The following is a 288,124-nucleotide window of genomic DNA, read 5'->3' as shown; positions in this document are numbered from 1 at the left end:
AGTAAAGTGATGAATGTTTTTGAACTATTACCGAAACAAATATGGGTGAAAAATCGGAATGAGCTTGTAATGGCATCCTCGGAAATAAAAAGAAGAAGATTTTGGTTAAGTAAAATTAGAATTTGAGGAAATATTTGCCGGAACTCTTGGCGGAATTTATGTTACAATTGTCGATGCCGGCCTCGAAATATGCTCCTGTATGCCCTCAAGATAATTTCTGCATGAATTCATGCGCAATTTTGGCGTAAAACACTGAATATTACTTGTGAAATTTTATTTTTAGTAAAAGCTTTTGTTGAATTTCTGATGGTATGTTTTTGTAGTTATATGATGATCTAGTTCAACGCCTGGAAATATCCTGATTAAATTTCTTTGAAGAATGTTTGGAAGATAAATCTTTGAAATGATATCTTCCAGTAATCTTTAAAAATTGTGCACTATTTTTGAAAAGAGTTTTTTCGGGAACATCGCCAAATACTGTTTTGACTATGTTGTTGTGAAAAACTCTTTGTCAAAAGCTCTTCAAACATGGGAATTTTCGAAAAAGTTAGCAATTTTGTCAAAATTTTAATTAAATTTTCGTCATTTTCGTCAATAAGCGTTGTAATTCCTCAAAAATGCTTGAAATGTATACGACAACAAATGCTATAGCAATTATATCCCAATTGTCTAATCAATTTCTGCTTAATTTTTACCTTCTTATAGTTTTGAGGAGTTCCTAGCAAGTAATTTCAAAGAAATGTGAGGAATAAACTTGCCCGCACATTTTCTATTCATTAAAAAAATCAAATAAATTCTCCAGGAAATCCTCCTATCAGGAAGATATAGAAAACAAATTCTTTTATTTTTAATTTGTTCATTTTTTAATTTTTCCAGAAATTTTAGCAAATACTATTTAATAATTTTTGCTCGCAGTAAATCCACGAATTGGGCCGAGTTCTTTCAAATAAGGCTCAAGAAAGTCTACACTGAAATTTCTATAAGACCCAAAGGAAAAATCTGTAATAGTTTTCATATAAATCTATTAAGGAATTTGTTCAATAAACCTCTGAGCATTCCATCTCAATTTCTTCAATATAATATCAGCTTTGACTAAAAAATGCCAGGAACTTGCACCAATGTTTCCCCATTGAGGTTCTACTAGAACTGACTAAAAAAACTGTATGTGCCTACAACCATTTTCGTTCATTGACTTAATACCTATTTATTTAGTTCTGCACAATATCTGTGCAAAACATGCAAATGTTGGTGGAGAAGGTTTTCCTGAAAATGTTTTTATGCGGTACTCCAACATTTTCTGAATCAAGTTCGGCTCACAATTTTTGGCCGCTAACTATTTTTTTTTGCCAAAAGTCACTATTTAATCACTTTTTTGCCATTTGTAAGTCACTATTTGGTCACTATTTTCGTGAACTTGGTCACTAAAATAACTATTTCAACCATCAATCTTTGCTACCAGCCCTGACATCCATTCAATTGTATATCATCCTCTGCTCAGCCCGTCTTTACAGTTCCATTTTTATGGTACAGTTTAATAATCCGTCGAATGGTTCTGGGCCAGCAAACTGTAAATTAGAATCATTTTAGTAGGTACAGAGAACAGATGTTCAGACTAGATCCCTGGACATCGTGCTGCCATGGAGTGACATTAACCTACACCGTGTGCACTCCCAACGATCATACGTACATATCTAATCCCCCTGAAAATGAAACAGTTGGTGGTACGGTTGCCCTCGTTTCTTCCTATCTCATATTCAATATTCAAAAGGTTGCGTCAATTATGTTATTCATAATGGGTAGTACGCAGATCGCATGAAATTTCTTGGCCTATCTCGATGCGTGGGAAATTCGCATAAGTTGATAATCTAATTACCGCAAGTTTTTGAACTATCTTCAAACCCTTTAGTCTGCACTGTGGGCCTGGCCGTTTTGATATTTCAGGCCAAACATGTCTAAAGGTCCTATCTGCAGAAGAGAGGCTCTCTTTGGTTTCCCTCTCTTTCGTTAATATCTCAGCTGTTTATTTGTATTTTGATTGTCTCCTTGCATTGAACGATGGTCAAAACAATCGTCTTTTGATTTGTACCGTAAACTGGGGTGTAGTTGATCAGTGGGGTGAACCTGATCACTTGATTACCCACGGATATCGACTTTCAAGGAAGATACCATTCCATTTTAATGTTATGTCATTGGTATGCGAATTGTTAAAATATAGTTGTTGCTTCCTTGGAAGTCTATATCCGCGGATAATTGAGTGACCAGGTTCACCCCGCTGATCAACTACACCCCAGTTTACGGTACTGCAAAAATAGTTGAAAAGTGTACTATTACATTGCAATAATTGAAAGAGAAAATTAACAAAGAGAGCCTCTCAAATGCAGATAGGACCTATTGAAATGTTTGGCCTGATTTGTATTGTATCATCGCTGATATACTGCAAATATCAATATTGACAAGAAAATGTCAGAAGAAATTTTGATGTTTCCAGGATGCTTTTCATCCCCGTTGGTTTGAGCGAGGCCTCATACAAACCAACAGGGTTTATTTTTTAAATTGAACTTCTAGTAACCCTGTTGGCATCAAAAACACACAGATGGTAACCCTTTCTGCTGTTTTGTTTTGATTCTGCGTTCCGTTTCACCCAGTCCCATGAGCAGATTGACGTTTGAACCATTTTTAGTCTGCACGATGTGCAGATTAGAGGGGTTCAAATTAAAAAGTGTTCAGATTAGATGCGGTCAAACCAACGGGGGTAGACGGTACTGCGGTACTGGCTGTGCAAGCACTAGAATATAATAGAGAACAGATGTTCAGACTAGATCAATATTGTTATTCACTGAGGCAAAAACACTTATGATTTGCATAAGTTGTAACTTATGAATGAACGATTTTTCTGTTTCATGTTTCGCTTATTTATTTTATAGTTGTTATGCTTGCGTTTCATATCTACAACTTATGATTGCTATAAGCAGCATGGTTATGAAAAAATCATAATTAAAATCTATGAAAATCGTTACAATAAGGGTATGGATTCCAATTTGCAGCACCTTGGACAAACACACTTTACTCACAGATCTGTATTCGGAACTGAAGGACATAAAAAGTCAAATTGCCTTCATTTCGTAATTTCTAAAGTGTCCAAGAATTCTCCGCCCTAATCAGCAACAAATATGAGATGTTGTAAGTAATACGATCGGCTGTTCTAAATCGAACTTAACGAATAAATAAAAGTGACAAGAGGCAAATTTGACGGTCATTTTTTGCCACAGAATGTTACCCACTTATGCAAACTTAAATGGAAGAACAGTCGAGCGCGCTCCTTGTCCTTTTATTTTGAATTATCTATCAAGAAAAGTCGATCATTTTACTAACGGGGTGATTCCAAATTACAATGTCATGCCATGATTTAGAATAGAAATGATTTGTCCAAAATAAATAAAGTTGGAATACGAATATTATTTTACTTGCGCCATGAAATTCATAATTAACAATAACGTTTTCCAAAAGTATTAGTAGTTGAATTCGATAAGAGAAAACATACGATAATCATAGTTTTTGTCCGATGATATTCACAAATGAAAACTTATGATATTCGTAAGTGACAGGATATTGAATTTTTCCCTTCTTATCATGTGAAATTTATGGCTTTCAACATTAATCGTAGTGTCGCCAAACCATAATGGATTCTTAAGTTCATCCTAAGTATTTTTGCCTCAGTGCAGGGTGGCCACCGAACCGGGAAAAATACGGGAATTCAGAACGACCGGGAAAAAAACGGGAAAAAAACCGGGAATTTGAGATAATTACCAGGAAAATAGGGTCCTAAAATTAAAGACGAAATCTCGCTTATATTGAATAATGCGATCAAGCATGGTATTTAATCGGAATTGTACTTTACTCGAACTTGAAAAACAAAGGAAAAATCAAAAAATTCGAAATAAGTAAAGTGTAGTACGCACCTCAAAAGTACTGTGGAAAAGGATAGGACAAGAAACGGTCAAGAAATGATTTCGTTGTCAAAATTTCTTGAGCGGTCCGCAGCTGAAAAGAAATGAAAATTGTGTAACGCTCGTAACGCCTGCCGGGCAAATCAAATGGAGCTGTCACTTTTCCTTGCGGAAAAATATTCCGTTCAATTATTCCTCAAGGAAAAGTGACATTTTTTCCCATACTAATCAGTTGTCAAAATTCCTTTGGTAATTAGAGGGATTTTTTTTGGAGTGCTTTTCTTACCAGGTGCATACTAGACTTAAAATGGTAAATAGTTCTACGGTTCTACTTTGACATTTGAGGTCAACCTTGTGTGACTGAGCTCGACATTTTTCGCACTGGGAATTCAAAAATGTTCCTATCTGACATACACGGTGAAAAAAATCACTCAAAGTATGTGTTATAAGCTAGGGACGAGACAAAAGGCTAAAAAAATAAAAATTATATATTTTCAACTACGGTTAATAAAAACGTCAAAAATTGAGGAAATATGTACTCTTGAACCATACATTGTGGTTTAAAACAAGAATCCCGATAGGACTTTAGGAGCCTATTATTGTTGAAAGGAATTTGGTGAACATATTTGAATTTTATACAACTTATCCATAATCTGTATAAGCAAGCTGAATAGGGTCCTAAAATTAAAGACAAAATCTCGCTTATATTGAATAATACGATCAAGCATGGTATTCTAATCGGAATTGTACTTTACTCGAACTTGAAAAACAAAGGAATAATGAGAAAATTCGAAATAAGTAAAATGGTAAATAGTTCTACTTTGACATTTGAGGTCAACCTTGTGTGACTGAGCTAAACATTTTTCGCACTGGGATTTCAAAAATGTTCCTATCTGACATACACGGTGAAAAAAATCACTCAAAGTATGTGTTATAAGCTAGGGACGAGACAAAAGGCTAAAAAATAAAAATTATATATTTTCAACTATGATTAATAAAAACGTCAAAAAATGAGTAAATATGTACTCTTGAACCATATATTGTGGTTTAAAACAAGAATACCGATAGGACTTTAGGAGCCTATTCAAATTATCGATTTAGATCATGTACAACCTTGCTTTTCTCGAAATTTTGCTAATTCATTATCGAATTTGTGAATAAATTTAGAACCAGTGCTGCAATTTTTCGACAGGCCTTTATGATAGCGATATTTTGCTTTTTTTTTCATTTTCTCTGTTTCGGTTTTCCTGTCATTGATCAGCAACACGGGAGCGCAATGAAATAGGTACTCACACTCGCACGCAGCGTGCTGAAAGCGAGAGCTGACAGGGCTATATTTCCATTCAATTTTCTGTAGTTGAGTGTTTTCACTCACTCTCACAAGCCACCGCTTGAGACGAATGGCCTGTCAGCATGAGTAGTGTGTGAATGATTGGGAATTGACCATGTGGGGCCGCTCGCGAATGGAGCTCTCGGACTCTGTCAGTTCTCACATCGAGGAACTGAAAACAACCGCCGCAGTTTTGCCTGAAAAACAGGCACTGACACTGATATTTTGCAGGACTGTTTAGAACTTCAGTATCATTTCAAACATAAACAATTTCAAAAAGGATTAACCCTTTCCTTTCCACGATTTTGAACGACTATTAATATGTCAAGTAAGCGTTTCCGAAAAAAAAATGCTCGAACAAAACTTATTCTAAATTGGCGAAAGTTTTTGAAATCAACGAAACAGTTTTACAGTTGTTGCTTGATTGTTTATCAATAGTAGTTGGGTTCACCTAATGAGATTACAATTGTATTGTAAAAACTATAGCATCATATTTTTTTTTATTTCCGTTTGTTTTGAGTTCGTCGAACATCGATGATGCTCTGGAGCAACCATGGGAAGTAGAGGTTTGAATATTGAAAGTGAATTTGAAGAGAAAGAATTGTATTATGCCTCTCAAGAAAAATCAGAATATGGCGATTATCTGCCTCTGGCTTCTGATATTAGCGCGACAGTCACTAATCATAAGAGCGTCACCAGATTTAAAAGTATATAATTCCACTATATGTGGGGTTTGACAGCAAGAACACTCATTCCACTGAGCTACTCTTGCCGTTCGTCACAAATACATTCAAAAACATCTGTCACTTCGCGAAACCCACGTGCTTTTGTTTTTGGCGGGATCACTTTTTCTTTTGTTTTGCCTTGCGACTGTCATGCGGCGGTATGCCTTGCGAGCGTACGACCGCCGCAGGACTCTAATAGAAGATAAGCGCGACAATATCTTTCGATCAGAATATTTAACATTTTCGACGATCTTGAGAAAAACGGAATTAAGTAGATGAAATAGTTTCCAGAATAACATTGTAACCCCATTAGTTGTGGTTTAACTACTAACTACTTGTTTAAATAGTGGGACCATTATCAAAAAAAATCCAAAACACTATTAATTTACAACTATTTCAAAGCAAGTCAATTTGCAGAAAATGATTTTCAGGTTTTTTTTTCGGGTACACTTTTTTTGGCTGTTCAAAATCGTAAGAAATAAAAGATTAATACTTCATATATTTCTGGAAGCAAACACGTGACTACGTCTTAAGGCGAAACTGGATCCATTTCCTCACTTTTTGGTTTTTGATTTTTTATAAAATAACGAAGCAATATTTTCAAAATCGGTTTTCGTGCACATGTAGAGTATGGATCAAGGTATCTCCTGATTTTTTTCAGATTGAAAATGTTTTCCGTTTCTGCAAAAATCATTTTTAAACAAAATTTTACAAAAAAATGGTTTCTGCAAAAACGAAAAACATTTTCAACCTCAAAAAAATTCAGGAGATGCCTTGATCTATACTCTACATGTGTACGAAAACCGATTTTGAAAATATTGTATCGTTATTTTATAAAAAATCAAAAACCAAAAAAATGAGAAAAAGCTTCCAGTTTCGCCTTAAGTCCAAAATTGTTTTCAGATTAGAATCGATATTTAAAATTGAACAAACTTATTTCGGCTGGTTTAAAGACTTAAATTTCCTGAATGCTGTTCAAGTAAAATTTAAGTATTCAGAAGCAGCGTAAGTACCAGCCAGATTTTTCTGTTCAACGTTCACTTTACGATGCCACGAAAATATTCACCTAATCTTCAACAGGACCGTATTCCCTAAAACCTTTCTTTGATACACTTTCATCATTAAAAAAATTAGTATTAGGAGTATGAACAGTATGAACGTGGGCAGTACTTTACTCACACTGTCACACTGTAAGGTCATAAAACAGATTCGTTTGATTGCATATTACTCGAATTACTCCACATCTGATGTAAAATGATTGATGTATAATTTGTTATAAGAATAAATTTCTGCAATTTAGTAAAACATATTTGTTCAGAATTACATTTGATTTCCGCTAAACTTTAGTTTTTTTTTATACCCGCATTAGGGAAAAATTAGAGGAAATTAAGCTGCGTCCAATAAGCTGGGCCTTTGTGGCGTGACCTAACATTGACTGAGAATATTCATATTCTTTGGTTGGTGATCATTCTTAAAAGACCAAAAGGGTAGAGTACTTCTTTATTGCAGTGTGAAAAACGTAGAAGAAAGGCTTCTAAAATCTTTATTCTTATCATCATTTAGAACTTTGTTGCAAGACAGTGCTAAAACAGTTTGATTATTTTCAACTGTAATCGTTCTTAAATATGGTTGATTGACGACAAGTATTAGTATTTACTAGTTAAATGCATAATTTTGAGTGGATTTTTATCTAATTGTTCCATGTTTTACGTAAATCGAGTGTTGGGTGTTACATGCTCAAAAAATGTCCATTTAAACAACCGGGAAAAGTTGTAAAATCGTACCGGGAAAAAGACGGGAATTCCAAAACTTAAATTGAGTGGCCACCCCAGTACGAAACAATAAATCAGTAACAAATTTTGAAAACGACGTATAATCAATGGTGTAGCATTGATTATACGTCGTTTTCAAAATTTGTTACTGAAATTATTCTTCTTTTGCCGCAAGCAACGTTGGCGCGAGCCGCGCAAGTTTTGAATGCATGTGCCCCAAGGCTTGCCCGCTTCTCGAATCTTTTTGAATAACTTCGAATTATTTCTGACGTTCGATTTGAGTAGGTCGATTCTCGGGTCGAATCTACACAGGAGTCACAGCCGTCACAGAAAACTTAGGACCTTATTCAAATCGAACGCCAGATTTAGCGACAAACATATTTATCAAAAGGTCCAATATGCAAAAGAGAGGCTCTCTTTGTTCCGATTCTCTTTTTTTATGTCTTTATTTATGAGATTTTCAGCCCGAGGCTGGTTCATCTCACCCGATTCTCTTTAAATTATTACGATGTCACTGTGGATATTTTGATAATTTGTTATGTGTAAATAGATCGGAAAAGGATTGTTTAATCAGGTTTAATTTACCTTCCGACGCAAGAAGTAAATCAAAATTTATAAATACAAGCACGTTACAATCGAAAGAGAGGAGACTTAAGAGAGCCTCTCATTTGCACTTATGACCTATAGAAATGGTTGGCCTGATTTGAAGATTCGAAAAAAGACAAGGGGAATGACATATCCTTTTCTAACCGGAATATCCGCATTTATCCGTTTCTAACCGTCGCTAACCGTTGCTAAACGAGCTGCTAAGTGAGCAGAAGTTAGACGCGGTTAACGACGGTTAGAAACGGATAAATGCGGATATTCCGGTTAGAAAAGGATATGTCATTCCCCTTGAAAAAAGATGGAAGTGTCGCACCCCCAGGGTTGCCTGAAAAAAAACTGAGTATTGTCGTCGCGGTTGAAACCCGAAGTTTCCCAACACCCGACAATCGAATTTTCTCAAAATCCATACGTGAAACCTAACGTCGGACGTAGTGCGCTGGACAGCGGACCTGGTCCTCTATCCAGCGCACTGTGCCCGACGTACGTCCGACACAGGGTTTGGGAGAAACATCGATTTTCGCGTGTCAAAAATTCCGATTTTCAACTGCACGAACAATATCGTAATCTATGAGCTGCCCAAACCAAAGCTCAAAAGCATACCTGAAAAACTAGTATCCACTTTGCGCTTTCGTGACGCGATCGCGTTTGTTGTGACAGTTTGCACCGCCGCCCCGCATCGGCCCCATTCATCCGTCCCGTCCAGCAACAGACGAAAATCAAGCTTTGTTGCGCGAACGAAAAGTGCAAGTTTCTTTTTTCTCAAAATTCCTCGTGAAATCTCGAAAAATCCTACATAAATTCCGTCCATTCCGTCGAGCAGTGCGCGAAACATGCGATTCCGTGCGGTGGAAACGCTATGTCCGGTAGTTCCCTCGGTTTAGGAGGTAGTGCTAAACTACAGCTCCAGTTGCAGCATCAGCAGCAGAAGAAGAAGCCATCGTCGTCGTCGTCGTCGTTGTTCAATCGGGAGGAGCTCAGCCTTCCGCCGAACGTGAACGGACGCCGGAGGGGATCGCTAGCAGTGCGTCTCGCTGGGATCCGGTGGACCAGTGCTAAAAGTTACCCGGTGGTGGAAGTGCGATTGCTGTGGTGGGGCCAGACGGGACAAAAAGTGGGATCCAGTGTTTTGCGTTGGGAGCAAGGGAGGTGCGGTGCTGCAGGGGAAGAACGATTACTCCAGTATCAAGTGTTGACCAGTGAGGAGCTGTTTCGGAAGTATTTGAGGGCGGCGGAACCGATTCAGGTCCGGCTGGTGTCTAGTAGAACGGGAAGCCTGGTAGGGACGGCAGCTGTTCCCGTTCCGGGCAAGTTGGTGAATTTTCGGGTGGGGGAGCAAGTGGAAGTCGCGGGACGAGCGGACATCGTCAGTGGGTCTGGTTTCGGTTTGGGGGAGATTTGTTTTGAGTTCGAACTGCAGTTTGATAAGTTGGAAAAGTTCACTGGGCCAGATAAGGAAAACAGCAGCAAGAATATGGTTCAGCAGGCAGCCAAGAAGCCGCTTACGGTGGTGCTTCCGGAGCAGGAGTTGCAGCTGAAAAGAACCGCGGTGACATTGTACGAAGGCAAACAGGTATGTTTTTTGCGGATGTATCGTATTTGTTAAGTCCATTATAACCCACTTGTTTGAAGTTTGATTTTTCTCTAAATCTCTTGCTACCCTGCTTCTGAGATAGCTCTGTAGGATACCACGTAGATTTTCTGAGGCTACTCGGTGATGTATGGCGTTCTGGATGACGGCCCAGTTGACACTTTTGAACGCATTGTTCACGAAACAGTAGCCGAATTCCCTTTGGCTTCTTAGCGCTATCTGGGTAATTCTTGGTAGATTTTTTGAAGAAATTCCTGGGGTAATTCCTGGTGAAATTAGGAATTCTTAAAAGTATTCCGGGAGGATTCCCTGAATGCTAGAGGAATACCTGGAGGAATTCCTATAGAAATTCCTGGAGACAAGTAAGATTTCCTGGAGGAATCTCTAAAGATATTTCTTGAGAAATCTCCAATGGAATCCCTGGAGGAATTCCTGCATAAATTCCATAAGAAATCCCTGTAGGAAACCCTAGAGAAATCCTGTGAGGAATTGAAGATTAACTGGAGAACTTGCAGGAAGTATCTCTGGAGGAATTCATGAAGGAATTCCAGAAAGGATTCCTGGAAAAAATCCCTAGATTCCTAGTAAACCCTGGAAGAATTAGAGCAATTATAGGAGGAATCCCTGAAGAAATCGGTTGAGAAATCTCGAGAAGAATTCCTAGATAAATTTCTAAAGGAATCTTTGGAGGAATTTCTGGAGAAATCCCTAGAATAATTCTTGGAGAAATCCCTGGAAGCATTCCCCTGGCCGAGATCACAGGGTTCGACGGTATTAAAGTGAAGGATGTCAATTGTAATTCTTGTAATGAAAATATCACCTTTAACACTTTAATGCGCCTCCAACGGTTCATTGCGAACCGGCTGCTACAGATGGAGTATGGCTGATTAAAGCCTGATTTATCAGAAATGTTCGATAAACAGGAGGGACCTGCTGGGGCCTAGTAGTTTCTATACCCAGAAAACAGTTCCGGTCGATTGAGTCTGGGAAGGTTTCGAGAGTCGTTGTGAATCATAATGCATTTTTTTGTGTTTTGTGATTGTTGGAAATCATAGCAATCGTATGATGCATTTGAATTCCATCATAGTACATAAGGCTAATGTCGGTTGCTATGTACATAATAAATAACAACTGCATGGCAACCGTTGGGGTATAAATATCGCTCTGGTCCCTGGGAGCAACTCAGTTTCTTTTTCCAACCCAATAAACCACCAGTTATAGTGCTCTTGTAAAACGTGTTTCTCTTCAGGTTATGGGCCCAGTCACGCCAACCTAAGAGCAAAAAGTGAAAAATCTCAAGCCCGTTCCAGAAACCAGGATGTCCAGTGCGAAGAAGGCAGGAATCGTGCAGTTTGCCGGCGAAGGCTACGACACGTGGAAGTTTCGAGTGGAGACTCAGCTTTCGGCGCACGGAGTGAAGGAAGCCATCACGAACGACCCCCCGGCGGAAGGCGCAGCGAAGGTGGCGTTTCTGGAGAAGGACGAGAAGGCGAAAGCGCTGCTGGTGGCGTACATTGCGGACAGCCACCTGGAGTATATTCGCGACAAGCAAACCGCGAAAGCGATGTGGACGTCGTTGGCAAATACCTTCGCGAAAAAAGGTTTTGCTGCCCAGACGTACATCCGGCGGTCGATGGCGTTGCTGCGAATGGAGGAAGGAACACCGCTGGCGGACCATTTCCGTCGGTTCGATGAGCTGGGACGACAGCTGAGGGATGCCGGTGCCACGGTGACGGAGCTCGACATGGTGAGCCAGCTGTTTATTTCGTTGCCACCTAGTTACGATGTGGTTACCACGGCAATGGAAAATTTGGACGACCAACAGTTAAACCTCGGGACTGTCAAAGCACGCCTTCTAGCGGAGGAGCAAAAGCGTTCTGGACGAGATTCCGGTAGGAGTGCAGCGAGCGGTTCGAATGGAGTGGTGTTGGCGGCCAAATCCGGAAATCGGCGTGGGAAGGCAACGAAATTCCCAGGAAAATGCTACCATTGCGGAGAAGTGGGGCATAAAAAGTTTGCCTGTCCCAAGGTGAAAAATCATCCGGATCGGGCGCAGGTAGCGAGACTCCCGATCGACAAGGAGGTGGCCCTTGTTTCCGGAGCGACGGTGTCGCTCGAGCAGGACGAAATCGAGTGGGTGCTGGACTCGGGTGCAAGTTGCCACATGGTCAGCGACGAAGGATATTTCCAGGAAATCCATGTGCTACGGGAACCACTTCACATCGACAGCGCGAAGGATGGTGAGGTTCTGGTAGCATCCAAGGAAGGAATCGTGAAAGGCAAGTTACTCGTTGGAGAGCACCGATACACGTTGTCATTCAGCCACGTGTTGCTTGTCAAGCAGCTGAAGTATAACCTGCTGTCGTTGGCGCGGCTACTGAAAGCGGGTGTGCACGTCGAATTTAAGCCGGATTGTGCCGTTCTGACGAAGGACGGCGATACTATCGGTGTGGCGAGAGCGAAAGGTAATCTTTTTTACCTGCGGATGAACCGGCTACCGAATGGAACGGCGTTGGCGGCGGATAGCACTCCGGACCTGGGGCTGTGGCACAAGCGGTATGCGCATCTCAGCTTCAAGAATGTGCTCAAATTGAAGAATGCCAAGATGGTGACAGGACTGGATGGTTTCCATGGTGACGCAAAGTTTTGTGACACATGCGCAGAAAGCAACATGGTGAGGCTGCCATTCAACGGAACGAGACCGCAGACTCGAAGGCCATTGGAGCGTGTGCACACGGACGTGTGTGGACAAATCACACCGACGACGGCGGATGGTTATCGCTATTTCCTATCGTTCGTGGACGATTACACGCACTTCGGAGTCGTTTACCTGTTGAAAAGGAAGGATCAGGTGTTCGATTATTTCAAGGTCTACGAAGCGATGGCGACGGCTAAATTTGGGACAAAAATAGCAAGCTTGCGGTGTGATCTTGGACGTGAGTATTTCTCAAATCAGCAACTGGCCTACTACGAGGAAAAAGGGATCCAAGTGGAGTCAACGGTCGGGTACACCCCGCAGCATAATGGTGTGGCGGAACGCTTTAACCGCACCATAGTGGAGAAAATGCGAGCAATGCTGACGGAGTCGGGTGCACCGAAGTACCTTTGGGGAGAAGCGGTCCTGAATGCTGTCTACGTTGCCAACAGAAGTCCGACTGAAGCAATCAAGGGAAACCAAACGCCTGCGGAACGATGGCACGGAGAGAAGCCGGATGTCACCAAGCTGAGAGTGTTCGGATGCCAAGCGTTTTCCTGGATACCGAAACAGAAGAGAGGTAAGCTGGATCCAACCGGACGGAAGTGTGTATTTGTCGGGTACGCACCGGCTGGATATCGCCTCTGGGATCAAGATTCCCGGAAAATGTTCGTGGCCCGTGATGTCCGCTGCAATGAGGCAGCATTTCCATTCAAGTCACCAAGTGAAGACATCGATCGTCGACTGGTTATTCCGGAGGAAGTATCACCGATTCCCGAGCAAGAGGGGGAAAATGAAGATGCTGGACAAGACGACAATGCTCAGGACGATGACCATGTCTCCGGTGGTTATTCCACTGCTGGAGAGGAGGACGACAACGAGGAAGGCGCAACCGCACTCCCGCCACAATCAGAAAGGAACGCACCACGTGATGATGTTCCGAGGTCTAGTGGTCGGGAGTGCAGGAGACCAGGTTGGTTTTCTGATTTTATTCCGTATAGAGCGCTTTCTGCTGGTGTAAATTCCATACAGGTTCCCGAACGTTATTCCGATGTCGATGGTCATCCGCACGAGCCTGAGTGGAGGCAAGCGATCGATGAAGAGCTGACAGCGTTGCAGAAAAACCGCACATGGACCGTGGTTCGATGTCCCGCCGAGGTACAGCCCGTACCGTGCAAGTGGGTGTTCAACGTGAAGACCGATGCTGATGGACGTCCTACGCGCTACAAGGCGCGGCTGGTAGCTAAGGGCTACGCACAGAAGAAGCACATCGACTACGAGGAGACGTTTGCGCCGGTGGCGCGGCTGGCTACCATCCGAACTCTCCTGGCACTTGCAACGACGAACGGATTGAAGATTCACCAGCTTGATGTCAAGACCGCTTTTCTGAATGGGAAGCTCAACGAGAAGGTGTACATGCAGTGTCCAGAGGGGGTAACCCTACGTCCTGGAGAAGTGTGCTTACTACATCGAGCGCTTTATGGTCTGAAGCAGTCGCCGAGGTGCTGGAACAGCTATCTGAACGAGTTCCTGACAACGTTGGGATTTAAGCGATCGAAGTACGACTATTGCATGTATGTTCGGATTACTGGCGACAACACGGTGTACATCGTAGTATACGTGGATGACCTTCTGATTGCTGCCAGGAACGAAGTCGAAATCAAGCGAGTGAAGAATGTGCTGATGCGGAAGTTTGAAATGACGGACTTGAAGGAGCTGCACCACTTCCTGGGCATTAAGATCACTCGGGATCTGGATCGAGGAGTAACGAAGCTGTCCCAGTCGGGGCATATCGACAAGATTATTGCTCGTTTTGGCATGGAAAACTGCAATCCCGCCAAGACTCCAGCAGAACCCAAACTGCAGCTGAAGCGAGGAGATGGAAGATGTCCGTATCCCTACCGCGAGCTGGTCGGTAGTCTCATGTACATCATGATGGGCTCTCGACCGGACCTTTGTTTCATCGTTGGCTACTTGGCGAGGTTTCAAGATGCTGCTGGTGAAGAACACTGGAAGCATGCCAAGCGAGTCCTACGGTATCTGCAAGCAACGAAAAACATGGAGTTAGTCTACCGAAGAAATCCAAGAGGACCGATGGTCGCTGCCTACGCAGATGCAGACTACGCAAGCGATGAATCCGATCGCAAGTGCGTCTCTGGCTTTCTGCTGAAGGTTCACGGAAACACAGTTGCCTGGTCATCGAAGAAGCAGTCTACTGTGGCAATGTCTTCTACCGAAGCCGAGTACGTTGCCATGAGTTCCTGCGTAAGTGAGACGATATGGTTGGTCGGGTTGATGGCCGATCTTCAGCCGGATGCCCTGCCGTATCCGGTACCAATATATGAGGACAACCAAGGAGCGATTGCGATGGCTGAACGAGAGGAAACGAGGCGAGGCAAACACATTGACGTGAAGTACCATTTCATCCGAAATGTTGTTGCCAACGGTAAGGTGAAGTTGGTATACGTTCCGACTCAGAAGCAGCAAGCCGACATCCTCACGAAGTCCCTGCCCGCTCCAACGTTCGTAGCTTTAAGGAATAAGTTAGGAATAGAAGGAATCAATTGAGAGGGGGTGTTGGAAATCATAGCAATCGTATGATGCATTTGAATTCCATCATAGTACATAAGGCTAATGTCGGTTGCTATGTACATAATAAATAACAACTGCATGGCAACCGTTGGGGTATAAATATCGCTCTGGTCCCTGGGAGCAACTCAGTTTCTTTTTCCAACCCAATAAACCACCAGTTATAGTGCTCTTGTAAAACGTGTTTCTCTTCAGTGATGAGTCTCGGAATCTTTTTTGAGTCAGCAGACTTTGAACTGTTTCCTGGGCTTCCCACTATTCGGTTAATTTTAACAAATACACTATACAAATACAAATTTAATTCAAGTATGAAATAATTAGTAGTATCTCGCGTATTAAATTTACTAATACATAGTTCTCAATATTTGATGTGCTTTCGTGATTCAATTTTCTCTATAATTTTCAATATCAATTTAAAATCCCTGCCCTTCGGTTCAGAAAGGGGTATGGGCGCGTTCTGCCAACTTGGCCGAGGCAGATTTCATGTGAGAACAAGTTGCATACGGACATTCAAAAGTGCCTGAACGAAAGATGCTGCTTGTGAGGATCACTTGAAGATCGGATGGAAGATCATTCTTTTTTTTTTAGAATATTCGCGTTCGTCTATGTGTTGCTCTTCGTGTTCGTATATTTTAAGTTTCATCTTCAACTGAGTTTCATGAACGCTGCTAGTTAGCAGGGATGATCTTCGCATCTGCATCCGTTGAACCATTCTGAATGGCCGTCGTGAAAGTATCACCAAAAGCGCTACTAACATTTCTTTTACATTTTCATGTATCTGAGTATCATGAGTGATAGCAGTAAGCAGGGATAGCAGTGAAAAATAGAAGTAATGCAGTACGACGGTGGTGCGATGCTGGTTAAACATTTCGCTGGAGATGAGCATTGTTTGTACTCAGCCATGTCTAAGACGTGCTCCGAAGTCTCAGGAAAGGAAGCATGCATAAAGCACTAATCTACAAAATCCCGGGAAAAAGTTGAAAGACCTTATTTCACGTGGAAATCCAGCGGTAGACAAGAGGTAGATATGGACGGATGTTCGTTGGAATTGGAAGGACATTGGTAATGACAGCCGAATTTAAGAAAGCGACGAAGCGATTGTAGCAGGAGATGGTGAAGTTGGACTACGAAGACGATTTGCTAGAAACCGCAGGCAGCAAATGACATAGGCTTATCGTATTTCGATGGAGATGGCGATGAGGACGAAGTAGCATTCCAAGAACATAACCACAATTTAATCACAACTACCTACCACAAAAAAACAACACGATCGAACGAAAATAGGAAAGAGCAACCCAGCAAAACCAGTATGTATGTTCAAAACGCTTACCCCAAACAAGCGACCCAAAGGTAAATTACGTTGACCATTTAACTAACAACACATTCTCTTACAGCTCAATACACCACATCGATTTCCCACCTTTCCCAATCCTTAAGGCCACGCAAAACTTAAAAGCCGCAGAGCTAAAGAGGTTGCTATGCCTACTCCCAAATTCAAAGGTGTATTATGGACAATGCAAGTTCTCGGACTTGCATTGGAGACTTGGCCCTATGACCCCCTTGTGCATCAATAAAATAAAATAAAATAAAATAAAATTTTCAATATCAATTTAAAATAACTAAGAAACTAATAGTGGGAAGTGCAGCATTTAACAGTGCTTGCTTATAGATTCGAAGTTAACGTGTGATCAAGACGAAATCGACAAAAACTGACTACTTCGACTTTGACTAACGTAGACTATTTATGACAAATTTGATATTTTTACTTTTCGACTGAGTGTATGAAAGGTTTTCTTTAATATGGACTTATTTGGACCGATGCTGATAGTGCTAGAGATGTGGACGAAAGACAACTTTCAAAGATAATAAAAACAATACTAGAATGAGGATCAACGAAAATGGACATAACAAACACATCGACTATCTAACAGATCATAGGCACACCAAAGATTACTGAATTATAGGGCATAGCTTAAATATGAACAATAACATTGTTTAAACCTTGACATGACAAAAAAAAACAAATACAAAATCGACCATATGACAAAACCGAAACTTTCACACATTCTACCGTAACCTTCTGAGTCAGTACGCAACAGTGTTTTACTGGATGACATGTTCCGTGCACGGCTGGTGAACTGCTTTTGAAGGATTACGTTCTCTATCCTATCCAAAGGCCTAGTGAACTGTCGTTGACCGCGCAAACGCGTGACGCTTGTGCGCACAGTGATGGGAGAGGTTTCGACGTCCGTCGGCGTGCCGCTAGGAACCTTTCAAAAAAAAAAAAAAGAGAAATCTATGGAAGCATTCCTGGAGAAATCCTGGAAGAACTTCTCGACAAATTTCTGGCGAAATTCCTGGAAGATTTTCTGAAAGTATACCTGGAGGAATTTCTAGAAAAATCGCTAGAGGAATTCTTGGAGAAATCCCTGGAAGAAATCTGGAAAAGACCTCTGCAAGAATTCCCGGAGCAATTCCTAGATAAATCCCTGGATGAATCCGTGGAGAAATTCCTGAAGGAGTCGTTGGAGTCCCAGTAGCAACCCCTAGAGAAATCCTTGAAGGAATTGAAAAATTACTGGAGAACTTTCAGGAAGAATCCCTGGAGGAATTCTTGAAGGAAGTCCAGAAAGAATTCCTGGAGAACCCTAGATGAATTCCTGCAGGTATGGCTGGAGTAAACCCTGGAAGAATAATTAGAGCAATTGGGTTGTTCAGTGAATAAAATATTGCTAGTTTCTATAGCCTAATCGAAAGAGTTCATTTTTCTGAGTATAACGTGATTTTATTCGATTTTAATACCTTTGTTTTGATGGTTAAATTGACAAAACAGTTTCAATTTTCGTGGATAGAATGACAGTTCAGTCGATAAAATGACAGTTCGACCCGAACAAAAAATTTCCCCCATACAAACTTTAAATGCATTTTAAAAATAGTTCTCGGGCTCCAAAAATTATGAAATTTTGGAAAATAATATGGATACCCCTAAAGAACCCAATTGTGGGAGGAATCCCTGAATGCAATCGGTTTATAAATTTTGGGAAGAATTCCTAGACGAATTTCTGAAGGAATTTTTGAAGGAATTTCTGGACAAATTCCTGGAGAATTCCCTAGAAGAATTCTTGGAGAAATTCCTGAAAGAATCTCTGGAGGATATCCTGGAAGAACTTCTGGACAAATTTCTGGCGAAATGCCTGAAGAAATTCCTGGAAGATTTTCTGAAAGTATACCTGGAGGAATAGCTAGAAATATCGCTAGAAGAATTCTTGAAGGAATCTTTGGAGGGAATCTGGGAAGGACCTCTGCAAGATTTCCCGGAGCAAATCCTAGATGAATTCCTAGATACACTGAAGTTTTTTTTTACGCGGTCCGTCCTAAAAAAAAAACCGCGTTATTTCAAGACCCGTCGTAAAAAAACCGCGTTATTTCAAAAACCGTCGTAAAAAAAATTCGCGTTTTTTTCAAAAACATGCGTAAAATAGTCAGCACCACATCTAACGTGACTTGACTTTTTTTACGACGTTTTTTTAAATAACGCGGTTTTTTTTACGACGGGTCTTGAAATAACGCGGTTTTTTTACGACGGGTCTTGAAATAACGTGTTTTTTTTACGCGGTTTTTTTTTACGCGGGACCATTACCGTCGTAAAAAAAAACTCCAGTGTAAATCCCTGGATGAATCCGTGGAGAAATTCCTGCAGGAATACCTGGAGGAATCCCTGGAGGAATCCCTGGTGGAATTCCAGGAGAAATTTATGAGGGATTCCTTGAAGAAACTCCTGGAGTAAGCCCTGGAAAAAAATCCTGAAGAATGAATTCCTGGAGGATTCCTTAGAGGAATTCTGGAAGGATCTCTGGAGAAAATTCTGAAGAAACCCTTTTAAAAAATTCCTTAATGGAATCCTTAGAGAAATTTTTGGAAGAATCATTGGAGGAATTTTTGGAAAAATCTCTGGAGGAATTTCTGGAAGAATCCCTGAAACAATTTCTTGAGGAACCTCAGGAGGAATGCCTGGAGAAACTCCTGCGCAAATTCCTGGCGGAATCCCTGGAGAAATCACTGAATGAATTCCTAGAGGAATTTCTAGTAGAATTTATGGTAAAATTCCTAGAAGAATTCCAGCATAGGCCGGAATATCCGGATACTTTCAAACAAAATTCCAGGAGATGATATTAGATCATGGATTAAAAAGACGGTATGAAATGCATGGGCAACTGAATGGAATCATAATTGATCTCTTTTTATAAGGCAAATCAAGCCAAAGGTTGTTTCGTGGAAGGATCAACCCAACTGGAAGGAGCAAAAGCTTCTGTCAAGACTACGTACTGGCCATACACGTGTCTCCCACAACATGGTCGCTGGCCGGAACTTCGTGTGGTACTCAAAAACTGTACAGCATTACATCTAATTAAGTCGTGCCCTACAACACGACGCAGTTTGCGAAAGGACTCTTCTAAACTTCCTTAAAGAAGCTAGACTTTTCAATAAAACTTGACCAACGCTCGAACAGGACTCTGACTGACGAATCTTCCAAGGAAAAAGCACATGATGACATAATCGACCCTGCCAACCAACCACACAGTTAACGAGACGAAATGATGATTTGGAGAACACCTAGGAAAGGACTTTTACGGTCCGATAGACTGACAGCTTAGTTGTAAGAGTATTCAGCACTTCATAACTCTGTAATCCTGTAAGTTACCTTTCAGGTACTTTCTGTTTTTGATTCTTAGAAATGAGCCAGCCTCGGGCTGAAAATCTTTTTAATAAAGACATCTATCAATCCATCTATCTTAGAAAAATTCTCAGAGGAATCTTCGGAGGTATTCCTGGACAAACTTCTGGAAGAATCTTTAGAGGAATTCCTGCTAAATTCCTGGTGGAATTTCTGAAGCAATCAGTGAAATAATTTCTGGAGGAATCCCTGAAAAAATCATTGGAGCAGAAATTCCTGGAGAAAATCCCTGGAAGAATTCCCGGAGGAATCCCTAGAAAAATTCCTGAAGGAATTCCTTAAAAAATACTGAAAGAATTTCTTGAGGAATGCCTGAAAAACTTCCTGGAAAAAAATCTGGAGGAATTGCTTCAATAATTTTCAAGGTCTGTATAAACTTCCTGGAGGAATTCTTGAAAAAAAAAAAAGTTAGGCATTTCTGAAGAAACTCCTGGGGTAATTTCTGGTGTAATTCTTAAAGGTATTCCTAGAGGAGTCCCTGAATGAAATCCTGGAGAAATCTCTGGAAGAATTCTTATAGAAATCCTTGGAGGAACTCCAGGAGGAATGCCTGGAGGTATTCCTGAAATAATTCGTGGAGGAATTCCTAGAGCAATTCCTAGAGGATTCCCCAGAAGAATTCCTGAAGGAGCCTCCTGGAGGAACCATTGGAGAAGTTCTTGGAGACATGCTTGTAAGAATTCCTGGAGGAATCTCTAGAGAAATTTCTTGAGAAATCTCTATAGAGGAATTCCTGGAGGAATCTCTCAATAAAGAATTTTTACAGGAATTTCTAGAGGAATTCCTGGAGGAACCCCAGGACGAATTCCTGAAGAAATTCAAGGATAAATTTCTGAGGGAATTTTAGGAGAAGTTTCTGAAGAAATCCCAGGAAGAAGTACTGAAGAAATCGCTGAAATTCTTGAGGAAATCCTCTTCTGGCGAACCAGCAAGCAGTTACGTTCCAATCCATTCATCGTTTATGTCGAAACCAATAGCACGCACCTGGTGAGCTGTTGCAATGATACTATTTTCTATCAATATTCCGGGATTCTTTCTGGGAATCCTACAGGAGTTCCTACTTTGAACCTTTCAAAAGTTTCCTCCGGAAATTTTCCAGGAGTTCATTCTGAAAACCTTTTCGAGTTCCTTTTTTGATGTTTTCATAGAATTCCTTCTTGTTTCTTGTTCTTGTTATTTTTCAGCAGTATTTTTTGTGAATCCTCCGAAAATTTACTCTGAAAATCCTCCAAGGTTTCCTTGTAGGAATCCAACAAAAGTTCCTTTTGAAAATCTTGCAGGAGTCCTTTGCGGAAACGCACCAATATTTCTTTTTGGAATTCCTTCTGGATTTACTTCTAGAGATAGTTATAAGAATCTACCAGAAGTTTTTTTTCTGGAACTCTGCTTGAATTCCTTCTGAAACTTCCTAAAGTTTTTTCTGGTAGTCGTCTAGTTTTTCCTTCTGGACTGTTGAAATCCTTAGATCGTATTCCTGAAATTTATCTATATAAGGTTTTTTTTATTTCTTTTTATTTGTGAATTTTAACTAATGTTAATTCTTCACATAACCCCTAGAAAGAATTCTTGGAGAAATTCCAAAGTAGACTGCTACAGGAATTTCCAAGAAAAAGCTTCTGAAGAAATTTCCAGCTGAACCTTGCAGGAGTTTCAAAGACTTTCCTGAATCCTGGAGTAATTCACAGATACAATTCCTGGAGTGATCTCCTGAAGGAATCCCAACTTGAATATTCTGTAGGGATCCCTAGAAAGATTTGCCTGGAGGAATCCCCAGAAGAAATTTCTATACACTCCCGTGCAAAAGTTTGGGGTCACCCCCTCAAAAACATGGAAATGTTTTTCGGTCATATCTCAGACATCTTTCATTTAATCCAGTCGTTCTCAGACTCTATCGAAAGATAAAGAGTTAGATTTGATTCGTATGTACTTTTCATAAATTTTATATGAAATTTTTAGTATAAAAAGTTTACCTAAACTTACATGATTTTCGTAAATCTGTACGAAAAATTGTTTTCCGTGTAATTCAAAATTGAGTCGACCAAATTTTTAAATGAAAGTTGCATTAGTACCCTATTTCTATCCTCTTTGAAAGCCATTCATTAGATTTTAGCGGAAAAATTCATAACATAATTTAAATTATAGGGTTAGGTTTACAAGTCACCGTGCGAAAGTTTGGGGTCACCCCTTAATATGCTGCATCGTGCAAAAGTTTGGGGTCACCTTTCAAATGGAGTCTGAGTCGGATTTTTATTCAAATCGTCATTTGTTTTGGTGCAACTCGAATTCCTTCTATGATAGATGAATGGCAAGACACATAAACGGTTATGAAGTGTTCATAAACTAAGTTTTAGACTAAGTTAAGGTAGAAAATGATATACGAAATCCATACTAAATCACCTAATGTGGTTATATAAAGTGCGAAAGAGAATAGAAGGGAGATAAAAATGACTAATTCTTGATTTCCACCCTAAATAACTGCAAGTGTTAAAACCACAAATACACCATTGCCCCAAAAACCATTACAACGAGTCATTTATTCGAATGTACTAATAAGTACATAAGAGATTTCGTGTTTTGGTGCAAAGCAAAGGGATAACTTTTTGATGAAAATGCCATTTATATTAAAATATGTAACATTCCTGAAGCTTATGGATTTTGGGGTAATTGTATGTTTGTGGTTATAACACTTGCAGTTATATACGGTAGAGATCACGAATACGTAATTTTTATTTCACCTCCATCCCCTTTCGCACTTTATATAACGTACTTAGCTGATTTAGTATGGATTTTATATACTATTTTCTACCTTAACTTAGTCCAGAATTTAGTTTATGAACATTTCATAACCATTTCTGTGTCGTGCCATTCAACTCTCGAAGAAAGAATTGGAGTTGCACCAAAACAAATGACGATTTGAACGAAAATCCGACTCAGACTTCATTTGGAAGGTGACCCCAAACTTTTGCACGATGCAGCATCTTAAGGGGTTACCCCAAACTTTTGCACGGTGACTTGTAAACCTAACTCGAAAATTTAAATTATGTTATGAATTTTTCCGCTAAAATCTAATGAATGGCTCTCCAAGAGAATAGAAATAGGGTTCTAATGCAACTTTTTTTCGGTTTTTCGGAGTTTTTCGGTTTATATAAAAACATAAATGCAAAAATATAATTGCACTAATGATATATCCCTGGTATTACTTTACATAGTTTACTATAAGATTTAAAACTTTTCTAAATCTAAATAGTTACATTGATTTAAAAAGACAGCAAACCAAAAACAAAATTGGAAACCAAATTAAGTAAAGATAAACTAATATCAATATGTTGCTGAATACAAATCCTGTTTTCGATTTGCTGTAATTTTGTTGTTGGACATTGCTCGGGAAGCTGTCACGTGTTTCCAAATGAAAACCCTTAGAAATCCAGAAAGAAATTGAAACATCCAAGGTTGATGTCAACCCGTGACTATCGATCACACATTTAACAACTTCGTGTGGTAATAATCCATATTTCTTCCTTTTCTTTCTCGTTCCAGGTGAAAAGTTTCCGCTCACTGGACAACCGTTCCCGATCGAAGGTCCTAAACTATCTCTCTGGAAATGTTCTTTCCGGATCCGAAGAGGAAACCCTCAGCGAAATATGTTCCATCTCGCCGGCGGAAAGTATGCTGGATGCGCTGAACAAGTTCGATGCCGCTCCCGAGCCCATGAAGGCCGAATACCTAAACTCCATTGATTCGGCGCGGATGTTGATCGAAGGTCTCAATTTCACCAAGGCAGGGCTGAAGGAGATCATGCATAAAACTAAACTGGCATCGCTGGTCGACGTCGGATTCCAGATCAAGGTGAAACTTCCGTCCCAAACGAACGCAGGATCAAAGCTCAGATTTCCTTCGACGCAAATCGTTTCCGATTCCGGGGAGGTTGTTTTCAATGGCAAGGCAATCTCGAAGATTTCCATCCCGAAGAAAGTTGATGACTGTCGGTTTGAGTTCCTGATTTATTTGACGATGGGTCCAGTCTTCCACCAGAGATCGACGACCGGAAGGCAGATTTTTCTCGGTTCTTCAGTGATAAAACTGGAAGAGCTGGTGAGTAGCAGATTCGCCTGCTACAAAAAATGCCCGGTTCGGTTGGCCTCGGACGACATCCTGCTGGGAATGCTCACGGTTCGGTTGGAGCTGGGAGCTCGCGGGCTGCATTTCGGTCCGGAACTCATCGATGCTCTGAACGTTGGCAAAGAAAACGTAACAATCAGCAGTTCTTCCAGTGAAAGCGATCTACCAACGCAATGTTGGTCTTTCAAGCCACTCCAAAAGTGTCCAATGTCTGCTCCCAGTTATCCATCGCTGTACTGCCGACCGCTAGCCTGCAGTCAAGACCAACATGGACCTACCCAGAACGCACCGAAAGATTTGTCTCCTGCGCAGGATTCGCCGCCGTCAGGTGCTCCAAATTCTCAACAACAAGATGGCTCTCAACAGCAGCAGGGAGCCGCTTCCAGGGAAGATACGGGACCGAAAGCGATGGACACCACGGTAGAAACTCCACCGGAACGACCCACGGCAGTGCTTTATGGGCTGCTCCACCTCGGAAAGCTGAAAGATGTTCCCGCTTTGACGGCGGGTGGTGGATACTTCCTAGTGATGCATGGGTTCTGGTCCAGCGAAGAAGATGGTCCGATTTTGACAACGGAACTATCGCGGGATGGCGAAAGGTAAGCACTTCCACAGAAATTCGGCATTTTACTTTACAAAATAATACATATTTCTTTATTCGAGCTGAGTTACTAAGGATAGGGTAGGGCGGGGCAAGATGAGCACCCTAAGGATCACGTTGAGTTTATTGAAAGTTAACACAATTTTTCAAATTACCTCTCAGTAGTTCTTTTCTATATCATGTTTTCTATCACCCATAAACATGGGAGGGTTCAAAATTCACAATAAGGATGATTTATTTGACTAAACAAAAAGATGTTTTATGGTCGGTTCGAACATGCTACGGGGCAAGACGAGCACCCCTACGAGGCAAGAACAGCACTTCATTAAAATCCCAATATTTTAACAATAAATTGGCCATACAGTTATTGATATAGTGAACCTTGTTTATAGCTATGGTATCACGTTCTAAAATTATCATTTTTTTTTTCGATTTATTGAAAAAAAAAATGCGGTTTTATAATACTTTATACAAAATTACTCGAAAAACAATAAACGATTATTAAGTTGCTTATTTTTAGGAATTTACGCAACCAAATAGTTGTAGAGGTCACGGAAACCTATGCTCGGCACTATTAAGTGGATTACAATAATTTCAAAATATTTTCTATATTCCCCTGATGGGGAATAATGGGTGCTCATCTTGCCCCACTATAGTTAAATAACTAAAATTGAATAAATTGTAATGTCTGCTTTTAGAAAATATTTTCTAATGTAAATTAAAATGCTTTGCAATAAGCTAGTAATGTTGGCTACTAACCAGAATTATGGTAAAAATTTGATTATGACATAAAAACCTTATTTTATTCTGATGATTTCTTATAGGAAAATGCTGAAAATCCATGCTATTTAGGGAACGTCCATAAATTACGTCACGCAAAATTCGATCATTTTCAACCCCCCCTCCCCCCTATGTCACACTTTTTGTATGGGACCTCTGAAATTTTTGTATGAGTCGTCACACTTTGCTGAACCCCCCCTCCCCCCTCAAAGCGTGACGTAATTTATGGACGTTCCCTTACTAATTTGACGATATTTTTTAATTCGTTCATTATAAAGTACCTTTTATCAGGTTTACAAACAGGATGAACATTATTCTAACGGATTATGAAGTTGTTTGGGCCAAATTCATCATAAAAGTAGTAAAACGGAGGGGTGCTCATCTTGCCCCGGGTGGCCATCTTGCCCCGTCCTACCCTATTTATTTGAATCAGTGCATAGGTACATCTATTTGATGAGTTTCCTACATTTTTTGCCTTTCTCGTACTGTGAAGAATTAGCAATAAGTTAAAATTCACAAATACAAAGAAATTAAAAAAAAAAAAACCTTTCTCGTACACTAAGTGTACTGGAAAGGCTATATGTTCACTCCAAAAATGACTTTTTGATAGAAGGACCGGAGGGTCGAGTCACATATACCAATCAACTCAGCTCGACGAATTGAGGTGATGTTTGTGTGTGTATGTATGTGTGTGTGTGAATATGTGTGTGTACAAAAAAAAAACTCACATCACTTTTTGGCAGTAAACCTCAACCGATTTTAATGACCGACGGTTCATTCGACGCGGAATGTGGTCCCATTGTTTCCTATTGAAAATGGTTCGAATCGGTTCAGCCGTTCCGGAGTTAAGGCCATTTAGGTGTTCCGGACCAGTACCCCAGGAAGGAGCCTGTTCGAGCCCAGCAGGGTGGGTCGAATAGCAGCGGACTGTATCACCTAGTTTTTGGGGGAAACACTCGCGAGCAAAGACTGGCAAGTACCAATCCTCTGGGAATCGGTGGTCGAAAAATGGCGGACACAACCTGGTTTGGCAAGGGCCAACAGGGGAAGAATCACTTCACGGGTGGGAACTTGGCAAGGGCCAATTCTTCGGTGGAAAAAGGTGATCAGGGCACTGACGACTACATTCTTAGCACTACATTTATTTTACTCTTCTTTCTCTCTATTACAAATTCTTCTTTTGCACCTCTGCTGCTGTCGGGTGCGCGGCGCGCGCGGCCGATCGGTTCGACGCTTCGAAAAAGACTCCTTGTCGCCGCCGCTGATGCGGTGGCTTGAGGTGTAGTGGTAGTAAAACGGTACTCCGCCGTCGTTAGTGCGCTGGCTCGAGTTTGGGTTTTACTTTAGCAAAATGTGGTAGTGGTAGTGGTTCAACTTCCGACGGTAGTCGGAACAGAACCAGAAATGAAAATGCTACAAAACCATGCATGCGACACATCAGATCGCGGCTTTTTAGATAGCCTGACGAAGGAAAATATTCTCAGGCCATATCTGAACCGGTAGTGTCCCGGAATCGGTTCCGGATGTCCCGCCGGAATTGGCAAAATATAAAAGTGAGCCAAATCCATGCACGCGACACATCAAATAGCGGCTTTTTCGATAACCTGATGAACAGTGAGTAGGAAAATAGCCTTTAATACACCAGAGACTACCGGTAGTGTTCCGGAACCGGTTCCAGGTGCCCCGCCGGAAGTGGCCAAATATAAAATTGAACCAAACCCATGCATGCGACACATCAAATCGCGGCTCTTTAGATAACCTGATGAACGCTTAGCAACAAAATGGAATCAGACTATATCATGTGTCCCGCCGGAAGTGATCAAATCTAGCTGGGAACCATACCCATGCATGCGACACATTGAAAAGCAGCTTTTTCGATAACCTGAAGAACGGTAAGCAGGAAAATAGCCGTAGATCACAGCAAAGACTATCGGTAGTGTTCCGGAACCGGTTCCGGATGTCCCGCCGGAAATGACCAAATATAAAAGTGAACCAAACCCACATGCTAACGCCGCTCTGCACTGAAGTGCATAATTTCCAGACTACACCAAAACTGTGTAACCCTTGCACATTTACAAAATCAGCTCCTGTGTCCGCAAAATCGTTAAATTCGCAAAAAAATTGTATGACAATCTAGCTAGGCTTACTAGTGACCTTGAAAAACAAAAAAAAATCAACATTTCGCATCTAGACGAGTGTACGAGCTGTTTTTATGAATGTGTAACTGTTACACATTTTTGTGTGGTCTGGAAATTATGCACTTATGAGTAGGTTTACACATTCTAGGTGCTGAGTGGTTTTAGCGTGCATGCATGCGACACATCAAATAGCGGCTTTTTCAATAACCTGCAGTTGCACCATGGTGAACGGTAGGCAGGAAAACAGCCTTGGATCACAGCAGAGACTACCGGTAGTGCTCTATAACCGGTTCCGGATGTCCCGCCGGAAAAGGTCAAAAATAAAAGTGAACCAAACCCATGCATACGACACATAAATTTATGGCTCTTTAGATAACCTGATAAACAGCAAGAAAATTATTTCAGACCATATTTGGGACAACCAGTAAGATTCCGGAACTGGTTCCGGGTGTCCCGCTGGAAGTGGTCAAATGCATATAGGAGCCAAACTCATGCATGCGACACATTAAATCGCGGCTTTTTTGTTTACCTGATGAACGGTTTACAAAAAATAGTCTCAAATTACATTAGAGACTACCGGTAGTGTTCCAGAACCCGTTTTGTATGTCCCGCCAGAATGACCAAAAGGTAAAATGAATCAAATCCAAGCATGCACATCAGTTTTCGCCTTTTCAGAAAACCTGTTGAACAGTTAGCAAGAAACTAGTCTCAAACCATATTTAAGACAATAGATACAGTCTTGGAACCGGTTCCGTGTATTTCACAGGAAGTGGTAAAAACAGCGAAAATATTCAATGCGAGCGATAAATAGGGTCTGGGACAGTGTACGCAGAATATGGCACCGCAAGCGAAAAATAGGCAACAAAGAAGGCACGGCAACAACGCTTTGTTTTTTCGTTAGCAGATAATGACAAAATCGCTCCCGAGTTTGTTCACAACAAAAACGGTTGGAATATTTGTCTCGTTCTATTCACATCGTGATTTTCGCTTTGTTTTACAACTGAAACTTGAATCTGATGATGGCAAGAGTCTTAATTCGTCCAAATACTCATGAATTCGATGATGTGGGTCGAAAATTTCAGCAGAAAATCCGAAATATCGGCACACGCACGGCAAGCGATATTTGTTTTATTGCTCTCATCGCTTGACATGCGTTTGTTGCGGAGCGCCTTTGTTACCGACATGCACCGCTTAGGACAAAGCGTTTGTTTTTCAGCGTGATCCGTTTTTCGTACCCTGGTCTGGGACCATTTGGGCAGGAGCACCTATTTTGAGCATTTTTTGCTATAACTCAGTCAATTTCAAACCGATTGATTTGAATTTTTGAACATGGCTAGATACTGTGCGTAAATGGTCGTGTCTCAAAAATGAAGACAATTGGCTTCCTTAACGGTGTTGAGATAATTCGATATTCTGAATCTGCATGTCAAACTGAGCTGAAATCCAAATTTTCATGAATTTTGGAGCCCGGGAACCTATTTAAAAATCAATTTGAAGTTTGTATGGGAGTGATTCGTCGAATCACCCCTCGTCGCAGTTTGTACTGGGCGGAGCTGTCAAACAGTTGCCCATCTGTCAAAAGGTGATTTCAAAAAATCTCTTTGAAATTGATTTTAGGTATCAAAACAAAGTTCTAAAAATCTGAAAAAAAAATCATAGTGATTCAGAAAAAGGTGATCTTTCGAATAAAATCAAAAAATCAATGCATTTTTCAAAATTTAAAAACCCAATTGGTTCAAAATTGACTGAGTTATAGCATCAAGTGCCCAAAATAGGTGCTCGTGCTCAAATGGTCCCAGACCCTATGTGTAAGAGAACAAAATCTTGACAAAACTGAAGCAGGCTCAACAAATCACACCTTTTTAACTTCCTGAGGTGTAAATATACAAAAGAATGAGGGTTGCATGGGAAAATTGAAATTTAATCGCATCAATCTCAAACAAAGTTTTTCAATCCCCTTTTGCGTCTAAAATCACTGCGCAAAAATTTGATCCGACTGGTTGCTCATCGCGCTTTGAGATATGTTTTAAATTTGAATTAGATTCAGTATGAAAAATTTCGCTTGCTTTGTTTGGTTAAATTTTATGAATTACCAATGATAATAAAATATAACCTAAAGTGTGCAGAAAAAAGTTTATCGAAGACTGTAAAGTGATTTTTGGTTGTGAATGAAATAAATTATATTTTAGCTTGTTATTATCGTCTTGGTATTGATCGGTCACCAGTAATAGTATAGGTGGTCACGCAGTCAACTAAGAGGTCTGATATTTTCCAGCTCTGCCTATACATCGAACATAACGTCGGATATATGTGTCATCAATAAGTTTCCCAACTCGATGATGGCTTGGATAAAATTCTTGCTTTTATAAATAAAGTATTCACAGGATTCAGGATGCTTACGTCGACGGAAAGATCACAAGTACATAATCGACGAGAAAGGCACTATCACCACAAGGTGGATTAATCCGGGTTTTTCTTTATTACCAGCGTTTTTAACATAATTTCGAGTTATAACTGTTTAAATGAGCCACCATTTGACCTAAATCGAGGGGTTTGCAAAAATTGTTGTGGGGGGATCCATCAATTTGAGTAACCAAATGCATTTTTCTTACTTGTTTAGCGAGGACTTTCAGGAAATCCCCATCTTAAACATTTTTGAAGACAGGGTGTTATTGCCCGTTGTGAAGATTTATAGATTCCGACGCAAATAAATGATTAGGCTCATTTTCAGCGTAGGTGCGTTATAAATGTTTGTTTACAGTGCAAAACTATCACCAAATGTGTACCATACAACACAGCGTAAAATATTCACCAGGACGCGGTCTGGTTTTATATCTGTGGGCCCACGCAAGAAAAATCCACGCAACTAATTTTCGCGCAGGAGTCTAAACAGGTGGAATCTCCGCAATAATAGTGGGCCGGTCTCAGCGAGAGTTACCTCATATGATCGATGTGCTTTGCAGATCTTCAAGTCTTCTGGTAAAACGAGACTAAACATGCTACTGCTTAGAACAGCGGTCATTTGTTGAAGTTATTTATGCTCCGGAAAAATATAATTCCAGGTTGGTGATAATAACACAACTTTTTTTTATTCCTGTTCGGGTTTCGTCACTGCGATTAGTTTTTAGATCTATTGTGACATTACCCGTATCCTTAGTGTAGTGCATGTCGCATTACTCAATTGCCATTGAGGGGCAATAAAGTATCGATTTTGTTACAGTTTTTGTTTTGTTTTCTTAGAAAACAAAACAAGAGTACTGATATTGGCCATGCATCGGAAACCTAGCATCACCCTTGTTTTACTGCTAAATTCTCCCCAGTAAGAAGTTTAGAACCCGAGTTTTAACATTAGCAGCAATACCATTCCAATAATGAAACATATGTTCCGTAATAAGGATTCTAGTATGTTCCTTGCATACCAGCACTTACCTGTCTTTGAAGAGTTAGTACATACATGGATCCCTAACCCGATTTGATGTCCGTTGCATCAAGTTTAGCCTCGAACGGCGAGGTTTTTAACTATCTGCAAAGTAAAGTTAATTAACTTAGTTTTATTCAGAGACCGATTCTATGATTCCTTGAATTGCCAGAACGCATATTCCAAAATTGGAAAAGTAGGACGACACTAGGTTTCGGTAGATTTTACTCCGTACCTAACTCAACGCGAAAAGGTGATCTACCCTCGTTACGGGCTCCGTTAACGATCGAGCATCTTTGAAACCCCCTCAATCATTCATTCATCAGCACAGGTCGTCTGACACCTTGGATTGGGGTTCCCTGTTTGGTGGACTTTTACCCCCGGAACAGGGGGTCCGTAGTGCTATTCTAAGCCGGCAGCTACATGGACTTAAGGTTAACTTAAGGTTGGTAATGTGTCTAGCTAGACCTCTGAATGGGTAATGTGGGTTAGTGTATGGAGGAATGCCATTGAAGTTTTGTTTTTTTTTATATTCTCCGAGGTTTTCAAATCCAACGCTTTCCGTGTTGGGCTGTCCGTTTATTACGTAAGATAATTTTGACGGTTTCCCGAGAAACACTCAGAATATCGTGACAATTTTTTGTAGGGATTGCGGGAACAACTCTGGAAATATTCCCGGACAAATCTATGAAAATAATCAACAACTACGAGAAAAACCTCGAAAAACATCCGAAAAAAATCGCGGAAACAACTTAATGAGAAGTATCAGCAATAACTCCAGCAGAAATCCCAAAATGAACTCAAAGAATATCTCCAGATAGAAATATTGGGAGAAAGTCTAGAATAAATCCAGAAAAAAACTCCTATAAACAGGAGCCGCGATGAAATTCATCTTCTTAAAATCCAGGGAGAAACCCCGAGCGAAATCTCAGGTAAAACTGAAATCCTACGAGAATTTTTAAGAAATGTTCTAGAAAAATTGGAATCCTGAATGAACTTCTGGAGAAACTTCCTGAAAAACTCCTGAATAAATATTTGGAAGAATCCTATTAAAAATTCCAAGAATAAGTCCTGCAGAGACTAGGAGAAATCCCGGGAAGATTATCCAAGAGAAAGTCAAAGACAACATCTGAGAAACATCTTGAGAAAAAGCTCGTGATTCTTCAGATAAATCCTGGGACGGCTCTGCATTTCTAAAGTTCCATTTCTAAAGTTCCAGAAAGATATCCCAGGAATTTCAGGAGAAATTTTTGTAGAGAAAATTCAAGATGGATTTTAACAAAAAAAATTCTGGGAACTTTATCTGCGAACTAAGAAATGTTCTGTCAGTAATCACTCTACCATTTCAGCCAAAGCTCTGGTAATGCAAAAGTGAACAAAAATTCTAAATAAATATCCTTAAGCAGATAACGTGTATGTACATTATTTTGAAATCACCAGTCAATGACTATTTGAAAATATTAATAACTCAATACAATTTATCTTCCAATCTCTTTTCTCATCAGTACCAACAACTGTAAATCCATCAACTACTTGATCACCTTCCCTGTAATGCCAAATGCCCGCTTCTTGGAACGTACAAAGAACCAGCACATGCTGGTGGAACTATGGGAAAAGACTCCAGATGCCACCGAGAAGCTCGTTGGAGTTACCAGACTACCACTACATCAGTTCTACATCGCTTTCCGAGATGCACAGCTAACAGAGCATTTGTCCCGTGCCAAACTGCCCGTCATTTCTATCGACGCATGGAGTGGCATCACTTCTCCACTTGCGGCAGACCCTTGTGGGCAGGTTCAGGCCGTTCTAGCCATTGGCACCGAAAACCAAGTCGAATATCTGAAGCTGTTCCGTGGTTTGACGCACACATCCGGTGATGCTCCGATGACGAGCAACAAACCTACTGTTCCGAAAGGGAAGCAGGACGATCCTCCCCATCAATCCATGGTGACTCCTTCGACTGCCATCGACCATCAAAGGGACATCGAATCCTACCGGCCAATCAGAACTTCCAACACTGGCAAACAGCAGTCCGAAGTGGCCAACATGCTTTCGGCATTTATCGAGAACCTAGCCCAACGCTTGCCCATCTCATCGGAGCGCAGCACCGCTCCCTGCTATGACCAGAACTTTGCCGACAACCGCCAGGCAACTCCTCCGCCGGCACTCTCATCCTCACCGCATTCACAGGCCAACCATCCCCAGCTCCGAAAAACTTCCGATCTCCTCGAAAACCTCCAGAGAGCCTTGGCCCAGAGACCATCGGAAAATCTGACCACCAATCTCCTAACGACGTCATCCGAACCGGCCTCGGAAGCGCCCCAAACAGAGAAACAACAATCCCAAGTGGCCGACGAAAAGCTGTTCCAGGTATCGATCGAAATCGAACAGGCCGTCAACCTGCCGAAGGTGAACGTCGGCAAAAAGTTCGGCAAGCGAAACAAGAACCGTTCCCAGCAGGGTTCCAACCAACAGCAGCAGCAGCGCGTCGAGGTGGAACCCAGCGCCTATGTAACCTTCGAGGGCTACAACCTGCAGCCGGGAGCGGCCGATACGGTCAAGTCGCACGAGGGAATCGTCTACACGACGGCAATTGTCGAAGGCTGTTGTAATCCAAGCTGGCGGAAGAAGTTCGACGTGCGGCTACCGGTGGATCTGATGACTAATGTGAGTGGTTTTACGTGTTTCACCTAATAGTTAACTGACGATTTATTCATTCACAGGACGAGAAGCGGTTCATTCTGAAAGTTTGGCGCAAAACACCCACCTCGAATACAACGGGATCGTCGGCCAAACAGCCACTGGTACCGGCACCGATGGAGGATGCCGTGGTCGGTTTCACAGCGGTGGATTTGAGCGTGTTCCTGAACGGGATGCCCTGCATTCTCGGCTGGTACAACATCATGGACTTCTCCGGGCGGTGCAACGGGCAGATCAAGGTAAGGGCAAGGGCGAAGACGTAAGATTTTCAAGACTACCTAAAAGCAACTTCTTGTTAATATTTTCTTACGCATTTATCCCTCACACAGGTCAATATCCAGCCATTGGAGAACGTCACCATGTACAAAGGGCTGGAAGAGGGCGTTAACTTCCAGATCCCACTCTCAATCGACGTGGACTGCGGTGGGCTGGACACCGCTGGCAACACTTCCCTCAGCCGTGCTCTGAAGCGCAAGTTCACCGAGCTAGAGGAAATCACCCAACGTTTGAAGGCGCGCCTATTCGACGTAACGGGTGACGAAAATGTGGATCCGGATGAAGAATTCGAACGGGATCTAAACACCGAAGCCGACGAAGAAGACGAAGATGAATGGGTCGATCCGCTGGAGGACCGATCCTCCGGTCAAAAGCGTAACAGTCAATTTCCGAACGGGTCGCTTCAGACTCGGACCACCAATACCTGTTCGTACACGATGTCGGCGGATCATCGGGTATCGGAACGAAGTCTGACCGGGTGTTCAGATCGATCAACCCAGATCGACAGCAATGCTGAGAAGCAGATGCTACTGGAAAAGCTTCTCAAAAGTCACGATCTGGACACACTGATAAACCCGAATATCTTGAAGAACTTAATCAATCCGATCATGTCCGCGTCGGAGTCAACCCCCATGAGTAACCCGTACGAGCATATACCGGAGAGTGAATCGTCGGGTGGTACCAGTGCGGATGCGGACATGAGTGAAGATTCGGTTGCCGCAGGAGGTGGGTGTACATCGGATAAGGTGAAGCTGATATCGTCCGCTCTTCAAAGGACAACCATTTCCGATGACTCGACCACGCCGACTACGACGGGAAAGACCACTGAAGGTGGTAGTTCCGGTCGGCAGGATTCCACCGAAGGCAGCAGCAAGCGCGAGGCACCGGAAGGCGAACCTATGAAGGTAAATGATAAGTAAATTTTCTCCACTTTTGGATTCTTTTCTGTTGCCTACGATATCTTAGATCATAAGTATAACGAAACCATGCTTTTACGACGACGAATTCGGCTACCACGCCAGAAGAATTGCATCAATCATACAAAAATACCCAAACGCAACATTTAAATTGGAGTAACGTTAACACACATATACGTATACCCTAAGTACTACATACATATTTACAATTATTCAGCCGTTAGATTAGAGTAATAATCGAAAGTATTCGCCGATATTATCTGATATAGGAAATAAATGCTTCATTTGCTACATGCTACATGCAAAATGGTCACCCGCAACGCTTCAATACAATAGATGGTAAAGAAATTCTTGTCGGTTATCTAACATGCGTCTGACTATAAGTAAAGCAGCAGTAATAATCACTATCTCGTAGCGTTCACACGTGTTTTTCGCTGGGTACGAAACTGCTTGGGCACTCGCACCAATTCTCGGCACATCACAGTGGCTGGTGCGGGGTGACCTCTTCTCGGAAACAGAAGATTCCATGATTGCCATCCAAAATCTGGTAAATGGGACATAGAATTAACGGTGGTACATATTGCACGAAGACGTGGAGAACCATGTAGGAAGTGCAATTCAGTAGGAGAAAGGATCGAGCATGTCGTTGCAGGCTGTTCAGTGTTTGCTGGGTCAGCTTACCTCGGTCGTCGCGACGATACTGCCTAGATTGTGCACCAACAACTTGCTTAAAAGCACAACTTGGTCGACAGATTTGGTGGGGCTGGCTCACCGACACTTCCGGTCCGCTTTAGTGCTTTATGCATCATTGTGGCCAGGTGTTGCTCTAGTTTTTCCAACTGTATTGTAAAGCATGAGCGGTGATCCTTGGCATTCTTGTGTAAATTGGGGTAGGTACTCGAAATGTTGATCGATCACCGATTATTGCTGGCAGATGCAGTGGAAAGTTTGTCTTAATACGTATCAATCGTCTCTGACAAACGAGAAAAACTGACTTCACTGATTACCTGTCTCTGAGCCAAATTTGGTATAGAGTCTTCAGTCTCCAATTAATCGCTTCATGTTTGATGGAGGTTTTTAATCCAATGGGTTACATAGCCGCTATCCGAATGAAGAGAGTAATGTTCCGCGTAATATATCACAAATCGAAAGAGGCACGGTACATTACGTGGAGCGGATATACTGAATTGGGTACCAGACCAAGTCCCTGCTGGGTGGCGCTAAATAGGTGAGCCATAGACAATAGAATCGTCAATGTCGTAGGGCATAGTATGTGACTATTGTCGAAACAACACTATATTTGGTCATTGTCCAACTAAGCGCATAACTATGTTAGGGTCAAGATTAGGATGAAATCATTGGTAAAATATAATAACACTTTTTAGTTTGTGTAGTTAGATATTCGCATGGTTAATTATGTTATGAACAATAATTTTATTGACGAATCCGATTTAAAATAATTGAATAGTTAGTTTGTTAAGCCATATTATATTAAAATAATCACTATCATTATCAATGAATGCTATCCGCTCAAGATCTTCGCTACATTGAATTCGTGAATTATTGGAGGCTTCACTTATCAACAAATTTACAACAAACACGCTATAACAGTATCTAGAGAATCGTGGAGGGTGAGAAATCTGAACTAGTAGCAGTGTTCATATAGATTAACAATTATACTCTACTATTTTCAATCATTGCAACATTATACTAATATGTGCGGGCCGCCCATTTGCGGAGTTGTGCGGCCAATTATTCTCTTTCCATTCCAGAAACGACCGTTTTGAAGCAAGAAGTGTCCCAATGGCCAACACAAACGGGACTTGTCAAACACACAAGATAAGTACAACAATTTTATAATCAGGCGCCCAACTCTTTCTACGACTTTGCTAATAGATAATGCAATATGCATACTTCAATATCAATTATTTGTTTGTTTGCGCGTTTATTTATGACACTATTGAAGCATTCGTGTCGCCGCGGAATAGTTTACAATTTATCTTTTTTTCAATTTTTCAATTCACTTTAAAGTATCTAACACTGCATTTACAATTGTGTATGCAAACTTGTATCTTAAATATGGTCATTATTAATAGTAGTCTGATAATTCAAGTCGAGTGATTTTTTTTTCCCAAGGAATAGAAAGAGTTGGTGCCATAATCAATACAATACTTGAAACTGGAAACTCCTTATTTCCCCCTATGGGTCATAGGGAGGGGCGGGACATTCGAGCCTACTCATCAGTGGAAAGGACTTGATATGCTAATCGGTTTAGCATAGGGCAGATACAAGTCTACTGGTAGACGTATCGCCCAGCGAAACAACGCAGATTGGCCACGGCCCGGGGGTGCGTTGATTATAACAGAATAACAGAATAACAGAACTTGGTCGACAGATTTGAACCCTACTACAAGTAACCGCCATATCCGGTCCTGGAAAATAAAACTGTACTGGGATCGCTGGGAAACTGTGTTGAGATCGTTACGACAGACGTCCGCATTCGTGCCAACAAAAGGAAGATGCGGATAACCCTCATCAACATCGCTGTACCGTTAGACCATAATGTCCAATCAATGTTCTCCGGCAAGATAACGAAATACCATGACCTAGCGGAAGAGTTGAAGCAGATGTGGCACCTGGAGAACACCCGTATAGTTCCGAATGTCTTCTCGGCAACTGGAGTAGTCCCTAAATCTCTCTTGAGGTCCTTAGACAAGGTGGCATTGAAGAGAGCCTGAACAGCATTCTTGGAACCAGCGGTATAGTTAGATGGTTCCTGAATCATAACAACTGAATTTATGAACGTTTCCCTTATCGTTTGACAGTCTTTGTTGGTAGTTTCTCGTCCACTCTTCCCAAATTCCTTCCTTGCTCACTACTAGCACATCACTCATGGCGATTGTATTGAAGAATGTTTGGGGAAGTCTAGTTTGCTGCTTCTTTGCCTGCCTCCTCGTTTCCATGTGGGTTGGAATCCACTGGATCCGGATGTTGTTTTTGCGCATTCGGTAGAACTATTTGTAGACTTCAGCAAGCATGACATTTTCCTCATAGGATGTCTCGTTGAGCAACATATCGCAGGCACTTTTGGAGTCCGGGTCTATCACTGCCTTAGTGCAGCCCTTGTTTTTGATTAGTTCTGCCGCTTTAAGGATGCCAAGGAATTCGAAGTTCGTGATGGGAAAGTTATTGATTCCCTCGCAGATTACTTAGAAGACTACAAAGGCCAGACGAGTGGCCGTTTTGGAAGCATCGGTGAAAACCTTGTCGTGTTGCTTTTAGGTAGTGTTCATATAGCTTCCTTGATCAGCGTTTGTCAGATTTTAGCGTTCGCGTTGACCTTTTTCGTTTGGTTTTTTTAGGGTTGTTTCGACGACCCTATCGAACTCCACTCTTTCGAAACATAGCATTCGCATCAGGAACTGAATTTCCCGATCCGATGGGTAAACCCGATAGAGAAGGTCTACGTGTTTGTCGGCTATCTCTGTGAGGTATATGATTAATTTCTCATTTTCCTGCTCAGTGCGTGATGCTGACGAACTTCATTAGCGCCGTCCTGTACACTAAGGTTCTGATAAGTTCCCTTTTGGTAAACGCTTCGACACGTTGTTCCATGGGAAGCTGTACGGCTTCAGCGAGCATAACGTGAACAGGAGTGATATTTTGGAAATTCATCGCCTTGCGTATATATGCTTGAAGCTTGTTTGTAGGACTTGAAGCTTGTTGAGGTTCGTTGCAGTTGCGTTACCAATAATCGATGCCCCTCCAGGCCCCACTGAACCTTCTAGAGAGCATTTCGATCACTTTGATCAACCCCAGCTTTTTTCCCGCCTTCACTACTACGGAGTCGATGTGTTTCCTATGTGACAAACACCTATCCAGAACGTATCCTAGGTATGGGTGTGCTCTATCGGCTCTATCGCTTCGCCATGGACTTTTGCTTCGAGGTGATCCGTACGTTTCCTGGTTAACAAAATTGCGGCCGATTTCTGGGAGTTTGTTTTCAAATTTAGGGCTCTCAGCTTAGCGTAGAAACCTGTTGCAACGTTTGGTTGCCTCTTCAACTGTGTCTGCTTACGCAATGGGCACAAAATCATCCGCGAATTGGCCCAACTCGACTTTTTTCGGGGAAAGTTCATGTAAGGATGCAGGGGATAGAGCATCCTTGCGGGAGACCTTCTGAAACATCATCCCTCCTCAATTGTACCTGACTCTGTTCTTAAACACAGTACTCTAGTAACCACAGTGCTGAAGCCTTATTGCATGCAGATATACGGTGTATTTAGAGCAATCATTACTTTGCATGAACACTTAAGGTTGATTTAAAGTGGAAATGGCAATTATGCGACTGCTCCAAGATTATACCAGTATAATCGTCATTTGATTCTATAACTGCCCTTTTCCACTTTAAATCAACCTTAAGTTTGCATGTAAAGTAATGATTAATCTAAATACACCTTATATCAGCATGCAATAAGACTTCAGCACCGTGGTTACTTGGGTATGGGTCATCTAAGATACTTGTGTAACCATGAAACGAGTTTCCCGGGATTTGTGTTTTCAGCAGCGTATCAGTGTTGTTTGAATCGTAAGCTTTACTCACTTCAAGGAAAATGACAAAAACCTCCTTTGCCTCTTTCGCCTGGTGCATTGAGTTTACAACATTGTTTATGCAGGTACATGCCGAGATATGCTTCCTAAACCCAGCAACTCAGGGATCTGGTTCTTGATTGCAATTATATCTGTTAGATGATCCTTTACCACGGAGTTGATGAGCTTGATTTCCACTTTTATCAGGGCAATGGACCGCGTGTTGTTTAGCTGGTTGGTGTCTATCTTTTTTTTGGGAATTGGTACGTCTGTAATTCTCCACGAGTCAGATATCTCCTTCGACACGAAATCTTGCTGAGGATTTCGCAGATTTTTCGGAGCATATCTCAGTTGAACTGCTTGAGTACATCATACGATAACCCGTTTGAAGTTGTCGCCAAGTAGTTTTTCCTGTGGTTTAGGATGCGTAGGATTTCCTTATCATCCCAACTTACAATGATAGCTGTATAACAGCTTATTCAGCGAACATTTTTAAAATTAGGCTAAAGAGCGACTTATTTATCTGTTGTACAGCAATATTGTTTGTTGGGGTTCAGCGCCATTTCGTAACCCTTCAACTCTCTGTCGGTTTTTGCTACTAGGGATTGTATTCCACGAAACTTGTTGCCGAAATGAAGCTTCATGAATTGACGACCTTCCCCATCGGTAAGATCCGCCAGATTTTTGTGTTTCTCTGTGAGCGCTGTGTCGACTCTTTTCACCAGGTTACAAAGCTATCGCGCAGGTGTCGATTCGTCTATCTTTTTGGTTAACGCCTTGACGTATCCACGGTTGGTTTTTATGTCCAGTGTTTTGGACAAGGCTCGTTCTTTCTGGAGACGGATGTAGTTGGCTTCTGTTTTGTTACGGCTGAATATTCGAAGCGCTGTCTGTCCACCAGGGTTTGAGGAAGTAAACTTTTGTTTGTTTTTGAAGATATACGAGGCGCTCTTCACTGCTTCTTTGATTACTGAAACCATTTCTTCTGGGGAGTAGATGAATTGCGGCCTTATACTGTTAAGACGGTCTACCAGGCTCTCCTTGCCCGTCTTGGTGAACGTCCTTTTATTCTTCAGAATCGCATCGGTGATTACCAATTGAATGATCATGTGTATGCTGTAAAGTGCAAACTCCTCCTTTCGAACAAACCAGTTGGCTTTTCTTGCCACGCCCATTGTAATGAGCGTAAGGTCGATTGATGAGTCTCTCCCATCTGAGAGGTTGATTGTTGTCGGCGGTCCGTCGTTCATTAGAATTAGGCTAGACTGGTCGATGTAGAGTGTTCCCGCGGCTGCATGGTTTGAAGTTAGGACTCCACGAGAGGTGTTGTGCGGTTAGATCTACGCCTACGACACCCTCTCCATTTAGATGTTTTACTAGATCGAAAAACTTGTCCAAGTCCTCCCTACCTTCATTTGCCGATCTGAATTCTGACTAGCGCAGTGGTAAGTAGAGAGAGATCAGATAGACAGGGACGACACCTTTGGTTATCTTGATTGCGACCACCTCGAGAACGTCAAAATCCGGAAACTCTAGCTCTTCGTACCCTATTTCTTCGCGTTGTACCTATGCATATACGTATACGTATACCTACGCCGCCGCATTCTTCTGGGCGTGTTTTGGAGGCAAAGCAGTGGCTTTTAAAGCAGCATTATTGTTGATTTTCTTGAATTTTAAACATCAAGAAATCCCAGTATTAATCTGACGAACGAAAGATCGAACCAAGCCGCATCTGTTTATCCTGGCTTTGCTCACTTGCAAAAAGAAGCAGCTTTTCCAATTCGAGCGCATTTATTTACGAATTTTTAAGATTGGTGCTGTTGAAAACGTGAGTAGGGGTCCAAGTCGGCCATTGTGGCAGCCATATTTGTGCTCTCTGATGTTCCTCCTTAAGCCAGATCTCTTGGTGTAGGACTGTAGGGCTACTGGGATATCTTTTGATGTTATGGATGCATACACAGGTCTTCTCTCGTTTCCGAGCGGCGAATGCTCTGGATGTCGTTTTGTGTGATGTTGAGCTGTTTACACGACACTGTAGCTGTTTTCGTAGGGCTATCCTTATCCTGCTGTAGCACTCCTGTGTTAGTGTTGATCAGGTCCATAATCGACTGAGTTATTTCAATAAGCAGGCGGTCTGACTCAATTGCGTTGTTTGTCTCGTTTACACCAACCATGATTCTTGAGTGTACTGCTTTCAGGGGCTCGATCCATCTCCTCGCTATCATTTCTGTTAGGAAGTCCTTTAGCTTGTGTACTCTCTCTCTCTCTCTCTTCTTGGCGTAACGTCCTCATTGGGACAAAGCCTGCTTCTCAGCTTAGTGTTCTATGAGCACTTCCACAGTTATTAACTGAGAGCTTCCTCTGCCAATGACCATTTTGCATGCGTATATCGTGTGGCAGGCACGAAGATACTCTATGCCCAAGGAAGTCAAGGAAATTTCCTTTACGAAAAGATCCTGGACCGACCGGGAATCGAACCCGTCACCCTCAGCATGGTCATGCTGAATACCCGTGCGTTTACCGCCTCGGCTATATGGGCCTTAGCTTGTGTACAAACCTCTCAAATTCCGAGGTGGCGGACAGGTTCGGTAGGCATCTATCTTCCGTCATCGGTGATGCTGGTGCTGATTTAGGTCCTGATTGAATCTGTTCTGCTTCCCTTTCTCACCTCTACGTGGTGTTGGACTCCTTCGATTTTGTCCTCGCCCTGGCTGTTTGCCTGGGCTATTTCCGGTCCTATGTCCTGTTCCATCGTTCATCCCACCTTGCTCCTTATCTACCGTGACCAGGTCCGTGAGCCTATTCGTCAGCTTCGGATAGAATCCTTCTGCATCCTGGTACGTCACATACTTTCTCATCCGCTAAGGATGCTCCGTCTCCTAACCTTTTCCGGACAATTCCTCGCCTGGGCAACGTGGTCCATTACGCAATAATCGCATCCCTCTTGTTCTCCACATTATTTCTCCAGATGTTTTTACCTGCATTTTCTGCAGGACCTTCCTGGACCAACCGGGAATCGAATTAGTCACCCTCAGCATGGTCATGCGGAAGACCACAATTTTAAAGCTGTGGCTATATGGGCCCTTTGTATTTCAAGATATATCTCGCCTAAGTCCAACAAGAAATGTCTACCTACACCTACTAACGCCACGTGCTAATTAAACTTTAAATCAACCTGTTCACTATCTGGAATTTATCGATATCCAGAATAATTTTGATGAGAATAACAACCTTTCATCTGATTTGAGTTTCGGTTGACATATCGCCAAAGTCAAACCTAAGAAGTTTTTACCTTTAATAGTGCTACATGGCGAAGAAGTTTGGAATTATGTTATTCAACTCACCTGTTACAAGTGTAGATACCTACTAGTTGTTAGAGGAACTCCTGAAAATTTAAAGGATTCTCTGTAGAGTTTTCTTCTAACGAATTATTGGATAAATCCTTGTAGAAATTCTAGACAAATGCTTCAGCAAATCTCAAATCAATCAAATTTCTGGAGTAAACAATTGCTTGTTTCGTGAAGCCTTGGGATTCATAGCATCCTCTTGTTGGTGCAACATATTTTCCTTTAAAGTGCTAGCTTGCTTCCGGAGACGGCTATCACATAGGTACAAACATTTTGTTGAATCATGTACTCAGTTTATTCATACATCGACAGATAATTTTCGATTCTAAATTTTCGCTTCAAGTCACGATTGCTTACAAACTGAATTGCCGCCGTCGTATGGTCATGCTTGTGATAGTAGGAACAGTGACGTATTCGCTGAAACAAACATAAATGCCCATGTCAAATTCACAGTTCTCCGATATCTAAGATCCACCTACTACATACCTGAAACTCCTTGAGAGTCGCCAACCGTTTCATCATGACGGACTTCGTTTTCGACCGGTACTTGGCGTCGTCGATCTCCTTCTCCATGCACCTCCGACAGAGACTACGCTCGCTCTTGAAGTGTTTCCAATAGTCCACCTGCGGTGTCTGATCACACCGGTAGCACTTGTCGAAGTTGTCCGTCTTGCAGATTGTCATCGTTGCTGGAATGATTTTGATTTTACCCCCAAATGATTGCAGCCGGATGTCTTTTCTTTGCTTGCAGCAGTAGGTTCCGGGTCTGGAGGAAAAAAAAGTGTTCATGAAGTTCTTGGATTGCTATGGACTATTGCCTATTCCAAGAAACATTGTATGTCAACCGTATTCACAAATATTATTAGAACTATCATAAAACCAAAATGAATTTGGACTTCAAATTGTTGCTTGGGATAAAATATTCCTTCCAAATTGAGGACTTCTGACTTTTAATAATATCGAATTCTGTCTTACCCTGGCACAGCTGGGCTGGGTTTCTCCTTCCATCGTGGAACTTTCACCCCAAACGGGTAACTGGAGGGTCTCAACGGTTTCACCTTGGTCGTATCGTATTCTCCCATACCCGGAGTGCTGCTAACTTCGTCGAATTTGAACCGAATCGTGGTAGCAGACAGCGATCCGTAGCCTCGGCTGCTGCAAACCTTCTGCAGCACCGGATGAGACGGTTTGTCATAGTACGTTATGTTGTACGATCCCGGGGCCAGATTCTCTCCGGCCATTTCGGGCATGGTGCGTCGCATAATGGAGCTGCAAGCGGGTCCTTTGAGGGGAACCGCCTCTCTCTGGATGGTGGATCCGAAACATATCTTGGCCTGTGGTGGTCGCTTGATGACGTAGTCGAAGCCTGTTCAATACAAACAATGATGCAGTGGGTTGAAAGGATGTTTTAGTGCTTTAAAAATATCATGTTTCTTTCCAAAAATGTAGATGCCAAAATAAAGTCTTACTAATTTTCGATATGCCTGTCGATTCACTGATAAGAAATAACTTAGAAACTATTTTCTATTTCGTCACGCTACCCATTTCCATTTTTAACATACTTTTTCAATGAAAACTAACTGTTCAACATATTAAACTTATTGGAAATTTTACAAAGAATCCGAAAATGCAAAAATATTTGAGAGTTTGCGGTCGAATTTACGAGTTATAGTGAAAAATCAGACCAAAAAGGCGTCAAAACGTTTTAACATCACAGTACAACATAATACAACAAATTTCCAATTCTTAGACTTCACCTAGTATAAATTATCCGCAGTTACCTTTTGACGTCTGGGCTGCCAAATGGTAAGACGATAAGGAGAGCGTCCAACATAGCTCTATTCTTACTTCATGCTTCCATGGGTCAAACTCAGGGTCAAACCAGCGAAGAGAATTGTCAGACAAAAGAGGCACAAAACAAGCAACAAAGAAGGTGCCTACTGGTAACAGATAATGACATGATCTCGAAATATTTGTTGCAGACAAAACGGAAGCTGAATTTGTTGCGTACTTTTCAACTCGTGAATAATCAATTATTGCTAACCCAAAGTCGTGTAGCTGTCGGCTTAGAATAGCACTACGGACCACCTGTTCCGGAGGTAAAAGTCCACCAAACAGGTAACCCCAATCCAAGGTGTCAGGCGACCCGTGCTGAGGGATGAATGGTTGAGGGGGTTTGAAAGATGCTCGATCTTTAACGGAGCCCGTAGCGTGGGTAGATCGCCATTTAGGGTTGCGTTGCGGTGATAGATCTACCAAACCGAAATCTAGTGTCGTCCTATTTTTCAATTTTGGAATATGTGTTCTCTTAATTCAAGGAATTATAGTATTTTGTCCTTACTGCTGGTGTTTTGGTGACTTCCAGTTTTTGAATAAAACTGAGTTTACCAACTTTACTTTGCATATAGTTAAAAACCTCACCATCTGAGGCTGAACTTAATGCAAAGGAAATCAAATTGGGTTAGGGATCCATATGTATGTACTAACTCTTCGAAGACTGGAAAGTGCTAGTACGCAAGGAACATACTAGATTCCTTATTACTGAACACATGTTCCATTATTGGAATGATATTGCTGCTAATGTTACAACCCGGGTCCTAAACTTCCTACTGGGGAGAATTTAGCAGTGAAACAAGGGTGATGCTAGGTTTCCGATGCATGGCCAATATCAGTACTCTTGTTTTGTTTTCTAAGAAAACAAAACAAAAACTGTATCAAAATCGATACTTTATTGCCCCTCAATGGCAATTGAGTAATGCGACATGCACTACACTAAGGATACGGGTAATGTAACAATAGATCTAAAAACTGGTCGCAGTGACAAACCCGAACAGGAATAAAAAATAAAAAAATAAAAAAAAACCCAAAGTCGAAACTGTTTGATGATGGAGCTTCACCAGAGTTGCAGTGTTTACCGACTCGAAGTTACCGTTCGAAAATCGCAATGCAAGGCTTAAAAATCTTTAAACTCGTGGTGTAGGGTAACGGTTGAATTTTGGACCCCTAGAGGACATTAGTTTGAATTTAAGTCAAAATCAAACAGATTCAGAGGGTATTTACACATAATAATAATGTTAGTATATTCGTAAAAGCCTCCACTGTCCGTCAAAAATACCCACAAAGTCATTTCTGGCTGAAAATTTGATGAAAATTACTGATTTTTGAAGCATCAGTTTTCACTGTTTTGGACACCCCAATACATTTTGGACCCTCCTCAGTATATATTTTGGACACCCGGTGTTTAAACTCGTTTGAAACTATTTTGGAACATTTTGCCGCTTGAATATGCTGGATCACATCCTAATTACTTGGTTGACAAAGGCTGATTAGACGAAAATTGCGAATTTAATGCGCTAGAATGATAAACATTTTTGTTTACATCTGCAAGTTTCCTCAACACCGCAATCTCTTTTTGTAAACATGAACGACACTCGCACGGATGACGAGATTGGCAAAAATTAATTTCAAGGCAAATAAGGATATTTCCAGTAAGGAAATGATTGCTGCCCGTGCAGAGCAATCTTATTTAGCGAATGATTCTAAAAATTTTCGTCTTCCTATCATTAAACCTGTGTAAGTTGTGATAATACGACCTAGGGGGTCCAAAATATATGGGGGTCCAAATTATATTGGTTACCCTACACTCAGCGAAGTAAACTACCGAAATTCATCAAAATACCTTATGAAAATTAGCCATAACTGTAAAGTATGGATGCCATAAGAATACCTTATGAAATTGAACATGCTTGTTATGACCTAATTACATAAGATAAACTTATGAAATGAGCAGAAAAATCACAAAATGATGCAGACTGGAATTGATCCATGATCGTCGACATCACTGAGCTCGTGCCCAACCCACGCGGCTATCGACGCTTGAGAATATCGTGTTGCTAAATGTGTATAAAAGCTAAACTGTGAGTCGATTCTGCGTCATAGACCGACATTATGAAAATCGTTCTAGCCGTTATGAATGGTTTAAAGGCCATTTCATACGTTAGACCTTATGATAATCTTAGGTTTATTTGCCTGAGTGTACGATGTTAATCCCATTATTTTCAAGTTGGGACAAACTTATGTCGCATGGGTTTGTTTGTCGCAACAAATACAGGTTGCGACATTGTCATTATTGTTGCGCGATGGTTGAATTTTGATTCATTGGGTCAAACGATGACAAAGACCGCCAGCTAAGAGTTGTGTGCTTAGCTGGTAGTGCAGCACTGGGCACTGTCGTCCTTCTGACTTCAACTAGATTGAGGAGGTACGTCCCGAGCGTCTGTTCACCAAGGAGGTGCGGCTCAAATAGCGTCTGTTCTGGCATCCAGCGGCTGAGTATGAAATGCTGTATCGCGTCAGCTATATACTTAATACCTAATATACCTAATAAGGCAGTCCCTTCAACGCAATGTAGGCAGCGTGGCCCCGGTAAAGGTAGCCTGCTGAAAACCCTCAAACACCCAGAAAAGCAATAGTAGAGTAAACGGATTGATTCAACGGCAACAGACCCGGCAACGAATAAAGGACAACGATTGGAAAGTCCGATCTTGGAACGTGAGAACTTTGAAAAAACCAGCACATGTTGGACTCCTAGCTCGTGAAATGCAGAATGTCGGCGTTAATGTGGCTGCTATCCAGGAGATACGCTGGCCCAAAACTGGAGAACATGAATTCCGAGCGGTGGACACTTCATTCAAGTGTCCCATCGCCAACACTTCATTCAAGTACCACATCTACTACAGCGGCGGCGATGAGGCAGAACGCGGAGTTGGCTTTATAGTGATAAAGAAGCAGATGAAGCGAGTTATTCGGTGGAAGCCGATAAGCGATCGAATCTGTGTGTTGAGGTGAGGATGAAAGGAAAATTCTTCAACTACAGCCTGATCAGCATTTATGCGCCAACGAACGACAAACCCGATGACATGAAGGATGAGTTCTATGAGAGCCTTGATAAGGCCTACGGAGAGTGCCCAAAACAAGATGTCAAAATAGTCATCGGAGACGCAAATGCGCAGATCGGCAGAGAAAGTTTCTTTCGGCCTATCATTGGAACGGAAAGCCTTCATTCTGTTACCAACGAAAATGGTCTGCGCCTTGTGACATTCGCTGTTGCTAGAGGGATGGCAGTACCTACTTCGCACGTAAGAATATGGGGCTGTTCATAAACCACGTAGACAAAAATTTGGTCATTTCAGACCCCCCCCCCTCCCCCCTCGTAGACTTTTGTCCATACAAAAAAAATAAAATTTGTATGGAGCGTAGACTTTGGTCAGACCCCCCCCTCCCCCCAAAAAGTCTACGTGGTTTATGAACGGCCCCTATCCGAAAACACACCTGGCGACACCTGAGTTGTGACACTTGCTCCCAGATAGACCACGTGCTGGTCGACGGGCGACATTTTTCGGACGTCATAGATGTGAGGTCCTACAGAGGCCCGAACATTGACTCGGATCATTATCTTGTAGCCGCAAAAATTCGGGCGCGATTATTCAGCGTCACGAGATCAAGAAACAACTGGACGATGCGTTTCAATATCCAGCGCTTTTCAGCCGAAGGGGTTGCTGCACAGTACCATCAGAAGCTAGACGAGAGGATAGGAGATACCAACGGATCTGGAGATGTCAACAGCTTATCCACGAGTTATCCACGAAGCAATGACAACAACAGCACAAGAGGTAATATGTACCGCTCAGCGACGCCAACGTAATGGTTGACCGGGAAGGAAATTTGCTGACAGACAAAACCACCAACACTGGGATGAGGTTAAAAAGGCCCTTAAGGAGCTGAAAAACAGCAAGGCTGCTGGGAAGGACGAGATCCCGGTCGAACTTGAAGGATTAACCTTTTAAATTCGGTGTATAATATACGGTCACGTGTCCTGTTCAACAGACTGCTACCTCTTGAGGAGTCCTTCGTCGGCGAATACCAGGCTGATTTTCGTGAGGGCCGATCAACGACGGATCAAATGTTTATCCTGTGGATGATCCTAGATAAATTTCGGGAATATAACTTATGGACTCACCATCTGTTCAAAGCAGCGTACGATTCAGTGAAAATAAATAAGCTTTGGCAGATAATGTCAGAACATGGTTTTCCGGCGAAACTAATCTACGTCGTTTGTGACCTTGGATGGATTGAAGCAGGGGGATGCTCTTTCAAATTTATTGTTCAACATTGCACTCGAAGGAGCGATTAGGAGGTTAGGCGTGCAGAGGAATGGCTCTATCATCACACGGTTGCACATGCTCCTCGCTTTTGCGGACGATATTGATCTCATCAGCATCGATCGTAGGGCAGTGGAGGAAGCTTATGCTCCTTTGAATAGAGAGGCAGCGAGGACGTTTCCCGTGAAGTGAAAAGGCGTATTGCAGCTGCGAATAGGGCCTTTTACGGATTGCGTAGCCAGCTTAGGTCCCGTAACTTGCAAACGCAAACAAAATTCGCTCTGTATAAGACGCTGATTCTTCCGGTTGCCCTCTACGATCACGAAGCGTGGACGTTGAAGGAGGTAGACCGAAAAGCTTTTGGAGTTTTTGAGCGCAAAGTGCTGCGGACAATTCTCGGTGGGAAACAAGAAAATGGAGTGTGGCGCAGGCGCATAAATCACGAGTTGTACCGAGTGTACGAAGATGTGAATATTGTGGAATGTATAAAATACGACAGACTTCAGTGGGCTGGACACGTAGTGCGAATGTCGGAAGAAAGAATAGCGAAAACAATATTCAGCAGAGAACCCGGTAGAGGTAGGTGACTTCGTGGGCGGCCGCGAACTCGCTGTCATATATAGTCGTCTATATAGTCATTAGAAACACGTATTCTAGGGACAAATTCAAATTTAGATTACAAAAAGAAATCCATTATTTTCGTAATCTGGTTTTTGGAGGATTTCCAGAAAAAAAAACTCCTGAAGGGTTATCTGAAGGAACAATTTGAGGAATACCAGTACGAAATCTTGAAGCAATTCCAAAGACGATTCTGGAGGGAATCCAGCAGAAGCTCTTGGAGGATTCCACGAACAAAGTCATGGATAATTTCCAGACGAAACTCCCGCAGGAATTCCAGAAGGAACCCCTGGAGGAATCTCTGAATTAAGTACTTTCTGTGGTAGTTTCAGTAAATATCTTGAAAAAACTTCTTTCGTAACTTTTGAAGGGAATCCCGAAGGAACTCCTGAAGAGATTTCAAGAGGATTCCAATTTCTGGTGTTAATTTTTAGTCGCTAAAGCCTAATAATTGGCAACATTAGCTTCCGTAAAAACTGTTCATTTGTAAAATTGTAAAAATACTTCCACTGTTCGTTATCTCCTTCTTTGTATTAACATCTAAATGTCATTTCCACTGCGCTGCCCATAATCGCATAGTTGACGTAATCACCATTGACAATGTCAGCATTCACAAGCTAATATCTATCAAATGTGCATAATTGTCACCAGCTTTATTCAATAGAGCACAAGATCTAATCACTAGCTAGATATCAACGTGAATAAAATCATAAACTTTTTATTAATCATTGTTAAAATTTCAAAAGTGTGTTTAAAACTACAGTACCGTCGTGCGGGGCTTCTTTATACACTTTTTAATGGTTTTTCAACTTTATGACATTATAACTCCCAGAGTAGTGAATGTATTTCCACAATTTTTACACATAATAATTGTGAGTATGTATGTAGGATGCATGCAAAATTTGAACTAAATCCATCCATAAACAAAAAAAGTTGTCCATACATCAATCGGATACATATCATATAGAACCAGAGGGGGGCTACTTTGGACATTCATAATTAAAACAAAACTGCAGTTAAAATTCCGGGTTTATTTAGAATACTCCTTTGTACCAATACTGTTGTATACTATATCATACATGATTTCAATAAATATATGCGTTTTTAGGTGGTTCTGTGCTACCTTTGGTATTATGAGCAGCGTGATATTTTAATATAGACTTAAAGGCTGTCTGGGGGCCATCATTCCTTTATTTAGGTGAAACGGTCATTTATATTGTGTATCCATATAAATATTCGATTGTATATGCTACGTCGATACTTCTTGCACGAATTGAGCAACCCTTTGAAATTTATGAACTGCAGTAACAATGCTTACAGAGCAAATGTTCTGATACGTTATGTATATTTTTATGATTCATCCGATGTTTTTTCGCCTCCTGACAAGCAATAAAGAGTTTGTTTGAAAAACAATTTCAACCAAATGAAGGGGAAAATATTGCGTCATAATAGTCCCAAAGACACCAAACAGATTTGAACGATATTTCAAATTCAAAAAATCCATATTCAAAAGTGTCCAAAGTAGCCCCGTATTTCAAAAGTAGCCCCGCACGACGGTAGCGCTTACTTCAACTATGCGATTATGGGCAGTGCGATTGATACAGTATTCTTGATATTTGTGTTCAAATTTTAAAGATTTTTCAGATAAATTTATTAAAAGGAAAAATATTCAAATTTTGTTTGTGATTTTCAATATATACCTACGGGGAATTTCAGAATAGCAATGTAAGCCAATATTAGCACACAGGCTTTTATGTAAAGTGTGCAAACGATTGATGAGAAGAAACCTAAATCGTGGTCTTCGAACTACCTAAAGAAAGCTATTTCTTCAAAAATAACGAAAGCACCTACGAATGTCGTCAATAGGTCATATGAATAATGTTAAGTAAATACTCTTCATTCAGGTCTCTGTGAAATTTCACAGAGATGTATTTCACGTTTGCTTCACATAGATTTAGTAAAACATATTTACTAAACTTTATTCATCCGGCTAGTATGTCAAATAGCTTAGCTTTCATACTTTTACAGGAAAAATGTAGAAACGGGTCGGCATATCGAAATTGGTGATTTCAAAATTCCAGATTTGATGACAGAACTCTGCTCCAGGAATTTTCCCAGAGGTAACTGTAGCAGAACTTCTAGTGGGGGGTGAGGGTTTTGGATTCTAGCTGTTTTGTTTAAAAAATTTGTTAGCAAATCCTCCAGGAAGTTCATTTGTGGTTTTCTCAAGGTATTTTCCCATCTGTAGATTCTTTTAAAAATGTCTTCTTGATTCTTCCAGGCATTGCTCGAAATTTTCCCAAATTAGTTTTTTTGTTTTATTAAGATTTTTTTCAAATATGTCTCTAATTATTTTTTCTAGGAATTACTTAGTCTGGAGGTTCCAAGTTTTGGCCAGGTTTTTTCCTAGAAATTTCTCCAGGAATCCAGTAGCGATTGGCGTATTTCTTCTGAAATTTTGTCTAATTAATTCTGAAGGATATTCCTTCACAAGCATCCTGTGGATCTACAGATCCTGAAGAAATTTTTTGAATATCTTTAAAAATGATAACGAAGTCGTGTTTCTAAATTTAAATAAAACGTGATTTTTACACAAATTCGTCAGTTATTCAACTAACTGCACTTTCTAATCCCAATTTCTCTAGTATGTTTCAGATATATCAGCAAATCTGTAATGTGCCAGTAATGTGCTACTCAGACATGACAATTCTTATAAAATGGTTTTGAAATGTGTAAAACTTTATCCAACGTTCTATTGAAAAAAAATCGCCACTGAATTTATTTTTTAGGAAAATTCATGGGAAAACTCGTCCAGAATTCCAGCTCAACCTTTTTTTTCTGAAGCAGCATCCAACATTTGTATGTATATTCAAGTGATATTAGCCTCCTAAGAGGCTAAGACAGGACATGTTTTGTGAAATCAAATTTTATATTTTAGTAATTGAGTCGTTCCTGATAATCTTTTTTTTTTTTGTGAAAAAATAGAAAATATCGATTTATTGCTAAATTTACCAAAAAATGATAATTATGCTGATAGAGAACTGTAATTTCCCTTTCAAACTTCCAAATTTCCACAACGTAACCTCTACTTTTAATCGCCAATTCTTATATTTCAATATTGCTTAATAATCATTTGTTCTGGTCTTAAATACTCCAAAGAAATAAAAAAAAAAATACTAAAACCTTATCTTTTATTCACAAAAACCACACACCAAACTCATTACACCGCCTTAATATCAACTGGTATTCCTTTCGCCCTTCTCTTTCCAACAGTCGCTTGAATTCGATGTTATCCATTTGCACTAAAACACTTAGGTATACTTCAATGATTCAACAACTTTCGGTTTTTGAAGTAGGTAATTGCCCGCTTGAAAGGTCTTTCCAATCTCCACTAAACTACTGCGAACTGTTCCCGTCAGCGCAAACCAACTGACTGATTGGTTTTGCAGAAACTTTATTTCCAAACCGGAAGAACCGAGCGAATTTCTCCATCGAGTGGTTGTTGGTTGGTTGGTTGGTTAAGGTTATTCTTAAGAATGAATTCCCAGCCTTGTCCCCAGCCAGCAGCCCTTCACCCCAGCCCTCGGACAAACGGAACAAGGGCTAAACGAATTTTCTTTTATGGCTTATTTATTGCCATGCTGTAAGGGTTGTAAGGAGTGCGCCCAACCGAATTGGCTATTATGGGATCCATTGTTTGTGGGCTGGTAGATTCCCGTTTACAACCAGCCAGCCCTGATCCGAAACAGCACCCACTATCATAATGTATAGTTGCAAATTGATGTCCCATAATAAACCAAAACTTAATCACGAAGGGGTTGAGTTGGGCCTCCTGTTTTCTATCAAGCCGGCAAACGGGTTCGATTCTTCACGGATAGGGGAAATCAATGTAAGTATCGAAAACACCGGTTGATTGATTGATAGTTTATTGACTCTGTTCTGTGTTATCGTCCTTGCATGAGTCGCATGGATTTGCGGATGTTTGTTTTACTAACAGAAATGAATATCACGTGCTGCGATTTAGGTTACGACATCGAGTGAAAGTATGTTTAATTTTATGCATTGTACGTTTTAATATTATGCACAATGTTAAAAAAAAATCTCATTGATAGGTTACTAGCCGGCCGCTGAGTAGCGTTGAAACCTTTATACTAGGCCTTACATCTTTTCGTCAAACGGAAAATTCTTCACTGGACCACTGGGTGTTTCGTGTCTTGTCCGTTGTCTCATGTTAGTGCTCGTTTAGTCTGTGCAACCTCTGGTTAAAGACGGCGTAGTGTCTTTAAAAAAAAACAGCTCCCAAAATGCTATTGAGGCTTTGTTCAGGACCAAAAAAATACCCAGCATTGTTTGTAATCCCAAGTATGTGAAAACTAAAAAAGAAGTTCGATATAAGTTGTTATCAAGCAGAAAAAAAAATTGTAGATGGCAATATAGTTGCCACTGACTGTCTTATAAAGGGTTAATACACATAGAATGCTCTTCTAACCATATCGAATGTTCACTCGTTCAGTCTCCAGTCGTCGAACGAAGGATAAACCGGAAAATATGGAAAGAAATACACTTACCCTAATAGACATGTTGGCTTACCGTGCAGTGTAGAGCAGTTTCCGGTTTTGTAATCCAAGTTTATTTCAGATCGGAGGGATTACAAAATTCCTGGTTTGTAATTAAATAGCTTAGTAAGATTCAAAATAATTATCTCCTATTATTTACTCACGTTTACTATACTTCTAGCAAGACAGGTATGATTGACCTGCCGGTATTTGTTGCATGACGGTACCTGAAGTTCACAAAAGATCATTGTATCATAACTATTGCACTTGCATGTTGTACTAATTGTATATGATTGTTCGCAATTAGATACCATCACTGAACTTACCAACTATTTAATGATCGATCAACTATATCAACTACCGGAACATTCATAGAATTATCGGGTGGAGTTATCTGTAGTTGGAGTAGCTTGAATTTAGATTGAGATGCATGTTTCTGTTATGACCAAATTCTTACCGTACTATAGAATAGGCTTAGGTTTCAACGATTACTAACATTAGATTTAAGTTCACTCAGAAACTAATATTAGATTTAGGTTTAATAATAACGAATTCAACATTTGATTAGAAATTTGGAATGAAATAACATTTGCTCAATAGCCTCCACGTTTTGCTCGTTAAACTTTCTCTTTTGTTTTTTCGTCACTTGCATTATCCTCCCATCATCGCATGAGCTGACAGTCAAGAAGTTACATCTGTATTCTGCCGTTGTAGTTTTAGTGTAGGGGAAGCGCTGCCAGTTCAGTAGATCAGCGCGCTGTTAACAGACTCCCCCCGGGTACGCCAACTTCCGGTTGGCTTACTCTGCTTCGTGCTGAACATCTAGGACTGCGAGCTTCACAACTGGACGTTCGTACACTCCGTTAGCTGTTTGAACCGTTGCAGACCGGATGCATCCGTCGCGTCCTATGTTGGTCTGGATGATTCTCCCTTTCGGCCAGCAGTTTCTGGGAAGTCTTGGATCCACGATGACTACAATATCGCCGACTGAGATTGGCTTCGTGTGTGCGAACCATTTTGTCCGCCTGGATATTTCTGGTAGGTAGTCACTTACCCATCTCCTCCAGAATTGGTTGGCGAGGATCTGAGAGGTACGGTAGTTTCGTTGCAATGTGAAGCCATTGTCGTCCAAAGTTGAAAGAGGCTTTGTCCCATTTGATGACCCAAGTATGAAATGATTCGGGGTCAAGGCTGGAGCCGAATCATTGTCGATGGGAACATGTGTTAAAGGTCGCGAGTTGATGATGTTCTCTATCTCTGTTAGTGTATTCCTCAATACTTCGTCCGTAAGCGTAGATACAGGACGAAGCGCCTTCAGGTTTACCTTCACCGATCGGACCAATCTTTCCCAGCAGCCACCCATATGAGGCGCTGCAGGGGGGTTGAAGATCCATTCTGTATCAGGGCTTACGAATTCCGTCATCGCCGAGTGGTTGATCGCTGCTATGGCTTCGGCCAATTCTCGACTGGCGCCGACAAAATTCGTACCGCGATCGCTGTAGATCTTTCTCGGAGTGCCCCTACGCGAGATGAAGTTTCGTAGACCCATTATGCACGAGTTAGTGTTGAGGGAATGCACCAACTCGATATGGATAGCACGGATGGTCAAGCAGGTTATCAACATTCCCCAGCGCTTCTCCGTCCGCCTTCCGATGACCACATCCATGGGACCGAAGTAGTCTATCCCGATATATGTAAAGGGGCGCGTGAAAGCTGCAAGTCTGGCTGCAGGAAGGTCCGCCATGATAGGAGGTTGGGGAACCGCGTTCTCGTTCTTGCAACGCTGACAACTTTTACGGGTCTTGTTGAAGGCAACACGAATACGAGGAATGTGGAACTTTTGCCTTAGTTCGTTAACCACGGTTTCGTGATTACAATGATGGTATCTCTGGTGATAGTGCATAATCACGAGCATGGTGATGTGGTGATCACGGGGCAGAATAATCGGTTGTTTGGCGTCATCACCGACAAACTGGCAGCCGCCGATCCTGCTCCGCATCCTCAGAACTCCCTGTTCATCCAAACATGGAGTAAGACGGTAAAGTGAACTGGATTTTGGAAGAGATTTCACAGATGCGGTTGAGTATGCTTGCTGCAGGATGGTTATTTCGTCGGGAAAACCTTCTTGCTGTGCTAGACGAAACAGAAATTCCTCAGATTTTCTCAGCTCCATCATCATCAGTGGTCCGAGGTAGGTCTGCCGCCGTTTCGCTTTCAGTTGCAAATTGGAGATATAACGGAACACAAACGCCATCGCGTTCCGTAGCCGTTTCCAGTTCGAAAAGTTCCCTACGGGAATGAATGAACCGCACGGTCCCGTACGATGAACCATTAAGTGCGGACGGAGCTCTGTAGCTACCGGCGAGCGTAGACAAGGAGTTTCCGGCCATTTTGTTTCTGAACACCACAGGAAATCTGGACCGGTGAACCATCTGCTTTCTGACGTAAGATCCGGTGTTCCATCCCACTTCGTTCCATCGTCGGCAGCGTTGAGCCTTGTCGGAACCCATCGCCATTCCTCGGGTTCAGATGTTTCCAGGATTTCACTAACTCGAAAGGCTACAAATTGCGAGTAGCGACGATGATCTGAGTTGATCCAATGAAGCACGTCTCGAGAATCTGTCCAGTACACTCGTCGAGTTATCCGAAGTGACAGCGTAGTGATAATGGTCTGTGCGAGTCTGGCACCAAGCACGGCACCTTGAAGTTCCAGTCGCGGTATCGAAAGAAACTTTAACGGAGCCACCCGGGCTTTTGAGGCGACTATGGAGCACTTCGTTGATCCGTTGTAGTCGAATCGTAGAAAAGCTACAGCGGCGAAGCCGTTTTCGCTGGCATCGACGAACGTGTGGAGTTGTACATCGGTACAGCTGTTCAGTGCCAACGATGAGTTGTAGCAGCGCGGAATACGCACGTCTTCGACTTGGGGTAGGATTTGCGTCCACCGCTGCCATTTTCTGTACAATTCCCCTGCGACTTCTTCATCCCACTGGACCTTGGATCTCCAAACTTCCTGAAGCAGTATTTTGAGGAATATCAGGAAGTGAGCGATGAGCCCCAAAGGATCAAAAATCGTCATCAGAACACGGAGCATTTTCCGTTTGGTGGGTGGTCGTTGGCCCGCCAGAAGAAGTGGATCGTAGCGTTTCCAACCGACTTTGAACAAAAACTCATCCGTCGTGGTACTCCACCACATACCGAGCACTTTATCGGCCGCTATTTCGGAACATAGATCCATATCCTTTTCCGTCGTATCGCCTTCGTGGAGCGCCGTAAGAACAGCTCTGGAGTTGCACATCCAGTTGCGGATTTCGAAGCCGCCTTGAGAATGTACAAATTTGACCTCCTCTGCTAGACGAATAGCTTCGTTCTCCTCGTCAACGCTGGTCAACATGTCGTCCACATAATGGCGTTTCGTTATTGTCTCTACGGCGACTGGGTGGCTTTCCCGGAAACGCTCCGCATTTAAGTTTTTTATGTATTGGGCACAGCAAGGGGAACAACTGGCACCAAAACTCATAACTTGTAGTACATACACAGCGATTCCATCGTTCTCGTCTGTCCAGAAGAATCTGTGGCAATGCTGGTCCTCGGTTCGCATCAAAATCTGATGGAACATTTCACGTAGGTCTCCTGACAATCCGATCCGGCCTTGGCGAAATTGTAGAAGTATGGCCAATAGCGAACAGAGAAGATCAGGTCCCTTTAGCAAGGCAGAATTTAGTGAAACGCCAAATGTTTTAGCTGCTGCATCCCATACCAGCCTAACTTTTCCCGGCTTGTTGGGGTTTGTCACTGGGAATATGGGAAGGTACCAGATGCGCGGGTGTGACTGATCAAGTTCCTCCTGTGTCAGCTTTCTGGCGTACCCTTTGGCAACATATTCGGCAATTTTCCCATTGAGAGTCTCTGCCAAGTCCGTGTTTCGTTCCATTCGCTTTTGAAGTTGCTGATGCCGACGCAAGGCCATCGCTCGATTGTCCGGCAACCGAATGTTGTCGTGCCTCCAGAGTAGTCCTACTTCGTAGCGATTATCGAGGAATCTGGTCGTTGATTCAAGAAGATGTTTGGCTCGTTGGTCTTCGGAGGAGAGAATGAGATTTCCGATGGGCTTGGCAACACCAAGGCTATCCAGGGCAAAGTACGCTTTCATAGCGTGATGTAGCTTTTCGTCAGAATCCTGGTCGTTGGTGCATACGTGAACCATGCACTGTGCTGACTCTTCGGCGCTGCGATCCAGCTTACCACATACCGTCCAGCCAATACGGGTCTTGACAGCGATAGGGTCCTCGAACTTTCCTTCTTTGCATTTCAGCACTACTCCGACGGAAACGTGCTTCATTCCTATCAGAATGCGTGGTCGTGCTTCACGATATGACTGGATCGGCAGCCCTCGCAGATGAGGATATAGTTGCTTCAACTCGACAGCGTCTAACGTTTGCAGTGGTAACAGTAGCTCCTTGACGGTCCTGACGGACGAGAGAGAGAACCTTCTGTCCTGGCTGTGTACTCCAGCGATTTGCAGATTCACGATCCGAGAGCTTCTTTCGTTTCGCTCCGCGCCTCCGGTCCATCGCAGACACAATGGTAGCGTGCCTCCTTCAAGTTGTAGCTCTTCCGCCAACTCCTCATCTAAGAGTGTTAGTTCCGATCCTTCATCGAAAAACGCGTATGTTTCGACGGACTGGTTCTTCCCATAGAGTATTACCGGCAGGTAACGGAACAGAACGGAGCTGGAGCTCGTACGATGAACGTTGCAGTCATGAGTATGGGTGGTGGTCCTGGGATCAGAAGACTGCGTTGCCGGCGACTGAGGTGCAATAGATGTTTCTGTTACCGTAACCCGTTTCTCATTGTGAAGCAATTGATGATGCTTCAACTCACACCCATTCTTTCCGCAAGGTTTCGCTTTACAAACACCTTTATGGCTGCGGAGACATCTGCGACAAAGTCCACTTTCCCTAACTGTTGCCCATCTAGCGTCCCTGGAAAGCTCCAGAAAGCGCTTGCATTTCTCGACTACCTTGCACCCACCATTGCATATTGGGCAGGTTTCATGCACCCGTCCTGTGACGGCGACGAATTTCGTTGGTGCCGACGGATGGTTGACCCCCGATGACTCGGAATGCGCATTCAAGAAAGCATTTCCTTTCTTGCCTCCACGAGAATCGTTGCGGGTTTGCTTTACGTCTAAACCTGCTGGAGGAGTTGCGATGGTGCTTGCAGCTTCAGCTAGCGAGTAGACCCAGTTTCCAAACGCTGCTAGATTCACCGCTGGGAGAGTTTGACGGTACCGTGCCCAGTCCAACTTTATAGACGGTGGAAGCTTGGCAACAAGTTGGTGTAGCAGTGAGATGTTGTATAAATATTCTTCCAACCCGCATGCGTCGACTGTCGCGCAGAAGTTCCGAACGTTTACGGCAAACTCCACGATAGTCTCGAACTTATCTTCCCTCATCGGCGGCAGATTGTTGATTTTCGAGATCAGAGAATGTATAATTGCCTCTGGCTGCCCAAAAAGCATTCGAAGTGTGTCCATGACACGCTGTACATTGGACGGATGCATGAGCAAACTTTTTACCGCCTCATACGCCTTGCCCTTCATGCATTTCTGGAGCCTGATTATGTTTTCATCATCAGTAAAGCCACACATCGCCGTGGTATTGGTGAAGGTCGACAAAAATATCGGCCACTCTTCTGGTTGCCCAGAGAACGGAGGCAAATCCCTTGAGATTGCTTGTCTAGCAGCGAGTTGTTGGCTGCTCGGTGCTTGATGCTGGCTCGGGTATTGATGCGGAATGGCTACCGGTGACGGCAAGATGTTGCGTTCTGCGGGCGGATAAACTGACGTCCCTTGAGGAATCGACAAGTACGACGGACGGATGACGGGAACTCTGACCTCACGCGGTAGGCTGGTCGAAGATCTGCTATCATTGCTGAGAAGCCGACTAGCGTGGCTGGGAGTGCACCTAGGACCCGGTCTTGTACTGTAGCGAGGCGAGTTTGGTGGTTGAATGGACGAACCCGGAATGCTCGGTTCTTCGGTAATTTCCGGGGCCCTCACCGAATTGGAGAATTTTGTCTGAAGCTTTCCTTCCTCCAGCAAGGTATTCGTCTTTTTCACCCAACTCTCGATCCTACTGGCAGGGCTGGAATTCTCATCAAAGTGTAAAAACGCAGTGAGCCACTGGCTGCGCGCATTCAATACAAACGAATGTGCTGCGTACGGATGCTCATTCTCACGGATCTTTTGCTCTTTGAGGCGCACTGCGTTTTGGCGCAGTGTGTAATGTATCTGTTTCACGCAAAGAGTAAAGGACACATGATGCACGCATACTCATTGCGCTGCTCATTGCGCAGTTGGTATGACAGAAGTCACAGATAAACGAACGTAACACTGACGAAAATTTCTTTCAATATATCTCAGGATCCTGATAACTTACAGAGTTGGTGTTTTCGGCATAATTATTATGCTGGTCAAGGACCTACTGGTAATGGGTAGTTTGATTCGGAATTCTTCCATTAGGCGGCGCTAGTGATCGAACAAATTTTATATTTCATATATCTCAGGACTCTGATCACTTAGAAAGATGGTGTCTTCGGCATTGTTGTTTGGTAGGACAAGGGCTTACAGTTCATGGCCAATTTGTTTCAAAATTTTGCCACTAGGCGGCGCTAGTTACACATTTGCTAGATCATGAAAATGATTGATTTTTTAAATTAAGTATTCAACATGCTGTAATTTTGTTTTCTTTGAACATATTCAAGTCAAGTCAAATGTTTTACAAAGACCAATATGTTAGCCGTAAATGTGCAAAATTTCATTTCATTCGGTTCAATAAATTCTGAGATATAGCAGTTTAATGAAAAATACTCAAATATGAATCATTTTACTAGAATCGCTCTAACTTCATGTAAAATTATCCAATCAAGCCCAAATTTGTACCATTAAGAGCTAACTAGTTGTGCAATAAGCGATAAAAATTTGAGAATTTTTGGTGCACTTAATAAAAAGTTACAGCTTGCTGAATATTTTTGCCATAAATAATCAAAGTTGCATGCTTCTACTCATTTTTAACTAGCGCCACCTAGTGGTAGAATATTGAAACAATTCACCAATCAACGGAAAGGCCTTAACCAACCAAACAACATTGCCGAAGACACCATCTTTCTAAGTGATCAGAGACCTGAGATATATGGAATATAAAATTTGCTCGATCGCTATCGCCACCTAGTGAAGGTATTTATAACCAACCGGCCTATCACTTGCTAGACCTTGACTATTCTAACAACTTTGTCAAACACACTAACTATCTAAGTAATCATGATGCTGAGATATAGGGTATGAAATTTTCACAAGTGTCACATCTTGTTGTCTGTGATTTCTGTTATGTCAGAGACAAACAAACGTAATACTGACGAGTTTTTTATACCAAATATCTCATGATCGTGATAACTTCGAGAATTGATGTCTTCGGAAAAAATATTTGGCTGGTTAACAACTTACCAATGATGATTCGTTTGATTAAAAATTCCTCCACTAGGCGGCGCTACAGAGCAAACAAAATTTATATTATATATATTTCAGGATTCTGATCACTTAGAAAGATGGTGTCTTCGGCAATGTTGTTTGGTTGGTTAAGGCCTTTCAGTTGATTGATGAATTGTTTCAATATTCTGCCAGTAGGTGGCACTAGTTATCAATTAGAAGAAGCATGCAACTTTCATTAATTATCGTAAAAATATTCAACAAGCTGTAACTTTCTATAGAGTGCACCAAAAATTCTCAATTTTTCATCGCTTATTGCACAACTAGTTAGCTCTAAATGGTACAAATTTGGAGATGATTGGATAATTTTACATGAAGTTAGAGCGATTCTAGTAAAATGATTCATATTTGAGTATTTTTCATTAAACTGCTATATCTCAGAATTTATTGAACCGAATGAAATGAAATTTTGCACATTTACGGCTAACATATTGGTCTTTGTAAAACATTTGACTTAACTTGAATATGTTCAAATAAAACAAAATTACAGCATATTGAATACTTAATGAAAAAAATCCATCTTTTTCATGATCTTGCAAATGTGTAACTAGCGCCGCCTAGTGGCGGAGTTTCAAAACAAGTGGTCCATTTATTTTGAGCCCTTGACTTACCAAACAATATTGCCGAAGACACCAACTTTCTAAGTGATCAGAGTCCTGAGATATATGAAATATAAAAATTGTTTGACCTCTAGCACCACCTAGTGGTGGAATACTGAATCAAACGATCCATAACCTTTAGGCCCTTGATCGGCCTAACAACATTACCGAAAACATCAATTCTCAAAGTAATCAGGATCTTGACAAATATAGGAAGCAAATTTCGACAGTGTTACGTCTGTTTGTCTCTGATTTCACTTCCTTTCGCCTCACTCATTGTCAATTTACTTTCACACTCTGTCACAGTGTGCAGAACAAATAACGCAGTGTGTAATGGCAAACTGCTCTCTGCGTGTGAGTTTGCTCACTGCGTTCTTTTTATTTCTCATTGCGTAGCCACCTGCTCTTTGCGCTTTGCGTTTAGAAACTGCGCATTGCGCGCAGTGAGTGAGGAAATGCCAGCCCTGGCCTACTGGAACCTCCACCATACGATGATCCCGAGCGGCTGCTCATTTGTTCAAGGATGCTGTACTTCTTCTGGATGTATTCCCGCTGGAGTGCATTTTCTTCGTCAAGTCGCTGGAGCTGCAATCTCAGTGATCGTTGAGAAGAGCTAGACCTTATGGTGCCGGCCGGCGCTTCTCTCGGCCGATTTACATCCCCTTCGTACGGCTGCTCCGTAGACGCAATCGCAACTGTAACTGCTGTTTCGCCTACAACTGGTGGTAAAACGGCCGTGGTAATTCCCTTTCGTGAAGCGCTTCGTGTGGTCATTCGTAACGTTGGTTGCCCAATCTCCGCAGAAACCCCCTTCTCTCCGCTAGGTTTACGTTGCTTGCTATGGCTCAAGTTGGCACCACTCGTTGACGGAAGTTGTTGGTCGTCTGCTGAAGTTGTTTGCTGGACCCCGGTTGCAGTCGCGCATTTAGGACACCACCAGCTCACTTTCTCAACATCATCAGTAACTCCCACGCATGAGAAATGATGCCAATCATGGCAAAAGTCGCATTGCACCATAGCATCGTTGTCAGGTTCTGCACAAGATCTACAGGACGATCCTGGGAGACTCTGTCCCAGCCCTGCCATTGTAATCGTAACCACTGGCACACTTTCAGTTCCGGCTGGTGCTTCACCTTTCCCGTTATCCGATCGATCGCCTTTGGATCCACTATTCGCACCCGATTTCTGTGTGTTACGGCTTGACATCGTTGATTAAACGAATTTTGTAATTTGTTGGCTTACCGTGCAGTGTAGAGCAGTTTCCGGTTTTGTAATCCAAGTTTATTTCAGATCGGAGGGATTACAAAATTCCTGGTTTGTAATTAAATGGCTTAGTAAGATTCAAAATAATTATCTCCTATTATTTACTCACGTTTACTATACTTCTAGCAAGACAGGTATGATTGACCTGCCGGTATTTGTTGCATGACGGTACCTGAAGTTCACAAAAGATCATTGTATCATAACTATTGCACTTGCATGTTGTACTAATTGTATATGATTGTTCGCAATTAGATACCATCACTGAACTTACCAACTATTTAATGATCGATCAACTATATCAACTACCGGAACATTCATAGAATTATCGGGTGGAGTTATCTGTAGTTGGAGTAGCTTGAATTTAGATTGAGATGCATGTTTCTGTTATGACCAAATTCTTACCGTACTATAGAATAGGCTTAGGTTTCAACGATTACTAACATTAGATTTAAGTTCACTCAGAAACTAATATTAGATTTAGGTTTAATAATAACGAATTCAACATTTGATTAGAAATTTGGAATGAAATAACATTTGCTCAATAGCCTCCACGTTTTGCTCGTTAAACTTTCTCTTTTGTTTTTTCGTCACTTGCATTATCCTCCCATCATCGCATGAGCTGACAGTCAAGAAGTTACATCTGTATTCTGCCGTTGTAGTTTTAGTGTAGGGGAAGCGCTGCCAGTTCAGTAGATCAGCGCGCTGTTAACAAGACACGTAAACTTTTTCAAACATATTTGTTACAAATAATCAAATTCCAATAAAATACTTCAATGTAAGTCCTCAACATCTGATAAATTTCCTATTTCAATCTCTCTCTCTCTTTTTGGCGTAACGTCCTGATTGGGACAAAGCCTGCTTCTCAGCTTAGTGTTCTATGAGCACTTCCACAGTTATTAACTGAGAGCTTCCTCTGCCAATGACCATTTTGCATGCGTATATCGTGTGGCAGGCACGAAGATACTCTATGCCCAAGGAAGTCAAGGAAATTTGCTTTACGAAAAGATCCTGGACCGACTGGGAATCGAGCCCGTCACCCTCAGCATGGTCATGCTGAATACCCGTGCGTTTACCGCCTCGGCTATATGGGCCCTTAATTTCAATACAACATTTAAATTATCATTACATTCCAATCCATATAAAAACAAGACATCCCCAAACGAGTGAATGAAAGTAGTTATCAGAAATAAACAACTTTTTCTGGAGAAATCCTTTCTCAATCCTGGACAGAAACCCTGAAGGAATCCCAGGAGAAATCTAGGAAAGAAACCCCTAGAGGAATCCATAAAAGAATGCCTGAAGGAATTCTCAAATGGTTTATGGAGAAACCTTTAAACGAATCTTGGCACGATTCGTTGAAAGAATTTCGGCAGAAATCCTTGTAAGAGTGCTAAGAGAAATCTCAAAGAAATCCGTTATTGAGGGAGAAATCTATGATTGAATTCCTGAAATAATCGAGGAGAAATTAAGGAAGAGATCCCTAAAATGAATGTAAGAATACCTGAAAGAATGCTGAATGAAATCCCGGGAAGGAATTCCTAAAATAATTGCGGAAAAAAGGAATACCAGGATAATCCCCAAAGGAATCCTTAGGAAATTCTTGAAGTAATCCCCCAAAGAATCTCGGGAGGAATCCCTAAAGGAAATCCAGCAAGAAGAAATGAAAGGAGGAAAGATCTAGAGAGGAAACCCAAAAAAATCCAGGAGAAATCCCAGAAGAATTCTCTAATACAATCCCGGGAAGAATCCGTGACATATTTCTTGAATTAATCTCGTAAGAGATTTTTACAGCAAATGAGGGAAAAATCAGTGATTAAATCACGAGCGAATCTCTGAAGGATTCTGAGGAGAAATTCCTAAAGGCATCCTGGGAGAGAACTCAAGAAGAATCTTGTAGAACACCAAACACAATCTCGGGAGTAAATCGTGAGTGAATCCCAGGAGAAACCAATGAATGAATCCAAGGAAGTATACCTGGAAGAATACCGGGAAATATCCTATCAGGAATCCAGGAAGACCTTCCTAATGGAATCTCCGGAGAAATCAATGAAGAAGTGCCGGATGAAGAGAAGTCCACATAGAATTTCGGGAGAAATCTCTGAAGGAAAACTGGGAGGAATTTTTGGAGAAATCCTTTGAATAATACTTGAAGGGATCCCAGGAAGAATCGAACCTCTACAGGATTTTCAGGAAGAATCACAAGAAGAAACCTGGTAGTAATCCTAGAAGAAATTTTTGTGAAGAAAAGCAGAATATTGTCATAGATAAATCCTTAAGGGAGGGCTTGCATTTTGACCAATATTTTCGTAGTTGCCAGCAGTTCCTATCAAAAAATTAAGCTTCTATAGCAATTAGTTAATTTTTAATAAATCATAGAAAAAACAGCTCAAAAATAAGGCCTTTTGAAAATGTCACTTATAAGGCTCGATGAAACATCACACTTTTAGGTAGATTGCTGTACTTCAGCATTTTATCTACATTCCACTTGCTTAGTTCTCTATAATAGCAGTTCAGCTGCTAAACTGTCCTAAATTAGTAACTGAATTGCTACTGAATATGTGACAGTTGTTGCGTAGTATTTCAAATGCACGATCTTTGGGAGTTCAAGCAAAAAAATACTGTCCAGCACATCCGAAATCGCATAAATTACCTCTTTTTGAAGCGCAGAATGAAGAAAAGAGATATAGGAGTGAGTCAGAAAAGGCAGCTAGAGATGAAGTATGAAATTCTACATACATTTTCGACAATCTGAGGGATAAGCATTTAATCAGCCGTATATTGCGACAAAACCTGCATTTAAGTAACACTTAAGACGCATATACGGATAATTTTCATTTAATGACCTGCTGTAAAAGTGCATTTTAGCTGCCTATTGATTACCTGGGTAGAATCTCAAACTCATATCCATCATATAATATATTATTGGTAAGTAGTATCAACCTTGACCAGAACTTGCTTTGTTGCCAATGCGGATCAAATTCAGTTCCCTTGACCCCTTTTTACCCCCTCGAAGGGGTGAGAATGGGTCAATTTTCATACATTTGTAGTTTTAAGGAAAATTGACGAACTCCAAATATTGTTTCATCATTTTTACCTGCATTATCAAAGATCACATTGCAGTGATCAAAGGACTTTTTCATGCAAAGAAGCGAAAGTTATTGAATAATGAATTATAGAAGTATCAATGTTTGACCCGTTCTCACCCCCATAGACGGTATCTTAAATAGTTATTACGCAATTCAGTATCATAATTTACATTTTATATAACTCATTTTGGTACCATAATGGCCAATTTTTCCGAACTGGCTCATTGTGCAACTGAAAGGAGTTGCATAATGAAAAATAGTTGTATAATGTTCATAATGCAACTCATTTGAGTTGCATTATGAACATTATGCAACTCAAATGGGTTACATTATGAAAAAATCGTTGCATAAAATTTTGTATGGAACTCGTTGCAAAACTCGTTTTTTCAGCACTCTTCGTTGGATAAATGTACGACTAGTGCTGAAAAAATCAACTTTTTGCCACTCGTTACATAAATAACTATTTTTTTTAACGAGTTGCAAAAAATTGAGTTTTGCAACGAGTTTCATACAACATTTTATACAATGATCTTTTCATTTTACAACTCCATGCAATTATTTTTCATTATGCGACTCATTTCAGTTGCATAATGAACCAGTTCGGAAAAATATAATAGTCAATACCAAAATGAGTTATCTATATATGTATATAAAAATGAGTTTGAAGTCCCTTTGAGGCAACAAAACTCACGAACGGCTGAACCGATCGGGATGACCCTTGCATGGTTAGATTCGTATTCATTGTGGCTGTGTTTATAAGTAGAAAAAGTTACAAAAATCAACTTAAAAAGTAAGACAATAGATAAAGTGCTGTTTTTTCAAGAGCCGGGAAGAAAATCAATACGATCGAAATGAAACCAATCTAGAGTGCGGTGCTTAAATAAGCTGAAAAGCTGTCAAACCACCACAAGCTTGGCAAGACAAAGTTTGCCGGGACAGCTAGTATAAAATAGAAATTATGATACTGAATTGCATAAAACAATTTATTTCACTTTGCAATTGTACTCATAAACCGCAGCACCGATTTTGCCACCTAATGAGCCAATTCTGAAGTTAATTGATATTACACCATATACAAAGTTTTGAACTTATCTGAATATTTTTTTCAAAGACAGTATGCTAAAATATAGTATAATTATCAAGATATTCCCTTCAAAAGTACTGTTACATAAATAGGACGCTGCGCGGATATGGGTTAAAGATATTTATATTTCAAACAATATCTATACATATGCTCGGGGTTCTGCTGGAAAATGGAACACTTGGTTCGCTTTAGCTGATGTGGGCTTCGTGGCCGAGCTGTTAGCGGCGTCAGTCGCTTAGGTGTCTCGTAAGCCTCGGAGTGTGGGTTCGATTCCCGCTCCAGTCGGGGAAAACTTTTCTTCAAAACATATTTATATTCAAATCAATTTGAGGAAATTTAAATGAATTATAATTAGCATCTTAAATTCTGAAACGATGTTGAAGTTTTTAATAAATTTGTGTTTTATTAGAAAATTAATCTAATCGTTATAATTTTCTTCCGCGTAAAGAATTTAAAGTTAAGTCAAAAGTTTTTCAAAGCTCATTATTAAATTCAAAATTTCATTGCATTCGGTTCATTGAATAAGGAGATATAACAGCTCAAAGTTTGCTATCGGATAAGTATACCTTTATCTTTATAACTTCGTGCAGAATAGCCCGATCTTTTCCTACACAACCACTGCACATTGGGCAAAATCAAGCCCAAAGGTGGAAAAAAATAATAACTTTCTTAATACAAGATCCTATGTGACCATCGATGGCTTATTCGAAAGCAAATTTTCTCAAGAATTGATTGGTGGATGATTCATGTACGGGCAACTACTCTGAAGCGAGTTATAGAGCCCGTTTTACCCCAGTTCCCCCTAAAATTTGAGAATTTCTGCTATTTTACGGCATTTGTTATGATTTTAATGATTTTTTCGCTGGGGCTCCAACTTCATTGAGTAACGTTACATACAAAAAGTAATTAAAATGTTGGAATTTTAGGTATTGTAGGGTCAATTAGGCAATGGTATATTTTCAAGGTAAAAATTCATTTTTTATTTTTATTTATGATTTTTTACGTGACAAAAACTAAATAAATGATCGAATGCACATGGATTATTTCTGAAGAAATCATTTTTGGCGAGTTTGATCTCAAAGTATTGGTAATATTTGAGTTTTCACGCATACAAATATGAGTAGTTCTCATCCTAATACCACCGATTCCAAACATTTCCAAACGATGAGCCATTGCTTATATCATTGATGCAGGATGCAGTTTGTACAACTCCATGCACAAAAAGCCAAATCAAGGTGAAGGCCATCATTTCGTTCAAAGTCGTAATCAAGTAAACTATAAAAACGAAAACTTCTACTAGTCGCGTATCTATTTATTAGAGGATCAGGGTTTATTTACATAGCAATAACCAATCGGTACCATCAACATCATTTGCATCGCGATGCAAAACGAGGACACAGACGTTACAACTCGGTAACCTCTATCCCGAGGAAGATATCGACCGGAATGTCGTCACATGGCAAGGGGACATCTATCACCGTATGCCGTAAGGGTCTTCCACTGTAGTCGATTGCGTGACATATATTTGTTCATTCTAAAGTAACGTCTGTGTTGCCTCTTGTTTCCTATTGAACTACGTTTCGAAGAAAAATTGCTTAACTACTACTTGATTTCTTTGCGTTGGACAGAAATTTCCCAAACTTTGTTATTTATTACACTTAATGGTGAAAGCACTTAGCACGTTTGCTATTCGGTGCATGATTTGCGTGTTTTGTAAACTCGAAGCGGAAACTTTTCCTTCCGAATATCTATGCGTCGAATCGAAACCATCTATTGTTTTTTTTTTCGTAACTATTTCCAACTTACCTTCCATGATTCACACGATCCGAAAATTTCGCAGTTCAAAAGTTTCTCACGCACTATTTATTAGCTAATACGCTAATACTCAACAGGACCAGCAAAGCGACCCCTAATAACTCGAACATAACCTAGCACACCGAACACGTGGTTGGTTGGATGACAAGCTCAAACGAACAGAACAATTTGCACGATTAGGCGGCTGAAAGTGAACTGCTGTGAAGCAACAGCTCAGACGTGAAAAGTCGCGAAAAATCAACAACCTACTTAGATCCAGGATTGCTTTGGTGTGCTTTTTTATGGATTGCGAAACATGGAGCATGGTCTGGAAGGGGTGCTAAGCAGGGAGCAAGCGGGGTACTTTGCTCGCAAAAGGACATACCTACCGAAATGGTTACCTGGTAAAACAAAGGCACTAGACCAGTCTTTCACCTCTATTACAGAGTCTAGTAATGGAAGCGTGCGAAAATGATGACCTAGTTTTTTTTTTGTTTCGTTTCGCCGTTTTATGTGTCTAAGAGCCATTTAATACGACTCAAGAAGGATAATTTGCCTTCCGGTTGTTAGTTTGCTATTTGGTCTTTCGAGTTTGGAGCTTTGTGGAGTTGCCCTTGCTGGTTGAACTAGGCGTTAGGAATTACTAATCTAATCTAATCTAATACAAACGCAGCCAGTACGAGAAAGCATCCTGGAAAGTAATCAGGTTAGATTAAGCCTAAATACTTTTCTTGTCAATATTGAGACTTGTAGCATATCAGGAATATGATGCAAGTGTCAAAGCGGCCAGGCCTACTGCGTTGTATTTGCCGCAAAGATGATTCTTGGAATTGTCTCGAGTTCAAACGATAGTTTTCCGTCGAAGCAATTCTAGAATCTACAGGGGAGGAAGGATGCGTGGACATACCGTACCAAACGCTCCAATGGGTTAAAAATGGTCAAATGAATATATGAATGTGTAAATAATGTTATTAAATATGTTGATATGATGAATATTGGAAAGCTCTCACCCATCTGGTTTGTGCGGTCCGAAAGTAATAATCCAATCTTGAAACCATGTTCTTCGCGAGACTGCGAGACAGGACACTGAACTTCGTCAAAGTATGCACGGTCAGCATTTTTCTTAAACACGTTGACAACAGCGAGATCCGGTTCTTCCAACTTCCAGTAATGTAACGCGGACCACTTTCCGGATACTTTTCAAATACGCACATTCTATCGGCTCCGACGCGAAACTGTGGCACTTTCTTAATGGCGTAGTACCGGCTTTTACACTACGAGCGGAATCGGAAAATCACACAATTTTGTAGAAACCTCCACAGTGCACTGGAGAATGGTGCCTCGAATTCGTGCTTCCCGCGTAGGAGTGCGCTACACATTTTTTTTTTCAATTAACATCTTTAATTGTCACTTTTCACTTCAAACATTCACTCAAAATTGAAAACGCAAAAATCGTGGCAAGCAGAGAAAAAACGTCCGTTCGCGGCGAAGCCTACTACGATCCTCTTTGCTGGTTGAACTAGGCGTTAGGAATTACGTGTAGAAACTATCGCTGGTTCTTTCTTGATGAGTAGGTATAAAGGGGATCAAGATAGAGAACATATGAATCATGTGTACGAGAAAACATCGTGAAAATTATAACGGAATTAATATTTTTGCAATATCTAATCGTAATAGACTGTTTTACCTCACTCAAATATGACAGGAAAAGGCCTACTTTCCCACACCAAATTTGCGTTGCGTAATGAACCATTACAGCACTGTTTTCAATTTTTGGTCAACTTCTTGATGCTTTCTGGACGCAGTTTTGACAAATAGTGACAACTGCACAGTATAACATATTATGATCAGATTTCCTTAAACATTGGCTGTGAACATCAGTGTGCAGTTTGATGAAAAAGTTTTGTTGAAAACTATCCTCAAGGGTAATTTATGAAATTGCAAAAAACGTTGTACGCAACTCGGTGCAGAACTCGATTTTTCCAGCACTCGTCGTAATTATCCAACTCGGCAAGCCTCGTTGGATAAATGTACGACTCGTGCTGTAAAAATCTTTATTCTGCATCTTGTTGCGTAAACTACTATTGCAACATCTGTTTGCATTTCTTGTACACCAAAGTGTACTGGACGCGTGGTGAACCTTCCTTAGTTCCTACAAAAGGTTACAAATAAGACCTTGGGGTCGTTGGCACATGTCTAGTTTTGAAAACCTCCGGAGAAATCCGGATTTGGCCACTGTGGCCATCTGGAACCTGCTTCAACTGAAAAAAAAAGTCGCTTTAGAGACGCTAGCTTTGGCAAGCTGTAACTTTGCAATCAAACAAGTAATAAGGACGTTCAAGTATCGTTGGGAAGGTATACTTTGATGGACTTTGATAATAAATATTAATATTCACTAATTAATGGGTACCGGTTTCGGAAATCCGGAACACCCGAAAAATTATACTAGCTTGCAGCATTTTGTAACTCGGTAAGCTGATGATAATTTTTGGTGTAGAATCATGCCATGAGTTCGAAAATGCGAAAGAAAAAAATTAGAGTAGAGCGGAAATTTTTTCGACTTTTTATACAAGGTTGATGATTTCAAATTGATTTTTGTTCTATTTTTAAGCAAAGTCGCTTACTTCAAACATCTCATTCTCCGTAATCAGTGCTCCGATTTAGCTGAATTTTTTACTGTAACTCCAGGGCTGTTACATGTGGCGCGGATTTTGCGTTTTTCGCGGTTTTTGCGTTTCGCGCGGATTTGGCGCGTTTTTGCTAATTTCGGCGCGGTTTTTGCGGAAATGGTTTTTGAATGCACTTACATGAAATATATAGACATTGAGCTCAACACAATCAGAAAAAATAAAGAACATTTTCAAATTGGAGTTAGGTATGAATTTTGTGACTGAGTAAAAATAATTTTAGTAGTCGTTAGCTTGGAGTGGTAGATAAGTGGCACTGCACTAAACGCTCAATTTTTGAAAACATAGGAGTTCCTCTTCTGAATTTTGTAGTCAACCTCTTGAAATCATTTCTGTCTTAACCATCATTTTTTGGCTTAATTTTTCTATAAATTTTTTTTGGACGGAACTTATTTAGTAATGTCCGAGGTTCGAAAAACACTGAATCATGGTAAGATTTCTGCAAAAATTCCTAGAGTTTCTTGGTGATTCTGAAATCTGTTTTTTGTGGAATTTGCAAAAAGACGTCACTGGAAACTTTGGATAAACATTTGATTGAATTTTGTAGTTAAATTAGTAGAATTTCGTAAAGAAAATCATTGGTTTTGTAGACTGTGTTACTTGTAGAACTTCTTTCGAATCGATTTTTGTTCAACCAGAGTGAATTATCCCAAAAATATGTAATCTTCTGTTGTCAGAGTGAAATTTATCTTTGAATTCCAATCGGAACATTCGTTGAGAGGGGAGTAGCGAGCACAGTTAATAAAGGATTTCTTGGTAGAATTTTTGGAGAATATTTTTAACTTGAAAACTTGAAGCTTTGGAATCCTATGGAGGACATTCTTGCTGAAATCTTTACTGAATTTCCAAGGGTGTGGTGTGGCCAGAAACTCTTATCATAAGTTTCTATTAAATTGATGCTTCTCTACATATCTTTTGCTCAAAGGCAAGAACATTTGCCTGACATTTTTCATGAAATGTTTTCTATTTAATAAATATCTCCCTTAAATATTATTCCTAATTGTATTGGTTATGTTAGAATCAATTACTCAATTTGTATCTACACAAAAAATCCGGAAATTTTCTTACAGTTCTCTCGAACGATCTTTTGGGACTTACTACAGATTTTATTGCAGGTTTTCTACCATAATGTTGGTTTTGATTATTTGAACAGATTCGTCAAGAATGCTCGTCTTTGGAACTGTTTCAGGGAACAGGAAATTCCATTCTCGTAAAAAAGTAGTCACCCTGATTGACCAGCAATAAAAGAATCATTTATTCAAAACTTTTTATTCCAATTTAAAAAACTAACCTGTTTGAAACATTTTTTTTTAGTTTTTATTTATGTGTATTTTAACTACACTCTGTTTGCAACATTTTTAAACTCTTAGTTGATGTGGAAGTTGCATTTAAGGTCACGGATTAATAATAGCTAAAATTGGTTTTAACATCAGAAATGATCTTCATTTGGAGTGCAACAAAAACCATAAATAATTGGAAAATTCAGGCTTTTTATGAGTTTGAGTCATCGAAATCATATATTTTTGTATTGGCGCGGATTTGATGACCTCGGCGCGGATTTCAAATGACTTGGCGCGGATTTCGCGGTTTCCAAATGGACACATTTGTAACAGCCCTGAACTCGCCTACAATTTTTAAAGTGTTTTTTCCTTATTGAAAAAAAAAATACATTTGCAATGGTATTATGTTCAGCTTTTAATTTATAGAAAAATATTTAAAATTGGTTGAACAAAACGCAAGATATTTGAGTTTTAGTAAATTCCATATTTTAAAAATTTGTTAAAACTACGTTAAAAACTTGAAAACTGTTCTACTTAAAATTTTTTGAAGGTCGGTTTCGAAATCAGCACTAAGTTGTGCTTCAAAAATTTTGATTGTTGACAGAAGTTCACGACTTTCGTTTTATTTTGTAAACTAGTGTTATTGTTTATTATTGCTATGTGCTTGAATATCCACAAATGTTACTCACTCTCACTCTATGCATTTTTTGTATAACTTCTTCAAATATTTCTTTGAAATGAGAAACATCTTGTTTAGGACCATTTTTCGCGTATTGTGGATTTATTGGCTACTTGTATTCTACCGGTTACTTCAGTATGGAACCTGTTCCAAGGATCCCGGAAGGTGGTCAATGAGCCGTCCCTAGAAAAACATGCACATTTTTTCGACAAAAAAAAGTACGCTATTCTATTAAAACCGATGATTTTAGGACCTTAAAGAGCCAAAAATGTGCTTAAAATTGCGATATCTTTATTCGTTTTTGAGTTATTGATAAAAAAAACTAGCGAAAAAACAGCATTTTTAACCATTTTTTTAGATCTCGAAGGAAACCTACCCCATTTTGCTCAATAACCTAGGGGCAAGACACTGTGCAAACGAGAGCAACTCTGAGGGATTCTGAGTTACTCTTTTTATCGATGATCGACGAAATTTGTTGGAAGACATCCCTAAACTGCAATTTTCATTTAGCACACGCAACACTTTGCAGTTTGACATTAATGCCAGATCACTCTTTGGCATAAATGGGAGAAATTCTGAGGAACTGTGAGGAATTCTGAACAACATCTTGAACACAAATTTGCTCTCGTTAGATCTGTCTTGCCCCTAGTCAATAACTTAAAAAAAACCTGATTTAATCCACCTATGGTGAACAGAACCCTTCTTACACTTATTAAAACTATTGTTGTATTATTTGTTTTTTACATATTTATTTTGTGTGATGGACCAAAAGTTCTAGAAAATATTGTGGATTTGACATCTAGTAGACAATTGGTTCCCAAAATAGCAGCAGGGACCATGGACTAAACTACCAGAAATGCCAGACACCTTCTAGAATCTTGTGTGAAATTTAAAAAAAAAAAGCTTATATATTCTGGAATATTGTATCTTTTGTTAACTGCCAAAAGATCTTGAATCGATTAACAAATGGATAAGAAAATCAGCGAGATATAATTTGTCTAATATCTCTTAATCAGTCGATTAAATTAGCTCCGAAGTACTTGGTATTCATGGTTATGGTGCAAAAAGGACAAAAATGATACATCTACTAAGTTAATCAGTTTTGGCATTAGCTAGTTATTTTCGCTGTCCGGTTCTTGCATTTTTCCCACAATATATAAATTCAAAGCATGATTCAAAGCTTTCATTTAACATATTGTTAGTTTTCATAAAATTCCTGTGTATTTGTAATTTATTTTTTATAATTTTATCGAAAACAACAATACACTTTGTCAGCATTATTTATTGAAAAATAATTTCCCATAGACTGGTCAAAAACTAATGCAAGATAACAAGTAAGTGAATAGATTAATAAAAAAGAATTTATTGAAATACTCCTCGTAAGATATCTCAGTAGTCAAATGTCGAATCGAAAAAAAAATTCAGGGCCTTATATAAGGATATTGTAGCTTTCATTTGGTGCTTAGAGAACCCAAATCGGTTGACAGACAGCTGAGATATTTATTATGGTACCCTTGGTCAAAAATCTCTCAAAATGTTAACCTTACTTCCAAGTACTCTTTGAAAGATATCTCGGTAGCCAAATGTCCAATCCTAATAAAATTGTATAGGGTTCTACTAGAATGTTGTAGCTTTCATTTGGTGCCAGGATAACCGAAATCGGTTGACAGACGGCCAGAATATTTATTATGATACACTTGGTCAAAAATCTCAAAAGGTTTAGTTGTATAAATCCTAAGTACTCTTCGAAAGATATCTCTGTAACCAAATGTCCAATCAAAATAAAATTTCTGGGCGATCTACTAGGATGCTGTAGCTTTCATTTGGTGCCAAGAGAACCCAAATCGATCGACAAACGGCCAAAATATTTATTATGATACACTTGGTCAAAAATCTTAAAAAGTTTAGATGTATGACTCATAAGTACTCTTCGAGAGATATCTCGGTAACCAAACGTCCAATGAAAAAAAAAATCAATAGCGTTCTACTAGGATGTAGTAGCTTTCATTTGCTTCCAAGAGAACTCTAATCGGTTGACAGACGGCTGAGAAACGTGCGTGACTTTATTTTGTAACGCACACACACATACACACATACGCACATACACACACACACACACACACACACACACACACACACACACACACACACACACACACACACACACACACACACACACACACACACACACACACACACACACACACACATACACACATACACACATACACACACACATACACACACCGGTGGTCCGAGAAGCAGCAAGAGGCGGTTGCTAGCTAGTGTGTCATCTTCGATACTGCGGTACGGAGTCCCAGCCTGGGGTGCGGCGCTGAAAACAAAGCGAAATCGGATGAAGCTAAACAGCGCGTTCCGGCTCATGGCCATGCGAGTAACGAGCGCGTATAGAACAATATCGTCGGAGGCAGTTTGTGTGATTGCAGGGATGATCCCGATCTGCATCACCTTGGAGGAGGACATCGAGTGCTATGAGCGGAGGAGGACCAGCCAAGTGAGAACGTTGGTGCGAACGGCCTCAATGACAAAGTGGCAACAGGAATGGGATTCCACGGAGAAAGGGAGATGGACCCATCGGCTCATCCCTGATGTGTCGACTTGGGTGAACAGGAAGCACGGAGAAGTGAACTTTCACCTAACCCAGTTTTTGTCTGGTCACGGCTGCTTCAGGCAGTACCTACATCGGTTTGGCCATGCCGCTTCGCCCTTTTGCCCGGAGTGCGAGAACGTGGAGGAGACACCGGAGCACGTAGTGTTCATCTGCCCCAGATTCGAGGAAGTAAGAAGATCGATGCCGGCATTAAGCGTGGACAACGTCGTCGACGAGATGTGCCGCACTGAAGAGACGTGGAATGCGATCAGCAGGGCAGTCACAAAAATGCTGACGGAGTTGCAGAGGAAGTGGAGGAGCGACCAGCAAGCTGGGATCGCTTAAAGAGTAAGTGCATAGACGATGAGCACAGATTAGAAGCGACAAAAAGTGCATGAGCACTATAACAGAAAAGCGCATGAGCGCATTGCCCCCCCTGAAGCAGTCGCATCAGTGGTACCAGGGGGATTGAGGCATCTAGGTGTAGCAGAGTTTTTCCAATCGGTTTTCTCTGCTGGGGAGGTTGGGAGGAAAAAAAAAAAAAAAAAACACACACACATACAGACATTTGCTCAGTTCGTCGAGCTGAGTTCATTGGTATATGAGACTCGGCCCTCCGGGCCTCGGATCGAAAGTCGGTTTTTCGGGCGATATTTATACCCTTCTTATGGGTGTAAGAAGGGTAAAAACGAGTGGAGATATCGCAATTGGGTTGTTTGGGGGTATTCAGATTATTTCATAATCGGAATCTCCATCCGAAAATTAGTCGAAATCCAAAATTTCATTTCGGCCATCAATGGGAGCTATTTTTAAAATGCATTTAAAGTTTGTATGGGGAAGTTTTTTTGTTCGCGACGAACTGTCATTTTAACGATTGAACTGTCATTCTATCCACGGAAATTAAATTTGTTTTGTTTATTTAACCATCAAAACAAAGGAATTGGATCGCAATAAAATCACGTTATACTCAGAAAAATGAGCTGTTACAATTAGGATATGGAAATTAGCAATATTTCATTCACTAAACAACCCAATTCTAAGCACTTTAGGGTCCTAAAATCATCAATTTTAGTAGATTTTAGGTATTTTTTCGTTTATTCATGTTTATTAGTCCCACACAATTTTTGACAACTTTAGGCCTATTGAAGGACCACTTAGTTTTGACGTACGGAAATCAAATTTTGACACGATCATTTTCCAACAACGAGCTTATAACAATTCCAATTTTTGCAGAATAAGGGACGGCCTGGTGGTCAATTGGGTATCGACAATGACCTTCTTATATATAGTTTTCGCTCCATAACCCAGCGCTGCACGACTTCGCGGGAATCGTGTTCCGAAAGCACGGCTTTGAAGTCAACACACTGCCGAAGGAATCCTAGAAGAAGTTGCAATCACCGAGAAACAGACGTCACACTCTGATCGCTTTCCCATTGATCACCTTTTTAACGGTTGATTCAAATATTCAGTAGTAGTTCGATTGGCCACTCGCGGCGCTGGCATCGTTTTTGTTTAACGTTTGCTCACTACCGTCACCTAGTGATGGCCCAGCCAAACACAGTAAATTTAGAAGTGACGATGTTTTTTGATGAAATTTGTTTTAACGCAACACTGTTTCTCTGTGTTTTAATGGTTTCCTTAAGGTATTCTCCAAGAAAATTTGAGATCCCTCCATAGAGTCTTTGAAAAAATTCTTGTTCAACATATTTAAAGAAACTCACATTTGAAACCCTGGGTGTATTCGCCAACGAGCTTCTCCAAACAATTCTTCAGTTCTTGAAGATAAATTGAACAAACCCCTACTAACGAAATTCCAATAGGAATCCTTGGAGAAATAGCTCAAAAAATCTAAAGGGAATTTCAGGATGAAATCTCTGTAAAAATCCTGATAATATTGAGGAGAAGTTCTGCTAGGAAAATTCCCCTAATAATGTCTTGAAAAAAATAAAGAAAACAAACAACTTACAAAATTTTTAAGGATATAATTCGATTTGTTCATAGAATACCTGAAGAATTCCCGATGAAATTCCTAGAAAAAGTCCTCAAGCAAAATCTGAAAAAATCTAACGAATCCATTGACAAATTCCCCAAGGAATCCGCAAAGGAATTTCCTAGAGAATTCCGTGCAGAAATTTTTCAAGAATTCCTGGAAAATCCCGGAAAGGAATGTTTAAGGAGATACTCTCACAAATCCCTAAAGAAATTCTGGTTGAAAACTCTTGAGAAATTGCTGATGGAATCCTTAGATGAATTTCTGAAAAAAGCATTGTACAAATTACTCAAGACATTCGTCAAGGATCCATAGAGAATTTTGCAAAGAATTCTTAAGAAAATCCCAATCAAATTTCTTGAGAAATTACCGATGGAATTCTTGGAAGAAATTGATCAAAGAAATTGCTGGAGTGAATAATTCGTGAAAGAATTATTCAAAGAATTTCGCAACGAATCATCGGAGAAAATCCCTGAAATGATTTTTTACGAATCCCTGAAGAAATTCACATTGAAATACCCGAAGATATTGCTAATGAATTCCTAAAAAAAAAACTTTGAAAGTTTTCTCCAACGAATCTCTTGAAAAATCTCTGGGAGAAATTTCTCCCAAAGAATCCCGGGAGATTTCCGGGAGGTAGTCCCTGGTTGAATTCCGTAAAGACGATGGTTTGGAGAAATTCTTCAAAATGTCTGTTCCAATAGAATGGACTTCTGGAGTATTTTTCTATGACTTTCCGAAAGGATTTTCTGGAGGAAATTCCAAAAAAAATTCTTAAAGGAATTTTTATCAGAAACTCTGGAACTTTTCCTAAGGAAATTTTTCGGGAATCCCTAGAGAAATTTATCAGGGATTCTTTGCCCATAAATGTGGTGAGTACCTGGAACATTTTTCGATGGCATTCCTGGACGAATTCCTAAAAGAATTTTGGGAAAATTCTCCACTGAATTCGTCCGAAGCACTCTGAGAATTCCTGAAGGAATACATCAAAGAAGGATACAGAAAGGTCCGTGAAGGAGTTCTTAATAAAATAGTTGTTTAATATTCCAATAGAATCCCCGAAGGAATTTCTGAAAAAATACACCTATAAATCCCTTGAGAAACTCCCCAAAGAATTCTTGAAAAAGTTCGTTAAAGAAGGTTCTGAAGAACTTCGCTAAAGACTCGCTGAAGAAATTTTCGTTGAATACCTTGAGAAACTTCCAATAGAATCCCTAGACGAAATCCTAAGAAATCGTAGCGGTTAGAACCTGTAGTCTTGTCCAAATTTTCCCCAGACGCGTCAATCGATTTTTCTTCAAATCCATACCTACGTGAAACCCTAACCCTAACCCTAACGTCGGATCAAGCTTCGGATGTAGTAAGCTGAACAGCGGAACTGGTCCTCTATCCAGCACATTATGCACGACGTACCTACATCCCGAATAAAAAATACAGTAGAAAAACCGAACGTTATATTGTAACAGTACTATTTAGAACCATATTTTTACAATAGACACCACTGTAAAAATAAAAATACAAAAACAATAAGATGTAATGTTGGATACCATACCGTGAATTGTAAATAAGATTTTTACAATATATTATACAGGTTGTTAAGTATCGTAACAATATAAAAAAATATTTTTCTCCATATATTTTTTTTTGCAAAACCATACATTTTATTGTTAATGAATTGTTCAAAATACTGATACGTGGGTTTAAATATACCGTACATTGTATGGTACATGAATGGTTTCAAACAATAAAATGTACCGTAAATAAATTGTTTTTAATTGTAATTTCACTACTGGTTATACATTTAATCAAATGGTTTTGGAATGGTTCTCTTTTGTTATGTTGAATTGTTTTACATTACATAAACCATATATTGTTATATTATCTTGCCATTTTCCTCCTGTTAATGGCATCTTAGGCTTATTAGATTTATTAGAATGCGCTTTGGGAATTCCCAGAGCGTTTTGGATAACCCTTCATATATAGGATCGCCCACGTCTAAGTCTGAGTAGTCTCTGATTGCATTAACAGTTGAAGCTTAGGCTCCCATTCCCCACCAGCCAGATAACCGGGTTTCGCAAACTAAGCATTATTTGTGGCAACACTTTGAGCGGCATGATGGAACTATGCCGAGCGCGCTAAGTGTTATTAGACCACTAATGTAGTTGCATGAAGTGGGTGACGAGGTACATAAGTATCATTACAGCGTGCTTAACCGTTATTGCAATATTGAGGCACCAGTTTGACTTAAGTTTGAAATACATAACAACTCATGAGATAACTGTCAAGTTCGATTCAAATATAAGTTAGGTTAAAAAGCGAACCCGCATATGAACCTATATTAAAAGTCATTTCAGTGTTCAGTCCAGTCCATATGTTAAAGATGGCTCTACGTCAAAGATAAAGTTTGTCAACCGCATTTGATTCGATTGTGGTCGAAGGCAAGTTCACATGAGAGAAGAGGAGAAAACTCCCCTAAATGCAAATACAGAAAGAATAGTGTTGTAGTGTTGAACTCATCTACTGATTTACGGTAATCTGACCTGCATCTTTCCGGGTTGGCCTACATTGCATTAGTATTTCTCTCATCGCACTCTACACACCTAGCCCGCCCTCGAGCCCGCCATATCTCTTGGACCCTTGCTTGGACCTGCAGTTCTTAGGACATCTGGTTTACCACTGATTTAAACATGTTATTGGCATTAACCCTTTGGAGCCGGAGGGGTCATATATGACCCCGGCGATGAAACCGAGCATAACATAAGCGAGGTTGCGTCAACAGCGGCGAAAAAAATCGATTCCAAAAGGTTAAATTGATGTTTCAACTTATTCACTTTTTTTTCTTTCCTTTCCTTTGCATCAAAAAAGTCACAAACATCAACAAAACAAAGCACGGAAAAAACCTTAAACTGAATAAATCTGGTGTTCGATTTAAATAGGTCGAATCTGCATAGGAATCACAGCAAACATACGATCTATTCAAATCGAACACCAGAAATAATTAAAAATTCACGGAAAAATAATGTTTCGGAAAAGTGAATGGTTCAAACGTAAGAAAAACAGAATAATATATTGTTACATAAAAATCCAATGTAAATGTATAGTATAGCAAACCATTTCATTACAATACACTTTATTGTAGCTGGTACACTGTATGGTGCAGGAATGGTTTTCACCATACACCCTATGGTTAGTTTTTATCCGGGATCCAACGCACAGTTTAGGAGAAAAAACGACTTTTGTGTAACGAAAATTTCGATTTTCGCTTTCGATTTTGTAGCTTTCGGCACCACTGTGGTTGCACTGTAAGAGATTTGTGTTCTTATAGGTGGTCAAAATTATTCTCATACTATGTTATTCCAGAAATTCTGAGTTACTTTTCCAATACAGATTCTTCTTTGTTTATGTTTTCTGAAATTCTTGACGAATGTTCACACTAAACGATCACAGTTTTCAGCATTTTTTTTTTTCTGGAGTCCAGCCTAGTTGGCTATCAATATAAATTGCTGGATATTTCAGCAAATTGTTCTGAAATTTTTCAATTCAGCATGATAGAATTCTGCTAAATTTGTTAGTTATCAGTAATTAGGAAGTATTTCGTAAATTGAGTCAGACTTAGGTCGAAAGTAATGTAAGTTCTTTAGTTTTATAGTGAATAATTTGTTTTTGTTATTCGTTGCTATTGTGAACACATTAGCAACGAATAACAAAAACAAATTATGTTTACATAATTTATATCCATGTCTGGGGTTCGGGTTGGAGAATTACAATTAAACACGACTGGTTGTCTTGATAGTCATAATATTTCTATTCTATTCAAATCAGTATCTAACAATCATCTCCATACATTACATCTTTACGAGGATTTTTACATCCTCGGCTATATACATCTTATCTTATATATTTCTTGTGATCCATAGATTTATAAAAAAATAATCCATTTGGTAGCCATATATAATCGTAAACATGTTTTTCTCAATCATTAATAGTTGCGATAGGCTGCGATCAACGGTCATTTTAAATGCCAACTGCTTCGCTACTGCAAACATCCATCAAAATTTTGGTAGCACCCATAGCAAACGAACCAGAGGGTTCACCTTTCTGCTCGTGTTGATCGAAGCGCTCCATCGGTCATTACCGGAATCAAGCAAAATTTCGACCAGTTTCAAGAGGCGAAATCTCTTCAAAATTGCATATTCCCGATTGAATTTTTATTATATTTCAATTTGATGGAACTGTACTAGATGCGGGGCATGGAAATTTATTAATTTTACAACAGATTCTAATTGATAGGTGTTTATTTGACAACCGCTCGATTGGGCACTTCTCGATTCGATCCCATCGGGTACCACTGGGGTAGCGTTCGAGCAGGTACTACAACAGAGCATGCTCGAAATGCATTCGGGTACGATCGACAACGTTCGGGTGCCGCTCGGGAAAATATGCCCTATCGAAAGATGAAATTTGGTGGAGTGTTGTGGATAATCTTGAATTAATGAGAATTAATTTTTATTTTTTTAATAATACGATATTTTTACTCTGCGTGAGGGTTGTAAAATTGATGTTTTGATAGGGTAAATCATTATGAATATGTACTAGCGACTTTTTCGCACATACAAGTGATTGATTTCAATTTAAACAGCATTGGCCACATCGGAGGTTTTTCGAAGATTTTTGCTATATTTCGATATACGAATGATTTTCATGAATGAGAAAGGTTGCATTCTGGATCCCTTCATGGTTCTAGATTATTTACACCCTACAAAAATCAAAATACTGCAAGGTTTTCCCAAAAACAGCTGATTTTGGCTCTGCCCTCTATGATTAAAATGGATTGTGCCGGTTCGACACCGAAACGCCAATAGGGCACAACAGGAAAGTTACCAGGGAGGGGATCCTTCAGTTCTAAATTTACCATTTGGAATATTTCTTGAATACAAGTAACGACGATGTGCGATGTGATTATGTGTTGCAACAATAAAATAAAAATGTTCTCTCTGAATCAAATTGCACATGGCGGCCATAAAACACCATGGAAGAAGCTCTCCGTAGAAAATAGACCAAAAACAGGTAAAATATTGCCGTTTTCGGACCGATTCCGGGCTTGGATTGGCGCTTAAGTGTCGCGCTAGCGGAGAAATGTGAAGTTTAGTGAAAAATTATGCGAATTTCGGTGAAATGTGGCGAAATAGTTTTCCACTTTCGGAAAGCGAAATTAATCATGATTTTCCTGTTCCCATTTTACCTTGTGTACTGTGGTTGCGCTGTTAATATATGACGGGGCCGTGCGGAGCGCTAGTAAAAACCGATCTTCCGGTGCCGAAGGTTTCCATGGAATTTTGAATAACTAATGTTATAGAACTATTATGTTAGAAGTTTTAAATACTTTGTATATGCCATTTGGATAAATACAAGCAATTTATTTGGATAAATTCGAGATTTCTTTATCGAACTTCGACTAATAGTGAGTAATCGGGTATGTTAACAAAGAACTACGTCGAAATTATGTAAAAATGCCATGGAAACGACGGCGGAAGTTTGCGAAAAACGATCATATTCTAGCAAAATGAGATGATACTCCGCCACCGGGCCCCATCAGTGGGGCCCACTACCGGTGGCACTGTGCGGTGTGGAGTGATTTTATGAAAGCCTGTACAGACATGAACTGTCGGGTCGGATTCCATGGAGGCGAAGAGATGAAGAAGAAGAAGGGAAACAAGGAAGACGAGTGTACGGAAGAAAAGAGAAGAGACCGCGCGTGTATATTCGTTCAGTGGAATATGGTGGTATGGCGTCAGGCCTTCGAGTGTGCTATGCGGGGCGCGTGTTGGCCAGCCACTGCCGCCAGAGAGGGTTCGTAGAAACGCCGAGACCGACAGTGACAACGATGGAATATGGTGGTTGTTTGTGGTGTTCGTTCTCTCGTTTCTCCGCAGTATTTAATCGGCTCTTTCTCTGTGACTTTTTTGAGTTTGAGCATTTGTGGGAATATTTTTGAACACAAACATTATTATAATGAGTAATGTGCTTATAAAAAATACATTAAAATGATTTTTCAGGACTGAAAATAAACAAAGTTATTATATAGTTATTATTCTTGATTTTTTTTTAAATTAAGTTCAGAAATATTGTTTTAACACATTGAAAAAGAATTCTGTTTTTAAAATCAATACATAATTTAATTATTTGAAACATTTATTTTATTTGCTTCCTATAAAATCATGCTGTGAGCGTTATTACGACGCATATAAATGTAGAGGTACTCGCATACCCTTGCATTTCGTATATGAACTGTTCATCGTTAACCATCCAATGTCTGGCCGTGGTCGTCATTGGGTTATTCTCATAGACTGTGAATTGCTGGGAACGAAACGATTGACTGTAGCGTTCGCGGAACATGAACCCGTCCCAAATGGATGAAATTCTTTGTGTTTTTTTTTGTTCGACGAAAAAGTGAAAATTTGATTATCGAATAAACAGCTACACATCGTGGCCATTTAACAGGCTCATATTCTTCGCGTGTAGATGCTTCTGCCTGCTGGAATGAAGAATCTACACAAGACCAAGCTACCTACTATTAATTTGGCGTAGACCAGACAGTGCCAGACAGAAGTCAGTGCTGCGGTAATTTGTCTGCGAGAGGCAAATGAGGTCGCACTCTGCCGATGGTGCAGTAGCAGCAGTGGCGATTTAAATTGCGGATCGAAATAGGCCATGGCGAAGGAGAGTGGAAGTGACGGAGTGCAATTTTATCGACTTTGGCGAATTTGGTTTCATTTTCGTATGGCTGGAATGGGATTTGATAGGATTTATGGAGATTGAAAAAAAATGTTTGCTGGAACCGACGTGGTAGAAATTGGTTGGTGCGGATTGCGGATATTGTTATTAGATTGTGCAATATTCATGGTGAATTGTCCAGAAATTTTGCACAGAAAACTTCATTTGATTTGACGTTTCTTCTCAGCTCCGTACTGCGGTCAAGAACAGGTGACGCATCCTCATTTCTTGAACGATTCCTTGCCTGATATTTCAACACCTTGACTTGAATATACTTACTTACAGCGAAGCTGTTCTTACTTCTGGCAGATCGATAAGATCCCAGGTTCTACATCAACGCTCCTCTACCAAGTGCCTTTCCAACAATTGCTATTGTCGCACAAAATCGCTTCCTGGTGGTTACATACTTCTTCCTGTTGTCCATAGTCCTTTATAATGTTTTTGTTGTGTTCTCGCGTGCGCTTCTCGACTTACTACTCGCGACTTGAATAATTCAAAAGCTTCCAACACATCGGTCTTTGATTTTAAAAACCCGATTTAATCCACCTATGGTGAACAGAACCCTTCTTACACTTATTAAAACTATTGTTGTATTATTTGTATTTAACATATTTATTGTGTGTGATGGACCTAAAGTTCTAGAAAATATTGTCGATTTGGCATCTAGTGAATTGGTTTCCAAAATAGCATCATGGACCATGGACTTAACTACCAGAAATGCCAGACACCTTCTAGAATCTTGAATGAAATTTTTTTAAAATAGTTTACATATTCTGGAATATTGTATCTTTTGTAAACTGCCAAAAAATCTTGAATCGATTAACAAATGGATAAGCAAATCAGCTAGATACACTGTGTCTAATATCTCTTAATAAGTCGAATAAATTAACTCCGAAGTACTTGGTATTCATGGTTATGGTGTGAAAAGGACAAAAATGAATTATCTACTATGCTAATCAGTTTTGGGATTAGCTAGTTTTTTTTTCGCTGTCCAGTTCTTGCATTTTTCCCACAATATATAAATTCAAAGCTTTCATTTAACATGTTGTTAGTTTTTAAAGAATTCTTGTTTATTTGTAATTTGTTATTTATAATTCTATTGAAAACAATAACCTGCTAGTATACACTTTATATGAGGTCAGCATTATTGATTGAACAATAATTTCCCATAGACTGGTCAAAAGCTCATGCAAGATAACAAACGAATATAATAATAAAAAAGGAATTTATTGAAAAACTCTTCGAAAGATATCTCAGTAACCAAATGTCCAATCCAAAAAAAATTTTAGAGCCTTTCACAAGCATACTCTAGCTTTCAGTTGGTGCTAAGAGAACCCAAATCGGTTGTTAGACGGCTGAGATATTTATTATGATACACTTGGTCAAAAATCTCTCAAAAGGTTAACCTGTATTACTCCCAAGTACTCTTTGAAAGATATCTCGAAAACCAAATGTCCACTCCTAATAAAATTGTATAGGGTTCTACTAGGATGTTATAGCTTTCATTTGGTGTCAGGAGAACCGAAATCGGTTGACAGACGGTTGAGATATTTATTATGATACACTTGGTCAAAAATCTCAAAAAGTTTAGTTGAATAAATGCTAAGTACACTTCGAAAGATATCTCTGTAACCAAATGTCCTATCCTAATAAAATTTCTGAGCAATCTACTAGGATGTTGTAGCTTTCATTTGGTGCCAAGAGAACCCAAATCGATTGACACACTGCTAAGATATTTAGTATGATACACTTTGTTAAAAATCTCAAAAAGTTTAGTTGTATAACTCCTAAGTACTCTTCGAAAGATATCTCGGTAACCAAATGTCCAATCGAAATAAAATTTCAGAGCGTTCTACTACGATGTTGTAGCTTTCATTTGCTGCCAAGAGAACTCAAATCGGTTGACAGACGGCGGAGATATTCATCAATATGCTAAATGTCAAAAATCTCTCAAAAAGCTAACCTATATTACTTCAAAGTACTCTTCGAAAGATATCTCGGTAACCAAATGTTCAATCGAAATAAAATTTCTGGGCGATCTACTAGGATGCTGTAGCTTTCATTTGGTGTCAAGAGAACCCAAATCGATTGACAAACGGCCGAAATATTTATTATGATACACTTGGTCAAAAATCTTAAAAAGTTTAGATGTATGACTTATAAGTACTCTTCGAGAGATATCTCGGTAACCAAACGTCCAATCGAAAAAAAATTCAATAGCGTTCTACTAGGATGTAGTAGCTTTCATTTGCTTCCAAGAGAACTCAAATCGGTTGACAGACGGCTGAGAAACGTGCGTGACTTTTTTTTGTAACGCACATACACACACACACACATACACACATACACACATACACACACACACACACACACATACAGACATTTGCTCAGTTTGTCGAGCTGAGTTCATTGGTATATGAGACTCGGCCCTCCGGGCCTCGGATCGAAAGTCGGTTTTTCGAGCGATATTTATACCTTTCTTATGGGTGTAAGAAGGGTAAAAATAGACGAAAGCCTTCCTGCTTGCATCGTCGAAGGACGTCGAGATAAAGACTTTTATTGGTTTTCAACCAACGGTGTTGCCTCCATCGGTCCGCAGAGATCAGAATGGACCAGCACGATACCTACTCACTTTGATCGATATAACCCGTTAACCGCTTGAGCCATCTGGCAAATGATTTCTTCAGATCAAATTCCAGGGGGATCCACTGTGCTCATATGTGTTTTTTTTTTCTCCCTTTTAAATGGCTCAGACCTGTTTGGTCCATATTTGCCAAGTGTCAAGTTTGTATCAGTTATTCAAAATGACGGTTACGCGAACAAAACTATTTGAGTGTTTTCATGAAAGTGTAATCTATACCAACTACTCCAGTGATTATTCAGATAAAGTGATTAAATAATGATAATTAAATATGATAATAAAAAGGAATATTTACAAGAATCAAACACTAACTTTTGCTTCATTGATGAATTCAGCCAACTGTAAATACTGGTTTAGTTTTTTATTTTTTAATATATTTTTTTATTCAAGTTTCTGAATGAGAACAGGGTACTTACTTCTAATTGTTGAAAGTCTAACACAATCAAAAAGGATATGGTGTAGATTTTCCTGGATATTGCAAGTGGTACAAATGTCTGATCTAATGAGTTTCCATTGTGCAAGTCTTTCTTTGGTAGCCGTATGAAAAGTTCGAATTCTATTGATTATTATGGTTTCTGTTGTTGATAGTTGTATATTGTAAAACCATGGTTTAAGTTCTATTTTATCCATTATTTCAAAGTGTTTAATACCTTTTTCTGTAGATAACATTTCATATTCTCTGGTCCATTCAGTTAAAAGTTCATGTTTAAAATTTAACAGGCAGTCTCCTAAAGTAAGAGCATAGTTTTCTTGTTGTGTTCTATTTACACCTAACTTAGCAGCTGCATCAGCTCTATCATTACTCATATGTGTTACACCAAGATTACTTTGAGTTTCTTCTGCGATTTTGAAGTTCCGAGCGCTACCTTAGAAAATTCGACACATGCTGGCCTCCCGGATCCATCTTGAGAACCGTTTCCTTGCAAACCTTCTGAGATTCTCCCTGGTATTCTTTCACGGATTCCTCGTATTTTGTTGTTTTTGGGACACCTATAGACAATCTCAAGGAATAAATATTCAAGATGAAATCCCCCGAAGGAACATCTTGGAGAAAAATCTCCAGCAGTAATTCCTGAAAGAGTCTAAGATTGCATATCGTTTGTCTCTAATGTTGAAATAATGTGCTGATATTGAATAAATCTGGCGTTCGATTTGATTAGGTCGAATCTGCATAGGATTCACAGTAAACATACAACCGAGCATACAACCTATTCAAATCGAACGCCAGAAATACTAAATATTTTGATCTCTTCTCCATGGAAAGTTCAAGAAAATGATTTTGGCCAAACTGATTAGCTGACCTCTCCCACTATTCCGATGTACGTTTGTGTGCGTGTTTTTTTTTTCTCCCTTATTGGCACAGACCTACTGGTCCATATCGTTGTGTGCGTGTTGTCCGCGACGCAGTTGACAGTTCTTTGTTGTTGGTCGCGCGATTTTCCGTTCAGTTCTTCCTTCTCCGCTTGCGCATCGACAATTTTCCTGCGTGAGTTGTGCGTAATTTTCCAAGTTTTCCTGAATTTTCCCTCTATTTTTCGAGCTTCCGGTACTAAATCACATCCTTTTCCCATCCGTAGATATTCCGCCATCGAAGCATCGCAGAAAAGCAAAGGAGGAAATCCCCATCAAACGCATCTCATTGCGGGGGCTTCTACTGGGAGCTACCTCGGAGCGCCGCCGCCGCCGTCACCGTTGTTGGCATTCCGCTCCGCGCCACAATCCCGCGCCAGCAGTCAACAGTAGCAGCATTTTACGTAGCATCGCCTCGCCACCTAGTGCCCGTGAAGCACCCTATTCCATAGAATGACCACCACCCGGGAGGACGTCCTTCTGCAGATGGGCGAGGTTCGCTACAAGAAGGGCGACGGAACGCTGTACGTCATGAACGAACGCATCGCCTGGATAGCCGAACACCGGGACACGGTCGCCGTGTCCCACCGGTTTCAGGACATCAAGAGTAAGTTGCGGGGATTTGTCCTTCATGTTCCTGTACTAAAACACATTTTTTCTTCCACAGTGCAAAAGATCTCCCCGGAGGGTAAGCCGAAGATTCAGCTGCAGGTGGTCCTGCACGACGGCAACAGCTCGACGTTCCACTTCGTGAACCGGAACGGCCCTTCCGCGCAGATGGCCGATCGGGATAAGGTCAAAGAGCTGCTGCAGCAGTTGTTGCCCAATTTCAAGCGCAAGATCGACAAGGAGCTGGAGGAGAAGAACCGCCTTCTGACGGAGAATCCGCAGCTGCTGCAGCTGTACAAGGATCTCGTCATCACCCAAGTGCTGCCCAGCGAGGAGTTCTGGGCATCCCATGCGAAAGGGTACATGGCCAAGGACCAGAACGGCAAGCAGGACATCGGAGTCTCGGGAGCGTTCCTGGCGGACATCAAACCCCAGACGGATGGCTGCAATGGGCTGAGGTACAATCTGACGTCAGACATCATCGAGTGCATCTTCAAAACGTACCCGGCCGTCAAGCGGAAACACTCCGAGTACGTGCCGGCCAAGTTGACCGAGTCGGAGTTTTGGACCAAGTTCTTTCAATCGCACTACTTCCACCGGGATCGGATCGCCGCCGGGACCAAAGATATTTTCACCGAGTGCGGCAAGATCGACGATCAGCAGCTGAAGCAGGCGGTCCAGGAGAATCTCGGCGATCCACTGTTGGACATTCGGTCCTTTGAGGACAACACCCTGGAGGAGGGTTTCTGCAGCAGTGCCGCCTCCAGCAACAAGCAGACTGTGAATAGTGGCAACATTGTCCACCAGAGCATGATCAAACGGTTCAATCAGCACTCGTTCATGGTACTGAAAACCTGCACGGATGTTAAGACGCTCAACCGGGGGATCGGAGCGATACTCAACGCCACTCCAGGAGTGAATCCTCCGGTCAATGGGGAGCTCAATGGCCTCAAGGAGAAATCCAAAGGAGCCTTGAACAACAACAACAATCTGATCAACGGATTCAGCAAGAAGGAGAAACGAGCCCATGAGAACAACCACATTGCCAACGGGGACACCAACGGAATCTACCACCAGGGTCCGGAGGAACCCTTCGTGGAACCGACGATCAAACGTGCCCGCATCCTGGAGAAAATCCACTACGACGACCTGGAGGACGATACCGACGCGAACAAGCAACCCAAACAGCTGAGCCTTACCAAGATCGAACGCTACCTGCACGGACCGGTTCCGTCGGCGGGAGCGAGCACCAGCAACGCTGGCTATCACGATACTCAAATGGACCACCAGGGTCTGCACGATCTGGAGTCGGTCAACGCGTACATCCTGCAATCGACCGGATCGTGGAACCAGCGGACGCCACACAAGGTGCTGGTCAGTGCCAAAGCGGCTGTGAATGCCCTCGGGGAACTGAGCCCCGGTGGGGCACTGATGAGGGGCTTCCAGGAACAGAGCTTAGCTCGTAAGTATCCTTGTTCGGTTTTGTTTTCCTTTTGTCAAATAAGAAACCCTTGCTATCAAGTGTTCAATCGTGGTTATTAAAACAACCAGATCACGGTTGGTCAAGGGCAAGGCACAGCAAATTTCAACTTCCACGCGGACTGAGCCCTCTCTCTGGTCACGTTCCGTACTAACCCGAAAAAGACAAATCACTCTGAAGACATTTTCTCCCTATAACTAACTTTCCCTCTTCCCTGACAATAAAGATGAAGCACTAACTAACACGTTTTCTTTTAATTTCATCACGCGCAGAACTAGTGCCGCCGGACATCGAGAAGGAGATCCGCAATCTCTACCTGTCGCTGCTGGAGCTGCTGAAGCACTTCTGGAAGTGCTTCCCGCCGACGACGCCGCAGCTGGAAGCGCAAGCCGTCCGGATGCACGAGACGTTGCAGCGATTTTCGATGGCCAAACTGAAGCCGTTTGAGGTGCGTATCCCACATTATATTACATTATTTTAACTGCGAGTTAGTCGCGTAGTCGCCGGCTAAGAATAGGACTGTGCTACTAACTCCAATTCAAGGCGTCATGCTAACCATGCCGAGGAATGAATAATCGAGGGGGTTATAAAGATGCTCGATCGACAATGGAGCCTGTGGTGTTCCTTGGTACTTCCCTTACCGCGTTGATGATGCAGGGCTCTGGCGTGGTGGACCTTCTTTCCCGTGCAATTCGTGGGATCAAAATATGAATTCTAGTGTTAGTAGTAGTTAGTGGCGGGTTGGCTAGGTCTCCCTTAAGCAGAGGAGATAAAGTAGGAGAAGGGAGCTGTGCACGCAGTGCCAGCGTCGGAAGTTCGATTCCTTCCTCGGCCAGCCTGTCGGGGGAGATAGTGGACGGAGTGTGGTTGATGAGGGACAACATCCATCAAATTCGAGATGGGATCTCTGCGATGGGGGTGGCAGTGTGCAGCAGCTTGGCAAAATCATTGACTTTGCATCCTCGAAGTCTCGATAGGCGAGGACCTCAAGCAGGCCCTGTTGCGACTGCGAAAAGTAAATGAACGAAGCCAAGCAAAGGCTACGACGTGTACCCAGAAGAAAGCCTTCGCTTTTGCAGGTGGTGGCGGTTACGACTGTTTTTAATAAGCCCTCGCAGGAGCGGGTGAGGCAGCCGTCAGGTGAGGAGCTGCCTGGCGGTGCCCACAAGACTAAGCAGTTATTAACCCCAAAGACCGGCAGTAATGCCGATAAGTCGGACCCCAGCCAGGCATCCCGGAAAGCTGGGAAGGGAACAGGGGGTTGCGACCGTTGTTAGGCCCTCAGCAACCACAAAGTAGGGCGGACCAGGGGAAGGACCCCCCTTGGACGACAGTTAAGCGGAAGAGGAAGAAGAAAAAAAACGCAAGATGGGCAGATGCGTAGGGACACCAAACCCAGGAAACGTAGGAGGGTAGGTGCCAAACGCGAGAAAGGTGACACGCTCGTCATCAAGACAGAACAGTCTAAGTACTCGGACGTCTTAAAGGCGTGGCGAAGAGACACCAAGCTCGTGGATCTGGGAGCCGACGTGCGCAATAATAGACGTACTCGTACGGGTCCTCAAGTTCAAGAGCGACAAGGAGCGTAAGGGCGCCGCCTACAAAAGTCTGATTGAAGCGTTTCTTGGCAAGGGTGTTAAAGTGAAGGCTCTAACAGCAGCGGTGGTTCTGTAGGTTAAAAATCTAGACAAGATCACTGACACGGAGGAGTTGGTCACGGGCCGGCATTCGGGAACAGTGCGAGGTGCAGGTGGCCACCGAAGCTGTTCAACTACGGAAGGGTCCGGCAGGGACACAGGTAGTCTTGGTACAGCTACCTGTGGTGGACGCTAACAAGCTCGTTAAATTAGGGAAACTCAAGGTGAGCTATTCAGTATGCCAACTGACCTTGCACGGGCCACCGGAGAGTTGCTTCAGGTGGCAGGAACCAGGACACAAGTCATGGGACTGCAAAGGCTCTGACAGGAGCAAGCGGTGTTGGCGATGTGGATGTGGAGGCCACAAGTTACAAGGCTGCACAAATCCACCCAAGTTTGATTTGTGTCGGGAAATCCGCGAACAGCAAGCACCCAACGGGAGGTCCAAGGTGCCCGACCTTCAGAAGAGCCACAGCTGACAGTGCAGGTAACGCAGTTGAACCTAAACCACTGTGTCGCAACCCAGAAACTGATTTGTCAGACAGTTTCTGAGGTGGATTCGGATATCGCCATCGATCCGCCATATCGAGTACTCACGGTACTAACGGTAATTGGGTGGGTCCGGAAAAATGGCGGCGATATAGACGACGGATAAATACCCCATCCAAGAGTTGGTGTCTACTACCTATAAGAGCTTCGTGGTCGCCAAAGTAAACAGAGTCTTCTTCTGTAGCTGTTATGTGCCTCCGGGGTGGTCTATGGAGCAGGTCAGCCAGATCACGGACCGTATGATGGCCGTGTTGACAGAGCGAAGGCCGGTGGTAATAGCGGGTGACTTCAATGCCTGTGCCGTGGAATGGAGAAAACGTTTTACAAACCATCTGACCCCAAATCATCTGATACCTGCTAGAAGCCTAGGAGTCGAGGAGCGGAGTCGATTATCGACGTTACTTTTTGTAGTCGTGGCCTAACAAGTAGTTCGAACTGGAGAGTAGACGATAGCTACACTCACAACGATCACTTGGCGGTTCGCTACAGTGTTGACTACAACAACAGTAGGCTACAACTACAATACAGAAGAAGAAGATTCTAGTACGTAGCCTACTTTCTCAGGACAGCTGGGAAGGGATGGGAACACTCACTTGCATCTAGTTACACTCACCTGCTATTTTGTCATCTCAGAAGCATGAGATCAGAAAACGGTGTATGGAGGACTTTTACCTTGTTGTTTTATCTGAAACTTTGTCGAACAAAGCAAGGGTCGCAAACGCAAACCAAAGTTGTGACAGAGCTTTGAAAGCAAGTTGCATTCATTGTTTCCTCTCGACTTTGGTATATGCGTGTGCGACCCTTACTTTATTCGGCAAAGTTTCAGATAAAACTACAAGGTAAAAGTCCTCCATACACCGTTTTTTGATCGCTTCACTTCGGAGCTGAGAAAATAGCAAGTGAGTGTAACTCTTTGCAAGTAAGTGTTCCCATCCTTGCAGCTGGGAATTGGGGCTGGCGATGAGGAGAGAGTCACCAATGAATAAGAAACTTGCGGGGATAGAAAAGATAAGTTCCGAACGTGGCCCTAAAAGTTGCTATTGCAGAGGCTCCCGGGATGTTCAGGTCTGCTACGCAGAAATGCCTGGTTGAGGGAGTTTTCCCATTCCCAGAGGTTCGGAATCGGCAGAGTACTGCTGCTAAAGGAAGGGAAACCATCCAGAGACCCGTAAGAGTGTAAATGGTCTTTCGAGCAACCAGTCCAAAAGGGGAGGTCGACCGTAGACACTATATTGTCGATTACAAAGACCGCCGAAATAGCGTCTCAGCGTAAATGAGTAAGTAATGATGACTAGGTGTGAGGAACGCATTCAATAGCGCCAGTTGGGTGGCTATTGCCGATGCGCCCCTGCGTCTGTGGATACCCGGGTACTTGTACAAAATACTCAGAAGTTATTTCCAGAATAGAGTACTAGTTTACGACACAGAGGAAGGTCGGAACGGAAGTGCCTTCACATAACCTTAGCAGTCTATCCTGGGTCCGATGTTATGGAATGTCATGTACGACGAGGTGTTGAGGTTAGAGTTGCCGGTGGTTGTGAAGGTCGTCGGCTTCTCTGACGATATTACGCTGGAAGTCTACGGTGAATCAATCGAAGAAGTGGAGTTGACTACCACCCACTCGATAAAATCTGTTGATTTTATACTCAGCTGTAGAGAGTGCTTCCTTCTAAAGAATTTACACGGAACCCCCTATGTACAGCTCTTTGTCACTGAAAGTACCCAGCAAGAATGTGGATACAGCGTCCATCTGCTCGATGTCCAAATCGTATTTTGCATCGCCATCAACTACCGAATTGTGGAGTATCTCCCTACAGGGACGTAAACTTCCTCGAAATTGGTCCCCAGTCTCTGCGAACATCCCTTGACGACTATACGGATCTTGTACCGCTCAATCCGGCTCAATTCGGCAGCTCTTCTAACACCCAGGTGTTGTTGCTTTCCAGAGCTTGGATCTCCTGCTGCATAGCTTCTACCCAGTGGTCACGATTCGGCCGTTCGGAAGAATGGAATTCTCTTCCACGTTCTTAACGGGTTATCTGTTGGCAAACGTTTGAACGTGTAGCTTCTCGATTCATCTCGGAAATCCGAGCTCAATGAACTCGACCGGATCCTTCTGTGCTCCGAACTTGCTTCGTTCCTCATTCACAACGATGACGTCACGACTGGAACCCTTTGGTATCCTCAGCGTAGCCCATGAAAACACACTTGATGGATTTCGAATCAAGCTTCGGTTGATGAACTATCGTTGCTGCGCCGTATATCTTCAAATGGCCCAGTTATGGCTTCTTACCTGTCCACGCTTTGTTCGGAGTAATTTCTCCCGCCAATGCTCGTGTTGGACTAGGTTGCTAGCAAACTTCTGACTATTATCACCTCGTCCATACTAAGGTATGGCGGCAGGCTTGGCGCACGGTGATAAATACAGTATCGGACAATAAAAATGCACCAAAGCCGTTTTCTCATACAAAATAGCCAACTTTAGATTGCCATAACTCAGTTATTTCTCAACCGATTGTTTTCATTTTTCTGTGACGAACTACAAAACATTTCTATTTTTAAATAACAATTGGCTTCTTTAGCGGTGTTGAGATAACTCCATATTTTTAATCTGCATGCGAAACTGAGCCGAAATCCAAATTTTCATGAATTTTGGTGCCCGGGAACCTATTTAAAAGTCAATTTGAAGTTTGTATGGGAGCGATTTGTTGAATCACCCCTCGTCGCATTTTGTACTGGGTGGAACTGTCAAACAGTTACCCAGCTGTCAAAAGGTGATTTCAAAAAATATCTTTGAAATTAATTTTTGGTACCAAAACAAAGTTCTAAAAATCTGAAAAAAATCATAGTGGCTCAGAAAAAGGTGCTCTTTCGTATACAATCAAAAAGTCGATACATTTTTCTTAATTTAAAAACCCAATTGACGCAATAGTTACAGACGGTTATATTTTGACAATAAAAATGCACCAAGACAAAAAGTCTTATAGCAAAAAATGCAGAAATCAAATCGTGTTGGTCTTTTCAGTAAAGTTAATCGTTGTCACACAATAAATATATTTATCGAAGACACCATAATGATATGACGTAACAATTTTTTTCTATAAAATTTTATGTCTCGGTGCATATTTATTTTCAAAATTCAACCTATCTGTAACTTTTGTATCAATAGTTATTATGGAACTTTTTCAATAGTTTTCGAAAATTGAAGTGTTTTGTAGTTTATCACAGAAAAATGAAAACAATCGGTTGAGCAATACCTGAGATATGGCAATCTAAAGTTGACTATTTTGAATGGGAAAACGGCTTTGATGCATTTTTATTATCCGATACTGTATATACATCTCTGGTGGTTAGTTCTGAGGTGAGTGTAGCAACGACTGCGTTATTGACAAGCACGCATGCTCGAGGCATGATATGCGAGTTTGCCATTTCATTTTTGCTGTAAATAGTAAAAACAGGGTTCACAAGGTTTCCTAGGCAGAAGTTTCCTTTACGAAATTACGGTTCTTAGACTGAAGTCACTTGGCCTGTACCATTTTATATAAGTCTACAAAGATTAATCGTTGCTGTTCTTTTGTGTTAAAGATTGATCTGAATTATCCTTACCGTAGTCACTGCCCAAACTAGGCAGGATAAAATTCTTTATAATGACTGCACAAGAACTAACAACAACAATAAAACCAGATCGATATCGATTGAGAAACGTCAAAGGCAAGGATGCTCAGAAAACACTCTGTAAATCGCAGACTGCGAAACCATATAAGGGTAAATTGAAAGTAGCCAATGACATCCCTGGGCTTTGGATCAATATTGTCTAGGGAAGAGTGTCTTCTGAGGGCCCTCTTGTTTCACTTGTTACTAGTGTTGTTAAACCATATTTCTTTATTACTTTATTGTTATTTTTTCTGATATAACAACATGGGTGCGACAGGAGTGACCATCAAAGCCACTTATGTCCCAGGATAATTCGATCCAATAGCCAACGGCTTCCTCAATGGCCGACTGGGTGCGTGCTTTGGGTGGCGGATTTAAGCAAAGGAAGGGGAATCATACTTCGATTGACTTCATCGGATAAAGTGCCATCCGATAAGCGTTCTTGTATGAATCGCCTTCCATCGTCTCGCAGTCAAAATTGAATTTAATAAAGCGAATAAATGTTAAAAAACTTAAATACTAAATCAATTGTATTACAGATTTGTCCGCATTTCAACTCTAGACATTATTTTTATTACTGTATTAGCTTCAATATTTAGTTATAAAGTTTGAGAAAGAGTATAGCTACATGACTGCAAGACGACGTGGACCACATTGAGGAAATAATTATTCGATATAGGGTAGTTGGACCATTAGGGAGGGGCCTCTATTTTCGGCATTTTTCTGCTGTTGCTCGGCCGGTTGGACTGGTTGACTGTATTTCTTTTGCGCGATGAGATACTTGCATTATCTACCCGAGCACGAGAATTTGGGTTAGTTGGTTCGATGTTGATTGGGTTGTGCCAGGGGAATGCCTGAGATGGTTGCCACTGCCCAGATAGTTCGGCTTCCTAATCAAATGTTAAAATTTTTAAAGGCCCAGCTATGCTGCAAATACAAAATATTTTATTTTCTTGCAAATTAAATATAATTAAAACTACATTAAATTATGATTGATATTCGTGACGATTTTTGATCCTGTTTGATATACACACTAATACTAAAACAGTTACTGCTATTATTCATAAACATAAACACTAAACACATAATAATTACTAATCCATTTTTCCTTCTTTGTTTTTCTCTATAAAATTTTGCATGGTTCGCATCTTTGCGGAACATGAACGGTGCATGAGCACAAGCTTTTTCAGATTAACATATGGAAGATCTTCGAAAGACAACCAGAAGCTAACAAACACAGTCTATGGGGAAGTATCATCGACATATGTAAGTAAACAAATGTAAAATACTCTCCATGGAACCTGAATTCTAAGTGTGCGAAGGTAAATAACTAACATACGGCGGGAAACAATAATTTATCAGGAAACTAAGTGGATGGAAAATTATTTTTCGCAGTTTAAATGAAAATTTAACTAAAGTTACGCGTACGAATGAATAACTAGTTTTCAAGTAGTTTTCTTCTTTTCAAAAGCTCTAATTCTCTTTTTTTTTTGCAAATTTGTGGAGCTTTTGCAGCCGAATAGCATTGATATTGTCAAGTCCGTACTAACTCCCGGCCCGAGTTGCAACACTTAATTGTGCTTATAGTTCCGAAGCTAACGCGTGATCAATAACTTAAGGCGAAACTGGAAGCATTTTCTCATTTTTTCGGTTTTTGATTTTTTATTAAATAACGAAGCAATATTTTCAAAATCGGTTTTCGTGCACATGTAGAGTATGGATCAAGGTATCTTCTGAATTTTTTTGAGGTGGAAAATGTTTTCCATTTTTGCAGAAACCATTTTTTTGTGAAATTTTGTTCAAAAATGGTTTGTGCAAAAACGAAAAACATTTTCCACTACAAAAAAAATCAGGAGATACCTTGATCCATACTCTACATGTGCACGAAAACCGATTTTAAAAATATTGCTTCGTTATTTAATAAAAAATCAAAAACCAAAAAGTGAGGAAATGCTTCCAGTTTCGCCTTAAGATGCTTTGTTGACGTCAATGCGTCTCGACATGACACCTACTTCTTTGACTAAGCTGGACAACATTACTTATGTATGACAAGGAAAATATTTCTACGTTTTTAAATGTTGGTATTATATGAAAAGTGAGGGAGTATGACGTGTTTTCTACAAGAAAAACTAGTAGGACTTACAGAACAATTCGAAGATTTAGCCGTGTATTGCCTGGATCTAGGAGCAATTTCTGTTAGGTGCAAATGTTTATTAGTTATGAAGCCAATACGTTATCAATGAGACCAATTAGTCTGGACATCTTAAATAATAATCTGTAATAAATGACGCAAAAACATTATGACCAGCAATTACTGACATAATGAACATAACTACTTGGTATAACACTTCAATAGAGTAGAGGCTACATATTTGATATGGGGCAAAACAGCAACGCTACTTAAGTTTGGGAATCTAAGGCAACTAACTGACAAATTGACATGGACCTAACATACAGCATGGACCTTACTACAGAAACCAATCTCATACTTTCTACCGTATTTGCATTATTGTGTCTCAAGTCTAGTCCAATACCTTTCCCCAACATATAACATTACCCTTCCGATGGTGTTCATGTGGTCCGCACGGACTATTACGGCCATTACCCCTCCTTGATCTTCGGCATTGGATTGACTTGCGCTCTTATTGCCCCACCAACTGCTGCAAAATGAAAATGAAAATGAAATTGAAAGTAGCCAATGACATCTTCATAATCTCGCCCTTATGCAGCCTCAAATGTGAGACTAAAGAAGGGCAGTTGTTTTCCTCGGAGAAACACAAGGTCGACTGCACTGTTGCTCCGGTTAGCACAGTAAGAGCAAAATACTGTGGAGGGTACTCTGATAGGTGCTCCACAGACCCCGTTTGCGATTAGATTTGTATTAGACCCCTAACCTTTTATTCCTAGGCCCGGTAAGTACAAAGCTGCATAATACCATTGATCCGTATTGTTATTCTGAGTTGATCCAACCAAGGATGTTTTCGATCATCTGGCAATCATTTGACTCATTTGTCTATAACTCAGTTCAGAAGCCTAATATTAAAATGTGATGTTCGACAAACATGTAGATTATTGTTTATCCTACAATTATCACCAAGGAAGCCATATTCTAACTCTTATATTTACTGCGTAAAAGTGTTAGTACCACCTACTCATACTAAACGATCGGATTTTTCGATCGTTTAGTATGAGTAGGTGCTACTAGCACTCTTACACCGTATATATGAGAGTTAGGATATGGCGTCCTTGGTGATAATTCCAGACCAACAATTGAAAAGGCCCCATCAACATTGCGTAAACAAACACGTTTCTGTCGACTTGAGGCCTTCTGAGATCCACCCACGCATCTCACCACCACTATCAGAAAGCTTGTTGTTTGCGCTTTCTGTTAGTGGTGGTGAGGTGTGTAGGTGGAGTTCAAAAGGCTATGTTTGAACAGAAAGAAACATGTTTGTTTACAAAATGTTGTCGAGGCCTTTCCAATTGTTGGTCTTGAATTGTAAGAAAAACACTTTTCTACAAGTTTACCGAACACCTCATTTTAATATTATATTTCTGAACTGAGATGTGGATAAATGAGTCAAATTATTGCCACGTGATCGAAAACATCCTTGGATCCAACCACTACCGATATTGCACAGCTATTGAGTTGTCCAAAAAAAGTCTCACGAAACCTACTGCAAGCCTATCCATATACGTGAGAACAAAAGATGTTTACAAAGTTCTTACAGATAGATTAACACGGGAAATCTGAACACAAACCACTACCACACAGGAATTTGGATTGGTCAATACTGCCCCCACTCGCATAACAGTCCCATTTGACTTTTCATCACTTTTGAGTTAACGTTATGAATGGTCATCATTTTTGATGTAGGGTGGGGCGGGGCAAGATGGGTCACCTAAGGATGGATCACCAAGACTTTGTAAATACAAATCGTATTGGTTTGTATTCGTCCGCTACTCTTTAATACACTAGTTAGCTATGCTAAAAGCCCATAAAAAGTTCATTATATACAAAATATGATGTTAAACAAGCAGTTTTTAAAAGTGATCGATTTTGCGCCGTGAAAAAAGTGCGGGGCAAGATGGGTCACCTTTTAAGTAATTCACATTTTCTCAACGAAAAACGTCAAAATATAAGATTTGTTCCGCATTCATATATGCTTCATATCCATACTGAGTAAACAAGAACTACTAGTAAACATTTTATAAATTTATTTGGAATATAAAAAACTTAACGATTTGAGTGGTCCTAAGGTGACTTGAAAATCGATGTTTTCACTAAAAAATTATCATAATTTTATGTTATAATTTTGAGCGTTCATTCCGCTTGATTGAAGACATTTATGAGATAGTCTTGTAATAAAAAATAAATAACTTTTGAATGCTCCAAAAATACGTTCAAAATTGAAGGTGACCCATCTTGCCCCGCGGCCGTTTATATGGAGATTATATGGAATGTATCGCATAAGAAAAATGGCTAAAAACCATTTTATTTTTTATTTCCAATGAGAGTGAATAATTTTTCAATCAATGCCCCAAACTTTTGTATATTCATGCTGGTCATCTAATAAAATTATTACAACATAAAAACATGAATAATGCGCCCGTAAATGGCACTGACCCATCTTGCCCCGCGACCCATCTTGCCCCGCCCCACCCTACTCCCAAAAACAACAATAAAAATTACGAATTTTTATGTCAATGTGCGAAAAAATACCAAGTTATGAGCGTCCCATATCAAAAGTACCGGCATAACAGTCCCATCATGGGTTTTTGTGTTACGTTACACAAAACTGAACAATTTTGTAGTGGTTATAATATTTTTTACAGTTTTATATTCATGTGCAAAGCAATCTGTGAAAGTTTCGAGATGATCGAAATATTTTTCAATTTTTGGCGGTTTTTCATAGTTTTATATGGAAACAAGTTTTCAAACTTCAAATGCCGTTTTCTCAATTCCTACTTTTTGCAAATGGGACTGTTATGCGAGTGGGGGCAGTACAGTCTTGAAATAAAAACGATCAATAACGTAAAACGATGACATTGTGCCCATAACATCCGTTGATTTCAATCCTCTCTTAATCTCGCCTATCCACTTATCTCCCCTTTCCACAGGAACGTGCCATGAGGGAACTGTTGCCATTGGGCGCGTCACTGACGCAGCATTTAAACCAGCTCCTGCAGTCGGCGAACCGGAAGTTTGCCACCTGGCAGGATCGGCAGCGCCGTTCGCACAGGTAGCACTCGTCGGCGGTCGCCTCCTGTCCGTCGTCTCCGGTATCATCGACGACGTCGTCTTCAGCTTCCTCATCGCCGGCCCACCACCATTACTACTACCACAACAGCCGCCACAATGCCCATCTGTTTCTCTACGGTGGTTCGGCCAAGCGCCATCTTCATTAGAAGTCATCCACGATGGCCTACTACGCACGCGGCGCATTATGTGTCATTATGATTCCATCGCTGCTGGCTGGAAAAGAGCGAAGCCCCCCGCCGGGTATGATGGACCTTTACTGTTTTGGGCTTGGGAATTTTCCAGCTTAGCTTTCTTGAACTTCCTGTTTTAAACAGTTGGAAACAAACAATTTTGAGGGTGATTGAATAGAACATTCTTTTGAAGGGAAAATTTGTACTGAAAGTTAGTGATCAAATCATTACACAAAATTTAAAAGATAGAGGAAAGGTTAAGCAGTAGGAAGGGAACGGTTTAACTCTAGATTAGGAGGAAGAAACAAGCAGTTAGGAAGTGATATTTCAAAAGAAAAGAAAACAATTGCTATGAAAACAGAAGAAACAAATGTGATCATTTCTGGAAGAATTGAACTCTTGCAAACTGGTGTGTTTTGTTTTTCTCCTTAATAAATTTCTATTTCGTTTTTAGTTCTCTGTTGGATCTAAGCAATCACAGGTCTTATAATCAGCATTAGGAATGCTTCCAACCAGAATTCTATAGACCTATCATAGAAGTGTTATCTTATCTGCATTTGTATTGCTGATTTATTGCTTGAAGTATGCCCATTTCTGATTCGAAGCCTATTATCAATGCTTTCAGAGCTGTCTTAAGAAAGTTAATCTTATCTTTGATGAGTATTTTAACAGAACACTGAACATGCCTTCCGAGCTATGAGGGACTTGTAAATCCTGAAACAGCATACCTATACATTTCGGCAATTTGAATCAGAACAGAAAATCAATTAACCCTTTCCTTCCCACGACTTTAAACGACTATTTCTATGCCAAGAAAGCGTTTCTGAAAAAAGTGCTTGAACAAAAGTTATTGCAAATTGGCCAAATTTTTCGAAATCAACATAAAAAAATTTAGTTGTAAATCAATAGTATTTTGATTGTTTATCAATAGTTCCACTATTGAAACAAGTAGTTGGGAGTTGGGTTTACCTAATGAGATTACAATCATATTTTAAAAACTATTGCATCATATTAATCTAACTTCGTTTGTCTCGAGTTCGTCGAAAATCGATGGTGCTCTAGAGCAACCATGGGAAGTAGAGGGTTAACAATCCTCAATGGATGCCTCGTTTTCTGTTTAATTTTTGATTTCAAATAACTGATAGGACATTGAAGTCTTTTAGCTTACTGTAAATGGTAGGGCTTGTGTTAAAAACCTTGACATGTTTAGTTACTATTTCTAAATCATTTCACTTCCTTTTAATCTTCCTCGAGATGTGACTTTGTTTCGTTTACTGGTTCCTCTGAAAAGCACAAAGTGTGCTGTATTTTTAATATGTTACCTTTTCAGCGTTTCTTTGAATGGATCTGAAAAACAAAATGATATCGATACAAAACAAGAAAAAAAATAGCTTGAGATTTCGTAAATGGAAAGACGTACTAAAATTGTATTTGAACAGTCTGAAAAAGAAAGAAGCAGAAGAAATTGAAGATAATAAAGTCAATAATAGGGAAGAAGAGCGATTTGTTTTATTAAGAGAATGTTACAGAAGAGGGTCCAGCAGCGAGTGTGAAAACAAGATATGGAGCAGCAAATTAATTAATCAAGAAACTGAAAAAGAAGTAGTTGATCAGCTGCAAAACTAAATTAATGTAATAAATGAAAACTACAAGTAAAAAAAAAACAAAACACTCAGATACATCATAAACACATCCTACAACAAAAAAAAAAAACAAGCATGTATTCAACAGTATATCGTTTGTACGACAAACCAAACACACACAGCCGATTGAAGATGAAATTGATAGAACACAAGAATATAAAAATCAAAAATATCTAAATCAAGAGGAAGTACCACACTGTTCATTCGTGAATATCACAGCCATCGGTCATCACTGTTCACACACCATAAAAACTTGGAATATGATGTCTACAGTTGCATGATGCTTGAAACAAATTAGGTACCTTGTTTTTTGCTTTAGGTTACAGTTTTTGCACATTTAGAGCGGATTCAGACATTTAGAAGCGGATTTAGAAAAAGGAATTGTCAAAAAGTTGTCAAGCCAATTCGCAGTCTTTTTGTGTTACAAGATAGATCAATATAGGCGTAATCAGATGCAAACCAAAGTTGGTACGGCCTGTCCATAAACTTGTGCAGACCTCAAGCGGGCGCCAAACCGCAACAGGAGTTGGTTACCAAAGAAGTTAATAGTCCATCCTTCTATTTCTCGTGTTTGTTGCAAAGAATGAGAAATAAAAAAAGCAAGCTACGCCAGTGATCAGCAAGGCCCCAAACAAGGTCTCCTGAAACTCCACAAGTCGGTGTACTCCAGAGCCGTAGGCAAACCGCCCCGCGGTTCGAACTGCATGACCGAAACCAACCGAAGCCGCGGCTACCTGGAGACAACAAGCGCCCGGCAAAGGCAGACGAACCGTCGAAGAAGGGGATGGCCAGCAGGAGTAACTAGGTTCCTAAGCGGGTTCAAACACGCCCAAAGGGGAAGGAAACCAAGCACAAAGATTCCACTCCTAAGAAGACCAGGGGTCAACCGGTCCAGGGGAAGGAAACCCCTTGAATCAAAGAAGTCAGTGAGACTAGCTAAGGGAAGCCGACAAACGTGAAAGGAGCGGCGTTCTGGTCTACAAGACCGCGGTGGACGCATACGCCGAGGTGTTTAGTGTCATGTGGGGCGAAATCGTCTCTCATCGCTGGACGCGAATGTGAAAGCACCCGACGCACTGGAACCGGAGAGATGATGCTGGTGCTAAAGAAAGAGGCAGCAAGAAAAGGCACCTCCTATGCAACGTATCCAAATACCAAGGTAAGATACTCCAACTATTATTGAGAAAAGAAAAAAAACAAAAATATAGTTTTTTTGCAATTACGTTGCTTATAACCCTACTTTTCACTCGCGGTTGCAACGATAAAACGGCCTACTTTTCTCCACTAAAACAAAGGTGCCGAAAAATACTACTTTTCGGCACTCTTAAGAGTGCTGAAAAGTAGCACTTTTCGGCACTTTTGTCAGCACATACATTTTGCTCACTACCGCGATTTCCGTAGATAAACCTGTTGCTCCTACATCCAATCAGCAGCTCGAATCCAAATCAGGACTATGACGATTCGAATCGGACCGCCGATCAGGAGAAGCCGCAGCTGAAGCAACTTTTGCCCCTTCTTATGTTGCTGATTGACGACGACGACGTAGCTTGAAAATGTGTGTCACCATCAACACCATAGCCTACCTGATCGAACAAAAAACTGCACCGGTGCGCATGGATGCGCCCACGTGGTACCTCTTGATTTCATGTATGTGCAGCTATATAGATTATCCGGAGCGAGTATTTTTCGTAATTGCAAAAAAAATGTGTATGCAACGCGTTGCAAAACTCGATTTTTTCAGCACTCGTCGTATTTATCCAACTCGGCAAGCCTCGTTGGATAAATGTACAACTCGTGCTGAAAAAATCATCATTTTGCAACTTGTTGCATAAATAACTAATGTATAATCACCCTCATTCTTGTTTTCGATCGAATCCACTTTCGAACGCAAATCATTCGCATTCCTGTTTACGCCAGCAAAATCAAATGGCCTACTGATTCGATCGAAACAAAAACGTTCGAAAGTGGATACGTCCGTAAACAAGAATGAGGGTGTATACCCACCATATAACTTGTAGACTCACCATCTATTCATTGTTTTTAAAGCAGCGTACGATTCAGAGAGAAAAAAAAGATCCTTGGCAGATAATGTCAGAACATGCTTTTCCGGTGAAACTAATTAGGCTGATACGTGCAACGCTGGATGGGTCAAAATCAAGTATTCGGATCGCAGACCAAGTATCTACCTCGTTTGTGACCTTGGATGGTTTGAAGCAGGGTGATACTCTTTCAAATTTTCTGGTCAACATTGCAATCGAATGAGCGATTAGGAGGTCTGACGTGCAGAGGAATGGCACTATCATTACACGACCGCACATGCTCCTCGGTTTTGCGGACGATGTTGATCTCATTGGCATCGATCGTAGGGCAGTGGAGGAAGCTTATGCTCCTCTAAAGAGAGACAGTGAGGATAGGTATGACGATTAACTCTACCAAGACGAAGTACATGATAGCGGGTAAAGACAGAGGCAGGTCTAGTGGTGTTCGTGCTGAGGTAGTGATTGATGGGGATGTGTTTGAAGTTGTTGAAGAATTTGTTTATCTTGGAATGGTTGTGACATGTGACAATGGTTCCCGTGAAGTGAAAAGGCGTATTGCAGCTGCGAATAGAGCCTTTTACAAACTGCGTAACCATCTTAGGTCCTGTAACATGCCAACGTCAACGTAATTTGCTCCATATAAGACACTGATTCTTCCGGCTGCCCTCTACGGCCACGAGGCGTGCACATTAAAGGAGGTAGACCGAAAAGCTTACGGAGTTTCCGAGCGTAAAGTGCTACGGACAACTCTCGGTGGGAAACAAGAAAATGGAGTGTGGCGCAGACCCATGAATCATGAGATGTACCAAGTCTACAAAGATGCGAATAATGCGAAACGAATAAAATACGACCGACTTCAGTGGGCTGGACACGTAGTGTGAATGTCGGAAGAAAGAATAACGAAAACAATATTCAGCAGGTCGGCGACTGAAGAAGATCTACGATCCTTACAAGTTCGGGAAAACTGCGGAGCAACATCGCTCAAGACCGACGAAGATGGTGCTCTGCTATACGTTCGGCGTTGGAATAAAGTTACATTGTTGCCAACACGGTATCAAGGTCGGTAGCTGTTAGAAAGCTAATCCGGAAAACCACTGATTCCACAGAAGTTCATGAAGGAGCTTTGGATAAAACTTGAAAGGATCTTCGGGATGAAACTTGGGAAAAATCTCTGAAAAAAAAACAAAATCCCGAGACGTGCTCTAGAAGAGACCCCGTGAAAAACTTGCAGAAATTGTGACAGAAACTTTGATAGAAGTTCCAGGAAAAACTTATAGAAATCCCAAAAGAACACCGAAAAAATCTTGGAATTGATTATTTAGAGGAATTAACACGTAGAAAAAACCTTTGGAAAAACATGGGAGAACAAGGGAAAGCCAAAAGAAGTCTTGAGTGTGGTACAGAGAGAAGTAAAATAGAAAATCTCATACCTTCAAGCTCACAATCAATTATAATTTGATAATTGTAATCGAAGTACGAAAAACTTTAGCTAGAAATGGGAGAGTCAATTGATTGACAGATGCGGACAGTATCGGACGGCAGCAGCTTGATTCACCTTCTCCGAAATTTCACTCCAACTAGGAGAAGTCGTTTTCTGCCTATCGGAGTGTTTATTCCGGATTCCGGAGAAGGAGTTTAATTGAATTTCCGATAAATTAAAAAAAACTTCTGGAGAAACTCCTTAATTTTGAATGACCTCTTTAGAAGTATTCTTCGGAAGAGCGAACATTGACACACCGATCGGTCCAGTAGTTTTAGAGCCTGTACGAGTGAGACAAACAGATAGATAGATAGATAGATAGATAGATAGATAGATAGATAGATAGATAGATAGATAGATAGATAGATAGATAGATAGATAGATAGATAGATAGATAGATAGATAGATAGATAGATAGATAGATAGATAGATAGATAGATAGATAGATAGATAGATAGATAGATAGATAGATAGATAGATAGATAGATAGATAGATAGATAGATAGATAGATAGATAGATAGATAGATAGATAGATAGATAGATAGATAGATAGATAGATAGATAGATAGATAGATAGATAGATAGATAGATAGATAGATAGATAGATAGATAGATAGATAGATAGATAGATAGATAGATAGATAGATAGATAGATAGATAGATAGATAGATAGATAGATAGATAGATAGATAGATAGATAGATAGATAGATAGATAGATAGATAGATAGATAGATAGATAGATAGATAGATAGATAGATAGATAGATAGATAGATAGATAGATAGATAGATAGATAGATAGATAGATAGATAGATAGATAGATAGATAGATAGATAGATAGATAGATAGATAGATAGATAGATAGATAGATAGATAGATAGATAGATAGATAGATAGATAGATAGATAGATAGATAGATAGATAGATAGATAGATAGATAGATAGATAGATAGATAGATAGATAGATAGATAGATAGATAGATAGATAGATAGATAGATAGATAGATAGATAGATAGATAGATAGATAGATAGATAGATAGATAGATAGATAGATAGATAGATAGATAGATAGATAGATAGATAGATAGATAGATAGATAGATAGATAGATAGATAGATAGATAGATAGATAGATAGATAGATAGATAGATAGATAGATAGATAGATAGATAGATAGATAGATAGATAGATAGATAGATAGATAGATAGATAGATAGATAGATAGATAGATAGATAGATAGATAGATAGATAGATAGATAGATAGATAGATAGATAGATAGATAGATAGATAGATAGATAGATAGATAGATAGATAGATAGATAGATAGATAGATAGATAGATAGATAGATAGATAGATAGATAGATAGATAGATAGATAGATAGATAGATAGATAGATAGATAGATAGATAGATAGATAGATAGATAGATAGATAGATAGATAGATAGATAGATAGATAGTGCGGGAGTTTCCTCCGGGAATATCTCTAGAAATTCCTCCAAGAATTTCTTTTGAGAGTTCTTCCGGTTATTCATTTAGGTTCTCCGGAAACCCCTCCGAGAACTCCCCATAGAGTTCCTCTGCAAATTCTTATAGAAGTTCATCTGGGGAATTGCTGGAGAATTTCACTCAAAGATCTTCCAGGAATTCTTGTACCCAACTAACATTTTCAGCGCTATAAGCTTCAGTCATTTGCTTTCTGTTGTGTAACCATCGAGTAAAAGCAGTCAACGCTGAATAAAAGGAAAGCTAGTCAAATCTAAATCATAAGCTAATACACGACTGCAAAACAAGCACCATACAGCTACCAAACTCGGTTTTCAGAAATCCATTACTTGTCACTGGGGCTGCCTTTACTCCACCCTATTCCAACTCCGGGAGATTTCCCGGAAGATGTGAAAACTTGAACACATCGAATAGGAGTCCCCACTAACAAAACATCTGCTACTATACAGTACAATTCATTATACTGACAAATCCCCAAACCAGCAGCGCTTTAAAGGCCGTTATGAGATCATTACGGCTAGAAGCTGTAATAAAGAAACTGTTGGTTTACCAACACGGCTTGTCGGATATAAACATTTTTGTCAAAACAAACTTTAAGCGGGATATATAGCTACTACACAAATTCTTTATAGCTATCCATGTATGTGCTGTGAAATTATTTGGGTTGCTTTTATTGCACTTTAATTCAATGCCGGAAGATGTGCAAATCGAGTAAGAGTCCCAGCCACTACAACAGCTGCTTTTATACAGTACGTTTTGTAATGTTGCCAGCAGCGCTTCGTAGCCGTTTAAAGAACACACTTTCAGCTAGAAGCTGTGAAGAAGAATCTGTTGGCGCAACCACACAGCTTGTTCAATGTAAACATTATTGCGTTTGACGTTTCACCAGCTTTTACAGCAAGATGAAGTTGGGTAAGGTTCAGCGAGTCGCGTGGATGGTTCGGATTAATGCACAATGAGGGTGAATTATAACACAGTTTGGATCTTCATTTTTATGAACAATATACGGTCCTAGATAGAAAGGATCTAGTTTTTTCCTGTTATGGTTAGAAAGATATACACGCTAACCTGAAACTACCCATCGACTGGGTCGATTCGACCCGAATTTTCATGTTGTTAGCAGTTGTCATAATCCGGGTAACCCGAAAACCCAGATTCGTTGAATTTGGGTAAAGATCTGGGTAATCGGCACTTTGTCACTTTTCGGCTTGAGAATATGGCAACGGTCAGGAGAACGCTGAAAACTATGAAAGTTTTCGCGAAAAATATGCCGATAAATGACGGAAAAACAGTGGAATTATTCCGGGGAACTGTTTTCCAGCATCAGGTAAGTGAACAGCACATGGAAATTAAGAGCTTTTTATATAAAATCTAAATTGGAAATAAATAAACAAAATCAAGGCCCTGGAGGAGCTGGGTATCGTTTACCCAGATTTTGCCACCACCATCGGTAACCCAGATTTGAGTAAAGGTGCCTTTACTCAGTTTAGAGTAACTGCAGTTTTGCTCAGTCTGGGTCGCTTTGACACCAATCTGGGTAACTGAGGGTTAGCGTGTACTCTATCTCCAGGGCAAATGTTGATTGGATTAGTCTCTTCATTATTTTTCATTTGTCTCTTTTCTTTATTTTGAATGAGATTTTTTCTTGCAATTTGATTGGTATACTGCAATTTGAATTTAAGTTCGTTATGATATTGTTCGATATTATAAATTGGCTCAATTTTGTGTACATCATGTTGAATATTTTGTGGTAATTTAGCCTTTTGGCCAAAAACAAGCTCATATGGGGTATAACCATGTTCAGTGTGTGGAGTCGTGTTAAAAGTAAATTCGTAATATTTAACCCAATCGTCCCAATCTGTTTGGTGAGCGTTAGTGAAGGATCTCAGATATTCATTTAAACATCTGTGATTTCTCTCTAACGCTCCTATAGATTGTGGGTGATAGGCAGTTGATAATGTATGCTTGATTTCTAAATGTTTACATATTTTTTCGATTACTTCGTTATTGTATTCAGACCCTTGGTCTGTTCGAAGTTGAAGAAATGATCCAAAAGTTAAGATGAAGTTATCAACAATTGCTTTAGCTAAAACGTTTGCTTCTTTTGTTGGTACAGGGATCAATATCACGTATTTCGATAAGTTACATTGCAATGTTAGTATAAATCTATTCCCGTTGTTCGTTTTTGTAAGTGGTCCTACAGTGTCTGCGGAGATAATTTCAAACGATTTGGAAGGAGTCGTAGTAATAACTTCTGCTTCCTTTGTGTGTCTATAGACCTTATTTATTTTACATTGGACACATTTTCCGACAAAATTCATTATGTCATTTTTCATGTTTTTCCACACGAAATATTCTCTTACCTTTAGGTATAATCTATGTCTACCTACATGTCCACCGGTGGGTATTATATGAAATTGTTTGAGGATATCCTGAATTTCTTTAATATTCTTCAATATTCGTGGAGGTGTAAAAAGGATAATTTGATAATTGGATATGGCAATATTTGCGATTTCCTTAAATGTTTCAATCGACATGTTCTTGAACATGTTATCCTCCTTTGAAATTGCTAGCATGTTTCTGTTATATTTACTCATGAGTGTTGATAATTGTAGAAATGCAAACTCTAATGCTTGACTTCCATTGTTGTTTAATACGGGGACAATAATTTGTCCTAAAATTTTCCGATAGTTATGATTTAAAAGTTTCAAGGAAAGTTTGTTGTGGTGCACTTCACAACTAACTTTAAGAAATTTTCTTACTTCCGAAGAGCTGTCGGTTTCCCAAATTGCAAGGTGATCAATCTTGTTCAGTGGTTTCGACACATCCTTGGATTGTTTACTAGTTTGTAAAGATCGAGTCATCGATCTTGTGTTCACTTTAAGGATACTTAATGTTTTCAAATCTTCTGAATTATGTGGTATTCTCGACAATGCATCAGCACATACATTATCTTTACCTGGAATAAATTCAATATCGAAATCAAACTCTTCTAGTTCAAGACGCATTTTGGTCAACTTTGAGGTTGGATTTCGCATGCCAAATAAATAGACTAGGGGTCTATGGTCAGTTCGAACTTTGAACCTTCGCCCGTACAGATATGACTTGAAATAGTTGATCGCCCAGTGTATTGCAGTCAACTCTTTCTCAATTACGGGTTTATTCTTCTCTCCTTTGGTGAATGCTCTGCTGGCGAATGCAATAGGTAAATCGCCATTTGCATGATTTTGAGACAACACAGCTCCGCATGCAATATTTGAAGCATCTGTTGTCAAAATGAAATCTTTTGAAAAGTCTGGATAGCTTAGAATTTGTGGGGTAAGTAAACAACTTTTTAGTTCATTGAATCGTTCTTGATGAAGAATTGTCCATTTAAAGCTAACTCCCTTTTTTAATAAATCATTGAGTGGTTTGGTAATTTCCGCAAAATTAGGAATAAATTTTCTGTAATAATTACAGAAAGCTACAAAGCGACGTACTTCGTCTGCATTCGTAGGTACGGGATATTCACGTATAACTTTATATTTGGAGTCATCGGGCAAAATTCCACAATCAGTTATTTTATGGCCTAAGTACGTAACTTGGGTCTTAAAAAATTTGCATTTCATAGGGTTCAGTTTAAGATTATAATATCTCAATCTTTCGAAAACTATTGCTAAATTATTCAGATGATGTTTGACAGAGCAGCCAATAACAACAATATCGTCTATGTAAACAAAAGCACATTCTGGATTTAATCCAGCCATTGCTATGCTCATCATTCGTTGAAAGCTATTTGGACTAACATTAAGCCCAAATGGCAATCTCTTGAAATTAAAATGTCCAGATGGAGAGGAAAACGCTGTATATTTTTTTGATGTTTCGTCAAGAGGGATTTGATGGAATCCGGCCATCAAATCTAATGTACTAAAATATTTAGCACGACCCAATTCATCCAAAATAACATCAATACGTGGTAAAGGGAATTTATCCGCAATTACCTTTTTGTTGAGCTGACGAAAGTCAACTACCAATCTCCATTTTTTCTCATTATTATTAGACTTTTTTGGAACCAATAATATTGGCGAATTAAATGGCGAAATTGAGGGTTCGATTATGTCATCTTCTAGCATTTTGTTTACTTGCCGGTTGATTTCATCCTTCTGTGCATGAATAATTTTATAATTTGGAATGTAAACCGCTTTGTGGTCTGTCAGTTCTATGTTTTGGGTATAAAAATTATTTGTTGTTAGTTTTTCGTCTGGGAGCGAAAAAACGTCTTCGTATTTTTCTATCAAATTCTTAAGAGGATTTTTGATGTATGGAGGAAACTCATCAACTCCAGTTAATTTAAAAATTTCTTGTATTCTTTGCTGTTGGGTTTTACTACAACGTGTACTTTCAACCAATTCGTAGTTATCTAAACTTTCAATTTTTGGAATAAAATCTGAAATTACGACAGATGAACCAGTAGTGTTAATGAATTTTACTAAGTGACTTTGGCTTGATACAATGGTATTACCACAAAAGACACCTGGTTGTATCTCTTGAGATATTATCAAACAATCTTTTGAAACATTTAAATTTGGAATTTTTCGCACTACTTCACATCGTGCTGGAATGCATATGCTATTCTGGTAAGTGTCTTCAATTGGTATTGAAACTTCTTGATCGAAATTTCTGAACGTTAATAACCAATGGTCATAATCTATATTGCATTTAAATTTAGTTAGAAAATCACGACCTAATATACCGTCGGTGTGAATAGGAAATTGTGCATCGACGATTTGAAAATTGTGACATAATGTTATTTCGTTCTCAAAATGTAAAGTTTCTATCGTTTCAGCTAAGGACTCCTGAATTCCTTGCGTAATACCTTTAATTTGAAATCGTTTATTTTTATTGACTATTTGTTGAGGCGGTACTCGATTTAATTTAATTATTGAAATATCCGCACCACTGTCAACTATGAAAGAACATCTACGATTATTCTCTAAATAAAGATTGACATAATTCGCTGCCTTTAGATTTATGGTATAAACGGACCTCGAGTTGTTGAATGGGGCAGCTGATCCACTTGACCTAAAAAATCTCGATTTTTTGTTGGATGTTTCCAAAAGGTTGCATTAGCCTTTCTGATTCAGTATTCAGGTTTGGAACGGTGTCAACACCGGTCACATAGACATTTCTAGCATTATTGTTCCGGTTATTATTTCGTCGATAACCGTTAAAGTATCGTGGCTGTGGACGATTCTGCAAATTGTTTGTGTTATTCCTAATAGAATAGTTATTGTTACCGTTTAAATTACGATAATTGAAATGCCCATGGTTATTACGATTCTCATATTGTTTGTTGCTGCTATTCTGATGATATCGGTTTTGGTAATTATTGTACTTTCGTTGGTCATTACGGTTTCTGTTGAATGTAAGTAGCTGTGCAGAATTATCAGTTTCTGGAAGATTTTCATTCACTTTCTGGATCGCATCCTTGAGATCCGTAAATGTCCCCGCTTTAAGTATCAGTTTTACTTCTGGGTTGCCAACACCATTTATTAGGGCATCTACGCCAACTTTCGTAGACATTTTTGAAGCAACATCTGTTGGAATCTTATTTTCGATGTATACGTTTTTCAGTTGAATAGTAAGATTTTCAACTTCTTCGCAAAATTTTTGATTCGATTGTTTCGATTTTATTGCCTTAAGTTTTGCTATGATACTCTCAGGCGTTGTTTTATCTTGACACCTGTTTTTAACATCTTGGGTTATTAGAGGGATTGTTATAGCTTCATTTGGCAATCCAATACGAGCCTTTCCTGTAAGTCTAGTTCTGAGAAATTTTGCGGCTATTTCTTCCTCACCAGCTTGAATAATTTCCAATAAAAGATTGGATGCATCTATAAATGCATCTAACCCCGCAACTGAACCATCGTATGGTTGTACCAAAGAAGTAGCCGTTTTATAATCGAACATGTTTGTTTGTATATGTTTTTTTCGAAGTTTAAAAAATGCAACTATTATATTCGCAAGTGCTTTAAATTTAATCAAATGCTTACCATAGTCTAATCTGATATCAATGAATATTTTTATTTCACTAAATAAAGAACGAGCATCTCTTAATAATGCTTTTTGATGATATTGATCATAGTCTTCTAAGATATATAAAATATTTTCGTATAATTCTTTTGCTTTCCTTAGTTTATCTAACAGGGTCGTTTTTAAATACTTCCTGTTTGGGGATTTTCTTAGGGTTTTCAGCTCTTGCTGGAGATTTGATAATAGTTCATCTACTTGTTTTTGGTTGTACATACCGATCACATATCAATTATCTTTATGGTGCACTGTATTCCTCTGCTGCCAGGGCTCCGACGACGGTGGTGAAGAGGACGAATGCGGCGATGATCTTCATTTTGACGATTTGTTGATTGGTTATTGGTGGAACCACTGTGCTGATTCATGCTTGAACTACGATGGATCTTCTTCGGGACATTTTACTTCTTCAATTTATTTTTCTCTAATCATTAATCACACCACATTGTTTATACATTTGTTATACGCGAACTCTTGTTACTTTTCGCTATTCGCAAATCAATTTCTCTCTTAAAACAGCGCCACGCGAAATATGCACATATGGCTAAGATAGCCAGAACAAAGCATGCTGCGATAATGTCGTTCGATTCTAAACTGTTTTTTGTTACTGCAGGAGCAATTTGTTGGGCTTGCTGAGCCACAATGATATTTTCTTCTTTAGATTCGGTTGCGCCCATTTTTGCACTTTTAGTTCACTTTTGTTTCACTTTAGTTTGTAAGGGTGTAAGCTGTCAAATTCTTCTTTTAAAATTTTCACCACAATCACTGTTGCAATAATTAAAATCGATATGGAAATCGCGATTAATACGGTTCGCTTTAGTCCGGTCGCCATCAGCGAGTCGCGTGGATGGTTCGGATTAATGCACAAGTCACGCAACTTCGCGGTTGATCAAAACTGATTGCCTTTTGTTTATTTTTCCAAATACTTATAGCTACCTTACATGCTTACATTCTACTACTTCAATTGAACATTCGCATAAGTGCGTCACTCACGCTCTCACTCTCTTAAGCCTATACGGTCAGCTGTTGAGAGCACGCTCGCAACTCGACCATGCCTATGTTTTATTATACTATGACCTGGTTCTGGTGTGGCGTGAATAAGGAAGTTTGATTGTTTGCTACTCAGCGCTTTAAGGTTGCTACTGGTAGGTTTGGTGTTATGCTTTACTTTCGGTTGGAATGTAGGAAATGTATAGAAATGGAAAGTTATGTAGGTCATGTAGAAAAGGTCACCACAAGGTTTCTTGTGACACAATTATGAAGCCTTGTCTGGAGTAAAACAAAACGGGTTATTTTCTATGTTATTTATATATAGCAGTGTGGCAGCGAGGACATCATCGGGACCAGTGGATACGGAGATCGGGAGTTCGATTCCAAGTAGCGACAAGTACTTTAATTATTCAATTTTAAAAATGACAATTCCAGTTCCACATGTATTGCGTCACGGTATCCATAACCTAATTATATTTAATCGGCATCCCCAACGTAAAATTATTATTTAACAACTGCGAAAAGGCTGAAAAAGCGCCTTCTCAAGATGTTATTCAGTTAGTGGTTGCATAGGAGCCGAGAAAAGAGCTATGACTAGGTGGCGTAGAAGCTGATCGCACAGCATGTACAAACTGATTAAGTTCGCCAGATTCATTGGTATAGGGCTTGCATAGAAGCTTCCGTCCATATGTACAACACAGTAACTCAGCATCAAGCCGTATTAAGGACGCTTTGTTGACGTTTACATTCACAATAAATGTTAGTTGGGTAGGTATTCCTCCGAGAATTCCTTTGAGAGTTCCTGTTGAAGTTGCAGAAGCATCCTCCAATAATTCTTCCTGGAATAAGAGTTCGCCCGGGACTGTCCTTCCGGAGTTTCTCCGCGAGTTCCTCTAGGATTTTATCCGGTAATTTTTTCTCAAAGTTCCTCTGGGTATTGCGGAAGCTTCCTTCGTGAATTCCTCTAGCAATTCTTCCGGGAATTCTTCCGGTGAATTACTCTATAAGTTCCTCCCAAAATTCTACTAGAAAATCCTCCGGTAATTGCGAGAGGAATTCCTCTAGGAGTTGCTTCGCAAATTTCTCTAATAGTTTTTGCAGGAATACTTCTAGGAGTTGCTCCTGGGATTCGTCAGGAATTTCTTCTTAAGGGTTCTTCCGGTAATTTTTCTAGGAGATCCTCTGGGGACTGCGGAAGTTTTCTTCGAGAATTCCTCCATAAGTCCTTCCGGAAATTCCGCTGAATGTTCCTCCAGGGAATTATTTCAAGGGCTCCGGAATCCGGAAATTTCCCTAGAGTCCTCAATACATTTCTCCGGGAATTCTTCCAGAAGTTTTTCTGGGAATTTTGAGAATTTCCTCAGAGCTAAGAGTTCCTTCAAGAATCTCTTTAGAAATTCTCCCAGGAATCGCTCTAAAAATTCTCAGAGAGTTTCCTTTTGGAGTTTTTTTTAGAGAATTCCTCTAAGAGCTCCTCCGCAAATTCCTGTAGAGTTCCTCTGGGAATTTTCGCACTTTCCTCCGAAAGTTTCTCTAGAATTTCTTCCTGGAATTCCTCTAGGAGCTTCTTTAGGTATGTTTCTAGGAGTTCCACTGGGTTTCTTCTAGAAGTTCTTCTGGGAATTGCGGAAGTTTTCTCCCAAAAATTGCTTTAGGAGTTCTTTCGACAATTTCTGTGAAAGCTCTTCTGTAAATCCGTCCGAGTAGTCCGAGATTTCCTGTTTGAGTTCCTGTGGTAATTTCGGGAGGTTTCAGCTAGAACTCCTATAGGAGCTTCTCCGGGATTTTCTCTAAAAGTTTTTTTTTCAGAATTTCGTCTTGAAATTGCTCCAGGTGAGTTTCTTCTGAACTTCCTCTAGGAGTTCCCCCCAGGAATTCTTCTAGAAATTCCTCCGGCAATTCCTCTAGGAGTTCCTACAGGAATTCTTCCAGGAGTTCCTCCGAAAATTACTCTACGTATTCCCCCGGGAATTTCTCTAGGAGTTCCCCCGGGAATTGCTCTTACAGTCGTGGAACTTCTTTAGGAACTCTCGGAGGGACTCCTAGAGGAATTACCAGAGAATATCTTCGAGGAATTTACGGAAAAAAATTTTACGAAAAAATCCCATTGATACTCCCAGCGGAATACTCGGAGGAATTTTCAAAAAAAATCTTGGTGTAAGGAGGGCAGAAGCTCAAGTTCCAGTCCCGCAAGGGTTGGTCTTGCTACCGCCACCCACACTAACCATACTTGAGTGTACAGATTGCCACATAAATGTGCATGTGTTGGTTATGCTTCAACCACCCCTCCCACGATCGGTGGGACCGAAACAAAAGAGCAAACCCACCCTTTGGTCCCGTGAGAGAGCTCTGCCACACGCTTCAAAATTACTTCACAAAGCGAATGAAAATGTTATTATTTAAAAATGCTTGATATTTTTTACAGGATCTGAAACTTTGTTTCAAAAATTGTAAAAAAATACTTTTTCAATAATAGCAATTTAGTAGAGACCATCATTATTTATACAAATTTGGCCCCATCATAAGATAGCACAGCATAATTTTAGCGTGTCATTTTGCTCTCTTCGCTCTTCTGATGCGTTGGATTTTTTGGTCCGGGGTTCCGTTCATCATCATCAGCGAAGCGAGCGAATTCAGTCTCCCGTTCGAGCCAGCAAGAGCTGGATGTTTTCATCGTCGTGTAGTGTAGTTTATCGAGTTCGTTTGATCGGTTGTTCGTTCCGCCGCGGTGTGTGGGTTATTGGATTTTTATAAGTGGAATTTTATGTGGAATATCAGTAGTGCCCAGCCTATCGAGAAATAGTAGCAGCTGGAACGAAGAAGATTGTTTTACTCCTAGTAGAGTAGACTCGGAAAAGGTTAGGATCAAGAGCTTCCCGTTTTCGAAGGGGTGCAATATTGTTTATGCGTGAATGGATTGCTAACGGATTCTCCGGATGGTGGCGGAGCGACAGTGGCACACAATCCTGCGGATGTCGATTCGTCGTTCTTGATTGCGAAGTGGATGGCAAAAATGTCATCGGAAATTTTTCATCGCTTTGGCTGGCGTGTGAAATTTTCTTGTGGTTTTTGATCAGTGCTTTTTAGTGGTTCGAAACGAAGGGACTGTGGAAAGGTGCGTGGTAGGGGACCATCCAGATTTTCCTCGCACTTTTCGATTGAGTGACTTGTGTGTGTGTGGGCATTTCTGCGAGTGTGTGGCTGTCGATTGATGACGAATGATGATGATCGTTACATGAAAAGGGGCAGATTCGGTCGGGAGCAGAACGGTTCTCTCGTAGTGTATGTGTGTTGGTGCGTGTAGGGCAAGGGGACGGCATCCTATTTTTTCACTATGGAGTTTGACAGGTTGGATTGTGCCTCCTTACGTGGAGCATAAATTTATGCTCCAGCCAGAATATTCACCAACACAGTCAGGCGCTGTCCATAAACTACGTAGACTTTTTTTCGGCCATCTCAGACCCCCCCTCCCCCCTCGTAGACTTTTGTTCATACAAAATTTTCGAAATTTGTATGGAGCGTAGACTTTGGCCAGACCCCCCCGTCCCCTCCTAAGAGTCTACGTAGTTTATGGACAGGCCCTCATGAAATTTGAATGTTTACCTTTTTACGCGGGATATTGGTGCAAAACGCTTGCACCAATTAGATCTCATAAAAGTGTTGATCATGAAAAAGGGGCATATTTGATAATTTTCAATTTGAGAGTGTCAATGTTTAGGTGAAGTTCCTACAGAGAGTGGGAATTGTTTGTGAAAAGACACACAACACGTCTTTTCGCAAACATTGTTCGCCAAAGTGCGTTTTTCCTTATTTTCTCCCGCTGCTGTATTGAGTGAACGTTGGTATTAGTGAGCTCTGGTTGCGCATGATAAGCGGCAACAAAATCAGATCACCATAGCATCCCCGTGGTGTAGGGTTACTAGATGGTAGGCGCGCGCGGGTGCAACCATAGAACGACAACAACAAAAACATTGCGGTTCTTCTTACGTTCTGTGGTGCGTGCGAGTGACGGACAACGGGACAATTTCGTAACTGGATACGATTCCGGTATTGTACATTCAACTCGTTGGAGAAGCCATCGCATCGGTTGTGTAGCTATGTGATTGCAACAAGGCAGGATTCAGTTAGGTCATGCAGGGACAGAGCCAGACTGTATAATAGATGGACTAATGGACATTATTTTCAATTGAAAAAAAAAAAAAATCGTGTTTTGTTGTGAACCGGAAGTGGTGTTGCTCTTTGCTGTATATCCGTGATACATATTGGTTTAATTATATAGAATATACCATGTGAATTTTCCATTGCACCTTTGAAATGTAAGTATGTTATGTTGTTCTCATAGTGCTTTGCTTCTCATATTTTGAACCTTTTTGTACCTACCAATTGATGGGAAGCGTTTTCTTGACAATGAATTTAATTCTGATTTAATTATTTGTGCTATTTTGTACTTTTCTCTTGATTAGAATTATTGAATGGTATCATAAAAATTGGTAACATTTAGCCTATTTAATATGATTGATGCAAATAAATACTTAAATCTGAGATTGCTCTAGATCTATGGAATCTTATGCGTATCTGCTTAATTATCTTTTGCATTGTTTTGAAATGCTTTTTTAAGATTACTTCACAGACGTTCCTTCTTAAATTCATCGAAAAGCTTCTATTGGGATAGCGTACGTTCGGTGGAGTACTATATTTGTTGTAATGAGCTGAATTTCTGTGGTTTCTACGGGATTTCTCTCAGGAGTTTTACCAAGCATTCTTCTATGTAATATCAAGTTCTTTTAAATTACTCTAGGATTTCTTTTTACGATTCGTTAAAGCATGTTTCTGACAATACGCAATTTTTTAATTTTTTTCGGGAAGACTTAGTCATCTGGAAAATTGCACTCCTCAATATTTTCTTCTAGGGTTTTCGCAGGAGCTCCTCTTGTAATTTCTTTGTGAAGGAATTATCAGTGATTCTTCCGAGGATTCTTCAGAGATTTCTATGAGATTTCTGTTAGAAGTTATACTGGGTATTAAGAGATTTCTCCTGGAATTTCTTCAGGATTCCTTCAGAAACTTCTTCTGGTTTATATAATATCTTGGATTTTTTCAAGAACAACTTTTTGCTTTCCTCAAGATATTTTTCCAAAAATGTTGTACGGAATCCTTCGGGTAATCTCGTACGATTCTGCTTGGTTATATCAAGGTTATATCTAAAAAAGTTCTGGAGCTTCCACGGTGATTTTTTCAAACGTTCCTCCAGAAAATGGAATCACTGCAGGAGTCCGCTCTGAGATCTTCTCTCTCCTGGAGTTGTTCAGGATTTTTGTTGGGCAGTTTCTGAGCGAATTCTTCGAAGATATTTTTTCCTAAATTCCCCAGAAATGCATTTTGAGATTCCTCCAGAAGTTCTTTTTGGGATATTTGCTGGGAATCCATCAGGAGTTTCTTCAAGGATTCTTCAAAAACTTCCTTCTGGCATTTTTCGTTCACAAATATGACCAGGAATTCCTTCTGGAATTGCTATAGGAAGATCTCTGAAATTTCTTCCAGCAGGAGGTGTTTTTTTGGAATCCTGCAGCAGTTACTGCTGGAATTCGTCCAAGATTTCGTTCTTGATTTCTTTCGAGAGCTTCAACTGGATTCCGTCCATGATCCGCTTTGGGATTTATTCGGAATTTCCTTCTGGGTTTCCTCCTTTTTGTGAATACTCCAGTAGTTCATTCTGGGAATATTCTAGGAGTTCCTTCTGTGAATACTCCTGGAGTTCATTCTAGGAATCTTCAGGGAATACTCCTGGAGTTCATTCTAGGAATCTTCAGGGAATATCGTCTTGGGACCCTGAAAGTTTTTCTTCCACGAATACTCCAGGAGTTTATTTTGGGAATCCTCCAAGAGTTTCTCCTGATAATCTTCCAACCTCTGCGAATCCTCTAGAAGCTCCTTTAGAAATTTCTACAGGAGTTCATTGTGAGAAAATTGTAGGAGTTCTTTATGGGAATCTTCCAGGAGTTTTTTTTTTCAGGAATCATTCAAGAGCTTCTTCTGTGAATGCTTCAGGATTTTATTTTGAGAATCCTCCAGGAGTTGTTTCTAGTATTCTTTAAAAACTTCCTTCTGGCATTCTTCCAAGAAATCCTTCTGGGATCCGTTCAGAAATATGCCCTGGATTTTTTTGTGGAATTTTACGAAGAACTCAATGATTTCTGCAGGAACTTCTTTTGGAATTCCAGCGAGAGCTGTTTTTGGCAGCAGTTCTTCCAAGAGTTGAACTCTCCATAATCGTCTTTGGAATTCCTACGAAATTACCTTCTGGAGTTCTTCCAGGAGTTCGTTCTGTGAATCCTTCAAGAGTTTCTTCATCAAATACTCCAGGAGTTCATTTTGGAAAGGTTTCTTCGGAAAAGCTTCCAGGAGTTCCTTCTGTGAATACTCCTACTCCAGAAGCTTGTTCTGAGAGAAGTTTCTTCTGGAAATTCTGACGGAGCTTCTTCTGGGTGCTTTCCTGGCAAGTTTCGTGGAGTTGTTTCTGGAAATCTTCGAGGAGATCTTTCGAAAACTCTGCAGAAGTTCCTCGCGAGAAAACCGTAGGAGTTTCTTTTGAGAATCTTTCAGGAGGGTTTTCAACGAATCCTCTAGCAGTTCCTTCTGGGAATACTTCAGGAGTTCTTTTTGGGAATCTTCTTTGAGTTTCTCCGAGGAATCCTCCAAGAGTTTCTTCGGAGGATCCTCCAGGAGTTTCTCCTGTGAATCCTCCACGAGTTTTTTCTCGAGATCCTCGAAGATTTTCTTCTGGATCTCGCCACTAAGAGCCCTTCTGGAGTTGTTCCTGTAAATCTTTCAGGAGATATTTCTGAGAATCCTCCAGAAGTTTCTCCTGCAGGCAAGGATGGGAACACTCACTTGCAAAGAGTTACACTCACTTGCTATTTTCTCGGCTCAGGAGCATGCTATCAAAAAAACAGTTCACTGGATGATCTGTCTATCAATAGTGATATAAGGTGGTGAATCGGTTTGAACAGAATTTCTTGGACGTCCTTTTACAACCATTGCTTTGCTCTACGAATGGTTGACAAACAGCTTGTTTCGGCGAGACCACTCCAGAATTATCTCCATGACTTCATTAACAATCTGGATAAGGTCCTGAGAACTAGGACCAAAGCAACTGAGATTAGTATTGGGCAAATCTGGCTGAGACATCGATTTTTGTGAATCGATTCGAATCGGATCAGCACAATCGATTCACCGATTTAATCGATGGCTTTGAATCGTTTTTTTCACATCGATTCGATATTATAAAATTTTACAAAGCTATAAAATGATTCGTTTGCTGCATGTGGTTCAAGTTCATGGTATGTTTTATTTGTCTAAATAAATTCAATATCAAAATTTGAGATTGCACATCAAACACTTTGCGAATCTGATTCGAAAACGGATATAATGTTAAGACAATGCATGTTGAAAAAAATAATATTTTTTAATCGAAAGAAAAATCCTGAGACAGGGATAGGGTGCGACTCAAAACTCTTTGCGTGCCGCACGCTCTGCTACGAGACAGCACAACAAACTAGAAGGAGACGAGTACGCGCAATCGGTTGTGTGTTGCTCGCTTACTTTGCCGCGCGCTGGAGCTCTCCTGTCTCTCACGCTCTGCCGTATGCACTCTCTCGGTGCTTGTCTCCGTGCTTGGCACTTGGCTTGATACTACGCACGATTGGAAAATTTTCGAATCAAACGACCCATCACTTGTCAACCCTTGACAAGCTTAACAACTTTGCCGAAAACACAAACTCTTCAAATAATTTATTAATTGATTTTTTCTGTTTGGAGACAAGCGCAGTCCCAAGCACCGTGCATTACTCCCTGCGCCGTAGAGCTAGTGCTGCGATTGTCTCTCGCACAATTACGAAAGCTCTCACTCATACGTCTCTTGTCTCTCGGCAAAATGGGAGACGAGCACTTGCGATTGTGTGAAGCACACGCTTTTTTCGCACCGCACGGTGCATGCCGCCAATCCCTGTCCTGAGATCCTGAAATTTCCCAGAACTTTGAGAAGTATTCCCATAGAGTACTGGGATAAATTCCCGCAGACTGCTGAGAGAAATTCCCCCAGAATTTTTGAAATGACTTCTTAAGAATTCTGAAAGAAGAGCCTCTTGAATTATGAGAGAGATTTCATCAAAATGCTGAAAATACACCAGAATCCTGAGCGATACTATCAAGAAAAGAAAGCAAGACTCTTCTGGTATCTTGGTAGGAATTCTCACTGAATTTTATCAAGGATTTTCCTAGAATTCTGAGAGAGATTACTCCATATCTATGAGACAGATTGTCTCAGTGTCTCGAAAGGAATTCTCCCAGAATCCTGTGATAGATTGTCTCAGATTACTAAAACAAGCTTTCCCCTGGGATTCTCCCGAAATGTTCCAGAATCCAAGTGGCGTCTCGTAACCTCACTTTTTACCTGTTCAACGACCCTAAAAGTTACATTTGCGGAGAATTCAGGATCAGAATCAAATTGAAAATGGGCGGAAACGGCTATTATCGCCATTTTCTACAAATTGCAAGTCAATTTGTTGTGGAAAATCAAGGATTTGCACTCGTTGAACAGGTAGATTTGAGGTTAGGGAATCGCCACTGCAGAATCCTAAGAGGGATTATCCCAGAACTCTGAATAGGATTATACTAGAATTCCAAGATTAATTCTCCTAGAATTCTGAGAGGAATTCCAAGAGTGGTTCTTCCACATTCTTGAGATAAATTCATCTAGAATATTGAGAGAGATTCTCACAAAAAAGATGTTCGGATTCCTACGATAATTCCCCAAGAAACTTAAAAAAGTGACCCTGAAGGGTAGCTTAGAACCCTAAGAAGGATTCTGGAATCCTGAGAAATGTTCCCTCAAAATACTGGGCAGCATTTCCAAAGAAACCTGAGATATACTCTCACAGAATTCTGGGAGATAGGACCATAGAATATTGAGAAGAATTCCTCTAGAATTCTTTTAAGTTTTCTCCCAGAATTCCCAAAATATCCTGGGTGGAATCCATTAGAATGCTGAGAATAATTCTGCCAGAGTCCCGAAAGGTATACCTGAGAATTTTACAAGTGGTTCCCCAGCATCTTGAGAGAGATCATAAGATGAAGTAATTCCAAAAAAATATATCAAGATAACTAAGAGATTTTTTCGAAAATCTGATAAGGATTTTCCCTGGAAGGGATTACGAAATCTGCTATAATGAACTTTCCCAGCATCCTGAGAAGGATTCCCTGGAATTCTGAGAGATATTCTCACATGAAACAGAAAATTACCGCAGATTCCTGGAAGACATTTCCCTAGAATCTTTGAAAGAACTCTCCTAAACTTCTGTAGCAGAACTCTGAGAGTGATTCCTCTAGAATACTTTAAACTATTACAACAGACTCTCAAGAGAATTTTCCCATAATCTTGTCATGGATTTTCCCTGATTACTAAGAGGGATTAGCCAGGAATCCTGAAAGAGATTTCTGGGAGCGACTGTTCCAGAACACAGTAAATAGAAGTCTACTGGGATTCTCGTAGAATGCTGAGAAGGATTTCTTCCAAACCCTAAGAGGAATCACAAAATCTATGCGAGGGGTTCTCCAAAATCAAAGTTTTTCAAGGAAACTCTGTCCAGAATCTCGTGAGAGATTCGTCAATAATTAATAATTCTGAAAGAAAGTGCCATCGAATCTTGAAAAATATAGCCCAGAATCCCAAGGGTTTTGTCCAGAATCATAGGACAAGTTCCCCAGAATCTCTAGAGACATTTACCTAGAATCCTGACCGGGATAACCCCAGAAAGTCAAATTATCAGAGAATCTGGAGGAGAGTAGCCGCAGCATACTTAATGAAATTCCCCCAAAATCTTTAAAGGATCTTACGCAGAATCCTGAGAAGGATTATAGTGATCCTGTGTGGGATTTCCCCAGAATCCTAAGAAATATTCCCCCAGAATTCTGGGAGGAATTTCACCACAATTCTGAGAATGCTGAGTATGATTCTCAAGAAGTTTGAGAAGAGTTCCTGAGAATGCTGAGAAAGATTTCCTCGGAATTATGAGTGGGATCCTAAGTGAGGGTCTTCCAGAATCCTTAGAGGAATCAGCGCAGATCATCCAGAAATTTCTTAGAATCCTGAAAAGGATTTCACCCTTGGTAGGGAGCCTTGGTAGGGAATCCAGAGATTCCCTAGAATTCTGATAGGTATTCCCGTATAATACTGTTAAGAAAAAATCATTCGTTTTTTTTAACGTTGAACCATTCGTCATTGAAATCATCGTCATCATCAAACATTTGAAAGCAGTTTTTTCGTTCAAATCAAACAATTTGGCAACGAAAATGGATTCACTGCATTCCGCATGAGGAATGTAATGCAGTGAATACATTTTCGTGGGCATTGTTTTGATTTACAACGAAAAAACTGCTTTTCTATTACCGAAATATGATGACGAATGCTTGAGCCTTAAGGGACTCTTCAATAATTCTGAGGATTCCTCTAAAATTCTGCGAGAGATTCCTCCAAAATGCTGAAAATTATCACACCAGGTCTCTTAGGATACCTTTTCCCTGAAAAGAGAGAAACACTTTTCCAATAGGACTTCTCACTGAATTCTATTAAGGATTTCCCTATAATTCTGGGAGAAATAACTCCAGTTTTCTGACTTGGATTCTCTCAGAATCTCAGAATCCTGAGGGATTCCCGAGATGGATTCTCCCGAATCCTGTGATGGATTCCCTCAGAATCCCAAAGAGAAGTTTTTCCTCGGGATTCTCCCAGAATGCTTAGACGGATATTCCCAAAACTCGGTGATGGATTCTTCCAGAATCCTGAGAGAAATTCTCCTGCAGTATTGAAAGACATGCCATTACAATCCCCAGAGATTGCCCCATAATCCTGATGGGGTTCCTAAGACTTCCACATTATTAAGAAACATTTATCTAGATCATCATAGGAGATTTGAACGCTCAGGTAGGCCAGGAGGAGGAATTCAGACCGACGATTGGTAAGTTTAGCGCCCACCAGCAAACGAACGAAAACGGCCTACGACTCATTGATTTCGCCGCCTCCAAAAATATGGCCATACGTAGCACCTTTTTCCAACACAGCCTCCCTTATCGTTACACCTGGAGATCACCACAGCAGACGGAATCTCAAATCGACCACGTTCTGATTGACGGACGGCACTTCTCCGACATTATCGACGTCAGGACCTACCGTGGCGCCAACATCGACTCCGACCACTATCTGGTGATGGTCAAACTGCGCCCAAAACTCTCCGTCATCAACAATGTACGGTACCGGCGACCGCCACGATACAACCTAGAGCGACTGAAGCAACCGGATGTCGCCTCAGCATACGCGCAGAATCTCGAAGCCGCGTTGCCAGACGAGGGCGAGCTCGATGAGGCCCCTCTAGAGGACTGCTGGAGTACAGTGAAAGCAGCCAACAACGACGCAGCCGAGAGCACCATCGGGTACGTGGAACGGAATCGACGGAACGAATGGTTCGACGAAGAGTGCAGAACGGTTTTGGAGGAGAAGAACGCAGCGAGGGCGGTAATGCTGCAGCAAGGGACTCGACAGAACGTGGAACGTTACAAACAGAAGCGGAAACAGCAGACCCGCCTCTTTCGGGAGAAAAAGCGCCGCCTGGAAGAAGCGGAGTGTGAAGAAATGGAACTGCTGTGCCGTTCCCAAGAAACACGGAAGTTCTATCAGAAGCTCAACGCATTCCGCAACGGCTTCGTGCCGCGAGCCGAAATATGCAGGGATAAAGACGGAGGCCTCTTGACGGACGGACGTGAGGTGATCGAAAGGTGGAAGCAGCACTTCGATCAGCACCTGAACGGCGTGGAGAACGTAGGCACGGGAGCCCACGGCAACGGAAGGAACGACGACGCCAGTGCAGCGGAGGACGGAAATGAACCAACTCCCACGCTGAGGGAAGTTAAGGATGCCATTCACCAGCTCAAAACCAACAAAGCAGCTGGTAAGGATGGTATCGCAGCTGAACTCATCAAGATGGGCCCAGAAAAGTTGGCCACCTGTCTGCATCGGCTGATAGTCAGGAAACCGAACAGCTACCGGAGGAGTGGAAGGAAGGGGTAATCTGCCCCATTCACAAGAAAGGCGACCATTTGGAATGTGAGAACTTCAGGGCGATCACTATTTTGAATGCTGCCTACAAAGTGCTATCCCAGATCATCTTCCGTCGTCTGTCACCTAAAACAAATGAGTTCGTGGGAAGTTATCAAGCCGGCTTCATCGACGGCCGGTCGACAACGGACCAGATCTTTACCGTACGGCAAATCTTCCAGAAATGCCGTGAATACCAGGTCCCAACGCACCACCTGTTCATCGATTTCAAAGCGGCATACGATAGTATCGACCGCGCAGAGCTATGGAGAATCATGGACGAAAACGGCTTTCCTGGGAAGCTGACTAGACTGATTAAAGCAACGATGGACGGTGTGCAAAACTGCGTAAGGGTTTCGGGTGAACTATCCAGTTCATTCGTATCTCGCCGGGGACTGCGACAAGGTGACGGACTCTCATGTCTACTCTTCAACATCGCGCTGGAAGGTGTGATGCGACGAGCCGGGCTCAACAGCCGGGGAACGATTTTCACAAAATCCGGACAATTTGTGTGCTTTGCGGACGACATGGACATTATCGCTAGAACATTTGGAACGGTGGCAGAACTGTACACCCGCCTGAAACGCGAAGCAGCAAAGGTCGGACTGGTGGTGAATGCCTCAAAAACAAAGTACATGCTGGTAGGCGGAACCGAACACGACCGGATCCGTCTGGGTAGTAATGTTACGATAGACGGGGATACTTTCGAGGTGGTGGAGGAATTCGTCTACCTCGGATCCTTACTGACGGCTGACAACAACGTGAGCCGTGAAATTCGGAGGCGCATCATCAGCGGAAGTCGGGCCTACTACGGGCTCCAGAAGAAACTGCGGTCAAAAAAGATTCACCCACGCACCAAATGCACCATGTACAAAACGCTAATAAGACCGGTGATCCTCTACGGGCACGAGACATGGACCATGCTCGAGGAGGACCTACAAGCACTCGGAGTTTTCGAGCGACGCGTGCTAAGAACGATCTTCGGCGGCGTGCAGGAGAACGGTGTGTGGCGGAGAAGGATGAACCACGAACTCGCTGCACTTTACGGCGAACCCAGCATCCAGAAGGTGGCCAAAGCCGGAAGGATACGGTGGGCAGGGCATGTTGCAAGAATGCCGGACAACAACCCTGCAAAGCTGGTGTTTGCAACGGATCCGGTTGGCACAAGAAGGCGTGGAGCGCAGAGAGCACGATGGGCGGACCAGGTGGAGCGTGACTTGGCGAGCATTGGGCGCGACCGAGGATGGAGAGCGGCAGCCACAAACCGAGTATTGTGGCGTACTATTATTGATTATGTCTTGTCTTAATGATGTTGAACAAATAAATGTATGTATGTTATCTAGAATCCTGAGAGGGATTCTCAAAAAAAAAAAAAATATTCGGAATCCATTCGGAATCATTCTAAAAAAAAAAGAAATTTAATATTTTTGAATCGAATGTAAAAATCGATTCGGTCGGTTTCGTGGGGTTTCAACATCGATTCAAAAAATCGATTAATCGGAACAAAAACATCGATGTTGCGAACATCGATTCAAAATTGCCCAACGCTAACTGAGATACAATTGAACGTCATCCACATACATTTGTTGATGGATACTAAAGAACGGTGGGCAAATCGTTAAGGTGGCTGCAAAACAGTAATGGGCCTAGCAATTATCGTTGAGGAACACTGGAGGTGAAAATATATATTTGGAATGTTTGATTTTTTGCAGCACACAGTCTGACTTCGCTCCTTTAAATGCGATTCAAGCATGTTAACGGCTGAAGCGGCAAAGTTGAACTGTGATTCTAATTTGGAATAGAGTTTTCAATGGACGAATTGTGTCGAAAGTCTTGGATAATTCGAGCAACAATAATATGGCAGTCAGGGTGCAAAATGTTCATAGTCATTGACTGAAAACAGCATGAATTTGAATGATTCTGCACTGAACGTTCAAACAAACAAATTTCTTTTTCGCTCTCCCTCTTCACACAGTCAGTCATTTCGTAGTCATTGAATATATTATGTTTCCAGTTCAAAACCGAATTAGCGACATTTTTTCTTTGACTTCCGCTGCTTTTGCCTTGCGTTAAACACAATGTCGGAAGTGGGGCGCTGTATTGTACACCTGGTGCTCTATACAGCGCCCCACTTCCGACATTGTGTTTAACGCAAGACAAAAGCAGCGGAAGTCGAAGAAAAAATGTCGCTAATTCGGTTTTGAACTGGAAACATAATAAAGCCGATCGAGAAACATCTTCATAATTACCTACGTTTATGGCTACGATTCCTTCCAAAAACACTCCACAACAATCAAATGGGAAAAGCTCTGTGTAAAGCAACGTTAAATGTAATCGAAACGTTAATATTTTATCAGCAATTTAACACTGTGTAAGATGTTTACAAATATTCATTGACTTTCATTCAGTTGACAAATGAGAATCGAGCAGCTGAATATGAATATGCAGGCAAGTGAATGAAAATTGCCGCACGGTGAACTTCAACTCGTCTGCTCGAAAATTTTGCGCCCTGATGGCAGTTCCTCTTTTATCAATAGCTTTCGCCAAATCGTCGTACATGCGAACCTTTGAACGCTTTGTGAAACAGAATTAGTTTTGAGCGTTCGGACTAGAAGCTATCAAGTTTCAACATAATCAAACTGTGCTTTGGAAATTTTCCAAAACGGCTTGAAAAACTCCTCAAATATAGGGACCATCCACGTCAAAGTTTGGGTAATCTCTGATTGCAGTAGTAGTTGAAGCTTAGCCTCTCATGCCTCACCACCAGCCAGAAATCTGGGTTTAGAAATCTAACCATTATATGTGGCAACACTTTGAGTGACTTGATGGAACTTTGCCGAGCGCGTTAGAGTGTTATTAGACCATTGATGTAGTTGCATGAAATGGGTGTTGAGGCACATAAGGAACATTACAGCGTGCTTAAGCGTCATTGAAACATTTGAGGCTCCCGTTTGGCCTAAGCTTGGAATACATAACAAAGTTTGGCGTCGAATTGTATAGTTACCTCAAAGGTTAACTCATGCGAAAACTGAAAAGTTTAACTCAAACATAAGCTATGTTTAAACAACAAACTGGAAGACGAACATACGTAAGAAGGCCTTTTTGTGTTCAGTTCGTAACTAAAACAGGCTCTACGTAAAAGATTGTTTTAATAAATGGCAGTTGAAACGATTGTGGGGAGAAAATTCTATGGAAACGAAAAAGTATACAGTTGGCGTTGAATCTCATTGATTGTATCAATTGATTTACAGTAATCTGACCCATGTTTCTGTTCGGATTGACCTACATTCGCACAGGCATTCGCATTGCTTTTCTCACACTGTAACGACGCCTTAACTATTGGATACTCTTGCCTTGGTTGAACGGCGTCCAGTAGCATTTCTTTCGGCACTCGGCGCGGCGCCTGGTTTGTTACTTATAAGATTTTATTTAACTTAACTTGGTTTGTAAACGTTTTTGAAATTCCTCTCTTGCCTTTCCTTCACTGCAAACAGTCGCGAACGCATAAACAAAACAATGCAAAAATTAAAACAACTGAAACTGAACAGTACAATATATTGTTACATAAATATATGATGTAACTGTATAGTAGGTACGCAAACATTTTATTGAACCATTACATTACTATGCATTTTATTGTAGCTGATACAATGCATGGTTCACGAATGGTATCCTATATCCTGAATGATATTTATCCGGTTATGTATCAAAGTTGACGTAATGCCGATAAGTGCTGGTTCTTGGAATAGGATTCGCGTTTAAATTCAAAGAACCCAACAATTAGGTCATGCCGCTATTGTCCAGGAAAGTCAACCCGGCACACAGCACTTTATCTCTGCAACCAGGGATGTTTTCGATCACCTGGCAATCATTTGACACATTTGTCCAAAACCCAGTTCAGAAACCTAATATTGAAATGTGATGTTCGGCAAAGTTGTAGATTAGTGTTTTTCCTACAATTATCACCAAAGACGCCATATTCTAACTCTTATATATACGGTGCTTGAGCGCTAGTATCACCTACTCATACTAAATGATCTAAAAATCCGATCGTTTAGTATGAGTAGGTGGTACTAACGCTTTAACGCGGTAAATATTAGAGTTAGAATATGGCATTCTTGGTGATAATTGCAGGAAAAACACTAATCTACAACTTTGCCGAGCACCTCATTTTAATATTAGGTTTCTGAACTGAGTTATGGACAAATGAGTCAAATGATTGCCAGGTGATCGAAAACATCCTTGTCTGCAACTGTAGTGATAAACAGGTTCAGTTGTGAACACCCACCCATCCTATGATAAAACGTAAGTTCATCGCCAATCGACGACATGGAGAAGCTCTCTAGTATTCTCATAACGCATAGCAAAGTCCAATAATTTCTAGAAAATTTCACAAGGAATCAGGAAATACGTCTAAGATGATCTGATACTGGTTAAGGAAATTTTCGTATATTTTTAAAAGTTTGGTGGCACTAGTAACCTAATTAGTTTTCTGTGTAATTTTGAGCGCACTTCTGCCGAAAATCCTGAAGATATATTTCAAAAGAATTTCTGTAGCAGGTTTTAAGAGAAGCCATCTAGGAAAACAGTAAAACTAACAAAGGAAATACTGATGTAATTGTTTGGGAGCTAATTTTTGATTCAGTTCCTGAAAGTTTTGTTTTGGAAAACCCCAGTTGGAGTTTGTGTAGGCATTTCTAGTAAAAATACAGGAAAAAAACTTTGATCGGAGGAATTTGGCACTGTCAGCCTTGAAAATTAAATGATTTATTTTATTGTGTCCGACGTTTCGGCCATAAGATAAGCCTTTCTCAATGTAAAAATTGGAAATGGGCACATCCCAGGGCCGAAACGTCGGGCAGAATAAAATATATCGTTTAATTTTCAAGACTGAGAGTGCCAAATTCCTCCGGTCAACATATTTCCAGTCGCTCGCCAAGAAGAAAAAAAAAACTTCTGACGAAAAAATAGTGGACATATTTGTAAATTAAAATATAAAATTGTTGCGCAATTTCCTAGTAATGTTTTCAACAAGTTTTAAATAGTTTTCCGGTACAATTTCTGATAAAAATGGAAAGTACTTACGTATTTAACGACCACCTACTATGTGATTGGGTCTCCTACTAGCTTCAGTGAATCAAAATTCAACCATCACGCAACAATAATGACAATGTCGCAACCTGTATTTGTTGCGAGAATCTACCCAATGCGACAAAGGGTTGTCCCAACTTGAAAATAATAGGATAAACATCGTGCACCACAAGTTTAGATATTTTTAAGCCTTGCATTACGATCACCAAACAGTTTTGACTTTGGGTTAGTAATAATTGATTTTTCACGAGTTGAAAAGTACGCAACAAATTCAGCTTCCGTTTTGTCTGCAACAAAAAAAATCGAGATCATGTCATTATCTGTTACCAGTAGGGATAAAGAGTAATCGTCGCGCGTTCTTTATTGCTTGTTTTGTGCCACTTTTGTCTGACAATTCTCTTCTCACTGATTAGCTTAGTGGTTAAGGCTATGGATCCCCAATCCGGAGACGGCGGGTTCGATTCCCGTTCCGGTCGGGAAAATTTTCTCGACTCCCTGGGCACTGTGTATCATTGTCCTTGCCTCACAATATACAAATTCGTTCAATGGCTGGCAAAGAAAGCCCTCCAATTAATAACTGTGGAAACGCTCAAAGAACACTAAGTTGAAGAGAAGGCAGGCCAAGTTCCAGTGGGAACGTAGTGCCACAAAGAAGAAGAAGAAGAAGAAGTATGTGATTATGAAGAGTTTCTTGGTGAACTGCCTTGAATAATTGCGTGCAAAAAAGTTCCTCCAAAATTTTCCGATCAAAAACTTAAAAATCTTAAAAGTATACAAGTAGGGTGCGGGCACCGGTTTTGGCCAGTCTAAGGGAAATCATTTTTATAAAAACAACCAATAATCCTATGAAAACAACCAATGCGTCAAAAGAAAGGTTTCAATCTATATTTTGAAGGAAAAATGCAGTTATCATGCCAATACTTGATTTTTGTATTAAATGTGGCACTGGCCAAAATAGAAGCTCTGCCGCAGTTTTGGCCATATTCTTAAGTTTGGTTTCTATTTTGGCCAATCACGTGTATTTCTTATGGGAGTGGCCAAATTAGAAGCACCCTGGCCAAAATAGATATATGGGAGCAGATTTTTTAAGGAAATAAATTATTTTCTTCCAGTTTTTAATCAAAATGTGTGGTTTTCACAGCTGTAATCATCATATTGTATTAGGATCTTCTAGTAAAAAATAAATTTACGCCGATTTAGATCGTAACAGGCTCAATACCGCACTATGGCCAAAACTCCGGACTGGCCAAAACTGAAGCTTCTACCCTATACCTTACTTGTGTAAGACCGAATCGAATGGAATAAAACACAAATGCCCCCGCGGGCACAATGATCACCATCATCATCAAAATCATCGCCACTTAATCGCAAACGTTTTCATGAATTGAGTCTACCTACAATAGTCGATATGTGGTGAACGCAATTCCACTCGTCTCAATAATGCCATGGTGAGATATGGTTTTTGAGGAGATGCTGAAAACACAGAGAGAAAACTCAACGTTGACCCCCGAGTGAGTGAGAGTGAACCAAATTCGGTTGTTGAAAGATTGAACCCTCCCTGTCCTGCTGCCACATACACTGACTGTGACTGTAGACCAGCATGCAGAGAGAATCAAGAGATTGTGTAGTCGAGTTCGAGAAATTGCTCAGTAATAATAACTAGGTACGTACACACTCGTTATTATGGTTTAAATTTCCACATCCACACCATACTACGATGGGTCAGTCAGTCAGTGAGAGAAGGAATGATGACGACGAGACGTGGAAAATAGTTGGTATATTCTAAATTAGGAAGAATGTATGTGAAATATTTGAGTTTTTCGGTGCGGTCTCGTTGGTGTGGTGCGAGTTCAGAGCGATTGCTATGTTTTCGCAGTTAGACTGATTCAGCTTCTATTCTGTTTTGCTGAATATGAATCATGCAATGGACCTCCTTAGAATCTCACAAGATATCATAAGTAAGATAAGCTAGTCACTTTCGCTATACTAAGTAACGTTATCACTCGTTTTCCCCGAGAGTCCCTAATAGCAAATATAATACATGCAATATAATCACATATTATGTGATGCACCCACGCACGGTGTCAAAATTTTGATTATTATCGAACTTTCATGTACCTCGGATTTTTCTTCATAGAATGTTAGAATTTTGGCTATAATGTATAAATGCAAAATTTGAAAATATTCGATCGAGGAAAATTTGAGTTAGCTGAGTTTTTGGTTATTTCCCATACTAAAAATAAATAATTTCTATTTTAGCCCAAAAAACGTCCCATACAAAATGTATGGAAAAATTTTCGCCGATGAAATATTTTCTAGTTTTCCGATTATGAATATATAGCCCAAATACTAATCATTTTTGAAGAAAAATTCGAGGTACATGAATATTCGATAATAATCGAAATTTTGACACCGTGCCACGGTGGTGCAGAGGGCCGAATTGAAAGATTTCCATTCTGAGTGGTTGCTAGCCATCGCCTTGACCTGTGCACTAAGGGGATTCGAAAATCGACTTTATTCAATTTGAAATTTAGGTTCGGTAGTTAAAAGTAGATTACTTGGTTCAGTAAACCCTAGAATATTAGTTTGCTAATTCCTATAGGGGGAGGCGGGGCAGTATGGACACTAGCCTGGTACACGGTTTACATGGGAAAATATAAAAAATGGAAAAACTCCAACTCCTGTATACTTTTTGAGTTCCATTTTGGTCCCATATCAACTGTGCAAAATTTCAGATCGATCGAAGAAACTAAATTTTAGCGCCAGCCATTCTTAGTTTTTTATACGATTTACTATGGGAGAATTCACTTCTTCAAAGAAAAATCCCTTGGGGTCACCCATTGATCCCTAAAAATAAGTCGTTGAATGATTTCTGTAGATAACTTTACGAGGAATCAGACCTTCGAAGACCGCAAAGCGATGCGACATTCGTGGAAAAAGTTATTAAGCCTCGATCGGGTGATAAAATGACGAGATTTTATTATTTATTGTTATTCCTTACATGTTAAACAACGTTGGCATGCCATTCGGATTTCAATCAATAACTTTTTCCCCATAACTTAAATCACTTTGCGGTCTTCGGAGTGTTTGTTCCTCGTAAAGTTTCCAACAGAAATCGTTCATCGATATATTTTAGGGGTTAAGGGGCAACCCGTGGCGATTTTTCTTTGAAAAAGTGATTTTCCCAATAGTAAATCGTATGAAAACTTAAAACGCCTGGCGCTAAAATATAGTTTCTCCGATCGAGCTGAAATTTTGCACAGTTGATATGAGGCCAAAATGGAACTCAAAAAGTGTACAGGAGCAAAATGTCGTTTTGTGTCCCACGCTAATGGACACCCTAGGGTTTTGCCAACTTTACCTGGCAAGATGTCATAAAAGTTCAATTTTTTGGTACATGTACCCTTTTTAAGTCTATTTAGCAGCTATTGCACACGAGTGTAAAAGAAAAAAAAACATGATTTACCCACATCAAAAAATGCTTTAAAAACTGTTACTATTTATTGACCGTTTTGAAACATACGGGGCAGTATGGACACCATGAGACTTTTACAAATTTCGTATATTATTTACACCTATAAAGTTATTTCATTACAAAACAACTACTATGGATGAATAATACGCCAAATTAGTTCATTTTTGTTCAGTTAATTTAAATTCAGACTGTTTGGAGAAAGCCTTGTTTTTGTCGGCATGTACAGCTGTGCCTTGAACAACTATTTTCCGCTGTTGTTGTTTTTTGACCAATTTGTTTCACCCTATGTCTACTATAGTGAACTTTTAATCGAAAATATACTGAAATCGACGAATGGGGTTGGTTTGTGATTTAGGTTATATTTTTCCCTCGCCGTATCTCTCACATAGATGAGTGTCCATTTTGCTCCGGTAGGAGACAATATTTTCAAACTAGATTTTTGATATAAAACAGAAAAAAATATTAACATGTTAAGCATGTAAATACAGCAAAACTAATTGCATGTGTTCTAGAAATATTAGTTTTCAATCGACCTGCAATTAATTACTCACTAAACCTTATTTTAGATGATGTGTAAATTATAATTTCCATGCAAAAAAAAACGGAGGACGCAACTTATCCGTGTAAAGTCAAGTATTATTTTGAATGTTTCTTTGCTGAATCAACGTTTTAGATAAATGGATTATAATCTCCATTCAATAAAAATGCAAAAGAGTTTGCATATTTGAAAATATTGAGGGTGTCCAGTCCATTCTGCCCCGGGTGTCCATACTACCCCGCCTACCACTACTTATCGAGATATTGGCAGCAGAATGAGACCATTGCCATTTTTTAGTAAAATGAATGAAATGTTCAACTTCGCATATCTTTGGCTCAAATGAAAAATGTTTAACTTTTAAAGTAGTTTCTAGAAGCTGGCTTATACATCTTTCGAATGGCATATCAGACGTAGATATGTTAATTGTAAAACTATTAAATGATGCCACTTTAAAAATATCAAGTTTTCCCCATACAAACCGTTCCACACAAAAAAAAAGTTTCGCAAAGTTTCGCTTCGGGACTACTTCTATGTCTTTGTTTGGGATCCATGGGAGACATTGAAATCAAATTTGGCTGCTACTAGCTGCTATTCTGCAATTCCAATCAAGTTGTCGGCGGTGATTGAGATATTGCAATATAAAATCATCCTATTGATCATTAAATACCTTTGAGGAAACATTTGGTCGTCATGGACGCTTTTCCCGGTAGATCAATCATAGTGGAGTCTAAATCTGGTCTCGGATCGCTTAGCGAAGCGTGTTTTTACGAATTGGAATCCATTTTGTAAATAGGAACAGAAACACCTAAAAGTATGCAATGCCCTTGTAATTTCATGCTGTTTGAAGCTACACAAAAACGCAATAAAATAATGAAACTTAAAAGAAGAGCCGAGATTAAAAATAAGGAGAAATCTTCGATAGAAAATCAACTACTTAAACAATGCCGACGAAAACTAAACTGCTTGCTTTTCAGTGTTTATTATCATTAAACACGTTTAAATTGCCATACGACCTAGCATTTTTTTTTCTGTTCGAGTGAGCCACTGCGACCAGTATTTAGATCTTTTGTGGCATTACCCGTATCCTTAGTATAGTGTATGTCTACTACTCCATTGTCATTTAGAGGCAATGAAGCATCGATTTCTGTACAGTTCCTGTTTTGTTATCCCAGAGGTACACGGAATCGATTGCGATGAAAAGGTCCCATTATCATAGAGATTTAAATCCCATTGAAAGAGCGCCCCTAATCAAACACAATCTATTTGAATTCTGAGAAAAACAAAACGGTGGTACTGATATTTTTCCATGCATCAGAACTCTAGCCCCATCAATGTCTTGCCTCTAGTTTAGTCCCAGGACAACAAAGAAAAACCCGGGATTTTAGGCAAGTTGCAAAACTTTGTCAAATTAGAGAATGTGTTCTGCTATAAGAATGCACGTGAGTCCTTGAATTACCAGAACTTAACACTCTATTGATAGGTCAGTACGCAATTAGATACGTAAAGCATGTTTGTTTTCCTAACATCAAGTGTAGTCTCGGGTGGGCAAAGTTCGATTCTTTAACTATCAGCAAGGCAGAATAAATGAAATTTTAGAAACTGTCACTTGCAACAAGGACTTTGTACCATGAATCCTTATTTTACCAAAACACATTATCCCAACTTGACAAACCGGATGTCACTAGGGTTCGGATGGGTAGATCTCTAACCGTAACACAACGCAAAAATGCGATCTACCTACGTTACGGGCTCCGTTCTAACAAGTCTGTCCTTAAAGATCGAGCATATTTTAAACCCCCTCAACCATTCATCCATCAGCACGGGTCGCCTGACACCTTGGATTGGAGTTCCCTGTTTAGTGGACTTTTACCCCCGGAACAGGTGGTCCGTAGTGTTATTCTTAGCCAATTGAGACAACCGCTACCGACACTCTACAGCTATTTAGACTGATCGAGAAAAGAAGTTAACATAGATGGTTAACTTCTAAACGTTCCCGTTCAGCCATCTACGACCTAGCATACGACTTAACATCCATTCGATCAAAAGTACTTTCAACCAATCCGTAACATTTAAATTATGATACCGAAATCAATATATTATTCTACTCATCACTCTTTTCATCAGTTAGTGTCTTTCGTCCAGATGTCCATTCGACGAATTATCCATTCGACCAAATGTTATATGACTCTTTCAAAAAATGGGTTTCGTCCAAATGTCCATTCGACCAAATGTCCGTTCGACCAAATGTAGTTTCGACCTAATGTCCTAAAGTCGTGACACCCTAACCTAGAGTAGAGTTGCCACGAGTATATTGGCCTCCATCCAGAACTAATCACTACAATTAAGATGTTTTTGATTTGTATTCATTTCATTTATTTAGTTGTAACGTTTTAGTCTGTTACAACAGTCTGCGGCTTAAGCGCCACCTTCTAAATTAGAAGGGCCGTAGGCTGAGATCCAATCCCGGCATGAGATTACTTGCCTCAGGGCAGGTTATAGTATTTCCAGAATGCTAAAACTACAATTTGAACGAACCAACCGAAGCTAAATCAATCCAATTTCAAACCACACTAACTCAATACGCCTCAATCACACGATCGATCAAGGAGTGTGTCTCGGCTAAACTAAAAATCAACTCAATATGGGTCACAAAACTTAGCGCGCGGAAAAAAAGAAACAGTTCAACTAAACTAGAAGTAGGAAATGATAATCAATTTACGAAATTTTATTGAAAACTTGGAAAGCAGTCTTGTTTTGAGTTTTACAAGTTTCAACTAATGATCAAAACAAATTACTTTATTGAGGGTTGCGCATTTCTGTGTTTGTGACGTCACCAAAGGATCTAATTTAATTATTCTATTTTAGGTAAGCTCCCCCTAAGGACATTTTCTTCGTGCACAATAAAAAAAAGGTCTGACCTTGTTCGGCGGGCCTAGGTCCCTCGAAGTCCAACGTAGCTACGAGCTGGCAGTCTACTCAACACAGCTAATCCCACGTCGAGTACCGATTCTGAGGTGCGAGGCGGATTCCGAAGGTCGGATCAGTCCCGGGTGTGCGAAATCGTCGGGGTAGAGATGTCCCCGGAAATGGTGGAGTACCGAGCCAGTTGACGAGGCTCTTATCGCACAGGCTTGGCTAGACGAGATTCCGATTCGGCGACTTACCACCTTGCTTGTGGGATCGAGCAGTTCGAAAAAATGTCCAAACGTAGTTTGGCGGTGGCTCGAAGGGCGTCCTGGAAGCCTGAGTCCAGTTTCACGGTTGACAACGTGGTCGAACGATGGGTTTGGTCTCCCAACGTTCTCGGTCTTCACAGATGAACTTCAGACCGACTCTTAACCGGCGCGAAACGGATCCAAAAATGACTCACGATAGCCGATGCGGACAGGAACTGGCCCACACTAGTCCGACGCGGCCCACACTAACCGCCCTCGTTGGTTGGGCTTGGCCTAAACAACGTGGTATTCAATCACTAATCTTCACTAGTAGGTCGAATAAAAGCTTACCTTATTCAAGTCTTACACAAAGGCACAGTGTAGACTTTGATCCTTTTCACTAGAAAAAATCTAATAGAACTCAAAAAAAAGAACTAGGAGATATTTCATATTAATTCACTTTTTAAATTCTAATCCAATTCGCGTTCATACTTCGAGTTTAATTTTAAAACTGCTCGACTTATCGATAAAAATATCGATAGAGTAATATTCACCACTTTTGATTTTTATGAACTTTACTAGTTGAGAACTCCACCAGAAATGATGATCGATCGCGTCTGGATTGATTAGTTATTTCAGCTTACGACGCAATTTCCCATACGATCATGTACTGAGAGCATGAGCATGAGCATAGATGACCGCACAATTCGTAGTTGCTACTCCGTGATTGACCAGAGCAATCGAAATTGCACAAGGAACCAATGAATAGGGCTTGGGACTAGCTTACTATTCTCAATGTACACAGTTCGAGAGCTCTCAACTTTAATAAGGTCAATAACGGCGCCGGCCACGTCCTTACGGTCATCGAGGATGGGAGGGAATGTTAGTAAGACAAACGTTGTTAAAAAGACCGCGAATCGCTGCATCTCCACGTTTGTCTCAGGAAGGAATTTTTTGTTAGTAGGGTAAGGTACATTGTCAGTCCGGGAGTCACCTATGGTTGGTGATATGATTTGACAATGGATCAATATACACAAACCGCCGTTAACAATCGACCACTTTTCGACGCAAGAACTAGCCAAAAAGGAAATTCTATCGCGCGTCTCCACTCCACTAGGGAGCAGAGACCTTAAGTCTATTCCACACAGAAATACACTGAACGCGACTCACTTGTCGGCGCCCGGATTTTTTTTTATCGACCGGCGAGCCCGAACTATCATTTTCCACTCTTTTGTGTTAATGCAAAAAAAAAAAAATATTTATTATCCATTAAAAGTGTATTGGGAAGTAGCGCCGACGGAAAGCGAAAAATTCGGAACCGACTCGAGCCACGACGCGTCCACCGCACACTTCGTCCCGTCGTCGGAGCCCCGCAGAGAAGAAAAAAAAAAATCGCAAAAAAATCTAGCAAGGCCAGCGCGCGAAGCTTTGCTGCTGCCGAACTACCGCACACTACTGACTGCTTGGCATCCCGTCGTCGTCGTCGGAGCCCCGCAGAAAAGAAAAAATCGCAAAAATCTAACAAAGCAAGCGCGCGAAGCTTTGCTGTTGCCGAACTACCGCACACTACTGACTGCTTGGCATCCCGTCGTCGTCGTCGGAGCCCCGCAGAAAAGAAAAAATCGCAAAAATCTAACAAAGCAAGCGCGCCAAGCTTTGCTGCTGCCGAACTACCGCACACTACTGACTGCTTGACATCCCGTCGTCGTCGTCGGAGCCCCGCAGAGAAGAAAAAATCGCAAAAATCTAGCAAAACCAGCGCGCGAAGCTTTGCTGCTGCCGAACTACCGCACACTACTCTTCCCATACGATCATGTACTGAGAGCTTACAAAGTATACGCGGATTGGAAAATGGATTATTGAGAATTTAGCTCTTTAATCAGTTCAAATTTTTCTCTACTGTGCAATTTCTGGACGGAATTTTCCATTTTCATAGGAATTCGAGCAGCAAGCTGATGCGCCTAAATGTAGACCTGCACAAGTTTTAAATGTTATAATTTTCTTCATGCCTTTTTGAATCACAGGTACCTCGGATTGTTCATAGGTGGCGCATAGCTAAAGCTTTTAAAAACTTGCAGACCTATGCGTAAACACGCTAAGAAAAGTTTTATCTTTTTTGTAACATATTTTAAGGGCATTAAAATGTAAAATACAATTTCTTTTAGAAAGGGAACTAAACCATCGTTACATAGTTCACATCAAATTCATGATAATACTGAATCAACAATTTGCCGCCATAATACTCGATTTGCAGCTGCAGCTCTCCATCCTCGGTCACGCCCAACACTCGCCAGATCACGCTCCACCTGGTCCGCCCATCGTACTCTCTGCGCTCCACGCCTTCTTGTACCTACCGGATGGTCATCAAACACCAACTTTGCAGGGTTGTTGTCCGGCATTCTTGCAACATGCCCTGCCCACCGTATCCTTCCAGCTTTGGCCACTTTCTGAATACTGTGTTCGCCGTAAAGTGCAGCGAGCTCGTGGTTCATCCGTCACACCGTTCTCCTGCACACCGCCGAAGATCGTCCTTAGCACCCGTCGCTCGAAAACTCCGAGTGCTTGCAGGTCCTCCTCGAGCATCGTCCATGTCTCGTGTCCGTAGAGAACCACCGGTCTTATTAACGTCTTGTACATGGTACATTTGGTGCGGGGGTGAATCTTTTTTGACCGCAGTTTCTTCTGGAGCCCATAGTAGGCACGACTTCCACTGATGATGCGCCTTCGTATTTCACGGCTCACGTTATTGTCAGCCGTTAGCAAGGAACCGAGGTAGACGAATTCTTCTACCACCTCGAAAGTATCCCCGTCTATCGTAACATTGCTGCCAAGGCTTGTCCTGTCTCGCTCAGTCCCACCTACCAGCATGTACTTTGTCTTAGCCGCATTCACCACCAGTCCGACCTTTGCTGCTTCACGTTTCAGGCGGGTGTACTGTTCTGCCACCGTTCCAAATGTTCTGGCAATAATATCCATGTCATCCGCAAAACAGACAAATTGGCTGGATTTCGTGAAGATCGTACCCCGGCTGTTGAGCCCGGCTCGTCGCATAACACCTTCCAGGGCGATGTTGAATAGTAGGCAGGAAAGTCCATCACCTTGTCGTAGTCCCCGTCGAGATTCAAATGAACTGGATAGCTCACCCGAAATCCTTACGCTGTTCTGCACACCGTCCATCGTTGCTCTTATCAGTCTAGTCAGCTTCCCGGGAAAGCTGTTCTCGTCCATAATTTTCCATAGCTCTGTGCGGTCGATACTGTCGTATGCCGCTTTGAAGTCGATGAACAGGTGATGCATTGGGACCTGGTATTCACGGCATTTCTGGAGGATTTGCCGTACGGTGAAGATCTGGTCCGTTGTCGAACGGCCGTCGATGAAACCGGCTTGGTAACTTCCCACGAACTCATTTACTTTAGGTCAAAGACGACGGAAGATGATCTGGGATAGCACTTTATAGGCGGCATTCAAAAGGGTGATCGCTCGAAAGTTCTCACACATTAACTTGTCGCCTTTCTTGTGGATGGGACAGATTATCCCTTCCTTCCACTCCTCCGGTAGCTGTTCGGTTTCCCAGATCTTGACTACTAACTGGTGCAGACAGGTGGCCAACTTTTCCGGGCCCATCTTGATGAGTTCTGCTGCGATACCGTCCTTACCAGCCGCTTTGTTGTTTTTGAGCTGGTGGATGGCATCCTTAACTTCCCTCAGCGTGGGAGTTGGTTCGTTCCCGTCCTCTGCTGCACCAACATAGGCATTTCCTCCGCTGCCTTGGTCCTCCGTGCCTACATTCTCTTCGCTATTCAGGTGCTCGTCGAAGTGCTGCTTCCACCTTTCGATCACCTCACGTTTGTCCGTCAGGAGGCTCCCATCCTTATCCCTGCAGATTTCGGCTTGCGGCACGTAGCCTTTGCGAGGTGCGTTGAGCTTCTGATAGAACTTCCGTGTTTCCTGTGAACGGCACAGCAGTTCCATTTCCTCGCACTCCGCTTCTTCCAGGCAGCGCTTTTTCTCCCGGAAGAGACGGGTCTGCTGCTTCCGCTTCTGTCTGTATCGCTCTCCACATTCTGTCGGGTTCCATGTTGCAGCATTACCGCCCGCGCTGCATCCTTCTCCTCCAGAACCGCTCTGCACTCCTCGTCGAACCAATCGTTTCGTCGACTCCGTTCTACGTACCCGATAGTGCTCTCGGCTGCGTTGTTGATGGCTGCTTTCACTGTACTCCAGCAGTCCTCTAGAGGGGCCACATCGAGCACACCCTCGTCCGGCAACGCTGCCTCGAGATTCTGCGCGTATGCGGTGGCGACATCCGGTTGCTTCAGTCGCTCTAGATCGTACCGGGGCGGCCGCCGGTAATGTACATTGTTAATAACGGAGAGTTTTGGGCGCAGTTTAACCATACCCAGGTAGTGATCGGAGTCGATATTAGCGCCACGATAGGTCCTGACGTCGATAATGTCGGAGAAGTGCCGTCCATCAATCAGAACGTGGTCGATTTGCGATTCCGTTTGTTGTGGTGATCTGATCTCCAGGTGTAACGATACGGGAGGCTGTGCTGGGAGAAGGTGCTACGAATGGCCATGTTCTTGGAGGCGGCGAAATCGATGAGGCGTAGGCCATTTTCGTTCGTCAGCTGGTGGGCGCTGAACTTTCCAATCGTCGGTCTGAATTCCTCCTCCTGGCCTACCTGAGCGTTTAGATCCCCTATGATGATCTTGACGTCGTGGTTTGGGCAGCGGTCGTACTCGCGTTCGAGCTGCGCGTAAAATGCGTCTTTGTCATCATCAGTGCTTCCGGAATGAGGGCTGTGCACGTTTATTATGCTAATGTTGAAGAATCGGCCCTTGATTCTCAACTTGCACATTCTTTCGTCGATCGGCCACCAACCGATCACGCGCCTCTGCATGTCGCCCATCACTATAAAAGCTGTTCGTTTTTAAAGAAACTTTTGAGTTATAACACTTTAAATGACTCAAAAATTGATCCGATTTGAGGAGTTCGTAAAAATGTTGTGGCTGTTGGGGCCTCCATCAATTTGAGCAACCAAATGCATTTTCTTTACTATTTTAGCGAAGGTTTTTCAGAAAATCGCCATCTACTTAGAACATTTTTAAACACAAGTTGAATATTTTGATATTTTCACAATAATAGCATGAAACGAGCTCACCCATTCATGTGTATCCACATATCTATCCATATCGCTGGTTGTCCCGCCCAAATTCGAAAAAAATCGGGAAAACACCAAAAAGTCGTGCGACGCTAAACACTAGCTGATTGTCCAGCTGACAAGCCACCACCCACCTTGTATATGAGATTGGAAGCTTTATTATGAAGACAATAACAGCACCGGCCACGTCCTTACGATCATCTAAGAAACGGAAAGAATGTTAAGGAGAGACATCCACTGTTAAACCTCTACTCTAGTATGATTTATAGGCTAATGAGCCAAACTTTCGCCAGATGATTCAAAACATTATTGATTTCATCTTCACATTGAATTATACAGGAAGCCTTGTAGTGCGATAATAAAAGTATTGCAGAATCCTCATATCAAGAAGAACCATAATTGATTCCATTCGTATCGTTCGTTATTATTACCGAACCAGTCTACCTTCAAATCACTTCTCACCGTACTGTTACCGCTCTCGCGGCTGTACGCGTGTGAGTTAACCAAGCCAAGGCTACTTTCGATCTCATCATCTCTGCTATTAGTTTGGCCTCTTCCTATACACACAGTGTCGTGACTGACTGTGAGCATTTCTCTAGACTAACATTCAAAACTGGCTGCAAAATTTTGGAGTTTCTAGACTTCTAGATGTTCATGAAAGTAGTTGGGATGATCCTGATTGATTGAAGTGGTTCTATCGTAGTAGAAAAGTATCGTTATTGTTACATTACAGATGTTGGACCCTTCTCGCAAGTTACTCTCGATTTGGGTGGTGAGCTACGGGTCGGACTTGCTCTATATTGTCATCTTTTGGTGTGTCTCCTCCGAGTAGGTAGTCGAGTGGTGCGTGATGCGTTGCTTATCCGTGGTACAATATTCCACAGTAGCAGAATCTCTATTAGTGGGGTTTTCGTATGTCCGATCTTTTTGTACAATCCGGAACGGTGGTGATCGTTGATCGAACGGGTTGTGGATTCACGGGTTTGGAAGGCCAAGAATTGAAAATTCCTTCGCGACGACGACGACGGCAGTAATTGTGTGACCCCCGCCCCATGGAGTGCGAGCCGTGTGTGCGTTCGTGAAAAATTTTCCTCCACATCAGGATTAAATCTACAGTGTGTATATTGTGTCTTTTCATCTTCCCAGCAGGTATTCCGAAGGATTAAGAAACCGAGCAGAGTTAAGGAGCTGAATCGAAACGAATAGTTAATAGTGCCTCTCTGGAAAAAGTGAAGAATGGAACCGCGAAGTTTCCAAACGAATCGGCATACGGGTGGATTTTTCGCAGTTGGTGGAAAATCGAAAAGATTGTAGCAGTTTTCCTTGTCGCAGCTGACCCCACCACCTCTCTCCTAGTTTCAGTATTTTTTCCTTTCCTATCGTCGCGTGGATACTCGGAGCACATTGGGAGCTATATAGTGACAAGTGAGTGCGGAGCAGCCGGAGAGTTTTCCTCGTCGTCACGATTCACGAGATGTGTTGATGCTCTGAATTGGTGGCTGGCTGTGAGTCAAACAAGTGTGTTTGTGTGTGCGTGAGGGAAAACATTATAATCGAGAGGAAAATAGAAGAAAATTCAGACGGAAAAGCGGTCCTCCGAGAAAGGGGGTGTGAGTGAGTGCGCGGGACAGCCAAACCCATGTGCTACGACGACGATATGATTTAAGAAGAGAGAACCACAGTGTGTGGGACACCGACGATCCCGAAACCCGACGATTTCGGACGACGAAGAACCAATAAGTGAGTTGAGTGAAGTGTGTGGATATTGTTGGAAAGTGGGGGTAAGTCTGGAAAACCTGGAGCTGTACTGCCTGGCGAAGAAAGAAGATTGACGTCTGAAAGCTGGCTGCTGAAGATTTGTTTCTTATTTTGGATTCGCGGCTCCGCTTGCTTTTTAATGGATTCGATACTGGATTAATCTGCTGCTCAATTGGATGGAGGTATGTATGGGTTTTTTCCTACTTGGGCAGAAGAAAAGTGTATAGTGTGGGGCTATGGTTCTGAATACAGTATAGAGATGGTTACCGTTTGTTGGTCTTGCGCGTGTGGCAGGCGTGCAACAAGTCGGTGAATTTCGATGGAATAACATCTGGGATATGATTTGGTTATTTTTCGTTTATTGAATGTTTTTTCTCGTAACTGGCGTTCAATAAACATATGCACCTTACCTTTGATAATCATTTTTTTCAGTAATGAGAATGTAGTACCTACTTTTTGAAAATGATAGGAAATTCAGTGTTTGCCTTCGCAAACATTATTATCCATATACTCGGATGTTGTGTTAACGCACGAAGTATTTTCTGTTTGATCCCTAAGGAGAACTTCTCATAGAAGCCAGATAGAACGATTTGATAGAATTATCTTCCGGACAGAATATCTGAAAGAGAAGAGCTTTAGGTGAAATTTCAAATAAAAAGTCTGAAGAGAGGGAAATCCAGAGGAAATAATAATGGTTGTCCTAAGAGAACTACAGGTAGAATTGAGGACGAAATTGCTAGAGGGATATCTGACCGAATTACTACAGAAATTTCTAAAAGATTTACTGTGCACATTTTTGCGTAATTCGTTGGAGAATTTCCAACAAAATCCACGATGGTATTTTTGAAGTATACTGGGGCATTCTCTGAAAGAGTAGTTTGCAAACTTGTGCTGATACTTTTGTGCTGTAAATTCAGCAATTCTTCCAGCAACACAAAATTTGCTGGATTATCCAGCAAAACGAATTTGCATCGAGTGACAGTTCTGTCGTTTATGAGCTAGTAAATCGAGACACGAAAGACTGGTACATGAAACGGGGAATGAATAACGTTGGCGTTTTCAAGTAAAAACTGGAAAAGTTTGTTACCGATCAGTAAGTAAGTTTTTTTTTTATTTTTCGCTCATTTTCGGCGAATTATCAAATCAGTTATTGCCAATTGTCAAATGTATTGCTGATTCACAGCAATACATAGGGTGATCGTGGGTATTATCGGCAGATTTTTTTGTTTTCGTCATGGGGGTCTTTGTAGGCCAATTTGCCTGAAACTTGGTCGTATAATTCAGCTTGGTTGGAAAATTGTTTGAGTTCAACAGCTTTCAAACCCGCCCCCGCAACGGAGAGAACACAACTGCAGAAAATACATAAGGTTTTCTATATTGCTGCAACATAATCAGCACAAAATTAGACTAAATTGCAGATGAATTCAATAATACATTGCTGATCTATCGAATGCAAATTCGGTGTGTAGAAAACATTATAAGTCAGGCGAATACATACCTGAACTTTTTAAATATGCTTCTAGGAGAATTTCTAAAAAAAATGGAAACTAGTCTAAAGAATGTCGTTTTCAACAAGGTATTTCTCGAAGAAGTTTTGAGAAAAAAAGTAAATTTTAAATGACATCTTTGTAATAGATTGTTCCATAATAAGTTCCTTGAAGAGCTTTGCCGAAAACTCTAGAAGTTCAGCCTAGAAATTTCTTTAAAATTTCTCCAAGAAATTCAACAAATTATTTCCAAAATCTTTTAAAAAACTGAAAAGTTGATTTCAAGTGCCGGAAATATAAAGCTGAATAGAACAAATTTGAATGGGCTATTAGCTCCTTTGATCCCTTCAAATCCCCTGGTAGGGGCGGAATTTATCCTGTACTATTGCAGAAAGAAAAGACGATATCAACACCCATTTTGACGGAAATATTTCAAGCAAGTTTATCATTACGCTATATTCCAGGAGAGTGGCGAAAAGTTAGGGTTACTTTTATCCCGAAGGCTTATAAAAAGGATAGGGCATCACCAAAATCCTTCAGGCCGATTAGTTTATCGTCAGTCTTACTGAAAACGATGGAAAAAATATCGATGAACATATTAAATCATCATATACAGACAAAATTCTTTTAAGCAAATTTCGGTTTGCGTATCTGGAAGGAAAATCATCAGTAACAGCACTACATGCAGTTGTTACAAAATTAGAAAGTTCTTTGGAATCAAAAGAAATTTCACTTGTAGCTTTCCTTGACATTGAAGGAGCATTTGACAATTCATCTCATAATTCAATGATATCTGCAATGAAGAAACGTAACTTCGACAATTGGGTTCTCCGGATTATTTCATAATCGGATTCTCCGCCCAAAAATCAGTCGAAATCCAAAATTTCACAATTTTTGGAGTCTTTAAACTATTTTTAAAATGAATTTTAAGTTTGTATGGGGAAATTTTTTTGTTCGGGTCGAACTGTCATTTTATCGATTGAACTGTCATTCTATCCACGAAAAATGAAACTCTTTTGTTAATTTTACCATCAAAACAAAGGTATTGGAATCTAATAAAATCACGTTATACTCAGTAAAATGAGCTCTTTCGATTAGGCTATAGAAAATAGGAATATTTTTTTCACTAAACAACCCTATTGCATTATTGATTGGATTAAGTGTTATCAAACAGAGAAATATCGGCAAACCTTGGAAGCTCCTCCATCAGTGTTAGAGCAGTAAAAGGGTGTCCACAGGGATGCGTGCTATCACCTCTACTGTGGTCATTAATAGTTGATGATCTTCTCGAAAATTTGGAATCTTAAGGGTTTGAGGTAGGGTGCGGGCACCGGTTTTGGCCAGTCTAAGGGAAATCATTTTTATTAAAATAACCAATAATCCTACAAAAACAACCAATGCGTCAAATGAAAGGTTTCAATCTATATTTTGAAGGAAAAATGCAGAAATCAAGCCAATACTTGATTTTTGTATTAAAAGTGGCACTGGCCAAAATAGAAGCTCTGCCGCAGTTTTGGCCATATTCTTAAGTTTAGTTTCTATTTTGGCCAATCACGTGTAGTTCTTATGGGAGTGGCCAAATTAGAAGCACCCTGGCCAAAATAGATATATGGGAGCAGATTTTTTAAGGAAATATATTTTTTTCTTCTAGTTTTTAATCAAAATGTGTGGTTTTCACAGCTGCAATCATCATATTGTATTAGGATCTACTAGTAAAAATTAAATCCACGCCGATTAAGATCGCAACAGGCTCAATACCGCACTATGGCCAAAACTCCGGACTGGCCAAAACTGAAGCTTCTACCCTAATTGGCTTCGCTGATGATATAGTCATACTAGTTCGTGATAAATATGATTCTATCATCACCTGCAGAATGCAAAGTGCTTGAAATTTAGTCTCTTTATGGTGCAACAGGGAAGGACTAAATATTAATCCCTCTAAAACTACTATCGTACCATTTACACGAAAAAGAAACTACTCAATTGGAACTCTAAGATTGAAAGGAACTATTTTGGAACTTTCAGATACGGTCAAATATCTAGGCGTATTACTTGACAGCAAACTAAACTGGAATAATCATTTGGAGCATGCAATTAAAAAAGCGAGAAATGCTCTATGGATAAGTAAAAGATCTTTTGGTAGGTAATGGGGACTGAAGCCAACAATGACCGATGGATTTATTGCGACATTTGCACCCATTTAGACTCGGCCGAAATTCATTTTCATCACAGTCGAATTTCGCACACGACTTCGCAGCGGCTGGCATACACAAGTTCGGTTGAGTTCATGACAGGGGCGTCGGATGCACAACAGGTAAACAAAATTAGTTTGATTAGTGTGAAATTTCGCTGGGAAATGATGATTCAGTGGATTCTCAAATTATCATAGTCGTCTAAACATTAATGAGAAACCCAATATTTGGCAATTGGTCGACCCAGGATTACCTACGCTTCATTGGTATGGTGGCCTAAGACTAGGGAAAAAGGTGCACAAAAGAAGCTAGAAAAGCTACAGAGATTAGCAACTTTTTCAATTACTGGTGCAATGAGGAGTACACCGTCGAAAGCACTGGATGCTTTGCTTCACTTGCTTCCATTACATCAATTTGTGCAATTAGAAGCTGAAAAGAGTGCTCTAAGGATTGAAAGATCTGTGAACCTTTTGGCAGGTGATCGTGTAGGTCATCTCAGCATTCTGAGAACATTTAATGTTAATCCCTTGATTTTGAATAATGAAGATTGGATGGCGAAAAAAATACAATTTTCATCGTTCATATCAAGTGATTAACGTTGAACGTGAACTATGGAGATCGGGTGGACCGAACCTTCGATCCGGATCAATAGTTTTCTATACAGATGGTTCAAGATTGAACGATCAAGTTGGATATGTTGGTAGGGTATCGCGCTACTTGGGCGGTGGCTTCTATATTCGTCTGTTTTCCACTATAACTCAGTCAATTTTGAACCAATTGACTTGAAATGTTGTACACGGGTAGATACTATACTTATATCACTGCATTCCAAAAATTGTGTCAATTAGTTCAAATTTGACTGAGTTATAGTGGAAACAGACGAAAATAGAAGCCACCGCCCAAGTGGCGCGATTCCCTATATGCTTGCGCAGAAATTACAGGCATTCAAATATTTGTATTATGGCAGACAGTCAAGCAGCTCTGAATGCTCTGAAATCGGCGACATGTACATCTAAACATGTTTGGGAATGTGTCCAATCACTTCAAAAACTGTCTTGTCGTAATCAAGTCAATGTATACTGGGTTCGTGGACACTGCGAAATTGAAAGTAACGAAAGAGCAGATATGTTAGCTAGGCTCGGATCGTCACACCAATTTATAGGACCAGAACCCTTTTGTGGGCCTTCTACTGCATCTCTTAAAATGGAGCTGAGGGAATGGGAATTATTAAAAGTAGATGCCAATTGAAAAAAAAAAAACATTTCAATAGCGAGGCAGGCAAAACGGTTTATTAATCCGAACGTTAAAATGACTCGCAGAATATTGGAACTCTCCAAGAAAGATATTAGTATGTATACTGGTTTTATGACAGGTCATTGTCCGAGCCGATATCATTTGAAGATAATCGGAAAACTTCGAAATGATCTGTGTCGTTTTTGCAACACAGAAAAGGAAGGCTCGGAGCACTTGTTATGCCATTGTCCGGCAATTTCTAATCAAAGAATAAGGTTCTTCAATAAGGGGCTACTTGAACCCTTTGAAATCTGGAGAACAAATCCCAGTACGGTAGTGCACCTCATCCGAAGTGTAGTGTAGTGATAGTGATACGTTATCCAGACAAAGCTAAACAAAAATGGCGAATATGTCACAATAGATCATAACAATGGTCGCAGTGATGATAATATCCAACACAGAATAATAAAAAAAATAGAAAAAAAAAAATTGAAAACTGGCGTTCACATCATTTGGAGATGGCCTAATTTTGATTGGATAGTTCTCACTTCGCCTTTCTGCCACCACACAAGACATCCATAGGCCAATATTGGTTGAACGACAGTTATGTATGTATATCTATTGGTTATACTTGGGTTTTAGACCCCAATTCGTACCAAAGGTACGCCGGCATTGTCCGAAGGCCATACAAGCTTTTTTTGATTTTGAACTCAATGTGAGGTGTCCAGGAAAGCTTGGAATGAAGAATAACTCCAACGTACTTTACCTGATCAGTCACATTGGTCACATGGAATCAAAGAGACGCAAAGGTCGAACGCCATTACGGCTTCGCCTTTCCGTAAAAAGAACAATAGATGTTTTGCTCGGATTAATCGAAAGGCCATATTGGCGACACCAACCCTCAACTACCTGATACGCGCTTTGCATCAGGTAGGAAAACCGCTGTTATTGAGTTGCCTCAATAGCGTATCTGCTACGAGATTCCATAAAAACGGTAACAAGACTCCCCCTTGGGAGCATCCGCAAACATTCAATTTTCCCATCGCTGCTTGACGCGATGTCGAGAAAAGATATCGGGTTTTGAGCATTTGGTGAATCCAATTGGAAATCGTTGGAGATATACCATAACCCCGTGCGACTTCCAATATGGCATCGAAAGGCACGTTGTCAAAGGCACCTTCGATATCTAAGAAAACACCCAAGCAGGACTGCCTATGATCGCATATCAGTCCCATATTTGATGGGTTTCCTATTCTTATGGGACAGTTATGCGTTCATGGACAGAGGATTGCTTTTGATTGAATGCCTTCTCGATATCGTAAACAACCTTGTGTAATAGAGTGGACTTACCAGATTGGTAGGCATGCTGGTTCACATGAAGAGGCATGTTGGCCAGATGAACATTAGGGATGTGATGACCCACAATGCGTTCTAAGAATTTCATAAGAAAAGAGGTCATACTGAAAGGTCTGAAACTCTTTGCTTCTTCATACGACGCACGATCCACTTTCGGAATAAACTAAACAGTAATACCTCGCCAAGATTTGGGAGTATACCCTGTAGCAAATTGGCAAACAAGTAGGTAGTTATTTTCAAAACTTGTTTGAAATAACCAAATTCCTTCTGAAGCAAAATAGGGTATCCCATCTGTTCAGAAGATTTTGAAGAAGTGAAACATAACTACAAGAAACGACATCAGGTTCATCCAAAGATGTATTATCCACACAACCACGGAAATGTGTTCTGATAATATACATTCCAGAATTTCCTCATCTGGGGAAGAAAAATTGCCATTTGATTTAGCAAACGAAGTTCGTTCACTCGAAAATCCTTATATCGTTCGCAAGAATTTCGTTCAACCGACTGACTTCACTTAAACTGGAAACATTTGTACAAAAGTTTTTCCAATCGGATTGTTTAGCAGATCAAAGAGCTTTCTGGTAAGTCTTGCGAGCCGACTGAAAGCGTTCGACTTAGCCGAACATCGTGTGTTCCAACTCTTTCTACATTGTTCATCCATCAGATCAGAGTTTCACCAAGGGGTTCCTCTTGTGGTCTTTACAGACCGCGCAGGGAAGCTTCTTTGCAGGCTTCCATGATGAAGGCCGTTATAGTAAAGAGATCCCAGTTGGTTGGCTGGGGATCCTTGAAACACAAAAATTGTGAAGTAACATCCAAGTGTTCAAAAAAGATGTAGCGATGATCAGATAAATATTCTAATATTCTAATGAAGAATAATATTCTTCATCTGACACATGCCAATTGGTTCAACTTGTGACTAATTCTGTTAGAGCGAAACGTTATGTCTAACATTTCATGTCTAGCAGATACCATGAAGTTTAGGTGGTTGCCTATGCTAACTGAACCAAGATCTGTACTAATTAAGTATTCCATCAAACTGGAGCTTCTCAAGTTAATGTCTGAGCTGCCCCAGATGATATGGTGAGAACCAAGGATGGGAACACTCACTTGCAAAGAGTTACACTCACTTGCAGTTTTCTCAGCTCAGAAGCGTGCAATCAAAAAGCGATGTATGGACGACTTTTGCCTTGTGATTTTGTCTAAAAGTTTTCCGAATAGAGTAGGGGTCGTACACGCATACCGAATTTATGAGTGAGCTTCGAAAACAACTCTCTACGAGGTGTATGTTACACTCACCTCGTGGAGAGACGCTTTCACAGCTCTATCACGACTTTGGGATTCGTGAGCGACCTCTACTCTATTCGACAAAGTTTGAGACAAAACCACATGGCAATAGTTTCACGCTTCTGAGCTGAGAAAGGGATGCTGTTTCATGCAGATACATCTCTGGTGGTTAGTTCAGAGGTGAGTGTAGCAACGATTGCGTTGTTGACAAGCGCACATGGTCGAGGCATGACACGCGAGTATGCTATTCTATTTTTGCAGAAAATAGTAAACACCGGGTTCACATGGTTTCCTAGAAATAAATTCTTCTTACAAATGTAAGGTTTTTAAACTCAAGGAACTTGGGCTCTATCATTTAACATAAGTCTGCAAAGATTGACCATTGCTTGTTCATTAAAGAATGAACAAAATGAGACAAATGAATTGCTTCCACGCTACTGTAAAGCACATAATTTGTTAGGTGATGCCCCAAGAACTAGAAAACACTCACTTGATCATGCATCCAATGATATATCCTTATCTATTTCACTCGTTTTCACAAGGAAGTTGTTAACCTCTCTAACCATAGAAAAACCGTTACAAGTCCATAGAGAACCAAACCTAAACAGTGAGACCGTACTATTATTGATAACGATCAACACTAACAAATATTTCCATTTCCTCTATTTACAGGCCAAACATCGCGCTCGCGCTGATGCAGTGTTGTAAATGTCCAGAGCAGAAGAAGAACACGAAGAAGACGAAGAAAACGAAGACGAAATAACAATAATTCCAAATGTGCACGAACGCAACCGGGCGTAGCTGGTGGAACAGCAAATTGTAGTAGTGAAAGTTTACACCCCGTGTCTCGCGTTCCCGCCCTCCCTCAGATTTATAGCGCCTGTCTCCTCCATCGCCGTTTCGGTTCTTCCAACCAACAACGTGATCGCCGCCGTCGTGCAGTTATCGCGCGCCCTCCGTACACCACGCGTTTTTCTTTGTTATTTTTTTCCCCAACTCTAGTTTGTAGTTTGTGGCTATTTTTTCGCGCTACGTTCCATACGGCCGTTCGGGTGTAACTTGAGAAACCTGTCGTAACCGTAGAAGAAGAAGAAGAAGCACAAACAGCCAAGCATGTCCAGCTGGGCGCAACGAATGCACCGGCGGGCAGCGACCCTGGGCAGTGTGGTCACTTCGTGTGGTCACCCGGGATCGCCCTACCCGCACCGGTTGGAGAAGGTCAAATTTGGCGTTCCGCTGGACGAGGTGTGCAAGAACGACATTCCCGGCCCGCTGCTGGTGCTGATCCTGAAGCTGAACAAGGAAGCGCCGGTGCTGAAGGACGTGTTCCGAGCGCCGGGCCATCAGGGTGCGATGAAGAAGCTGATCCACTTTCTGCAGCAGGGCCGGCTGGTCAACGTGGACAACTATTCGGTGTACACGATCGCGTCGGTGCTGAAAAAGTTCCTGCGCAAGATTCCCGGCGGTGTGTTCGGCCGGGAAGGCGAAGCGGAACTGTTCCAGATCGTGGACATCGAAGACGAGCTGGTGCAGCAGGAGCGAATTCACAAGTGAGTACTACCGGCTCGTGCTTGAATAGCGCTTATCAGTTATTGTTTGAAGAGAGCGAGAGAGAGGGGCTCTGTGGGCGAGGGGACTGATTCAATAATTACCTACGTCGACATTTAGTCTCAATGGAGGGGAGATAAGCTAAGCCAAAACAAGATGAAGATTAATGAATGGGTGTGTAGCGGCATAAACGTGACTTACGGGGCCGAGTTATTTGGAATTTAGATTGATGGGGTTTGATAATGACTAGGATGTCGTTATTGCAAAGCAAGATGTGTTGAAAAATTCCTGGCGCTGTTTTGAAAAAAAACCTATTGATAGATTGCGATCTAATTTGATGACTAATTTCTCTCCCAACGAAGTTTTTTATACTATTCGAACATGTAAAGTCATAAAAAAACACTTTGGCAAAGAATCTAACAAACATTTTTGTTGAACAAGAATGGAACAAATCACTCTTAAGCAAACTTCAGCTTAAGAAACTGTTATTCAGCTAGTTTTATTTCTTGGGAAAGCTCTCTGTTTATACCTGTGATGCAGGATCCACAAATGAACACTCCATCAATGTAGGTGTTTCTTCTTTTTCAGTTTTCTTTTGTGTTCGGGCTCCAAAACCTAGGATTAAGCGCCATACTTGCTCTCAGCTTTTGCGTTCTAACAATATTAGAAAAAGCCTACGATGTTCTGCTCTGTAATCAAACATTTAAATGTAGCACAAAACGAACATGATGTAGTACTGATAATACATCACTACACTCACTCAGAAGAACCTAAATTCCGGGATAGACATATCACGGAAGTCCTTCCCAGAAAACCATTTCTTTGATGACGTTGCATTTTTATCAATTTTTGACATTTCTGACATCTAGTAGCATGTTTCCCATACCTAATACATGCCTCGTTTTATTATTAAAGAATACATCGCGTTCCACGAGGAATCTAGTCTCAGGAAAGTTCATAGGAAGAATACCGGAAGGAATCACGGGTAGAATTCCTGAAAGAACCCTGTGAGAAATCCCTGAGGGAATCTTGGGAGAAACTCCAGTAAAAGGGAAGAATACCGGAAGTAATTTTAGAAGGAACCCATGAAGTGATCCCGAAGAAGTCCTGAAAAAATAAATAAAAGAAGGACTGAACGATTTCTAGCAGAAATCCCTAAAACAATGTCATCAATAATAAAATTCTGGGAGGAATTTCTTGTAGTACCCCAGGAGAATTATCTATAGATATTTGATTTCTGTATAAATCAGTAAAGGGAAAAATAATGAAGGAATCCTAGAATTCCTTTTAGGAGATCTCGGGGGAATTAATGAAGAAATCTCGGATGAAACCCCTGAAGGAATTTCGGGAGAAATCCCTGAAAGCATCATGGAAGGAATCTTTGAAAGAATTCTAGAGAAACCCCCCTCTTTAAAAAAATCCCTAAGAGAATACCTGGTAGAATCCCTGAAGGGATGCCCGGAGGAACTCCGAAGGAATCATAAGAGGAATCTCAGAAGTGATTTTGAAAGGAATCTTGGGAAAAATCCTAGGAAGAATCTCTGAAAGAATCCTGGAAAAGTCAATAAAAGAATCCCTGAAGGAATCCTAGGAAAAATCAGTATGGGCACCTCAGGAGCCTTCTCTTAAGGAATCTCGAGAAAAAAAAATATAATGTTGGAATCCTGGGAGGAATTAGTGAAGGAATCCCGGAAGAAATTCCAGAGGAAATCCTGGGAAGAATTCTGGAAGTAGTTTCTGTAGGCATCCATGAAGGAATTCTGATGGAATCCTGGAAGAATCAACAAGAGAATCCCTGCAGAAATCCTATGATAATCATCAAAAGAATCTCGGGAGAAATCAATGCAGAAATCCTGGGTGGAATAAAAAAATACAAAGAAAAACTCAGAGAAGAAAACAATCAATAATGGAATCCTGGGATAAACCAATGAAGGAATCCCTGATAAAATCCCTGGAGCCTGAAGGAGTCCTGCAAGAAATTCCTGAATGAATCCTGGAAAAATATAATTGTAGAGGAATACCTGAAGAAATACCTGAAAGATTCTCAGGAAATATCGCTGAAAGAATTCCGGGAAGATTCCGTTCCCTATCTTTTAACGATTCAGGTGTTCAACGTTGTATAACTTCCAACTTTCAATGTGTTCACGTTTTTTGTGATGTTTTAGAGGGATATATAAGAAATATTGTGGAATTCACGTGCTTTCTAATAAACTACTCCAGAAACTTCTGAAAGATTCCGAGAGGACTCCAAGGATTTCTACAAAAAGAAAACACTGAGATTCCCAAAAGTGACTTCTGAAGGAATGTCACGAAGAACTCCTAAAGAATCTTCTGGAGGACTGCCAGTAAGAACTTCTGGAGGATTGCCAGAAAGAACTTCTGGAGGATTTCCAGTATGAATTCCAGGAGGGCTCCCTAAAGGAACTTTTAGAGAATTTTAGAAGAAATTTCTGGGGGATTCCCTGAAGATAGTCCTGGAAGATTCCCAGTGGAAATTCCTGGAGGATTCTCTGATGGAGAATACCCTGTAGGAAATCCTGGTAAATTTCGACGATTCTGGGGGGAATCCAACAATATCTCTTTAAAAGAACCATGAACAAATTGATGGAGAAACTCCTGCAGGAATTCCAGAAGCGACTCCTCAATTAGCTTAGCAATTTCAGGGAAAATTGCTGAAGGAATTTCAGAAGTAGCTGTTTTTTTGGCCTTGCAGTCTTCGGTGCGTAATCCCAGAAGCATTATACAAAAGATTGTCAGAAGGAACTCTTCGATGATTATCATAAAAAAAAATCCTGTTTGAAAAACTTGAAAAAACTTGAAGGAATCTGGAAAAATCCTAGCAAGCACTCCCGGAGAATTCTCAGAAAAAAACGCCGGAAGAACTGTTTGAGAAATTTCAGAAGGAACATCTGGATGAATCTCAGAAGGAACATCTGGATGAATCTCAGAAGGAACTCTAAGAGGAATTTTAAGAGGATCTCTAAAGTGAAACCCAGAATAAACTTCTTGAGAATTCCATTTCCTGGTGTAACTTTGAAAGAAATCATCTTAGAACTACTTGAGGAATTTGAAATGGAATATCTGTTTCATTGCAACTTAAGGCGAAACTGGAAACATTTCCTCATTTTTTTGGTTTTTGATTTTTTATTAAATAACGAAGCCATATTTTCAAAATCGGTCGTCGTGCATGTAGAGCATGGATCAAGGTATCTTCTGATTTTTTTTGTGGTGGAAAAAGTTTTCCATTTTTGCAGAAACCATTTTTTTTGTGAAATTTTATTCAAAAATGGTTTCTGCAAAAACGAAAAACATTTTCCACCACGAAAAAAAATCAGGAGATACCTTGATCCATACTCTACATGTGTACGAAAACCGATTTTGAAAATATTGCTTCGTTTTTTTTATAAAAAATCAAAAACCAAAAAGTGAGGAAACGGATCCAGTTTCGCCTTAAGTATAAATCCTCTCGGTTATTTCATGTGGATTAATTCTCAGAACAAGTTCTGTGACGCATCTAACTTCATTGTTGATGTTTTTAAGGTGAACGTCCCTTGCGTTCACTTTCTAAATAATGCATTGGCAAGTTTTTGCGAGCACAAACCCATAGATCCGTTAAATGAAGCGGGCAGAAAATATAACTCAATGTTTTATGCGAGTGAGTAAGCAACGAGTAGCTTTTCCAATCTTGTTAACCTGCTAGATAATCAGATTTGTGCCTTTGAAAATTGGAATGATTTGCATGGCAGCCAATCGTGTGTTTTAATAATAACAAAGTGCAAGTTGGACTTGATTATCCGGAGATGTGCAACTAAATTTCAGCCCAGATAATCGAACCATACATTTTTTCGTTTCCTTTTCATGTTAAAGCCACATCATTGATGATGCTCATCCTTTTTTATGGATTATTTTAGGAATTCAATCCGTCATTGCAGATTCCTCCAGGAATTTATTTGGTGGATTCCTCCAGAAACTCCTTCAGGTTATTCTAGCAGGTACAGCATCTGGGGATTCAGTATTTCACACGGAGATTTGGTCTTTTAGAGATGCCTACAATAGTTTAGTCTAGTAGTCCTCTGAGAATTCATTCTGAAGATTATTCCAGGAATCATCCATTTCTTCAGAAACTGCTGAAAGATTCCCTGAAGACTCCTAAAGATTAGTAGATTGCCAAAAGGAACTCCCAGATAAATCCCAAAAAGAACTCCTGGAAGATTCAGATAAGAAACTCCGCAAGTATTCTCGAAAAAAAAACAATCCTGAAAGATTCCCAAAAGTAACTTGTGTAGGAATGTCACAAAGAGCTCCTGGAGGATTTTCATAAGGATCAGCTGAAGGATTCTCAGATAGAACTTCTAGAAGAACTTGGAAGAATTTCGGGAGGATTTCCAGACGGAAGTTTACAGAAATTTTCTGCAAAAATAAACATTTCTGCAAAAGGATTCTTTGAAGGAAACAGGATACTCTGTAGAAAATGTTGGAGAATTTCTACGATTTCAAAGGGAATCCATAAAAAGTTCGTGGAAAGATGATCAAATTTTTGGATAAGTTTCAGATTCCGGCAGGAATAACATGAAGGGCTCCTGCAGTAATCCTAGAAGGAGCTCTTGGGGGATTCACAATAGCAACTTCTGAAGATATTGCTGGACAATCCCCCAAAATCCCCTAGAACGCCCCTGTTAGTCCGGGAGACCCCTACTGCCGTTCTACGTATAATTGTCCCATGTAGGCATTTCCACACAACATGGGATAATTATGCCTTAAACTACAGCTTCAAACATCCATGGAACGCCCCTGGAACCTCGGAAAACCGCCTGAAACACCCTTTAATGCTTTGAAAATCTCCTGTAACTCCCTGAAACATCCCTGGAACTATCTTCTGAAACTCTTTGTGATCTCCTACATTCTCGAAACGCCTTGAAACCCTCGGAACACCCCTGAAATAAGTGTCGCAAAAATTCATCTGATCCATTTAAATGATTACCAATAAATCTTTTCAGTCATTTTTGCTTCTGCTCATGTTTAAAATGTTTCAGTGAACCAGAGCACTCTTCAAGCGATTCCTTGTCATTTGAATGAATTATCACTCAATTGACTTGGTGTGCACGAAACATGAAACACCCGGAAAAAAATCCGCCAGACTGATAAATTATCGGATGTCGGGCCAGAGTTGGGTCAAATTTTATCGAATGTTGGGCCCAATGTTGGACCCACAATTTATACTTGCTTGCTGAGGTTCAATTGAATTATATGAATCGATCATCAGTTGTCGGAGAGCCTTAGCTGATGCAGGAATTGGTGTCTATTGAATGATCAGAAGCCAGTCAAATGATCCCGATGGTAACTACAGAAATGAGTAGTTGCCTATCTCAATTTCAGCTTGATATGTCGGTTGATATTGAAACGTAGCAACAGTGCCTGGGACACAACCTCAAGAAAACTGCTGCAACGCTCCAATCCACTTCTGAAACCCCCTGGAAAACCCTGAAATCCCTTGAAACTCAATAAAATCCCCTGTAATATCCCTGAAATCCCCTGGAACGTCCTGAAATGGCCTGGAACACACTTAGAACGCCCCTGAAAACCCCTAAAACACCCTGAGGCCATCTGGAATATTCTTAGAATTAGAAGGACCTTTAAACGCCTTTGAAATAGAAAAAAAAACTGGTAGTAATGCTTACAGTTTAAGTTCAGTGTTCAACAATTGGATCATGAATGCATAATGGAAGTGCACTGAAAAAAGTCCCGATGAACAGGTAACTTTTAACAAAACAAAAGTGTTAAGGACATCCTTCCAGTTCTCGAAACTATGGTGCGACTTCGATATTTATTATTGATTTGTCAGCAAATCTTAATTCGAAACAAAAATTTTTCAAGTTTAATTTTAAGAATCGTGCAGTTTCCGTGTCTTAAGCGACACAATTTCCAGTCTGAAAATACTTATAATTTTGTAACTAAATCGATGCAATATCGTGGCACTTATGTATCCGTTTAAATTAGGCGAAAATTACTTAAGTTTGATTTGCAAGACGATTTGCAGAGACTGTTTACACTTCATTTCAATTTCGTGGATACCCTGCTGGCACTCTATGGGTGTATTTTTATTGGCTACATTACGGGTAATCTTACAAGGAACTTCTAGTGGAAACCCAGGAAGAAGTTTTGAGAAATCCCAAGAAGGAGCTGCTGGAAAAAAATTGAGAAGAAAATTCTAGAGCAATTTCAGAGAAAAAATCTTGAAAGAATTCCTGTAGATTATTTCAGAAGAAAACGCCGGAGAAACTCTTGAAGGAATTTCCTAAGAAACATCTGGATGAATCTCAGAAGGAACTTTTTTAAGTATTTCAAGAGGACCTCTTGAGTAAAACCCAGAATGAATGTATTTAGAATTCTCATACCTGGTGGAACTCGTAAATGCATCTTCGTGGAACTCCATGAGAAATTTAAAACGGGAAATATGTTTAATTCGCAAAATGCATTGTTTAATTCGCAAATGGAGAAGTCTCAGGAGTCAGCAAATCTATTAATTAGGTATTCGACCAAATACTTGTCATGGAATTCCAATCGATACTTATGCAGAATCGCACGATACTACATGGAGCCGCGCTTCCCAAACTCTGTTCGCAGCGCACCAGTCTTTTGCAGGCTCGCTAAAACGAGTAGAAAAAGCGAACCTGCAACATGTTGGGGCGCTGCGAAAACCGAGTATGGGAATCGCTGACAAAGAGGAATCCCTAGATCCCTAAAAGTAGCATTGGAGGAATTTCAACATAGAAAACCCCAATGATATTTCCTAAATGTTCCCCAGAAAAAAAAAAACACCTTTAGGTATTCGTGAACGAATTCTCGCAACAATCTCAGTATCAAACTCATTGAAAAAAATGGAAATTCTAAACGATTTTTTTGAGGAATTTCAATACTTTGAACCTCGACGTACTTCTGCAAAAACTTCATAAGAAAGATCTAAAGGAATGCCAAGAGATTTTAATGAAATGGCGAAAGCGGCTCTTCAATCAAAAGCTGTTTTTTTATGACTCTACGTTCCCACTGGGACTTGGCCTGCCTCGCTCCAACTTGATGTTCATTGAGCACTTCCACAGTTATTAATCGATGGGCTTTCTTCATCCCAGGAAGTATCTAGGAATCCTAGACTAGGATCAAGGGGTAATATTAACCTTCTTAGAATCGTAAACCCCACCAATTTTCACCTTCTTTTAATTTTGCTTTTTTATAAACTGAGCGGTTGGCACGAGATGTCCCAATTCATTTTCTTTATTGTTGAAAAAAGCTGCACAATAGGCCTGGCCGTTGCTTTAATGCTTGTAATGCATCTCCTATGTACTGCAATCATTAATAATGACAAGAATAGTGATGGAACTAGTCGATTCCATAATTTTCCAGGATTCTTTCAATGAATGGCTGTGTATGTGTAGACTAGACTAAAATAGACTAGAAGGGTTTTTTTTGTCTGCCATTGCATGCCCAGGGCGTCGAGAAAATTTTCCCGGCCGAAACGGGGATCGAACCCGCCGACTCCGGATTGGCGATCCATAGCCTTAAGCAACTGGAGACCCCATAATAACTGTGCAAGTGTTAAAAGAGCCCTAAGCTGAAGTGTGGCAGGTCAAGTTAAAGCGGGAATGTAGAGCCAGGTTAAATAAATAAAGGAAGAAGTCAATTTGGCTGGCGCCTAACCCGACACATTGTCGATCATCGCACAACTTGTTAGTCAGTATGATGATTGAAGTAAAAAATCGCAATACGAACTGGTTGAAATTATCATAATCTGAATATTGACACTGCCATGGACAATCTTTCCTTCAACATAAAATAATTTTAACCCTCCTAGGATGTTAGGTTTGGCGCACCCCGCTGGAGTAGTGCACGCTTAGCGTGGCTGTCTGGGTCGTATTGACCCCAACATCTTACTAGGGGTTTTAACTGGTAATGAATGTTATTGGTGATTGTAAGCTGATCGAATTGTTTACTGAACTGAATGGGTCTAAAAGCGTCTGGTAAATTATCACCATGACAGAAAACCTTGCCAACAATGCACAGTTTGCACTCAACATTCTAATGGAGCTCTTCTTCCACCGTCAGTAAACCACCAGCTGGAAGACGCATCCAACCGCGAAGTAACAGCTGTTGCTCCAAACGAACGAACAACGCTCAATACCTAATGCTGGCTGCTCGCAGCTAAGGTGGGCTCCTAATAGCCTCCGTGTAGACATCATGGTGATGATGGCAAAAATCTAACGGTCGTCCGTCAGCCAATAAGCCAGCAGCCGCCACCTAAGTAAGGAAACTCAATTTCCAGTTCGCCGCACAGTAGTGCAGTACATAAATTCTATTCGTTCTACCTATGGATGCAAATTTGTAAGTAGGTGCCTCTTGCGCGCCTTGGCCCTTCCTACTGGTACCAGGGGCATAAGTAGTTGTAGTTGTTGTACTCCTTCAACAAATCGAACAATACTTTGCCGGTCGGGGCCTAGATTCGTCCGTGGACCTACTGGGAAAACCTTCAACTTCAGTTGTTAAACGGTGGCAGACGGATTGGTGCATCCGTAGAATGCACATCATGCGAAACATCATAAGGTGTACGAATGCAACAGACATTTTCAGAGAAAGATTTCAGTTGGTTACTGTGGAAGTGCTCGAAGAGCACTTAAGAAAAAAGCAAGATTTGTTTTACCATGTTTGGCTTTACAACTATTTATAACGTATAACATTGAAATTCGGTGGCGAATCGTTTGTGCACTCAGAATGATAGCTTTTGACGGTGAAAAGTGGTCATAAAGTCAAGGAAAATCTATCGTGCAAGAAGAAGAAGGCAGTTTTGGTTTAAATTTTTCCTGGAAAAAATACGAGATCGATATATGTGGTAGAGAATTGCCGTTAGCAGCTTATTTGTGTTAAATTTTTAAGATTTGTTGCCATGGTTGAATTATGTGTTGCTGTTGCCCGATGCCGCTGGATTTGGCCGTTTTTCGCAGTTCGTTGTCTCGTCTTTCGCGATGTTGAAATAGCATCCGAAAAAGTGTGGGGAGAAGAAATCATGGGGGAAATTGTGAGTGCTTGGTATGCTGATCAAAGAGAAAAGCCACGGCGCCCAGAGAAACAGTGCTGTCCTAGGCGTCGGATGATCACCGATCAACTCCATTACGCGTCGTGGGACCCCAAAGCTGGTGAGAAAGTTCTAATACCCCATTGCAATTGACATCATGAAGGAATCGCTCTCTTTTTCTCCTGTTGAGGGTTGAAAAGAAACAGGACCAGCACCTGTCAAATTTGAAAAGAATTGGCCCTGAAGTTTTCTTATTTTCTTAGGGAATGAAAGAGAGCTATTCTTGCCATTAGGCGGTCTATTGCATTGTGTATGTTTTTTCCCTTGCAGACGAAACATTTGTCTAGCAAGGCTTGTACGAACATTCATTTGTAGCATTTTTAGCAATGATAAATCAAAATTTTCAAATTTCAAGTAAAGCGCTCAACACAAGCTCAACAGGAGTTTTCTATTGATCCTCAGTAGATTTTCATGAACTGAACTGGTGTAGGAGGAAATGTCATATTTTCTTGCGTGGTGTTTTTCCATGCGATCTGTTCAGGTTTTCATAGTGTTGTAGTGTTGAATGACATATTTGTAGCAATTTCGTATTTTTGCTGTGCTTACTACATATGACTATTTTTTTGTACATTCGGGGAAGGGATCATTACACTTTTTTTCTCGTTTCAGAGAGCGAGTAATGGCGCTTAAGCCTAGGCTTTGAAGCCAGGACACATGGAGAAATGCCTGTGCCCCATCCCAGGAGAAGAGACGCCAACTAAAACGGAGTGTGCATTAACCTTCTTAGCAGCACTACTCCCAACGATTTTATATTCAAACACCATTCCCCTAAAACGAAACGGTTGGTACGGTTGTCCCCGTTTTTTCCTCGATGTAATTCAAAATGGTTTGTCAATCATGTTATTCATAAGTGGATAACCTAATTGCCTTATATTTTTGAATTATCCTTCAACCCATTAGTCTGCACAGTGGGCCTGGCCATTTTAATATTTGTGTCACGTCTCTGACATGCTGCAAATATTAATGCTGACAAGAAAATATCAAAATAATTTTTTGATATTTCCAGGATGCTTTTCAATACTGGCTGTGCAAGCACTAGAATAGAATAGAATAGAATAGATTTATAACGTATAACATTCATTCAACTGTCGCCAACACCTTTTTTCCTGACAAGCGATACAAAAAAGCAGCCAGAAAAGGGGTCGACGATCGACGGTGGCAAATCCAGCGTGTGGTATTTACGCTTCGACGCAATCGACCCAAGACGACCGACCATACATGCATTGTATGTTCAAAAAAGGGTCTCTGCATGGAATGGATGGCCTCCGCGGCGTCGTCAGTGGGTCAGATGACGGTGACGGCTCGCGGCAGAGTATTCAATTTAGCCGATTGCCGATTATGGTGTGTACTGACTGTGTATGTGTGTGCAGCACAAGTCAAGACGAACCATCATCGACGGTGGTGTTCCTTGCACCACCAAGAACATAGACCCGGTCGGCGGCCGCCCGGCTGGTTTCATGCTGACTGCGCAATCAGCTGTGCAACTTTGCTCGCTGTGGGTGAGTAGGTATCAACTGAGTGACACTGTGGTCCAAAGGTGAAAACCTTTAAGATTTTTATTTAATGTGGGCATTCTGACCGTGAATCGGATCCGTCATCCTCAACATGGCCTTGCTGAATATCCACACGTTTATCATCTCGACTACATGCAGACCCCTCCCCCCATCTTCCCTGAAAAAGTATACAGTAACATAAATCATACTGTAATGCGTTACCGTAATTCAACGCAACTCGTTAACGTTAACGTTGATTGCCAAGCAAATCAACGCAACGCCGTTGACGATGATATGAAAGAAAATTAACGTTAACGGCGTTAAACGTTGATTAACGTTAACACCCCTGTTTCTATTCATCTGCTGGGCAACTTTTTTACGAGGATGATTTATCGCAGCAAATTTGACGCGATCTTCCAAAAGTTGTAAATCTGTTTTAGAGGACTGATCATGACGCAATAAAAAGTTGATATTCCCATGATGAAATATTTATAGTTTCCAATATTCCAGAAAGGGGTTACATTAGTGATAAATAAAAAAAAACTACTAGTTGTTTATAAATGAATAGTTTTCAACATTTTTTAGGCATTCCAACATGCATCATTCTCATAATGTCAATATATCACGGGTTGATATTTGGCATTCTAGTAGCATGTTCTGCCCACCGTATACTTCTAGCATTGGCAACCGCAGAGTGTAGCGAGCACATGGCTTACCCTTTGCTGCCACACACCATTATCTAGCACAGCGCCAAAGATCATTCTTAGCACTCGTCATTCGGAAACTCCAATTGCATGCAAGCGTTCTTTGAGCTTGGTTTATGTTTCATTTTTATAGAGGACCATCTTATTAGCGTTCTGTACATTTAATTTTCATCTGTCTCAGCTTCTTCCGGAGAACACAGTACAAACGATTCCCACTGATGATGCGTGTTCGTATTTCACGGCTCACGATATTTACAGCAGTATTTATATGGGTCCGAGTTTATGTAGTTCTATAATCGAGATACAGAAGTTCAAAATTTCTAAACATAATTGAAGCCTACTAACGGGCAAACCTAGAATCAACCATCAGTAGGTCGGCTCCAGAGGCACGTTCTCCTCCATTTGGGAAATTTGTGCCAATCAACCATACTATACTAAGTATGCAATGCAAAACTATATTTTTATACTTTTGTTGTTACTGGAAAGTATCATTTTGCGAATAATCATCTTATCGCAGACCATACGGAAGATCGAGGATTCAAGGTGCGGTATTACCGCCGTCACCCTATTAAGCAGTTTAACAAAGGAAAACTCATAAGGTTCGGCTACAACCTATGGGCCTTATGCTTCTATCATTTTAATTTGTACTGTGGCAAAGCATGCGCTGAAGGAAGTGCACAACCCCTTGGAACAAGAGTTGTGACAAAAATGCTGTAAATCGTCGATGACGCAAGCAGCCTCGTGGTAAATTTTGATAACTTTTTCAGTTCATATGATTTGTTCGTAAAACTGAGCAAAATAGGTTTTTGTACCACAGGTACTATGCGATAAAATCTAACAGCACAATGCCCACTTCAGTCCGACAAAGCACTTAGAAAAAAATTGTCGAGGCTATTATGATCTCCATTTCACTAGCGCCACCTAGTCGATAGACCGAGAATCAACTAGTTCACTAACGGATAACCCTGGATGTCCTGATCAACTTTACCGAAGACGAAATACTTTTATGTAGTCTGATTCTCGAGATACAGCAGCTAAGAATTTTTAGGACTCACTACCGCCACCTAGTCGATAAACCTAGAACTAACTAGTTTACTATCGAATAATTTTCGATGTCTTGATCAACTTTGCCGAACATGAAATTCTTCTATGTAGTCTGATTCTTGAGATACAGCAGCTAAGAATTTTCAGGACTCACTAGCTCCACCTAGCGGATAAACCTAGAACCAACTAGTTCACTATTGGATAGCTTTTGATGTCCTGGTAAATTCTGCCGAAGACGAAAATATTCTATGTAGTCTGGTTCTCGAAATACAGCAGTCAAAAATTTTTAGGACTCACTAGCGCCACCAAGTGGATAAATCTAGAACCAAATAGTTCACTATCGGATAATTTTTGATGTCCTGATCAACTTTGCCGAAGACGAAATTCTTTTGTGTAGTTTGATTCTCGAGATACAAAAGATTAAAATGTTTAGGACTCACTAGCGCCACCTAGCGGATAAACCTAGAACCAACAGGATTACTAACGGCTAGCTCTTGATGTCCTGATCAACTTTGCCGAAGACGAAATTCTTCTATGTAATCTGGTTCTCGAGATACAGCAGCTAAGATTTTTTGGGATTCACTAGCGCCACCTAGACCAAGGGCCCATATAGCCGAGGCGGTAAACGCACGGGTATTCAGCATGACCATGCTGAGGGTGACGGGTTCGATTCCCGGTCGGTCCAGGATCTTTTCGTAAAGGAAATTTCCTTGACTTCCTTGGGCATAGAGTATCTTCGTGCCTGCCACACGATATACGCATGCAAAATGGTCATTGGCAGAGGAAGCTCTCAGTTAATAACTGTGGAAGTGCTCATAGAACACTAAGCTGAGAAGCAGGCTTTGTCCCAATGAGGACGTTACGCCAAGAAGAGAGAGAGAGCGCCACCTAGACGATAAGCCTAGAACCAGCTAGTTCACTATCGGATAGCTCTTGATGTCCTGATCAACTTTGCCGAAGACGAAATTCTTTTATGTAGTTTGATTCTCGAGATACACAAGCTAAGAAATTTTAGGACTCACTAGCACCACCAAGTGGATAAACCTATAACCAACAAGTTCACTCACGAGTAGCTCTTGATGTCCTGATCAACTTTGCCGAAGACGATATTCGTCCATATGGTCTGATTCTCGAGATACGAGCGTGACGGTATTGGCAATGGCTGTTGACGCAACTCATCTCGAAGCAAAATGTTTCATGATCACTAGCGCCACCTATTGGAGCGAATACGTGCTAAATTACGTACTATCGGAGAGGCCTTGCCCTGCTCAACAACTTTGCTGAAGACACCAGTCTTCCAACATGCATTATTTCTCCACGGTTATCGCAAAAGTTACTGATCTATAAATTGATCACTGGGCGTAAATGGGTTAAGCAGTTTACAACTGCATTGCATCACTGGATGAGCTGAGCCGAGATGCCAATACTGATCCAAATGCTGTCAATATCCGCCTCAATATCTCTAGTAGACCAAGAAACATGTATGGTCCGCAGTGGGCGAGCGAATGCATCATCAGTTTCTTTTTGCCCAATCCAATATATTTATTTGCATGATTTCGTCATTTTGTTACAAATTTTCCCTTTTTGTTCCACAGTTCAGCAAAGGGAACGAATGAGCCGAGAAACGCAAGCAAAAAAATGAGGTTAAACTGGTGCAATGTAACGATGAACATAGGACCTATCCGACGACGACCACCCGCCCAGTTCAGCTCTCGATCTCGATCACAGCTCGCCAGGCAAGCGTGTAACAAGACACGAACGCCGAGAAGTAAACAAAACAATCAAAGTTCCAAAAAATAGAAACACGCAAAACCCACTTACTTCGAAATTGACGATTCACATTGGTAGGGGGCGGTGGGTCGGTGGTGTGGTAAGGTAATTGCAGTTTGACTCCGATTTAAATAGACAGCACTATGCACTTCGTTGTTGCCCGGCTCTACTAATGGGAGGTGAGAGATGTTTCGAAATCGTTCTCCCCCCAAATTGAGGTGCGATGCGATGTTGGGAAGATGTGTCGAGTCGAGTAGTGAGTGCACGCGGGTACACGTTTTGCTTGTCTCGTGCGGGTTTTTGGTCCACATAGACCTAATTTTGCTACAATCGGGTCTCGAGTAATAGCTTATAATGACAAAAAAAAATAAGAAAGGCAATCAACTATCAACTCTTTTTCTAGAATCAAAAGCTACGCTAATAACGATAAAGGTAATAATGAGGACCCTTACAGGAAAAGTGAGAATATAGCAGGCGAACATAAAACGTTATTAACAAAAAACTATACTAACAAAAATACTGAATACTATCAAAGAACTAAATTCAAGTTTAGAAATAGCACTGCATATTAGCTTTTTGTATTACAACAAAGTTTATAACTTTCGCTTCTACTTTCGTCAATAACAATTTAAAATGATAATGATTAATTTTGTTATCCTACTTTTTAGGTTTTGTGCTTAGTTTCTTGATATTGTTCGTCATTTCTTCGTTCAGCTATTTTACTTTTATTTCAATACTTGATCTTCCTTTGTTATCCCCTTCTTCCCGGGTTGCTCCCAAAGTCTAATATGACTGGAGCTGCTGATTTCCGACCCAATTCGTGGTTGCAATATTTACACCAAAAAAACTACTTTTCGTATCCCCCTAATGTACGGTCCGGGAAACTACCAAGCACAGTACCGCAGGCACACCAGGTCAGGCCCCGAAAATAATCACTGACGTTTATTACAAACATGTCTTGCGCGTTTGTGGAGTGGCGCTGCTCTGCACTTTATGGCGGTGTAGTTTTACTACATACACACTACAGTTTAGTGCAATTTGCTTGCGTTTTGTTTGCTCTTCGTAGTGCTGGGTTGTTACGATAACAAAGCTAGTAATTGGGGCATCACCGACGATGGCTGGTTGTTTCCTGATTAAGACACGTTATTAGGTTATGTTTGTTAAATCAAGTCGTTTGCTAGGGGGTAAATAATTAGAATTTTTTAATACATGTAAAGTGGCACCGTATAAAACGTGGTTAGAAAGTGTCGTCATGTCCATACTAGTGGAAACAACAGTCGAGAGTCGTATCCCTATCGCATATCGGTAGGGTAAAAATCTACTTCGTCATAGGCCCTAATTTCCATCACATCAGACGAAAAATAGCCAATCGTTATAAATATTCCGATTTACCTTTACCAATGTCTCATTAGATGGAAGCAAAAAGATGTAGACTATCGATAACCAACCTCTTTAGCACTGGATATCGAATAATTACAATACATTTCACGGTTCAATTTCACTCCACTTACGAGTTGACATCTTTTTTCGTTTTGCGTTCGACGGAGGCAATCACACCAAAAACAGCCGAATTGTTCTTCATCGCCAGGTTCACTTGTTGAACCAACCTTAAATTCACACAGCTATTCTCAAAACTCTGTAGTTTGGATACTCAGCTAAAACTATCGAACAACTCCATAGGATTACCGTCAAAACATACTTTAGCTATTAAATATCTCTGTAACATAAACACATCCACCAGAAATATTTCCACAAATTTCTACAAGAGCTGTTTCAGAGATGTTTTTTTAAGTTTTTATAATTTTTTGCACAAATAGTGGATGGTGTGGCAAAGATGAGTGCCGTAATCTGGGGTCAAATTTATCTCAGGGTCGAAATTGATCAAGAATACTTTACATAGTTTCTTTACAAATATCGTTTAGTATCTATCTGATTCCAACAGCACGATACTTGAAAGGAAACTATTTAAAGTATGCTCATAAACGTCTGATAAAATTGTCAATTTGTCCCCGGTTTACTGTATATCCATTGTCGTTGGAGATTTCGCATGGACCCATTCCATTGCATTGTTACTGCAGATCTACACAAATCTCACCAAGTGCCATCTTGTTGGATGAACGCATCCATGCTCCGGTTTCTTTCCATTGCTACACCAATCAATTCTCTCGTGGCAATTCATCATCAAAATAGCTGTGTAAAATCACCCACTTGATAAATATAAGCTCATTCCTTACCGAGCGCTAGAACGAGTCGGTCGACAAGTTCCCGGTCTCCACACGCGGCATTCGTTTGCAGTTGTTAATAATTTAGTGATCTTTTCCCCCACCGCACGCGTGGGTTTTTGATCGGTTTCGGTATTAATTAAGCCCAATTAATAGTGCAAAGAAGTGCCATAGGTGTGCGCGCTTAGTGAAGGAAGCGAACTAGATTGACTAAGTCAATTAGTATCGTGCCACAGACTCTATTTAATTCGACACCAAAACAAGTCAACGGTGATCGAACCATTCCCGCATCAACAGCAGCAAAACGGTAGCAGACAGCTCAGCTTGTTTGCTACCTACGGTGTGGACGGCTTGCTGCGGTAGCTTCAACGTGTATTGAACGGCTATGTAGCACTTTTTATTACCTATTCATCCCCACAATTGTGTTGAATTTGTTTTGCTTCTCCGAACCAAAGTCGGTTCAAGGTTGTTTAGGCATAATTTCTGTCTCTCTCCCGATGTGAGTTTTTTTTTTTTGGCTCATAGGGCGCATCAGAATTAGTATTGTAATCGGATAAAAATATTTTCGCTTTTTCCGCTTGATTTTTTTCTCTCTTTTATTTCCACTTGTTTTTTTTTGTTCTTTGCTTGTTTATTCGGCGACAGTGTGCGTCAGAACAACATCCATTTTCGAATAAAATTACAAAGATTTTCGACTGATACATTGACGTTTCATTCTTCCGCGGTTGAGTTTTTCCCGCATGGACGGTTCAAATGGAGGCGAAACGCCTCCGAAAGATATCATTGCTCGAACGCGGTTTTATCAGCCGTCTTCGCCTGGGCCTTGGGTTGTCTATTTCCGGCGCAAATGCAAACCATTGAATATGCTCTCGATTTCTCGAGAGCTGACGCGTAAGTATCCTGGGACCGTTATTCACCAAGTGAAAGCATCCAAGCTGCGTGTTACCGCACCTAGCTACAAAGCAGCAAATGAAATTGCTCAACACGAAGCGTTTAATGTTGAATACGCGGTCTATGTGCCAGCACGAGAAGTGGAGGTGGAGGGGAAGATCCTCGACGAAATGCTGACATGTGAGGACATCAAGACCGGCTTTGGTCGATTCAAAAATAGGTCAATTCCTGATGTGGCTATCCTAGACTGTAAACGCTTATCTAAGGTTTCCATGGAAGGAAATAAAAAGGTGTACTCGCCTTCAGCGTTTTTTCGAGTGACTTTTCCAGGTTCCGTCCTCCCGGAATTTGTTGTAATTGATGGTGGTTTTTACCCAGTGCATCTTTTTAGGCCGAAGGTTTTTAATTGTACCAAATGCAAGCAGTTTGGTCACAGTGATAGCTTTTGCGACAACAAGCCCCGTTGTGGCAAATGCAACCAAGCTCATTTGGAGGACTCTTGCACACAGGAAGCGAAAAAATGTAGCTACTGTGGCGGAGATCCACACGACTTGCAAGTTTGCCCGGCTTACAAAAGACGCATTCGAAATGAGAGTCGCTCTATCATAAAGCGCTCCAAACAGACATATGCGGAGATGGTTAAATCTTTTAAAACACCAGATTCCGTGTCTGAATCAGCTGTCCCAGTTGAAAATCCCTATCAGGAGTTGTCTTCCGATGATCAGGACGATGGCGAAACTGATGAGGGTGGATCTCTTTCGGAGGTACACGCACCTGGAAAAAGGAAGTCATCATCTTCCCCGGGATTGCGCCGAAAGGTCTTTTTAAAGTCTTCCCTCAAAAGTTTGCCTAATGTTAAAGGAGACGGGGTAAACTTAAAAACTCCGAAGAATCAGGTTCCTTCAGCTTCAGATCCATGTTGTAGCAAGAACCTGTCACCCCCGTCTCCGCCTGTTAAATACACTTCAAAGAGAAATAATCGACAAGGTAGCAAGAAAAAAGCTACCAAAGTTCCTCGCAGTTCAAACAAGCCTCCTAGACCCAAGCGAGGACTGTTTACTTTTAGGGTTCTCGTGGATCGCTTATATGATGCCCTCAGCCTTCCAGAAACATTTAGAGGCATTATTGATATGTTTATACCTACAGTAGAAGAATATTTTCGGAATCTGACACAATCATGGCCCCTCCTTGCTGCGATCATATCTTTCGATGGATAATTCATCAAGTGAGGTACAAGATATGATCACTGTGCTACAGTGGAACTGTCATAGTCTAAAACCTAAATTAGACCTGTTTAAGTTTTTGATTCACAACTCTGAGTGTGATATATTTGCCCTTTGTGAAACATGGCTTTCTTCTGAAGATGAACTCAACTTCCACGATTTTAACATTATACGCCAGGATAGAGATGACCATTATGGGGGAGTTCTTTTGGGGATCAAAAAGACTTACTCATTTTATAGAATTCCAATCGCGACTCATCCTGGCGTAGAAATCGTCGCTTGCCAAATAAACGTAAAGGGTAAAGAACTTTGCGTAGCTTCCGTTTACATTCCTCCAAGAATTTCAATTAACCGCCGTCATCTTTGGAATGCGGTTTCTGCACTATCACATCCAGTTTTAATTCTGGGTGATATGAACGCGCATGGTACAGGGTGGGGCGAACCATATGACGATAATAGAGCGGCCGTTTTCTATGATTTGTGCGACGATTTCAATTTGAACATTTTAAATACAGGTGAAGTGACACGTATTGCATCTGACGGCAAAGAAAGTCGTCTCGACCTATCACTGGGGTCAAGTTCACTATCATTCGATTGCTTGTGGAAGGTAATCGAGGATCCTCATGGTAGTGATCACTTACCCATTATAACCACCATTAAGCATAATAGTGAAAGGTCAGACCATCCAATTCAGGTTCCTTTTGACCTCACAAGGAATATCGATTGGCAAAAGTATGCAGAAGCGGTATCTTTTGGCATCGAATCATTCAATCCCCTCCCACCTTTGGATGAGTATCGATTCCTGTCTGAACTGATATATAAGAGTGCATTAGAATCACAAAATCGACGTGTTCCAAGTGCAACCTTCAAAAGAAGACCAGCCACACTAGGCTGGGATGATGATTGCACCCAGTTGTATCTTAAAAAATCTGATGCTTTCAAAACTTTTCGTAGGCACGGTACCTCAGATCTTTATCAAGAGTATGCAAAGCTCGAAAGACAGCTGAGAAACCTGCTGAAAGCGAAGAAGCGTAGTTATTGGTGACACTTCATTGAGGGTCTCTCAAGAGAAACTTCAATGACAACGCTTTGGAGAGTGGCTCGCAACATGCGAAACCGCTCTTCTTCTAATGAGAGTGACGAATACTCCAACCGTTGGATATTCAGCTTCGCGAAAAAGGTCTGCCCAGACTCAGTCCCAGCACAAACGATTTCTTGGGAAACATCCTCAAGAGACGGTTCTCTGGACAGACCCTTCACTATGCTGGAACTTTCTATGGCTCTTCTTTCATCAAACAATTCCGCTCCGGGACGCGATATGATCAAGTTCAATCTTCTTAAGAATCTCCCAGATATCGCGAAAAGACGATTACTAGACCTGTTCAACTCATTCATGGAGAACAACATTGTTCCGCCAGAATGGAGACAGGTCAAAGTAATAGCTATTCAAAAGCCTGGTAAACCAGCGTCTGATCATAATTCGTACCGCCCAATTGCTATGTTATCATGTTTAAGGAAATTGTTGGAAAAAATGATCCTATCACGACTCGATCATTGGGTCGAATCGAATAACTTGCTTTCAAATACACAGTTCGGGTTTCGCAAGGGCAAAGGAACAAACGATTGTCTAGCGTTGCTTTCAACAGATATTCAACTGGCCTTTGCGGAAAAGGAGCAACTGGCTTCAGTTTTCTTGGATATTAAGGGCGCCTTTGACTCAGTTTCCATAGGAATATTGTCAGAAAAACTGCACAATAGTGGACTTCCAGGAATTTTAAATAATTTCTTGTATAATTTGTTGTCAGAAAAACATATGAGTTTCAATCTCGGACAACTGACAACTTCCAGAATTAGTTACATGGGCCTACCCCAAGGCTCATGTTTAAGTCCCTTGCTTTATAATTTTTACGTGAAAGACATTGATAGTTGCTTGGAAGGACAATGCACGCTAAGACAACTTGCAGATGATGCTGTGGTTTCTCTAAAAGGCCCACATGCAGAAATGCTGCAAAGACCATTGCAAAATTCTCTAAATAATCTGTCAATCTGGGCAAGAGATTTAGGGATCGAGTTTGCTCCGCAAAAAACTCAATTGGTTGTGTTTTCTAGAAAGCGGAACCCAGCCCAACTGAAACTCAATCTTTTGGGAATAGAAATCGACCAGTCTTTGACTTCGAAATACCTTGGGGTCTGGTTTGATTCAAAAGGCACTTGGGGTACCCAAATCAAGTATTTGGTGCAAAAATGTCAACAAAGGATCAATTTTCTACGCACAATTACCGGAACATGGTGGGGTGCTCACCCGGAAGACCTCATAAAACTTTACAAAACGACTATTCTCTCTGTTATTGAGTATGGCTCTTTCTGCTTCCACTCAGCAGCAAACTGCCACCTAATAAAGTTGGAACGAATTCAATATCGTTGTTTGCGTATTGCTCTCGGCTGTATGCACTCAACGCATAATGCGAGCCTTGAGGTCCTGGCAGGGGTGAAACCTCTCCAGAACCGATTCTGGGAGCTCTCGCTAAGGTTACTTATCAAGTGTGGAGTGAGCAACACACTTGTCATTGAAAACTTCGAAGAAATGCTCAGTCTGAACACTCAATCAAAATTCATGAGAATCTATCTGTTCTACATGTCATCTGACATAAGCCTACCAAGTTATAATCCTCCCGGTGTACACTTCACTAATGACAGTACCTCTGTTAAATACGATCTGTCCATGAAACAAGCTATTCATGGAATACCAGATCAACTTCGATGTATATCTATTCCTCGCATTTTTAACGAAAAGTACCAAAATGTCAATTCCTGTAAGAGATTCTTCACTGATGGGTCTCGCATAAATGGATCCACTGGTTTCGGTGTTTTCAATGAAAATTTCACCGCCTTCCGCAAACTTCAGGAACCTTGTTCGGTTTATGTTGCTGAGCTGGCAGCAATCAACTTCGCTTTGGGGATGATTTCCAACATGCCCGTAGACCATTTCTTCATCTTCTCGGATAGCCTTAGTTCGATTGAGGCACTCCGGTCGATGAAACCTGTAAAACATTCATCTTACTTTCTTACAAAAATAAGGGAGCAGATGGGTGCACTGGTCGAAAGATCATACAAGATTACCTTTGTATGGGTCCCCTCACATTGCTCAATTTATGGCAATGAGAAGGCGGACTCTCTCGCAAAGGTGGGCGCACAGGAAGGTGAGATCTATGATAGAAGAATTTCACATGATGAATTTTTCCATTTTGTTCGCCAGAGTTCTCTTCAAAGTTGGCAAAATGATTGGCGAGATGGCCAGCTGGGACGGTGGTTACATTCCATTATTCCTAATGTTTCTTTGCGAGTATGGTGGTATGGTCTGGATGTAAGTCGCAATTTCATTCGCGTGATGTCAAGACTTATGTCCAACCATTACTCGCTAGACGCGCATTTACACAGGATTAACCTCGCGTTGAGCAATGTTTGTACTAAGTGCGGTTCCGGTTATGATGACATCGACCACGTAGTTTGGCAATGCCCGGATAATGACGCCTCCAGAGCGCTACTTTTGGATACCCTTGAGGCCCGAGGTAGACAACCCTTTGTTCTTGTGAGAGATGTGTTGGGGACCCGCGATGTCACATACATGGGATGTATTTTCGACTTTCTTCGCTCTGCTGGTATAAAAGTTTAATTTGCTTGTGTTTTCTTCTCCAGTTTTTTTTTTCTCTGTTTTGTCCTCTTTGTGTTACCAAGCTGCTCCTGGCCATCCGGAAGACCAAGTCCCACAACAAGTTGGTACCAACACCACAAAGCACCGAATACGCTAGCAAGATGCGATTCACCCCCGGATGAGCAGCAGTAAAACCTTTGGCCCAATCCTTACCCTGTCCTTCCCTCAAAATGTGACCTTCTAACCTCGAGCTGCCACGAGTACCCTGGCTTCCACCCATTACTAACAGATATCATTAAAAAGTTATTGCTCTGTATAATGTATACTATTAAGTACAAAGAAAGATCCTCGGCTCCGTAAAGCGTTATACGCGATTGAGCCCCAAATAAACGAACTAGATAAAAAAAAAAATATAAGCTCAGTTTAATGCATACCAAAAATTTTAAGTATTCTTATCTTGGCATGCCCTCTCTTAAAATCCCGTCAGACCCCTTGTAACGTACCCGAAACCCTCCTGTTGTTTTTCGAATTTGGATCGATTGTGCTTTCGATTTTGGGGAATGATTAGAACGAAAACTTTATTGGCTCGACTGAGTATAACTCGCGATATTCGGTTTGATGCGGTTAACGATTTATTGGCAACTGACTGTGGTAGACTGATTGCTACCTATTATATCGGTGAGCGGGAAGATCGGTACAAAGATAAGACTGATAACGATCGGCTACACGATCGGGTGCTGTGATCTGCCGATAACGCAATCAATATGCAAAAGCGAGACCACTACTGATATTGGAATTCGAGCAGCTACAGTGATCCCTGAATTACGGCGCAGTATGAGTTACGATCGAACATGCCGGCCACCGTGAAAATGCTAATTTTAACGACCTTATCTTCCCTCCACTATGAACCTATCAATCTATCTTATTGCTAGGGTTACGAATTCATTGTATGTAGTTTCTTTTGGGTTCTTATTCTATCACTTCTTAATGCGATAACTATTTCTCCTTCTGCTGCTTTCTCGCGACGGTTGTCGCTACCTCTACTTCTTCGGGCCGACGCTCTTTTGTCAGAGGCCGGTGGGTGGTTCTGCGTTCGCTGTGACATCGTTCGTTGTTTACTTCCTCCACGTGCAACTTCGGCGGTTCCTCGGGACTCGCTGATCGACCATGTGACTCCTCGGGACTTGTCGGATCCGGACCATGTGACTCCTCGGCAACTGTGATCGGGCGATCATTTCGCGCAACCTTGACCTTGGATCGATGGACTTCTGTATCGGTAGGGGGATGCTGTCATTCCTTCTCTTCGGGCTCATCGAATGCGGCGTCCTCGGGATGACTCGAAATGCTGCGAACAAACATAGGCGGCTTTTTCAAACAATCAAAAGAGCATTATACAATACTTAACTGGAGCGGAGGCAACCGGCCTCCACGGGTCCGTTACCGGACGATGACCGTTGGCAGCGAAGTACTGAGCGTACTTGTGCGTGAATGGAATCCGAGGGGTGAATGGCGACATCCTTCTGTGACCGTTGAGTTGGGCAGGTAAGCATCCTTCGGGGGTTGATCCGACAGTCGACGGTTCTGGCGTGCTCTCTCAGGTCCTTGCCTTCCACATTGCAATTCCACGAGTCTATCCGACGTGTAGTGGATGCGTTGGGTCAGCTGCAGACCGTCGAGGGATAGCCAGCTCGAACCTCGCTCGTAGTGGTGGGTTGGTGCGACGACGACATCACAGGCGCAGGGGGACGAAAAATTCTATTACTTTTTGGAAATTCATTTAAACACAACGACTTACATGAACGGGAGGTCAATTGACCTCCCGACGGTGCGCAGCGGAACACTGCGATCGGTGGAAGGATCCTAGTTTCCTTCTTGCGGTTCGGTGGCATCGCCACCATCGGGTTGGTTTGGTAGAACACAAATCTTGGAGATTCCCCGACGATATTCTCCGTCCTTCGTGCGTACGTCGACGACTCGGATGCAGTCGTCGTTTCCCCTGTAGATCCGCGTGATTCGTCCGATGCACCACTTCAGCGGAGGCAGATTTTCCTCCTTCACCAGCACCAACGTTCCGACTTGGATGTTGTTACGCCGCTGCGTCCAACGTGTCCGTGGCTGCAGTCCAGACAAGTATTCCGACTGCCACTGACTCCAGATCCTTCGAACGTACTCCTGGGTTTGCTGATAGCGGTCTAATCGGTTGGACGGGATGTCGGCTAGGCTGGGCTCTGGGATGGCGGTAAGCGAGCGATGGACCAAGAAATGCCCTGGTGTGAGCACTTCCAGGTCGTTGGGGTCCGAGGTTAGCTGTGTCAAAGGACGAGAGTTAAGGCAGCTTTCTATTTGTACTAGCAAGGTCCAAAATTCGTCCTGATAGAGGATCACATTTCCCATAGTACGGCGCAAATGGTTCTTCATGGACTTAACAGCCGCTTCCCAGAGTCCACCGAAATTCGGGGACCTGGGAGGGATGAACTTGAAGGTTATCCCATCTTCCGCGCAACTGCGGGTTATTTGATCCTGGTGCTGTTGAGACCGAAACAAACGAGCCAGCTCTTCTAGCTCCCGTTTAGCTCCTTGGAAGTTGAGGGCGTTGTCGCACTCGATCAGCTCCGGTTTGCCCCTGCGGGCAACAAAACGCCGCAAGGCAGCGAGAAACGAATTGGTGGTCAGGTCTGCGACACACTCCAAATGGACGGCCTTCGTCACGAGACAGACGAACACCGATACGTAGCATTTAATCGCCGTGGCACGACGGGTAGGGCGACAGGAAAATGGGCCACAATAGTCCACTCCAGTGTGGACAAATGGGAATGCTGGTTGTACCCGCTCCGGCGGAAGTTCTCCCATCAGCTGCTCCAACACCTTGGGTTTGCATCGAAAACATCGAGTACAAGCGTGGACAACTCGGCGAGCAAGATTTCTGATGCGAAGCGGCCAGAAACGTTCCCGTACGACAGCTGTAAGCAGCTGCGGTCCGGCGTGCAGAAGTTTCCGGTGGTAGTGGGCCATTATCAGTTCAGTGAGCGGATGATTGTCCGGCAGGATCATCGGATGGCGTTGGTCGAACGAAACCGGAGCATGACGCAGCCGGCCACCAACGCGCAGTACACCGTCGACCATAATCGGGAACAGTGTATTCAGGCGAGAGTTGGGTTTAACTTGTTTGCTGCGAGCGATATCGACTTGTTCCTGAGCAAAACGTTCCGTTTGCGCAAGTTTAACCAGGGTTACGGTGGCTTCGTGGATCTCCGTAGTAGTGAGGAATCCAGTGCGACGGCCTGTTCTGTTTGTGGCAATCGCGTTATGGGCGAATCTACGAAGAAGCGCGACGATTCGAACTAGCTTTGAATACGAAGAGTACAGGGCGAACAGCTCATTTGGGGTCTGTACTTGAACCGGAAGGGACACTGTCCTTTCCTCTAGTTCCTCGGAAGTAAATGATTTGATGGTTGGGCGACCAAGAGGCGGCCAGAATCGAGACGGTTGCGAAAGCCAGTCCGGTCCTTTCCACCAGACCGAAAATTCGCTTAACTGGGCCGGAGACATTCCTCTGGAGATTATATCCGCCGGATTCTCCGAACCTGGCACATGGGACCACATGCCATTCGCTGTAATGCGCTGTATCTCCGAGCATCGGTTGGCGACAAACGTTTTCCAGCGCGAGGGGTTTGCAGTAATTTGGTAGAGCGTGATTTCCGAATCAGTCCAGAAGAAATTCTTGGATTTGAGTTGCAAGCTGGACTCAACTTTCTCAAACAAGTGGCTCAACAGCAGCGCACCACACAGTTCGAGACGAGGCAGGCTAACGATACCTCCCTTTTTACCCTTTCCTTTCGGGGCGATCTTGGATTTAGCGGTGAGGAGGTTAACGTGGATGTTGCCGGTGGAGGACACAGCGCGGACATAAATGCACGCACCATAAGCTCTTTCGGACGCGTCGGAAAACCCGTGAAGCTCAAGACTCACGACTCCGACAGTTGCGATAGCCCACCGTGGAATCTTGAGGTCCGACAGTTGACTGAAGCTATCACGAAGTTCCAACCATTGGCGTTGGCGAGAATCGATAAGCGGGTCCTTCCAATCACAGCCGTCTCGCCAAAGATCTTGGAGAAACAGCTTTGCTTGAACCAACACTGGACCAGCAAGGCCCAGAGGATCAAACAAGCGAGCGATGTCCGAGAGTACTGTCTGTTTGGTGATTGGAAACTGCGTAGTGTAGTTCGGAACGTTAAACTGCAACTCATCCGAAACGATGTTCCACTGGAGTCCCAGCGCCTTTATGGGCGAGGCAGAGGAGTCAAGCTCGAAAAGGGTACGCTCATCTCTTAGGTTCGAAGGAACGGCTTCCATAATAGCCGAACTGTTGGAAGCCCATTTGCGAAGGGGTAACCCAGCGGCGTTAGTTAGCTCCATAAGCTCCTGACAGAGTTCCCGGCCTTCTTCGACGCTGTCGGTCCCCGTGAGCATGTCATCCATGTAAAAGTCTCGGCCTAGAACAACTGCAGCAGCGGGATGACTTTCGGACCCATCTTCAGAAAGCTTCTGTAGACACTTCGTCGCGAGATACGGAGCCGAAGATGTTCCGTAGGTAACCGTCGTAAGTTGGAAAGTTTGTAGCGGTTGTGCCGGCGAATCTCTCCATCGAATCCTTTGTAGCGGTTGGTCAGACTCTCGCACCAGAATTTGCCGATACATCTTTTCGATGTCTGCGATGATGGCAAACTGGGGCATTCGGAACCTTAGGACAATCGTTAGCAAGTCGTCTTGGACAACAGGGCCAACTAGAAGCGCATCGTTGAGGGAGATGCCACTGTCGGTAGAACAAGATGCATCGAAGACCACCCGAAGTTTGGTGGTAAGGCTATCCGGTCTGACAATGCAGTGATGGGGCAGGTAGTAGGCTGGCACAGGACCTGGCTGCGGGTCCTTTATCGGCTTCATATGTCCCATCTGAATGTACTCGTGAATGAAAGCAGAGTACGCTTGCTTTAGTGCAGGACTCGCGTTGAGCCGGCGTTCCAGGGAGAAGAAACGACGATCTGCAATGTCTCTGGAACTACCCAGCCTCGAGATCAACGAAGGTTTGGTTGGTAGACCGACGATGAAACGACCAGAAGAATCCCTCTCAGTCGTTTTTGCGAAAAACTCCTCGCATTCTGTTTCTTCGACGGAGTGTGTACTTTGGGTGTGGCACGATTCAATTTCCCAGAACCGCGCTAGCTGATCCTCGATCGTTGGAGTGGACGAAATGTGGGCAAGGTTGGAGACTGCCACAGGAACCGTCGCTTGCACTTTTCCGGAAACCACCCATCCGAGGGCCGTGTTCTGCAGAACAGGCTCTCCACTACCGTTCTTGATCTGACCGTCACGGAGAAGGTCGTAGAAGATGTCAACGCCTAGAATCAAGTCGATTGAACCTGGGCGGTCGAAGGTAGGGTCTGCTAGTACGATATCCGAAGGCCAGCTGGAACGGGAGACATCAACAGCTTGATTCGGCAACTCCAGTGTCAGCTTGGACAGCACATGAAACTTCCAGGTATCTTCAAAATCAGCGCAGTGGGACTGGATACGAATGGATGTGGTGTGTTTGGACGAAATCGACGAAAGGCCAACACCGCTGATTGGGACGAATTCCTTGGTACGACGAAGCTTCAGTTTTTGAGCGAGATTCTCCGAAACGAAATTCAGCTGCGATCCAGAATCCAGCAACGCACGGGCCCACAGATGCGAGCCAGAGGAGGTATGAACCTTCACCAAAGCCGTCGAAAGAAGAATAGTAGCTGGAACGGTGTGTTGGACTTCGGTGGAAGGTATCGAGAAGTGGCTGGTTTGAGGGGCAGGGACCGCGGTGGCTTGGGTTTGAATTTCTACCGGCTGAGACTGTTTGGTCAAAGAGGAAGGCTGCTGGCGATGATTTGGAGTTGACGACGACGACGAAGGTTGTGAATCTGATGGTTTGATGGTTGGTTGAGGGATTTGGTTGGTAGGAGCGGCGGGTTTCTGATGTAGCATCGTGTGATGCCTTTGTTGGCAAACTCTGCAGGTTCCACTCGTGCAAGCTTTGACGATATGCGAAGGCGACAGACAGTTGATACAAAGAGCGTTTCTCTTTGTGGCTTCGAACCGCTGTGTAGGAGTCATCTTTCGAAATACTTCGCATTGGTAGGGCGAGTGGGCCACCTGTTTACAGAAGGGGCAGGATTTCTGAGCGGTCACAGCTGAATGCGCTAAGTTCAGCTTGGTTGCTTGTGAGGGGGGACGATTAGTGGAAGAGCGAGAGGATTCGGACGAACGGCCTTTGGAAGTGTCGATAGATTGCAGGACGAGACTATGACTGCGTAGGAAATCGATGAGATCCGTGTAGGTGGGAACCGCTGTCGACTTTCTGTGCGTCTCCCAATGACGTAAAGTTGCAGGATCCAGACGAGAACTGAGCATGAAAACCAACAACGTACTCCAATTTTCCGGCTGTTCTCCCGCCTTCTCCAGCATCTTCAAATTACGCTCGAACGTGTCTATCAAGCGATTCAAAGACTCGTAACACTCCCGCTTTATTGGATCCGCAGAGAAAAGCGCTTCAACGTACGACTTTACGATTAGGTATTTGTTATCATATCGCTTTTCAAGGAGATCCCACGCTACCGCATAGTTAGCAGAGGTTACCTCTATCACCTCCACTACACGCTTTGCCTCCTTTGTGAGGGACGAAAGAAGGTACGAAAACTTATCGACGTCACTGAGTTGCGGGTTTGAGGCAATCAGCGATTGAAACGAATCTCGAAATGAGGGCCATTCTTTAATAGTGCCATCGAAATTTGGCAGCTTGATTTCCGGTAGCTTGACGCGAATCTGCTGAACCGGAGCCTGAACCTGGGCGGCTTGCCTAGGTGGGTCACCATTAACGCGAATTTTGGATAAAATGAAACCCTTCAGTCTTAAGTACGTGGATTCGAATGTTGAACGGGCATCGCGATTAACTTGCTCTATCGATGGTAGTTCAACCTCAACTCCTGCTTGCGATTGCTTTAGTGCCTTTGCTTCTAGCTCTTGTTTGAGAGTGTTCTGGAAATCCTCCGAAACTTCTAGCTGCAACCTAGTTTCCTTATAATCCTCAAAAATCTCCTCGAGGCGCTCTTTCCAACCCTCAAGCATGTCCTTGTCCCTATCCTCCTGATAGCTATCCACCAAGTGAGCTAAATTCCTCAAAGAATCTCGGCAGAATCGCTCTCCTTTCGCCAACCTTCTTAAATTCGGAGCCATAATGAGCACTAGAACAATCGCAGTAGGCTTCACCTGCACACGTGCGCACCAAATTCAACCAAAATTACAAAAAAATCCACGATTTTCAACCAATCAGTTCATGCACAAATTTTCGAAAAAATCAGCGACACAGGAAAACTCAGCAAAATAGTATTTCCTGACGATCGGGTCACATGCAGCATGCAGTTCAGTACTTACAGTCTTCGACGATGTATCCAAGCCACCCCACGCGGTGATGCCCAAGCCACGCTGATCGACGAAACCCAAGCCAAGCTATCGGACGACAATAGATGTACGGAACAATACTTCCTCACTCTCAATAGCGGCTTCACAATCGGAAGATTCTTCGTTGGCTTCGAGGTGGCATCTAATTACACTCCATCAGCGACCGTCAGCACCAACCACTAATTTGCACCGACCACGTTGCACACCACAGGCTCAATTGTTTAATGCACTAGCCACAGTTCGTGTGCGATAAATTTCTTTACTCGTTCAGTCACAGTTTTGTGCACGCACAGTTTTCAGGGTTCACAGTCACAGATTGTTCACGAAATCACTTCGATCACACCGACCCGGTGACGACAAAATCGCAAGCACAATTCCCAAAAGCAAATCATCCGGCTCGAAGGACCATACTTTATGTTGTTTTTCGAATTTGGATCGATTGTGCTTTCGATTTTGGGGAATGATTAGAACGAAAACTTTATTGGCTCGACTGAGTATAACTCGCGATATTCGGTTTGATGCGGTTAACGATTTATTGGCAACTGACTGTGGTAGACTGATTGCTACCTATTATATCGGTGAGCGGGAAGATCGGTACAAAGATAAGACTGATAACGATCGGCTACACGATCGGGTGCTGTGATCTGCCGATAACGCAATCAATATGCAAAAGCGAGACCACTACTGATATTGGAATTCGAGCAGCTACAGTGATCCCTGAATTACGGCGCAGTATGAGTTACGATCGAACACCTCCGAAATCTCGAAAACACCTCTGTTCCTCTGAAACCCGCCAAAATTCTCTGAAACTTCCTGAAATGCCCTTTTCATCCCCCTAAAACCTCCTCGGTCTCCATGTTATGCACCTGAAACCATCAGACATTCTAGAAAACGCCTATGTAACGCCCCTGTAACGTCTGCTCATCCCGCCAGGAAATCTTCTGGGATTACCTGAAAACCCAAGAAACGTTTTTGCTGTACAACGGCTGAATAGGACGATTTAAGCATGATTTTGGTAATTTAAGCTGAATAAGCTGTTATTCAGCAGTCATTGTTACTTGAGAAACCCCCCTAAAACCCCTTCGGACCGCATGTTACGCGCCTAGAACTCTCCCAAATTCCCGAAAACGTCTATGTAACTCCTCTGTAACTAAAGCATTTTGAAATGCCTCCGAAATTCCACTAAAGCCCCCTCGGATCCCATGTAATGTAGGTACCGTAAAACGGGGTATCATTGATCAGCGGGGTAACATTGATCGGCTTGACCGACCTCATGAAATGTTCAAACAAGCATTTTACATTGAATCAGTTTCTGCTATCGAATGGTATATCGTAATCTGCTATTATTTAGCTATTAAATGACATGTTATTCTTGAAAATTGAATTTCATTAACATTGAAATAAATAGATTTTTCCATAACTGTGTTTTGTAACGCAATGAGATACATGGTCAAACATTCATGCATGGCATGTATACTAGATACAATATGAGGTTCGAAATCACTGTATTAGTGCCATATGATATCCTAGAGTTGGATTAAATGAGCGAAACTTATATGAAAATGTTCTTTTTCAGTTAAATATACAATTTATTAAAAGTAGGCTATCAAATCCTTAGCCATTGCCTACCTTTGGGCGTTATTCGCGGTTTGGAGGATTTAAATCTTGAAATAATTCAAAAAGTACATAACTTGTAAGAATTTGGACAACATATTCGAAATCAGCGACCCCGAATTTAGTAAGTAAGGGTATTTTCAATACAAACGAACATTGATCACTAACATGATCAATGTTACCCCAAATCAACAAAATAAAAAAAATAGATTGAAAAGTCAATTTAACATGTTTAAAAGTTTTACAATACTTTTTTGAGTAGCTTAACACATAATTAGAGGGCCAGTACTTGTTTTAAAAATATAAAATATGTAAAATTTGCTTTAACAAGAAAATTATTCATGAAAGATCGAAAATTCTGATCAATGTTACCCCGGATTACGGTACCTGAAATCCTCCGAAAACGCCAATGTAATTTGATCCTTCTTTACACGGGTCTGGTTTTTGCTATAACTCAGAAAATTTTGAACCGATTCTGATGAAATTGTGTGCACATGTAGGTACGATTAGTATCAGGTATCAGTAGGTCGGCTCCAGAGGCTCGTTCTCCTCCATTTGGGAAATTTGTGCCCTACGTACCAGGTACGATTAGTACTATCTGTATACAAAAAATCAAGTCAGTTAGTTGAAAATTGACTGAGTTATTGCAAAACAACGACCCGTGCAAACAAAGAATCGGGCAGAAGCGGATGTACCTCTGTAACGTCTTTGAAACCCGCTCTAAAGCTTCTTGAAATGCCTCCTAAATCCTCCTAAAACGCCCTCGGACGACATGTACACACTTAAATTAAATCGCCGACCTCAGCAAACGGATTGCCGAGAATCCAACAACCGAGAATCCGGTAATTATTTTCACTGAATCTCGGTAAAAGTTTTACCGAGGTGTCGTTAAAACTTTGCCGATATCTCGGTAATCCAACTTTTTACCGAGATCTCGGCAAAGTTCACTTCAAAATCTTTACCGAGAATCAGTAAATACTTTACCGGGATATCAGCAGTTAGATTCTCGGCAAACCGTTTACCGAGATCAATTTCTGAATTTAAGTGTGTAACGCACCTGAAACCAGAAACTCCGAAAACGCCTATGTAACGCCTCTATAACGACTCGGAAACCCGCCGAAAATCCTATGAAATTTTCTGAAATGCCTCAGAAACCCCATTAAAACCCCCTCGGACCCCATGTATCGCATTTGAAATCCTCGGATACCTCTGAAAATTCCTATGTAACGCATCTGTAATGTCTGGTCTCTGAAGCCCACCTAACATCCTCTGAAGCTTCTTGAAATATCTTCGAAATCTCCCTAAAACGCCCTCGGCTGCCATGTAACGCATCCAATACCCCCGAAAACGCCTATGTAACGCCTCGAAAACTCGCCGAATCCTCTGAAATTTCCTACAATGCCTTCGAGATCATCCTAATACCAGTTCAGACCCCAAATAACGACCCTGAAACATCCTGGAACCCTCTGAAACACCCTGTAACACCTTGAAATGCCCCTGAAACGCCCTTAAAAGCTCCTCCCTATGAACAATCCTGGAATCCCGTGACTGGACTTTTTTACGCGTTTTTAAGTGAACCGGTTTTTACGACGTTTTTTTTAAATAACGCGTTTTTTACGCCGTCCGCGTAATAAAAACCTGTAAAGGAACCACGTAACCAACACAGAACAATCAATCTACTCCGAGCAAAACTTCAAAACTACACTCGTTACGGTAGTCATATCCGCTATATAGAGTGATGTTACATGTTCAACTATGATTACAAGACCTTCTCAAACACTAATAGATATTATTCTATACTTTTGGGGCATTTAGGGTCATCCCAACTGTCCTAGAGTTTACCATATGTAGTCTTTGGCATCTCTACAGTCAATCAATAATCAATAATAATTAATAATTATTATATTAAATCAATAATAATTATATGTAAAACTTAATCAATAATCCTTTGAAATTGGGTTTTGAAAGAGCATCTTTTTCTGAGCCACTATGATTTTTTTCAGATTTTTAGAACTTTATTTTGGTATCTGAAATCAATTTCATAAAGATTTTTCGAAATCACCTTTTGACAGCTAGGCAACTGCTTGACAGCTCCGTCCAGTATAAAATGCGACGAGGGGTGATTCGACAAATCGCTCCCATACAAACTTCAAATGGATTTTTAAATAGGCTCCCAGGCACCAAAATTCATGAAAATTTGGATTTTGGCTCAGTTTGGCATGTAGGCCATGATTTTTGGGACTAACCTATCTGAAAATTGGTCACCCTAATGACGAAATAACAAAAAAAATACGGGTCTAATTATTTTCAATGGCCTACAACCCACTAAGTTCCACGATAATCGGAGTTGCGCTACATATATCGTTCTTCTATGGAATGGCTGCATGTATTAATGTATTTTCAGGACATTCTTGGTCATCCAAACTGTCCCGGAAAATAGCCAATAACATCTGCAACCGCTGCAGTAGTTATTTTCGTTACGAACTTCAACATCACAAGGGGAAGCTCTCAGTTATTAACTGTGGAAATGCTCATAGAACACCTGAGTACATATGCAGAGAATCAGCCTTTGTCCCAGTTGGGGCTTATGTCAAGAAGAAGAAGAACATTTTTTTCTTTTTATTCGTGAATTTGAACTTAGGCTAATTCTTCACACAGAAGAAGAACAGCACACATTGAACTATGATCTAAGACCCCATGGAACTCCACAAACCGTCCCGTTTTTTTTTACTCCAGACCAACCAATCTACTCCGAAGAGCAAAACTCGTTACAGTAGTCATATTGGCTATACAAAGTATCGTTATGCATTCAACTATGGTTACTGTACCTACTCAAAGTTTATATAGAATACTAGCTGTACCCGGCAAACTTTGTCTTGCCTACTGCGTTTTTTGACGTTTCAAGTTTCCATCCAAGACCAAGTACCCGGTCACAAAACGTATGTAAGATCTATTTTCAAAAACTCTCAATTTTTCCATGTTTTTTGCCTCATAAACCTTCCTTGGGTGAAAACTAACAGAACAAAACTAAGACGATCAAAATCGGACCTTCCGTTCGCAAGTTATGCGCGGTCTCACGTATGCCACTGCATTTTTATATATATAGATAGATAGATATAGCATTATATGCTTTTGGGGCCTTCAGGGTCATCCAAACTGTCCTGGAGTTTATCATCTGGAGCCTTTGGCATCTCTTCAGCCGTTGCAGTTGTTATTTTCTTTATGAACCATTATCAGTTACTGCCTTGAGATTGTACGAACCATTCCAGAATCATTTTGGTACCTACCTAGCAAACCAGAGATCAAAACTTCAGATTCGGCACCAACATTTCAAAAGGGCGTAACTGCATTTACAACCAATGCCTTCTCACAATGCTGTGGAGTGTATCCCATCCCTCTCGAGCAATCCACTAGCACAAATAGAAAGATGAAATCCTCCACTTTCGATTAATGGATGTGAATTGCGTGAGATGAATGAAATACGACCCACAGCTCTGTGAAAAGGCATTGGTTGCAAAAGCAGTTACGCCCTTTTGAAATGTTGGTGCCGATTTACACAGATTGTGTATAACCAATTGTTAGGCGTTGTTATGAATTCTTGAGATGTTCTGTGTTCCAAACTGTTATGAAGTTTAGCTTTGAAAAGTTCTTGAAAGTTCTACCACCTGAACGTCAAGTAATGTTATGTACACTAGTCAGGGTGATACAATATTGTTGCAATACTTTTTGTGAGTCCGTACTTATGACGGGTAGTGTACATACATGCATATATACTAGACTGGGTCAACAAAGTCGATTTTTTGAAACAAAGTTTTTTTTTTCGACTCCCAGTGGAGCGGACCTGGTGTGATGGTTAGAACACTTGACTATCACGCCGAGGACCTGGGATCGAATCCCACTCCTGACATACTCGCAAAATGTGAGTTCTTCCTTCGGAAGGGAAGTAAAGCGTGGGTCCCGAGATGAACTAGCCTAGGGCTAAAAATCTCGTTAATACAGACAAAAAAAAATGTTATAACGTACAGATTGCCCGGTGGTACTTTGCTTAACATTTCACATTTAAAGGAATAACATCAATAATAAAATCTCAATTTTTGCCTAAGTTACCAGGCGAATAACTTTTTTCACAAGCGTCGGATCACTTTGGGGTCTTCGGCAAAGTTTTTCGGCATTCCCTAGGCTATATTTTAACGTCATTAGTTACATGGTATTAGGCAAAATAATTCAACTTATGAGTGAAATGCAAAAAAGTACGTTTTCCCATTCTAACTTCCATACAAATTTCAATCGCAGTGCGGAATACGGGGACGCAACCAATCGCTCCCAAATTTTGCACAGTTGTTTTGGCGTTTCAGGTGAGTGTATAGCTCTGCCATCGTTCTTAATATACTGGCAGGCGATAATGTCCATGATCTTGTACCGACTTTTCGAACCCTCTAAGCAGAATACCCTCTTCGAATGAGTGTAATCAGTTTCGTACCTTTTAATTCCGCCCTATGTTGCTTATCCTTTCACATAGTCAAAGGATAAGCAACATAGGGCGGGATTCAAAGGTACGAAACTGATTACACTCATTCGAAGATAATGTCCATGTCATTCACGAAGTAAATAAATCCACCGGATTTCGTTAAAATTATACTCCGGCTGTTGAGGCCAGCTCGCCGCATTACATTTGCCAGAACGGTAGGCATCAGAGTTCGACAACTTGTTGAAGTTCCCGGCGATATTCGAATAAACTGGATAGTTGAACCGAAATCCTTGCGCAGTTTGGAACACCGTTCTTTGATCGATCAGTCGGATCAGCTTCCCAGAAAATTCTTTATTGTCTATGATGTTCCAGAAATTTCTGTGATCGATACTTTCGTATGCTGCCTTGAAATCGATGAACAGATGATGCGTTGGGATCTGGTATTCATGTCATTTCTCGAGAATTTGATCTTGATCTTGATGATCTGGTCCGTTGTCGACCGGCCATCGATGAAGCTGGCTTGATAACTTCACACAAACTTATTCAGTGTAGTCGAAAGACGACGGAAGAGGATCTAGGGCAGCACTCTATTTGGGGACATTCGGGATTGTGATCGCTTGGAAGTTCTCACACTCCAACTTGCCACGTTTCTTGTAGATGGGGTAAATCACCTCTTCTTTCCAATCCTCCGGTAGCTGTTCGGTCTCTTAGATCCGGACTATTAGTCGGTGCAGGCAGGTGGGCAACTTTTCCGGGCCCATCTTGATGAGTTCAGCTCCGATACCATCCTTTCCAGCTGACTTATTGTTCTTGAACTGCTGGATATCAACCTTAACTTTTCTCAACGTGGGTGTTGGCTCGTTGGTACTCCCTGCTGTACCGGCATAGTCATTTCTCCCACTGCATTGGGCCTCCGTGTATGTGCTTTCCACACCATTCAGGTGCTTATCGAAGTGCTGCTTCCATCTTTCGATCACCTCATGTCCGTTCTTCAGGAAGCTCCCGTCGTAATCCCTGCATACTTCGGTTCGCGGCACGAAGCTTTTACGGGATGTGTTGAGTTTCTGATAGAATTTCCGTGTTTCTTGAGAACGGCACAGCTGTCCCATTTCTTCGCACTCCGCTTCTTCTAGGTAGCGCTTTTTCTCCAGAAAGAGACGGGTCTGCTGTTTCCGCTTTTATTTGTATCGTTCCACGTTCTGCCGGGTTCCATGCTGCAGCATTACCGCACGCGCTGCATTCTTATCCTCCAAAATTGCTCTACTCTCCTCGTCGAAACATTCGTTTCGTCGACTCCTTTCCACGTACCCGATGGTGCTCTCGGCTGCGTTGTTGATGGCTGCTTTTATTGTTGTCTAGCAGTTCTCTAGAGGGGGGATACATTGAGGTCGCCCTCGTCTGGCAACGCTGCCTCGACACTCCGCGCGTATGCTGAGAGGAAATCCAGTTGTTTCAGTCGCCCTTGATTCTACCGTGGCGGTCGCCGATCCGGACGATGTAGATGGCGGAGGGTTTTGGGTGTAGTCTGACCATCACCAGGTAGCGATCCGTCCACGATAGGTCCTGACGTCTATAATGTCGGAGAAGTGCCGTCCGTCAATCAGAACTCGGCGAAAACGATAATTCATATGTCGTTATCGTTCGTTAGATGGTGGGCGTTGAACATTCGTTGAACGATCTGAATTCCTCCTCCTGGTCTACCTGAGTGTTAAGGTCTTTCATGATGATCTGGACGTCTTGCCTTGGGCAGCGGTCGTACTTGTGTTCGAGCTGCGCGTAGGATTCGTGTTGATGTTGATTATGATTTAGTTGAGATTCGGCCCTTGATCCTCAACCTGCACATTCTTTCGTCGATCGGCCACCAACCGATCACGCGCCTCTGCATATCACCCATCACGATGAAAGCTGTTCCTAGCTCACGTGTGTTGGCGCAACTCTGGTAGATCGCATGATTACCTCTAAACGTTCGCATAATGGAACTTATCTAACTCACCTTCTGCAGCGCTGCGATGCCAAATCCGCGATCCTTCAGTAGATCGACGAATATGCGGGTGCTCCCAATGAAGTTAAGAGATCGTTATTTCTACGTACCGAGTTTCCAATCGCAAGTCATTTTTGTTGCCGGTGGTCTCGGTTCGTATTATTTGTGTAGATTTTCCGGTGCATTGCTATTTTACGGCTGCTTCGCAGGGCCGGACACCAACCTTGTACTTTCCGGTGGGCCATAGTGCACAGTTGAGCTTAGAGTCCTTCGCTGGCACTACGATGTCGATCAGCCGCCCCTTGCAGAGAATATACTTATATTGTTAGAAACCAAACATCTTGTCAATTATGTTATGTTAATTGTTACCGCGCTTGAACTTCAATCAGTATTTTCACTTATGACGAAAATCAAAATTCATAAAGATCATTGCCACCGAATTTCACGGACACTTTCGATCTCGATCTTCTGCGCACCGGAACACGCCCATGGAAATATCCAAATTCAACCTTGCGCTCCGATGGTAACCGGTGCAGCTGAAGCATTGGTGATGGCGAACCATGTAACCCCCTCTAGCTCTTTCGCAACTCCTTTCATCCAAAAACCTTGTCGAAAGAACATTTGAGCGAACGGAATCGTTCGCGCCCCCCGTCGGCGGAGAGCCAAATTAAGCATTTCCTCCAACAACGTTCGTCATTATCATCATAGAAGATGATCGACGAGGATGATCGTCGACCGTCGGTCGTCGTCTTCGTCGTCAGCATCATTTGACTCGATCGATGATCCGCAGCGCAATCGAAAGCCCCTGCTACTTTCCACCATTACTTCAGATTTCAGAAAGGCCACCGGACTGCGCCGGGCGGGTGCGTACGCACGGCGGTCGTACGATTAGACAGATGGACCATCCGTCAGGGGCGGGCTGGCGAGTGAGCTGAGCCAGTGACCGAGAGTGCGCGCGAATAACGCGCTGGAAAAGTGAAACTTCTTCATCCATCAAAAAACACACAAGCTGTGCGTTGCGCTGCTGCTGATGCCCCGTTCTTGACCGTTTCGATAGCTCTTTCGCCAATATGGGCGGGCATGTGCGGACTTGCTGCTGACGTTTGAGGAGTTCGAGTGCAACGTACGTGCTGTTGCCACCGGCGCGGTAGCGCGGTGAACGGTGCTGCACGATTTGTGCAAAATTGTATATTTGTGGGTACAGCTAGGCCCGAAAGTCTTGCGATAGTTTTGTTATTTGTGCAGGGTACGATTTTAATAGGCTTGCCGTTTAAAACTTTTTGACTACCCGAATGTCAGAGTTAATCCTGGTAGGACCCTTCCAGGAGTTCTCCACCATATATTCCTCCAGAATTCCGTATCTTCTACAGGGATTTCACCAGAAACTCCTTCAGGGATTCCTTCAGAGATTCCTGCACGAAATTCTCAGGAATTTCTCAAGATTCTTCTTGGAGTTCCTCCAGAGGTTTCTCCAATAGTTACTCTAGAATTGCCTCAGAGATTCCTCCAACAATCATTTCAGAAATTCCAAAGATTCTTGAAGAAGCTATTCTATTGATTCGATCAGGAATTCCTGAAGGAATTCATTGAAGGATTCCACCTGGCTATCCTCCAGGGATCCCTCCTGTGGACAGGTCCAGTCAATCCTTCACTAGAGTCCTACATAATTTACTTGTGGAGTTCCATCAGGACTTTTCCAGGGATTTCTCCAGGAGTTTCTTTAGCAATTCCTCAAGGAATCTGCTTGGATCCCTTCTGAAAATTCTCCAGAAATTCCACCAGGAATCGTGAGGAACTATTTAAGTAATTTATTCAGAGATTCTGCTAGGAATTCACTCATTGATTCCTCCCTAGATGTTCCTGAAGGAATTCTGCCACCTGGGATCCCCCCAATAAAAAATCAATGAATCCTTCTCTACAATGTAGAAGCTACTTCTAGGACCCAACCAGGAGTTCTTTTAGGGGTTTTCCAACAATACTTACAAAGGATCCTCTTTGATAGCTCTACAAAATTCCTTCAGGAAGTACATCAGGGATTTCTCCAGGAACCCTATCAGCAATTCATCCAGAGATTCTTTCAGGACTTCGTCCAGGGATTCCTGAAGGAATACTTTCAATTATTCAACCAGGACTTCCCTCCAGTGGTCCCTTCAGTGTAGATTTGCAAAGGTTCCTGCAGGGATACATTCAGAGATTCCTTCAGGAATTGCTTCATAGATTCTATTCATCAAGAACTTCCACAGAAGATTCTCCAAGGAGTTCTTGCAGAGATTCCTCTAGGAGTTTATCTAAACGTTGGTTCAGAGATTCCTTCAAGATTTTCACCAGAAGTTCCTTAAAGTATTGTTCAACATTTCACCGGGAAACAATTCAAAAAATTCTCAAGAGATTCCTCTAGAAGTTTTTTTTTCTATTCCTCCAGGGATTCCTGAAGGAATTCTTTCAATACACTCAATACTTTGCTACAATCTTGCAGAATTTACTTGTGGAGCTCTACCGGAGGGGGTACAGTTGAAGTCGAAAGTCTTGCGATAGTTTTGTTATTTGTGCAGGATAATTTTAATAGGCTTGCCGTTTAAAATTTTTTGATTTTGATTCTGAATGTCAGAATTATTACTGGTAGGATCCTTCCAGGAGTTCTCCACCATATATTCCTCCAGAACTCCGTATCTTCTACAGTGATTTCACCAGAAACTCTTTCAGGCATTCCTTCAGAGATTCCTGCACGAAATTCTCAAGAATTCCTCCAGATTCGTCTTGGAGTTCCTCCAGAGGTTTCTTCAATAGTTACTCTAGAATTGCCTCAGAAATTCCTCCAACAATCATTTTAGAAATTCCAAAGATTCTTGAATAAGCTATTCTATTGATTCCATAAGGAGATTCTGAAGAAATTCTTTCAAGGATTCCACCTGGCTATATTTCAGGGATCCCTCCTGTGGACAGGTCCAGTCAATCCTTCACTAGAGTCCTACAGAATTTACTTGTGGAGTTCCAACAGGACTTTTCCAGGGATTTCTCCAGGAGTTCCTTCAGCAATTCCTCAAGGAATCTACTAAGATCTCTTCTGAAAATTCTCCAGAAATTGCACCAGGAATCGTGAGGAACTATTTAAGGCACTTATTCAGAGATTCTTCTAGGAATTCACACATTGATTCCTTCCCAGATGTTCCTGAAGGAATTCTGTCACCTGGGATCCCCCAAATAAAAATTCAATGAATCCTTCTCTACATTGTAGAAGCTACTTCTAGGACCAAACCAGGAGTTTTTTGAGGGTTCCTCCAGCAATACCTACAAAGGATCCCCTGTGATAGCTCTACAAAATTTCTTCAGGAAGTACATCAGGAATTTCACCAGGAACCCTGACAACAATTGCTCCAGAATTTCTTTCAGGAGTTCGTACAGGCAATCCTGAAGGAATTCTTTCAATGATTCAACTAGGGTTTCCTCCAGTGGTCCCTTCAGTGTAGATTTGCAAAGGTTCCTGCAGGGATACATTCAGAGATTCCTTCAGGAATTGCTTCATAGATTCCATTCATCATGAACTTCCACAGAAGATTCTCCAAGGAGTTCTTGCAGAGATTCTTCAAGGAGTTTCTCCAGGGATTCTTCTAAGCGTTGGTTCAGAGATTCCTTCAAGTTTTTCACCAGTAGTTCTTTTAAGTAGGTATTATTCAATATTTCACCAGGAATCATTTCAAAAATTTCTCTCTCTGACAGGAATTTCTCCGTAGATTATTTTAGGAGTTCCTCCAAAGATTCCTGAACGAATTCTTTCGTTCAGTCCACCACGGGTCTCTCCAGTGTAATTTTACAATAAAATCCTGCATTCAATCAAAGATTCATTCTGGACCTACTCCATAGATTCATCAAGATGTTTCTTCATTGATTCTCCAAGGAGTTCCGGAGATTCCTCTAGAAGTTTCTCCAGAGATTTTTCCAATAGTTCGATTAGAGATTTATTCCAGAAATTCCAAGGATTTCTCCAGGAATCATTTCAAAAATTTCTCCAGAGATTCTCTAGAAGGGATTGCTGAAGGAATTCTTTCAAAGTTTCCGTTTGGTTATCCTCCACTCAATACTTTTCTACAATCCTGCAGAATGTACTTGTGGAGCTACACTAGAACTTCTTCCAGGGATTTCTCCAGGATTTCTCCTTCCCTGAAGGAATTCTGGCATCTTAAGTTCCACCAATGACGAATTCAATGTATCCTCCTCTACGTTTCCTACAGAAGTTACTTCTAGGGCTCAGCCAGGAGATCCTCCAGGTGTTTCTCCAAGAATTCTTCCAAATAAACACATACCGCTGTCAGGAATTCATCCAGAAATCTTTTAAAAGTTCCTCCAGGGATTCCTGAAAGAAATCTTTCATTGATTAAAACAGGAGTCATTTACAAATATTCCAGTAGTGATTCATTCAGGGAATCTTTCCGGAATTTCTCCATAGATTCATCAAGAGGTTCTTCCTGGATTCATTAAAGAGTTTATTCAAAGATTCATACAAGATTTACTCAAGACATTCCTTCAAAGTTGTGTTCAGGGTTCATCTAGGGATCATTTTCAAGAATTCCCCTTAAACTTTTCTAGTAGTTCTTCCGTTGATTCCTCCAGGGATAGCTGAAAGGATTCTTTTAAAGATTCCGCTAGAATGTCTCTAGAACTTCTTCCAAGAATTTAATCAGGGATTCCTCCAAGAACGTTTATAACACTTCCTTCAGAGATTCTTCTAGAAGTTCCTCCATTGAATTCCCTAGAGATTTCTAAAGAGATTTTCTCGAGGGCCCTACAAGGGTCTTCACTCCGAGGGATTGCTTCAAAATATATCCGGGAAATGTTCTTGAGAGATATCTACAAGGACCCCTCTTTAAATTGCAGCAATTGCTCCATGAATTGCATCAGAGATTCTTCCAGGAATATTTGCAGGAATTTCTCCAAGGGTTTTTTATTTCCAGAAATACCTCCAGGCAGTGTTGGGAATACTCACTTGCAAGAGTGATACTCACTTGCTCCTCTCACAGTCCTGAAGTTTGCTATCAAAAAATGATGTTTGAAGGGCTTTTAGATTATTGTTGTTGAATCTAAAAGTTTGCCGAATAAAGTAAAGGTCGCAGACGCACACCAAAGTTGTGAGAGAGCTTTGAGTACGAGGTGAGTAAAATTCGTGTAATTTATACTCACCTTGTTCTCACAGCTCTCTCACGGTTTTGCTATACGTCTGCGTACTTTATTCGGCAAACTTTTAGATTCAACTACAATCTAGAAGCCCTTCAAACATTATTTTTAGATAGCATGCTTCTGGACTGAGATAGAACCAAGTGAGTATGACTTTTCGCAAGTGAGTATTCCCAACACTGCCTCCAGGGATTCTTCTAGGATTATCTACAGAACTTCTCCTAGGGGTTCCTCGACAAATTTGTCTGAAATTCTGACAAGTATACCTCTAGCAATGCTTCCAGAAGTTTTTCTGCAGTAAGCCCAGTTTCCTGTTCAAAAGGAATGGCTCAAGAACCTCATGACCTATTTCTTTGCGTACTGCGATCGAAGAAAAACGGTTTCTTGGGCGATTCAGGCAAGGAATTTCCCATGCATCAAGATAGGTCGAAAAATTCCTTCTGAACTGCAAACAACCCTTACAATCGAGATTTCGAAACATTGAATTGAATGCAAACATTCCGAATAAGCATATTTCATCCAAAAATCTGCTTGTGAAATGAAGTGAACGTCACTGTATCAGCGTTAGGTCGACGGTTGATTTGGATGGAAACTATAACTCTGTATACCGATCGAAAGCCAGTACAGATGAAGCAGAGTTGGGTGTGAATTCAAAATTTCCTAAATTAATTACAGTGTATCAAACAATTGTCCGTACAGCAAATTTTTTGTCAAAATATTTTTTCCATCAAATGTTTATAACTTTTTTATACGTCAATCAAAACTGCTGAAATTTTGACCAATCATGAATCATATATTACTGCTCTATTGGTAAAATTTTGAGCGAGATTGAATTAGTTTTCTGAAAGTTATAGAACTTTTAGTAAAACTTATAAGATTTTTGAACACATTTTTAAAACATTATATCTCAATATGTAGTAGATGAAACTTTTTCAATCTTTTTTGTGTTACAGCTTATACCTAAGGCTTACATATGCTGCTTCATTTGAGGTTTTATATTCACTACAAAAAATATGAAAAATTTGCTTATGCAGTTGACGGTATTTAAAAAATCACCATATTTTGAACATATAATCTGCCAAACGTTTTCTACCAATAAAAGTGCATTAACTGAACGAAAAATGCATAGGACCTACTCTTTATATGTTGTTTAGTAGGTCCTGTATAAAAATATTACATTAAGAGAGTTTAAAAATGTTGAAAACACTTGGCACTTTTATTGATCAAAATATGATAAATTTCCAAATAATACTCTGAATATATACAGATTTTTCATATTTTTTGTAGTGAATATAAAACCTCAAACGAAGCTGCATATGAAAGCCTTAGGTATAAGCTGTAACACAAAAAAGATTGAAAAAGTTTTATCGACTACATATTGAGATATAATGTTTTAAAAATGTGTTCAAAAATCCTAAGAGTTTTACTAAAAGTTCTATAACTTTCTGAAAATTTATTCGATCTCGCTCAAAATTTTACCAATGGAGCTGCAATATATGGTTTATGATTGGTCAAAATTTCAGCGTTTTTGATTGACGTATAAAAAAGTTATAAACATTTGGATGAAAAATTATTATGACCAAAAAATTGCTGTACGGACAATTGTTTGATACACTGTAGTCTGTAGCTAACTCTGGGAAGCTTTTGCCAAGAAACACAGAGTAAGGCATTACGGGATGGTAGACGACGAAAGGTGACGACGACACGCGTGCAGATCGTGCGAATCTGTTTATGACCGCTCCTCCGGCTCCCCATGCCGTCCGAGGTAAAAGCAACATTGTAAAACATGGTCCCTACACATATCGATGCGGCGATGGGGCAACGACAACGAAGATGACGGCGGCGACCGCCGACGAACGACCCGGCGACGACGTCGACGTAATCACGTAGGTAGTTGGCAAAGTGGTGCAGCACACTGATGCTCTATTTTCCCGCGTACACACCGGGTGACTGCTGCCATGAAGAAAGATGAGCTGTCGACAAATTGCCCGTCTCTGTCAGCAGATGATGACGGCTGTCCGGGTGAGAGAATTCCGGGGTTACCTAACGATTAATCGATTAGTTCGGTGAAGTGGTGGGCAGTGTTGCTAGGGATTTGGGGACTAGTTTGGGGATGATATGTCGAATGGATATGGCTTTCGGTATATTTGGCAGTTTTGTTCTCCTAATCTTGGGGGTTTCAGCCAAATTACCATAAACTTAGCCTCATAATTTTGTTTTATTAGGACTGTTTTCAACAGGTTTTAGAAAACATCCCATGACGAAAAGCACAAAGCTGACGAAAATAGCATCAGATTTGGCTGATTCATTTTTCAGTGTTGCCATATGAGTTTTCCGTTTCCGTTCTGAATTATATTTGGGGTTGAATGATATCACACTCAAAAGAAAACATCATATTCGGTAGAATCGGCAAATTAGCACCTTTTTTGGGGAAAAATTTGAGTAAAAAGGGTACTCTGAGACACTTTTTTACTTTTTTGTCGTCCTCTACTCGCCGCATTTATTTTCGAAGGGAAATCTTTCGTTTACCACTTTGTTACTTTTTATATAGTTAGTGCTAAACAAGCATAAATTATGTCATGAAATCATGACGCATGTACTCTAGACCCTTTCCAAATTAAATTTATAAAACTGAATTCCTTAAATTAAGTCAAAATATCATGGCGCATGTACTCTAGAACTATGACAATCATCAATAAAACTGTACACCTTTTAAACTGGATTCACTGGCGAAAACTGATAAATTCAAGGTCAAGGTATCGTGATGCATTTATTCTAGTATCATGACGTAAAGTTATAAAATCATAAGTCATATTTGAAAGTAGATTTTGTGATTTCGGTCTTGTCTTTATACGCGTACCTGTTGTTTTGCATTTTATTTGTAGGGGAATGATGAGAAATTAAAAGAAAAACTTTCTATCTCGGACGCAGCTATGCTCGAGGATGACTGACAATCATTCTGAGTATTCGATCTTTGAGTGCTCAGAACAATTATTGATGGTATGCAAGAGAACAATGTGATTACAGGTCGCAAGCCCTGGTAAAGTGTGGAACGTTTTGATGGCTGTGATCCCTGACCATCATGTAATCAAAATCCCAGGGATACTCAAGTGACCATACTGTTGGGTTGTGGGGGTTCCGTGTGTGGGGTGCATATATTGACAAGCATTGCTATGGATCGTTAGGACTGAGTAGGAGCGGGGAATGGATCTACGATTGCGTAATTGCGATTATACCTACTGGTATAGTCGTGGTTCAACAGTGGTTGCGCCGCTTTTCGCTTGTGTTCGGCCTAGGTGGTTTGTTTAGGTGGTGCGGGTAGGTCTGTATGTACTTCGTACGTGTAGTGCGTACGGCTTCAGCATTGTGGCCATTTTTATTAACGTCACTTTAAACTATAAAGTTCATTCGTGACGGCTTCAGCATTGTGGTTACTTGGGTAGTGTAGGATAATTGGGTTTGGGACTGAGGGGGTCGTCATTGATTCTCCCGACACCATTGAGTGCTCATTGTTGGCGGTTGTGTTGGTGACGATTTCTTCAGCTTTATAATCTCATTTATACCACGCACAAACTTTGGGAAGAGGGACTGCTTTGTAATGCAAGAGAGGGATTTAAACTCCGCGTTATGGGTTGGGTGAAGTCATGCAAATAGAAGCAACCCAGGTGACCGTGCGGCTCGGGTCGTGATGGATGCATGAGTGCAGTATGCGCTACCCTGTGGGTGCAGTTGAGTCCGGGTTGGAGTGGAAAGAGACCCTTCTCTACTCTAGGTCGGTTTCGGTTGTACGGGCGGGGTAGTGTTTGTCTTATTTGTGCCGTGTTGTGCGTGATTTGCGGCTCGAGCTGCGTGGTTACTTGGGAAGTATTGTGCTCTGTAATCTAGATTTTGGTTTTAAGGTGAAGCTAAGGCTGGGCTGTGCCTCGGATTTGTTGGGCGCAGGTCGGGAGAGCTGGTGGCAGTTTGTGCTGGGGTGTTTGCTCGATTGGTTATTCACTGATGGTGGCCAATCGATCGATTTATCGGCGCTGCCTGTCATTTGGTTCTTGGGGTTTGTGCTCTCGAAGTTCGGGGCGTTGCTTCGTTGTATCTTCGCTTTAATACTAATATTCCTTGCTTGATTCAACTGACGGTTTTTTACAGGCGTTTAACTCATTCTATTTAATTGATTGCCAAATTTAAGGGTAATGGTTCAATAGGGTGTTAGCAATCAGAGTGGATTAGAACGAGTTGGCGTCTGCAATACACCAACACTAACACACACACACACACACACACTCCAATACTTACACGCACACATGCACCTACAACTAGCTGTAAAAGACCAGTGGGCGGGACAATGGTGCCTACCCAACAGTTGTAGGTGGGGTGTTTGGCTTAGCTACATGACTTGGTCCGGCAAGCCCATAAACATCAATTGGTAGACGTATTGCCTAGTGAAAAGACAACGTAGATGGGCGAAAGCCAGGGGATGCGTTGATAATAGCAGAATAGCAGGTATGCAAGAGAACAATGTGATGCTTTTAAGAGATTGAAAATGATTTTATTTTCAGATATTTAGTTCGAAGTGAATAGAATTGGGCGTCATTGCATAAAATTTTGTATGTCACTCGTTGCAAAAACTCGATTTTTTCAGCACTCTTCGTATTTATCCAACTCGGCAAGCCTCGTACGACTCGTGCTGGGAAAATCAACTCAGCGTCATGATTTTCTGACTCAGTATCATGCTGTTTGATAAATGTGAACAAAAAAAGCTTTGCCTTTGGCAACCATGATTATTATTTGAAAAGAGTTGTAGAATTAGCTAGTAAGTTAAAATGCACGTTAATAAAAAAAAACTATGATTACCGTCGTTAATGACATGATATCATGACTCGTAGTCATGATATCATACAGCGGAGTGCTTAGTGATTACATGACTTATTAATCATGATTTTGTCGATGATTTTATTTTCTTGTACATTATAGAATACATTCCAAGCAACATTTCATCATCTAACTGGTTTCATTTGTTTTATGTTTGCTTTGGCATGGCATGGGTTAATCATTCTTATTGGTTTTATCATAATTCCAACCAAGCGCAGTTATGTTTCGATGCTTTATGATTTTGAAGTACTCTCGAATCATACTTGAGATACCCGGACATAAAATTTTGTTTGAAACAAGAACATATGAACTTGAGAGCAGTTCGAAGAAACTCTAATATTTGTCTCCAGACATATCTTAGTTTTTCCCAAGTAAGAAGATATTGAATACATGAATTAAAAGAAATGATCATAAATTATGTTTTATGTTTCAAAATTGTACATCTTTTTCGGTATAGAAAGACTTTTCAAATCGTTTTTGCATAACGTTTTGGCCTACTTAATAAAAATAAAACAAAATTTTTAAGCTTTTTCTTATGGTGCCGAATATTGATATCTAAATTTGGCATTTTGTGTTAACACTTACTTGATTTATGATGTTTTCTTTAGACATAATTATTGTACATGCATTAATTTTGTTTCGATTGAGTTCGTTCCAATCTTATTTATTTATATTATTCATCAGCATAACAACAACGCACAAGAATGGGCCATTTTTATCGTATTATTTTGCACTTGAAGAGTTATCCAAGAAGACTGCTTTGAATCTAATACATCTCTAGAGTATGTCCAAAGAAAACGATTAAGGTTTGAGAATATCTTGCAATCTACTCATCAACACCCTCTCTAGTATTGGTCTCTTCTGTGGCATAGGAGGTTTATGATTAAGTTGTTGTAGTTACGGTGCTCAATTAGATTTATACTTAAGGGGCCCAGATGCAAAAGTGTGTACGTGATCATTTTGTCGATTTTGAAATGAGCCTGCCAAAAGATTCTTCTGATTGTAAGCTTTCGGGAACTTTTTAAAAAAGAAAAATTACACTAAATCGGAGAAAATAGGGTTGGTTTTGAAACTTCATACACTTTGTATGGGATGAAAAATTGTTGAAAAACTTTAAGCCTCATTTTCTTGAATGTGGGTTTTTGTCACTTACATTTCTTTGCTTATAATCCCTTCACTAGATTTTATACAGAAGAGTTAGAACTCTTAAAAAACATTAAAAAAAATTGAATTCTCGCGTTTAGTATCATACAGGCGTATCTACAATGATCGATTTCTCTTCGTCGATTTTCTCTTCGGAGTATTCCGAAAAATACGACCATTATTCGGATGATCTCTCGGTGTATTTCGGTAAAGGACGACTAGGACTAGCATCTAAAACAACGAAAACAACCAAACATGATTTGATGGCCAAGTTATAAGCCGAAGAGAAAATCGATGAAGAGAAATCGATCATTGTAGATACGCCCGTATGATACTGAGCGCGAGAATTGTTTGAATAAAAGTTTGGATCGCCAATCCGATAACGACTTACCACATAACACACAAATTTATGCAATGGCAGGGAATTCCCCAATTAATAACTGTAGAAGTTAATAGTGTGAATGTTCTGTGATAATGTAGATTAATAAAGAAGAAGTAGATAATGTCGAGCTATAAAGCAAAAGAAGCAATAAAAGCAATAGATGAAGTAGAAGTAGAAGCAGTAGAAGGAGTAGAAGAAGTAGAAGAAGTAGAAAAAGTAGAAGAAGTAGAAGAAGTAGAAGCAGTAGAAGAAGTATAAGAAGTATAAGAAGTATAAGAAGTAGAAGAAGTAGAAGAAGTAGAAGAAGTAGAAGAAGTAGAAGAAGTAGAAGAAGTAGAAGAAGTAGAAGAAGTAGAAGAAGTAGAAGAAGTAGAAGAAGTAGAAGAAGTAGAAGAAGTAGAAGAAGTAGAAGAAGTAGAAGAAGTAGAAGAAGTAGAAGAAGTAGAAGAAGTAGAAGAAGTAGAAGAAGTAGAAGAAGTAGAAGAAGTAGAAGAAGTAGAAGAAGTAGAAGAAGTAGAAGAAGTAGAAGAAGTAGAAGAAGTAGAAGAAGTAGAAGAAGTAGAAGAAGTAGAAGAAGTAGAAGAAGTAGAAGAAGTAGAAGAAGTAGAAGAAGTAGAAGAAGTAGAAGAAGTAGAAGAAGTAGAAGAAGTAGAAGAAGTAGAAGAAGTAGAAGAAGTAGAAGAAGTAGAAGAAGTAGAAGAAGTAGAAGAAGTAGAAGAAGTAGAAGAAGTAGAAGAAGTAGAAGAAGTAGAAGAAGTAGAAGAAGTAGAAGAAGTAGAAGAAGTAGAAGAAGTAGAAGAAGTAGAAGAAGTAGAAGAAGTAGAAGAAGTAGAAGAAGTAGAAGAAGTAGAAGAAGTAGAAGAAGTAGAAGAAGTAGAAGAAGTAGAAGAAGTAGAAGTAGAAGAAGTAGAAGAAATAGAAGAAGTAGAAGAAATAGAATAAATAGAAGTATAAGAAGTAGAAGAAAGAGAAGAAGTAGATTCATTAAGTTTGTTGGATCTTCTGCTCAAAAAGAATCGGTTATTGTGACGACCAACTTTGTGCTCGGGCAACCATGTCCTTAAGCTGTTTGGTTTAAAACTTTGATCACTATCTCTTCCAACGATTCTGCTACGAGTTGTTTTTCAAGTTCATATCACACCTACATACCAAAACAAATAATTGTATACCTAGAGTTCCTCTACAGTTGCTAACAGTGCACTGCAGTGTCAACAAATTCACAGACGAATGAGTAATAGAAAAAATTCACCACAAGAAAAGATTGCACCGCCGTTGATCAGATTACGATTACGTACATTCGTCCGTCGCCGCCTTGCCAAACAACAAATATGAAATCATTAAGAAAGAACCATCCTCCATATTAATTAATCTCCGCGGCAAGACAATAGCCGATGCGTATCGTCTTTATTGCGACCGATCAGAGTGTGGCGATCAAGATTCCGAAATCGTCAACGGAGCGCGAAGCCGCAAAGGCGCGTTACATCTCTAGGTTTACGTACATACCTACATTGTTGGCGCTCGCTCAGTCAGAAGGTTTCCCAATCCGTCACGAATGCGAACATGTCAGACCCGGGCGGCGCGATGCTCTCCGTTTTAGGCAGATATTCCGATGATTCAGTTCGGCGTTGGTTCGATTGAATTCTTTCACGACACTGGCCGCAGATCTGAGACCGAACCGAGCGATCCAAAACCTACGAGGAGGTTGTCTACGGTCGCCATGTATGGTATTTCAGTCAGCGCCATATTACCGGCAATGATATGATGGCCAATTCCGTTGACAGTGCGAAGCACCTTAATCGATCGTTTCCAAGAACCGCTTGATGACTGCGTCGAGCCTTTTGTGTATGATTCCGTGCCGTGCCTTCGGCGGTATGATACCGCGACCAATTTGTACACGTTTGAAATTCCGCTGCTAACTGTTTGTGGCCACAAATGTACAGATTGACGGCTGGAACAAATTGGTTTAGATTAGAAAGGAGATGAAAGGTCTGTACTGTACTTATACAAGTGAAGAATGACGTTGCAATGCATGGCTCTCAGGTCAACCAGAACCAATTACGGACAAAAATGTGACCTATGGCCAACTGATCTAGCCGTTATGGATCGTTGTCTTTTTTCCAACTTAGCTCCATAAAACGTTATGAAATTGCCTATGAATCTGTTAAAAGCATTCAAACTAGATCAAAGCCATAACACCGTAAGATGTGATGACAGTTTTAGCTCAGGTCCCGTGTCCATTAACAAATAACCCCATTGTTGACCTCCGATCCGATCCAAGCCAACTCTCAATCCCCATCATTCAATTAGCTCTGTACCCCTTAGTCCCACACACATACTCTAATGGAGTATAATTCAATTTCAAAACTTGTCCATCTGGCACACAAGCTAACGCATTCCTTTCGATCCAGTAGGTATATGACTGGCATTTGAACCCCTTTTTCGTGTGACGGTTCTACAACAGTGCATCGCAGCAGTGGGTACGCCTGCCTGTCTGCCAAGGCAGCCGGCAGCGTTTAGTGCACTGTTGACACATAAATTAATGCCATAACTCTGTGCGCACATTCACTGTGTTCTCCTCGAACCATTCGTACCAAAACGCCTCCTGGGTACTGCGGTGACTATTTACCTCCTAAAAAACTTCATGCAACAAACATTTATAACACATTTGGATCGACGAGAACGCACCAGCTTTAGTTTTGCGAATCAACTCTCGGAGAATTCAACAACCCCGGTGATGCGATGGTTGGCCGATGTTAGTTGGCAAATGGTTTTTGCGCCAATTGGAAGACCGATGTGCGCTATGATTGAATTGAACGATGCTAGATTCTAATGGCAATGATTTGGTACAATTCTAGCGTTGATCCGTGGATTTCTATTATGATTTTTGATAGATATTTTTCCAAGGCCATACTAAATTTTTCTTAATTATTTTCGTGCATTAAATTTGGTGATTTATGGAGCGGACCTGGTATGATGGTTAAAGCACGTGTCTTTCACGCCGAATCCGTCTCCCAACATACTCACAAAATGTGAGTTCTTCTTTCAGGGCTAAAATCTCGTTAATAAAAATGAATGAAGAAACATTTTGAAACATTCTTTCGCCATCCTTTGTAATTCGTTTCTGGTAATTTCTGGTGTATTCCAAGAGGAATGCCTAGAAGAGGAAACCTTGAAGAAACCTTTGAAGGAATCATAGGGGCAATTCCCGGAGAAACATCAAGAGGACTAAACAAATACAACAAGGAAAACTTTGGGAATCCTAGGAGGAGTTTTAGAGCAACCCCAGAAGGCATTCCTGGAGGAATTTTTGGGACAATCTTTGGCTACATCTTTTCGGAATTTATCCAAGAACACCTGATGATACCTGATTCTTCTAGAAATTCTTTTTGCAATTTCTCCAAAGATTTCACCAAGGATTCCTCAAAGAATTGCTCCTGTTAAGGCATTTCCCTAAGGATTTCTCCAGGAATTTGTCTTTGAATACCTCTAAAAATTCCTGCTGGGATATTTTCAGGAATTCCTACCAGGATTTCTCCAAGAATTTTTGCTGGGATTTTTAAAGCTTTTTCAGATGTTATTTTTGCAGTTTTTGCTTTTAAGAGTCCTTCAGGAATACCTGGAGGATTTCCTGCAGGAACTGCTTGAGAAATCCCAGCAAGACTTCCTGGAGGGTTTCCACTACGAAATTCTGGAGTAATTTTAGCAGTATTGCTGGAGCAATCCGAACAGAAATTCCCAAAAGATTCGCAAGAGCACTCCCAAGAGGAATTCCTGGAGGAATTTCTAGATGAATTCTGAAGGAATACTTGAAAATAAAATTTTGAACCATGGGAAAATTATCACAGGAATTGCTGCTGGAATCAAAAATACTTGAAGGATCCCAGAATGAATTTAAGAGAATTTAAGAGAAAACTTTTGCAGGAATTCCAGTGGACATGCCTAAGGGGTTTTTTAGAGGATGTCCTAGAAGATTTCCTGAAGGAATTATTTCTGGAATTTGCGGAGGAATACCAAGTGAGGAGCTCTTGGAAGAATCCGAGGAGAAAAACTCATTCAGGTGTCACAAGAACAATTTCTGGTGGAATCCTAGCAGGCAGTCTTGAAGGAATTCCAAGATCAATTTCTGGAAAAATCATTGGAGAAATTCACAAGAAGAATTCCTGGAAGAATTCCAAGAGGATTTTTTTGGAGAAATCATTGGTGGTATCTTCTTGAAAATCCTTAAGGCATGCCTGATGGGATTCTTCTAGAAACTCTAGCTGGAATTGACCCAGAGGCTGCTCCAAGGATTTCTATACAAATACTTCCAGTGGTTGTTCCAAGGAATCCTCCAAAGATTTATCCAATGATTGCTTCAGAAATTTCTCTTGGAATACAAGTTGAATGATTAATTTAGCTTTATTATAGAGACTTTCAGCCCTTGGCTGGTTCGTCTCTCGGAATACAAGTAAAAATTCCTGTTAGGATTTTTCTGTGGAATTCTTACTAAGATATCTTTATGAATTCTTGCTGGGATTTCTCTTGCATTTCCAGCTGGGATTTCTCCAGTAAGTTCTCTTGGAAGTTCATCAATAATTCCTGGATCAAGTGGATTTGCAGCAGCAATTACTGGGAAATTTCAAAGAAGAATTTCTGGAACAATACTCGTAGAAATCCCTGAAGGAATCACAGCAAGGAATTTTGAAGAAATCTGGGGGAATCACAGCAGGATTTTTTGAAGCAATGCTAGTTGTAATTGCATGAGGTATTCCAGCAATAATTTCTGCAGGAATCCCAAGATTCTTCCAGGAATTTCTCCTAGACTACTAGAAAAGTTGAGAAGCGATGATTGTGTGAAAAAATCGCGTGCTGGTGGGATTCGAACCCACGACTCCGTATTTTCTATACCGGCGCTTTAATCAACTAATCCACAGAACAAGTAACGATTCTGCCGAATAGAAAGCCGATCCAAGTAACAATCTTGATTCTATTTGGGTTTATTTGTTTTTATGATAGTTTTGTCAAAGCATTGCCTAGTCTAATTGATCTTATAATAGTTTCTGCTGAACACAACTATTTTTCATCAATCGGTGGTTTTAAACCCACTTCCAAGAATTCTTGGAGTGTACGAATCAGTGCATAAAACCACTCACACAATACGAACTATTCATCTTAATGTCAGTTTTGAGAGGGTCTCGTAGTTATCTTCACATAATAACCATTTTTGAGCAAGAGTAGCTGTTCTCGAGTGAGAACAATTTGATAAACGAAAAAAAAAACTCAAGCATCAGATTTTGATTGACATCGAAATTGAAACCGATTGACAAACAAGAATACTCGTCCCGAAAACTGAGCTCAGTGTATTATATTATTACTCAATTCACGGAACACGGTGGAGTTTGCATACATCCGCATCACTAACTTCATAAATTAGAGTGCTCTTGAGTTACACCCTCAGAAAATTTGTTTTCATTTTCTTAAAAAAAAAACTTTGTTTCTACGATTCTTTGTCCTTTAGTTATAATTTTTCAAAGGAAAGGCTTATATGGCATATTTGAACATTTTCCACAAGAATCGACCATAACTCAGAAACGAAAAAAAATTGTATTCCAAAAATTTCAACGATTAAAGCTTATATTAAAAAAAAAAAAAAAAAGACGCGGACACCGTCTTCAGCCAGAGGCTGTACAGACTGAATGAAACTAAACACTAGACAAGGGACACACGGAGCATGCACCAGTGGATACGGAGAAGAAACTATTCTCACGAAAAGTTTCATCGCCCGGAGCGGGAATCGAACCCTCACCCCATAGCATGGTGCGATTAGAAGCTTGGTGACCCTAACCGCACGGCTACGAGGCTCCACAATTACCTTCTCAAATATATATTTTTTAAAATTTTCCACGAGTTCGGGCGAATTTTCTCAACGGTGGAAAATTTTGTCGAAAACTTTTCCAGTTAATATTTTTTTGGATTCCTTTCATTTTCATAAAAAAAACTTGTTTCTACGATGCTTCGATCTTGCGTTTTGATTTTTCAAAGTAAGTAGTGTAAGGGGAAACAACAAATTTCCACCTGAATTTTCCGGGAAAATAGTTCAATATTTCTCATTTTTTTATTCGTATATCCATGAGCCCTGCCTGTGGAAAAAGTTTCATGAAAATCTGAGCTTTTCTAGGTTTATGGTTTAAAGATCAGGTGTTGAAGAGTTCTTCAAAACAATCAATTTTGTTACTTGGGCAAACTGACTCCGAGCCCACACCATGGGCTTCGTGGCCGTGTGGTTAGTTGAGTCAACCATTTAGACGTAATGTAAGCCACGGAGCGTGGGTTCGATTCCCATTCCAGTCGAAGAAAACTTTTCGTCAAGCGAACAATTATTCGTTGGGCCAGTGGGTGTCGTATATGTTGTCCGTTGTCTAGTGTAAGTTATTTTTGGTCTGTACAGCCTCTGGCTGAAGCCAGTGTATTCTTCTTTATGTTTCTACGTTCCCACTGGAACTAAGCCTGCCTCTCCTCAACTTAGTGTTCAACTTAGTGCACTTCCACAATTGTTAATTGAAGGGCTTTCTTTGCCTGCCATTGATTGCATGAATTTGTATATTGTGAGCCAAGCACACTATGCAGTCGAAAAAATTATCTCGACTGGAACGGGAATCGAACCCGCTGGCTCCGGATTGGCGATCCATAGCCTTTAACCACTACGCCAACTGCAGACCCGTGTGGAAGCTGGAAATGATGTGTATTGTCTTTAACCCTTTGGAGCCGGAGGGGTCATATTTGACCTCAACATAGAAACGGCTGTATAAATTCACCCATTCGATAAAACAAAATACTGTCTTCGGCAAAGTTGTTGAGTCCTCTATTAGGGAAAAATGAGAATATTTGTATTTGGGACTTCATTGATAACCTAGAACATCCTGGAACCCATGAAATTTGGAAAAACAAAATAATTGACATACCAGTTGATCTAAAAGTTGAACTTGGATGTGGGTTACGTTTATATGTATTCATTTAGCCTTTGTCAAGAATATTAAAAGGTGTTTTATATTTTGGGATGTTCTAGGTGTTCCAAACTGTCCTATAGTGAAGTCTTTCAAATCTACAAGAATAATTTTATGTTTTTTCGCCACAAATAATAGCATTGCATAACCATCTGGGATCCGTGAAGCTCTTGACATCTGCAATGCCATTTATAGACACTATAGGGATATTCCAGGTCAGCCAAACTACCTTAGAGTTCAGGACTTCAGGTCCACACTCGTAACAGTATCCATATCTGTTATACTAGGTACCGCTGCATAATCAACCGCAGTTACTGGTGCAATCTGAAGTCTCCTTTTTTATTGAAAACATTCAGGCTCGTCCAAACTGTTCTATATTGAAGTCCTTCAAATCTACTAGAATAACTTATATTTTCACCACAAATATTGCGCATTGCGCAGTTATAAGTGCGACGATGAAGTGCGGAATCTCAAATAAAAGTTTGCGACCAAGCCGTTACGGTCCATGCAAAAATTTTTGGATTTTCACACAAAAAAGCGTTACAGAGAGGGGGGGGGTCGAAAATTGTCGATTTTAGCGTTACGTAATAAATGGACGCTGCCTTACATATGTTACATACGGTGTTTGGTAAAGTTAGGCTTGCATTGTTCTTTCTTGCTTTTCAGAGCAATTCACCTTGCAAGCATAGTTTGATTTGACCTTCTTGTTTGGGGTGATTTTCATGGCTGCAGTTGGATTTTGACAGCTGCGGTAGAACACAGCGGCTACCGCAAAGTATTTTTTTTCTAAAACTCCGCAATATTATACTGTAAAATATTCATAAAATTCGAAGCAGTTTTGATAGTTCCATAATAAATATTGAGCTTTACGGACCTAAAAAGTTCCGAAAATTTACTATGGAGCGGAAGGTGCAAAACTTCAACCAATACTTAATTGATTCCGATGAAAATTCAATAGTAGAAGATACAGGATACTCAAAATAACTGGGACAGGCAAAATTTTCACTTTTCAAAAAATGTTCAACTCGCTGTAACTTTTCGAAAAGGGCATCAAATGTTCTCAAATTTTTACTGTAAGCTCATCAACTAGTTGTGCATCAGTGGTCAAAATTTGGGAAGGATACACAAAGTTATAAAGGTTCTAGAAAAAGGTATAAATATCCGATAGCCAATTTTGAGCTGCTTTATCTCCGGAATCAGTAAACCGAATGCAATGAAATTTTGATCATTTATGACTTAAATAATGAACTTTGAAAAACAGTTGACTTACTTTGAAATTATTAATAAGAAAAAAAGTTATGGTGATTTCATTAATTCCATGTTTTTTTCAGTAAATTTATCTATTTTTCATATGCATCCCATTACTTTTTCAATTTAATGAAGGCTATTTGGTTGCTTTTCTTTGAAACATAAATATATTCAATTCAATTAGAGGGAATTTAAATGAACTATTATTACTATCTCGAATTTTGAAACGATAATGAAGTTTTGGAAAAATTGGTGTTATATTAGAAAAATAATCTAATCGAAATAATTTTCTTTCGTGTGAAACATTTTAAGTTTAGTCAAATGTTTTTAATAGCTCATTATATGAGTCATAAATGATCAAAATTTCATTGCATTCGGTTCATTGAATCCGGAGATATAATAGCTCAAAATTGGCTATCGGAAATTTATACTTTTTTGTAGAACCTTTATAACTTTGTGTAGAATGGCCCGATCCTTCCCATATTTTGACCCTTGATGCACAACTAGTTGATGAACTTACAGTAAAAATTTGAGAATATTTGATGCCCTTTTCGAAAAGTTGCAGCGATTTGCACATTTCTTGAAAAGTGAAAATTTTACCTGTCCCAGTTATTTTGAGTATCCCCTGTACATATGATATACCATCATTAATCCAAAAAATAGCTGTTTTGATGTAATCTAATGTTATGAAAAAAAAATTGTGTGACCAAATTTTCACCGAAACACTTTTTATTCAACATTGGTTTTATGCAATTCAGTGGGCGCATCGGTTAGGCTGCCTCCGAAATCATACACAGTGCGAGTGGGGTCAGTGCACTCCACCACCGGCTGGCTAGCTGTTCGCGAACGGCGGCGGCAAGAATGAATGGCTTGATTTCGCGTGTGTTGTTCTGCGATGTGGATGGATGGATTATTGCCACCGCCGCCCGTTGTCTACCTAAATTGTGGACTATGTGGGGGCATTACCGTTTGACCGTGTGACATTTGCGCCCCCTGGTTTGGCCTAGTTCTGTGTTGCCGCCGTTTTGGTTTAGCGGATGATTTTTGTTTTATCGTTTGTTTGTTATTTTGCTCTGCCTTACTTTTACACGTAACTGCTTTTGTAGTAAGAACGAGAGTGATAGGTGCGGTGTGGAGTTCTGCGAGAGTGTACATTTTCGATTGGCATAGGATATTTCGGCCCATATAGCCAAGGCGGTAAACGCACGGGTATTCAGCATGACCATGCTGAGGGTGACGGGTTCGATTCCCGGTCGGTCCAGGATCTTTTCGTAAAGGAAATTTCCTTGACTTCCTTGGGCATAGAGTATCTTCGTGCCTGCCACACGATATACGCATGCAAAATGGTCATTGGCAGAGGAAGCTCTCAGTTAATAACTGTGGAAGTGCTCATAGAACACTAAGCTGAGAAGCAGGCTTTGTCCCAATGAGGACGTTACGCCAAGAAGAGAGAGAGAGAGAGGATATTTCGGGAAGAGTTGGCATAATTTAGAATCAATAACAAGTAGATCGGTTTCTGAAGATGGTCAATACACCTGAACAATCTAACGCAAAATCGCACTTCATCGTCGCACTTTTAACAGCGCAATGCGCAATAATAATGCAGGAATAGGCATTCAAACACATACCCGTCAATCATTACCTCAGTACTAAAATAACTAACTAGGCCTGTCTTGGTCTCTAGCTGAAATCATGTACTCCGTTTCGATAGAGTTATTGTCAAGCCTATTCTCGCTGTCTTCCTCCTCAGAGAAGCAAGTGTTTTCTCCACTGCCCTTGCGATCGATACCAATGAGATCAATATCGCCCGCAAAGCCGAGGAGCATGTTCGACCATGTGATGGTAGTGACATTTTGCTGCACGCCGCCGAACTTCCTCATTGCTCTTTCGAGAGCAATATTGGGCAGTAATTGTACAAGTACAGGGGATAGACAAAATGATCGGGACAGGCAAAATTTTCACTTTTCAAAAAATGTTCAATTAGCTGTAACTTTTCGAAAAATGCATCAAATATTCTCAAATTTTTACTGTAAGTTCTTCAACTAGCTGTGTATCAGTGGACAAAATTTGGAAAAAATCGGACAATTCTTCACGAAGTTATAAAGATTTTTGAAAAAGGTAAAATTATCTGATAGCCAACTTTGACCTGTTATATTTCCGGATTCAATGAGCCGAATGCAATGAAATTTTGACCATTTATGACTTATATAATGAGCTATGAAAAACCATTGACTTAACTTAATATTCTCAACACGGAAGAAAATTATAACGATTAGATTATTTTTCTAATAAAACACCAAGTTATCCAAATCATCAACATCGTTTCAAAATTCAAGATGCAAATTATAGTTCATTTAGTTTCCCTTTAATCGACTTACATATAAATGCGTTTTGAAGGAAAGTAACAACATAGCCGCCAATAAATTGAAAAAGTAATGGGATCCATATTAAAAATTGACCAATTAACTAAAAAATCGTGAAAAAATTACATCGCTATAACTTTTTCGCTTGTTAAAAATTTCAAGTTAAGTCAAATGTTTTCTAGAGTTCATTATATAAGTCATGAATGGTCGAAATTCCAATGCAATCGGTTCATTGAATCCGGAGATATAACAGCTCAAAGTTGGCTATCGGATATATTTTATCTTTTTCAAAAATCTTTATAACTTCGTGAAGAATTGTCCGATCTTTTCCAAATTTTGTTCGCTGATACACAACTAGTTGAAGAACTTACAGTAAAAATTTGAGAATATTTGATGCACTTTTCGAAAAGCTACAGCTAGTTGAACATTTTTTGGAAAGTGAAAATTTTGCCTGTCCCGATCATTTTGTCTATCCCCTGTACATCATTCGTTCAGCGGTTACAATCCACTAAGTTCGACGACCTTAGTAAACCTGCTAGACACTTCGTCTGCGGTCTGAACACGTCTCATCCCTAGTCTCATCCAGTCTTGCGAATAATCGCGACCATCACGAGACAATCACTTGAACCGCTTTCTGGAGTCACTCTTCCCAAGGTGATACGAACCAGCTAGTATGTCACGCCTGGAATGACAAACATGTTGTGGGTTCCACCCTTCGCAGCTTTGCAGCGATAGCAGTTGCTGAGTATGCTTCAGGTGGGTTGCGAGAGAATCAATCTCTCTGAGCAACGATGCATGACGGGCGAAGTGAGAGCGTTTGCCGTAGCCAGGGCGAACTGCGTGGTGCGCTCAATGTGTGCGTTTCAACTGAGCTATGCAAAACGAATAGGATTTATGACGTAGTACCGTGCTTGTGATAATACACATGCATAGTTTTACATGCTGTTGCGCGTGCATCTGCTTGAGGCGACGGAGAGAGTCACGACACTCACACGAGCCGTATCCAAGTCAGGATGATTGTAGCAAAACAAGGGTGACCGGGTGACTATGATGGGATTCTGTCTTTTCTGGTGTTAGCGACTGTAGAGAGAGCGAATCAGAAACCGCAGAGACAGGGTGACACAAGCTTGGTGTTTATCAGCTTTTTTGTGACTTGTACGCTGATGCTTCGCGACACTGGTCTCATCTCTCGTGTTGGATCCATCTAACATTAAAAGCCGAATTAGTTTCGTCAGAAAGCCATGTTCTGTCGTTATCTTCCGACGCTCACTTCTTTTAACTGAATCGTACGCTGCTATGGAATCAACGAAATGATTGGTGATGGTGGGTGCTTGGTAAGATCGTATCTCATTCTCAAATTTCAATCGTTTTCTACAATTCTTGGTTGGCTCTAATATCTCTTGAACGATGGCAGCCAATCGTCGATGACAACGAATCCATTGCTTCATTTGTTTCATCCACCCTGCCTCAGAACCCTTCTTGTAAGCTCTTCTTCGATCATTCCGAGAAGATCAACCCCCTGGTAGCAATTTTCACCCAAAATTCGACTGCGTGCGGTGGTGGCGCCGCGGCAGATTGAATCCACTTGGCAAAAGCCCCGAAGAAGAGCATTTCTGAATATTCTGTTACATGTCATCGGCATATCATCGGCAATATGTACTTTGTCCAAGTCGTGCGTCGGACGATCGGTGGCGGTTGCGCTCGCTCGTGTCTGCTCTCTATCAACGTCCCGCGGGACGTAATCGGGAATCGCGAAGATCAACAGGTTCATCCGTGTGGCACACGTTTCTACCGGGGTAGAGGACGGAAGACGAGAGGAATTTGTTGATTGACAGATGCTGACATCTCATCCCAACTCAGGTTGTTGCAGCCGGCTGCTACGCTGCTACTACTGTAACACTTTTGAGACCGAGCCAGGCAGGATGGCGCTCGACAGTAGAGTTAGCGTGAAAAATGGTTCAGCACACCACACCGCACCGCAGCACCGGTGATGATTGAGTTGACGATGTGTCATCTCTCTGGCATCGTGCAAATTTCATCCTGATTTGAGTGATGCGAAACTGGTTTTCCGAGTGGGACCACTTGCCATTCGTCTAATTGATTTTCGGTTAAAACTAGATGGTTGTTGAACTTTGCTTTTTCGACTAAATAGATTCGCAGTCCGAACAAATACCTAATATGTGTGGATGCTGTGACGTAGTTGGCTACACTTTAACTTCATAAGCGAAAGATCATGGGAATCAAGCCTCTCCCTTAACTTTTTGCTAAGTCAATTTGATCATTAGTAGATACTGACTCCTCTCCGATCTTGGATATCGACTAATGCATAATGGACTTTCAATTGGATTGCATTGGTAACGACTGGTTGTATCAGATGGTTTCAAGGCCCTTCAAAGTGTAACAGACGGGAGTTTCAGAGACGTTTCAAGGATTCCAGGATCCTCTGAAAAGTCTATGAAATTCGCTTAAGCTTCACGTACCCGACCCCCGACAACTCATTTTCAAAATGCTGGCATTTTGTCAATTTTTATCCGATTTTTTAGAAGTCGCTCTCAATCGATCATAAATTGGTGCTAGTTTATTACACTCAAGTGGCCATGTAATATCCGAAACCATTCTGGAGATATTCCGGATTGTACTGGGGTCAGGGGGTGGGGAAGATGTATGTTTTGCCAGATGACTAAAAGTGATTTTTTCGTGTGTTATTTTGTTTGAGAGGCCCCTGCGGAACCTGTTTCAAGTGTTCCGAAGCGGCCATATCAGTGGATACATACTTCAGTCATTTTTTTCTAATCCAATCTTTTGAAATCATGAAGATTGATACGTCGCACGGCATGTTTTGGTTGCAAACCAGAAATATCCCCGATGACACCCCCGTGGAACCTCCTGTGCTAAATGTTCCGGGGTGGTCATATTAGTTGATACAGACTTCTGGGTATCGTTTCTGACTTATTCATTCGAAATCATGAAGTTTGATATGTCGCACGACATGTTTTGGATGAAAACCAGAAATGTCCCCAATGAGGCCCTCGCAGCTTCGACATCGTGGCGTTGCAGGAACTTTGTTGGACTGGACAGAAAGTGTGGAAAAGCGGGCATCGAGCGGCTACCTTCTACCAAAGCTGTGGCACCACCAATGAACTGGGAACAGGATTTATAGTGTTGGGCAAGATGCGACAACGCGTGATCGGGTGGCAGCCGATCAACGCAAGGATGTGCTTGTTGAGAGTTAACCCACCATCAGTCGCTTGCGTGTACTGAGTACACGCTTCTCAGAAAAATGCAAAAAAATAATCGAAATTCGCACCAAATTGAACCGGGTGTTGGTCCTATTCCAAGATCCACTCTTCTTCTTGTTAGTAAGGCAGAAAAAAAATGAAAAAATGCGCGGAAAGTACTCGAAAAATACGTAATTCTAACCTCACATTTTAAATGTGTACTCAGTACACCGGCGCGACCGCTGGTGTAACTTTTTTTTGAACCAGACCGTTACACGAGCGGTCGCGTCGTGTACTCAGTACACGGCAAACGTTTTCAATTATGGTTTATATGCTTTACTAGATACAATGTTGGTGTCTTCGGCAAAAATGTCCAACTGGATAATGCGCGTCTGATAGTGGACATGTGGAACCGGTCAACACGATCTGGTCCTGTCCCGGGTGTCGGAATGGCCCTCGCGGGAACCCGTTTCGTGGACATTTCAGTTATGGCACCAAAACTAGGCATGCGACGGCTCTATTTTCATGATTTTTGATGTACATCATCTTAGTAACCATGAAAATGACCAGTGATTTCCCTGGTTAACCCGTGGCCCCTGGAATTGGCCCTGGAGGAACCTGTTTTGAGGACATTTTGACCATGACACCAAAACTAGGCTTGCGACGGCTTTATCTTCATGATTTTCCAAATCAATTATTTTAGTAATCATGAAAATGACCAGTGACCTCCCTGGCCAACACGTGGCAACCGGAATGTGCCCTGGAGGAACCTGTTTCGAGGACATTTTGACCATGACACCAAAACTAGGCTTGCGACGGCTCTATCTTCATGATTTTCCAAACCAATTATTTTAGTAACCATGAAAATGACCAGTGACCTCCCTGGCCAACCGGAATGTGCCCTGGAGGAACCTGTTTCGAGGACATTATGACCATGACACTGAAACTGGGCATGCGACGGCTCTATTTTCATGATTTTTCATATCCATCATCTTAGTAACCATGAAAATGACCAGTGACCTTCCTGGCCAACCCATGGCCAACGGAACGTGCCCTGAAGGAACCTGTTTCGAGGACATTTTAACCATGACACCAAAACTAGGCATGCGACGGCTCTATCTTCATGATTTTTAATGTACATCATCTTAGTAACCATGAAAATGACCAGTGATCTCCCTGGTTAACCCGTGGCCACCGGAATGTGCCCTGGAGGAACCTGTTTCGAAGACATTTTGACCATGACATCAAAACAAGGCATGCGACGGCTCTATCTTCATGATTTTCCTTATCCATTATTTTAGTTACCATGAAAATGACCAGTAACCTCCCTGACCAACCCGTGGCCACCGGAATGTGCCCTGGAAGAACCTGTTTCGAGGGCATTATGACCATGACACTGAAACTGGGCATGCGACGGCTCTATCTTCATGATTTTCCATATCAATTATTTTAGCAACCATGAAAATGACCAGTGACCTCCCTGGCCAACCCATGGCCAACGGAACGTGCCCTGAAGGAACCTGTTTCGAGGACATTTTGACCATGACACCAAAACTAGGCATGCGACGGCTCTATCTTCATGATTTTTCATATCCACCATCTTAGTAACCATGAAAATGATCAGTGACCTCCCTGGCCAAACCGTGGCCACCGGAATGTGCCCTGGAGGAACCAGTTTCGTGGACATTTTGGCTTTGACGCCAAAACTAGGCTTGCGACGGCTCTATCTTCATGATTTTTCATATCCATCATCTTAGTAACCATGAAAAGGACCAGTGACCTCCCTGGCCATCCTGTGGCCACAGGACTTTGCGTTGAAAGAACCTCTTTTGAGAACAATTTCGACCAAGGCGTTAAAACTAGGCATGCGACGGCTCTATCTTCATGATTTTTCATATCCATCATCTTAGTAACCATGAAAATGACCAGTGACCTCCCTGGCTAACCCGTGGCCACCGGAATGTGCCCTGGAGGAACCTTTTTCGAGGACATTTTGACCATGACATCAAAACAAGGCATGCGACGGCTCTATCTTCATGATTTTCCATATCCATTATATTAGTAACCATGAAAAGGACCAGTGACCTCCCTGACCAACCCGTGGCCACCGGAATGTGCCCTGGAGGAACCTGTTTCGAGGACATTTTGACCATGACACCAAAACTAATCATGCGACGGCTCTATCTTCCTGATTTTCCATATCCATCACCTTAGTAACCATGAAAATGACCAGTGACCTCCCTGGCCATCCTGTGGCTACTGGACTTTGCCTTGAAGCAACCTGTTTTGAGAACAATTTTGACCAAGGCGCCAAAACTAGGCATGCAATTGCTCTATCTTTTTGATGTTATATATCCATCATAAATCGCCAATTGTTACACACCTTAAAAACTCGCCAGTTGTTGCACATCTCATAAGTAATTTTTTTCCAAGGATTTCACCGGAAATTCTTCCGAAAACTCATGCTAGGATTTCGGCAAAAACCACCAGGAATTTCTTCAGAGATTCAATCAAATATTGCTGGTTCCAGGAAACCCTGCTAAATTACTCCAGGGATGCCTCATGTTCTTTTAACCTTTTGGAGCCGATTTGTTTCGCCGCTGTCGACGCAACCTCGCTGGTGTCGAACACGTTTGTTATGCTCGGTTTCATCGCCGGGGTCATATATGACCCCTCCGGCTCCAAAGGGTTAAAGCACTTCTTTTTGCCTTTTTCATAGATTCTCGCTGTGATTCCTCTAGAAGTTTGCTTTGAATCCCTCCTGAAATTCCCGCTGGTTTTCTACATAAATTCTTCATGTGATTATTCCATGAACTCCTTTAGGAATTATACCAAGAATACCTTTGCATATTTCGGTGGAAATTCATCCGGGGGATATACCACGAAATTTCGCCAGAAATTTATCAAGAAATTTCTCTAGGGATTTATCAAAGAATTTCTTAAGCGATTTTCTGCAGGGTTCTTCTAAGACTAGGCGGACTTGCCGGCGTTATAACTCGCAGTATCGCATGAAACCGAATTTACTTCCACTGCTGTCTACTGTCATGTCTTTTGGAGTTTGAAGGCTATGTTTCAGTAGGAATGATATGTCAAAAATAAGTACAGTAGACGTTCGGTCGGTGCAAACGGTTTAACTGCAATGCTTCTGACCTGTAAATCCGGTAAGTTCAACAAATTTGGAGTTATCGCCAAACGCCAAAATGATGTGCCATGTTTGCCTCTATAGGCTGGAGGAGTTGAATGAATGTGGATGAATTAAACGAAGAGAAAAATCAGGATCTTCATATAACAAAATGCGAAAGTAACTGATGCTTTATCCTCATTCACGCTAGGTGAATAAGTTTCTCTGGCCTATGAACAGTCACATGAAGTTCACGTTCATTTTACGTCAATTGATGGCTTGATGACATCTGACAGGCGTTGCAGTTACTCAACTTCATTCATTAAGTGAAAGGTAAACATGTTGCAGTTAGCAGCTAAACAAAATTGCTGACACCAAAAACTATCATATAACTGCGAAATTGTTCGTATAACGCTAAACTGGCCAGCAGACTTGGTTCCAGGAGGAGCGTAATATCATAAAGTCTATTCCGTGAATCACGCTTATAATTCAAATAGCAAAACATTGGAACCATAAAAAAGTTACGTTATATCGAGATAAAAGTTACGTTATATTGAGTTACGTAATATCGAGGCTACGTTATACCGTGGTATGACTGTATAAAAATCAGTTGGTAACCAAAACCACAAAACAAAAAATTTCGGCTCCGTGAAGCAAAAAAAATATTTTTAATTTCTATCTATTCGAAAATTACAAAACAAGATTGAACATATTTTTATACAATACAATAACCGCTTTTGGGTGGGAAATAGGTATCAAATTAACGGATCCACCATGCTATAAGCGAAAATTATATGCATGACCACCCTCATATAGAGTAGGAACCGTGAGCGCTGGTCTTTTTCACGGTAACTTAGGGTGAATCGTCAATTATTGCACACCTTGAAAACTTGCTAATTGTTGCAGACTCCATGCTTTGCTTATGAGATGTGCAACAATTGGCGAGTTTTTAAGGTGTGTAACAATTGGCGATTTACCCTAGATCAACGTTCCTCAAACTATGGGTCGCGACCCACTGATGGGTCGCGGGCTGATTTTTGGTGGGTCGCAAAGACTTGGGCAATATTGTGATAAATGATACTGCTAGCCATTTTCTAATTTACAAATATTCCCTTGGAGAATACATTTACAGAGAACATTTACAGAACAACTGAAAGGAGATTTCAATAAAAATAGAAATAAAACAAGTGTGTATGAAGGCTATGACCAAACATTTCACGAAGATTCATCTGACTATTCAGCAGTACTATAATTCTAAAAACTCTACTTGATGTTCATCAACTATATGTACATCGAATATTTATACCATTTAAACCCAATATTTCATTTTAAAGTAAATTTGGAAGTTCTGCAGAAGCAAAAATTTGACACTAATGTTCGAAGGCTTTGTAAAAATTGTATATAGAAATAATGTGTGAGAGAAAGTGATGAAATGTATTTAATTAAAAGGTCAGTCCAAATTTGCAAAACATGACTTGTGTTGTAAAAACACGTGCTGGTGGGTCGCCAAATCCTATAAAAATCGATAGTGGGTCGCGAGCAGGTAGGAAGGGAGGAAATGTACAGACCGGTAATCGGGCGAAACAGCCTGCACGCCGTATCGAATGATAACGGCCAGCGATGCGTAAACTTTGCAGCCTCCCGTGGTATGGTAGTCCGAAGCACCTTCTTTCCCCGCAAAGATATCCACAAAGCCACCTGGAGATCACCCGACCACCAAACAGAAAACCAAATCGACCACGTTCTAATCGACGGTAAATTCTTCTCGGATATAACCAACGTCCGCACATACCGCAGTGCGAATATAGATTCGGATCACTACTTAGTCGCTGTATGCATGCGCTCAAAACTTTCGACAGTTATCACCACGCGTCGAAGTCGAACGCCGCGGCTCAACATCGAGCAACTTCGTAACGTAGAAGTGGCTCAAGACTACGCGCAGCAGTTAGCAGTGGCCCTACCAACGGAAGAGCAGCTTGGCGCAGCTACACTTGAAGATGGCTGGAGGGACATACGATCCGCCATAGGTAGTACCTCGGCTACAGCACTAGGCTTCGTGACTCCGAATCACAGAAACGACTGGTACGACGGCGAATGTGAACAGTTGAAAAACGAGAAGAATGCAGCATGGGCGAGAATGCTGCAACACCGTACGAGAGCGAATGAGGCACGTTACAAACAGGCGCGGAACAGGCAGAACTCAGTCTTCCGGATGAAGAAGCGCCAGCAGGAAGAACGAGATCGCGAAGCGATGGAAGAGCTGTACCGCGCTAAGGACACACGAAAGTTCTACGAGAAGCTGAACCGCTCGCGCAGAGGCTTTGTGCCACAAGCCGACATGTGCCGAGATAATCACGGGAATATTCTCACGAGCGAGCGTGAGGTGGTCGAGAGGTGGCGGCAGCATTACGATGAGCACCTCAATGGCGACGTTGCAAGTACCGAAGGTGGCGTGGTAACAGATCTAGGAGTATGTGCACAGGACGAAAGACTTCCGGCCCCGGATCGTAGTAAGCTGTGCGCGCGGATGGACGTGTTTTCGATTAGCTGTCACGTTTTTGCTCGTCTCCGCTGAAAATTCAATTCGGCCGGTAAAAAGATTCCGCGTGTGATACCATAGAAGATCGGTGATGTACTCGTTTTCTGTGACAGTGATAATGTGCGGCCACTTAACAGTATCGGTTTATGAAGAGACTTATTTTTATATTTGGCGATTTGCCTGGTGTCGAAGTTTTTCCTTGTCCACGCGTTAACGTCGTTGCGGTCGATGAAAAGATTCCGCTTGTGATACTGAAGAGGATCAGTGAGGTGTACTCGTTTTCTGTGATAATGTACGGCGACTTAGTGGCGATGGACGTAAACACTTTTAGTGTGTCAATTTGTGCATTTAACTGTTCAGAATTTAGAAGAATCGTCTTCATTTAAAGATGTGTGTTTCGGATTTCGGATCTCGGAGACGGGTCTGGAAGAGATCGATTTCAAGCAGATCAGTCGACTACGCGGAACTTGGTGAGATCTTTCTGATTACACTCTATATACTTTATATTGTTATAAAACTACTTGTAAGTTGAAAATTCGCTATTTTCAACATCCTTTCATCTATTGGAAGCTGCTTCAGTTCTGGGCTCTTTCTAAGTTGATGAAGGGATATATAAATGCTTGCAAGGACTTGGCCAGGTGTGTGGAGCTGAGTGGGTCTATGACATTGTAGATAGTAGCGACATCAGCAATGTTAATGGATATATTCAACTTTGCAACTCCATCCAAGATTTGTGCAAGTATTCATGCTATGCTATGCTATGCTATGCTATGCTAGGACGAAAGACTTCCGGCCCCTGACCTTCAAGAGATTGAGGAGGAGGTTGGCCGGTTGAAAAACAACAAAGCCGCTGGAGCAGATCAGCTACCAAGCGAGCTTCTAAAATACGGTGGAGAAGCACTGGTAAGAGCACTACACTGGGTCATTACCAATATTTGGGAGGAGGAAGTATTACCGGAGGAATGGATGGAAGGTATCGTGTGTCCCATCTACAAAAAGGGCGACAAGCTGGATTGCGGGAACTACCGCGCGATCACACTACTGAGCGCTGCCTACAAGATACTCTCTCAAATTTTATGCCGCCGTCTATCACCGATTGCAAGAGAGTTCGTGGGGCAATATCAGGCTGGATTTATGGGCGAACGCGCTACAACGGACCAGATGTTCGCCATCCGCCAGGTGTTGCAGAAATGCCGCGAATACAACGTGCCCACACACCACTTGTTCATCGATTTCAAATCGGCGTATGATACAATCGATCGAGAACAGCTATGGCAGATTATGCACGAATACGGATTCCCGGATAAACTGATACGGTTGATCAAGGCGACGATGGATCGAGTGATGTGCGTAGTTCGAGTATCAGGGACACTCTCGAGTCCCTTCGAATCTCGCAGAGGGTTACGGCAAGGTGATGGTCTTTCGTGCTTGCTGTTCAACATTGCTTTGGAGGGTGTAATAAGAAGAGCGGGGATAAACACGAGTGGGACGATTTTCACGAAGTCCGTTCAGCTGCTTGGTTTCGCCGATGATATTGATATTATTGCTCGTAAATTTGAGACGATGGCGGAAACGTACATCCGACTAAAGAGGGAAGCCAGGCGAATCGGATTAGTCATTAATGTGTCGAAGACAAAGTACATGATGGCAAAGGGCTCCAGGGAGGAATCACCGCGCCCGCCACCCCGAATTTATATCGACGGTGATGAAATCGAGGCGGTTGAAGAATTCGTGTACTTGGGCTCACTGGTGACCGCCGACCACGACACCAGCAAAGAAATTCAGAGGTGCATTGTGGCAGGAAATCGTGCTCACTTTGGACTCCGCAGAACTCTACGATCGAATAAAGTTCGCCGTAACACGAAGTTAACCATCTACAAAACGTTGATTAGACCGGTCGTCCTCTATGGGCACGAAACATGGACCCTACGTGCAGAGGACCAACGCGCCCTTGGAGTTTTCGAACGGAAGGTGTTGCGTACCATCTACGGCGGAGTGCAGATGGAAGACGGGACCTGGAGAAGGCGAATGAACCACGAGCTGCATCAGCTGCTGGGAGAACCAACCATCGTCCATACCGCGAAAATCGGGAGGCTACGGTGGGCGGGTCACGTCATCAGGATGTCGGATAGCAACCCGACTAAAATGGTTCTCGAGAGTCATCCGACCGGTACAAGACGACGTGGAGCGCAGCGAGCTAGGTGGGTCGACCAAGTGGAGGACGATCTGCGGACCCTACGCAGAGTGCGGAACTGGAGACAAACAGCCATGGACCGAGTGGAATGGAGGCGGCTACTATGTACAGCAGAGGCCACCCCGGCCTTAGCCTGACCGGTAAGGTAAGTAAGAGGCCCTCGCAGAACCTGCCATGGTCATCCGGATGGGATCTGGTTACCGAAGTTGTGTTTTACTGTTCGCAATAAAAATTCCACTGAAAATCGATGATTCAAACAAAATAACACAGGAAATAATCACTTTTAGCCATTTCGGCACCCCTCTGACCCCAATACATTCCGAAATATCTCCGGAATGGTTCCGGATATTGCATGGCCACTTGGGAGTTAAACTTGCACCAATTTATGATCGATTGAGGACGACTTTAAAAAAATGGATGGAAATTGACGAAATGCCAGCATTTTGAAAATGAGATGTTAGGGGTCGGGAACGTGAAGGTTAAACTCCACTGACAACCCCGAGTTTCTCATGGTTTTAGGGGGTTTTGAGGGAGTTTCAGGGAGGGTTTCGAGCGTTAGGTGGGATTTTAGGGGGTGTCAGATAGTTTTTGGAGGTATTTCAGAGAGTTTCAGAGAGATTTCAGCAGATTTCAGATAGTTTCCGGAGCATATCTAAGGGTTTCAGCGAATTTAGGTGGCGTTACAGAGGGCTTAAAGACCATTAGAACGGAGTTACAGGGGTCAGGTAAGGGATTGAGATTCTGAGCTGTTCTGAGGCGTTTCAGAGAGTTTCAGAGGATTATCAGCGAGTTTCAAAGGGTCTACAAAGGCGTTTTCATGTGTTTTACAGGGTTTCAATTCCGTTACAGTACGTCTGAGGTAATAACTGGGGGATCTCTAAGGCATTTAGGGTGTTACAAAGGATTTTTAGCGCGTTTCGGATGTGTTACAGAGCTTCATGTTTTTTTTTATTAACGTGTATTTCAACAGTATGCTTATTCTACACTTAGTTTCATGGGTGTTTTAGGGAGTTTCGTAGGTTTTTTTCTATGCATTTTAGGGTGTTTCCGGGGATTTCAATCTTCTATGAGTCAATCATCCCGTTTCCTATTTTTGGGTGTTTCAGGGATTTTTCAGATGGTTACTGAGACGTCACAAATAGTTTCAGGGGTATGTACGGAATCTGATAGAAATTGTTGTGAGTTTCAGGGTATTTTCAGAGAATTTCAAAGACATTACAGGACGTTTCAGGGGCGTTATAAGGGATTTTCGGAGTTATTTCAGTGTGTTTAGAGGATTTTCAGTGAGTTTTAGAGACGGTGCAGAATTTTTGTTTTGTTTTTATTAATGTGTATTTTAACATTATGCTAATTTTACACTTACAGATACAGAGGGTTTCAGATGTGGTTTTAAGGGGGTTCCAGAGGGTTTATGGTGTTTGAAGGACGTCCTACAGTCCCCTGAAACGTCTATGACCGGCGAAAACACCCTGTAACGACCGTGAATATCTCTAAGCCGCAGTAAAACCCCTGGAACGCATACGACTGGAGAGCATTTGGCCCTGCAGTCATGTACGCTGGCTGTAATGCAAGCGTGCAAGACATTGGAGCTAGGGGGTTAATTGTGTTCTGGTTAGTGTTCAACCCAATCAAAATCCAATTTAAATCCAGTCCAAACACGATAAAAAATCGGTACCCAAAATTGGCAATTCTGCGTCATAGTTCTGCGAATAATGAGTTCGTTATGTTATGGAAATACACCATGAAAAAGGTCACGATATCATGACTCGTTTTGCGTAACGCAACCATAACGTTGAGAAAAATTAGCAGATAGGTAATGGATTCATGCATTCTAGAACTATGAACTTAGATCGTAAGAATATAAGCATGCTTTGGTGTCAGGCCATTCGGCCGAAGGTCATTAGGCCGAAGGCCATTCGGCCGAAGGTCATTAGGCCGAATGGTCATTAGGCCGAATGGTCATTAGGCCGAATGGCCATTAGGCCGAATGGTCATTAGGCCGAATGGTCATTAGGCCGAATGGTCATCAGGCTGAATGGTCATTGGGTCTTCTTCTTGCCGTTACGTCCCCACTGAGACAAAGCCTGCTTCTCAGCTTATTAACTGAGAGCTTCCTCTGCAAATGACCATTTTGCATGTGTGTATCGTGTGACAGGCACGAAGATACTTTATTGATGCTGAATCTACTGATATTTTACCCATGAATTTTTCCTTCTTTTAAATATAGGCTGTTCTTTCTAGTATCATTGCTGAAATAGTTTTTGGCGCTGAAACTGCTGATATTCGATTCATAAATTTTTCCTTCTTTAAAACATAGGCTATTCTTTCTAGTTCCATTGTTAAACTAGATTTTGTCAAAAATTGTTGGAAAAGGTAAAAACAACGGCTAACTTTCAATTCGTCCTGATGACCATTCGGCCTAATGACCATTCGGCCTAATGACCATTCGGCCTAATGACCTTCGGCCTAATGGCCTTCGGCCTAATGACCTTCGGCCTAATGACCCAGCATCGCATGCTTTAGGATTCTAATGTTTGCCCAGGGCAGTGCCAAAACTGGCAAAATTATTAATGATTTCCCAAAAAAATGTTTTTTTTATGTTATGAAAATACACCATGTAAAAAAGTCATGATATCATGCCTCATTTTAACGTAACGCAACCATAACGTTGCGTTTTAGACAATTGTTGAGAAAAAATGGCAAATTTGGTCATGGAATCATAAAGCATTCATTCTGGAACAGTGATCCAAAAACTGTAGTTTGCATGATAATCGTCGGTGTATGGTCTTGACTATCATGCAACAAAAACATTCTCGTATGACCAGATGAAATATTCATGGGTGACTGTGACATTTTTTTAATCACGGCAAAAAATGTAGTGGATTGGCAAATTGAGTGAACTAATAAAATCCCAGTGGTTCCGAAAACTGCGAACGGAACATGCGTATAACTTAAGATTGTATAACTGCGTATAACTCGGATTGTGCGTTCCGAGGGCCATAACCACCAATGGAGCAGGGGAACAAAAGTCAGTGGCTCCCAAATGAATAGTTACAGCCCACGTGTAACAAATCAAAAAGTCTCATGCCATACGGATATTTTCGGACCTGGCTAATTGAGTTGATGTTGAAACCCGATATCCTAGGCCATTTTGGAATTAAATATGGCGATTGGGGTTTCGGGGACACTACTGAGGGTTTCCGCCTTCCTCAAATACGCCTCTGTAACGACTTTGAAATCAAATCCACTGAAAATGCTCTGAAATGCCTCCAAAATCCCCCTTAAACTCCCTGAAACCACATGTAACGCACCTCAGACCCTACGAAACCCCAGAAAACGCCATATAACGCCACCGCAACGTTTCTGAAATCCGCCGAAAATGCTCTGAAACTCTTTGGAATGCCTCAGAAATCCCCCTAAATCCCCAGAAACCCCATGTAACGCATCTCAGACCCTCCAAAACCCCAGAAAATGCCATGTAACGCCTCCGTAACATTTCTGAAATCCGCCGAAAATGCTCTGAAGCTTCTTGGAATGCCTCCAAAATCCCCCTAATACTCCCAGAAACCCCATGTAACGCACCTCAGACCCTCCGAAACCCCAGAAAACGCCATATAATGCCTCCGTAACGTTTCTGAAATCCGCCGAAAATGCTCTGAATCTCTTTGGAATGCCTGCAAAATCCCCCTTAATCCCCCAGAAACCCCATGTAACGCACCTAACGCACCCAGAAACCCCATGTACCACATCTCAGACCCTCCGAAACCCCCCAAAACGCCATGTAACGCCTCCGTAACGTTTCTGAAACCCGCTGAAAATGCTCTGAAACTTCTTGGAATGCCTCCGAAATCCTCCTAAAACCCCCAGAAACCTCATGTAACGCACTTTATACCCTCCGAAACCCTCAAAAATGCCATGTAACGACTCCGTAACGTTTCTGAAATCAGCTGAAAATGCTCTGAAGCTTCTTGGAATGCCTCTGAAATCCCCCTTAAAGCCCCTCGAACCCCATGTATCGCACATGGGACTCTCCGAAACCCCCGAAACGCCATGTAACGCCTTCGTAATGTCTTTGAAATCTGCCGAAAATCCTCTGAAACTTCCTAACAAACCTCCGAAATCTTCCTTAACTACCTCCCTTCCCCCTCAGACCCCAAGTAACGCCTCTGATACTCTGCACGAGTTATCCGCATTTTTCTTTCGCAGTTTTCGGAACCACTGGAACTCCAGCTCTACATTTCAAAACTATCATTTCGTACTCCCATCATCTTGATTTGTGTTACAATCATGGTGCCAAATGTTACATTCATGGTAGACGACATTCATGCTTCGACGGCAGCATGAATGTAGTGTGTGACGGTAGTATGCAACATTAGTCATGACGGTAAAGGCGTTGCGACGATAATGAAAAGAATGCACTATACGGTTCACTGTTCTGGAACTATGATCTTGGTCCATGAGAATATAAGCATGCTTCAGGATTCAAGTGTTTGTCATTTATGATTCATATTAATTATAGTAAATTTATGAAACAAAATATAAATATAATTTGAATCGGGCAATTATCTTATGATTCCACAATAAAAAAAAAAATTAGCAATGTTTAGTGAACTACAATCCAAATATGTTTAATTATGCTACGTTATATGACATACAAACTATTTAACAATTTAGGAGTTCGGACCCGTGGTCATTGATAACGTCCACGCTGTAGTTGTCCAGGTTACTGAGCGCGTATGATAAAAAATCGAAATAAATCAGTGACATAATCGCTTTGTTTTCGAATAGCATGGAATGTGTTCACCATCGTCAACACAGTGAACCTTTTCAGAACTTACCGTTTTAAACTCAGAAAATATGAAAATAAGTATTTTTATCTCCCGCTGAAAACCACTTCGACAATTAAACGTGACGCCTTAACTGAAATGAAAATAAAAATGGCTGACAGGCTTCTATTGCGTAACGTTTAATGGCGCCGAAATCTATTGCTTTAATTCATGATTTTATGATTCTCAGTAATGTTTACAGCAGTCTGAGTTCTGATTTCATAACTCAGCCGTGCTATGTTTACAATGATTGAGCGTCACATTTTTCTGAAAACAGGATTGTTCATGATGACCATCGTTTAGATCATGCTATCATGACTTGTAGTAATGATATGAAGCGATAAGGTCATGACTTTTTGGACATACATCTGACGACGGATCTTTTACCGTGAATCCAATCAAAATCCAATAAAAGTCCAAATCCAATCCAATCCAAATCTAATCCAAATCCAATCCAATCCAATCCAAATCTAATCCATATCCAATTCAAATCCAATCCAAATCCAATCCAAATCCAATCCAAATCCAATCCCAATCCAATCCCAATCCCAACCCAATCCAATTCCAATCCAATCCCAATTCAATCCCAATCCAAATCCAATCCCAATCCAATCCAAATCCAAACCACATCCAATTCAAATTGAATCTAAATTCAAAGCCAACATGCTTGGTTTGAGCTCCTCTCATTGTGTGAGAGCTGGTTTCAATCGTTACCCGTCTAAGCTAGATTAGGCGGTTGTTGAACTCTACCCAAATCATTTCCAAATCTAGCAAATTATCACAGTGTTTCAAAATTCCTCAATTTTTCGAACGATCAACTAGGTCATCCACAACAAGTCGTTAATCGAATTAGCACCAATTGACACACACACTGCACTGCACCGCCTCGAATAAACAAAGTATAATAACCGGGCATCGTTGTCGGCGTCGGACGAAAGGAGGAGCCACCATAAATTCCAAAAGTGCTGGCAAACGAAATCGAAAGCGCGATTTTCCAATACCGCGCCGGGCTCTGCCCGCAACAAAACAATCTTGCAATCGAAAGTAGACTACACACATCATATTGTTGTGCGTATAATCTAGCGTACAATATCCGAATTGCCTCAGCCCAGGGCGCGCAGACAATAAAACTCATTCACTGCGCTGCTGCTGTTTGCTACTGTCTTACGACCGATCAAGCCCCCCTGGGGGGCTGTGAGCACTGACTGAGCAGAGAGCATTGCATTGTTATGACTGTCGTGGTCGTCTGATGCAATTATTAAATTTCTTATCTCCATTTAGAGTTGCGTTCGCTTCACTTTTGCTTTCGTATGTATTCATTGTTTCTCATTTGTACCTTGTTCCTGTGGTCGTCGCCGCCGCCGACGACGACGACAACTGTCCGTCCGACCATATTGGCGTCGGTTGACTGCGGATCTTGGCTGGCTGGCTGACTAATCGGCATTTCGGAATTTTGCCCCGTTGAAATTGCGTTGATTCATGATGCGAACAAAGTGCGGTTCGAAATATCAGCGCGCGAATGCTCAACAAGGGTGAACGTGCAATTGGAAAGTGCCGCCCCCTTAGATAGGAGCCGCTCGCGCTCTCTCGATGGGGACAGAGAGGCAATAATTCACAATAAATCAATCATATAGCTAGCTACCGAATGAAATGATGATAAATTGGCTTAAAATGATGAGGACTAGTTCTCTGGGTCGTTTGAAATGTGCATTGTTGCGTAATTTATGAGTAATTCAACCATGGTTCGGGTATAGACGAGGCAGTAAACGTGCAGCTATTCAGAATTGTCATACTGAGGGTACTTACCTTACCGATCAGGCTAAGACCGGGGTGGCCTCTGCTGTACATAGTAGCCGTCTCCATTCCACTCGGTCCATGGCTGTTTGTCTCCAGTTCCGTACTCTGCGTAGGGTCCTCAGATCATCCTCCACTTGGTCGACCCACCTGAAGCAGCTCGTGGTTCATTCACCTTCTCCAAGTCCCGTCTTCCATCTGCACTCCGCCGTAGATGGTACGCAACACCTTCCGTTCGAAAACTCCAAGGGTGCGATAATCCTCTGCACGTAAGGTCCACGTTTCGTGCCCATAGAGAACAACCGGTCTAATCAGCGTTTTGTAGATAGTTAACTTCGTGTTACGGCGAACTTTATTCGATCGTAGAGTTCTGCGGAGTCCAAAGTGAGCACGATTTCCTGCCACAATGCACCTCTGAATTTCTTTGCTGGTGTCGTGGTCGGCGGTCACCAGTGAGCCCAAGTACACGAATTCTTCAACCGCCTCGATTTCATCACCGTCGATATAAATTCGGGGTGGCGGGCGCGATAATTCCTCCCTTGAGCCCTTTGTCATCATGTACTTTGTCTTCGACACATTAATGACTAATCCGATTCGCCTGGCTTCATTCTTTAGTCGGATGTACGTTTCCGCCATCGTCTCAAATTTACGAGCAATAATATCAATATCATCAGCGAAACTAAGCAGCTAAACGGACTTCGTGAAAATCGTTCCACTCGTGTTTATCCCCGATCTCCTTATTACACCTTCTAACGCAATGTTGAACAGCAAGCACGAAAGACCACCCCCTTGCCGTAACCCTTTGCGAGATTCATAGGGACTCGAGAGTGTCCCTGATACTCGAACTACGCACATCACTCAATCCATCGTCGCCTTGATCAATCGTATCAGTTTATCCGAGAATCCGTATTCGTGCGTAATCTGTCATAGCTGTTCTCGATCGATTGTATCATACGCCGATTTGAAATCGATGAACAAGTGATGTGTGGGCACGTTGTATTCGCGGCATTTCTGCAACAACTGGCGGATGGCGAACATCTGGTCCGTTGTAGCGCGTTCACCCATGAAACCAGCCTGATATTGCCCCACGAACTCTCTTGGAATCGGTGATAAACGGTGGCATAAAATTTGAGAGAGTACCTTGTAGGCAGCGCTCAGTAGTGTGATCGCGCGATAGTTCCCGCAATCTAACTTGTCGCCCTTTTTGTAGATGGGACACACGATACCTTCCATCCGTTCCTCCGGTAATATTTCCTCTTCCCAAATCTTGGTAATGACCCAGTGTAGTGCTCTCACCAGTGTTTCTCCACCGTATTTTAGAAGCTCGCTTGGTAGTTGATCTGCTCCAGCGGATTTGTTGTTTTTCAACCGGTCAATCTCCTCTTCAATCTCTTGGAGGTTAGGGAAATCTTTCGTCCTGCGCACGTACTCCTAGATCTGTTACATCGCCACCTTCGGTGTTGCAACGTCGCCATTGAGGGGCTCATCGTAATGCTGCCGCCACCTCTCGACCACCTCACGCTCGCTCGTGCGAATATTCCCGTGATTATCTCGGCACATGTCGGCTTGTGGCACGAAGCTTCTGCGCGAGCGGTTCAGCTTCTCGTAGAACTTTCGTGTGTCCTTAGAGCGGTACAGCTCTTCCATTGCTTCGCGATCTCGTTCTTCCTGCTGGCGCTCCTTCATCTGGAAGACTGAGTTCTGATTCTGATTCTCATTCGCTCTCGTACGGTGTTGCAGCATTCTCGCCCATGCTGTATTCTTCTCGTTTTTCAACTATTCACATTCGCCGTCGTACCAGTCGTTTCTGTGATTCGGAGACGCGAAGCCTAGTGCTGTAGCCGAGGTACTACCTATGGCGGATCGGATGTCCCTCCAGCCATCTTCAAGTGTAGCTGCGCCAAGCTGCTCTTCCGTTGGTAGGGCCACTGCTAACTGCTGCGCGTAGTCTTGAGCCACTTCTACGTTACGCAGCTGCTCGATGTTGAGCCGCGGCGTTCGACGCGTGGTGATAACTGTCGAAAGTTTTGAGTGCATGCATACAGCGACTAAGTAGTGATCCGAATCTATATTCGCTCTGCGGTATGTACGGACATTGGTTATATCCGAGAATAATTTACCGTCGATTAGATTTTCTGTTTGTTGGTCGGGGGATCTCCAGGTGGCTTTGTGGATATCTTTGCGGGAGAAGAAGGTGCTTCGGACTACCATACCACGGGAGGCTGCAAAGTTTACGCATCGCTGGCCGTTATCATTCGATGCGGCGTGCAGGCTGTTTGGCCCGTATACCGGTCTGTACATTTCCTCCCTTTCTACCTGCGCGTTCATGTTGCCGACAACGATTTTCACGTCACGCGGCGAGCAACCATCATATGTTTGCTCTAACTGCGCGTAGAACGCTTCTTTCTTGTCATCAGGTCTCCCTTCGTGTGGGCAGTGGACGTTAATGATGCTGTAGTTGAAGAAACGGCCCTTAACTCTCAACATGCACATCCTTGCGTTGATCGGCTGCCATCCGATCACACGTTGTCGCATCTTGCCCAACACTATAAATCCTGTTCCCAGTTCATTGGTGGTGCCACAGCTTTGGTAGAAGGTAGCCGCTCGATGCCCGCTTTTCCACACTTTCTGTCCAGTCCAACAAAGTTTCTGCAACGCCACGATGTCGAAGTTGCGGGGATTTAGTTCGTCGTAAATTATCCTGCCACATCCTGCGAAACCTAGTGACTTGCAATTCCATGTTCCAAGTTTCCAATCGTAGTCCTTATTTCGTCGCGTGGTTCTTTGCCGATTGTATCGAGTCGTATTTTCTCCTATGTTATTCGCAATGGGGATTTTTACGGGTGGCTTATTGGGCCTACGCCAACACTCCTGTCTCGCCGGAGGGCCAAAGTGCCAGTTCTGTTTAACGTCCTAGCCAACACTGGGACGACCACGCTGATGGAGCTACCACCTTGGATCTAGCTAGGCGTGATGCAGCGTTTCTTACTCAGCCGCTGGATGCCAGAACAGCCGCTGTTTGAGCCGCACCTCCTTGGTGAACAGACGCTCGGGTCGTACCTCCTCAATCTAGCTGAAGTCAGAAGGACAACAGTGCCCAGGCTGCACTATCAGCTAAGCACACAACTCTTAGCTGGAGGTCTTTGTCATCGCTTGACCCGTGGAAGCATGAGGTAGGAACTTGTGAGGACCAGAGTTATGTTGGACGCTCTCTTTATCGACTCACCGTTCTGCAGCCCCTAACTGCACTGCTATTGAGGGTATTGGGTTCGATTCTCGGTCGGTCCAGGAACTTCTTTGGGCCTGTCCATAATATACGTAGACTCACAAGTAGCATTTTGATGTCCAACTGAGGCTCTCTTTAACCCTAAAAGGGATACCTGGGGTCCATTGGACCCCAGGCGCCTTTCAGAGCTCGTCTTTGATGGAACACACTCAGCGAGGTGACGAAACTAAGGCCATGAAGGTATCCCTTTTAGGGTTAATGGTACAAAACGGTGCCGGCCACGTCCTTACAATCAGGTTGGAAGATCTCGTAGCTCTCGAAACATTTTTGATTAGATCTGACAGCAGTAGAAATCGGATTATCCCTAGTTCTATGCCCATCATATGTGATGTTCGATCTTCCACACTATATGATTATGGCCCATTTATCTCTATTTATTCTTCATCGGTTTACTGCTTTTTAGTCGATTGAATAAAAAAATCTTGTTCAAATACCAGAGCTATCCCTTCCAAAAATTACATGGTGACTATATTTTTAACCTTTAAAAGTCAACGCAATCGATCGTACTTCGAAACCAGAGCATACTCTACCGTCCAGTGACGGTCGATTTCTGCACTTATTTTATAATCGATCTTCATTAGCACTTACGTCGAAAACGCACTTTCAAAATGGAAAGATGCTACCGTCAGACAAGCATAACGATCATAGTTGATTTTCGACAGTTTGGTCATTGCGGCCGTGGAACGCACTGAAAGTATGAACATGCTCAATATTTCTTCAAAAATGAAAGCTGTTTTGTGAAGTCAATGCTTTGTTTTGAACGCAAAATCGTGTAGCTTTTAAATTATTTAATTTTGTTCTTCTTTTCGAGTTGTTAATTCGGAAAACTTAATTTCTTAAACAATGTTTTTTTTTTGTTTATTACGAACTATCTCGAAATCACAAGAATACTACTGGCAATATCGCCTGAATCTGTAATCAAAATAAAGAAGTATGCTAAATAAATTGCTTTTTGAGTAACTTTTTGCCTACTGATAGAAACTTTGTTTAAGATCCCGTCCCGAGAATAGGTAATAAAAAAAATCACTGAAGTAAATTTTATGTTGAATTCGTCAAAAACGTTTTTGTCATACAAGGTAATCGATTTCCGAATAAAACTCCGGCAAATGTGAGATCCCCACTCAGCCATCGATCCGATGCTTTTTTTCCTGATATCGAATTCGTTTCGATTGCGAGCGAAGCCAAGGAAGTGCGATCATCTATCTACCGCCGTACCTCAAAAGGGAATCAGGTCACGAAAGACCAACTCTCCGGAACGAACAATGACGGACAACGACGACGACGACGACCGGCAAACTATCTCTAAGAAGCGCCTTTCTTGGAACCGTCGTCGCTGTCGCTGTCGCCGCCATAGCCGGGTCGTGAACCATGAAAGTGACTAATTTTCCGGTTTCACTTTTCATGACAAACAACCACGAGCGCCGCCGACGACAACAGAAACAGAGCGGCGGCAGAGGTGACGTCCACGACGACCGTACTATTACAGTACAGGGCTGGTAGTTGTTCCGTTTATTTCAATGACACAGCTAGCAACAAAATTATACAAAACAGTCACGCTATGTCCAAAGGGAAGTATTTTGAAAATCGAATGTACCTCAAATGTTATTCCATAGGATCGTAGGTTTGGACCTCTAGTTTGAGAATATGTGCGGTTTAAAATATTTCATCTTGGGTTTTTCGATTTTTTTGATTTTTTACCTATTTTCCCATACAAATGATGAAAAAAGTCATTTTAAGGTTAATTTCATCCCATATAAAAATGTATGGGAAAAAACCCAAGATGGATTATTTTAAATCACACATATTCTGAATCTAGAGGACCAAAAATACGGTTCTAGCGAATAAAATTTGAGGTACATTCACTTTTCATAATACTTCCCTTTGGACATAGCGTGCAGTGTGATCATTTTTCCTATACTTTTGATTTATTTATATGATCAAAAATAGAAATCAAGTCGCTATGAAGCGATTCCCTACCAGCCCTGCGATTATGTAGATAACGATGATGGTCACCACCGGACTAAACTCATGCGATTCTCTGGTGGGACTTTCACTGCTGCTGCGCTTCGTGCACTCTCGTCGTCTAGGTGACTGTCTTCCATAGTATTTATGTTTATAAAGTTTTATGCTTATTTGCATGTGCAACTTGCGCGGTGGCCGACCCACTTTGACCGTATATGGAGCTCACCCGTATGGGGCGCGTAGGAAACTGACGGGGGGTGGGGGCGATATGCAAAAGAGCGGCCGTCGGCGGTAGCCTATACGAGAGCGAAAGAGATCGGTTTATTGTTTCAAGGGAAAGGCCTTCGGCCAAGAAACGCCTGGCTGTTGCTTTACCATCGCATCGCATCGGAGAGCCCAGTTGACTGCACAGTGCACATTTAAAGAACGATTATCGTTCGATTGGTTTGTTGATTTTCCCTTTTTTCCAACCCGGGCGGTGCGCGGTGGTGATATACAACTGGGTGTCATTGAACTGGTCGTGACGTACTCTTCGATAGGTGAGCAGTTGCTTAGGTACGTAGCAACAGTTCACCTATCAAAGAGTACGTCACGACCTGGGCTGCAGTGAAGTGAAACAAGAATTTGTAGATGTTTATATAGATGTTTCTCATAAACTGCGAAATTTGAGGGGTTACATATGTTGATGTGTGTGAAAATAAAGACAAGTTTTATTATTTTTTAAATATGTACCTAATCATATTTTTTAGAAATTCTCATTTTACGTCATAGGGTCATACTTATTTTCGCTGTTATGTTTTCTTCGTCATGAGGGGTTTGTTGAAACCTATTACGCTTTAATTTGGCCTCAAATCTTTTCCAACCTGGCTGAAAAATATAATCAAGTTTTAGGCAATTTGGCTAACAAAAACTTCTCGTGACGAAGAGAACAAAACGGCCGAAAATAAGTAAGCTTCCCTATGCCGTAAAACGAGAATTTCAAAAAAAAAAAAATATGGTTAGGGTAAAAGCACTAGACTTCGCCACTGCTCTAGTCTTCGCCCCCTCCATACAAATTCCATTTTTTATGTATGAAGTGGCGAAGATTAGAGCAGAATTTTAGGGGGGCGAAGTCTAGTGTTTTTACCCTACATATTAAAAAAGCGATTGACAAGATCATCAAGCTATCTCTGCATATCAAAGCGCCGTTGAGCTAGGAGAGCATTGTCATCAGCCAATTTGAAATCATTTAGGCACTCCATGGTAATGGGCTGCCACAGCAACCCACGATAGGATCTCATCGATTACGATGAGGAACAGTAGCGGTGATAGGATACATCCTTGCCTCACTTCAGCAACGGAGCAGATGGGATCGGACAAGACACCGTTGTGCAGTACTCTGCATGAAAATGCCCAATGAGGCCGATGATTTTCTCAGGGACATCCTTGCGCCTGAGAGCTTTCCACATGTTTTCATGATTGAGACAGTCGAAAGCTTTTTCGTAATCGATGAACACCAGGTAGAAATATTTTTGGAATTCATTGATTTGCTTCTACATTATACGAAGCGCGACAATGTGGTCCACACAAGATCGTCCGGCACGGAATTCTGTTTGTTGCGGCGGCGGGAGAGTTGCCGTAATCTTCTCCTTTGCAAAGGACGTTGAGAACGATACATAGTAACACGATGCTCCGCCAATTATCGCATACAGTCAGGTCACACTTTTTGGGAACCTTCACTAAGACGCCTTGCATCCAGTCGGTCGGAATTGTAGTGGTTTCCCATATGTTGCAGAATAATTGATGCCGCAGTTGTGCAGATACTAAAGGGGTCAGCTTTGAGCATCTCGGCTGATATGCGATCGACCCCCGGGTCCCTGTTCAATGTCATGCTACGGATGGCTGTTTCTATCTCCTGCACTGATGAAACTTTGGTGTTGATACGAATAATGCATCGAACTCTTGACGGATTATGCTAAGGTATTGATGGCGTGGCCGACACCTTAAAAAGGTTTCCAAAGTGCTCGAACCAGCGTTGCAACTGGTCAGCCGGGTCCGTCAATAACGACGTGAAGTGTCTTTCACGGACATCGTAGCATTTACCTTAGTCCCACTAAGGCGACGTGAGAAGTCTTAGAGGAGACGAATGTCGCCGGTATTTGCGGCTTTCTCGCCTTCGTCGGCTAGGGAGTCCGCCCACGCTTTTGTCCCGCCTAGAGCCGAATAGCGCTGATGGACTACGGCTTTGGCTTCTCGTGTTTTCGCTCGCTCTATCGCGGCGTTGGCGATCCTTCGCTCCTCTATCTTCCTCTAAGTCATAGGTTCCCAAACTTCCAGGTCACGCGACCCCCTTTTGCCAGCAGACGTAGTTTTCGCGACCCCCCATAGAAATTCCCTCATTTGTTGTCTGTTACAGTAACATATTTCACTGTCCTTCGCGACACCCTGGATGAAGGCCGGCGACCCCCCTGGGGGGTCGCGACCCACAGTTTGGGAAACCATGCTCTAAGTATCATCTGTGATCCATTGCTTTCTCTGGGTGCATAGCTCACCCAAATTATTCTCGCCGGTGGCGATGAAGGTGTTCTTGATGGCGCTCCATCGATCTTCTACGCTTCCACCTTCTGGAATATTCGCAGCACGGTTCTTTAGCTTCTCGATGAAGGACCTTTTCATCGCAGCGTCTTCCAGTCGGCGTGTGTTAAACCGGCGCCCGATTTTCTACTTGTGTCGATGCGTCGATGTCCTAGCAATGCGTAGTCGGATTTCCCCTATTAGGAGACGGTGGTCGGACACAGTGCACAATGGTCCGAATCCACGTTTTAGCAGGAAAAAATACGTATCTCTGTTTTCGTTAATTTGAGGCGTTTGGTGCCTTCAGAGAAGTTGTTTGCATCTCTTTGCTGCATCTTTTCCAAAAATTTTTGATTAGGGTGGTCCTCGTCTTAACTCAAATCTGGAATAGAACTTTTTAATTTTAAGCCATACGAGATCGAGTTCTTCAGCAAAGTTGTAGGCAATGCTATTTCGAGCAATTTTGTTGAATACACCGTTTATCTAGCTCTTAGTTTGAACATAGTAGGTCAATTTTAAGTTTTGACTTAGGGTGAGCCCCCCAAAACCGGGTTTTTCGCAATAACTTTTTTATTTGATTTTTTCGAAGATGTGAGCTTTGGAGCATTTGAAGAGCAAGTAATGACGCATATTTGTTCTGAACATTGCATGTTGCTATGTTTTGTCATTCAAATGTTATGGGCAATTTTGACTTAAAAACAACGATCGATCGTTACAGAAAAGCATGAGAATGTCTGGAGGACTTCCCGAAAAAAAAAATTCTGTAAAAATCACTAGAGAAGTTCCTGCACAAATCCCTAATGTAATTCCAGGAGAAATCCCTGCAGGAACCGTAAGCGAAAACTCTTGAGACACTTATTAAGAAATCCCTAAAGAAATTCCCAGAGCAATCTCTGAAGATGTTTCCGGAGGGCTCCCTGATGGGATCCCTATAGGAGCTTCTGTAGGAATTTCTGAAGCAATTTATAGAAGAATCTCTGGGGGATCACCATGATAAATATTTGAAGGAATTTCCAGTGAAATCTATGGAGAAATAGCCAGAAAAAATCTCTAGAGGAACTCCTGAGCAAATCCCTGTTGGAAGTTCATGAGGAATCTCTGGTGAAATTCATTCCCGAAGGACTTTGAGATATTCTAAGAGAAATTTCTGGATAAACCCTTTAAAAAAAGACAATTACACCGTCTTCGACCTTGCGGCCTCTACAGACTGAACATTACAAACATTCGACAACGTACAACACATATTACACCCAGTGACCCAGTGGAGAATTTTCCGTTTGACGAAAAGTTTTCCCCGGCTGGAGCGGGAATCTAACCCACACTCCGAGGCTTACGAGACACCTAAACGACTGACGCCGCTAACCGCTCGGCCACGAAATCCCTAAAGGACGCCTGAGATAATATCTGGCGGAATTACTGATTGAAACTTTGCAGAAATCCATGAAGAAATCTGGAAAACTTCGGCAAAATTCTTGAAGGAATTCTTGGAGAAATCCGTGAGAAATTATAAAATAAGTGTAACAAAATCCTTTTAGGAATTCCTGTTCAAAACCCTAGGGGAATTCCTGCAGGAATACATGGGGGCATTCCTGAGGAGAAAGTTTTACAAGCATGTCTGCATGATTTCTGGAGGATCCTCTGGTGAAATTCGTGGAAGAATCACCGAAAGAATACCTGGAGTACACCTTACAGAAGTCACTGAATAGATAATTGATGGTGTGGGGTTCCTGCATGAACCCTTGGTTGAACCCATAAGAAACCCATTGATGAATCCCTAGAAGTACTCCCAAAAAATCCTTCGTGGAATATCTAGAGGAATTCCTGGTGGAAGGATCAATCCCTTGAGAAATTCCTGGATAAAGCCCTGAATGGAATACCTGGGTATATCTCTAGAGAAATCCCTGAAGGAATTCCTAGAGAACAGAAATCTCCAGAGCGATTCCACGAAAAGCAAACGCATAACAAATATTGTATTCGGAGGATCTATTGCAAATATGGCAAGGTCAAGGGCAAGGTACACCTAAACCTTAATTTACGTCCACTATTGGCTTGGCGAAAAAAAAAATCTACCGACAAAATAATGATCAAAATACACATTTTTATATTTTTGTACACTTCTCCCAATCACGAAGATGTTTTAAAAAATATAAAACTGATGAGTTTGCTCATTGTCTTAGTGGTAGAATTTTATGTCGCACAGCCAAGCATGGACGTAAAAAAAGGACAAGGTGTATAAAAATAACATTTGACCAGGGTTCGTAATTTTCGTTTCAGCGATACGAAATATGGCTATTCTCACGACGGCGGGAGAGCTTATTTTCACTATTTTGCTTGAGGAACACTTTTCCCCTCCAGCACTTCTTTCGAGAGTAGCGATTCATGATAACTGAAAATCGCTTCAACCTGCAGATAATTTCTTTTCGTTCTGTTAAATTTTCTCTCACCCAATTTTCACGAAAATCTTTTCAAAGCAGATTAACAAAAATTGTGCCCGCGACGGGATTCGAACCTGGAACATTACTAAAAACATACGCGACACGCGCACTCTATCCACACCACCACGCCAACCACACAGAGGGTGTAGAAAATATAATGCATAAAACCAATCATCGTCGGCGTCATATGAGTCAAGGAAAGACAACATAATCGGCCGACAAAGGGCAAACGAAATGCTCGCACCTTTGGGAGTGAGTGAAAAAATGTTTTCGCTCTGCTCTTTGTGCGGGAGATTTCTCAAGCCAGATTTTCGCTGAAAATTTGCGTGAGGGAGAATTCTATTTTCGTGAGAATGAGCGAAAATTCCGACCGCTGCATTTGACACGATATTAATTAAAAAGCTAGGATAGGGTAAAAGCAGTAATTTGATGATTTCAGTTGGGTAAGTTATATAACCCCCGAGCAGTCGCGTCTTCGGACACCCTCAGTGACACCACAAGCGAGCTTTTTTCATGGTGAGTGTATGACGCGACCGCTCCCGGGATAATCAACAAACCGAACCAAAGACCCAATTGACATTTTGTTCTTGGCCTACTTAAACACTTTGCCGACATTGTGAACCAAAGATCCAACTGTCAGATAGTTCTAAGCTAGCTGAACAACTTTGTCGAAGACGGTATCATTATATATTATCCGAATTCCAAGTTATAGAGTTTTGAATAGTTTTGACACTGGCGCCATCTACCGAACAAATCGCGAACTAAAGCCACTGTTGCCAGACAGTGAACTCAGGTCGCCGTTGCCAGACAGTTCTTAATTTGCTGATCAACTTTGCTGAAAACCGCACACATAGTTCTTAGCTTGCCGAACAACTTTGCCGAAAACGGCATCATTCTATCGTATCAGGATTCTGAGAAATAGCGGTTTTATCATTTTTGATACTGGCACCGCCTAGCGGACGGACGAATCTCGAACCAAGGTCGCCGTTGTCAGATAGTTCTTAGCTTGCTGGATAAATTTGCCGAAGAAACTATTCTCTATCTAATCGAGCTCTTGAGTTATACATTGTGCAAAGTATGTGGCCAATTTTGGTACGCCAAGACAATCCGAAATAACTCCGGAACCATGTGGACCAGGTACCCATGTCCCCGGAATCCTCATTTAGAATAGTTTGTTGGCTGGATGAAGGTTTAAAGATTTCTGCCGCGATTCCTTCTGACAGGGGCTTCTACCGGGACTCCTGCCGGCATTCTTTCAGGTGTTCCTTACAAGATTCAATTAGGGATTTCTCCTGACTTTCCTTAGGGATTTCTCCATGTATTCCCGGGATTTCATTATTGGATTTCTCCAGATTTTTTTATGAATCTCTTTCGTATTTTTTTTCTGGGGATTTCCTTCGGGATTCTTTTCAGTATTCTTGTATTGATCATTCCTGGGTTATCTTCAGGGAATTCTCCTGGGATTCCATCAAAGATTCATCTAAGATTCTGTTAAGCATTTCTGCAAGAATTCTTTCTAAAACTCGTTTATCCCCGAGAATGCGTCAGTGATTTCTCCAGGATTTTTCTTGAGTTTTCTCCTGGGATTCCTGTCGGAATTCTTTCCGTGATTTCTTCAGGAATTCCTCCTGGGATACAATCATTGATTCTTACTGGAATTCCACCGAGATTCTCTCAGCGATCTCTACCGGTGTTTCTCTAGGTACTCCTCCAGAATATTCAAAAGAACTCCTTTTGAGATTCTTCAAGGGATTTCTTCAAGATTCATTTAAGGATTTCTGTCGGGTTTCTTTCAGAAATTCATTCAGAATGTTTCTTACGTTTTTTTCACCCGGAATCCTTCTGGGACTTTTCCCGAACTTCTTTAGTGGATTTCTCCTAAAATTCTTTCTGAAATTGTTCCCAGGATTCCTTCCTTGAGTCCTTCCCTAATTCTATCATTGATTTTTTCCAGGTTTCCTTTCGGGATTGCAATGATTTTTTCATAGCTTTCGTGAAAGATTCTTCCAAGATTTCCATAGAGATTCCACCCGGGATTACTTCATTGATGTCTCCCGTTATTCCTTTAGGATTCCTGGATTCTTTTACATATTCCTTGAGAATTTCTTCAGTGCTTTCGGCATTGATTCTTCCCGAATTTCCTTTAGGGATTCGCCCAAGATTTCCACAGGGATTTTTCCCTTTCTTTCTTCCAGGAAATTCTTCTGAGATTCTTTTTATGATTTCTCCATGAATCCTTTTTTCTCCAAGGTTTTATTCCGAGATTCTTTCAGTTCAGGGATTCTTCCAACATTGCCTCAGGTACTTCTCTCGAGATTCTTCCAGGGATTGTTCCCGGTATTCCTTCAAGGTTTTCCGTTGGGATTCTTTCAGGGATTCCTTCCGAGAATCGTCCCGGGTTTCCTCGCAGGATTCCTTCCGAGATTCTTCCAGGGATTCTCCCGGATTTCTTTGAGGAATTCCTCCCGTGATTCCTTCCGAGATTTCTCTTAGGATGACTACCGAGATTTTTTCTGAGATAATATTTCCGAGAGCCCTGCGAGAGAATTTTTCGATAGTGTAATGAGCTATGTGTTGGTTATGGAAAATATGCTTCAAAGGGCGGAGAATGTCAAACATGTACAACAAATGCAAAATTATTTATGAATTCTCCCTTACGAATACGCATAGAAAGTTTGAAACTGTGTTAAAAGATATGATGTCACAGCTTGTGCCAATGTTATGCTATGGTTACATCATATTGGTAGGATTGGGATGGCGTTTCCTTGGATGCAGCCCGATGCAGTTATGCACACAGTCATTCATTCCGATTATGAAAAACTCTCTCGGAAGAACCGGAAACCCGAACAGCGTTGCTTTAGGGAATGATTAAACGCCAACCGCGTTCAATTATCCCACGTTTATCTGACTGTTAGCCTTGATTTCAGCACTTCGTCGTCAGCGAATTTTGCCGCGTTGTTTACCGCCGGTGGTGGTGACCGGCAAATCTTATCAGTAACTGTTTTATTATCTACTAGAGAGAGTCATTGATGGTGTCGTTGATGTTCTGATGCGATGCGCAATGTGTGGTTTGGCTAAACACCCACCTACAACCAATGCCAATCGCGCGGGGTAGGTGATTGGCGGTTTATTGCGGAAAAAGAGACAATCTGAAACACTGATTCGTCACGTTTTTCCGTAGTACACAAGCGTACAATGGACCCGCCACCTCTGGCTGGCTGACCGCTGCTGGAGACACGTTGATCGGTGACGGGAACATGATGTCTGTGGATAAGACGGCACACGGTTTGAAATTTGTTGTTGATGCGGTGATGTTATCAGTAGTCTTTCGCAGGTTTGACGTTTTGAGAGTTGTTCTGTTGTGTTGCGAATGTAGTTGAAATGATGAATGACGTGTAATTAATCCTGAAGAGTTGAGCAAACCTTTTACAGATTACTCAGAAGATCTGTAGGAAGGGACCCTTCAAATAATTTTGTTTCCTGCCCACCGCCTTGCTGGGAAAAAGTCAGCTGATGGCAGCAAGGCAAGCGTATGTTTTCGCTTCATCGAGTGTGCCTGCCCTGCCGCAACAAAACTACAATCTACGCAGCAAATTTCCTCCAATTGGGTTTTTAAATTTTGAAAAATGTATTGATTTTTTGATTTTATACGGAAGAGCACCTTTTTCTGAGTCACTATGATTTTTTTCAGATTTTTAGAAATTTGTTCTGATTCCTAAAATCAATTTCAAAGAGATTTTTTGAAATCACCTTTTGACAGGTGGGCAACTGTTTGACAGCTCCGCCCAGTACAAACTGCGACGAGGGGTGATTCGACAAATCGCTCCCATACAAACTTCAAATTGATTTTTAAATAGGTTCCCGGGCTCCAAAATTCATGAAAATTTGGATTTCGGCTAAGTTTGACATGCAGATTCTAAATATCGAATTATCTCAACACCGCTAAAGAAGCCAATTGACTCTCAGGGCCACTCTTGCGTTATCTCTCCGGCTCCGGCCCATCAGCCGGCGTGCGCACTCGGAAATGCCTATCCAAAACAAAACTGGGCGACCTGGGTGGCACAGCGTGAAAAGGCATAGGAACGTGTATCGAAGAAGTGGTGGGTTCGATTTTCGTTGGCTCACTTTCCCTATAATGTTTCTTTAAGTTTTGATAACTAGGTATTATGATAAAAATCGACAAACTCAATTGTAGAAAGGGAGAGTTCCAGTTGGACCGTTTCGTACGTTACGAAAACTAAGATTAGCCAACCATCAAATCGCAGTGCCCTCCCTCTCTATACCATAAGCTAAGCTCCCTTCGATAATCGGTTCCGGGGTGAATGTTTGTTTATCGATTGCTTACGCCCTACGCAAAACTTTTGTTTATCTCATCGACAACAACGAACGGTCCTACCCTTTGGCTGACTCTTCTGTCTTTTTTCTCTCCATGTTTTTGCATTGCAGACTACTTATGTCACTGCCAGGCCACACGCAGCGGCTGCTGGTGTTACTGTTCGGCACCTTTCGGGTGATAGCCAGCAATTCGGAACGGGCCGGTACCGGAATGACCAGCGAGGCGCTCGGGGTGTCGGTGGCGCCAAGCTTTTTCCAGTCGTGCGTCAGCGATGGCAAAACGGCCCGGATGGAGGATGTGCTGCGGTTTAAGGTGAGTGTTTGCCTGTATGTCTGTAGTTATAATTCTTTATTGTTGTGTTGGGTCGCTTTTGGTGTGCCCCCGTGTGTGGTGCATCTCTATTTCTCTAGGCTATACTCTTTTAAAATCTATTCAGTGGCTGAGTTTCTCTTACTCGACGAAGTGTTTTCCGGTTGTTCAGCATTTATTGACAAGCAAGTCGCATTGCATACTCTGGTTTTGCTGAAACAAACGACTATTCCAATATTTTTAACTTAACTTTATTGTTAGCAAGTATTGAACTCATTACCGCGGGTCCACGAAGTGTTTATTGCGAAACCGGAGAACACATTCCTGTCCATAATGCCCAACAACGCGTTTCGATGAATGCGTGTAACTCGACCTCATCGAGATGTTGCCTACTCGAGTGTAGTCGTTCGACCAACCTACGTCACGGTGTGTCTGGTAGAACAAAATTAATTTAAAAAAATCGGTATCGCTAAAACACCCACCAAACGAAAGCTGAAGGTCCCCTCTTTCATTTGAGACTAAAAGGAGAAAGTTCTATCGGCGGGTCTAGAACAATTTTTTTTTTCAAATATTACTATCTTTGAGACTTGTGTTTTTTTTTTCTTTTTTCAACCTTGAGTGTATCCAAATAGGCTTGTATGAGGTCACCCATTAGTAACGTGTCCTTTTAAAAGAGTAAACGGGTTAAATCAAAACTTAAAAATTTCCCTTACAAAATATTGCTTAGACATAAAGTGCAAAAAAAAATATTTAAGGCAGTTGAATAGAATTTCAGCAGTATCTGGGCATATGTACACATAAACTTCGCCTTTTATACATGTGGAAGTAGTTTATTTTTATTTTTTATTGACAGTGTCTCATGATTTATCAGATCGAAGTAGGCCAAGTAATGTCAACAAAAATAGAACACATCAAAGTAGCTCGGATAACGGGGCACAACATTTGGAAGGGAATCCATTTCGGAAAATTAAAAGTTTTTTGATGATGCAATTTAAATCGTTCAAAAGCATGAATAAAACGATCTAGAACTCCACACCAATTTTATCAATATGAAGGTCTGTCTTATATCCTTGTATGCCGTGGCTCGGATAGAATTATCACATGCCGGTATTTGTTCAATTTGTTCACCTTTATGGTACCTAAGACTTAAACATTTTTAGTTAATTTAGACTATTGCAGTTAGGTATAGCTCCTTAATTTTAAAGAAACAACTACGACAAGAACCCCCTAAGTGACGAGGAAAACCAAACCAAAGAGTACGTTTTGTGTTTGAAGAAGTGTTTTTCCGCCACAATTGTCATCGAAAGCAGTTAAAATTCACTGTTTTAGATTTGTTTAGTAAAATTGTCTAATAACGGGTAATTAGACATAAAAATATTAGTAACAGTATATCTTTGTGAACAGGTAGCCTTACTTAACTGACAAAAATAGAATAATAAATGCCAAGGTTGCAATCATTCATTTGCAAAGATTTACATTCATTTGCTATTATCTCAGTTCAGAAGCATGCTATCGAAAAACAATGTATGGATATATTGAACCTTGTAGTTTTATCTGAAAGTTTGCCGAATAACATTGGGGTCGCAAACGTATACCAAAGTCGTGAGCGAGCTGTGAAGGCAACTTTCCACAGCGTGAATAATTTACATTCACCGCGTGGAGAGTTGCCTTCACAGCTCGCTCACAATTTTGGTATACGTTTGCGACCCCAATGTTATTCAGCAAACTTTCAGATAAAACTACAAGGTTAAATTCATCCATACATTGTTTTTCGATAGCATGCTTCTGAACTAAGATAATAGCAAATGAATGTACATCTTTGCAAATAAATGGTCGCAACCTTAATTAATGCTACATGTCTACAGGTTGCACAATATATATGTAGTAATAACAATGTGCTAATCTGTCGGTTATCAATAGTTTGATCTTCTGCTAGTTTTTTTATCTGTATTAACGAGATTTTTAGCCCTTGGCTAGTTCATCTCGGGACCCATGCTCTATTTCCTTCCGAAGGAAGAACTTACATTTTGCGAGTTTGTCGGGAGTGGGATTCGATCCCAGGTCCTCGGCGTGATAGTCAAGTATTCTAACCATCACACCAGGTCCGTTCCACATCTTCTGCTAGCATCATGGCATTATAGACGAATTAGCAACTTTTCATTCAATTCTACAGCTTTATTGACATATACACATGTTTTACATTAAAGTACATATGTCTGAGCACATACATATTAATCAGCGCTACTACCGATGACGCAGAAAGAAATTGCTCGTTGCAGTTGTGTTCAAGATGCTACAGGAACATGATCTAAGGCAAGCAGCTTGTTTACACTAAAGCTGAAGTACATTGAAACTTGTTGAACATCATTCAGACTTCTCATAAAGTTGCTGCGGTTGCTGAATATTTGCGGGCAAAACCCAGAGATCAGGCTAATTAGATGAAGCTCTCAAATATTCATGAACTACCATCCAGATGGAAACCGGCGTCAACGAGTGACCAGTACAGTAAACCGATTTTGTTCATCGATGATTTGTTTTTGATAACGAAAAGTGCCCATAAAGCCACAGCTGCAAAGGCATGAGCACCCAGCACAACCATGCTGAGGATGACGGGTTCGATTCCCGGTCAGTCCAGGACCTTTTCGTGAAGGAAATTTCCTCGACTTAAATGAGCACGCAGTATTTTCGTGCAAGTCACACGCTATACACATGCAAAATAGTAATTGGCAAAAGAAGTTTTTAGTTAAAAACTGTGAAAGTGCTTGTAGGAAAAAAATAAGAAAATTTTAAACAAATCGAACAATTTCATTTATTCTTATTACTTCTCCTACAGTGCTCATAGAACAAGCTAAGTAGCAGGCTTTGTCCCTGTAGGGACGTTACGCCAAGAAGAAGAAGAAGACGACGAAAGAAAACATGTGTCTTGAGTACCAGACGCACATTGAAGTTGAGTAGCTCTTTGAGGTGAATATATGACGAAGTCACACCCCGAAATTTCAAGAGCACAAATCTGAAGAACCAAATGACGGTATGTGCTGTAAAGTTGGTGGATCGGTGACCTGCTGGTACCAGTCAAATAGGTCAAATATGAGACCCTAAAGACGTATACGCATCTGTCATAGGATGCAAACACATTATTGGAATTTGAAGGAACAGCATATAACTCGATTTTATACTCATTGTTCCAGTACTTTCACCACACAAAACTGTCATCTGCTGGATTACCCATTCACATGGGACTATTATGCTTTTATGGGTAAAATAATAAACATAATATAAAAAATATATCGTCGGAAAGTCATGCTTGCAATGGATAAACAGTGTTTTGCCATAAATGTGTTCTTCGAAAAAAATGAAAAAATATCATATTTTTTCAAAAAAAAAATTGTTCTAGACCCGCCGATAGAACTTTCTCATTTAAGTCTCAAATGAAAGGGGGGACCCTTAGCTTTCGTTTGGTGGGTATCTAAGCGATACCGATTTTTTTAAATTAATGTTGTCCACCAGACACACCGTGACGTACGTATCCCGGTCTATCTAATTACAAAAAGGTTACCGCGCCGCGTTGCTGCTGCAACCAAGAATAACCGAAGGTGTGACCAAAGTGACACCTCGTTGTCGTCGTAAATAGTCGTCTTGCAGTTACTTATTTGTTATTGAATTGAAATCGCTCTTCGCTGGTCGAGCTGAACGAATGCAAACCTATTCAGGTGTGGTGGAGACTAGTATTATATCTAGTTATCTATACAATAACTCAAAGTTAGGTTTCACAAGGCACTTGGCCATCAATCTTGTTGAACATCTTTGCAGCATTGGTGGCATGAATTATGGCTACACGCAAGGCTACACGCGTAATACACATCGTAGCACGAAGATTGATATTCTGAATTATACAGCATAACTGCATAGTATCCGACTCATATTAAGCTTCGATAGAAACTTCTTAACAAGCGATTATCAGATCTTGATCAATTGTTACAAAGATCAATTACAAATTCTTCTTGAGATACAAAGAACCCTCATAATTTCCTGACGAACTGGCGAATCAACATAACACCTGGTCAGAAATCTTAGCAATCATTCAAGAAATTTTGAAAGATCTTCGGATCCTGGTCAAAGGCATACAGAAAAACGTATAGTTAGAAGGCACAGAATGTTGCTAATTGACAAGTTGAGTGAGAGATGAATTTGTGAAAAAAAAAATCGCTTTCTGGTGGGATTAGAACCCACGACTCCGTATTCGCTAAACCGGCGCTTTAATCAACTAAGCCACAGAATAGGTAATGATTCTGCGGAATAGAAAGCTCAACTAAACCCGAGCCCACATCATGAACATTCCTTTTTTTCACAAATCATCTCTCTTTTCGGCTTAGATGTCTTAGTGCGAGAGTAAGTATCGGCTTCATATAAAAACAATTCGCTCTCACTTGTAGTTATTAAGCACAAACGCGGGTGTGTTGTGGATTGGCATCTAAAAAGCCGAAAATAGAGATGGTTTGTGAAAAAAGGAGTTTCCATGGTGTGGGCTCGGGTTCAGTTTGGCTTTCTATTCCGCAAAATCGTTACCTATTCTGTGGCTGAGTTGGTTAAAGCGCCGGTCTAGCGAATACGGAGTTGTGGGTTCGAATCCCAATTTGTCAATTCGCAACATTCCGTGACTTCTAACTACAAGTTTTCCTGTATGTTTATGACATGCCAGAAAATTTGGTAAATTTGTTAAGGACAACATATATCAGTGTACGCTGATAAAGGCCTTTCCAGGATTTTCCCTAGCTTGTTACGACCAAGAATGAATCAGTTTTATAGATTAAATCAAACTTTTTCAATGCAACATCGATCAAGCAGGGATCTTACCGGTAATAAGCCAAGGGAGCCACAGGGAATCTGTCAAACAACTGTATATCGATCTTGCTAGGAATTCACCTGAGATCTGCTGTTTCCACGGGATGTAGTTATGTATTATTATCAATAAATCGAACATAGACGAATTGTTTCATAACTTTCAAATTTGTTTTCTTAAACAGAAGAAGAATCACGATGAGTAGTGTGCGGTAGTTCGGCAGCAGCAAAGTTTCGCGCGCTCGCTCTGCTAGATTTTTGCGATTTTTTTTTCCTCTTCCCTCTGCGGGGCTCCGACGACGGGACGCCAAGCAGTCAGTAGTGTGCGGTAGTTCGGCAGCAGCAAAGTTTCGCGCGCTCGCTTTGCTAGATTTTTGCGATTTTCTTTCCCCTTCTCTCTGCGGGGCTCCGACGACGGGATGCCAAGCAGTCAGTAGTGTGCGGTAGTTCGGCAGCAGCAAAGTTTCGCGCGCTCGCTTTGCTAGATTTTTGCGATTTTCTTTCCCCTTCTCTCTGCGGGGCTCCGACGACGGGATGCCAAGCAGTCAGTAGTGTGCGGTAGTTCGGCAGCAGCAAAGTTTCGCGCGCTCGCTTTGCTAGATTTTTGCGATTTTTTTTCCTCTTCCCTCTGCGGGGCTCCGAAGACGGGACGAGTGTGCGCGCGCCGTGGTTCGAGTCGGTTCCGAATTTTTCGCTTCCCTTCGGCGCTAGTTTCCAATACACTTTTAGTTGATAATAAATATTTTCTTTCATTTTTTGCATTTACACAAAAGAGTGAAAAATGTTACTTCGGGTTCGCCGGTCGAGAAAAAATCCGGCGCCGACAAGTGAGTCGCGTCCAGTGTATTTCTATGTGGAATAGACTAAAAGTTTGTGCTCCCTAGTGGAGTGGAGACGCGCGATAGAATTTTCTTTTTGGCTAGTTCTTGCGTCGAAAAGTGGTCGGTTGTTAACGGCGGTTTGTGTATATTGATCCATTGTCAAATCATATCACCAACCATAGGTGACTCCCGGACTGACAATGTACCTTACCCTACTAACAAAAAAATCCTTCCTGAGACAAACGTGGGGATGCAGCGATTCGCGGTCTTTATAACAACGTTTGTCTTACTAACATTCCCTTCCATCCTCGATGACCGTAAGGACGTGGCCGGCGCCGTTATTGACCTTATTAAAGTTGAGAGCTCTCGACCTGTGTACATTGAGAATAGTAAGCTAGTCCCAAGCCCTATTCATTGGTTCCTTGTGCAATTTCGATTGCTCTGGTCAATCACGGAGTAGCAACTACGAATTGTGCGGTCATCTATGCTCATGCTCATGCTCATGCTCAACAGAAGAAGAATCACGACAGGACTCTAGAACGGTGCCGACGATTACGATAAGATGCTGCAAATTTCACGTGGACGTGGATTAACCCGGAAGTTAAAACCTATCTTAAAACTCCGCTACACGAATTCCTGCAGAAATTCCGTCTGGGTTTCTTTCTGTAACTTCTTTAGAAATACCTCCTGCACTGGAATGCCTCTAAGGATTTTTGATATTTTTCCCGGAAAGGTATACTTTTGAATTTCTTCCAGCATTTTTTCCAAGATTCCTGAATTCCAATTGGTTTCTCCTGGAGTTCACGGGAATGCTACAGAATTTCTTTCCGCTATTGCTCTCAGAGCCCCTCGTGGGATTTTACCGGAGTCCGTCCTGCGTTCTGCTCAAAGAAATGTTTGTAGGTTTTTTACCAGAATTTATTCCGAATTCTCTATAAAAATTTCAATCGGAATAAATCGTAGAAGTTGTCGCGGAATTTCTCCTAGAATTTCTCTCGGGATTCCTCTTGGAGATTTTGCGTTGTTCTTTTCGGCTTTCCAATTGGGACTTCTCTTGGGAGATCTTCTGCGAATTTTTCTTACTAGGGTTCCTCCAAGAATTTCTTAAAAAGTTTTCACGAATTTTCTGCAAGAGTTCCTCCCGAGATTTCTTTCGAAGTTTTTCCTGTAATTTATTCAAGAAATTTCTGTGATTTTTCTATAGTTCCTACCTGTTTTCTACAGGAGTTTCTGCAGGGATATTTCTTAGAGGTTCTCGCGGAATTGACTTTGAAGTTTTACCAGAGTTTTTACGCGGAGTTTCTCCTGGAACTTCTCTCAGAAGTTTCCATCCGGTGTTGGTCCTGGGATGTCTCTCAGAGTTTTTCCGAATTTATCCAGGACTTTCTCCTAAGAACTCTGGAAGCATATAGGAAAACCTCTGGAAGAAATATCGGGAGGTATTCTAACAAGTGGGAGGGGGGCTTCGTGGCCGAGCAGTTAGCGGCGTCAGTCGTTTAGGTGTCTCGTAAGCCTCGGAGTGTGGGTTCGATCCCGCTCCAGTTGGCGAAAACTTTTCGTCGAATGGAAAATTATCCACTGGGCCACTGAGTGTTATAAGTGTTGTCCGTTGTCAAATGTTTCTAATGTTCAGTCTGTAGAGGCCGCAAGGTCGAAGACGGTGTGATTGTCTTTTTTTTTAACAGCTATCTCGTGAAAAACTCCTGCGGAAATCCAGGAAGGAATCCTTGTAGAAATCCCAGGAACAACTATCAGAAAATTTGAAAGATGTTTACTTAATTTTTGGGGATATAGGATATTGTCGGCAGTTTTGTTGTCTTCGTGAAGGGGGTTTTTGTGGGCCGAATTGCCTGAAATTTTGTCATACAACTCAGCTTGGTTGGAAAGGACTTGAGGCCAACTCTGAAACCAACATTGAAACCTGAAAACCCCCCATGACGAAGAGAACAAAACTGCCGAAAATACGTAAGTTCCCCTATTTGCACAGTTTTTTAAACGTATGCATTTTTGGAAAGATGTGGGTTATTTTTAAATTATATACATTAAAAAATCCCCTGGAAAACTCAGGTAATTTTATTTTGGATTATGAGTATAGTAGGAGTAAGAAAACAGAAATTGTGATAATTGTATATGTATGCAACATTTATTAGGAGATAAGCAAAAGAGAAATGTAAATCGTTTCTTCTTGTGTAAACATTTTCAGCTATATGGGGCTTATAGTTGTAAGTAGTAACGTAGTATTTCCCAAACAGTTGAATTCTTCTCACTTGTGATACAAAGCGTTCCTCTAGTTTTCACTTTGTTCTCTTGAAATTCCATTCAGAACAAACAAATCTTCGCTTGAGATAAGATTCTAGCTCTGGAGTTTCAAAAGCAAGATTGCAAGTGTCAGCCAGATTTCGCCAGATTTCATATCTGTAAGTTTATCAGCCCTTTGCTTAAGAGAGGCGTCAGAACTGAAGGATAAGGGCCGAAATACACATTATTGTCATACTTTATTGGATTTGTCTTGAGATATAGTCGAACTTTTACGAAATATTTGCCGTCTTTTGAGACTGAAACAAGTGAAAAATACCGAAACCTTTGCGCGGTATCTTGTTCGTATACGAAAATAACACTGGTGGCTCCAGAGAGGATGAGAACACCCCAGGTAATAATTTAATGCTGTACAAATGTTTTACCAAACATTTCAAAGTAGTCTTCATTTGTACAAAAGCTGAGCACAAGAGGTAAAATTCTTTATTGAGTTCCCAAACATCTAATTTTTGATGATTTTTTTTCTACCTTTAGCTGATTTGAGGTTCATTAAAAAGCTTATTTAAAACTTAATATGCGCTTAATCAGTAGTCAATCAAATTTATTCAATGTGTAAAAATACCTTCGTAAGCCTCTTTTTATCATTTGCTGCTTTGTCTCTCTCTCTTCTTGGCGTAACGTCCTCATTGGGACAAAGCCTGCTTCTCAGCTTAGTGTTCTATGAGCACTTCCACAGTTATTAACTGAGAGCTTCCTCTGCCAATGACCATTTTGCATGCGTATATCGTGTGGCAGGCACGAAGATACTCTATGCCCAAGGAAGTCAAGGAAATTTCCTTTACGAAAAGATCCTGGACCGACCGGGAATCGAACCCGTCACCCTCAGCATGGTCATGCTGAATACCCGTGCGTTTACCGCCTCGGCTATATGGGCCTTGTATTTCCAGAATAGATGTAAAACTGGGAATTAACTCGGACGTTCTGATTTATAGTCACTGACCTTTAGCACCTACACCACACACACAATTATATACATAGCCGAGAGCATTACTTGTTGTGTCTGAATAATCAAGAACATAGGTTGAACTAAATAATGATTGGATGAAGAAGTGATGTGCACCATACGAAAATTTGTTTGGATCAGCTGTCAAAAATTATTTGATTAAAGGTTGAACAACAGATGATTAATTCTGCATGTTGGTGTGTGTTATAAAGCATATGTTATAAATATTACACAGATGAGTAATATTTTTATTTAGCTGGTGACATTTTAATCCCCTTATGATATCGCACGTCGGAATAAAGAAACTACAATGCCCGTATAAGGCACGTCTGGACAGTTGTTAGCCGGTACGGTTGACCTATAGAAACGCTGGTTCGAACACGTTGGAAACCCTTTTAGAGTATAGGTTGAGTAAAGGCTACCACAAATACCTTGGCATGAACCGCCAAGAGTTCGACGTATTACCATCGTCAACATTGAAGTTTCATCATTTCAGGATATAAAAACAGTCATCCATAACATGAAATCAAACAGAGCCGACTCGTGTGGCTCTGTTTGATTTCATGCTACGGATGACTGTTTTTACCTCCTCAAAGGTTACCTCCCTCGTAGTATTTGTATAACTGATCGTGTCGTTCAACGGAATCCTCGAGATCGTTGCAGAAGTGTTTAAGGGCGTTTCAAGATCAGAACGTCTCAGGGTCCTTTCAGAGGGTTTTGGAGAGCTCGTTGACTTGTTTCAGGGGGTTTATGGACGGTTAGGGGCGTTTCGGAGGCGCTGCAGAGGTTTTCGGAGGATCTCAGTGGGATTTATGGCGTTTTAAGTGTTCTGGGGCGTTCAGCCCCCATCACGGGGTTTCGGGTGCATATCAGGGACGTTTTGAGGGGTTTCAGGGGCGTTGCAAGGAGCTTCAGATGGTCTCAAGGGTGCTTTTCGGTGAGTTTCAATAAAATTCAGGGGCATCGAAGATGGTTCCAGAGTCTTTTATATTTATTTTTATTAACGTGTATTTTAACTTAAAGCTAATTCTACACTTAGCTTTAGAGTCGATTTTGGAAGGTTTCTATGGATTTCTGGAGGTTTCAGGTAAAAAACTCCGTGTAGAAAGTCTCATGAGTTTCCAAAGGCGCTATAGAGGGGTTTAGCAGCGATGCAGAGGGTTTCCGACGGTCTGAGGTCCGTTTCAGGGGCTTTTTAGGTAGTTTCAAGGCGTTTCAGAGCAGGGATGGAACACGCACTTGCAAAGAGTTACACTCACTTGCAGGGATAGGGTGCGACTCAAAACTCTTTGCGTGCCGCACACGAGACAGCACAACAAACCAGAAGGAGACGAATACGTGCAATCGGTTGTGTGTTGCACGCTTACTTTGCCGCGCGCTGGAGCTCTCCTGTCTCTCACGCTCTGTCGTATGCACTCTCTCGGTGTTTGTCTCCGTGCTTTGCACTTGGCTTGATACTACGCATGATTGGGAAAATTTCGAATCAAACGACCCATCACTTGTCAACCCTTTACAAGCTTAACAACTTTACCTAAAACACAAACTCTTCAATTAATTTATTAAGTGATTTTTTCTGTTTGGTGACAAGCACTGTGCAATACTCCCTGCACCGTAGAGCTAGTGCTGCGATTTGTCTCTCGCACAATTACGAAAGCTCTCACTCATACGTCTCTGTCTCTCGGCAAAACGGGAGCACTTGAGATTGTGTGAAGCACACACTTTTTTCGCACTTTTTTATCCTTCATGCCTCTTGGAAGGCGTTCCAGAGGGGTTTCAATTACTATTCAATTTATTTCAACCCAGGGAGTTTCATGGCATTGCTAAGGCATTACAAGAGCGTTAAAATGGAGATAAGAAGGCTTTAAATGGTGTTTCAGATCGTTTGAGGACATAACGATAGTTTCAGAGGAGATTGCAGTGGATTTCAAGTGCTCTGAAGTCCCCCCAAACGCCCTTGAAACCCCCTGTAGTCCTTTAAAATCTCGGTAAAGGCCCCTAAATACCTCTGGACCTGGAGCTGGAACTTCCATGAATGGGCTTTAAGACCATGAAACCCCTCTGAAAACCTGGAAATCTGGAAGCCCCTGAAACACCCTGAAGTCCCCATTGGAGCGCCTCTGAAGTTTATGCACCCCCAGCGCATGGGGTATTTACATACAACAGTAGCAGATAATGTGGACGAGGGATATGAATGTATACGTGTTCAAGGACAGGTTCTTTCGTCTTACGAACCAATTTAATTGAACAAGTTGTACCAACGGCGGTGAGTATTCATGCTCACCGCTGCAGAAGTGGAGTACATCAAACATACATTGAAAGCGCAGATGGAATTGGCAAGATCGAGGTATACATCGCGAAGAAGTTCTGTTGGGTTGAATGCATCGCACGCGAGTCAAAGTCAGACCCCTTGTATCGGCCCTAAATACCAATGCTGCAGAATTTCTCAGTACAAGCAAGTGAGTCGTTCAAAAAGTTCGTCATGTTCCTGAAATTAAGATGCTCGTGGATCTCCGAAATTTTACAGAAGTCAATATTACTGAGCGGTTGAGTGCTCTTGCGAAACGATTGCGGCACTATGGAGAATAATCGAAGCGGAAGGAACAAAATCGGATGTTCAACGTAAACGAACATGACAAGGGGCTGTCCATAAACTACGTAGACTCTTGGGGGGGGGGGGGGGGGGGGGGGGGGGGGGGTTTGGCGAAAGTCTACGCTCCATACAAATTTCGAAAATTTTGTATGACCAAAAGTCTACGAGGGGGGAGGGGGGTCAGAGATGGCCGAAAAAAAGTCTACGTAGTTTATGGACAGCCCCCAACTGAATCCGAAACGATAAGCCTGACTTTGAGAAGACCTTCCGGAGATTGAGGATAGCACACAGTTCTGGGTTAATTTCTAGGGGAATTCTGTTCAGCACATTTTTGGTATAAAAACTGTGATGTGATTGACGATAAATAAACTTACATCACTGCAAAAACCATACCCTACTAAACCTAAATAGTTGTCATTAAAAAGTTTCCTGCTTGACATGCAACAAGGGTGACATTTAAAACATCAGCGGGGTAAACCGAAATCCATTAAAGATCATATTGAACGATGATGCCAGTTGATTCCGAAAATAGTTGCACACCCTCTCCGAAGAGTTTGGATCGAATTTATGGATGCCGTCATCAGCTAATCACCAGTTCCTCAAATTGCACATACAATCCATAAAATCCGACACCAATCAGTTGTGAATTGAATCCAATTAAAAGAGAGAAAAAAAAACCTAACAGAAAATAGCTCCTTTCCCTGCCCAATTCAAGACAGTTCATCTATGATTATGAATTTCAACACCGAAGGCTATCAATTATCGCTTCGCTACCTTAGGTAGGTGTTGCACCGATTTGGCGAGTGGAAATTGTATGCATCAGGGAATTACAGCGGCCACCTTTCCGCACAAGTGCCAATCATACGGCCGCGGTCGTCGTCGTCGGCAGCATCGATCATGCCTCAGCCAAATGTAACGCTTTCGATTTGGGATGGTAGTGCGCTCCGCTAGCATATCCATCACAATGATTACAATCGAAAAAAAATAGTAATCAAAAGTAGCATGTTTTCGTTTTTTTTTAGATTGCGGTGGATTTTGAATGGAGCTTTGAGCTTACCATTCAAGTGAAGGTAAGTGAGATTTAATTGATGTTTGAAAGAAGTAGTATCCCAATCAGTACGAGGTCTACAAACCCAGTTTTGAAATTGATTAAATTTTGGAGGTCAGGGTTTTTAATCTGACAAATTCGAGAATTAGCTTCTGTGGAAAACTGATGTTTTGTGGCTTCTCAGTCTTGACAAAATCAAAACGTTGTTATTTTGTCAAGACTGAGGAGAAGCCATAAAACATCAGTTTCCAACTACAGTCGAGCATACCAATGATATCTGTGGAACACTTCCGATTTTCTCTACCTGGTCATCAGTTTATTGACTGTGCAAGGTTTGCGATCTTCCTAATCTTTCACAACCTAAGCCCTAAGACACATTAGCATCCCAGAGCAAATTCTCGGCCTTATTGAAGCACAGTACGAGGCATTCCCATGCAGAGCGCTGCACAACGGTGTCTTGTCTGACTCATTCCGGTCGTTGCTCTAACGGACTCGGATACTTGGATATCGGCAAACGGCAGCTCCTAATGATCCCTTAAGCGGACTGGAAAAGGGACAAAAACCACACATCAAGAGCCTCGAGCTTAACTTTCTTCAATGAATGCAGTAGAAAAGTGAAATCAGCACCAAATCAATCTGTTCGATTTGGTAGAATAGAACACAGTTAGGCGCTGTAAGTGCAGCTGTCCATTGTAATCGCTCACCTAAGTGCCCTGGTCGAAAACAGGTATCAATAGGTCGGCTCCAGAGGCACGTTCTCCTTCATTTGGGAAATTTGTGTCGGTCAACAACAGAGCTGAGCGAGTATAAATAATATACATTGGTTCTCTATGCAGTTTTGCTTATATGTACTGGTCAATGGCCACTATGGATTGTACAATTATCTATCTACACTTATGCTTATGTTTTCTTTACTGCAGGATGATGGAGGACCATGCATAATTATTAAACTAAATTGATCTCATTCGTACAATAGAAATTAAAATATAAAGATCTTTAGAGCTAGTTTCGTTGCATCATTGGCCCACAGCTGATTCAACCCAAATCGAAAGATCGCTTCATCCATCTAATAAAGGGCATTTAATAACTAACGATTGGAAATATCGCATAACGAACGATCACCGCGTCTTACGAGCAATCTAGATTTATAAGACTATTATTTTTTCCGAATTAGCTAACCAACCAACCAGCCAACCAGTTCAGCTCAGCTGACCGACTAGGCCAAATTTTCGTAATAAAAACTAAACCAGCGCAACGCAGCGTGCTGAGCTGCCCACTAAAAACCCTCGGCCATTCACACAGTCGCATTCAGCATTCAGTCCCAGAGAGAGAGAGCCAGCCAGTCGCGGGACGTAATTGATTCCGGAAACTGCAAATCGTAACTCGGCGGGGCCGGGCCGGGCCGGGCCAAGCCAAGTCGAAGAGAATGCACCACACGGACGATACGGTCCGTCCCGCGCGCGAATTACCTAGGGTATCGCGCTACTTGGGCGGTGGTTTTCTTCGTCTGTTATTTTCGTCTGTTTTCCACTGTAACTCGGTCAATTTTGAACCGATTGACTTGAAATTTTGTACACGGGTAGATACTATACCTACAGTGTCGGACAAAATAATAAGACCAGCGGTCCTATTTCATACAAAATGGCCAAGTTTGACAATATGGTACTCGGTTTCTAGTCAAGCGATTTGGCTGAAACTTTGACAGCCGACTTGGAATTACGGGAATTTTGATTCAAATTAAATTGATTGAGTTCTGTTCACTACTTCCAAATTTATAGATATACGGTGCGACAAAATTCTAACACCAGATTTTCATGATCGTTATTTGTGGTCAATTCATTAAAAATATCTCCATGTTTAAATGGCATCCTTAATTTTAGTACTTGTTTATCAATCATCAAGTATCAGATACTCTCAAATATCCTTTGATAATGGTAATCTGAAAGTGGTCCTATTATATTGTCGTTTCGTATATCTGTAACTTTTGATGTAGTGAACAGAACTCAATCAATTAAATACAAATCAAAATTCACGTAACTCCATGGCGGCTGTCAAAATTTCAGCCAAATTGGTTCACTAGAAACCGAGCATCAGTTCGTCAAACTTGTCCATTTTGTATGAAAAATGGCTGGTGGTCTTATTGTTTTGTCCGACACTGTATCTCACCGCATTCCAAGAATTGTGTCAATTGGTTCAAGATTGACTGAGTTATAGTGGAAAACAGACGAATATAGAAGCCACCGCCCAAGTAGCGCGATTCCCTATACGTTCGTTCGGATCGGATGGGAGCGCATAAAAAATGGGCATTGTTTCACTCTCGTTTAGACACCGAAGGGGGCACCGACACGGGGTTTGTTCGTCGGCGCGGCGGCATTACTGACACACAGCCATGTGGAAATGTTATGTGTGTTTTGGCAGGCGCAGGGGGAAGGAACGGTTCGGTAATGGTATCGAGGGGGGTAAGGAGAGCGAGAAAATGCTTAAATTATGTGAGCAAAAACGGTGGCGTACGGTTATGGCTAGTTGAGTTCGGTGAATGACTTACTTTCTGGAAATTGTAGACAAATTTACATTACATCGAAGGAGTGCGAAGAACTATGAGTAGTATTAATGTGCAGCTAAGGTTGCCCATTAGTAGGTTGCATTACTATTCATTAGTTATAATTATAGACCATTTAAGCTAACTAGTACTAACGCTCGAAACGTGATATTGATTTGATTACTATGAGAGTTAAAAGAAACTTGGTTGATTAAGGCCTATAAGTGTTCACCGCTGATACATACCAGGTTTCACTGGCGGTCAGGAGCACAGATTTCACATCTGAGTTGAATATTCGGATTTTAATGTGTCGACTTACCTGATATCTGTTGTTCCAGATGTTTTTATTAGGATATTGGAAACTTCCAACATTTTTCACTGCTGCCCAGCTTTCGTAAGGCTGGAAGATAAGGCATGTATACATGTAACGATTTAATCTGGTTTTAATTGGCCAAGAAAGAAAAAAAATGCAAAAGTGCTCAAACTATTATCCGCATTGAGGCGAAATCGGGTATTGGAGGGTTAACTAAGCCACAGAACAAGTTATGATTATGTGGAAAGCAAAGTCAAACTAAGCTCGCTGCGCAATCCTAACTGGGCTCATATTTCACAACTTTATTTCCAATTAGATGTGAATCCTCTTTGGAGCCACCATCTCCCTCTTTTTCTTTGACGTATACGTCCAAAAGCAAAAGTTGAAATAATTCTGATCAGTGCATCAAAAGCTAACCGATGATGAACTAGTTGATTATAGGTTTTTTCCGCTGTAGGCGTTAGAAATGCCAAACTACTGTATCTCGATAATTAGATCACATAGAAGAATGTCATCTTCGGTAAAGTTGACCAGTACATCAAGAGAAATCCTATAATGAACTAGACGATTCTGGGTGTATCCGACAGGTGACGCTAGTGAGTCTTAAACATTTTAAATGCTGGTCCTTGAAGAAATTAAGAAGAAATTTGTCTGAGGCAAAGTTAGCCAAGACTTTAAAAACTATCCGATGATAAACTAGTTGATTCTAGGTCCGATAACGAAACTATCCGATAACTAACTATTTTATTTTAGGTTCATCTGGTAGAAGGCGCTTGTGACTCTAAAAATTCTAAACTTCTGTATTTTGAGAACCAGAAATCATAGAAGAAACTCATCTTCGGAAAAGTTGGTCAGAAAATCTAAAGCTATCCTGAACTAGTTGATTCTTTCAGATGAGTGGCTAAATAAGTTTTTGGAGGCATTCCTTCCGGTATATTTCGACGTTCATACTTGGGACGGTGAAGAAAGGTGACGATTTCATGCCACATTGACAAACCAACACATTTTACCAATTTTTTTTCGCAAAAAAAAATACATTTCTCCTAATTCGGAACATCCGTGCTATCACGGTGTGCCTGGTGGAGAACATTAATTTAAAAAAATCGGTATCGCTAAGACACCCACCAAGCGAAAGCTAAGGGTCCCCCCTTTCATTTGAGACTTAAAGGAGAAAGTTCTATCGGCGGGTCTAGAGCATTTTTTTTTTGAAAAAAATATGATATTTTTTTCATTTTTTTCGAAGAACACATTTATGACAAAACACTGTTTTTCCATTGCAAGCATGATTTTCCGACGATATTTTTTTTATATTATGTTTATAATTCTTCACATAAAAGCACAATAGTCCCATGTGATTGGGAAATCCAGTAGATGACAGTTTTGTGTTTATGGACAGTGTGGTGAAAGTACTAGAACAGTGAGTATAAAATCGAGTTATATGCTGTTCCTTTGAATTCCAATCTAGATTCCAATAATGTGTTTGCATCCTATGACAGATGCGTATACGTCTTTAGGGTCTCGTATTTGACTGGCACCAGCAGGTCACCAATCGACCACCTTTACAGCATATACCGTCATTTGGTTCTTCAGATTTGTGCTCTTGAAATTTCGGGGTGTGACTTCGTCATATATTCTTCTCAAACAGCTTTTCAACTTCAATGCGCGTCTGGTACTCAACACACATGGTTTCTTTCGTCTTCTTCTTCTTCTTCTTCTTGGCGAAACGTCCCTACAGGGACAAAGCATGCTTCTTAGCTTGTTCTATGAGCACTGTAGGAGATGTAATAAGAATAAATGAAATTGTTTGATTTGTTTGAAATTTTCTTATTTTATCTCCTACAAGCACTTTCACAGTTTTTAGCTTAAAACTTCTTTTGCCAATTACTGTTTTGCATGTGTATAGCGTGTGATTTGCACGAAAATACTGCATGCTCATTTAAGTCGAGGAAATTTCCTTCACGAGAAGGTCCTGGACTGACCGGGAATCGAACCCATCATCCTCAGCATGGTTGAGCTGAGTACTCACGCCTTTGCAGCTGTGACTTTATGGTCACTTTTCGTTATCAAAAACAAATCATCGGTGAACAAAATCGGTTTACTGTTTTGGTCACTCGTTGACGCCGGTTTCCATCTGGATGGTAGTTCATGAATATTTGAGAGCTTCATCTGATCAGCCTGATCTCTGGGTTTTGCCCGCAAATATTCAGCAATCTCTGCAGGTTTATGAGAAGTCTGAATGATGTTCAACAAGTTTCAATGTACTTCAGCTTTAGTGCAAACAAGCTGATTGCGTCTGGTCATCTTCCAGTAGCATCTAGAACACAACTGCAACGAGCAATTTCTTTCTGCGTCATCGGTAGTATTGCTAGATCTGCCACGTTTGCCCTTTATGAGAAGTTGTAGTTCTTACAGAACTACATATTTCACAAACAAGGGCCGCAACTCCATGTAGAAGGTTTCAAATAATATGTAAGCTCATACAGAGTAAATCTAATGAGTATATTCGCCACCATTGAATGAGATAAATTTAAATGAGCAAGTCCGAACTTTTTTGTGGGGTATTACTAACTGCTATCTCTGATATCTTTCAGAAAAAGGTTTTCATAATATCAACAACCTGCAAGTAGAAACAAGAACAAGCTAGACATTTTCAATCCGTTCTGAATAATATGTATGTGCTCAGACATATGTACTTTAATGTAAAGCATGTGTATATGTCAATAAAGCTGTAGAATTGAATGAAAAGTTGCTAACTCGTCTATAATGCCATGATGCTAGCAGAAGATGTGGAGCGGACCAGGTGTGATGGTTAGAACACTTGACTATCACGCCGAGGACCTGGGATCGAGTCCCACTCCAGACAAACTCGCAAAATGTGGGTCGCGTGGGTCCCGAGATGAAGAACTAGCCAAGGGTTAAAAATCTCGTTAATACATATTAAAAATATAGCAAAAGATCAAACTATTGATAACCGACAGATTAGCACATTGTTCTTACTACATATATCGTTAGACATGTAGCATTAATTATTCTGTTTTTGTCAGTTGAGTAAGGCTACCTGTTCACAAAGATATACTGTTACTAATATTTTTTATGTCTAATTACCGGTTATTAGACAATTTTACTAAACAAAGCTAAAACAGTGAATATTAACTGCTTTCGATGATAGTTGTGGCGGAAAAACACTTCTTTAAACACAAAACGTACTCTTTGGTTTGGTTTTCCTCGTCACTTAGGGGGTTCTTGTCGTAGTTGTTTCTTTAAAAGTAAGGAGCCATACGATTTAAATTGCATCATCAAAAAACTTTCAGTTTTCCGAAATGGATTACCTTCCAAATGTTGTGCCCCGTTATCCGAACTACTTTGATGTATGTTTTATTTTTGTTGACGTTACTCGGCCTACTTTGATCGTAAAACTGTTAAATCATAAGACACTGTCAATAAAAAATATGAAAATTGCAGCCGCAATAACTACTTCCACATAAAAGGCGAAGTTTATTTGTATATATGCCCAGATACTGCTGAAATTCTATTTAACTGCCTTAAATTTTTTTTTTGCACTTTATGTCTAAGCAATTGATTTGACCCGTTTACTCTTTTAAAATGACACGTTACTAATAAGCGACCTCATACAAGCCCATTTGGCTACACTCAAGGTTGAAAAAAGAAAAAACACAAGCCTCAAAGATAGTAATATTTGAAAAAAAAAAGTTCTAGATAGAACTTTCTCCTTTTAGTCTCAAATGAAAGAGGGGATCTTCAGCTTTCGTTTGGTGGGTGTTTTAGCGATACCGAATTTTTTAAATTAATTTTGTTCTACTAGACACACCGTGGCTATGCTTCAGAGTGAAAAATTGTACCCCTGGAAGTGCCTTGTAGTTTGACATACGTTTTATCATCCATGATTATGCACATGAAATTTTTGCTCAAAACATCGTCGTACAGTTTCCAAGCCCGAGTTTTCACATAATCCGCCAGAATTTGACTGCGTTTTGGACATTTCTGTTTTGGGTAGGTCTTCAGGGAATTACGCGCCTTGGCGCGCTGAACCATACCAACAGTCGTTCCACACTTTTTTGCGCAATCTCTGATGGATACCTCCTATTTTCCTTTAACGATTTTGCAAATTTTGCTGTCCATATTTCACTTGGACGCATATGTTTTTTTGCCGCGTCCGGGTGAGTCTTTAAGTGTGTTATCCATACCCGGGCAGAAAAGAATAACAAAACAATTGCAAGTTTTACCATTTAAAAAGAATTACTGAATGGTAAAATGTGTCATTGGTTTGTTTGAAATAAGTGACAAAAGGGCAAAAATAATAACTGACATTGTTCTATAAAATAACTTAAGAATGTCAAATTTTGACATTACAATACAAACAAAAAGAACAAAAAAAAAATCAAGGTTGGGAATTGCAAAATATACGATTATTGAGTTGTTGAAAACAGAACAATATCAAAATTAGTTATTCGCCTGTCACAAAAAAAAATATCAAAGGTTACCATTATAATAATCAAAATTCAAACTTTGTCCTTATGTTGTTCTTAATAAGTGCCAAAACTGCGATGGTTCATCAAACTCGTAAGAGGTCAACAATATCTCATCAATTGCAAAATTTGTTATGATAGCAAAATAATACATTCAGTAGTTATTCTTCCAAATTTGATAAATGACATGCGAATGGCATATTTTGATATGATATCATATTATGCTATTGACATGTTGTTTCAAGCTCTTCATGAAGAACTCATGAATGACAAAATAAGTTATGACAATAAAATTTGTTATTCTTTTGTTTTTGGTTTGCCATTCACCTCTACCCGGTTACCGAATCATTTGATAGCATTTTGCTCTCAACTTTTGCTAAATAATTTTCTTAGCGATAATCATTTTTCATTGCAGTACCTAATCACAATCGATTTTCGCTTTCTTCCCGTAAACCCTCGCATTGTTAAGCTGGAGCAAAAACTTTAACTTTTAATGAAGGTTATCGTTTGTTTACAACGTTAGCAACACATAGACACATAGCAGTTGTCAAAATAAGGCTCCTCCTCTCTTCTTCTTGGCGTAACGTCCTCACTGAGACAAAGCCTGCTTCTCAGCTTTGTTCTATGAGCACTTCCACAGTTATTAACTGAGAGCTTCCTCTGCCAATGACCATTTTGCATGTGTATATCGTGTGGCAGGCACGAAGATACTCTATGCCCAAGGAAGTCAAGGAAATTTCCTTTACGAAAAGATCCTGGACCGACCGGGAATCGAACCCGTCACCCTCAGCATGGTCATGCTGAATACCCGTGCGTTTACCGCCTCGGCTATATGGGTCAAAATAAGGCATAGTCTTTTTAATACAGAGCCTCAAAGGTGTACTCATAATTAACGATACAGTCCTTATTAGTCTCCGGAGTTCTTCCTATATTTATATGGTTATATTGTATGGCTTTATGCGTAAAATTGTAGCCGTATAGTCGCCATTTTGAATTTTTATCCTTCGGACATCTGGTTTCTGATAAAAATAGCTGATTTCAGTTCTCTGGATGTCGGGTATCGTTCTCTAGTTTACCTCCCCTTTCTGAAAATACCCATGCTGCATGGCTTTAGTGCTATGTCCTAGCCGCGTAACCGCCTTTTTTGAATTCCTGTCCGCTATATTGGATTATTGAGGTGCGTTGGACATCGATAATGATTTTTAAAACCTTGAGATAAAAAAGTATATTTTTGTTGTATTTTTTCTTCTCTTATCTATTCTCGATTAGAAAAATATATCAAGTTTATATCCCATTGTGTTTTGATGTTATAAAATGTTTAAAAACTCATTTTAAAAAATAATAAACCTTTCGCATCTGGTGAACTTTGTAGTGAAATCTAGAGTTGAATAGTAATAAAGAAGTAATAAAGTTGCCTGAAATGTCTGGAGGAATTTAAGGTATAATTTCTAAATACACCTCTAGCTGAATTTGAAAATAAATTTTTGATGGAAATTCAAGATGAACAAATGAGTTGAATCGAATGAAAGAAAATAAGAAAACGCATTTAATTTGGAATTCATTTTTTGTTTGGCAAAAGTGTTCGAGTAGCCTCCTCCCTCCTCACCTTTCCTTCTTCTCCTCTCCTTCCCTTATTCTTCTTCTCCCCTCTTCTCCTGCTCATCTTCTCCTACCCCCATCTCCTCCTCCCCCTCCACTTTCTCTGCCTCCTGCTCTCATCTTTCTTTTTCTCCTTTTCCATCTCTTCTGCCTCCTCCTCGTTCTCTTTTCCTCCTCCGGATTCTACGGAAAGGTTAGTCAAACTGCACTCGTCGCGCAACCCAAACTGGGTCCGTTTTCAGAACTATCTCCAACTCCAATAAGATGTCAATCCTCTTTGGAGCCACCATCTTCCTATTCCTATTTAGCCGGATTAGAACTCCTACCATAGTTTGCACCTTTGCACTTCATACATATGCATCCTTTCCTTCATATACTTTGATAATCTGGCCTCTTAGGGGCCATTCTTTAAATACGTCACGTTCCTAGAAAGAAGGGGGGATTGTGAAAGCGTGACAAGCAATGTATTAAGTATGGGAAAAACCCGTACGAAGGGAGAGGGAGGTAAAAAAATCCCAATATTAGTGTGGCGCCACCTGAAAGTTTCATATAAGCTCTCATCAAAACAGCTCTGAAATCCTCTGAACTACTACCTGAACTGAACTGCTCCATGCAATTCAGTGCAAACCCCTTAAAACGCCCTTGAGAGGCCCCTGAACCCTCTTGAAGCCCGCTGGAGCCTACTGAAGCGCCTCTCAAACGCCCTTAAAAGGTCTCAAAAACCCCCAGAAATCCCTCTTAAACGCCACTGAAACTACTTAAGACCGGAGAGCTTTCTTACATGTCATACAACTGTGAGATGTTCATCTAATTTAATTCGAATTAAATTCAGATTGTCAGAAGATGCAAACCATATGTCATAGTGGAATAGAGCTTAGTTCTACGCCCCATCAGGTAGTAGAGATAGTCCAGTGACTTCGTAGCTTGGTGGAATACATGCTCCCGTCTAGCGAATTGGAGTCGTGGGTTCGATTCCCACCGCAGCACGTAGATTTCTTTTCGCAATTTAAATCTCAATTTGTTCATCAAACATTGATCTTAAAGAAATGATAACAATAACCCTGGCGATAACCTACTCTATTGCATAGCCGTTTTTATTGTTTTTAATTCGCTTTGCGCCATATTTACACTTTTTACAATTTTTCTATAAAGTTTGAGTAGAAACGAAAAGTTTCAAACAACTTTTTCTGTTACTAGTCCATGGGGTTTCTGGTAAAAAATCAGGCAGTCATCAATCCAGTATAGAGTATACCATTGCGTAAGTTCAGAGCAGTCCAAGCGGAGAATTCATTTTTTTTCTCGAACCACATCACATCTACTGTATCTACCATAGATCTGCCAACCATTCACTTGCAAGGCAAGACCGTAAATCATCGCCACTATTCAGTGTTATTAATTTATTGCACAAAATTACACACGAGTGGGACGTTTGCACTTTTCGTCGTTCGGTTCTTTTTCTCTCCTTGATTAGTATTGAAAGTGAAAGTACGAATTTATGATGCTTTTAGAGTGGGGTTTCGTTAGTGGATACGAGAACTCGAGGCTATAGTGTAGTCATCAGATAAACAAAGAAATCGATATCGTTGGTCGTGATCCAACAACATTCTGCAACTTCAAGCGCCACAGTTTTTTTTTACCAATTTTTAGCTATTTTCATCCACTGTCCTATGTTAAATGGATTTATGACAGCATGTCGCCTTTCGTTACGTTTGGCTTATTAGTTAATGCGTGACCGAGCAAATCATGCCGCTAATAGACAACGGAAACACGGAACGGAACGCAACGAAAAATTATAGCCAAACAAAGCCGGAACATTCATTGATCGGAAGAAAGTATGGAAACTAACTATGGTTAACGTACGTACGTTAGGCAGGTACCAACAAACAGCTCGAACAACAAAGCTCACCTGGTCATGCAACAGCGTACTTAGAGCGTTATAGCGGTGTGCAGTGGGTAGCGCACCAATTACCGAATGATTATCGGATTCGTCGCCGTCGATTGCGACCGTTTTGACTTTAAGGGAAACTGGTAATTTTCTGTTGGTTGGCGATTTTGTTTTCTTACGTGCGCTTGTTTTCGTTGGCTTCACTTCGTTACCCACCGTTTTACATTGTAGCCGCGACAACTGCCACCAGGCGTGGTTTTTTTTCACAGAAAAAAAATGTACTTAACCGAAATTGCCTGTTCGATGAATAGAAAACAAGTTGCAGTTTGGCTTATTTCACACCCGATTTGAGTTTGCATTTCAGCGCGGAATTGGTTATGATTTTTTTCAATTATAAGGTTTCGAAAGACGGAAATCGCTGTAAGCCGCACAGTAGTGTGCTGCTACAGTTTCTGTTTTGTATGTCATAATTTGCTCGAATTGTGTTATGATCGATGATACATTCATGCCTAATATCAGTGTTAATCAATTTTTCCTTTTTTCTTCCGTTTTTTCTTCTCTTACCAATTTGCATCTTGATTTGCATTTTGAATCAAACAATCATCGTCCGTCGTGCAACCACAACAACCGCTTACCGCTGTATCGATGCAAAATTGTTTACTAACGCTCTGCACTCGACAACAATCACACTCTAATCAAAACATCATCAAACCGCTACAACAACAACACTGTTCACCTACAGGCGGAAGTGAATGTAAGTTACTGCTTGCGTCGAATCGCTTAACATTCCCGTTACACTTGTTCAATAGTTGGACGTTTTATTGCTAGTTTGTTGCAGTTTTTTCCTGGTTTGTTTATGTATTTTGGGTTTCATAATGTTGCAGCATTTTTTGTTATTTGTATTATTATAGGGATTTTCAGCTCTAGGCTACTTCATCTCTTGACATTTTTTTTTTTGAGAAATGGTCCATTCTCTGTCAGTTGCAAATCAGTATGACAAAATAAGAAGTTGTCATGATATTGATTTACACGTTTCGAACAAATGCATGCCATCTGTTGATCGTGCTGAGTCTTTAATTATTGTCTTTTAGCGTTTGTTATTTTCAATGGTTTTTCGACAATTTCCATTCATATTGAATCTGTTCCTTGTCGCATGATTGTTACTATACGATTTAAAAATATTGTGTATGGGTATTTTCTTCCAAAGTTTGAAAGCAGTTCGTTTGTTTTTCTACGGGATAAAATGTATGTTTTAGTTTTCTAAATTTTAGTTATTTTTTGTCCCTCGCTTTTGTCTTCATTGTTTCGCTGTTAATTTGAAAAGCAAGCTTCGTTTTTCAAGCATGGGCATATTTTTTAGGATTTTTGGGATCCCTTTTCTAGACTATTTCCGAAATTTTCTTGTAGGATTTCCCCAGAGATTATTTTTGACTTCATATTTGCCTTTAGGAAATTTCTCACAAAATTTTTTAAGATTTTTTTTTACTGAACTTGTATTTTACTATTAATTGTTTCCGGAATTTGTCACAGAATTACACGTCTTTCTTTGGGTTTCCCTGAGGATTTAGCTATTTTTATTTTTCTCATTAACGCGACATGCCTTCAAGGTTAAAAAAGCTTCCATTATTTCTTCGATTCTTACATGTAATTTGTAATTTAAAATCAAATTATTCGAAGATATTACTTTGAAAATAAACAATAAAATTTTTTTTTTTTTCCAAAAGCGATTCCTTGTTAAGATTTCAGGGAAACATCCTCACAGGAGTTCATAGTGACATCTTTGCTAGTATTCTTGGAAAACTCTTCAGAGTTCGGGGCTGTTCGGGCTTGTTCGGAAGTTAACCATCAATGTTAACTTCTTTTCCCGATCAGCCTAGATAGCTGTGTAGTGTCGGTAGCGGTTGTCACAATTGGCTAAGAATAACACTACGGACCGCCTGATCCAGTGGTAAGAGTCCACTAAACAGGTGACCCCTAATTCATGGTGTTATGCGGCTTTATGCTTACCGTGCCAAGGAATGAATGGTTAGGGGGGTCTAATAAGTCTAAATAAGGGCGGGATTATTCAAATGTTGTAAATTAGCTTACATTACTACCTATACGGTTTCGCTTAATGCGTTTTCGCCATTGGCGTTTTAGCAATTGACACCGATTTGGTTTGTCGTTGATGTTTCCTTTTGGTGCTGTGATTGTGAAGAGTGTAATCCAGTCTAGTTTGGGTAGTGGCTACGGCTAGGAAACCTCAGATCAATTTTCAGCGTAAAAAGCGTGCGTGGCCCAAGTGGCTCTAATTCAAAAAACTCATTTTCGTAGGGTAACTTCTGTATAGGTTACCTTGTGAAACCAGTTTTGCTTCTTTCATTATAAATGAAGTGTCGTGCCTCGAGCATGCTATATCTTAGAATAACGTTAACAGTATGCTTCAACCTTTCCTTATGGATGCCTTCAAGCAAGATCTTGTATTCAGCATTTTTTCGTTGATATTTGGCAGTATTGCTACGATGATTACATCATCTGAAGTAGCTCAAACATTAATTTGAGATGCTTCAGTTTGATGGATTACTTAGGTAGTACAGTTCATGGATAACTTAGCATAGAATTGCACCTAACCAATCTCTGCATGAGCAGAATTTGTCATGAGTTGACTGATTGGCATGTGTCAGATGACAAGTCTCCATTTGACCTTCTTTGCACTTTTGAGTGTTCCTTCGCAAAATTTGCGTATTCAGGCGTCCCTGCTCAACGAACTAGGAAACCTGTACTAATTGGTTGCGACCACATTTTGTGGATAACTCGCTTCCATTGCTACTCCAAGAGAGTTTCATTGTGGTTTTGTACCTACAACGCCCTCCATTGTGGCATACCATAACAATTGCTTTGAAAGAAGCTTGTCCTCTGCAGTCTGTGCAAACTGCAAGAGGTATTCCTGAATGGAACTCTGATCTGTTCAAGTTCAAAATATCTTCGGATAAACCATTCTTTTGTATAGTTACGAATCTCTAGTTTCCGCTTGAGAATTATAGCTATATAATCGACTTAGTGGGCCCTAAAAAGCTCTGCTTAATTCAAATCTTCAGGAGCAAATGGGGTTCTGTCCTATTTTTCTGCAGAGGGATTTGAGTATTTCAAACATGTTTTGAACTCTTGTAGTTTTCTCTGGGGTATTTTCATGGCGTGAAATTACTCTGTAGTTTTATCCCGAAAGGGTGCGTGCGTTGTATAAAGATGGAATGAGTTTCAGATTTATCTGGTTACCTCGTTCTTTCTGAAATGCTTGAAACGCATTATCGATTATCACATTTGTGATATTCGTCTGGCTGACATGCCTACTCTTTTACACAAAGTATATGTTTTCAAGAAAGTACTCGCTCAAACGTAGGTTTTGCGGTAATTTCTTGAATATTGAGGATGCTTTCGATGACGTGCCTTTCAATGTCATATTGAAAGTCGCATGACGTCACAAGCTACCTCCAATGAGCTATAGGCTCTCTTTACGCTTATGCGTTTTACAGTGTCCTTTTCAGGGCACTGAATAAACCCATTGTGGTATGGGCTATGAGCTCTCATTGCGCTTATGCGTTCATTCCCTCTTCTAGGGTACCCCTTCCTATTTCATCACCTTTCCCTTTCCTAATCCCATTCCTTCCCTTGTCCCATTCTCCCTCAGGTAAATGATGAAATAGGCTTGAATGTATGGCGATGGCACAAATGTCCCAAATGGAGGATAACGTGCCACTGGAGCCGGCCTTCTGATACCTGATACATGTAATTTGTAATTTAAAATCAAATTATTCGAAGATATTACTTTGAAAATAAACAATATTTTTTTTTTTTTCCAAAAGCGATTCCTTGTTAAGATTTCAGGGAAACATCCTCACAGGAGTTCATAGTGACATCTTTGCTAGTATTCTTGGAAAACTCTTCAGAGGATTCGCTGAAGAAATCCACAGAGGACTTGCTGATGGATTCCCACCAAAGAAATTTCTGGAGAAAAGCCTAGAAATATTGAAGAAATTTCTGGAGTAATTTCCGCAGAAATGTCTGGAAGCATCTTAGAGAAGGATCTGAAGAGCTTTTGAAAGCATTTTTGAGAAAACCTTAAAGAAATTTCTGAAAAGGTCTGCTTAGGAATCCCTGAAGAAATTTTAGAATAATATTCTGGAAGAATTCTCGGGCAATTTTTTTTGCAGGAATCATTATAAAAATCTCTAGTGAGGTAATCGAAGAAGTGTCACCTGGAATACTTGTCACCTGGAAAAACTCCAGGATGACTCCTCCATACAATATCTGAAAAAATCCTGGATGATTCTTCGCAGAATTTTCTGGTGGGGTTTCTCTGAAGAAATTAAGGAGATATTTCTTGAGGAAAACTTTTTGTGAATGCTCGCAGACAATGGTAGAGCCGAAGTAGTTTTTGCAGAAATTTATTTAGGAATCCTCAAATGTTTTTCTCGAGGAGCATTTCTTTTAGAAATTCTCGTTATAATTTCTGATGATCTTCTCGAAGAAATTGCTTGAGAATTTCTCGGAAAAGTTTGCGGGTGATTTTTGTTTGCTTTTATTTTGGGTTTCTTAGAAAAAGGAATCCTTACATTTTTTTTAGAGGAATCCTTGGAGGAGTTTCCAAGGATTCCGAGGAAATTCCGGAAAAAATTATGAAAAAAAAACCTTTGGAGAAACACTAGTAGGTTTTTTTGGAAAAGTTCTGAGTTGAACTTCTGAAGGATTGCTAAAGATTGTCGTTATTGAGGAATTTTCTGAAAAAAAAAATCTGAATGACTAAAACATTCCTGGAAAAACATTCGAAAAAAGTTATAGAGAATTAAAACTTAATCTGGGAAATCCTCGTAGATATTTTCATATAATTTCTTGAAACAATCCTTTGAAGAATTGCTGAAGGAATACTTGAAGGAATGTCTGAAGAAAACTTTGTAGATATTCTCGTGGAGATTTTTTTATTATGTATCATTTTGGAGTTTCTGCATGGTTATTTAAACTGAATTATGGAAAAAAATAGAAGTGAAATCTAAAAATTCCATGCGAAAAGCTTAGAGGATTTTTTAAAATATAAATCTTTTAATTTATTTTCGAAGATATTCATATCCTCAAGTTCAGCTTAGAGAATTTTCAGAAGATATCATAGCAAGAATCTTAAAAACAAAGTTCTTAAATAATTCTTTCATATTTTTTTGGAATCATGCGAGAAATCCCAAAAAAATGAGAAATAATTTCTCAAGTTCTCAAGGCATTCTTGAACATGTGCTCTAAGAAATTCTCGAAAACAAATAATCACAGGAGTGTTAGCAACAACAAGATGTTATCACCCATAGGATCGAAACGTTGACAATGAGCTGGTAGACAATAAAAAAACTTCGTTAAAAGTTTTGGAAGCACCCTTTGTGATTTTTGCTTAGAAAATATCTTTGTAAACCTAGCATTTGTGCAGAATTTCTAAAAACAAGTTTTTTTTTGTAAAATTCTGAAAATTTTGTTTTATTTTTAAGAATTACTGAGAGAAAGAAGAAATGAGTTGAAATATTCCAGGTTTTCTGTAAGTGTTTCAAATAAATCACTAGTAGCATCTCTTCAAAGGGTTTGAAATCTCAAATTAAAGACATCCCGACTCGAAGATTCTAACAAAAATATAACATAATTATAACAAACCATGATACGTATAATTCATTGTGATATAATCATGTTCAACATCATTGGTGTTTGAAAATATTATAACTCAATTGTATCATATTATGTTATAGATGTTGTTCAATAACTCATTGTGAAATAATTTAGTTCTGATTCTTTGACATTCAGAACATCATTTAACACAATTGTATCAAAATATGATAGAAACTAGTTTTTCTTGAAGCTAAAATTTATATCATATTGTGTTATAATTTTGTTCTGATTACACCAAAATAGGTTATTATTTTGATTAGACCGGTGTACTTTTTGTTACAGTTTTAGTTATTTTAACATCATCCTGCATCTAGTTTATAACATAATATAAGTTATATAAAAAATTCATATCATCACAACACAATGTGTTATAAACTTGATATATTTTTCTAGTCGGGATGTTTTTGCATCTGGCATCTCTGCTTTTCGCTCCCTTTTTTGCTCGCATGGAATTATTTTTTCGGGTAGAGGCAAAGAACAAAATAATAACAAGTTTTGTCATCATATCTCGTTTTGTCACTCTTACGTTGTTTATGTCGTTGTTCTGTCACAGAATAACATGAGAAAATCAAATTTTCTTTTAAAAATAGAATATTGATGAAGAACAAATTTTGTCATTAGTTTGTTGGGAATATAAGCTTAAAGTACAAAAATAGTAACTGACTTTGTTCCAGAAAATAAGTGAATAATAACTAATTTTGTTATTATAACATAAAACCAAGCACAACATATTTCTGATGTTTTCCAATAACTAGAACAAAATTTACAATTATGATAATCTTTTTTTGGAAATAACTTATTTTGTACTTTTGGGGCGGACATGGTGTAATGGTTAAAGCACGCTGAGGACCTGGGATCGAATTCCACTCCAGACAGACTCACTAAATATGTGTTTTTACTTCGAAATGGAAGTAAAGCCGTGGACTGCGAGAAAACAAGCCTAGGGCTAAAAATCTCTTTAATGCAGACAAAAAAAAATGGTACTTACTTGCTTTGTTCTCAATAACTCGATAATAACTGATTCAGTTAATCTACATTTAAAAATATTTTGCCCTTTATTGTTTGTTCTTAACATGATAAAGTTAGTTATTATTGAGCTATTTTCTGGTACAAAGTCAGTTGTTATTAGCTCTTATTCCCAACAAACCAATACCAAATTTTGCCATTTAACTATTTATTTTTAACGCCACAATTTGATCTTCTGTTATTTTCTTCTATGCCAAACTGACAACCCTATTGTCCTTTTCATTTGACACGTCCATTCGGTCCTCATTAAAGATAATCTATTTTGGTAATATTTTATCAAAAACGCAGCTCTGAAACGGTCTCTAAAAAGTTCCTGCAAGAATCCCTAGAGAACTACTTAGAGAAATCTCAAATATCTTAATCCTGAAAAAAATTGTGGAAACCGTCAGAAAAGTTATCATTGAAAATAGATTTGTTTCGAGATTCCTCCTGGAATTTTCTTCCAGAACTTTCCAGGATTCCCTCAGGTAGTTTTGTTTTCGAAGTACCTCTAAGGATGGCTTTTAATTGATATGTTCAGGAATCTGTACCAAGAATTTGTCCGGGATTTTATACTGAGACTTTTTCTGTTTTTTTTTTCAGAAATCATTCAAAGACTTTTTATTCAGGATTCTCTGATTGGTTTATCTATATTCCTTCTGGAAAAAAAACGCCATGGTTTCTTCCGAATATTCCCGGGATACCTTCAGAGATTTTTTGGTTTGGTATTTCTTTAGAGAATCCTCTCAGGGTTATACGGTTCTGTAATCTCCTCCAGACAGTCTTCCTATAAATTATTGCACTGTTCCATCTGCAATTCCTCTCATAATTTCTCAGGGATTTTTCTTGAGGCTGCTTCAGAGAGGTTCCCAAGATTCCACCTGTAATTTATTCCGGAATTCCTTCCTAGATTAAATCGGAATTCCTTCATGGATTTCTTGCGAAATTCCTCCGATGATGGGTCCCGAGATTCCTCTAGACATTCATTCCTGATTTTTTTTTTCGGAATTTTATCCTGGATTCCTTCAGTTTTTGATTTTAGGAAGTCATATCGGAGTTTCTTCAGCGATTCTTCCAGGGATTCCTCTTAAGGATCTCAGGAGAAATCTTCTCCGCGGAATTGCCTCCGAGATCAATCAGGGAATGTGTCTTCTGAATTCTTTCATAGATTGCTCCAGGGATTTTAGCCGCGATTTAACCAAGCATTGCTCTTAGGATTCTTCAGAAACAGTACTTTCGGGATTTTGTCTTGAAATTCTTTCGGTTATTCTTCCGGAATTTCATTCAGAATTCTATCATTATGTTGTTTTTCAAGATTTTTATGGGGGTTCTTCCAGGGATGCCTTCTATCATACACTTCTTGAACTCCGAAAAAAATCGTGGAGAAAATAGCAGGAAGAACGCTTGGAGGAAACTCGATTAAAATCGTTTCAAGTTTCCTTCAGGCATTCTTCCTGCAATTTTTCCCACGATTTCTATCTGAATTCAAGAAGTGTATGGTAGAAGTGATGATCAAGAGAGTACAGTAAAGAACTGTCAAGGCAAGACTTCAGTTAGGTCATCAAATATTCTCGAGAATAGTTATGAGAGACCTTCTCATTGACACATGATGAAATATGAGTTCACGTGGCTCATAGAAGTCCCACATAAGTAAAAAAACATGTACGTATTTACAGTTCTTCTTCAGTTTTCTAAACTCAAGGATTGACTTCAACTACACACTCAATCCTGAATTACCTGTTCGGTACTTTTTTGAACAGCAGAACTATTTCGGTAGTTTCGGTAATCGATTTTGCTGAGGCTTAGTACACCAACTGTCAAAAACGTGAGCAAAAGGTAAACAATCCATTTTTGCTGCGTTCCGCTGTTCTATTTTCATCAAAAATTTACCGTACTCGGCATTCAAAACTAAGTGTGTAGGTCATCCCAGATAGTCAGGAATTTTGTTGAGGAACTTACTTCATCTGGTTCGATGTAATATTAGTTTCTGTAGCGGTAGCTAACAGATTTTTTTACGCGTACAATTAATGCCACTAGATGACACTAGAATCCATTCACGCTATGAAGATAAGGCCTGACTTCAGTCAGGTCGTCAAAATAACGCACGTTAACGTAGACTTCGACAGTTCAGAAGTGTTGAATATCCCAATAACTCACAGATAGCATCTTGGAAACTCAAAGCTTCGAACACGATGCTTAGTATCGAACACTTAGTTTATGAAAGAGGCTTGAGGGTGCAAATCGTACTTGGTCAAATTTGTCACTGGATCAGTGACCCAAGTCCCAAGAAGCCCAAGAAAATATTGGGTTTCTCATTGATGTTTAGACTACTGTGATAATTTGAGAATCCACTGAATCTTCATTTCTCAACGAAATTTTACACTAATCAAACTTATTTTGTTTACCTGTTGTGCATCCGACGCCCCTGTCATGAACTCAACCGAACGTGTGTATGCCAGCCGCTGCGAAGTCGTGTGCGAAATTCGACTGTGATGATAATGAATTTCGACCGAGTCTAAATGGGTGCAAATGTCGCATTATTGATCCCACATATTTTCAAAACAAGGGGGCTGTGCAAGTTGAGGTTCAAAATTTGGTTAAGATATGAGCTGTGGGCGATTTTTTGAACTTTCAGTTTTCATCTGTGGTTAAACGGGTTAATATAATTTGCTGGGAGATTTCTGGAATTTTTTTTCCGAAAATCCTAATCTTGATTGTTTGCAACTTTTAAACTTCTCTGAACATGTTTTAAGATTTGTATAATGCGAAATTTGGGAGGGCCCGAGGCATTGTCCGATCAGAAAGGCACTACAAAAACATAACATAATTATATCAACGGTTGATGTCTATACCAAATTTTGTTATATTTGGATAATCGTGGTCAAACCATTATTATTATTTATTTATCTTTATTAAAGAGATTTTCATTGGTCAATCCATATTTTCTCTATTATTAAAGTACTAGTGTTAGTTAATAATAAGTTATAGTGTTATATTTTCCTCTATACAGTCCCAGTGTAGTGTATTGGATGAGTTGTAGAAATCTTGCATCATCCTCTGAGTTTTGTCCGTACAACATATTAAAAGTTTGAATGAAATGTATTATTTGGACACACCCGCTTCCCCCTTCGTAATAGCTTCATGACCGCTCCCTACGATGGATCAATTATCACCATTTTGATAGCTATTGCCAACTACAAATGACTAGGTATTATACATTTTCACTTTCATGCAAGCTGCTGTATCCGCCTACCAATTCTGGCTCCGTCTTCTCTTACCTATTTTGTCATAGGCCAATTATCATACTTACTTGACAACTTGTTACTCTAACGCAGTGAAAGCAACACTGCCTACAACTTCTTCCCTGTTGTTTACCTTCTAAATGGCAGCTCGTAACCTATACTGACCGGTGTTATACACCTTCACTACACATTCCGTCATCATTGCTGCTCGGCGCTCCTGGCAGCAAAACAACTTCGTCATCCCCCGCATGATCATCGTTGAACATTAGTAGCTGTAATAATTGATTTTAAATTCCCCATATCGCCATTCGCCTAATTACTATTCCACGTTTTCTCCCACAGGTGGCGACCCGGATCATGAAGCAGATGATCGAACAGTTTGCGGCGTGCGATCTGTTCGGACGCGACAACTACGAGTACTACGCCCGAGTGACGGGGCGGGTCCTGCGGGTTCAGGACGAGTGGATCTTCTCATTCCGGTATCCACCGCCGCCGCGGGGGAAGACCGCCCAACAAAACTATGCATGTAAGTGGTTGATGTAGCCGATCTTGGATTCCGTTCAACTTTAGTTTATTTTCTTTGTTCGTATTTAGCTATGTTTTGTTGATTTTTAACCCTAATTTGTAAGTTTTTGCCTTCGGATTCCGTTTTTTTTATTGAACTGTTTCAATTTCTAAGGTTAGTGCATCGGTTCTATTCGATTAGCTTTTTCTTCAAAAAGATTCATTTAGTATTTCATTTTGTTCAGACGTTTATTTAGTAATTAGTTACTACTCATGCACTAGGCCTAACTGTTGTTTTATACATTTTTTGAGTTATTCTATCCTTTGTAGTACTTAAATATGCTAATTTCAAATTTCGATCCTTTCATAAAAAAAAAACAGCGTTATAAGACTGCAAGAACCAAATTTACTAATGGTGATTCATTTGTTTTCTTTTTCTTTTTTCGTATTTCTCTCTGTTTCTCCGTTCTTCCTGTTCCTGCCTTCCCCTCTTTCATCACTTCACTGTGCGCCTTTCGCCCTCTACTCTGTTTGTTTCCTGTGTGCAAATCCTTTGCTGTACCCCAATGTGGATTGCTTCCAAACCTGCCGGCAAAACCACCGGAACCGGCTGCGCTCAACTTCCCCAACCACACACACAACAGTAAAACTAGCTTTAGAAACCGAGAAAACGTGGCTGCAGTGTGAATGCGAGCGATGGGGACTAAGTACGTTTGATTGCCGCTATCCTAAGCGTTGAAACAGCCCCTGGGCGATGATAACACCACACACCGTTGCGTTGCGTTGTTGTGTAACTATACACACACTACTTTAGTCGTACAAAAGTCGTATAACCACGCGTATGCGTATGCTTGGCAACATTACTATAAACACTGCTCTCGCTGCTAACAATAATTACCAGTGTTCCGATTTGCTGTGTTGCTGTGTGTTTGTTTCATCGCACATTACAATTGCGGGTACTGCCAGGGAATCCTTCAAGCGTTAACCGAAAGTGTAGCCGATGAATCGTTGGAAGAAAAATCATATTGCAATAGAATCCATATAAAATACGTGGGACCCATATGATTGTTGCGGCAAAAGCTTTGGTATTCACATGTAAGACCATGCCCACGGTGACGAATTCGATAACTGCCTGTACATACACATGTCAATGATGATTGACAGAGAAAGCTCTCAGTTACTAATTGTGGATGTGTTTATATTCAAAACGCTAAGCTGAGAAGCACGCACTGTCTCAGTTAGGACGTTACGCCAAGAAGATCTTTTTCTACAGGAAGAATTCAAATTTTGTGAGTGGGATTCGATTTCAGGTCTTTGGCTTTTATAGTCACGTGCTTTTACCATCACACCAGATCTCCTCCCTGGTATCATTAAAATTCTTAAAAATTTATGCATCTGCTGATTTACCGGAAACATATGAAATATTAGCAAACAGAAAAACTTGTAGTTAGAAGGCACAGAATGTTGCAAATTGACAAATAGAAAAATGAATTTGTGAAAAAAAATCGCGTTGTGGTGGGATTAGAACCCACAACTCCGTATTCACTAGCCCGGCGCTTTAACAAACTAAGCCATAGAACAGGTAATGATTCTGCGGAATAGAAAGCCAAACTAACTCCGAGGCCACACCATGAACATTCCTTTTTTCACGAACCATCTCTCTTTGGGCTTTGATGCCAATCCACAACACACCCGCGTTTGTGCCCAATAACTACTAGTGAGAGCGAATTCTTTTTATTTGAAGCCGCGGCTTACTCTCGCACTCCGCATACCTAGCAACCGGTCTAGCGAATACGAAGTCGTAGGTTCGAATCCCACCAGAACGCGATTTTTTTTTTCACAAAATCGCCTCTCAATTTGTCAATTAGCAACACTCTGTGCTTCTTTCTAACTACAAGCTTTTCTGTATGTTTGTGCGTAATATTAGCAATGCCTTTTAAATTAGTTTTTTATTTCAATTATAGAAAAATCTTGATTTTACAGACGACCTGTAAACTAGCATTTTTTACGGGATAAAAAACTATATTTGAACATGAGCATGAGTTGGATTGAAAAGTAATTAAGAAATTTCAACTCGGATATTGGTTCCCCTATTAATATGTGGCTCCCATTTTCATCCTACGAAAAACACAGGATTGAATCGCTGTTTGTTTTGTTTCTTATTTTTGTATTTTTTTTTGTTAGAAGTGAGCACGCATGAAAACAAAAAGTACGGCATAAATCAATGTCGTAATCGCTTGTTTTCAAATAGGATGAATATGGGAGCATGAGATTACTAATGGCAATCATACCCTATTCAAAACTATCAGTGCATGTCTGGTTTCTCCCTGAAGCATTTCAGCGGATTTAATGTTACAATTTTTGGGTTTGGATCAGTTACGTGTTCCAAAGGAATCACTCAAGAAATTTTTTGATCGATTGCAGGCAGAAACTTTCAATAATGACTTACAATTTCAATTGTCATATCTTCACAACTGCGTACTGTGAATAAAGACGGTTTCTTGAGCGATTCTAGCAAGGAATTGCCCATGCCTCAAGATATGCCTAGAAATTCCTTTTGAACTACAAACAGCCCAATAGTACATACATGATGGAATTCTTGAAAAACATTCTTGTGAGATTCTAAGAAAAATTTCAAGTAGATTATACAAAGCTACTGTTTGTATTTTAACATGTCCAGTTAGTCTTCTGAATGTTCAATAGACAGTAGCAGATCAGTCGGGATACCCTAGGTCATCCAAACTGTTTTTGAGTTTAGATCCGAGAGTCTACGGGTGTAACGGTATTTGCTTTCATTATACAAAGCTACTATACAGGGGGTGGCCAACATGTTTGGGATAGGCAACTTTTTTTTCTCTGATAAAAAAGTTCAACATGCTATAACTTTTCATAGAGTGCATCAAAAAATCTCAAATTTTGACTGTTTATCAACTCATTATATGTGCATCATTTGTAGAAATTTGGGCTCGATTGATCAATGTTTCGCGAAGTAAGAACCGTTCGGGTAAAACGGTGTCCGGCCATTTGGTCGAATGCCGTTAGGCCGAATGCCGTTTGGCCGAACGCCATTTGGCCGAATGCCATCTGGCCGGATTGGTCGTTTGGCCGAATGCCGTTTGGTCGAATTATGATCAAAATATTCAGAGGAAGTTTTTGACAATTTCAACCCGGTGTAATTTAATTCGCCGTGAGAAAATATTACATTCGTATTAAGTGTTAATATATTGTTGATGAAAGTTAAAAAAATCATTCAATTCGGTTCACTGGTTTCCGAGCTATGACAGTTCAAAAATTAGTTGTCTCAACAATAAAGTTTTACCCGGTTCCGAGTCATTTGGCCGAACGCCATTTGGCCGAATGCCATTTGGCTGAACGCCTTTTGGCCGTAAGGGTCATTTGCCCGAATGTCATTTGGCCGAATGCCATTTGGCCGAATGCCGTTTGACCGAAAATGAAAGATGGACATAAGAAATTTGTGAACTTGTTATTGTTGCGTTATTCTTCATCACATATTTGTACATTCTCTATAGCAGAATAATAATTGAACATGTTCTACAACAAAATATATTATTGAAACGTTATCTTGTGGATATATCCCAAAAACTTGAATATAACAAAATAAGATTGCCCAACAAAACATGTTATTTAAAAGATATATTTTGATAAGTTAACAATAACAAATTATGATATAAAAACAGGCTATGTGATTCTGTTGTTTTTAATTTGCTATTCTCCTCTGCTCGGGTATGACATAGCTTCGGAATATTCAGAATCGTACACCACAACACTTGATTCGTGGCTGCAGTCCTTATCCTCGGCTGCGTCCCACATTTGCTATCAGATTTGTACTCGAGATGTGGCTTCGTCATATTTTCACCTTAGCTGGAAGTTCTTGTAGGGAAGTTTCGTAGTCCTGAAATATTACAAAGGTATTTTAGAATGGCTCTGAACTTCACGCATCTTGGTGGATTAGACTAGGTAACGTAACTTCTTATAGCACAAATAATGACTACTACGCATGTAGATTTCAAAAAAAAAAATGAGTTTCATAGAAATTCTTACAATCTTTAATATTTCAAAGGTGTGCCCACCAGTCTTTGAAGAATATTAGAAAATGTGGTTCATTTTGTGTCATTATTTAGTGTAGCAGGCTATCATTGCAAGTGTTGTAGATATAAAGTTGGAGCACATGTAAGATTGGGTGACCTAAATTATCACAAATCTATCATGAAGTGAACCTTGAGAGTTAAGGCGTTCATTGATCTTGTTTGGCTATGTAACGTTACTATCTAAAACTAAATCACCTCATGTTACAGTGGTTATTTTTATGAACTAAGCTCCATAACAGTGAGGATAGCTTAAAATATTCCAAAAATATATAACAACGCTTATTGTTCCTCGAATTTCTTTGTTAAATGCAGTGGATGTAACACTACTTAACTCACTGGCAAAAGTTATAATCACAAATGTAGACCGGAACCTATGGTCTCCGAAGTGGTTTGGTTGATCTGGAACATCTCAAAACTACCCAAGCAGCACAGATCTCACAAAAGAGTGTCGACTGCGCAGGTTTTTGTTTGGACACGAGTCATTTTCAAGTTATTGTTATCCTGTAGATCCTGTACAACCTAAAATCTGCGCTGTCGACATTCCTTTGTGACATGTGTGTTGCTTGGATATCTTGGAATATCTCATGAAATGCCAGGGGGATTACAGATTACAGTTGGATGTGTGATGTTACTGTGCATTCTGAGAATTACTACTGCTATTGTCAAGAACTAAACTTCAGGACAGTTTGGAC

The 288,124-nt window shown here is 41.0% G+C and overlaps 6 protein-coding genes across 14 annotated transcripts; 3 read left to right on the top strand and 3 right to left on the bottom strand.

Annotated features, from left to right (window-relative positions):
- The first annotated feature begins 9,058 nt into the window (after positions 1-9,058).
- On the top strand, positions 9,059-35,243 carry LOC109408746 (uncharacterized). The gene is made up of 5 exons (XM_019682119.3): positions 9,059-9,950; positions 23,525-24,705; positions 32,549-33,710; positions 33,767-33,982; positions 34,073-35,243. Exons 1-5 carry the CDS (start codon positions 9,237-9,239, stop codon positions 34,937-34,939), a joined length of 4,140 nt encoding a protein of 1,379 aa, XP_019537664.3. The 5' UTR covers positions 9,059-9,236; the 3' UTR covers positions 34,940-35,243.
- Positions 35,244-43,140: 7,897 nt separating this feature from the next.
- Positions 43,141-70,043, bottom strand: LOC115268230 (uncharacterized). 3 transcript variants are annotated; one of them, XM_062859825.1, is made up of 4 exons: positions 69,596-70,043; positions 43,849-44,239; positions 43,360-43,639; positions 43,141-43,290 (listed from the first exon to the last, which is right to left on the bottom strand). In XM_062859825.1, the coding sequence occupies exons 1-4, from the start codon at positions 69,600-69,602 to the stop codon at positions 43,168-43,170; spliced, it is 801 nt and encodes a 266-aa protein (XP_062715809.1). In that variant the 5' UTR covers positions 69,603-70,043; the 3' UTR covers positions 43,141-43,167. The 3 variants fall into 3 exon arrangements, with proteins under 3 accessions (XP_062715809.1, XP_062715808.1, XP_062715810.1); XM_062859824.1 differs by lacking the exon at positions 69,596-70,043 and adding an exon at positions 52,865-53,856; XM_062859826.1 differs by lacking the exon at positions 69,596-70,043 and adding an exon at positions 44,343-44,513.
- LOC134289483 (uncharacterized) lies at positions 54,242-64,324 on the bottom strand. The gene is made up of 4 exons (XM_062855356.1): positions 63,729-64,324; positions 62,830-63,667; positions 54,373-60,475; positions 54,242-54,311 (listed from the first exon to the last, which is right to left on the bottom strand). The coding sequence occupies exons 2-3, from the start codon at positions 63,560-63,562 to the stop codon at positions 55,008-55,010; spliced, it is 6,201 nt and encodes a 2,066-aa protein (XP_062711340.1). The 5' UTR covers positions 63,563-63,667; positions 63,729-64,324; the 3' UTR covers positions 54,242-54,311; positions 54,373-55,007.
- Positions 70,044-83,737: 13,694 nt separating the features above from the next.
- Positions 83,738-103,410, top strand: LOC115267731 (general transcription factor IIH subunit 1). Its single transcript, XM_029874925.2, has 5 exons — positions 83,738-83,897; positions 89,823-90,202; positions 90,263-91,666; positions 91,957-92,132; positions 102,646-103,410. Exons 2-5 carry the CDS (start codon positions 90,049-90,051, stop codon positions 102,769-102,771), a joined length of 1,860 nt encoding a protein of 619 aa, XP_029730785.1. The 5' UTR covers positions 83,738-83,897; positions 89,823-90,048; the 3' UTR covers positions 102,772-103,410.
- A 15,916-nt stretch (positions 103,411-119,326) lies between these two features.
- LOC109428958 (uncharacterized) lies at positions 119,327-284,030 on the top strand (the record flags this gene model as incomplete). 7 transcript variants are annotated; one of them, XM_062855282.1, is given in 7 exon segments in its annotated part: positions 119,327-119,541; positions 147,404-148,194; positions 156,243-157,120; positions 249,318-249,519; positions 273,639-273,650; positions 283,162-283,345; positions 283,968-284,030. In XM_062855282.1, coding segments are annotated over 5 exon segments (898 nt in total), but the record flags the coding sequence as incomplete, so codon positions are not given.
- On the bottom strand, positions 179,760-186,501 carry LOC134289481 (uncharacterized). Its single transcript, XM_062855352.1, has 2 exons — positions 180,639-186,501; positions 179,760-180,583 (listed from the first exon to the last, which is right to left on the bottom strand). Exon 1 carries the CDS (start codon positions 186,499-186,501, stop codon positions 181,099-181,101), a length of 5,403 nt encoding a protein of 1,800 aa, XP_062711336.1. The 3' UTR covers positions 179,760-180,583; positions 180,639-181,098.
- Positions 284,031-288,124: the final 4,094 nt, after the last annotated feature.

Source organism: Aedes albopictus, chromosome 3 (genome assembly GCF_035046485.1).
Source record: "Aedes albopictus strain Foshan chromosome 3, AalbF5, whole genome shotgun sequence".
Classification (NCBI taxonomy): Eukaryota; Metazoa; Arthropoda; class Insecta; order Diptera; family Culicidae; genus Aedes; species Aedes albopictus.
Note: the sequence above shows the minus strand (reverse complement) of the source record. Positions and strands in the feature narration are given on the sequence as shown.

Excerpts from the sequence above, each read along its gene's own strand:
- LOC109408746 (XM_019682119.3), top strand. The coding sequence starts at position 9,237 with ATGTCCGGTAGTTCCCTCGGTTTAGGAGGTAGTGCTAAACTACAGCTC. Across the intron at positions 24,706-32,548 it reads CTATCGCGGGATGGCGAAAG|TACCAACAACTGTAAATCCA; the intron begins GTAAGCACTTCC and ends TTTTCTCATCAG. Across the intron at positions 33,711-33,766 it reads CGGTGGATCTGATGACTAAT|GACGAGAAGCGGTTCATTCT; the intron begins GTGAGTGGTTTT and ends ATTCATTCACAG.
- LOC115268230 (XM_062859824.1), bottom strand. The coding sequence starts at position 52,949 with ATGGATAACATCGAATTCAAGCGACTGTTGGAAAGAGAAGGGCGAAAG. Across the intron at positions 44,240-52,864 it reads AAGGCGGTGTAATGAGTTTG|GCTTCGACTACGTCATCAAG; the intron begins GTGTGTGGTTTT and ends TGTATTGAACAG. Across the intron at positions 43,640-43,848 it reads CCCAGCCCAGCTGTGCCAGG|ACCCGGAACCTACTGCTGCA; the intron begins GTAAGACAGAAT and ends TTTTTCCTCCAG.
- LOC134289483 (XM_062855356.1), bottom strand. The coding sequence starts at position 63,562 with ATGTCAAGCCGTAACACACAGAAATCGGGTGCGAATAGTGGATCCAAA. Across the intron at positions 60,476-62,829 it reads ATCGTATGGTGGAGGTTCCA|TGCGCCTCAAAGAGCAAAAG; the intron begins GTAGGCCAGGGC and ends GCCAAAACGCAG.
- LOC115267731 (XM_029874925.2), top strand. The coding sequence starts at position 90,049 with ATGACCACCACCCGGGAGGACGTCCTTCTGCAGATGGGCGAGGTTCGC. Across the intron at positions 90,203-90,262 it reads CCGGTTTCAGGACATCAAGA|TGCAAAAGATCTCCCCGGAG; the intron begins GTAAGTTGCGGG and ends TTTCTTCCACAG. Across the intron at positions 92,133-102,645 it reads CCAAACTGAAGCCGTTTGAG|GAACGTGCCATGAGGGAACT; the intron begins GTGCGTATCCCA and ends CCCTTTCCACAG.
- LOC134289481 (XM_062855352.1), bottom strand. The coding sequence starts at position 186,501 with ATGGCTCCGAATTTAAGAAGGTTGGCGAAAGGAGAGCGATTCTGCCGA.